At 48.4% G+C, this 242,502-nt stretch overlaps 3 protein-coding genes across 11 annotated transcripts; 2 read left to right on the plus strand and 1 right to left on the minus strand.

Moving 5' to 3' along the window:
• The first annotated feature begins 8,025 nt into the window (after nucleotides 1–8,025).
• On the plus strand, nucleotides 8,026–28,533 carry B9D1 (B9 domain containing 1). The gene is made up of 7 exons (XM_010600240.3): nucleotides 8,026–8,131; nucleotides 9,558–9,626; nucleotides 12,911–13,022; nucleotides 21,749–21,845; nucleotides 22,931–22,993; nucleotides 27,704–27,771; nucleotides 28,130–28,533. Exons 1-7 carry the CDS (start codon nucleotides 8,030–8,032, stop codon nucleotides 28,270–28,272), a joined length of 654 nt encoding a protein of 217 aa, XP_010598542.2. The 5' UTR covers nucleotides 8,026–8,029; the 3' UTR covers nucleotides 28,273–28,533.
• Nucleotides 28,534–35,854: 7,321 nt separating this feature from the next.
• On the minus strand, nucleotides 35,855–143,582 carry EPN2 (epsin 2). 7 transcript variants are annotated; one of them, XM_064279366.1, is made up of 11 exons: nucleotides 143,476–143,582; nucleotides 84,204–84,962; nucleotides 82,162–82,332; nucleotides 81,321–81,323; nucleotides 60,111–60,223; nucleotides 57,450–57,542; nucleotides 56,734–56,908; nucleotides 41,626–41,802; nucleotides 40,990–41,076; nucleotides 38,919–39,134; nucleotides 35,855–37,025 (listed from the first exon to the last, which is right to left on the minus strand). In XM_064279366.1, exons 2-11 carry the CDS (start codon nucleotides 84,796–84,798, stop codon nucleotides 36,730–36,732), a joined length of 1,926 nt encoding a protein of 641 aa, XP_064135436.1. In that variant the 5' UTR covers nucleotides 84,799–84,962; nucleotides 143,476–143,582; the 3' UTR covers nucleotides 35,855–36,729. The 7 variants fall into 7 exon arrangements, with proteins under 7 accessions (XP_064135436.1, XP_064135432.1, XP_064135431.1 ...); XM_064279362.1 differs by lacking the exons at nucleotides 81,321–81,323; nucleotides 82,162–82,332 and adding an exon at nucleotides 59,170–59,253 and having other exon boundaries at nucleotides 56,734–56,890; XM_064279361.1 differs by lacking the exons at nucleotides 81,321–81,323; nucleotides 82,162–82,332 and adding an exon at nucleotides 59,170–59,253.
• Nucleotides 143,583–196,743: 53,161 nt separating this feature from the next.
• Nucleotides 196,744–225,967, plus strand: GRAP (GRB2 related adaptor protein). 3 transcript variants are annotated; one of them, XM_023539751.2, is made up of 6 exons: nucleotides 196,744–196,813; nucleotides 199,266–200,178; nucleotides 209,854–209,951; nucleotides 214,750–214,872; nucleotides 220,322–220,399; nucleotides 220,522–223,888. In XM_023539751.2, the coding sequence occupies exons 2-6, from the start codon at nucleotides 199,912–199,914 to the stop codon at nucleotides 220,691–220,693; spliced, it is 738 nt and encodes a 245-aa protein (XP_023395519.1). In that variant the 5' UTR covers nucleotides 196,744–196,813; nucleotides 199,266–199,911; the 3' UTR covers nucleotides 220,694–223,888. The 3 variants fall into 3 exon arrangements, with proteins under 3 accessions (XP_023395519.1, XP_023395520.1, XP_064135438.1); XM_064279368.1 differs by lacking the exons at nucleotides 220,322–220,399; nucleotides 220,522–223,888 and adding exons at nucleotides 223,895–224,063; nucleotides 225,667–225,967 and having other exon boundaries at nucleotides 196,763–196,813; XM_023539752.2 differs by lacking the exons at nucleotides 214,750–214,872; nucleotides 220,322–220,399; nucleotides 220,522–223,888 and adding exons at nucleotides 223,895–224,063; nucleotides 225,667–225,967 and having other exon boundaries at nucleotides 196,752–196,813.
• The last annotated feature ends 16,535 nt before the right edge of the window (nucleotides 225,968–242,502 follow it).

Raw genomic sequence — 242,502 nt, forward strand, 5'->3', positions numbered from 1 at the left:
GCTGGTATTTGAAATACTGGTGGCATATCTTCCAATATCACAGCATCACAGACAGGTGATTGTTGCAATATCTCCAGCCTCTAAAATGCAGTACAGCAATATCATCCAGCCCACCATTTCCCAGGGGCAGGGTTGGATGATCCAATAAGCAAGGTAAGCACAGGCTTATCCGCCTCTGTCAGGGACTGTAAATTTGAAAAGAGGCTTTGATTCTGTAGGAAAGTGCTATGGGGTTGGGAGACAGATGTCAGCCAGACATAGAAGCAGAATCTTTGATGTGGTGAAAAAATGTGAAATGGTTCTCTACAAATGATCTGGTAAGCAAGGTAAGCGCCGTGTTTACCTTGCCTATTGCATAATCCGCCCCTGCCCAGAGAGGAAAAAACTTTGTAACTGTTGGAAAGAAACACCCTAGGACTTTCCAAAGTACAGATGATCAGCCACAAAACCACTGCCGTCGAGTCGATTCCAACTCATAGTGACCCGATAGGACAGAGTAGAACTGCCCCATAGGGTTTCCAAGGAGCACCTGGCGGATTCAAACTGCCGTCCTCTTGGTTAGCAGCCGTAGCACTTAACCACTACACCACCGGGGTTTCCGATCAGCCATTTACAATGCAAAAACCTGACTCATGGTTCTGTGTATTCTGCAACTCATCAAATAGAAAAGAAAACTGAACATGTCACTTTAATCATGGGATCTCCGTTTAGAATTCTCTACCACCTCTGCACAGATGTGGGAACAGCTGCATGGCAAGGTCCCATCTGGGACACTTTTTAAAAAATCATCCTCCTGATGTCCCATTTCCAGCCTTTGTAGCCGCAATTCATTTAAAAACCATGCGTTACCAGGTTCTCCTGGTTCTCAGCAGCAACTGCTCTCCACTATCGCCCTGCCCCCTCTCTCCCTCTTCTACCCTCTCTCCTTTCTGGACTGGAATTCCTGAGAGGCTGAGAAGGAGTGGCATCTCATTGCAAGGAAAACCATCTCTCCAGGACCGCAGAGGGCATTGGCATGTGCCCACCCACCCACACACACACACACTTTCAGCAGGAGATTAAAGACCAACAGCCGCTGCACACAGCTCTATTCATAGTCACCAAAAACTGGAAGCAACAAAGATGTCCCTCCACAGGTGAATGGATAAACACACCGTAGTACATCCAAAAATTCAGAGATCTAAAAAAAAAAAAAAAGAGCTATGAAGTTATGAAAAGACACAGAGGAATCTTAAACGCATACTGCTAAGTGAAAGAAGTCAGTCTGAAAAGGCTACACCCTGTATGATTCCAACTAATGACATTTTGGAAAGGGCAAAACTACACCAACATTAAAAAGATGAATCATTTCCAGGGGTCAGAGGAGGAGGAAGGGATGAGCAGGTGGAGTACAGGGCAATCATAGGGTAGTGAAGCTGCTCTGTATGATACTTTCCTGCTGGACGCGTGACATTAAGTATTTGTCAGAATGCCCAATGCCTACAACCAGGGCTGGTATTCTGCTAGTAAGTAGCAGCATGGCTCATCTGCAAATGTCCAGGCTGATTGGTTGGGTGTATGTTTTGATTGGTTCAGTATCTCATCTGATTGATTGGGCCTCTGTTCTGATTGGTTGGTATCCATGCTATAAAAAAAAAAAAAAAATACGAGCTACTAAATATTTTAAACATCACCCCAAACCTCAGCAATTGGCTGGGGCTGAACACTCCCCATTATTCCATTGATTACTTCCTGCCTGATCTATCGTGTTCTTTTAGAGAAATACTTCTGGTAGCCATATCTTTCAACAAAGGAGAGACCAACAGAAGCAAGCATGGTTCTTTATGGAAGTGAAAAGTTGAACACCAGTGCTCATCCCAACCGCCTTTTCTCTTGCCATCCTACCTGGTGGAGTTTGGAGGGAAAAATACTCAAATTCCCAGACTCTGTTGCAGCTAGGGTTGGCCACTTAACTCACTTCTGGATGATGGGTTGTGTACAGAAGTCCCTGGAGAGATGCCTCAACCTACTCAAAGTCTTGCTGGGAAACCCTGGGCTCCTTCCCCCCTCTTCTGCTAGAACATGGGGACCATAGCTGGAGCTGTATCAGCTTCTTGTGGTTATGAGGACCAAAGCCACATGTTAAGGAAGATAGAAGGAGCCTTGGTGGTGCAGTGGTTGAGCACTCAGCTGCTAACCAAAAGGTCCATGGTCCAAACTCACCAGCCACTCCTCAGGAGGAAGATGTGGCAGTCTGTTTCCATAAAGATTAGAGCTTCAGAAACCCTGTGGGGCAGGTCTACTCTGTCTATAGGGTTGCTAGGGGACATAATTGACTCAGTGGCAATGGGATTTTTTTTTTTTAAGGAAGATAGAAGAAACCTGGGTCCTTTATGGCACAGTTGAGCCAGCCCACCAGTTCTTGACTGTCTTGATGTTTGAGACAAATGACTCCTAAGCCCTAAATTTCTGTCACATGCAGTGAACACAATCCTAGTTGCCATGCCATGTGCCCAACATGTGAGCCCCTGGCATCCTCTACTCATGTTCCTGGCTTCGGAGGGCACTTGATTAAAGACTTTTTTTTAGTGTTTTTTACTCAGAATGAATAATCTATTTTGTTAACTAATTTAAATACCTTTATTATGCCTCTTAAGAAGTTCTCTGGTTTGGAAAATTGCAATTTGATAACAATTCAAATATTTAAAATGCTATGTAACATTCAATGCATATAACCTCTTATTTCAAACTTAGAGGCATATAATTTTTTTCTTCTTCTAAATTTTATTTTGTTGTTGAGAACATAAATAGCAAAACATACGCCAATTCAACAGTTCCTACATGCACATCTTAGCGACACTATTTTACACAAATAATGCACTATGCAAATAACATACAACTTTCACGCTTGTCCACCAACTGCTCCCTCCCCCTGTAAGGCAGTCTCGCAAGCATGGTATGCCAATTTTTCCCTACAGCAATATGTAAAACAAAATAGTTGGCAGCACCTACGAAAATTGGTGTGGGGAAGAAGCTATTCAGGGCCTCTTGCCATTCCATATAAAGTCGAAGATTGGTTTTTCTATTTCTGTAAAGAAGGCTGTTGGAATTTTGATTGCGATTGTGTGGAATCTATAGATCATTTTGGGTAGTTCTGACATCTTAACAATATTGTCTTCCAAACCATGAACATAGAACATCCTTCCATTAATTTAAGTCCTCTTTAATCTCTTTCAGCAGTATTTTATAGTTTTCATTGCATAAATCCTTTACATCCCTGGTTAAATTTATTCTTAAGTATTTTATTCTCTTAGATGCTATTGTAAATGGAATTGTTTCCCTAATTTCTCATTCAGATTTCTCATTGCTGGTGTATAGAAACCTAACTGATTTTTGTGTGTTGACCTTGTACCCTGCAACTTTGCTAAATATCTCTATTAGCTCTGGAAGTTTTCTTGTGGATTCTTTGGGATTTTCTATATATAGGATCATATCATTCGTGAATAGAGATAATTTTACTTCTTCTTGTCTAATTTAGATACGTTTTATTTCTTTTTCTTATTGCTCTGGCTAGGACTTCTAATACAATACTGAATAGAAGTGGTGAGAGCGGGCACCCTTGTCTCATTCCCAATTTCAAGAGGAAAGCTCTCAGTCTTTCTCCATTGAGTATAATATTGCCTCTTGGCTTTTCATATATGCCCTGAATCATATTGAGGAATTTTCTTTCTATTCCAATCTTTAGAATTGTCATGAAGAAAGGCTGTTGGATTTTATCAAATGTTTTTTTGCATCCATAGAGATGGTCATGTGGTTCTTTTCCTTTGTTCTATTGAAATGGTATACTATGTTGACTGATTCTCTAATGCTGAACCATCCCTGCATTCCTGGAATAAACCCCACTTGGTCACAGTGTATGACTCTTAATATGTTCTTGGATTCTGTTTGCTAGTATTTTGTTGAGGATTTTTGCATGTATATTCGTAAGAGATATTAGTCTGTAGTGTTCTTTTCTTGTGGTGTCTTTGGTTTGGGTATCAGGGTTATGTTTGCTTCATAGAATGAATTTGGGAGCATTCCTTCCTTTTCTATCTTTTGGAAGAGTTTAAAAAGCAGTAGTGTGAATTCTTCTCTAAATGTTTGGTAGAATTCCACAGTGAAGCCATCTGGTCTGGAACTTTTTTGGGGGGGTGGGGGGAGGTTTTTGATCACTGATTCAGTCTCTTCACTTGTATGAGTCTGTTGAGGCTTTCTATTTCCTCTTGAGTCAGTTGGGGAAGGTTGTGTGCATCTAAGAATTTGTCCATCTCATCCAGGTTATCCAGTTTGTTGCCATACAGTTGTTCATAATATTCAGTCATAATTCTCTTTATTTCTATCAGGTCGGTTGTAATGTCCTCTCTCTCATTTTTTTATTTTGGTTATTTGCATCTTTTCTTTGTCTGTCTAGCTAAAAGATTGTCAATTTTATTGATGTTTTCAAAGAAACATCTTCTGGTTTTATTGATTGTCTCTGTTGTTTTTCTGTTTTTTATTTCTGGTCTTTATCATTTCCGTTCTTCTGGTAGGTTTAGGCTTAGCGTGCTCTTCTGTTTCTAGTTCCTGAGCTTGTCTAGTTATGCTGTTAATTTGAAAACATTTTTCTTTTTTTATGTAGACATTTACTGATACAAGTTTCCCTCTGAGTACTGTCTTTGCTGCAACTCCTAAGTTTTGATATGTTGTGCTTTCATTTTCATTTGATTCTAAGAAATTTGTGACTTCTCTTTTGATTTCTTCCTTGACCCATTGGTACTTTAACAGTGTGTTGTTTAATTTCCATATGTTTGTGTTTTTTCCAGGGTTTTTCCTGTTGTTGATTTCTGGTTTCACTCTGTTATGGTCAGAGAAAATATGATTTCAGAGAAAGTATGATTTCAATTCTTTAAAATATATCCAGACTTGCTTTATAATCTAAAATGTGGTTTATCCTGGAGAATGATCCATGTGCACTGGAGTAGAGTGTATATTGTGCTGTTTTAGGGTGGAATTTTCTACATATGTTTATTAAGTCTGGTTTGTTTATAGCGTCATTCAGAAAGGACAAATGGTTTTTAAATATCTACAGTGTTTTTCAGCAGTACAAGCTGGACTCCAAACGCATTCCCATCATCTTCATGGGAGATTGTTGCTACCACTGACTAAAACCTGGTAGGCAGGGGCCTTATAATCCCCATTTCCTCAGAAGCTGAGACTTAGATAAATTAGATCCTCAGCCCAAGGTCACACAGCTTGTGAGGGGCAGTCTGGATTGGAGCCGAGGGCTGTCTGAATCACTTCTCTACAGCTCCCTTGGCCAGTTTACCCCTGGAAGAAGCCTCTGCATGCATTTCCTCCCTTGAATTTCATGGGCAAAGGGGAAAGGTACAGCCCCTGAGGCAGGATTCAGAGAGCCAGAGATTCCCCCAGCCCTTCCCAGGCCTAGGCCCAACTTAACAGGAGAATGAGGTCATCCAGGCATCGCCCTCCTCTTATTATGACTACATGGAGGCCTAGAGTAGGGCAGTGACTTAGTAAGCTGGGGACAGGCTGGGGATAGTAACCCCTGAAGCCTGCCTTGGGTTCTACCCTGGACCCCAGACCACCTACCATGGACCCCGTTATTCCGTTGTGCTGCTGGATGCTGAGGTTCCCGAGCTTTCTCTGGCTCCTGGCCTCCCTGCTGGGCCCAAGGATTTTAGTCTGATTTTGGTGAGGATGAGAGAGGAAGCATGGGATGGTTGGGGGCCAGAGGATACTGGCCTGGGGAGGTGTACAGACAGGGTGGTGCTTGGGGCTGCAGAGGAGGGTGGCACTGACCTCCTGCTCTGCTGAGTCAGCTTCCAGCCTGGATGTCTGACACCTACCAGGCAACAGCTTGTCCCCCAAACTCCCTGCCCCAGGGTGCTCAAGATCACATGAGCTTGAGGAGATTGTGAGGCAGGAGTCCAGTGGAGGGCAGGGTTGTGCTGGGTGACGTAGAAGAGGAACGTCGAGGAGTAGAAGCCAGGAGGCACATCCTGGGGCAGGGAGACCAGGGCAGGAGCTATGTGCCCACTGGTGGAGAAGCATCTCAATCCATTAACCACCAGTACAGCCATATTGGGCACATCGGCTGAGGGCCCCCATCCCCACACAGACCCGTATGCCCCACCCCTAGAGCTGCACAGTGTGCTGCTGAGGCTACTGTCCCCCAGCAACTGCAAAGACACTTTTCGCCTCCAGCCTGACTGTCCCACCCTGGATGTCAGCCTACTTGAGGGCTCTCAGTGCACCAGGCCCCAGCTGGTCCACCTGAACTTGTGGTAACGACTCCAGCTGAGCCCTGAACAAACCCCTAAGATCCCTTAACACTCCCTCCAGTTCCTCCTAAAGAGAGTAGACTCCACATTACCCTGGGGTCTCCCATTCACCAACACCCAGGGAGCTGGGCTTCTCTGCACCTCTGGTGGCCACCCCAGAGGCCCCTGTCCCTTGGGGGAAGTCCCCCTTTTGTGTCCTATTCAAATGTGAAGTAGGCTTTGGCATGGCCAGGTTTTAAAGCACGGAAGCCCCCTGGTTATTTGATCATCTCAAGCATTTAGCTGCAAACTAACTTTGGCACAGTCCTGAGTCTCAAAGGTCACAGAAGGGAAGGAGTTGGGCAAGTCTGGTAAAATTTGTCAGAGAAAGCATATTAACAAGGAAGAGACAGGGTGTGACATGGGGTGGGGTGGTGTGCGGCCAAGTGCCCAGGAACTGAACAGCTCCTACTTGTGCAGCCCCCACCTGTTGCAGCTCCCAGCCTCTATCACATGAATAAACCCTGGTTACCCACAGCCCCCTCTCCCCAATCAGGTATCTTTGTTTACCTGGGGTCAGGGCTTCAGCTGGTTGGGCTGTAACCTATCCTTCCCTCTCCTCCACCAGTGACTGACAGGAGCCCCCTTGTGTGCTCCTAAGCTGGCAGCTGGCTGTTGAGCAGGGTGGTGACCTGGCAGCCCACTCAGGGTCTGGCTTCCCAAAGTCTACACTCCTGTGCATCCTTTCATTTCCTGGATTTGGGAGGTCTCTAATGCCACTTCAGATGCTGAGCCAAGAAGTGACCCAGGACGAGGCAGAGGGGGCGGTGAGGGTCTTTAGTCTGTGGAGCTGTGAGTTTGCATCCTGGCTCAGCCACCTAAAACCAAAAAGCAAACCTGTTGCTGTCGAGTTGATTCTGACTCATGGTGACCCTAAAGGACAGAGTAGGACTGCCCCATAAAGTTTCCAAGGAATGCCTGATGAATTCGAACTGCCAACCTTATGGTTAGCTCTTAACCACTACGCCACCAGGGCCTCCACTGCTGTGATTTTGCCCAAGTCACCTTCCTTCTCTGAATCTGTTTCCTACTCTGTAAAATGGGGACATATTCAATTATTCATTCATTTAGCAAGTATTTATTGTGTGCTTGCTATGTGTCAGGCAATGGGGATACCAGACTGACAGTCTCCATATTCATGCAGCTGGCAGTCTAGAGGGGGAGATAAGCATTGGCCCAAATTATGAGTCTCAATAAACGTACAAACAGAAACCATGGTTAACGGCAAGAGGACGAGAGAGGCCTAAGAGGAACTGTCATTTGAGCAGAGCCTCACAGGTCGGAGATTCTGCTGCAGTCCCAGGCACTGCCCCTCTGTGGGCCTCAGTTTCCCTAGTTTCAGAAGTGGTGGCTTAGTTTGTTTAATAAACATTTTTGGGAGGAGAGTTTAAAAACACAACCGGGTACCACCTTAGCCCGATGTGGGGCGCTGCCTGGCCTCAGCTCGGTAACGTCCCTCCAGAGACCAGGTAGCCGACCCTGTCCTAGGCACCTGGCCCCCGCCTCGCACTGATAGGCGGCGACACCGTAGTCCCAGCACATTGAGCCCCACGGTACCCTCCTCGACTCTCCCGGCAGCGTCCGCTAACTGCGCCTGCGCAATACCACGCACGCGCACTAGTGAAGAAATATGTCCCGCGCGCCACGCCGTCTGTTTCCAAGGTAACCTCAGCGCCTCTTAGCAACCGCGCATGCAACCAGGGTCGGCTCCCGGTGCCCCCAGCGCTGCCATGGCGGCGCCGGGTCCCAGCGTCTTCCTACTCATGGTCAACGGGCAGGTGGAGAGCGCCCAGGTGAGCGACCGGGACCCTCCCCAGCCTCCCCCGGGGATACGCCCCTCGGCCCCTCCGGCTGCGTTGCGGTCCAGCGAGGCCTGTCGTTCCTCGGAGCTTCTGTCTCCCTTGGTGAGGCGGGGGAGGAAAACCGGCGTGTGAGGGGCTCGGCGCAACGATGCTAGGCGTTCCTAATGCGCAGCGTGGAAATTGAGGCTTGCAGAGGCTGAGCTCGTGCCAGGGGGACGCTTGGTCAAGCCTCTGACCCCTGGCCTTGTTGAATCACGGGCAGGAGCTTCACGGGGCGTCACTGGGGCAACTGGGCCGGCGCACAGGCCTCCTCCGCCCGTGACCGAGTCGGGGCGTCTGTGAGCCTCAGATCATGGAACTCAGACTGGAGTGGGGATGATTTGGGTAACCCTAGCCAACGGTGGTGGTGGCCAGGAATCATCCAGGGAGGTGTGTCTGTCATACCAAAGGGACGCTACTCCCCACCTCCCAACACTTTATAAAAACGTTAATAATCATAATAAAAGCCAATGTGTGTCAGGTATTCACTCTGCACCAGACGTGGCCCTTAGCCCTTCCCATTCATTCAGCACAACAACACTGTGAGATGGGTGTTATTAACATCCCTGTGTTACAAGTGACAGAGCTGGGGTTTGAATCCAGGTCTGTCTGACTTCAAAGCTTTGCTACACCTTAGCAGTGACCTTATGGGGTATTGGAAATGGTGTTTATATGTGAAGATTAAATGAGATGTTTTAGGTAAAGTTGTGCCCAGGGCCTGATACTTACTAGGTGTTTCCTACCTTCAGTTTCCTCATGGATGCTTCTGCCCCATGCACCCATCCTGCCACCTCCCCCTTGGTCTAGCACCTGATGCTGTCTTCTGCCTTTCTCCTGTTCTATCCCATCAGGGGCTCTCAGCAGGGCTGGGTCTTTCCTCATGACATGTGTCCTGATGGCTTCCTGGTTCTCAGACCTTTCACTTCGGCGTTATCCCCTTAGACCTTCTCTGTGCCCACCCTGTGCTTCCTATGCACAATCTAATGGGTTGGCAAACAGACAGGCAATCAGTGCTTTGATGGAGGAAAGCCCAGGTGCTGAAGGAACCTGGACAAGAGGGCAGGCTTTCAGGAGGGTAAGTTTTGAAGGATGAGCAGCAGTTTTCCAGATGAAGGAGTGGGAAGAGCATATCAGACAGAAAGCAGAGCCTGAGCAAAGGCCCAGGGGCTGTAGCAGCTGGGAACCCTCCTCTGGACTCCCACAGTTCAGTCCTCAGCCCTCTCTGCTGAACCCCATATCCATGTGTCCAACTGGCTCTTGGGCCCTGGCCCAGGTGCCTCATGTTCAGAAGTCCTTTTGGCTGCACCTGCCTAGCCGACATGTTGGTGGGCCTCAACATGAGTCCCGGTAAACAGAGTTCACGTGTGCTTTTTTCCAGTTTCCAGAGTATGACGACCTCTACTGCAAGTACTGTTTCGTGTACGGGCAGGACTGGGCTCCCACGGCGGTAAGCTGAACTCTTGGGCCTCCCTCGCTGACAGCATTCGTGATTATTGGGGTTTCTGAAGGTGTCCATCATACCCCTTCCCCTCCCAGCTCAGAACCAAGTTAGAGGGAGACAGAGTTTGGAAACAAACGTGAGTTTGTTTCTGATAAAGCTGGAGTTGGAGAACACAGCCACAATTGGGCTACCAAATAAACCCCCACCGCCAGACTATTCTCACTCAGATACCCTGTCCTGTGAGCTTATGTGTGGCAGCAGGTGGCAAAGAGGAACACAGGTGCAATGCAGCAGGCAGGCTCCAGAGTGCCAACTTGGAAGGGATGAGCTGTAGATACTTTGGGCCAGTCCCTCGTCATTTGGCCTCTCCTTAGACCATGGGGAGGACTTTGGAGAGTCACAAGACAGAACAGGATCTCTCACTTCCTAGGCTTCCTAGAGAACAGTCTCTCCACCAGGAGAGGGATTATAGTGATGTCTTCAGTTTGCACATACTTTACTCTTTGCACAGCACTTGTTTATACCTCACAGCAGTTAGGGAAATGGAAGCCCAGCTTAGATAACTTTTCTGAGTCTCCCATTTCCTCATCTGTACAACTAAGATGACAGTACTTTTTTTCCATTCACTTATTTATCGAATAAATATTGAGAGTCTTCTGGGAAACCCTGGTGGCATAGTGGTTAAGTGCTACAGCTGCTAACCAAAAGGTTGGCAGTTCAGATCCACCAGGCACTCCTTGGAAACTCTATGGGGCAGTTCTCTTTCATATAGAGTCACTATGAATTGAATTGACTCAACGGCAATGGGTTTGGTTTTTTTTGTTTGTTTGTTTTCTGGGTGCTAAGGATACAGAGGTGAACAAAACCAGACAAAAGTCCCTGTCTTCCTGGAGTACACATTCTTGTGTAGGTAGACAGAAAATAATAAATAGTAAATATTCTAGTTTGTTAGTAATAAGTTCTGTAGGGAAAACAAAGTCAGAAATGGGGGGAGGGTATGAAGGCAAAGAGGGAGGTTGATATCATGGAATTACCTTGAGTCGGAATTGATTTGACAGTGACTGGTTTGGGTTTAGGAATCTAGACATGGTGGTCAGGGAAGGCCTCACTGAGAAGGTAGCTTTTGAATAAACACCTGAAGGAAGTGAGGGAACAAGCCATGTGGAAATCTATGGAAAGAACCATCCAGGCAGAGGGAGCAAAAAGTGCAAAGAAAGGCTCTCTCTGTGGCAGGAGAGCCTTTTGAGGAGCAGTAAAGAGACCAGAAGGAGTCCTGGTGGCACAATGGTTAAGTGCTTGCCTGTGAACTGAAAGATTGGTGGTTTGAACCCACCCAGTGGCTCTGTGGGAGAAGAGACCTGGAGATCTGCTCCTGTAAAGACTGCAGACTAGGAAATCCTATGGGGAAGTTCTACTCTGTCATACAGGGTTGCTGTGGGTCAGAAGGAAAACCCTGGTGGCACAGTGGTTAAGAGCTATAGCTGCTAACCAAAAGTTCAGCAGTTTGAATCCACCAGGTGCTTTTTGGAAACCCTATGCGACAGTTCTGCTCAGTCCTGTAGGATCGCTATGAGTTGGAATCAACTCAACAGCAATGGGTTTTTTTGGTTTATGAGTCTAAATTGACTTGATGGCATACAATAAGAACAAAAGGGCCAATGTGGCCATGAACAGTATGAGCAAGGAGGAGTGTGGCTGGAGTTGAAACAGAGAGGACATGGAGGAACAGGGCTTGAAGGGCTGTGTAGACCAGAGGAAGGGCCTGACCTTGACCTGGGGTGTGAAGAGACCTCACCAGAGAGTTTTGAACAGAAAAAAGAGGTGATCCGACTTAATATTCTCACTTGGTCTCTCTGGTTCCATGTTAAGGATAGACTCTTATGGGAGAGCAAGGGCAGAAGTGGGAAGACCAGTTGGCTATTACAATAATGCAGGTACAAGAAGATGGTGGCCGAGACAAGGGTAGTGGCAGTACGGTCGTGAGAGGTGGTTGAATTTTGAGTATATTTTGAAGTTAGAGCCAACAAGTTTTCCTGTCAGACTAGATGTGGGGTATGAGAGAAAGATTTTTAGCCTGAGCACTTGCAGGTAGAGTTGCCATTGAGGGAGGAGACTATGGAGAGAACAGCTGTGGGGCACTGTGTGGAGTTCAGTCTGGCATACGGTAAGGTTACTAGGAGTCCAGGTGGAGGTAGGCAGCAGGAATAGGGAGATACTGATCTGGAGTTCAGAGGAGAGGACCAGGCTGAAGGCAGAAGTTGGAGGATCATCAACATACCCAAACCTAAAACCAAACCCGCTGCCGCTGAGTCGATTCTGACCCACAGCGAGTCTATTGGACAGGTTAGAACTGCCCCATAGGGTTTCCAGGGAGTGGCTAGTGGATTTGAACTGTCAACATTTTGGATAGCATCCATAGCTCTTAACCACTGTGCCACCAGGGCTCCCATCAACATACAGATCACATTTAAAGTTGTGAGCCTGGGTGAGACCATAGGCACAGTAAAAGAGCAGGCCAAAGACTGGGCCCTGGGACACTCCAGCATTAGGAAGGCACTGGCAAGAGAGACTGAGCAGAAGCTGCCCGTGAGGTAGCAAGACCCAGATGCTTGTGGTGTCCCAGAAACTGAGGGGAGGAGGTATGTCCAGAAGCAGAGTGTGCTCCACTGTGTCAAATGCTGCCAGTGGGTCAGGAGAACAAAGACAGATACGACCATTGGATCTAGCAGTGTCGAGACCACGTGTCACTTGACAAGAATGCTTTGGTAGAGTGGTCATCAGATTGGGGTCATGAGGGATGAATGAAAGAGAAATTGGAGGTGGCGAAGATCAACCACTCTTTCAAAGACTTTGGCTGTAAAGGGGAGCAAAGGATGGGTTGATAACTGGAAGAAGTAAGACAAGAATCTTGTCTTGGTGGTAGAGAAAATAACATGTGTATATATGCTGATGGAATGATCTGAGTGAAACTGATGATACGGAGAGAGAGAGAAAAATCAACAAAGCCGTTCCCTTCAAGAGGCAAGAGGGGAAGAGACCAAGCACACAGGGAGAGGGGTTGCCTTCCCAGGGTTGTCAAGCACCAAGGAGGTAATACATTGAAGTACCAGGCCTGAGAGGTGCTACATTATCTGTTAGTTCCCTTTGTTTGGAGGATAGGTTTTGACAGAAGATAGTTAAGGAAACTATCCCTTCCCAAACTGCCCTCCTAACTGCCTCTCCCAAGGTAGGTGGAGGGGGTTGTGGCAGCCTGAAGTTTGGATACTAACTCAGTGTCATTGTCCTCACAGGGTTTGGAGGAGGGGATCTCGCAGATCACATCCAAAAGCCAAGATGTGCGGCGAGCGCTGGTGTGGAACTTCCCCATCGATGTCACCTTTAAAAGCACCAACCCCTATGGCTGTGAGTCTGGGGGCCCTGGGGGCTGGCTTTCAGGCAGCACACCGAGGGCATTGTGTCTGTCTCACCCTACTCACCCTGCCTACCACCGTCCAGATTCCTGTCTTCATTGCCTGTCACCTGGCCCGTTGTACCAGCCTTGTGATGACGTACTCTCTGGCCACTTGGCCATTTACCTTCACTTCTTCCTTATCTCTGCCGTACCCCAGTTCATCTTCTAAGTGCTGTGCAATTGACCTTTTGGAAGTTCAGACTGGATCAAACCAGGCCCCACACTGAAGCCTTGGGTAGTTCCCATGCCTGTGAATGCAGGGCAGACTCCTGAGCCAAGGGTTGGCACAAGGGCTGCCTGTGGACAGGGACAAGGGTGCCAAGGGTCTGAGGCAAGGGTTCTGGTGGGCCTCCTGGGAAGGGACAGCCATGCTGTCCTCATCCACATGTAAGAAAGGTTTGATAGGCTTCCTAGGATGGTGCCCTGGGTAATGGAACAACCCCCTCCTGCTGAGGACAGCTAGAAAGGCTGAACAAAGTATTAGCGGGGGTTGGGGGGGGGAACCTAGCTAGCAAAGTAATGAGGATTTTACCAGGCCAAGATCCAGGAGAAAAGCAGAAATCCAAAGACATGGCCCCAGTCATATCTCCCTCGGGAGAGGTGATTGAGAGGCTGGTTAAGACATTTGGCAGCCTGTCTGGGCCAAGGGCCCAAGAATTGATGTGTTCAGAGCCCTCCAAAGGGCTGTGGGAGGTCATGGGGTGGAGGGGGGAGAGGGGACAGTAAATCCCCTGCAATTTGAATTGTGACCCTAAAGGGTTGTACACTGTGAGTAAGGGAGAAATGGGAGTAGACCAGCCCTCACAAGAATGCAGCCCAGCTCAGCTCCTAATCCTCTCAACCCCCTGATTTTTGGATTAACGCCTAGATTGTTAGAGCCCAAGACTCCTGGCAAAAGCAAATGAGAAACTTCTTTAGAGAAGATAACATCTCCTAGACCACAGCTTATTTCTGCTTTTTCAAATCTAATGACTGGCATATAATAAAAGGAATGAAGAGGCACGCAGGAATCAAGACAGTATGAATAAGTACCAGTAAACATTAGACAATAGAGACAAACACAGACTGTCCACATACTGAAATTATCAGATACACCCTTACCATAATCAAAAGAAATAAAGGGCAAGATTGAGAATTATGGCAGGGAACTAGAGAGTTTGACATAATTTAAAATGAATCTAATAGAAATTCTAGAATTGAAAAATATGGTAATCAAAAGTAGGAACTCAGCCAACTAAACACAAGTGAAGGGACAATATATGCCAAGAGCTAGATCAGAAGAAAGTATTTACAGGGAAACAAAAAAGAAAATCTGAAGCGTGCATAGGAGACAGTATAGAAAGGCTAACACGTGCTGGGAGTCTTAGGAGGAGAGAGAGCAAGACAGAGGAAATACTGGACGATACAAATAGCTTCAATTGTTTTCGACAATAATGAAAAAACATCAAACCGCAGACTCAAGAGGACTAACTTCAAGCAGGGTAAATGTAAAGAAAACCACTCCTAGGCACATTATAGCAAAAGTCAGAAAACCGGAGACAAAAGAAAATCTTAAAAGCAGCCAGATTTGGGATACATAGATGTGTGCATTTGTCAAAATCCATTGAATAGTGCACACTTATTGTGTACTTCATTACATGTAAATTTTATCTCAAAAGAACTGTGAACAAACACTGAATTCTAGTTAATGCTATGCATGGTGAAGTATATAAAGGGAAGTATACATATATCACAGATATCTGCAACTTACTTTGAAATATATCAAAAGTAGGATGGGATGGAGGGATGGAGTGAGATGTGATGAAGTAAGTATAGTAGAATGCTAATGGTAGACTCTAGGTGATAAACAATCAAGGCTTCTTTGTAAAATTCTTTGAACTTTTCTGGGGGTTAGGGGCAATTACAAAGGCACAGTAATTAGATTGACAACTGACCTTCTCAGTAGAAACAATGGAAGCCAGGATGATATCTTCAACGTGATGAAAGATAATAACTAGAATTCTGTATTCTGTGACAATAGTCTTCAAGTGAAGTAATGGCATTCTCGGACCAAAAGAGAATTTGTCACCTCACCTGCAGATTTGCACTAAAGGAAATAGAAGATACCTCAGGCAGAGGGAAAATGATCCTAGATGGAAGAGCGGAAATGTAGAACGGTACAAAGAATGAAAATACCAAGCCTGTAGGTAAAACTAATAGAATGTTGACTATATAATGGTTTTAAAATATAGATAAACTTAAAATATATGACATTGATAACGTATAAGTTGGGAGGTAGGTAAAGGGAATTAATGCGTTCTAAGGTTCTTGCGTTGTCTGGGAAGGAGGGTAAAGGTACCAGTTAATACTAGACTAACCAGGACGCATGTCATAATCTTCAGGGTAACTGCTAACAGTAGTGAAGGAGTATATAACGGAAAGGGAAATGGAAAAAAATTGTTTTTAATTAATCCAAAAAGAAGGAAGAAATGAGAGAAAAAGGAGCACAGAACAGACAGGAAAAATAGAAAGCAGGTAGTAAGATAATAGATTTAAACCCAAATATGTAACTAATTATATTCAGTTTAGGAACCCTGGTGGCATAATGGTTAAACACTTGGCTGTTAACCAAAAAGTTGGTGGTTCAAATCCACCAGCCAGCCTTTTGGGAAAAAGATGTGGCACTCTGCTTCTGTAAAGATTACAGCCTTGGAAACCTTATGGGGCAGTTCTGTTCTGTCTTACAGGGTTGCTTTGAGTCAGAATCTACTCCACAGCATTGGGTTGGGTTTGGTTTTTAAGTGTTCCAATTACAAAAGACAAAAGTTGTCAAAGCGGTATATGCTGTTTACAAAAGACACATTTAAGACCTAAGAAATCAGAAAGATTGAAAGGATGGGAAAAGATACCACGTACCAGCCAGGAGAAAGCTGCATTAACTACGTTAATATCAGATAAAGTAGATTTTAAGGCAAAAGCTATTTTAAAAATTAAGAGGGACACTTCATGATAAAAGGTTTAATTCACCGGGAAGTATAATACTTCTAATTCGTATGTGACTAATAACATAGTCTTGAAATTTATAAATAAATATTTCACACCTCAACGTAAAAATCCTCACAGCTGGACCAATAAGCAACATCATGATAAATAGAGAAAATATTGAAGTTGTAAAGGATTTCATTTCCTTGGATCCACAATCAATGCCCATAGAAGCAGCAGTCAAGAAATCAAACGATGCATTGCATTGGGCAAATCTGCTGCAAAAGACCTCTTTGAAGTATTAAAAAGCAAAGATGCCACTTTAAGGACTAAGGTGCACCTGACCTAAACCATGGTGTTTTCAGTTGCCTCATATGCATGTGAAAGCTGGACAATTAATAAGGAAGACCCTAGAAGAATCTATGCCTTTGAATTATGGTGGTGGGGAAGAACATTGGACTGCCAGAAGAACGTACAAATGTGTTTTTGGAAGATGTACAGCCAGAATGCTCATTAGAAGCAAAGATAATGAGAATTTGTCTCACGTACTTTGGACATAGTATCAGGAGGGACCAGTTCTTGGAGAAGGACATCATGCTTGGTGAAGTAGAGGGTCAGCAAAAAAGAGGAAAATCCTCAATGAGATGGACTGACACAGTGGCTGCAGCAGTGGGCTGAAGCATAACAAGATTGTGAGGATGACGAAGGACTGAGCAGTGGTTTCTTCTGTTCTACGTGGGGTTGCTATGAGTTGGAACTGACTCCTTGGCACCTAACGACGGCAAGAAAAATAGGCAAATTCACAACTATTGTAGAAGATTTTAATATCCCTCTTATGGCCAAGATAGCAAGCAGGAAAAAAAATGAATAAGAATGTAGGAGATTTAAGCAAGATAATTAGCAAATTCACCTAACAGACATATATAGAACATTGTAGTTAGAGCAATACCTACAGAATAAACATTTTCAAGCACACATAATCTGAGCCATATAGGAAATCTCAACAAATTTCAGATCATTAAAACCATAGAGCTTTCTCTCTGAACATAACAAGATAAATGCTAGAAAAAGATAATGAAAAAATCCCCGTGTGTTTGGAAATTAAGAAAATCACTTCTAAAATAACGTATATGTTAAAGAAGAAATAACAAAAATTAGGAAGTATTCTGAAGTGATGCTGAAAACACTTTCTGTTAAAATTTGTTGGGGGCAGTTAAAATCACAGAGGGAAATTTTGTGGGTTTAAATGCATGTGTTAGCAAATATGAAACGCTGCAAAATTAATGATCCAAGCATCCATCTTAAGAAATTAGTAAAAGAGCAGCAAATTAAACCCAAAGAAAGTAGAAGAAAAGAATAAGAAAAAACAGAAATGAATTAAGCAGAAAGCAAAGTTATAATAGAGAAAATTAAAAAGGACAAAAGTTACTTTTTAAAATTGAAAAGCCCCCATTAAGACTGAAAGGTATGTGGCAGGGTTGTATCCTTTCACTTTACTTATTCAGTCCGTATGCTGAACAAATAGTCTGAGAAGCTGGACTCCATGAAGAACTCGGCATCAGGATTGGAGGAAGACCCATTTAACAGCCTGTGATATGCAGATGCCATAACTTTGCTTGCTGAAAGTGAAGAGGACTTGAAGTGCTTACTGATGAAGATCAAAGACTATAGCCTTCAGTTTGGATTAAACCTCAACATAAAACAAATACCATTACAACTGGACCAGTAAACAACATCATGATAAATGAAGAAGAAATTGAAGTTTTCAATGACTTCGTTCTACTTGGATCAATAACCAACATCCATGGAAGCAGCAGTTAAGAAATCAAACGATGTGTTGGGCAAATCTTCTGCAAAAGACCTCTTTAAATTTTAAAAAGCAAAGATATCACTTTGATAACTAACGTGCTTCTGACCCAAGCCATGGTCTTTTCAATTGGTCATATGCATGGAAAGCTGGACAGTGAAAAAGGAAGCTAGAAGAATTGATGCATTTGAACAATGGTGTTGGCAAAAAACATTGAATATAATGTGGATTGCCAGGAAACGTACAAATCAGTCCTAGAAGAAATAAAGCTGGAAAGTTCTTTGGAAGTGAGGATGGCAAGACTTCAGCTCACTTACTTTGGACACGTCATCAAGAAAGATTGATTACTAGAAAAGAACATCATGTTTGGTAAGGGGAAATGAGGAAAACCCTAAATGAGATGAACTGACACAGTAACGGTAACAGTGGACTCAAACATACCAATGATGCCATATGAAGATGGCATAGGACTGGGAAACATTTTGTTCTGTTATACATAAGGTCACCATGAGCTGGAGCCAACTTGACAGCAACTAGTAACAACAACAACATTGAGACAGATCAAGAAAAAAAGATGTAAATAACCAATGGCAGGAATGAAAAGGGGACATCATTACAGTTCTTGCAAACATTAAAAAAATAAGATGTTACGAACAACTACTTGCCAGTACATTTAACAGGTGAGACAAAATGGTCAAATTCTTAGAAAAATACAACTAGCAAAACTGATACAAAAAGAAAGGAAATCTGAGTAGACCTGTATCTATTAAATTGAATCTGTAATTAATTTTATCAGAAAGAACATAAAAAAAAACCCAGTGCCATAAGAGTTTGTGAAAATCTGGTATTATTTCTTGCTTAATTGTTGGAATTCACTGATGAAGACATTTGGGCCCAGAAAGAACATACTAGGCCCAAATGTCTTCATCAGTGAATTCCAACAATTAAGTAAGAAATAATACCAGGTTTTCACAAACTCTTATAGAGAATAAAAAAGATAAAACGTTCCAAAGCAACTTGAGGATATTAAAAAGAGGAAACCCATTGCTTAAATGTTACTTTAAGGACTAAGGTGTGCCTGACCCAAGCCATGGTATTTTTAATTGCCTTGTATTCATGTGAAAACTGGACAGTGAATAAAGAAAATTGAAGAATTGATGCCTTTCAATTACAGTGTTGGAGAAGAATAATATACCATGGACTGCCAAAAGAACGAACAAATCTGTCGAAGTACAGCCAGAATGCTCCTTAGAAGCAAAGATGGCGAGGCTATGTCTCACGTACTTTGGACATGTTATCTGGAAGTCCCTGGAGAAGGACATCATGGCTGGTAAAGTAGAGGGTCAGCGACAGAAAGGAAGCTTCTCAACAAGATGGATTGACACAGTGGCTGCAACAATGTGCTTAAACAAAACAACGGTTGTGAGGATGGCGTGGGACCAGGCAGTGTTGTACATAGGGGTTGCTATGAGTCAAAACCAACTTGATGGCACCTAACAACAAGAAGTCATCAAAAGACATAATTAAGAGTAAAAAGACAAGCCACAGAATACATACACATATACACATCATAAATCAATAAGAAAAAGACCATCCAGTAGAAAAATAGGCAAGGGGCTTGAGCAGGCACTTCACAGAAGAGGACTTCCAGGTGACCAAGAGACAGGAAGAGGTTTCCAACTTTAGTTAAGTAAGTAGAAAAAATGCAAATTAAAACTATAACAAGCTGTCACTCACCGGAATAAAACCAAACCCATTGCTGAATTCCAACTCATAGTGGCCCTATAGCTAAAATTAAAAATACTGATAATACCAAGTGGCTTAGGCTAGGTTCTCTAGAGAAGCAAAACGAGTAAAGCGTATAAATATATAGAGAGATTTATATTAAGGCAATGGCTCACGCGGTTGTAGAGACTGGAACGTCCCAAGTCCGTGGATCAGGCTGGAGGCTTCTGATTCATGTAGCTGCAGGAGCTGGTAAACCGAAGATCAGCAAGTCAGATGACAGGGCTCTGGCTCACAGGCTGCAAAGACTGCCAAATCCCAAGATCGGCAGGCAAGATGGCGGGTAAGCTGCTAGTTCAAGTCCCAAGAACCAGAGGTTAGGCGAACTGACCAGCTGCAGAATCCAGTGTGAGCAAAAGCCCACAAGCCTTGCCAGAAAGTCCACCTATATTGGATATAGGCCACACCCCTATGGAAACTCCCTTTCAGCTGATTGGTTACTCACAGATCCCATCATGGAGGTGATCACATTATATTAAATCTCATCATGGAGGTGATTACATTGTTATACAACTGCCAGATTACATCATAACTGCCAAACCACTGAGAATCATGACCCAGCCAAGTAGACACACACCCTTAATGATCACACCAAGTCTTGGTGAAGATATAGAGTAATGGGAACTCAGATGACGCTGCTGGTAGGAGTGGAGGTTGATACAAGCTCTTCGGCAAACAGTTTGGTATTGTATTTTAAAACTGAACAAATGCATACCCTGTGCAGCTCCTTTCTTGGACATACCCAACAGAAATGTGTGCACATGTGTACCAAGAGACATGTACAAGACTACTCATAGCCATGCCATTTATAATAGCCCCCAAAGGAGAAACCACCTACTTGCCCATCAGCACTAGAATGAATAAAGTTATTGTGGTATATTCAGACAATGGAATGTTACACAGCATTGAAAATGAACAGACCACTGTACGTGAAACAACTTTGAATGAATCTCACAAACATAATGTTGAATTAAAGAAGCTGGCTGGGTACAAAATATGCATCCTATATTACACCATTTATATGAAATTCAAACAATGAGTAAAACTAAAATGCGGTGTTTGGGATGCATTCTTAAAGAAAAGTATGGAAGTGGTTTCATAAAATTCAGAATTAGTGGTTACCTTTTCACGGTAGAGAGGGGAAGGGTACAGGTCTCTCCCTAACATCTATTGAACACCTATTTTGTGTTTGAGAATATTCTAAGTGTGTTTCAGGTAGTAATTAATCATCAGAGACCCTGGTGACGTAGCGGTTAAGAGCTACAGCTGCTAACCAAAACGTTGGCAGTTCGACTCTACCAGGCACTCCTTGGAAACTCTATGGAGCTGTTCTATCCTGTCCTATAGGGTCGCTATGAATCGGAATCAACTCAATGGCAGTGGGTTTGGGGTTTTTTGGTTTAACTAATCATCATGACAACTTAGGAGATGGAGTTTATTCCCATTTTAGAGATAAGGTGCCCGGTGCTGAGAGTAGGTAGCTTGCCAGAGGTCGGCTCGCCAGTGGCGGTTTGATTGGGCCCCCTGCCGGCCCTGCTCTCCGACACACTTAGAGCCCTCTGGGCCTCGTTGTCATGGGGGTAGGAATCTGCCTAAAATCTAGAGGAGCGGATCAGCTAACGAGTGAAAGTACTTAGTCTACATGATTGTTAATATTTTAAAGGAAGATGAGAGGAAGGCCTTCACTTTCTCTCTGACTCCTCCCACAGACTTCCACCAAAATAAGCTATCTCTCTGGTTCCAGGGCCCCTGCAGTGCATACCTGAGCCCTAACCCCGGCTCCATAGCCTTCGTCAGGACAACAGCCTTCCTGGTCAGGACAGAAGCTCAGGGAGCACCCTCGTCTGCTTGTTCCTAGGGCCTGGGACAGAGCCTGGCTCTGTGGGCACTGGGGAGGCATTTACTGTGTGCCCTGGCTGTGTGCCTCTGGTGTTATGGCCAGGTGCTGAGGAACAGGAAGGAAAAGGTCAAGCAGGGCCTGGCCAGCAGGTTCTGGGTCCCCACACCTCCCTACCTGCCTTGATTGACTTGGGGTTGGCAGAGGCCCTTGGTGGGGGTTCCCATGTCTGCCCTGTGCCTCCCTAGCGCTTCCCCATGTGCCAACCCCACCTTGTCCTTCCCAAGGGCCGCAGATCGTGCTCAGCGTGTATGGACCAGACGTGTTCGGCAATGATGTGGTCCGCGGCTATGGGGTGGTGCACGTGCCCTTCTCACCCGGCCGGTAGGTCATCGTTCCAGCCTGGGCCCTGGGCCACAGCCTGCCCCACCCTTGGCCATCCTCTCTTGAGACAGGGCCCTTCAGCAGGGCTTGTCCAGGCACAGACAGGGATCTCTGGGGTCTCTGGGGGCCAGGCAGCTCAGCCTGGGAAGGTGCTGGAGGGAGGTAGTCCACACAGGGACAGAGAGCCTTGGGACTGGGGGTGAGGCTCACACTGCAGTCCAGAGACCAGGTGGGATGGGCAGGTCAGAGCACCCCACAGGGAGCAGCAGGGTCCTGACAGAAGGCTGGTCCAGATGCAGTTTCCAGGCAGTTAGGGCTTGCCTTCATTTAGTCCCTCACCTCCTGGGCTGGGAGCCCTCCCTGTGCCCCGGCTCTGCGGAGCACTAGAGCACACACAGGTACGTCAGATATGGGCCTGCCCACAGAAGTCCCCAGAGCAGTGGAGAAGATGGGGAGGTGTAGTCCTTTTTTGGCAAGTGCAGTGACAGTGTAGACGTGGGGTGTCCTGGGGCCCAAAGGAGGGGGAGGAAGAAGGGACAGCAGTGTGCTATTGCTGAAACAGGAAGTGCAGGGTGTGGAGGGGAGAGGGCTTGGTAGGTAGGTGGTGGGACCAGGGTGGGGTGAAGGCCAGAACCCTAGGTGCCAGGGGCAGAAGTGGGACAGATGACCATAGCAGGGCTAAGGTCCTGGGAATTGTTAGGGTTTTCCTGGAGGCAGGCATCCAAATTTGGCCCTGAAGGTGGCAGAGGATTTGGACATACGGAGAGGAGCCAGGGCTTGCCAAGGGGCAGTGTGAGCTGAGACCTAGGCCTCATTTGTTGCCTGCAGCATCCTTGACCCTTCAAAGAACACAGGACTGTCCCTGTGCAGTGCCCACGGCAGGTGGGGGCCGGTGCTCAGGCAGCAGGGTGGGTCCCTGGCATTGACTCTAACTCGGGCCAGCCCCAAACAGGCCTCCCGGGTCCGTGCTTCCCGGGTCCGTGCCTGTCTCTGCTGCACTTCGTTGGACTCAGAAAGTTCTGTTATGTTTCTATCACGCAGTGCATTCAGTGAATCACATTTGTTTGTGAAATCGTTTGTTTTAGGCACAAAAGGACCATCCCCATGTTTGTCCCAGAATCTACATCTAAACTGCAGAAGTTTACAAGGTGAGTTTTCTACCCTACCCCAGCCCCTCTTCTGATTTAGGTAGTTGGAGAGGGTGAACAGATGTCACTTTCCACTAATTGTGTGTCACATAGCCTCATCATGGAGACAGGTCCTCAGGATATCCAGGGGCACGGGCACCAGCCACCCCTCTAGCAGCATAAGGCCATACTTTGATCCCTGCCAAAGATCCCTGTGTCCAATTGAGCATATGGGAAACTTCTCATGACATAATGTGACATTAAAAGGGTAGGAGACGAGACAGCAGTCTGAGAAAAAAACAACATGACAGTCATCCTAATAGGTGACTCATCAGTCAGCGACTGGTGCCTTGTCCTCCTCCATGTGGTCATTTATCTGCTCCACACAGCTCAGTCAGATGGGTTCTGTTGTCCTCATTTCACAAATGGCCCACTGTACCTTTTAATAAACCCATAGAAATCCTTTTAACATTATTACCTTGATTTTATTGATTAGGAGAATGAGGCTTAGAGAAGTCAAGTACCTGGCCAAGGTCACAAACTGGGGAGGCTTCTGGGAGGAGGTGGCATTTGAGCAAAGACTAGAGTTAAGGGGCCAGCCATGGGACTATCTGGGGGAAGAACATTGCAGGCATAGAGAAGAGGGTGCACAAAGGAGACAACGTGCTTAGCATGCCAGCAACAGCAAGGAGGCCAGCGCAGCTCAGGTGTGGTAAGCCAGGGGTATGCAGTGGGGCAAGGCAGAGAGGCTGGCAGGAGCAGGCCACCAGGGCCCCCCACTCTGGGGACGGGAGTGGAGGAAGACCAAGCTGAAAGGCCTCTCACCTCTTACCACATCCAAGGAGTTGCTTAGAGGGCCACCTGGGCCCCATCCGCTCAGCTCCCCAACAGCGCAGACAGGATGGATCTTGGCTCTCCATCTACAGCCAGGTCAGGGGACAGCACTGAGGCCTGTGGAGGGAGGGATGGCAGTGTCCCCACTGGCCTCAGCTCAAGTGTCCAGGATGCCTGTGGCCATGAGGAGCTAAGTGTCCTGGCAAGATTGTCCTGCCCTGTACGCTGGAGGAGACGACGCCCACCCCTCAGGGCTGTCTGGGAGGCAGCAGGGAGACGTGCAGAGGATCGGGGTCAGGGAAGGGCCTTAAGAGGCTCTAGTCCTACCCGCCTGGCCAGAATTTCCACCTGTGCCAACATATCACAGCTCCCAGCAGAGCGGCTTGGGCTCAAGCAGAACGTCGCTAAGGAGAGGGTTTCCACTGCCAGAGAAGTGAGCCCTTCAGAAGGGGTCTCCCTGCAGGAGTGTGGGCATGGGTACCTCACTGGAGAAAGTCTGATTGAGGAGGGCAGCTTGATGGGCACCGACTGCCCAGATGTGGGAAGTCTGTCAGATTGAGCAGCGAAGTCTGCACAGCTGGCTCCGGTATTATGGGACTCAGGGTGGAACTGCATGTCCAGCCTTTGTCCCCACGCTCCACCCTCCGACAGCATGCAGTTCTTCACGCCCCTCTTCCCAGTCTGCTCTGGGCCTGACAGGCCTGCCCACATCCACACTTAGCCCCATGTGTTTCCTGTGACGGCTGTAACACACATGACGGACTCAATGTCTTAAGCACCGAAATTGATTCTCTCTCAGTTCTGGAGGTCGGAAGTCCAAAATCATTATCAGTGGGCCAAATTAGATACTGTCAGCAGGACCACTATCCTCCACAGGCTCTGTAGGAGAATCTTTCCCGTCTCCCAGCTTCTGGTGGCCCCGGGTGGTCCTTGACTTACGGCTGCATCACTCCCATCTCCACATCTGTGGTCACAGGGCCAACATCTCTCCTGTGTGTATATCAAATCTCCTTTTGCCTCCTTGTGTTAAAGACACTTGCGATTACATTTAGGGTCTAACCAGATAATCCAGGATAATCTCCCCATGTCAAGATCCTTAATCGCACCTGCAAAGACCATTTTTCCAAATAAGGTCACATTCATAAGCCACATCATGATAAACGGAGAAAAGATTGAAGCTGTCAAGGATTTCATTTTACCTGGATCCACAATCAATACCCATGAAAGCAGCAGTCAAGAAATCAAAAGATGCATCGCATTGGGCAAATCTGCTGCACAGGACCTCTTTAAAGTGTTGAAGAGCAAAGATGTCACCTTGAAGATTAAGGTGATCCTGACCCAAGCCGTGTTATTTTCAGTCACATCATGCGCATGTGAAAGCTGGACAATGGTTAAGGAAGATCAAAGAAGAATTTGCGTCTTTGAATTGTGCTGGCGAAGGATATTGAATATACTATGAACTACCAAAAGAATGAATGAACAAATCTGTCTTGGAAGAAGTACAACCAGGATGCACCTTAAAAGCAAAGATGGTCTTACATACTTACATCTTTGTCTTACATACTTTGGACATGTTATCAGGAGGGGCCAGTCCCTGGAGAATGATGTCATGCATGGTAGAGTACAGGGTCAGCGAAAAAGAGGAAAACCTTCAAACCTTCAATGAGTTGGATTGACACAGTGGCTGCAACAGTGGGCTCAAGCATAACCACAATTGTGAGCATGGTGAAGGACAGGGCAGTGTTTCGTTCTGTGGTACATGGGGTCTCTGTGAGTGAGAACTGACTGGATGGCACCTAACAACAACAGGGATTAGGACCTGAGGACCATCATTCAGCCCACTACAGCCCCTCCAAGCTAGTCTTCCCATAGCCACAAAAACAAGTTAGGCTATGCCCTTTCCCTGCTGCAACTCACCGTACACATCCCTGGGTGACAAGGCCCGTGCTGCCTCGTGGCCTCTGCCCTGCCTCCTGCCTACTGCCTACTGCCTGGAGTTCCTCTGCCCACAGGTTCCTTCCTGCCAAAGGCCTGGGCACAGATACTCTCTGCTGGAGCACTTCCCTGAAGTTGGCCTCTCCTAGCCCAGGCCTCGCAGGCAGTGCTAGTGGGTTGAGGCTTTGTGCCTGCTCCGTCAGCCTCAGCCCCCACCCTAGCCCTGGGGGTGGCTGACGGCAGTAGCCTTGCTTTGCAGAAGAATAGCCTGAGGAGCAGAGGGTATGGGCTGCCCAGGCTGCGCATAGCTAGTGGAGCCAGGATCTAGTTTCCGGAGATGCGCTGTCCCACCGTCCCTTTCCTGGGGGAAGAGGGGGGAGGGCGGCTGGAAGTTCATGGGGATGTCCCCCTCGTGGTCTCCACACCATCTCCAGCCCCTGACTTGGGGCAGGCGTGGCCTCTGGGAGCTCACCTCTCAGCTGACTTCACCCTGTCTAGGCAGTACTGCCCTGAACAAGTGAGTGGAGAGCCACCCCAGGCCGCACAGGAAGGAGCAGGGTGGTGGAGGAGTGACACCTGGGGACCGCCTCTGGGTTTTGCTGCCTCTCAGTCTCCCTGCCAGTCAGACAGGGACACTTGGGAGCAGGGTACAGCAAGGTGCACTGCCCTGGGATGCTGGCCCACTGGCCCTGCCTCGCATCCCCTGAGCCCTCTGGGCTGCCTCTTCTCCCAGGGGAGCGACTGCCCACAACAGCCTCCTGGGGCAGGGGGGCACCCTGGAGGGAGCTTGCTGCTGGGGTGCTGGGAATTGCCCCTGCAGAAGGCCAGGGCCCTGAGGGGTGCACAGAAGCACCCAAGGGCATTTCCAGCAGCCCTTGTGCCAGGTGGCACTGTTCACCTCAGAGGCCCTGGCAGCACAAGGAGACCAGCTTTGGGCAGGCGGGGTGGCCACTCCGGGACCAGGCCCACGTCTGCCTGACTCACCCGGCCGGGAATAGTGCTCCTGGTTTTTTTCCGGCTCGAGTGGGTGTGTCGGAGGTGTGGCACTGCTCTGGAAAGGGCCCTGCTGCCCGGGCCTGGGTACATCCTCCCTGCTGGGTCTGCCCTGAGCCTCTGTGACCAGGCACTGAGCGACCCAGCTCCTGGCTGGCTGGCCTTGGCCCCTGGAGTGGGAGGGTAGGAGGTGACGTGACACCATCACTTCTGTGACCACGGGCAGGGGTATCCAGGGTGAGTCTTGAGTGGTGAAGTCGGTGTTTTATGTGGCAGGTTACACAGAGTGCCCTCACTTTATAGCTTCATAGGGCAGGTGCCATCCTTCCCCCATTTCACAGTGAGAACATTGGGGTTCAGAGATGGGCTACGACTTGTCTTAGATCTCACACCATAAAAGGCAGAGGTGGGGAGCCCAGAGCTGACCCCAATCTGCCCCTGCTGGCTAGTCTCTCAGGGTGGGCCGGAGTCCAGGAAGTGGCACCCTTCCCCCAGGACCCCCTCCTTTCCTCATATGCCTCAGCTTTAGCCACCTTTCTGGGATTTCCGCCTGAGTTCAGACCGTGCCCAGCATCTCCCTCAGCACCCACAGTGAATCTACAGGACTGTAGTGGGAAAGCTGGAGGTGCTGGCTGAGTGTGGGGGGGGGGGCCTAGGAGAAGGACAGGAGGCCTGGGGGAGGGTTGGGGGTAGGGCTGTGGGAGAAAGGCGGCAGTGGGGCCTGGGGAGGGGCGGGGCCTTGGAGTACCACAGGCCTGGTAGAAGCCTGCCAGACCCCCGTTTCTGGTTGACCCAGGCAAGGGGTGCTACCTTTCTGATGCCCAGACTCACCTTTCAGATGGGCAGGGTAGGTGTGGGCAGGCTGGGGGTGGGGGTGCTGGTTTCTGAGACAGGGAGAGAGCCCATGTCCGGTGGGCCTAAGGACCGAGGCCAGGGCCCTACTCACCACATCGTGTCCTGTTTTCCCAGCTGGTTCATGGGACGGAGGCCCGAGTACACAGACCCCAAGGTGGTGGCTCAGGGTGAAGGCCGGGAAGGTAAAGCTTGACACCCCTGCCATACACACGCATGCGTGCTCACATGCACACAGGCGTGTTGAAGCCTGGGCAGGGGCTAGGTGGTCCCAGGAAACAGGCAACGGGAGGGGGGTGGGGGGTGACAGGTGGGCATTGGGGGTTGGTGCCACAGGGCAGGGACCCAGGAATTTCCCCAGAGCACCTTCCAGGTGTGGCACAGAGGGTCTGCTGTGGCCTTCCCCACCCCGCTGTGGCCCCTTCATCACCCTGAGGAACAGAAGCAAAGCACTGTCACCCCACTGTACAGAAGAGCACTGAGGCTGAGGAGTTCCTGTGGCCCCATGGCTCGGCCCTGCTGACATGTCACCTCTGTCCCCAGTGACCCGGGTCCGCTCCCAGGGCTTCGTCACCCTCCTCTTCAACGTAGTCACCAAGGACATGAGGAAGCTGGGCTATGACACAGGGCCTGTGGATTCACAGGGCATCTCGGTGCCCACCCCACCCCAGAGTGTCCTGTGGTGAGGGCCTCCACTGCTGCTCCGCCTGGCATTGCAGGCCCAGCAGCTCTCTTTGCTGTTGCCCCTTTGAAGAGTGGACCAGAGGCACAACCTTGAGGAAAACGTTTTTATATAATAAAGTGTCACACTTCCAGAGACCCAACCCTGGAGCTTCTCACCCTTTAGCACCTCCTCCGTCAGCCATGGCAGCCTTTCCTGACCGCCTGGAGACCTTCAAATGCTCACCCCTGGCGGGCCTGAGGAAGTGCCCAAAGCCCACCAGGTCAGGGTGTGCCACCCCCAGGGTAACACTGTGGGTAGCCAGGAGACGGACCCTACCTGGGGACGGCTGATGCATGGGGATGGGCGATGCCCAGGGAACCACAAACCAGGGCGGCTGCCAGGCCGAGAGCTCTGATTCATGCTTTTGTGTGTCTGCAACGTCTCTGTAGGGTGGGCACAGGGTTCACTTGGAGGCAGGGGGTATTGAACAGAGGTACTTCCCTGGGACCAGCACTGTCTGCCACAGTGCTCAGGGACTGCCAGCTTCCCTCGGCAGGATGGCGTTAGTGGAGCTAAGGCATCTGTGGATGTGGTTGCAGCCTGCCCTCTGCCCCCCATGTGCATCTGAGGAGGGGCTGATGGCCTCCCAGAGGCAAGAGGCTACTTGCTGGAGCCCCGGCTCTGCTAGCCTCGAGCTGGCGAGAGGTGAGCCCCCATAGCACTTGCCATGGCCCTAAGCCCAGGAGGCTCTGCCCACTTTGTGGAGCTGTGCATATAGCACACCAGTCCCCCTGTCACTCCTATGGGGGTCTCAGCCCCTGAGGCCGGGCTTCCTCGCACTGCACCCACACGCCAGCACCAGGCAGCCACCTCCCAGTACACAGCAGGGCTCTCGCCCTGCCACAAAGCCTTCCGCAGGCACGCTGGGCAAACAGGGCCCTGCCCAGCTGGGCTCCTCTCAGCCTGGATGCCAACCTCAGCAGGTATAAGGGGAGCCACCAAGTGCCAGGCCTGGGCTCCTGGCAGGCCTCCACCTCCACACCACCACCAGGAGACTGGGGACAACCCTGTCCTACCCTTGGTCTCAGTTTTGTCAGCACCATAGGAAGCATGCATACATGCCCAGGCCTCTGCCACACCTGCCCTAGCTGGGGCTTGTGCTTCATCCTCAGTCTCAGAGTGGAAAGTCGCCTTGACCTTCCAGCCCTCACTGAGCCCAGACTGTGCCCTATGGTCTGTTACAGGTAGTTTTTCCACCTGGACGCAGAGGTAGGCTGTGTGGCCTGGCCCCTTATTAGCGTTTTGAGAACGTTTCCAAGCCCTCCTCCATCCAACTCCCCTGAAGCCCAGGCCATCAGACCATACCACTGACTGTGGCAGTTACTGAGATTGGAATGCCTTGTGCCCCATCTTAGCCTCCAGCCATTCTTGGGGACATCACTGTCCACATGGATAACCCCAAGAACTTGGCCTCCACCCCTCAACAGCCACCCACTCCCATGGTCAGACCCATTTCCAGTTGACCATCACCTCTTAGACCATCACTTCCCCACACCAGGATTCCCAACCCAGGTCCCATCTCCAACACTGTCCTCCCGTCCCGGATGCCAAGCTACTGACAGGCTGGCCCCCCTTTTGCTGACCACCAGCCCTTCCTTTCCTCCCTACCCAGTTTGAAGTTCATGGTCATCATTTACATGCACATATTTGTAGACTCCTGTGCTTATTTCCCCCTTTATATCCACCTGGCAAACCCCAATTCACAGGAGCAGGAACCACCGGCTGCTGGGCCCATGCTCAGTCCACGGGCCAGGCTTCGGATGGCCACTCTGCTAGGCAATCCTGCCTTTCCTCATGCGCACCCCTGCCTTCTCTGAGAAAATGCTTCACATCTTTTTTCTATTCGGACTTCAGTACCTGCTCGGCCTCCTTCCCGCAGCTGAGCTTGCAAGGAAATGGGAACTATTGAGGAGCTTCCTCATGCCTGCTCCACCACACGTGACAGGACTGTCTTCTGTTTCATTCATTCCTGGCCCTGCCTGAAGTGGCCCACACCCCCTCTGGCTTCTCCAGGTTGGGGTCTGCGATTCTCCTCTCCCGCCTCCATCAGGTGTTCCCCCTCTGCAGGCTCATTCGCATCAGCCTAGGCGTGGTGGACATGCTCTGATACTGCAGACCAACCAACCCACCCTGGGCTCCTCCAGATACACTCCGTTTCTCGGCCCGCCTTTACTGCAGGACTTGAGGGTGCCGCCTGTCCTCTGTCCGCTTCCTCACCTCCACATGCCAGTGGACCTCCCCCTGCCCTGCCCTGAACCCTCATCCTGTTCCCTTCTGTGTTCACAGGTGACTTAGGTCACATCTACCACCTAGCACAGCTTTGACGTAGTAGGTGACCCTTTTTTTTATTTGTGTAATTTTCCAACATTTTATTACTTTTCAAGCCCAGAAGAGTTGAAATAATTGTACAGCGAACAGCCACATACAAACTAGATTCTGTTAACCATTTTCCTGTACTTGCTTTTCCCGTATATCCAACTATTCATCTTGCCACCAGCCCATCAATCTATCCTGTTTTTAGTGCATTTCAAAGTAAATCACAGACATCAGTACATTTCCCTCTGAATATTTCAGGTTGCTTATCATTAACTGGAAATCCTGGTGGCATAGTGGTTAAATGCTATGGCTGCTAACCCAAGGGTCGGCAGTTCAAATCCGCCAGGCACTCCTTGCAAACTGTGGGGCAGTTCTACTCTGTCCAAAGGGTCGCTATGAGTCGGAATCGCCTTAACGGCACTGGGTTTAGTTTTTGGTTTTATCATTAACTAGAGTTCAATCTTTTTTTTTTTTAAATAACGTTTACATACAAAAAATGCATCATCTCAGGTGGCCTCTGCACCAGTTTTGACAAGTGCATACCCAACCCTATCCAGGTGAGAACGATAGGATATTGGGAGGTTGAAGCCTGTGTGTGTGCAGGTATGTGGGGAGGAGGGTGGAGACCTGTGACCATCTAATGGAGAACAGGTGAGGTGTGTGGCCTAGGTCACCCCCACGTCCCATCGGTCTGTGCTCCCTCCACAGCAACACAGCTGTGTGTTCACCAAACCATTTCATTTTTCCGGACATGGAGGGAGACTGTATGTCCGGACCCCTTGTATCTAGGTGGGTGCATATGAGTAGTTCTGGCCAAAGAAACAGGTGAAAGGATGCCCACGCTCTAGTTCGGGCCCATTAAAAGTCTCCTGTGGGTGATCCTTCTCATTCCCTTTCCACGGCACCCTTGGGGCCAGGTGTTGAGGATGGAGAAATAAGGAGGAGCCTGGGTTACTGAGTCACAGCTTGGAGCGGCGCTGCCAGGAACATCCCTGTGCCTATCTGGTCAACAGCTCTAGGGGAAAAGGATGATAGGCTATTAGTGCTGTTCGACGGCTATCGGTGGCTGCATTTAGGAAGCTATTACAATAAAGAGATAAGCTCAAGAAGTGGCTAGTTTGCAAGCAGAAATGAAAAAGAAGAAACCAAAATATTTCAGCATCAAAATGTTGAAAAAGGAGACCAATTCTAGAACTCACAAAAGGAAAAACTTGAGAAATGCTTTAGCAATAAAGGCCTAGTAAAACGTTTGAACAGAGTAACCCAGCCTTAAAGAGGTGCCCTTCCCACCACTGGGTCAGATGGCCTCAGGGTAGCTAGTATTAAGTTGAAATAAGTATGGAAGTCAGGGAACAAGGAAGTGAGGCAGGTTCAGCCACTGAAAACCCCAGAAGCACCGTTCTCCTCCGACACACATGGAGTTGCTCTAGGAAAGTATTTTGTGTGTGTGCTTTTCAGTTACCTACTGCTGTGTAACAAACTACCCCAAAACTTTGTAGCTTGAAGCAGCCACTATGTCTTCTCTCTCATGATTCCAGGGCGATTGAACTCAGCTGGGCGGTTCTGAGCCACATTATGTTGGCTGGGGCTGCAGTTAGCTGAGCTGGGACATCTGAGGTGGCTCATGTCTGTGGCTGACAGTCATCCGGGAGCCCGTCTGGAACTACCGACCAGAGCACCTTGTTCTCCTCCGCATGGCCTCTCCTTGTGGCCAGGCTTCTCCTACATGATAGTTGGGTACCAAGTGGCGGCACCCCAAGAGAAGAGGCCCCAGGGTGCAAGTGTTTACCAAGCCTCTGCTTGCTAATATCCCACTAGCCCATCTAGTCCCAGAGTCAGTGTGGGAGCCGACTGCCCGGGGAGACAGCGTCAGACAAGTAACAGTCTAACCAAACAGCGGTTATTGGCACATGGAACTGACTAGAAACAGGGATCAAAAGATTACCAACTTTAGGAGGGAACTGTGTTGCCAAATGAACCATGAGCCTGGACATGAGTCTTTGACACAGGGCTTAGGCCCTGAATGTCCACACAAGCTGAGCAAGCGCTCTAACACCCACGTCCACTGTGGCCACAAAACACAGGGCATAGAAAAAGGCTGAACCGCCCCCCCACAAAGGAGAGACTGGGGCAGGGAGAACCAGCACATCATCGGGACCTTTCCCGCTTGGCAGGATGGCAGGCACCACAGTTCCCAGTTCCCAACGTTGTCTGTAGCGGCTGCTCGTCCTGCTCCATGACTTACCAGGGGTGCAGATAAGGTGACTCTGAAGTGTGTAGGCAGTGCCGGCGTGGGGCGGGGGGGCAAGCTCTGCACCCCCCAGAAATAACGGACTTAAGCTGGATGTGGAGATTGGGGAGCCCTTAGGACATCTCCCTTGGGGGAGAGAATATGCACTGCATGGGGGTGGGAGGTGTGTGGGAAAAACTATTTGGTGATGAGGACCAGCGGTGAGAGACCAGCCAGGTGCTGAACACACCCATCTCCGTACCCCCACCCCCCACCCCTACCCTTATACCCTGTCCCAGCACCAGAGTGTGGTGGAAGAGATGCATGCCTTTCCAGGCCTGACCCCTAACAGCTTCCCCAGCCCCTTCAGAGCCACGTGCTAAAGACAGCGGACTCCAGAGACAAAGGCAGTCTGGTCCCTGAGCCTCTGCTTGGAAGGCTGCCTTCGGGGCACTGGGCCTGATGAGGCCACTGAGGGGTGGAGGCTGGCCACCGCAGCAGAGCCTAGAGCATTGACTCACCTCCTCCTTCCTCTCCTATGACCTGTTCCGGAAGGGCACTCTCTGCCACCAGCCCCCGTTGCTCCAGCAAACCCGCCTCAGGCCTCCCCCAGCCCCTCCCCGGAGTCCTCCAGGCCAGCGCTTGGTCTGTGTGTTGGGTCCCTGAATGGACGCTGTGGGCCCTGTGTTGGGACTGAGGAGGTGAGTTGCAGGGCAGGCCCAGGGCTGGTACTGGCAGCCCAGCAGAGGGCCCACGCTCAGGGCTCTCCCAGCTCTTCCTCCACCGAGTACCCCTTCCAGCCCTGTCTGGACATGTTTCTGTCCCTCCTCTCATCACAGGTCCGAAAGGGGGGCAGGCCATTTGTACCACCAGAAGCCAGTGGCTCACGGCAATTACACACTCAGGGTCTGTAGGCTGCTAGGCTGTGTGGTTTCTCAGGGCAGCTCTTCCTGTGACATGGATGCCGAAGAGAAGATGAGCATGCGGGGCCGTCAACACCAGCCTGAAATCCACACTGCCACCTGTACTTCACTGTACTTCACTCTAAGCAAGACACATGGCTAGGCCCAGATCAGGGGTGGTGACATCCACTCGACCAGTGGTGGCGATGGGGTGATGCTGGAAGGAGTAAAGCATTGTGGCCAGCAATTCCATCAGTCACACCCCTGGAGACTCACTGTCCCAGAGTCTCACCAGGGCAGGAACCCCACTAGCTGCCAGCTCCTGCTCCCCACTTCCTTTCTGTCCCCATCCCCACCCGCCACTGAGGTTCAGAGGCCTCGAATCCCAGGGTCACATGGGCAGGAGGACCAGCTGGCCTCCACATGAACTGGGCTGTCTCCAGCCTGGCTTACCCACCATGCCCCTCAACTCCACTGTCTGTCATGGGATTAATGAAGGTGGATAGGGGAAGGACACAGCTAGAAACCGCATCGTGGTACAAACCACGAATTATATTTGTACAGTAAATAGGTATCAAGTCAACACAAGCTCAAAGTTAGCCACCAGCCCTGGGACTGAGGGTACCACAGGGACCCTCTGCCCATGCTCATTGGGGGTGCACGGTGGCCAGGCAGTGTTTTGATCAGTGCAGCGGGGACAGGGATAGTGCGCTCTGGGACCTGGTGCTGGGGGTAGTTGGGGGCTGTAGTGGATGAAAAGGAAGATGTTGGGCCCTCAGAGGCACCTTGGGTTCTTGTTTATTACAATGGAATTGCTGACCCCAAGTAGTCAAGTTTGGTCCAGCAGCCTGTAAGGCCGGCCCAGGCCTCTCGCCACTCTGGGGTGAAAACACCTTCCCAAGGGAATCTCCTGCCCCCACCTACCCTCGGCAGAAAGAGACCAGATGCCCGGTTCTTGAACAAAACCAGACAGGCAGAATGCTAGGAACCCCCCCCCCCCCCCCCCCCGAATCTATGCCCTGCCCCAATTCAGTCAGAGCTGGTCTGGTCAGAAACTGTGGGCACGGTGGCCCGTCAGGGCCTAGAGCAGCTCTAGTCGGCACTTGGCTCTGGGGCATAAGGGCTGCCACAGGAACTAATGGGTGCACACTTTAAGACGGGAGGGCAGCCTGAGCAAGCAGTTCCGAATCCCAGCCCAGAGACTGCTTTTGGAGTTCACCAGCTCCCTGTACTGAGGGTCAGACCTCCTCGGACCCAAGGTCGGGGAGGGGTCTACCATTCCCTCAGGGACAAGCTGGCTGCCCTTTGGGCTGAAGCCGGGCGTGCACACAGCTGGGAAATAGCCCTTCCCTGGAGAGAAACAAGCTTCCTCTGGTCTTTAATACATGATGGACTACTGTCTTTATTGAGGCTGGTGGGGCGAGGAAAGGAGGAGGCTGGGAGAGGGAGCTGGTATCGATGCATGCTTGTTAAACATCTATCTGCGTGAGAATGAATTTTTCCTCCTCTCCAGAGTAAGACGTGAATTATTTTTAAGTCGGCAACATGTCTCTGGAGTAGGCAGGGTGAAATCAGGGCTCACCTAAGTCCCTCGCCCCGTCCCAACCTGGGGGTGCCCCAGGCCCACAGAAACAGGAGCACCGCAGCCTGCCCTGAGATGCCGCATCCACGTTATGCCATCTGCCACCTGAACATGGACCAAGACAGTAGCTCACAGACACACAGGTTGAAAGTGGTTTCTTCCATTTCAGATTCCCTTGTAAACAGAAGTCCTTGTTAATCCGTGCATGCCTTTAATAAAAAAAAAGAAATTAATTGATAAAAACCGGTCAGTCATATTCCTACATTAGATTTTTTCTCTCATTTTCAGGTATTGGTATATCAGTAAGAAAAACAGCCTCTCCCTCAGGATCTAGCCAAAAAGGCTAAAAGCCCACCAGTTTGGTAATTCACCACAAAAGAAAGTTAAAGGAAGGAAAAGGCAACGGGAGGCCATCGATTTTTTTGTTGCTGTTGTAATTTTTTTTTAAATAAACATCTTTTATGTGTAATCAAATTCCCATATTTTTTCCTATAAAGTCACAAAAATTTGCTCATTTTTCCATAAGGTTTTTTTTTTTTTTTTTTTTGTCATCCAAATGTCTCCTTTTTAAATTTTCTTACAGAGTTAAAACCATAAATAAGAGGATTTAAACCACTAAAATGACATGTGCCAATATCTTAATTCAGCCAGACCTGGTAAATTCTATCAAAACTAGACAGTTAAATAAGAACCACATTATAAAAATATTAGCCAAAAAAAGACTATTAGATAATTCTGCAAACTCAAATATGAAACTGTACTAAACAAAATCTGTGCAAACGTATACCAGCATATAGCCACAGGGCAGGGTTATGCTCAGATTAGTTTAAAGCTTGCTCTAGTGGATTAATTCAAGAGTTGTCCCCCAGTGACTGTGCTTACTTTGAACTCACACGCGAGTCAAAGAAAGTAAAATATGCACGACCACTCCCAAAGAGCCCACCTCTATGGCCAGGCGCGAGATCCCTCCCACCCACACCCAGCCTGCCTGGGCAGAGACAAGGCCGCAGCCCAGTCCTGGGCCGGGCAAGGTCCAAGAGTCACTCAGCAACACTGCCAACTTCCTTCCTCCTCAAAGGGCCTCAGGGAGCCCAGTAGATCCCTCGTGGTGCCAGGGCAGGCGCTCAGGAGAAGGCAGCGAGAGCTGGGTCAGGTGGGTCCACTCCCCACCAGGCAGGCTGTGGTCTGCAGGGCCGCTGAGGCCTGGCAGGCTTTCTCCAACGATTGCAGGTCCAGGGGGACTGGGTGCAAGGACAGCTCTTCTCAAGCAACTGGAGCTGGGCTGCCCTAACCTCCCAGAGCTCTTGGACACAGTCCACACAGGTCCTGGTCCGCCCCCTTGGGCACAGACGCTCTGGGCACCACTCCAGGCAGTCCCGGGCCTGGGCACTAGAGGAGGAAAGGGTTTGTCGTGCCAGAGGTTGGAGCTGCCGATGGGGAGATGCCCACACTGCCCACCACGTTCACTGCTGCAGGGCCCAGTGGTGTCAAGGAGCTACTGCCGCCCAGAGCTGGGTGTGGAGCCGCAGGGGCCATGGAGGTCATCGCCAGGGGCTCCACAGCCGGGCTGGGCCCAAAGGATGTGCTGGCCCCTGGGACCGGGCTCCCCCGCAGCTGGTTCAGAGTCAGTGGCTGGGGCTGGTTCACTTGGAAGGGGTTAACAGGGGCCGAGGCCGCAGCTGGACCTGGGGAGAGAAGAGGACGGGCAGTAGGCAGAGCTGTTAGGACAACACGGTCCCCAAAGCTGCGGAGAAGCAGAGGGCCACCTCTGCCCCCCACCCCAACACCACTATCCTGCTGGTCTTTGCTGAACCCACGGCAGACACTGACCACCTGCATGAAGAGCAGGGCCCACTGAGGTGAGGAGACCCAGCTGTGCGTAACCACTGACGTGCTGAGGCTGTGTGCCTGAAGGGACAGTGCTGGCTGCAGGGCCTCCGTACCTCCTTCTCTAGCAACTACACAGCTGGTGACAGCCTCTGCTAGTGCGGCCGTGCCCTGTGACCCCTGGGAAATGACAGTGGAGCTACAAGAAGGCATCGTGCAGGCCCAGGGGCCCTCAGTAAAGACCCAAGCCCCTGTCTAAGCAGTGTTTTTAGGGTTTGTATCACCTCCAAAACCCTTTCCCCCTTTTAGCAAAACATCTATTAGTATGCTGCCAAACACCACAGAGCTGCCGGTACTGAGTCATCTCCAGCAGCTGCCCATCACCCACGGGTGACTGCTGTAATGACCCACACCAGGGTGGGTTCTTGCACCAACCCCTAGCCATGACTTTGCCATAACTGCCTGAAGTGAGCTGAGACCACCAGGCAGGGCAGTGACCTGCTGGAGGGCTCAGCCAGGAAGGAACGGTGCCAGGACCACAGATGTGGCTGTGTCACCCCACAGCTGACAGTGTGGCCTGGACAATTCAGTGGCCCTGGAGGTCCAACAGCGCTGCCTGGGCAGCCTCATCATGAAAAGCTGCCCCAGGGGCTGACAGTGCCCACCTGTATAGCCCAGGCAGCCTGCTGATGGACCTCCCACTGTGTTGCTGGGTAAAGGAGGCAGGAGCCACCCTGGGGCAGGGATAGGCTCAAGGCTGGTTTAGAGCACTGAGTTGTACCAGCTCCACCCCGCAAAGAGCTCCAGGGAACAAGGGACCACCACGCCCCTGCCCTGGGTGCAGCCATGCCCCACTGTGCGCCACGGCTCTGCATCCCAAATGTGCAAAACCCGGCCCTGAGGCCACCAGTCATCCTCCTCCGGCAGTCCTGCCAGGGTGCAGCCCCAGCCGCTCAGACCCTGCCTGCTCTGGGCCAGGTCTGAGGCAGGTGCACACCTTGATGTGGCTGTCCCTGCTCTGGAGCCTAGGCCCTGCTAGAGAATCTGTGGGGAAGGGTGGAGGTCTCCCAGAGCAAGGGGTCACCTGAGCTGGGGGTTGAAGGAGGAGTGAGTGTTTCTCGGGAAAAGGAGGAGGAGAAGGACCTTCCAGGCAGAAGAAACAACATGAAAATGTCTAGGGGTAAGGAGGACCCAGCAAGTCTGGGGTTCCCTGCGGCTAGTGCTTGCTGCACACGGGAGATAAGAGGGCAGGACAGGGTGGTCAGCAGGAGGGGTGGAGCAGGGCTTTAGACTGAACTGGGCAGGAGGGTGGGGTTCTAGGAGCTGAAGTGAGGGTGCTTGGTCCTTGGAAGACAGCTCACGCCATAGGGTTCAGTTATATTTTTGCCCATAAAGCAGGGATGCAGACAACAAATCTTGGCTCCTCCCTCTCCTGTACCCGACCCTGCCCAGAGCCAATGCTGGAGCCCCCCAGCCAAGCCAGGGGCACCAAGCATGAAGGACCTCTCAGCTGAGAGAAGGGCTGCCCTCTGTTCACACCTCTTCCTCAACTACAAATGGCTTCGTCCCCACCCCCACGGCCTTGGAGCAAGGAGTTCCGGGCTTGGGCCCAGCCCGGTAGCTCCACTCCTTCCCAGCCTTGAGGCTGGCCCCTCATCTGGGACCTGTGGAAGGAGGAGCCCACCAGAGAGGCAACAGAGAGGGTCTCAGGAATAAGGCAGCAGCCAGAGGACACCTTGTGGAGTATGTACCTGGTGCCAGGAAGGGGTTGAGGGATTGCGCCGGCGGGGCGGGTTTGGTCACCAGCGAGTCCAGGTTCACCAGGGCCGCGTTGGGGCCCAGGAAGGACTCAGGAGTTTTCCGGGCACCGCTGGGCTTGCTGGAAGCAACCGTTAGGGGCTGAGAGTCGAAGGGGTCAGGGCTTGTGGTTTCGTTGGTTTGGGATGGCAGAGAGGCCACAGATTCCGCTGCAAGACAAGGACACATGTGAGCGTGGAGGTGAGAGCTCATCACACTTGGACCCCACACGCATCCTGAGCCACACACAACAGTCCTCCGACCTGCAGTTCCCAGGAGCCCTGCAAGGCTGGACGGGAGATGGGGATGTTCACTGCAGGACTGACCCTACAGCCCCAAGACAGAGAGAGCCTGCAGCCAGCCCGGGGTGGTTAAATAACCAGACGCCCATAGTCAGTGAAAACGCAGCTCCCGAGGGGGCTAATGATCAGGAAAGTACGTTGCACTGAAGTAGCAAGTGAAGACAGCAGGTTTATAAAACAGCACGTTCAGCACAATCCTCCCAAAGTGTGTTGTTCTGGGTCGGTGCCCAGGCACTGGCAATTTATATTTTTTGCTTGCATTTTTGAAATTTTCTACAGTGAACGTTAATTTCTTGACAGTAAAAAGAAAGCAAATTATTTTTAAAATTCAGCCAACAGAGGGTTGCTGAGATAGACCACTGGGAATATGACTGCTTCACTGGGATGCAATGTGGTGATGGGCATAGAGGTCCTTAAAAATGGTCACGCTCACCACTCAGCGGCCCCTTTTCTAAGAATGTAGCCTAAGGAAGGAAGCAACATAAAACGGGACCAGAATGTTCACCATAGTGTTATTACATCAGCAAAACCTGCAATCAACCTAAAATACCCTCCCAAAAATCAAGGATTCAAGAAATTACTGCTAGGTCAGAAAAAGTAACATTGACAAGATACGGAGGCTGCACGCAGGTGGTAGAACTACAGAAGACTTTCATTTTCTTAAACTCAGCCGTATTTTCCACATTTCCCATAATGTGACTGCATCTGTAACTGGGGGGGACCTAGATTATGAAAGTCTATGGCAGCGTGTTCATGGAGCAATGGCCTGGCCAAGCAGCTTTCACACAGAGGTGCAAAGGGCAGGCAAGGACAGGCAGGTTGTACTCAGGCCTGTGGAGAGACACATGGACTCTTACTGCTGGGGTTTTTTCTTTTTTTTTTTAAGGCAGCAAAAGAAAGACCCCAAGAACCAGTACGTTCTCCAAGCTGTCCCTGGCCTCCTGGCTGGGACTCCTGGGCTGGCAGAGTGGCCAGCAGGGTGGTCAAGGGCCTGGCTGCTCACACGTGGGACCAGGGCTGGCCAGGCCTGTGGCTGCGGCTGAAGAGTCAAAAGAGAAGGGAGAGGAGGAAGAGGGCGGGAGGGGTGGGGGACAGGCTGAAGGGGAGAGGGGAGAGAGAGGACAGAAGTTGCTGTGTGTGGCTGTGACCACTGCTGCGAAGGACAGACACCCGACTGTGCCCAGTTCCACACAGGAGCCGGTAAAAAAGGCATCCCTGGCCCCTCCAGACCCACCTCCATCCCCAGGTCCATTCTCTCAGCACCCCCACCCCAGAGGCACCCAGGGAAGGAAGCCGGGTCTGGAGGCTTGCCTTGGGGGCGGGGGGTTCTCGGAGGTCCGGCAGGAGCCATGACCTGGGAGTGATGATGCTCATGTCCAAAGACAGGGCTGTGTGGAAGGAGGAGGGCCCTCTGGGGTACAGGAAGTTGGAAGGAGGAGGTCAGACCCTAGGAGGAGGGTGTGCATGCAGGAGGCACCTGCCCCAGGGCTTGGCTGACCTGGTGACACAGCCGGAAGGAAGCAGGCCAAGATACAGGCGGCTGGAACAGGAAGCAGGAGCCCCACAGAGGAGGAGTGAAAAGAAAACCTCCAGCGCAGACTTCTCATTGTTTATGTGCCAGTTCCTGCATCTAGAAGTTTAAGGCTCCCAAGATCCCAACAAAGGAAGTGCATGAAGCGGACATGCATAGAATGTTATGGAAATCACCGCCACATTTACATACCTGTTTTTTTTGAAGTTCGGAGGTTGTCAAATTCAGAAAAGTCATCTTTAATTGTACCATTCAGATTACTGAAGAGATCAAAAGACCCTGGGTGGACACAAAAGGCAGTGATGGGGCATGTCAGGTGGCTTCTGTGCTTAGTGCCCCAGCCCACAGCCTGGGTTGGGCCAGCAGGGGCCTTTGCCCCATTGGAGGGGTCAGGGAGGTACATCTCTACCCCCACACATGGGGAGAACTCTGGGGGCCGGAGAGGGCAGCACTAGCTCTGGGTCACCTGTAGGCTGGAAGACCATCAGGGCCGGCACAGGGACGTGGCCCCCAGTGCATCGTGTGTGGTACTCCTGCCATTGCCTGCCTCTACCACGTCCTGCAACTGAGAGGATGCCAGTGATGAAGGAGTATATCCCAGCTGGGCCCAGAAGCCTGGACAAGAGAGTGTGGGAAGTTCCCTGAGGCCAGCCTGCCCTGGGCCCTGAATACAGGGGCAGGCCTGGAGGCCGTGAGCCCGAGGCCCAGCACAGCCTGCTCTCCCACCCAGTCAGGGGCTCTCCCAGGCAGGTGCACAGGACGGCCACGAACTCTTGCCAGCCCACAAAGCTGGGCTCCTTCGCTTGAGCACTTGGGGCTGGGCCTTACCAGAAGCAGACATGGGCTTGGTGGCCGAGGCTGCACCCCAGGCATCAGAGGTTCTCACACCAGCACTCGGGGCCGCATGCTGCGGAGCAGCCCAGGGGTCTGAGCCCTTGGGGACGGGGTGCGTGCTGGTTCCGGTAGGCAATCCCCATGGATCGACAGATGCTGCTGACTTGGCACCTGTGGGAAGACCAGACCAGGGCTCAGACAGCCCTAGAATGTTCCAGGCAGCTGGGGCAAGTTAAGGGAGAGGACAATGTGGGTCCCGCACAGGTACTGGGCAGAACTAGAGCCCCAAACTGGACACTGTGTGGGCCTCCTCCCCAGGACAATGTGGGCTAGCCCCCTGGTGATGGGCCAAAGAGAACATGGCTGCAGGGAGGACCTTTCCAAACCCCATATCCCCTGAGCTAGACTCCACTCCAGTGGGGTATCTGAAGCACAGGTTCCCCACAACAGGAAGAACCAGGCCACCCATGCTACACTCTGCCCAGGCTCCCCAGGCATCCAACTGTGCTTTCTGTGAAGCTCGTCCATCACCCAGGCAGCTGCCCCCACCTGGCTGAAGTGACTTCTGACAGGTGTGTGGAGAAAAGGGGGAGTCCTGCACAATGAGAAGTAATAACAAGACAAACACCTGTGTATACTTACATCAGCTTAGGTCATAAAACATTTTCAAACTGTGAGTGACAAAATCAATTTAGTGGTCACAATCGGCTTTTTTCTTTGAAAGGGCAGAAGGGAACATCTGAGTGTATCTGCTGACACAGGGTGAACCCTGTAGTGCTTGCAACAAGAAGCACCTCCCTGCCCTTGGGAGGTCTCCCGGATGGTGCCAAATTCTGTGTTAGCCATTTCCTCGGGTTCAGAGAGTTCTCTCACACAGTATGTGGGTTACTTGGGCCTATTTTCTGAGTTTTCAGTATAAAATGGAAACATGCTGTATACATTCTCTTGTGACTGGCCCTTTACTTCACATTTTATTTTCAAGATTCATTCCTGTTGATGAGTAGCTGAAATTCACTCATTCTTACTGCTATATAGCATATTCCAGCCTGTAAAAACAATCACGATTATTCTGCTGCAGCACACTGCAACCCCCTCTCCCCCTGCCCCTGCTTGCTCTTGTTCACGCGGGTATCCACAGGAACTACTGGGTCACAGGCACCTCAGCCTTTACCAGGTACGCCACAGTGATTTCCACAGTGCTTGTGCCAACTGACACTCCCGCTGCAGCAGGGGTTCCACTTCATAACCTCGGGAAAGCTTAGTACTATCTTATTTTTTCCCTTGTGCCAATTCAGTGGGTGTGAAATGCTATTTCACTGTGGTTTTGATTTGCATTTCCTGGTTCCTTAATGAAGTTGTGCATCTTCGCAGGGTCACTCACAATTCCTCTCTGTCTTAGTCATCTAGTGCTGCTATAACAGAAATACCACAGGTGGACGGCATTAAGAAACAGAACTTTTTTCTCTCACAGTCTAGGAGGCTAGAAGTCCGAATTCAGGATGCCATCTCCAGGGGAAGGCTCTCTCTCTGTCGGCTCTGGGATAAGGTCCTTGTCATCAATCTTCCCTGGTCTAGGAGCTTCTCAGCACAGGGACCCCAGGTTCAAAGTATGCGCTCTGCTCTCAGTGCTTCTTTCTTGGCGGCATGAGGTCCCTCTCCTCTCTGCTCGCTTCTCTCTTTCATATCTCAGAAGAGATTGACTCAGGACACAACCTAATCCTGTAGATGGAGTCCTGCCTCATTAACAGAACTGCCTCTAATCCTGCCTTATTAACACCATAGAGGTTAGGACTTACAACACACAGGATAATCTCATCGCATCACAAAATGGTAGACAACCATACAATATTGGGAATCATGGCCTAGCAAAGTTGACACATTTTTACGGGGACACAATTCAATCCACAACATTCCACACTTTGGCCCCCCAAAATTCACATCCTTACCACATGTAAAACACATTCACCTCAACATATCATCCCAAAAGTCTTAAATCAGCTCCAAGTCCAAATTCCAAAAATTCCTCTTCATCTGTGAAACCTAGAACACAAGTTATCTGCTTCCGAAGTGCAATGGTGGGACAGGCACAAGGTAGACATTTCCATCACAGGTGAGAAGAATTAGAGGGAAGACAGTGATAACAGCAGCACCAAGCAAGTCAGCAGAACCCATTACATTAGCTCTCAGTGCTTGAAAATAATCCTCTGTTCTCTAAGACCATTTAGACAATGGCCCTGCCCTCCAACTCCGGGTATTGGCCACACTCTCCAGATTCCGGGTGGAGGCCCCTCAGCCCCAGGCTTCAGCTCTACCTTCCAGGCCCACTGGGATGGCAATTCTGCTCCCTTGGATCTGGGTGGCCCCATTCTCCTAGTCCATCTGAGTGATGACCCCACCCCCCTGGCCCTAGCAGGCCCTATGTTCTTCTGCCCCTTAGGCACGGCAGTCCTGCCCCCTCAACTGAGTTGCTTAAGAACTGACTCTTTGAAACCTAGGAGTTCACGGCCCCACCCTTTGAGACCCAGCAGGCTGTGGATCCGCCCTTTGAGACCCCAGAGGTCATGGCCCTACTCTTTGAGACTGAGACAGCTCGGCTACCTGTGTTCATTGTCTCTTCAGCTTCTGCTTCCTGCCTCTTGGCCCCCTGGGCCAGCCCAACATCTGCCCTGATCAGTAAGTGTTTCAAAGCTCTTTAGCTCTACCAGTAAGTGCCTGGAGGCACCCTACTCTGCCAGTAAACCTTGGCCTGAAAGCACTCAGCGCTCTCACTCTATGGGTCAGCAAGCCTAGCTCCATCAGAAAGTGCCCTGAAGCACCCCACTCCACCAGGAAGCTTCCTGCCTGAAAGTATTCAGTTCTCTTGTTCTGTGGGTTGGCTCCTGCACCATCTTGTGCCGGTCTCCTGGTTCTGCTGCTGCCATTTCTCTGCTGCTGCTTCTCACCATCTGTGCCATTTCCAGTGTTACAGCTCTTCTCACTTCTGAGTCCTCACCAGAATTATTTTTGATGCCCATAATTCCACCAACAGTCTCTTCAAGGCAACCTAGGGTTTTACTATTAGGCACTTTAAAACTCTTCCAGCCTCTATCCATTACACAGTTCCAAAACCGCTTCCACATCGTAGGTATGTTAGAGCAGCACCCTACTCCCGGTACCAAATGCCTTAGGCTGGGTTCTCTAGAGAAGCAAAACCAGTGAAGCACGTGTGTGTATATATATTTATACACATACATATCTGTATATATATAGTGAGAGAGAGAGATTTATCTCAAGGAAATGGCTCACACATTTGTAGAGGCAAGGAAGTCCCAAGTCCGTGGGTCTGGTGTCAGGCTGGCAGCTTTTCCTGACTCATGTAGCTGCAAAGGCTGAAGAACTCAAGATCCACAGGTCGGATGAGAGGCTGCTGGTTCAAGTCCCAAAAACTGGAGGTCAGATGTTGATGAGCTGAATGCAGGATCCAGAGCAGAGCAAATGCCAGTGAGCGCTGTTGGAAAGTCCACACATACTGGATGCAGGCCACACACCTCTAAGGACACTGCTTTCAAATGAATGGCCACTCATAGCAGATCTCATCATGGAGGTGATTACATTATATCAGATGTCATCAAGGATTGCATCATTACACAACTGCCAAACTAAATCAAACTGCCAAACCACTGAGAATCATGGCCCAGCCAAGTTGACACATAACCTTAACCTACAGTGTCTGTTGGAGTCTTTTATCCATTCTTCTTCAGATTTATCTTTTTTTTATTGGACTGTAGTTCTTTACATATTCTGAATACTAATCCTTTTACTATGTTACAAATTATCTCCTCCCAATTTGTACCCTGCCTTTTCACTCTCCTATGGTGTCTCTGATGCCCAGAGAATTTAACTTGAATGTAAGTAGAACTTAACAACATTTTCCTTTGTAATCTGTGTTTTTTTTTTTTTTTTCCTTCCACCAGGGCCTTGAAGCTATTTCTCTACAGTAACTTTTACAAGTTTTATAGCTTTGCCTTTAACATTTAGATATGTAATCCATTAGGAACTGATTTTTGGACATGATATAAAATAAGGATTCAATCCCAAACGAATGATGAATTATCCCAGTACTAAACAGTCCATTCTTTCCCACTGAACTGCTCTGTCTAAATCATGTCTTCAAGCATTTATTACTGGGCTCTCCTCTGTCCCACTGATACATTTATCTGTTTCTGTCTCTGCACTTTCTTATCTATGTGAACAGATATTACTATGAGAATAATTCTTGATATATAATACAGCCAATCCCAACCTTGTTCTTGTTCTTCGGAAGTGTCTGGACTATTATTGGCCCTTTGCTCTTCCATATTCATTTTTAAATCATCATCTTGTCAAGCTACATAAAACAAAAACAAACAAATGAAAAAAACCTAGTTGGGATTTTGACTAGAACTGCATTGAATATCAAATCAATTTTGAAAGAATTGTTACTGTTACAGTAGCAAGTCTTCCAAACCAAAACCATGACTACCCCTCCATTTATTCAAGTCTTCTTTAGTATCTTCCAGTGAAATTTTAGTCTTCTCCATAAGGAATTTATACAACTTTTGTAAATTTATTACTGGAAACTTGGTAATTTTTATGTTATTATAACTGGTATCTTTTTAAAATTTCATTTTCTATTTATTGTTACACAGAAAAAAGCTTATTTTTACATACTGATATTTTTATCCAGCAATCTTGTTAAAACTCTTAATTCTAATACATGGAATTAATTCTAATTCTAATAACTCTTAATTCTAACAATCTAGCTATAGAAATTTTTATTTTCTATATACCTAACCTTATCACCTGCAAATGATGACTGTTTAGTGTCCTTATACTTTTTCTTTCTCTTGTCTTACTACAGTGGCTAGGATCAACAATGGCAATGTTAAGTAGAAATGCTGATAGCAGGTACACTTGGCTTGTTCTTGATCCTAAAGGATCTATTTTCAACATTTTACCAATAAGTATAATGGTAGCTGGTGGCACAGTGGTTAAGCACTCGGCTGCTAACCAAAAGGCTGGCAGTTTGAATTCACCAGCTGTTCCTTGGGAGAAGGATATGGCAGTCTGTTCCCATAAAGATTACAGCCTTAGAACCCCTATGGGGCAGTTCTGTTCTATCCTATTGGGTTGGTGTAAGTAAGGAATCGACTCAATGACAGGCTTTGGGTTTCAGGTTTCTAGTGTTAGCTACAGATCCCCGGGTGGAACAAATGGTTTGTGCTTGAGTACTAACTAAAAGGTTGATGCTGCAAACCCACCCAGCAGTACAACAGAAGAAAGGTCTGGCAACCTGCTTCTGTACAGATTACAGCCAAGAAAGCCCTATGGAGCAGTTGTACTCTGGAATACACAGGGCTGCCATGAGTTGGAACTGACATGATGACAACATATTTAGTTTTTTCTTTTTAGAAGCCTTTTATCAGGTTATAAGGAGCCCTGATGGCACAATGATTAAGCGCTCAGCCGCTAACCAAAATGTCAGTGATTTGAACCCACCAGCCACTCCAAGGAAGAAAGATGTGGCAGTCTGTTCTCTAAAGATTTACCACCTTGGAAACCCTATAGAGCACCTCTAGTCTGTTCTTCAGGGTCACTATGAGTCAGAATCAACTCGAAGGACGGCAGTGGGTTTGGTTTTGGGGGTATCATGTTACAGAAGGTCCCTTTATTCCAAATTTGCTAAGGATTTTGCAAAAAAGGCTCATGAATTTTAGCAAACATTTTTGCCTTCGTTCAAATGATCACAGTTTTTCTATTTTTCTCTGTTAGTATGGTACATAAATATTCTAATGACTTGGTCCTTGCAAACAAACTTCTCTATAAGGTGTTACATATTTTTTATATTTTCCTATTTTCGTTTTGCAATTGCTTCTTTCCTTCAGGCTTCTGCATCTATATTCCTAAGTGAGACTTGCCTGACATTCCCATTCTCAAACTGTACTGCCCTCACCTGGTGTTGAGACCTCACAGAATGAGTAAGAATCATTCTCTATCTTCCTGGTCTCTGGAGAACTTGGTGTAAAAATGAATTATTTCTTGAATGTTATCAGAACTTGCCAGTAAAGCCCTCTGTGTGGATTTTTTGGGAAGGGGGGATTTTTAAATACTGACTCAATTTCTTTAGTGATTATAAAACTGTTTCTATCTATGGGTTTTTTTATTGTTCTCCAGTCAGTGTTGCTAAGTTTTTTTTTTTTAATATCCATTTTATCTAAGTTTTCAAATTGGTAAGCACAGACTTGATCAAATAGCCCCTCACTCCATCGTCCCAATTTTTTGAAATCTGTCATGGCTAGCTTTTTCAGTACTCTGCAGGTGCTTGAAAAGGCTGCGTGGTCTCCATTTATTGCGAACAGCAAATTCACAAGCTTGTGAACTGTGTTGCTCACATTTTCTTATATTCTCGTTACTTTTTTGTAAATAATATTTTGTTGTGTTTTCAGTGAAGATTGACACATAGCAGTTTAGTTTCCCACTCAACAATTTCTACACAAATTGTTCAGTGACACTGGTTACATTCTTCACAATGCGTGAATGTTCTCAATATTTCTATTCTGGTTGTTCTGTTTCCATTAATCTAGTTTCCCTGCCCCCCCCCCTTACAGTCTCATCTTTGTTTTAAAGTAATTGTTGACCATTTAGTCTTATCACATTTTTACTACTTCCCATTTCTGATGCTCTTCACTCCTCAACGAGCTCAGTTTCCATATAGTTTTCTATCCTATCCACCTGAAGAGCTTCTGTTAACACTTCTTGTAGTGAAGATGTGCTGGCAACAAACTCTGTTAGTTTTCTTTACCTGCAAATGTCATTTTTTCACTTTCATTCTTGAAGACTACCTTCCTTCACTGAATATAGAATTCTGGAGATTGACAGTTTTTGTCTGTTTAAAACTTAAAATATCTTTATTTCACCATCATTCTTGAAAGATGATTTTGTTAGGAATGGAATTCTAGGCTGACAGTTTTTGTTTTTTTCTTTTTTCCTTCAGCACACTGAAGGTGTTATCCTACTGTCTCCTGGTATCCATCATTGTTGTTGAGAAGTCAGCTGTAAGCCTAACTGCAGTTCCTTTGTAATGGACTGCCTTTTCTCTGTGGCTGTATTAAGATATGCTCTTTCTCTGGTATCCTGTGCTTTACTGATGAAGTGTCCAGGTGGGGGTTTCTTTTATTTACTGATTAAGATTCACTAGGCTTCCTCGATCTTTCCACAATTCTTGAAAACCCTCAGTCACTGTATTTTCAAATATTAACTCTTCTGGAACTCCAAACAGATGTGTTACATGTCCTCATTTTGCCTTCATGCTCGCCCTGGCCACATCGACCTCTCCATTGCTCCCCAAACACAATGAAGGGCACCTCCGCTGCCCACCACCTCTGTGCTTCCAAGTCCCTCCCTCTTTTCGTTTCTCTTCTTGCCTTCCCTGACTCCTCTGGACTCCTCCACACACTTTTTTTCATTTATCATATAGTACAACAATGTATTGCCTTAGAGTCTCCCCTGGACTCTGAACTCTCCTGGGAGTTCCAGAAACCAGCACCCCCAGAACTAGATGGGACATTGGCACCCAATATGCCTGTGATGATCTCACTGATTTTTTAGGCTCATAAAGGAACAGCAGGAGGTGGTAGTGGTTGGTCAGCCCGAGAGGAGACCAGGGAATGCTCCCCTGAGCCTCTGAGAGGACTCAACTCTACCCTCTGGACTCCCATTTCTACATATGCCTCTCTGAACTGCCCTAGCTGCAATGCTCAGAGTTAGACATGTGGGTAGGAGACTCCTTAGCCATAAAAATGAACCTACTGCCAGTCATTCGCCATTATGGCTTCATCCCGACTAGTCTTTGAAATGCTTAGTGGCTCTGGCATGAACCTACTAAGCCTGTATCAGCTTAACCCCTTCAGCAGGGGTCAGGCGACAGTTAGCTGGGAGCAGGACTGGGAAGGGGAAGAGGGCAGCGTTGCTTTCACTACTTTCCAGGCTTGCCACAGCAACTAAAACAATTAGCTGTGAATTAGAAATGGGCCAAGGCAGACACCAAACTGCAAGCTGAAACCCAGCAGTTTTCATTCCCAGCATCCCCGGACACGCCCACCATCCATGTATTCATGGCCTGTGACCACCTGTTTGGACTCAGTGTTCTCCTGCTGCTGCCCTGAAACCCACAATGCCCTAGAGGTCTCCAAAACCTCCTTCTGATGTTCACTCCTGTCCTTCCCAGTATCTCTCATAGAACCACTACGCCCTGTGACCAAAACTGCTCTCCCAGGTTCCCTTCTGCTGGATGTGACAAAGGCAGGATCAAGAAACTGAGCCTGGCCCTCTATGGGCCCCTCCCTGGAACCACAATGCTGGCAGGCCTTTGTTCTGCCCCCAACGTGGCATCTCACTGGGTCTCAGGTGTCCATCCTGACTGGAGAGCCATGCACAGCTCTGACTGCAAATCAGAAATGTTCCAACATGTCTCTCATGGCCTATGTTGCAATAAAAAGACCTGGGACCTGGTTCCAGGGGGAGTCTGGCTCCCCGTGGAGGCACAGCAGTTGGGACAGTGTTACCAGCTAATGCAGGGAGAGGAGTCTGCCAAGTCCGGTTGTGGGACAGGCTGCAGCCTCTGACCTCAGCTGGGCCAAGGGGCGTGGACTGGAGGCCTGCCACTGCTCCCACACCCTGACCACCTCCAGGCAGCTCCCCCACTCCTGTCACTCCCCCCTTTCCTCCGTCAGGGCACACTCAAGGGCTGCTTTCCAGCATTTACTCATTCCCATTGCGAAAATCCATCCCTCACCCCACTCATTCCAGTCTCAGTGGGACTTGATCCCAACAGGGAAGGGTTCTGATGAGTCCCCCCAACTCCCAGAAGTGGTTCAGGAGCCACAGGAAGGTCCTCTCATTCCTCTGGGCTGTGGTCTGGGGATCCAGGTCTGCAGGCAAGGCTGCCATGTGTTCTCAGGAGCACAGGATCTTGAGCTGAAGGCTGGAGGGGCATGGGAGGGCCCACTGAAGGGCGGCAGAGCAGAGAGGATCTGCATCATGGTGACCATCTCTGAGCCTCCATTTAAACCATAAACATAGCACCTGGACCAGATTACTCTCCCAACCCACTCTATTGGGAGGGGCCTGCCAGGAAGGATGGCCCCACCCCTGCAGCCTCCACCCATCTTATTAGCCACCTCTGGCACCAACCCAAGCCCAGGCTCAGAGCTCCCACGTGGCATTCCCCCACCTTTCTTGCTCATGGAGCCTGTCTTTCTCCCTGCAAGAGTGTGGGCCCTGAGGGCAGGGATCAGTCTGCCCACACCAGTCTCAGGCTCAGTGAGGAGCCTGACCCACAGAAGGTGCCAGCAACTAACTGGGGAATGGGGGGTGGGGCAAAGGATCAGGGAGGCACAGAACCTCACAGCTGAGGCATCTGAACACTGGGGCCCAGGGACTTATTCTAGAAGGTTCTGGGTGAAGATGTGGTTCAGATACAGAAACACACACACAAACGTCAGCTGCCCCTAATCCACCCTGGAAGTCCACACTGGCGCTTTTGAGTATCTAAGACCCAGTGGGACTAGAGTGCCAGGTCAGTGTGCTGATCTGTGCTGTCCCTGGGGCCTCTTGGGGAATTTAAGTAAATACTGATGATGCTGCCTCCCCACACACATACATTCTGGGGAGGACTGGGCACTGGACCATTAGAAGCTCCCAGGAGCCCTAAAAGGTGAGAAGCGCTAAGCCCTCCGTCACCAAACCTTCCACAGAGTAAAGCCACAGTCTGGGGTCTGGCTATGACCATAGGCCTGTGTGGACAGGCAGGAGGTGGGGATGACCCTGCCTTCCCACACGCTGCTCTTGCTCTGCGCCATGGTGGTCCTGGAAGTCATCTCAAGCAACACCTGGTCAGCATCACCAGGTCTGGGCCTAGGATGGTCCAGCCCCTGCCTCTGAGGAAGAGACATGGGCACAAAGAACTGCACACCACCAAGATGGTGGTGAGCGCCGGCAGCCAGGGCAGGGCATTCTGAGTGTAGGGTCATCACCGACATGGAGAGAGGCCTCCCACGGCAGGAACGGCAGCGCCAAGTTTTCAAGCAGAAACCAAGACACAAAATAAAGGCAGGCATCACCCACAAAAGGCAAGTCTTGGCTCGTACCCCAGCCCCCAGCCCCTTGGGCTTCGCCTTCCTGGCCGCGACTATGTATACACAGGTGTGTGTGCCAAACTGGGATGCTGCTGCTCTGCACACACTCTTGGGGAACAGGGGTCTGAACACACCACAGCTGACACACCTGCATCTCCAAGGGTTAAAGCAGAGCAGCGCAATGCCTCCAGAACAGCTCTTCTAACCACGAACTGTACAACTACTGGGGTAAAGCCGTGTGTGCTCCCGGCTCCACAGAGACAGACACGATCCCACAGCCTCTCTCACACACCCTGCTATTTCCCACAAGCCCTGCTTTCCCTGTCCAACGTGCTGCTGTAACAACCAAACAACGGCATGGCCGACGACTTTACAAATCAGCAGCTTACATTCTGTACAGTATTGAATGGGTAAGCCTGGCCTGGGAGAAGACCCCATCCCTGCTGCCGGTCCCATGCAGGAAGACACTCAGCTCAAGCCCAGAGAGGCTGCCTGTCCTCCTTTCAGCTCAAGCCAGGTCACAGGGGACTCAGAAGGAGAGCTCTGGGTGTAAAGATGTGTCTGGTTTTACCCTGACCACACCCAAACCAGCAGATAATCGGGGATGCCAGCGTGACCTCTGCCGTGAACTTTGTCTAGGTGTCGCTCTGCCGTGATGGGTGGGGACCCACATGCCTGCAGTGTAGCGCCAGCTGCTGGGTGGAGTGCATGCAGGCAGAGCATGCAGAAACACAAACAGCCCAGCAGCTGGTGCCAACTTCTGCTTCACAGTGGGCCAGAGATCAGCATGATGCCACAACTCTTGCATCTCACTTCCTTCAACTTGGGGACGGGTAACACCCCCTTCTTCTTCCATGGGCACTGAGAGGTCCAAACAAGCTGCCCAGGGGGAGTGGCTGGCAACATCCTCCACCCCCACTGATGGCTGTAGATTCTCTCCCAGGCTCCTCTGTGTACTTGCTTCTGCACTCTTGGCAGAGCCCGGGACATCTACACACCCAAATCAATAAGTGCTTGTTGAAAGCACAAATAAACGATAGGAAGTAGGGATGGAACCCAGGTCAGAAGCACTGGTGGGTTCCGGCCTCCAGCTCTGTGGACCCATTCACAAGGAGCAGCATCTCCCATGGCCACCACTGCCAGCCTGTTCATCCCACGCCTCACACATGAATTATTCACAGACACAGTGCAGGGGGATGGGGAGGCATAGAAGAGCCGTGCCAATGCGGGGGGTCACCCAGAAGCCAGCAGCACCACCTGCTGCTGCCAGGGCAGAAGATGGCTCTGTCCTCGCCTGGGAGGGAGGCGGGTGAGTTGGCCGAGAGGCGCCTAAGCCTTCTGAATCGCCAGGCTGTGAGCCCTGCTCCTACCAGGTGGCAGCTCTTTGTGTCTGGGAAGAAGGAAGAACTGCCCCACTGATCTGGCAGGCACCACTTCCCTCCTCTCAGCCTTGAACACGTCCTCCGGAGGCTGCCTGGCCGAGGCGCCCCCAGTGCTACTTGGGAAGAGCTGGTAATGGTGGGCTGGCTACAAACAGCAGCTTTCAAATGGCTTTTCTTTCATCCGGAGGGTGCCAGTAATGGTGCTTAGGAAACGGTTTTAATCTTTCAAATTTACGGACGCATCACAGGACAGTGGAGTGGCCCTAGAAATACACGTCAGCAGGCTCTACCAGAGAGTAAGTCAGCAACTCCGATACCAAGTGCTCGCTCTGGAGCCACACAGATGGAAGACGAGGCAGAGGTATTGTTAATATGCTTCAGTGGACTCGGGATCTGGAAGGACATTTTTCCTGCAAATGTGAGCATTCTGAAGAAACAATGGTTTTAATGCCCTTTTATGTTACAAGTTGGTTTCAAACCCGCTGCAGAGTGCCACCCCTGTGTAGAACAACAGGATGTTGACTGAGTTACAGGGGAGCTGCCTAGGGCTTCCACTGTGCCTGGGAGTGGTCGTGAAAAAACAAAAAATACACATACATGTAAAACTACATATACAGCCTGAACTTAACCACGTAAAAACATAAGTGCCCAGAAAAAACAGGAGGCAGATAAGCTAACGCTTTAACAATGGTTCTCTCAGTGCTAGAATTTGAGGTGACTTTTCCAGAAGAGGCCAGGGTCACAGATAGACTTTGACACAGTCAGGAAGGTGAAGCCAGCCAGGACAAGGTGCCATAGCTCTGAGCCTGCCCTAATGAGCTGTGCGATTCCAAGGAATCAGCAGCCTCTCTGGTGCTTTAGTGCCTCAGCTTCCTCCCCAGGACACCGGGAAAATGCCCTGGGTGGGCAAGTGCAAGCAGCTGCAAGCTGGGGGTCCATAAGCTGCATGTGGCCACATTCAGACATATTTCAATTAGTAACAGCCATGTCCTTAATTTTTTTTAATTCATTTAATTTTAAAATGAATACCAAAAACCCACTGCCACTGAGTCAATTCCAACTCACAGAGACCCGATAGGACAGAGTAGAACTGCCCCATAGAGTTTCCAAGGAGCAGCTGGTGGATTTGAACTACTAACCTCTTGATTAACAGCTGTGACACTTAACCACTATGCCACCAGGGTTTCCTTAAAATGAACAGATTTCGAAAATTCAGGTTTCAATTTTTTTCTTAAAAAATTGGATTCATAAAAGCCAAAATGCAGAAACAATCCAAATGTTCATCAACTGATGAATGGATCAACTAACCGTGGTCTATTCACACAATGGAGTATTACTCAGCCATAAAGTGGAATGAAGCCCTGATGCATGCTACCACACGGAAGAATCTTTAACCCATGATGCTAAGCGAAAGAAGCAAACACAAAAATTCACACAGTGTATGGCTCCGTTCCATGAAACATCCAGAACAGGCAAACGCATAGAGGCAGAAAGTAGGTGAGCGGCCAGGGGCTGCGGGCAGGGGAATGGAGAGTGACTGCAAATGGGCACGGGGTTTCCCTTTGTGACGATGAAAAAGTTAAGAAATGCGTCGCTACGTTCTGTGAAATAGGACACTGTGTGAAACTGTATTATTATACTTAGCAAAGCTGTATGGAATACCTTTTGTTTCACTTCCAAATCAAGACTTCTTTGCCTCTTGTTGCTGCTATCACTGGCACTGGTTTTGCTGTGTTTGAGAGCCATGATACACTTCACGGTAATATTTTCGAAAGAAAATTAAACAGAAATAAGACCTCAACACTCAAGAGACGTCTGATACACGAGATTGGATGCTGCTGCCTACGAGTCGAAGCATACACTGTTACACAGTAAACTTTCTATTTGTAAGTAGGGAAAGTTCACGTTAAAATAATGACAGAAAATACCGTACAGTACATACATACATAAGCCAGTAACGCTGGCATTTATTATAACTATCAAGACAAGTGTTATGGGTTATATATGTACTGTATCATTAGAAATCTGACAATGCAATTACTTTGTATACAAGAGACAGGAGATACACATTGCATGTGGGAAGCGTGTGCTACGTCCGGTTACATCCACTATGTCCTGTTCTCTAATAGAGATTTCTGAAGTTTGTTATAACCTTACGGAACCACGGACGTACACGTGATCAGACGTTACGCAGCGCATGACCGTATACTAAATTGTAAACTTTAAAATGGTTAAAGTGGTGACTTTTATGGTACATGAATTTTATCTCAATTAAAAAAAAATTGGCAGTGCAGACCCACCTGGGCCAGCATTCCCAGGTGATGCTCAGGTGCCCCAGGCACTGGCTGCCTTGCTCCTGGTGGACCCATCATACCCCTTCTTGCCCAGCATCCTGGGCCTGGCCGCCATCCCCCCTCCACCCACTGACTATGCCTGCAGGTGTGGGCGGTGCCTGCAGGTACGGGCGGTGCCTACAGGTATGGGCTGTGCCTGCAGGTGTGGGCTGTGCCCCCACTCCCCACCCTCCCACTGTTCAGTGCCCTGTGCCCACTACATGGCAGCTCCAATTCCTTGGAGCTGCAGTCCCTCAAAGATTCCCTCCAAGAAGCTTGCCCCATAACCCCAGGCTAAGGCTGGACCCAGCATGCGCTCAAAGAACCCTTCCGAGGTCCAGCATGCAATGCTGCAACCATGTGCAGCCAGCCTGCCTGCACCAGACCAGGATCTAGAGGGTGTGAAAATTACCCATCTGTCTTAGGGTCCTTGCATAGTAGGACAGAGCCTGGCACTTGGCATGCCTCTGCAAACATCCAGGGACCAAGTTGAATATAAAAGATGGCTCTGGTTTGGGAAACAGGGGTGCCAGGTTGCCACAAAACACACAAATCAAAACTTCCCAGGCAGAAAGCCTGCAGAGCACTGAGAGCACCTCAGGGGCAACAGGCCTGGCAGCCCAGGGTTCCATTCACCAACTAAGAAGCCCACGGGCCAAGGCTACCACCCCAGATCAGCCGGTCACATCACACTCATGTTTCCAATCTCCTACCTCAAATTCTCTTAAAATTTGGCATCAAACAGAATTTCAGAATATTCACTTGGCCTATTAAATGGCTTTACGTAACAAGTTGGAATTCCCTTCTCATCAGCGGTTTTGTTAAACACATTCTAACTTTCAGCTAATTACAGCAACTGGACTTAGATGTTTCCTGCTGTGTATTGTGGCTCCTTAGGCTGGGTGCTGGGTACACTTAGGAGGCTGAGAGAGTTGAAACATGTCCCAGGGAAGGGACAAGTCACTTCTGATGCACATGGGAAGCAGAGTCGGCCTTCTCTCGACCAAAGCAGAAACCATTCAACATGGAAAGAGGTGGTGTGCCAAGCACAACCCTCAAGAGAAGGGGGCCCAGCCTGGTGACATCACTGCAGGCCTGGAGAACAGTGAGAATTCATCACAATCAACCCAACCAGGACTCTACTACCACCATGCAATAAAGAACAAAGAGTTCCTTCTGCAGCCCCTCACCCACCCAGCAGGCAAACTCGGAGGAGGAACCAAGGGGTCTTACCAAACGATGGCCAGGGGTCCGAGGTGCTTGCTGGGGCCACTGGCCCGCCCCAGGGGTTGGTCTGGCTGGCTGTGGGTGCTGGGCCCCAGGGCTCTGCTTTCTGTGCCACAGGGCCTGAGTTGGGGAGAGCGTCCATTAAATCCAACAGAGCGGTGTGCTGTGGGTGGGAACCATGCTTCTGAGACAAAGAAAGAGATAGGTTTTATATTTCTACCAAACCCAAACCTGCTGCCATCTAGCCAATTCTGACTCACAGCAACCCTGTACAACAGAGTAGAACTGTCCCAAAGGGTTTCTAAAGCTATAATATTTATGGAAGCAGGCTGCCACATCTTTCTTCTGCAGAGAGGCCGGTGGATTCAAACCACTGACCTTTAGGTTAGCAACTGAGCACTTAACCACTGTGCCACCAGGGGTCACTTACATTGCTACAGTCACAGCAAATCTCCATTCTCCAAGCCCACCGCCCATGCCTGCCTACTCTGGGGGGCGGGGTATAGTACAGAGGAGCCAGTCATGGCGAGTCAGACACATTCTCAGCTATGTCCTCACTTTACTCTTGCTTACCACAGGCACCCGGGCCATTTGTTTAGTGAAGAGAGAAGGCAGTGTGTCCTGAGGACGCTCTGCATGTCACACGTGCTGCAGACTGGGGCAGGGCATTCCCACAGCAACCACAGGAGGCTCAAACGTTCCCTTTCCAATGAAGCTCTTACCTCTTTCTTTTTTGGAACTTTAACTGTGTCTCTTCGGCTTTCTTCAAGGGCCATCTGTAATCTGAGGTCATCCCCCCGCCTGAGGCGTTCTTCCTGCAGAGGGACAACTCGAACTTGAAGCTGATTTTTTTTTTAAGTAATTTATTTTTGTTGTGGATGGTGGTGGCATAGAGAATATGACAGCAAAACATTCAACAGTTTCTCCATGTGCAATTCAGTGACACTGATTACCTCCTGCAACCATTCTCACCCTCCTTTTCCCAATTGTTCCTCCTCCATTAACTGCCCCCTAAACTTCCTCTCTGACTTTCCAAGTTGCTGTTACCAATTTGATCCCATATAGACAGTTCTTTAAAACAGCACAGTGCTTAAGGCAAACATTCTCTACTAACTAAGTTAAATTATTATTTGGTTTAAAGACTTCAGAGGATGTTTTTGGTTTATGGTTTAGAAATTATCTCAGGGCAATAGCTTCAGGGGTTGTATCAGCCTCCATGGCTCCAGAAATTCTGTATTCCATGACAATTTGAAATTCTGTTCTGCTTTCCCCCTTGTGATCAGGATTCCTATATAGAATCTTTGATCAAAATGTACAGTAATGGCAGCCGGGCACCATCCAGTTCTTCTCATCTCATGGCAGAGGAGGCAGTTGTTCATGGAGACAATTAGCCACACATTCCATTTACCCCTCCTATTTGTGACTCTCCTCCTTCCTCTGTTGCTCCAGGCAAATAGAGACCAATTGTTGTATCTTGGATGGTCACTGGTAAGGTTTTAAGACCCCAGGCACTACGCAATGAATTAGGAGGTAGAACAGAAGAACTACACACGATATTAGGCCAATTAACTGGGAAGTCCCATGAAACCATGACCCAACCTCCAAATCCAGAAACCAAATTCCCTGAGGTGTTTGGTTGTATATTTTGTCGCTGTAAATATATCTATCACACGACATTTACCAATTCAACTTTTTAATAGGTGTACAACTTTTGACATCAATTATATTAACTTTTGACATCAATTATATTAAATGGCTGTGCAACCCTTGGCCTTAATGTGATTTTTCCATCACCGTTAACAGAAACTCAGTGCTCCATAAGCAATAACCTCCTTTTTCCCCCTCCCTCTTGTCCCTGGTAACCACTGATCTCTATACATTTGCCTGTTCTTGTTTTTTTATATAAGAGAGCTTTGAAGCTGATTCTAATGTAGTAATACCACTACATAGAGCAAAGCAACACTGGTCAGCAGCAGGAAACACAATCCTGCATTCTGCATTATCTCAAAGTAAGGTTTGAAGACAAAAACAGTATGACTTCCACTAGTGAATATCCGTGCCCCGAAAATCACCGTAGCTCAGGAGGCTCCTTCCTCCCTGAGCCCCAGGAGATTTCAACTCCCTTCGAGACAGGCACCAGGGAGACAAACAGGCACCACCAAATTGGGGAAAGAAGATGTTTAACATTTTTTTCTAAAAAAAAAAAAAAAGGCTTTATAATTCTTTCTAATGATAAAATCAATATGGCTCCTTATAAAACACAACATTAGACAACCCATAAAGAATGAGAAGGATGAGAATCATACAGCATTCCACCTCCCACTGCATATGCTTCCAGAAAGCTCTGGTTTCTAACAGAAATTATTTACACATGCTCCTATTCATAAATATGGTATTATAAATAACACACAGATATGATTGATTAACTGAAAGGGATCGAACCGTCTGTCTGGGCCCTGCATCTCCCAGCGAGCGCTGTCCTGCGCATCTGCGTGCACAGACTCGAGGACTGTGTAACTTTTCTACCTGGGTACAGAGAGGCCGTCATTGAAGCTGTCCACTGTGGCTGAGTCGTAGCATATTTCCAATCATCAATAGACAAGTAATGCTGGGAAACATCTTTGCACATATATCCCTAACACTGTTCTCTGAGCACCGGCTCCCCAGCGAGAGCAGGCCCAGTACTAACCCTGAGTCAGTCTGCCCTTTCCCCAGGGGTCTGTGGACACGGACCTGACGAATTCAGTTAGCATGGAAGACAACTTCGGAAGGGAGCTTTCATTTCTTCTTTCCCTCTGCCCCCAATTTAAAGTCATGCATGTTTATTAGAGAAGAAATGGAACAGAAACAATTAAGATTACAGGAACTTCCATCATCTGAACACAAGCAAGCTTCTTTCCAGAGCACTTTCTCATCTTTCTTTCTAGCTTTTTTTCTGGGCCTCTGAGCACTGTCGGGGCTTTTGGTGCATCTCAGCAAACTGCCCTTCTGGGGGAGCCCACCCGGCCCCACGCCTCACAGGAGGTCCACTTCCCCACACCCCTGCCAAGGCGTCTCCTGCACACCTGTCCCTCGAGGCACACTGTGCACACCCCACTCACGAAGCAGAGAGCCCCAAATGCTGGTCAAAGCCGCACGTGGGTTTCTAGGGAGCCCTTTTCACTGGTTTCTTCCCTGGGCACTGAGCTCCCCAAAAGCCTTTCTTAAATGTCTCGTGGCACAGGTTCCCTCCCTGATGGGGGGACAGTGGGTGACAGCACACGGTAGCAGGAAGTCCCGGTGTGGCCATCACAACCGAGATGTCTTGAAGACGGGCTATGCTGAGGTCCTCCCTGCAGCCCACCCCACCCCATCTCCACAGGGCTGATGGACGGGGCACTGACCTGCTCGGCCACTTCTCTGCTCATGGCCAGCGCCAGCTGCAGCTGCAGCTCCTCTTCTCCACTGGTCTGGGGCCGAGCTTGCTCCAGCTCAGAGGACACCCGTGGGGAAGTGGCTGTGGGAGCAACAATGCAAAGTCACCATGTGCAAAAGCAGGGTCGCCACAGACCTCAGCAAATAACACCCTACTCCCATCACAGACCCCCAGGGCTGTCAACAGCCCAGAAAGACAGTAAAGGGCCGATGGCGTTCTTCAGGGACAAGCACAGGTCAAATGCGGTTTCAGCTCCACAGAACCCACACAGCACCGACCCCAGAAGACGCCTTCCACCACCAGTCTTCATGGGGTTGCAACCTGCACTTTCACAGCACATTTGCACTGCTTCAAAGGTATGAACTGAATTTTAAGAAGATCGAGAATATATTTCTTGAAAAGCTGGATCAAAAAACAAGTGCAGGGCATTTGTGGGCCAAGCACACTGCCTGAGATGCTCCCAGCACTTAAGAATCCCACTTTGCATCTCATTAGGTTTAAGGGTCATAAAAAAGAAGCCTAAACGCTTCTGCAAAAACTTGTTTTTTAAGTAATACTGTACATTTACTAGAAAAGACATATAAGGCACATTTTGCTATAAATACTTATCTGGTTTAAACATTTATAAGCAGCTCCTGGAAAGACAGTTTCTACTGATGGGATGAAATGTGAATTCCTAGCTGATGTAACAAACCTCAAATGAAGGACTGCCATGAAGAAGTCTTAGAAATGCACACATACAGCAGGTTAAGCCCCCATGAGAGAATGCTAGGCTCCCATCCACAGGGATGTCATGTGGCTCAGGGAGTCTGGGTGCCTCCAGAAATTAGATGTCAAGTCTCGGAGCCTGTGCCTGAGTATGCACCCTCATTCTGCACTTCACAATTCTGAGAGAGAGGTCTGGAACCACTGCCCCAGGCGGCTCTGAGCTCTGCCCTCCCTCTGGGCCTTCATGAGCATGGTCTCCTCAGCTCACTGGCTCCTCCCCACCGAGGCTGGCCAGCTCTGTCACTCTCCCACACAGTGCTCACCACCCTGGGGCCACAGGACCTATGCATCCTCTCACCCTCCATCCATGCCCAACACTGAGCAGAGCAGCTGCCAAACATCTGCTGGATGAATGGACGCATACATGCATGGATGGACAAACAGATGGAGAATTCAATTCCCTGGCTCATGGGAAGTTGTTTTAAAATGTTCTCGTTGTGTATTACTTTATCTCCTTCTTTTATTGAGCCCATTAATTCACCTAAAAGTTGCTTCTTCCTAAATCTCTGATCTAAACCTGCTTCTTAGGGTTTGACTCTTTGGAAAGCAAAAGGCCAGGGAAGATTCTTGCCAGATGAGGCTTCTAGGTAGCTGGGCTCTGGCTCCAGTGAATGCAATAGAAAGAGGGGTAAGTACACTTAGGGCCATGAAGGTACTGCATCAGAGGGCCAGGCTGCTTCCGCGTGGGGTGGGACAGCTAACTCTTCTTCATGCTCTCTGATGCTGCCATGAAGACACATTGCTTTGTCACAAAATTAAAAAAAAATAACATGCACAAAGACACAGAGCAGTAAGGCTTAATTTGGAACCACCCTGTGGCACAAAGCACTGTGTTTGCTATGATTTATGTCAATCAGAAGAACCACCAAAAAAAAAAAAAAAAACCAGCAGCAGCTAATAGACACATGAGGAAATGCTCCCAATCACCAGCCATCAGAGAAACGCAAATTGAAAGTACAATGAGATACCATCGCCCCCCAAGGTTACTGGCACGAATCAAAAAAAACAGAAAATAACAAATGTTGGAGAGGCTATGGGAAACTTGGAATACTTATGCTCTGCTGGTGGGAATGTAAACTGGTACAACCATTTTGGAAAATGATATGGTGCTTCTTAAAAAGCTAGAAGTAGAAATACCATATGATCCAGCAATCCCACTCCTAGGAATATATCCTAAAGAAATAAGAACCATCACACAAATAGATATTTGCACACCCATGTTCACTGTAGCATTGTTCAAAACAGCAAAAAGATAGAAATAGCCTAAGTGCCCATCAATAGATGGATGGATAAACAAACTATGGTACATACACACAACGGAATACTACACAACCATAAAGAATAATGATGAATCCTTGAAACATCTCACAACATGGATGAATCTGGAGGGCATTATGCTGAGTGAAATAAGTCGATCACAAAAGAACAAATACTGTACAAGACCACTATTGTAAAAACTCATGAAAAGGTTTACACAGAAACAATCTTTGATGGTTACTAGGGAGGGGAGAAGTGGGGAAGAAAAAACCCTAAGTGGTAATTTTGGTGAAGGGTAAGACAGTACACAACACTGGGGAAGCTGGCATAATTTGACCAAGGCAAGGTCATGGAAGCTTCACAGCCACATCCAAACTCCCTGACGGGACGAATTAATGGGCTGAGGGCTGTGGGGACCATGGTCTCAAGGAACATCTAGTTCAACTGGCATAACATAGTTTATAAAGAAAATGTTCTACATTCTACTTTGGTGGGTAGTGTCTGGGGTCTTAAAAGCTTGTGAGCGGCCATCTAAGATACTCCACTGGTCTCACCAGGTCTAGAGCAAGGGAGAAAGAAGAAAACCAAAGACATAGGGCAAGATTAGTCCAAAGGACTAATGGACCACAACTATCACTGCCTCTACCAGACGAGTCTAGCAAAACTAGATGGTGCCTGGCTATCACCACCGACTACTATGACAGGGATCACAATAGAGGGTCCCAGATAGAGCTGGAGAAAAATGTAGAACAAAATTCTAACTCACAAAAAATGACCAGACTTCCTGGACTGACAGATTTGAGAGACCCCAAGAATATGGCCCCAGACACCCTTATAGCTCAGTAATGAAATTGCTCCTGAGGTTTACCCTTCAGCCAAAGATTAGACAGGCCCATAAAACAAAATGAGACTAAATGCGTACATCAGCACAGGGGCAAGGAAGAAAAGGCAGGAAGGGGACAGGAAAGATGGTAATGGGGAACCCAAGGTCGAGAAGGGAAGAGTGTTGACATGTCGTGGTATTGGCAAGCAATGTCACAAAACAATATGTGTGTTAACTGCTTAATGGGAAACTAATTTGCTCTGTAAACGTTGATCTAAAGTACAAAAAAAAAAAAGAGCCAGCAACCGACTGCCCCATGCCTGGTCTAATCTATAGGGCTGCAGTTATAAACACACAAACATATTTTTCTAAACAGAATAAAATTCCACCCTAGTGCATCACCCCAATTATATTTTCCATCTTAACGGTTTAATTTCTTAATAATACACTAAAACAAAAACACCACCTTTGTTGCTTTTGTTCCCAGGTGTCAGCTCTTTTAATCACAATACTCGGGTTTGGGTTTTCTATGCTTAAGAAGCAAAGATGTCACCATCCAGACTGGGGGAAGCAAACAGAGATGCCAGGCGGCTCTGAATGGGCTCCCCAGTCCCTGCCTAGCCACGTGGCTGCCTACTCCCCACAGCCTTCTTTCCTAATAAAAGAAGAACTTCTGGGCCTTGGTTCACAGACCCTTGGCTCACAGAAAATACAGCACACATCTGACATCCTTCATTTACTGCCAAATGGAAATCATGAGTGAACAAAGTAGAAGGCCCCGTGCTCCACTGCCCAAAAACATGCTCTGAAAGTGGGCCTGGCAGGGAGAGCTGCTCCTTGGCTGCCTTGCCACAGCACCCGATCCAGCCAGGCCAGGGTGCACAGGGTCTACTACGGGAATGAGGCCGCCCTTGTCCTCTTGGCTTTTCGGCACATCTGCAAGGCCAGACTGGCTTCGAGTGTGCGTTTACATGTCCCTGTCTACCTAGTCATGCACAGTGGCACATACAGAAACAGCTCACCACATCAATGTGGAAATCAAAGACAAAGGGTATTCCCCTAAATGCTGTGGTTTTCACACAAGCACATGTACAGCTCTCAGTTCCGCAGGTGGCAGAATTCACAGCCATCACCCCGAGTATAGGCAGACAAAGGGTTCCGGCAGAGGCGTCCAAGCCTCAGTGACAACATCTCCGCCCACAAAGGGCCTCTGTATCTTGCACATGACACTGCAAACACAGACGCCGCTGTGAGATGGGCCTGAAAGAACCCTGCTCAGAGGGCCTGATGGTGCCCAGCTCTCAGGGACCAAGATGTGCCTCTCCCAGGTCAGTGGCACCTGCTGCCCCATCCAGCACCCTTAGGGGAGGAAGAGTCATGTAGCTTAAGCTTGTCACCAACACAGGACCAAGTGCACTTCCCTCCTTTTCCCAGCTACACGTTTTACATATGGACCCCATCCGGAGGAGCTCACAGTCCTCACTAGCTGTGGCCAAGAACCGTGAACACGGTAGTCTTATTCTGTTTCCAAAATGTCACGCTGGCTAAGAGAAAGCCTGAGGGGAGATGCTGAGCAGGGATGTTACGAGAGCCCAACATTTTTCTCAAATATACTCTAAATGGAAGACCAAGCACCCCTCCTGTACCCAGGAAGTCTCCCGCACTGGTGACCCTCTTCCTGCCCAGGCCTGCTAGCTGAGCCTGGGGGCCTACACCGTGCTGTGCTGTGTGAAGGCCTCATCTCCCAAACCTGGTCCTAAAACAAAGATCAAAAGATTTCATAATAATAATGCTTCAGATGGCCAATTTCAGTTAGTTTTGAAAGAAGAAAGCTAAGCAGTCAGGTTGATAGGAACACAGGAAATGGCTTCTTCTCGTTAGCTGCATTTTGCAATTTTCCTAGAAAGTTCCTAGGCAGTGCTGTCAGTCACAGCACACTGCTAATGAACGGGACCTGACTACCTGTGTGATGGACAACTTCTGCTAACTCTCTGGTCCACAAGCCTCACACAAGACCCCCGAGGTAGTGGGGGCTTGTCCATCGGTGTGTCCCCCAGGCCCTTGTCTGCTGACTCAGCAAGAACTCATGGTCACCACAGCTCTATGCCTAAGAAGCACTCCATCTGGCTCCAAGCACAGTGGCCACTGCTCAAAGGCCTGTGGACAGCCCAGGCTATTTCAGGACAGGGAGACCAGGGGTGAATGGGACACCAAACAGACAGGCCAAGGTTCAAATCCTGTCCCTCCCATTTATGCAGGGGCCTGTATCCAAACTCCTGGCCTCTCCCAACTTCCGCTCCCCATCTGTGAGGTTTGTGGGATGAGTTAACAGCTGGCAGAAAAAAAAAAAGGGCCAGGAGTGCCCAGACACAGGGGCAATGCCCACCTGCCCAGTCTTCCCTGCTCCAGCTCATGACCCCTTATCACCCCATCCACCTTCCACAGTACGGACCAGAGACTGGCCTCCTGTCTTAGCCCTGGCCACCCCAGCCTTCTGCTTTCCCAGAGGGCAGCGGCCTCCACCCACTCTGTCTGCTGGGCTGGCCCACCTACAGCTGCTGGCCCCCCAGGGAGGGCTGGTGGGCAACACTGGGTTCTAGTGCAGCCCAGTTCTCCCCAGGCCACTAATTTCCTCCCTCATGGCTGAAGTGAGTGAACTGCTTCCTGGCCCAGATTGTCCTCGATCCAGTAGCATCTTCCTGCAGTTCCACAGCCATCTCCTGAAGGGACAATGATGCCTGAGGACACCCCCCTACCACCCCACAGCTCTGGCCTGAGCTGAGTCTCCACCCCACACCCACGGAGACCCTCCAGAACACCCTCGCTTCGCAGCCTTGCAGGGTGGTGAGGAAAGACGCTGCTAGCTGAAATGAGGCAGATTATGAAGACCAAGCATAGAGTTCCCCAGGTGACATGGAAGAAAGAACATACATGCATGTTGGAAAAGCCAAGACACATGTGGACAGGGCACCAGTGCCCCACAGCCAGGGCCTAGCCACAGGAGAGGTGATTCTACCCCAGAGGGACAAAACCACGATCATCTCTTGCCATGGTGCCCAGGTACCAACAGTGGTGGGACAGCTGCTATTATGCACCATCATCTACCACCCAGGATGTATCACAGCGAAACTGTTCACTTGAGTCCACTCCAGACTCAAGATCTGACTCCCAGTTCACAGGAAGTACGGGGGGAATGGTGGGGAGAGCAGGATGAGCTAACCTCCACCACGAGGGAGCCAGGGGGCACATCCAGACCTGGCGACACCCAAAGGAAACCAGCCCGGCCTCTTAGGGTATCAGGCCATGAGAAAAGGAACTGCTTTACAATGAGACAAAGGGCAGAACTACCAGATGTAGCACATGGCTCTAGGGTGGTCCTGGGTCAGACAGGCCAGCTTGGAGGCACTTTTGGGACAACTGGCCCCATTTGAATATGAGCTGTTATGACGTTCAGAAACTATTTGTCCTGTTAGGTGTGATCATGGTTTTGTGACTCCACAGGATGATCCTCTTCCCACAGATGCATCCTGAGGTATTTAGGGGTGGAATGTCATGATGGCCATAATTTATTTTTAAATACTTCAGCATAAAACAAAAGTGGACCCACTCCTCTCATCCTGCCCCATTTCTCTCCCCAGAGGAAACAGCTGTTAGCATTTTCCTGTGACTCCATACAGAAAAACGTTTTCACACATGCTCCAGTACGCACATGTATACATGTGCGTCTGTGTGCTGTGTACATACACGTGTGCGTGCATGTGTGCATGTGCGTGCATGTGTGTGCACGTATGTGCTTTTTCTTTTTGATGCTTACCCACAAGGACCCACATCTGCTCTGCGCTGTGATGCCGCTGCTTCCAACCTTGGTCTGAGCAAGGCTCAGGACTTTCCAGCAGAAGAGAGGAGGCACAGGACAGGATGGAGAGCGCAGCCCCCAGGTCCCAGTGCTGGGGCTCAAATCTGGGCTTAGCCACTTACTAACATGTGACCTTGGCCTAGGCCAAGAAACTCTCCATGACTCAGTTTTCTCACCTGCAAAATAGAGACAGAGTACCTACTCCTAGGTGTGCCGTGAAGATTAAATGAGCTAATGTGTCTGGCACATGACACTTACCAACACTGACTAGTATCTCAATGAATCCTCAGTCTGTGAGGATTACAGATCAGTACTGATCCTTGGAGGTAAGGTAGCTCGCCCCAGGTCATCAGCCGCTGAGAGGCAGAGTCTGGCCGTGAAGGTCTTGCTCTTGATTCTCAACCCTTTTCATAGATGAGGCAGCTAGATCCCAGAGAGGCTAGATGGCTTGCTCACCACAGCCACATCTTAGGATCCTGAGTCCACTCCTGTCCCCAGTCCCTAAAGGTCAGTTATGCCTGTGTGCACCAAAATCCTGTTCCCACAGAGCTTGTGTTCCAGGCAGGAGAGAGAGAGAGTGAACAAACAAATGCTACAGTCAGGCAGTGAGTCAGACACAGCACAGAGGATGGCGGTGTGCCAGGGCAGGGAGCTCTGACACGCTAGTCTCAAGGTCAGGGGAGGCTCCTCTGATGGAGATGAGCATGGCGCAGGCCCGCTCACTGGGCAAAGGGCACCCACTGAGGCTGAAGTAAGCAGAGGGCCACAAGAGGGGCTCAGGACCTCTGAAGGGGTGAGAAGTGGTGGGCTTTGGATATGTTCAATTGAGATGCTGTTACACCTGAAAATGGAAGCATAAATGCACCTTCTCTGTGGCCACCCTCCCTGGGAGAATATGCAGCCCCTCCCTGTGAGCAGTGCCATGTGTAAGGTGATGGTTCAAGTGTCTGGAGCTATCTTCTGACCCGGCTTACCCCACACCACCAGCATCACCAGCATCACCACCCTCGCCACGCAGGCCAAGGAACCACCCTGGAACCTTCACCTTCCGAGGTTGCTCACCTGGTCCCCTCGCCCCCCGGCCCTGCCCCAATGGCCTCCCTTTAGCTCCCTTTAGCTGTGGAGGGCAGGGCCCCAGTGCCAGCAGAGGTCCCGACATGGAGCAGGAGCTCAAACCTTTGTGGGTGGATGGAATGGCTCACTTTTCAGTGTTAGATTCCAATGAAAACCACTAACAGCTATAACCCCCAGGGGCATACGTGTGCTAAGGCCTGGGCTATGCCCGTCACATCCGTCCCATCCGTCCCCTACACAATCCTTACCGCCACCCTCCAATCCTGGTACTGCCACCTCAGTTTACAGACGAGGAAACTGAGACCCAAATTCAGTCACGTCCCAGCTCACAATGTGGCAGGGCAGCTGGCTTTGAGCCAGCTCTACTGATCAGGGGTCCACAGAGGCCCTGTCACAGCCAGCAACATGGCCCCACTCTGCAGGCAGAGGACTCAAAATTGGCCCCACCCTACCCTGGCTGCTTCAGTGTACCCAGATGGGTGTAAGAATGTGACCACAGCTGGGTCTGATGCCTGCTCCTGAGGCAGGCAGAGACAGCTTCCGTGGGGCCTGCTTAGCTTCTCAGAACAGATTGCTGGGCTAAGAGGCTCCTCCCTCCCCTGGAGCTGGGCAGCCCCTGGTGGGTGCTTCTGGGGCAGACAGGCCCCCCTCAGGCTCCTGGGGCATCCGCAGGGCACCAAGGGCATACAGGGGACTGGGGAAGGACTGAGGTGAACAGGCTTGCTAGCCTCTCTTCACCTGGCCACGCTGCTCAGACACAGGAGGCTGCCGGTGCCTGGGACAGTGAGGGAGAAAGAAGGCAGCCCTAAGAATGACCTCGTTTAGGCCGGAGCAGGGCTGGACGGGGGGAAGGGTGGGGTAAAGACAAGAGGCAGTCCTTGTGGCCATCTGGATGACTCACAGCCCATCCTCCATCAGAAATTAAAAAGTGAGTGTGTCCCGTTCTCTTCTGGCCATAGATTAAGCCCTCCCCAGGGCAAGACTCTCCGCTTGGTAGGTGGGGAAGCGAGGGCTTGAACATTAAGCAATTTCTTCTTGTCTATTGTTGGGCCAAGGGTCTACGTGGTGCCTGTCACTCTGTCCACAGAGAGCTAATGAAGCTGCCACCTGTCCTTCTCTGGGTGGGGACATGAGTAAGCGAGGCCCTGCCAGTGTGCCCCAGGAGCACCCACAGCTCTGCAGCCAAGAGCGGAGCCAAGGAGCAGATTCCAGCAGAGGTGGGCCGGCACCGAACCAAATGCAGGAGTAGGCATGGACTTTAACAAAGACAGAATTTCTCTGATTTTAATTCGATCATAAACCTGAAGAAGTTAAATGCCGACAGCAGTTTCTTAGAGTAATACTTATAAACAAGAAACTATAAAATTAGTATCTAGTAATAATTTCTACCTATTAAATTAGTAATGATCTCAAAAAAAGTGCAGTCTCCCTTCAGGCTCGGGAACTACGAGCTGAGCACTCTTGTCCATTCCTGGAAGCACGGTGAATTGGCACAACCCATTTGGAAAGCAAGTTGCAATATGTTTCAAGATGTTCATATATTTTTCCCTATTAATCTCACTTCTGGGAATTCTACATTGAAGAAATAATTCAGCAAATCCTTAAGAACAAGCTTCTTGCACAAAGAAGCTTACCACAGCATCATTTACACTGTTGGGAGCCTGAGAACAACCCTGACGGTAACAACAATGAATAGGGCATTTATGGAGCATTCCTATAGCAAGGCCGTGTGCAAGGTGCACCTGTTAGTATATCCCATTTAGACCATAGCCTGGGAGAGATTAAAAGACTTCAGTTGAGAGGAGCTGAGTAACTGACCTTCGAAACAAGTATAATTCTGTGGCAACATGGAAGTTGCATATAAAAGCTAGGTGAAAAAAGTCAAGCTACATAACCGTGTGTGGCTTGGGGGCCCCAGCTCCTCCACTTACCCACTCCCTACCTCCTCCTCCTTTACCGACAGGAGAAGAGCTGTCACGGGTTAGAGCAGCTCAAAGGTGGTCAGAAATCTGCCCCACTACCCTGCCCTCCCGGTCACTCCTCTTCACTCACTGCTGGCTTGTCGGACTCTCCTACCTAGAGCCCCTGGAGCAAGATCTCAGCTGCTGAGCTGTGCCCCAGCTTGGCACTGTCTGGCACATACATGCTCAAAAACAAGCAAATGAGCAAACGGACATTTTGAAAAATGTGTCTGAGAATGGCTGGTGGCTATGGAGGACCCGTCTACAATACTGCTGTATTACCTGTATATGGTACAACATTAGGTGTGTTTGGTTTTCACATCATGCTATTCAGACCACCTGTGGTTCAGATCCGGCACTACAGCTGTCTTTGGGGGTGTGGCTCTCAATCTGGCCTTCAACTCACCACCAGATTAAATACCTGCTTGCTCTGCACACAGACAGATGGCCATGACAAAGCTGTACAACCAGGAGGTGCCAACCTCAGGGGCCCCAGTCCAGGCAGCCAAGACACCAGCCTGGACCACTCAGGTATGAATAAGAGGAGCGACGGGCTGGCCGACAGCTCTGCCCTGGAATATTGTGTGCAGTTCCTAAAATGTTCATGAAGTCACGTAGTCACTGGAGAAAATGCTTCTGTTAAGATGTTACAAGACAAAAGCATGGAGGCAAAGTTGCATTTATAGTGCAATGGCAACCATATAAAAGAAAAATGTAGAAAAAATCCAGAAGGGAAAACGGCAGCATTTGAACAACAGCTGTCTTTGTGTAGTAACGTTATGGGACATTTGCCTTTTTGTATTTTCTAAACTATCATGAATGGACATGCATTATTTTATAATGAAAAAACTATAGTAGAGCTTCTTATTTCACGCCCACGCCACATTCACCAGTGAGGGTTTTGGAGATGGGTCACTGAGTGAGTTGACCAGGAGGCTGCTGGTTGTCTGGCTAAGAGCTAGACTAAGCTTTCCCAGTAGCAGTCAGGACCGAAGAATAATTCCATCTGCAACATCAATTTCCAGCTCCTGAAAGCTGAAGTAACACCTGCTGACTATAACTTCGGCTGAAGAGGGGGGGAAGAATCTTTCAACTGAGTAAAACCAGCTTTCCTGAGAGCTCATTTTCACGGGAAAACGGGTGCATCACCAGCCCACGTGCAACCTGCCTGGAATGGAGCTTCTCACCCTGGCTGCACGTTGTAATCACTGGGGGACCTGGACCCTTGGGCCACCCCAGAGGCCAGATTTCACAGGTCACAGCTAGAGACTCCAGTGGTTTGGGGGGAAAAAAAGGCAGTTGGCAAAATGAAGAACAGCACTTTATAACAAAAGCCGAAACAAACAACTATGAATCATGCTGGTGCTAGACTCAGCAGCAGAGCACTGAGAAACTAAACCGATGTATAAAATGTTTCTGCACTTGTAGAAGAGTCCACAAAATATATTTTCAAAAGACTAACAATCAAGCCTGGGGCAGACACCTGCAGAGATGAGCACATCAGACAAAAACATCACCACCAAAAAAAGAGTAAGGTTTATGTAGTATTCTTTCATTTCCTAAGTATTTACTGAGCACCTTGCAGGGTCAGGAATCCCTGGGTGGTTAAATAATGCAACTGGCAGCTAACTGGAAGGCTGGCAGTTCAAGTTCACTCAGAGGCACCTCGAAAGAAAGGCCTAGCTACGTACTTCTGAAAAACCAGTCACTGAAAACTCTTTGTAGCACAGCTCTACTCTGTCACGCATGGGGTCACCATGAGTCAGAGCTGACTGGATGGTAACAGGTACTGGACGCAGATGAGGCACTGTGCTAGGAGTGCTAAGAACACAGCATGAGGGACAGACAGGTTCCTGCTTTCAGTGGGGTGGGGGGCAGGGCAGAAAATAAACAAAAAGATTATTTCAGATAGTGAAAAGTGTACTGAAGACAATAAGACAGGACAACATGATATACAGAGAGATTATATTTAAGGTGCATGGCCTACTTTTCCATACAAAGAACAACCTATCTTTATACCTTCCCTCCTGTTTGTTTCTATAATTTCTAGACACCCCCTGAAGTTGATGACTGGAGCTGGCAGTCAGTGTGCTGAGCATCCGTGAACCAAAGATGCTGCCAGCAGCCATGTGACTGGGACTAAGCAGACTGAAGACAATTCCACTCCTTCTCCTGGTACCCTTACTGACAGTTCAGTATAAAGGTCTATTTACTTACTCTATAAAGAATGCTCTGAGATAGACAGACAGATGTAAGTAGTCTATGCATAATCTCACTTTTCTATGGCAGAAGTCATTTATAATGTCTATCATTTAATTGGAAACCCTGGTGGCGCAGTGATTGAGAGCTTAGCTGCTAACCAAAAGGTCAGCAGTTTGAATCCACCAGGCGCTCCTTGAAAGCTCTATGGGGCAGTTGTACTCTGCCCTATAGGGTCACTATGAGTCAGAACTAACTCGATGGCAATAGGTTTGGTTTTATTTATTTTTTAATTGTTTAATTAATATTCCCCCACCAGCAATTCTGATAGCTGTGCTTCAAATGCCAAGGACAATCGTACACTCTCTGTCAGCCAAAAGAGCTTCTTAAAATCTGGGTTCCTCAAATAGCCAAAGCCATCTTGAAAAAGAAGAACAAAGTATGAGACTCACATTTCTCAATCTCAAACACAGTCTAAAACTACAGTAATCGAAACAGTCTGGTATTGGTATAAGGACAGACATATAGACCAAAGGAACAGAATCCAGAACCCAGAAATAAATCCATTCAATGGTCAATTTTTGATGGTTGATTTTCGCTAAGTCCATTCACTGGGGAAAGAACAGTCTCTGCAATAAATGATGCTGTGACAACCAGATTTCAAAAAGCAAAAGAATGAAGCTGGACTCATACCTTATACTATATATGAAAATTAATCAAAATGGATCAAGCTGCTAAGACTGTAAAACTCTTAAAAGAAGACACAGGGATAATGCTTGGGGACCTAGTTTTTGACAATGGATTACTGGATATGTATGACACCAAAAGCACGAGCAACAAAGACAAAACAGATAAATGGCACTTCATCCAAATTAAAAACTTGGCTCGTCGAAGGACTTTACCAACAAAGTAAAGAAAAAAACTTAGAGAACAGGAAAAATTTGGGCAAACTATATATCTAATAAGGGCTAATACCCAGAACACATAAAGAACTCCTACAACTTAACAACAAAGCCAAACAATCCAGTTAAAACATGGGCAAGGGACCTGAACAGACATTTCACCAAAGAAGGAAAACAAATGGCTCACCATCACTAGTCACTGTTACTGTGGCTACCGTCAAGTCGATTCTGACTGACGGCGACCCCATGTGTGCAGAGGAGGGAGATGCAAATCTAAACCACATGAAGGTATCACTTCACCCCCACTAAGATGGCTATAACAAAAAAACGGAAAATAACAGGTGTTGTCGAGGATGTGGAGAAATGGGAGCCCACATCCATTGCTGATGGAATGTAAAATGGTATATAGCTCCTGTGGAAAGCAGTACAGCGGTTCCTCTAATATTCAAACATAGGATTACCATAAAAAAATATATATATATGACCCAACAATTCCACACCTAGGTATATACCCAAAAGAACTGAAAGCAGGAACACAAACGTATGTGTACAACAATGTTCTGCAGCACTTTTCACAACAGCCAAAAGGTGGGAGCAACCTAAACGTCCATTAACGGGTGAATGGATGAACAAAACGTGGTAAATACGTACAAAGGAATATCACTCAGCCATGAAGAGAAATGAAGTCCTCATGCATGCTACAACGTGGATGAACCTTGAAAACATTACACTGAGTGAAATAAGTCAGTCATAAAAGAATAAATATTGTATGATCCCACTTACATGAAATACCTAGAATAGGCAAGTATATAAAGACCAAAAGTTTACTTGTGGTTATCGGGGGTGAGAGGTAGGAGAAAGAAGGGCTCACTGCTTAGGGGATACTGAGTTTCTGTTCAGGGTGATGGAAAAATTTGGAAACAGATAGTGGTGATGGCTGTACAACACGCTGAACACAATGTCACTGAATGGTACATGTAAAAAAACGTTGAAATGGCAAATGTTTTGTTATATATGTACTTACCACAATAAAAAAATAAAAATCTGTGTCCCAATTATGTAACAGTTTACATAGGTGTTCTTGTTTTTAAAAACCATAAAAGTAAAAAAAAAAAAAAAAAAGCTTTACATGAGATGAATCACACAATCTTGAAATTGCAATAGGTCTACGTTATGTATTTATTTTGAAGAAGCATCTAAAAACTACTTTTTTCTACTGAAAAATTGGGGAAAGAGAACCAGAGTTCTGGAAAAAATGAGTTCAAATTCTGACTTCATCTCTTACCACTGGGTAGATCTGAGCGAGTTACTGCACCAGTAACCAGGTCCCTCATCTATTAAAAACACCTGCCCTGCCCACTGCCTCCCACAAGCGTGAGAAGCAAATGGATTAACAAGAAAAGCCCTTCACAGCACCAAGCGCAGAGCACCAGGAGGCGCTATCCTGACACTTTCTGCTTATTCAGGCAGCCGCCTCCCCAGCAGCTCAGCTACCCCATAACCCAAACAGTCCATATCGAAGCCCCACTTTAACAGGGGCTGGTGAGGAAAGGGAGAAGTGTCCAGCTTGGCATCCCTGGCTCCGTCTGCTGACCCCGAGTCACAGGCTCCAGAGATGGCCATAAGCCAGTGCTGTGTGGATGCACCATACCATGTTCTCCTGTGCTGCCTGGTGCCACCATAACACGTTGTCCTGTGCTGTCCTGTCCTGTGCAGCTGCTGGCATTCCTCTGTGGCTGTTTCCCACTGGAAAAGATGGCCTCTCTGGAGTGTAGTATGTGCTATGTGGACGCCCTGCAGTTGCCTCTCCAGCCAAAGGTGCAGGGTCCAGGGCTCACAGAACACATCTGTGCCAGCAAAACGGCATGTCAGATGGATCCCATTTCCCACATTTCCACAGGCTCTACCTGCCTTTCCTGGCACTGGGAACTGCACCCCGACACCCCTTCCTGGGCAGTCCCACTCAGCTGCACCTCTGGGGTCAGTACCCCAACGCTCTCAGGGGCGTAATGGCCAGCTCCTGCCAAGGTCCACACCTCAGGATGGCTTCTGCAGGTCATGGAAGGGATTCAATTATTTCTAAACAATGTATCTTCCCACATCCTCAAGTTTTCAAAAACAAACCATGTAGTACTCTCTTGGATGCCTAATTCTTACCAAAAAGCTCTCTCTGCCTGCGGCCCCACCCCTGGGGCTGGGCCAGCACAGCCCCAGTCTGCCCCAGCTCCTGCTGAGGGGGGGCCACCCCCTGGAGCATCCTTAGAGGGCTCAGCACCCAGGGACATCCTGATACCCCACAACCGGGTGGGCATGTGGGTGTTCAGGTTCTCCAAGGGGCTCCAACAGCTGGGAAGGAATGGCTACCCTGAAGAGCAGTGAGGTGGCCATGCCGTCCTTCCATGCCCCAAGACACCGAGTTCTCTCTTGGACTCTGCTGGGCCACCAGAGAGCTGCTGCCTAAAACACGAGCTCTGGGGCTCGGCACTGGCCTCAAGCGTGCTGGGGAGGCTAGCCAGGGGTCATCACTGCATGGGAGCACCAAGGACACACTCTCCCCAGCTCTCCTCCCTGTGGACCCCGGCCAGCTGCTCTCAGGTAATGCATACCCACTGGCCTAATGAGCAACTTGGTCTCTTCGTACCCCCACCTGGATCCTAGACTCTCGTCCAGAAACAAACCAGGCTTCCTCTCTGGCTTTAGGGGCTGAGAAGTCAGAGCCAGATTTGGATCCAACTCCAGCAATTGTATACAGCTTCCTGACCGTGGCTTGATTTTGTTTTCTTAACTCTTAATTTTCCTTTTACCCCAATTTCTTCTAGTACCTATTTAACCCTGTCGTATTACATGTGTTTTTTAAGTCAGCACAAATCCTTGCTAGAATAAGGTGGAGCAAATAAATGATATGGTCATAACCTCCCATGAGCACTTGGTAATCATTGCAGGGGTGGAATAATTTACCACAGCGAGGTCAAACCAACCAAAACCAAACCCACTGCCGTCCAGTCAATTCCAACTCATAGCAACCCTACAGGACAGAGTAGAACTGCCCCACAGAGTTTCCAAGGAGTGCCTCGCGGATCTGCACTGCCAAACTCTTGGTTAGCAGCTATAGCACTTAACCAGTACACCACCAGGATTTCCACAGCAAGGCCAGCAGTAAGGAATTTCAGAAATCCCCTCCCCCCCTGCCAGGAGCAGGCCTGATGCTGTATCACAGAGGGCTGCTCTGCCCCAGGCAGAGAACGGAGGTGCCCCTGAGACAAGGGGGCCGTCAGGAGAGAGGGCCTGGCCCCGGCAGGTACCCTGCTCTGCAGAGCCTGCCACGGCCGCCCCACTACCACTGGGCCTTCATGTTGGTTCCAATCCACCTGAGCACATGAGAGGATGAGTTTGGTGTCCTCCTTCCCTCCCTCCCTTTTTTTTTTTTTTTTTTTTAAGCACAGGAATGCAAGCAGCTGCACCCCCACCAGGAGTTCTGAGGCACCAGGCAACACAGGACAACATGTTATGGTGCATCCACACAGCACCGGCTTATGGCCACCTCTGGAGACTGTGACTCAGGGTCAGCAGATGGAGCCAGGGATGCCAAGCTGGACACTTCTCCCTTTCCTTGCTAGTCTTTATGGAGGCCAACCAGGGCTAGGACAGCAGCGATCAGCTTTCCAGTACACATGCTGTCATGAATTGAATTGTGTCCCCCAAAAATAATCTGTCAACTTGGCCAGGCCACGATTCCCAGTACTGCATGATTGTCCACCATTTTGTCATCTGATAGGAGCTTCCTAGGTGTTGTAAATCCTATCTCTACGATGTTAATGAGATGAGATTAGTGACAATTACGTTAATGACACTGGACTCAATCTATAAGATTAGACTGTCTGAAGCCAATCTCTTTTGAGATATAAAAGACAGAAGGAGCAGAGAGACAGGGGGACCTCATACCACCAAGAAAGAAGCACCAGGAGCCGAAAGCATCCTTTGTTTGGACCTAGGGATCCTGCACAGAGAAGCTCCTAGTCCAGGGGAAGATTGACAACAAGGACCTTCCTCCAGAGCCCACAGAGAGACAAAGCCTTCCCCTGGAGCTGATGACCTGAATTTGGACTTCCAGCCTCCTAGGCTGTGAGAGAATAAATCTCTTTGTTAAAGCCATTCACTTGTGGTATTTCTGTTATAGCCGCACTAGACGACTAAAACACGTGCCCACAAGCTTCTGCCCTAACTCACAGAAACAACCTTCCCAGCCCACCAGCTGCCTCCGATGTGGGTTCTGCCACCCAAGAACATCTGCAATTTCTCCACAGGCTTTGGGTGCCATGACCAGCTCTGCACACGAGAGAGCCCAGGGTAGGGGTAACAGGTGGGCTGCTCATGCTGTCTCTACGTCCAGCAGCTGCCACCACTGTGTGAACCTCGGCAAAGCCTCGAGGCCTCCTCTGGGCAGCACAGCTCCAGCCTACAAACAATTCCAAGCCTGCCTATGGGCCAGGGTCCAAAAGAGGGTACCCGGAGTGGGGGAGCCAAGGGACCACTTCACAGGGGGGCATGGCCGGTGCCCCAGGAACCACACGCAGTGGAGTCAGCATGAGAGCCCACGTGAAGACAAAGCTGGCGGCTATAAACTCCACACACACACTGTGCTTTCGGAACTGCTCTCAAACCACACGTGTGTTAAGTCAATCAAAATGTGATTTTAGAAACAAACACAGAAGTGGGTTACCTAGTAGACAATCTTTCTAAGATAGCCATATACCTGCATGCTATGATAAAGAAAATGTAACATACAGTTAAATGTCTGTAAAGGGACCTTAAGACATACGTGTAGTCATAACAACCCGCTCAATCTCTAATCTTGAAGAAAGCTGCAATAGTATACCATTTGGCTGACCCTGAAAAAAAGATGTAAGGCACTAGTCTCGATTAAGCTTGTCATCACCTGGCCCTCATCATCAGGGGCCAAGGTAAAACAATCACATATAAAACCTAGGCGTTGGCACATTCACCAAGAGATTGCAGAGGCAGAAGGTCTCTCTCTCATTCTCTCTCTCTCTCTCTCTCTGAAGACTGAGAGCCTGCTGAGATACTGCCAGCTACATCTGACGTCGAACTCTAGCTACGGAGCACCTCCTCCAAGTTGAAGCCGTGGACGAGCCTGAACCCTAGACCACTCATTAAAGGTAAATGCCTGAAGTCTAAAGATGTGGATTCTAATTACTGAACCGACATTGTGATTGTGAATTCTGATTCTCCCAATCCTAAACAGATGTCTGGAGGTCTTCCTTGTATGCCTTGCCATGACTGCCTTTCAGTAAACTAAACAAGTATATGCATGACAAACCTGAGCATTTCTCCACTTTCACCTAGGACCTTGTCCACAGCTCCACCTGGATGTCCAGTGGACACCCTGACATGCACAAAGGGCAACCCCTGGCCTCCACTCAAACATGCTCCAATCACAGCCACCATCAGGCCAGGCAACCACAGCTCCACCCTCCAACACTCGGTCCTCGGTCCTCAGAGCTCCTCTTTTTCTTCCATGTCCAGTCTGCTGGCAAGTCCTGTTGGTGCTCCTTTACACATACCCAGAGTCCACCACTTCTCAAGCCTCCACAGCCACTCTCCTGTCTGCACCACCCCCTCTCCCACCTGACTAGTGAAACACTCTCCTCACTCATCTCCCTGTTTCCGCCCCTGCCAAGCACAGCCAGAGGGTTCCTTTTAGTCCCTACAATCCCAAATCAGATCAAGTCACTCCTCAGGTCAAAGCTCACCCTGCCTCCCATCTCACGCCAAATAAAAACACAGTACTCTCAGTCTCTAGAAGGCCTACATGAACCTGCTCAGAAGGAGGGCCATGGCCCAAGACCAGTCCTGACAAGGTAAGTACAGACACTGAAGGTAGCTAGAAATTTTCACAACCCCCTGACATTGCTGCAGCATCCCAGCACTGATACATGGGTACTGGTCTGTGACCGCATTTCAGAAGTCCTGCCTACCCATCGACCAGTACCACTCTGGGTACGCTTGCCTCTCCCCATCCCCCAGCTCTAGACCACCTCAGGGTCTGTGCACTGCTGTCCCTCTGCCAGGAACACTTTTCCTAGATCTTCACACAGCTAACTCCTCCCCCTCCAATTCTTGCTCAGTGAGCCCTGTACTCACCACCCCATTTAATACTGCAAACCACTCCCCTTCTCCTTGGACTTTTTGTTTTTCTGCTCTCCAGAGCACATATCACCCACCACCACTACCACCCCTTGTCTGTCTGTCATAGTATGGAGGCCTGCATGTTGCTGTGATGCTGGAAGAAGCTATGCCACCAGTATTTCAAACACCTGCAGGGCCATCCATGGTGGACAGGTGTCAGCAGAGCTTCCAGATTAAGATAGACTAGGAAGAAAGGCCTGACAATCTACTTCTGAAAATTAGCCAATGAAAGCCCTATGGATCACTGCAGAATATTGTCTCACATAATGCTTGCTGGAAGATAAGCCTCTGAAGCTGGAAGGTACTCAAAATGTACAGTCACCACAACAATGGACTTGACCATATCAACAATTGTGAAGACGGTACAGGACCAGGCAATCTCTTCTTCTGTTGTCCATGAGTCAGAGCTGACCTGACAGCAACTAACAATAACAACATCACCTAACATGCTGTATGCTTTATGATGTTTACTGTCTCCTTGCCCATGAGCGTGTAAGCTCTACAAGGCAGGGGTCTAGGCTTGGTGCTTAGCACAGTACCTGGCACACAGGGGAACCCTATGAAGACCTACTGAAGGGGGGAGGCCCTTGGAGCTGTGCCCTGCAGGCAGACATCAGCAGACAGGGCTCTGAGAAGGTCAGGAGTGTTTTTGTAGGAATATGTGAATCAGCATGGAGTAGGTGGGGGGAGGTATCTGAAGACAGAGCTGGAGGAAGGCAACCAAGGTCCACTCAGGAAGGGCTTTCCCTGCTAGGTCAAAGGATCCGATTGGACCCTGCAGGGATCTCTGGGACTCAAAAGGGGCTTTCTGAGACCTGGGACCAGAGCATCCTTTTTAAACGCAACTATGGGGGACGAATGGAAGATGGACCAGAATGAGGAGGCTAACAGCAAAGACACCAATCAGAAGGCCAGCACTGGACTGAAGCCATGGAACCACAGATGCAGGGCAGAATGTGGGAGATTCCAAGGTTAGACCCCCAGGTGCAGCTGGGGGGTGGCACAGAGGACAAGTGTGGCACACTGCAAGAAGGGGAGCTCTCCTTGAGGCAACCACGGCCCAGTTCTAGCTGCTCTCCTGTGAGCACAGCTGCCCCAGTGGTACCCTGTGCTGGGCCCCGGCCCTGCCCAGCCCAGCCTGGGCCTGTGCCTGTGGCCTTCCCCTGTGGGGCCTGGGCTCTAGGAGTGCCCGTCACAGACATGCCTCCAAGGAGCCTCCCTTCCTCGAGACCATTTCCCAGTGGTCACTCTCATTCTTACTTTTCTGTGCTGGATTTCAAGCTAGTGGGTTCAAGACAAGTAGGCCAGTGTGCACATATTAAGCACCTACTTTATACCCAACACTGCGTAAGGAGCTAAGAACAGAAAAGGAATCTGGGCCAGTGCCCCGCCCTCAACCAGCCCGCCATGTGGGAGAGCGTGAGGTATGGAGAAGGACGCACATGCTCAACAGGCCAAGGATGAAGCCTGACACCAGGAAACACTATGTGCCCAAAACCCAGCTGCGGCATAAGAGACCATCAAAGAAAATTACTCCTAACTCATATCAAAGAGTTGAGGGAGAGGAGAAATCCTCATGGGCTTTTCCCTGAAACAATTTGGCAGATGTGTGTGCATGCGGGGCCAGGGTAAGGGGCAAGAGAGCAGGACCAAGGCCTTCTGACTCTGGGGAGTCTGCAAGAGCCACAGTGGAAGGACAGACAGGTGAGTGAGGCCTGGTAAAGGCAGCCAGCTATAGGCCTGCCAGGCCTGATCTTAATACCCAAATTTCCAACAGGATAGATGGGGGCCAGGGAACACAAAACTAGCCACTGAAGACTCAAAGAGACCCCAACCAGTCACTGAATGGGCAGAACACGGGCAAGATGAAGAACATGGAGTTCTGTGAACACTGGGAACCGGCCAGAAACATCCCTGAGTATCTGGTGGGAAGACAGGGTGAACGCAGGTGCCTCTGGGCGGGCTTTCAAACAGGCTTTGACCATTTACATTCTTCACTGTGCAAAGCTGATGCTTGTTACGTTCCCTAACGTCAACTTAGAATAAGTCAAAATTCTGTGTAAACTGTTAGGGTACACGGGAAAACATCCCAGAGCTAAATACAGTGACCACACAAACACCCACATCAAACAAGCTGTAATATTAATGAGGCATGAATGAACAGCAACTGTTTCCAGGGCTGAGAGGCAGCACCTTATCAGGGATGCACATAAAAGCACTTCATCGGAGCCCCTTCTGTAAAAGCAGAAGGGAGCTGTGCCCACTGGGAACGCAGGCAGACCATACCGAGGGCATTTTCTAGTAGACAACAGCGAATATCTGCTTCCAGTTTAACCTGCAGCAGCTGTAGACTCTGGCCAGGACACATTTGTAATTAGCCAAAAGAGAAGACCCATTTTTAGTCATCCACTGAATGAGGTATATTCGCACATCACAGCCTAGAACTGCAGTACAGCTAACTCTCTGTCAACACGGTAATGGGGATTTTAGAAAGGACAGCGGATCACTGAGAAGCAAGACCGTCTCATTTTGTTCACAGCAAGGTGTATATTTCTGCCATGGGCACGATGAGTCTCCAGTGAGGATGCACCGAGGACCCTGTGCTTGTCTGGCATGTGAAATTTAAGCCACACATTTCTGGTTCAACAAGCCATGTGGTCTGACATACCACTGCCACACTTGTCTGGTCAGACACAGAGCCCGCCTCCAATTTCTCAGGGTGTGGGGACACCGCATGCCTTACCCAAATAGCAGTTCCCCTATGCGCCTTCAGCAGAGCTTCTAGCAGGTGACGTGTGACCGTGGGAAGGGAGCAAGGTCAGGCCACAGGTCCTGGGACAGGGGAGAAGGACCCTGGGTCGGATCGGCCCAGAGTGAGGCAGGAAGAGAGCTGGCTGTACTGGCCTGGCACGCACACCCCCAGCAGGCTGCACAGCATCTCTAGGAATGAGAAGAACAAACCACCATCCCACCTCGGGCTGCTCGGTCACAAGTGAGGCAGGGCTGGGACCAGTCCCCATTTGGGTGGGCAGCCAGCCCCAGGTGCGGCAGGAAGGGATGGCGCTGGTTCAGCGGCTGCAGCTCCTCACTCTGACCCAGCGGGGCACCTGCATGGTGCTGTGGGCACAGCGAGGCCTCTGGCGCTGTGGGCAGGGACACACACACATACAGAAAGACACACCATTAGAGGAATGCAGCAGCCTCTGCGAGAGGGCGCACGCAGGGGCGGGCCGCTCCAAGGCCTGCCACTCCCTAGCTGCTGGTAACACCCCTACCTGAACACACAGTTGGAGCTTGAGGTCTGAGGAGCCAGAGTCCTCAGAGCAGGGACCAGAGGAAGCCCAGTGGGAGCTGTGGACGCCGGCCCAGGTCGGCATGAGGATGAGGGCCAGTCCAGACCCCAGGCTCCTGCACCAGGAAGGTTCCACATACTGTTTATGAAATGTGCGGCCACATCAGACCCTTCTTTGTCTCCTCTGGCTTTGCAAAAATAACAAGTAAGGGAGGCATCTGAAGAGAAGATGTGCTTCCTCACCACACTGCAGGCCCACTACCTACAGGAAACCTCTCCTGGGCAGGGGCGGGGGAGGGCCTTGAGATAAATAAGACAATTTCACTCCTTAGAGAGCAATCTTTGGTTCAACTTAATCCAGAGGAAGACTTCTGGAGATTAAGTCTAAATTTTTTTTCGAGTGGTTTCGTGAATGTCACAACCTTTGCTTAAACACAGGTGTTAAAATTGAGGGGAAAAAATAGCATTAACTAGAAATGGGACAAGAAAACACAGCCTGCTCCAAGACTGATGACAATTCAGAATTTCTAGGAAGCAGGGAGTCTGACTTTAATACGCAAATTGCCTATTTGACCCATTTCTCAAAATGCTAGTGGATCGTGGTACAACGTCAAATCAAAACCAGCCAAAGCAGGAAATGTTAGTAAGTGGTCTGGTAGCAGAACCACTGACTAAGCAAGGGTTGACAGGGGTTCATCAAACTACAAACAACTTCCTTTAAAAAAGTTTTTTTCTGTTATGTTGACATACTATCACTGACTCCGAAAAGAAAGGGTGTATGAATCTGCCCTTTCGTCCAGCCAGGTGATACAATTTCAGCAGCCTCTTTTTTTTTTTTTCCTCCCACCCCAGGGCTAGTGGTCTCATCACCAGCGCATGGGGGCTGGCTGTGTGAAGATGGAGTCCCATCCTTTCCTGGATCACGCTCAGCCAACAGCCATGATGCTCAAAGTGGCCTACAGAAACCAGCTCCATCAGCCCCTGAATTCCACTTCTGTTCCCTAAAATCTCTTCTGAATGCTGCAGACTCAGGCAAGGGCCCAAAGAAACCCAACATGCAAAAAGACGACAGCCCACCCAATGCAGGCCCAGCCATGCATCCAAATCACCAAGAGCTCGTGTGCATTTTTAAAAACGGGGCCTTGAGCACTTTAATAATCTGTAGAGGTTTTTGGCTTTTCTCCTTTTACGTTAGACAGAGATGCGCGCTTTCCACCCTCTGTGCTGCTGAAGTAGAATAATACACTGAGGGATTCAGGATACCTGCAGCTCAGTCATGAGAAACACATTTAATACAAGATTAAAGAAACAAGGTCATCAAGAAAGAGCAATCATGTTGTCCTGGCTACCAAATATAGTCAATCCCCAAATGCTTGTGCAGCAAGACAACCCCTCCATTCTAGAACCCTCCTCAGATCCCTCTAGATACCCCCCTCTTTGACCACTTTCTCCCTGAGGGTGCAAGCCCCTGCCTACATGTACAGAATCAGGTTCATCAAGAAGCCCAGGGCTGCTGGGACTACCCAGCAGGCCCAGCCAACTGACTGAAGGACGCTTTATTGCCATAATCCATCCAGACCAAGGGGTGTGTTGTCTGGGTCCTGGAAAATCTGCAATGGCTACCGCCCTCAGCCCAGAGCACCTGGCCACCTGTGGCTTGGCATGGCTGTGTTTCACAAAGGGAGAGCTTGGGTAAGGGGTGGAGGTTCCACGAGTACTCACAGCCATGGTAGGAAGCCGGCGAGCCCCCAGCCTTGCCATACTCCTGCTCCGAGTAGCTGGTGGAGAGGTTGGGTTGGCTGGAGCCACGGCCGAAGGTGATCTGGTTGCTGCCCATGCCTGTGGCAACCTGGGCCATGCGCTCTTTGGTTTTGAGAGCCTGGGCCCTCTCGGCCTTCAGGCGCTCCTCATCCTTGAGAAGGGCCACCAGCTGCTTGGACTTCTCGCGCACGTTGATGCCCTGGTCCTTGCCGTCACGGTCAATGTACTGGAAGTCCTTCAGGGTCTGGATGGCAAAGATGTTCTCACGGCACTGCTGGGCCACTCGCTCGGAGCCTGTCTTGATGAGGTAGTCCAGCAGCGTGAGCGCCTTGTACACATGCCTCCAGTTCTTGCCATGGTCATTGAGTCGCTTCCACACCATGCTCATGATCTCTGAGAAGGCCACCACATTGTAGGTCAGATCCGCGATCTCTGTCATCAGGGAGCTGGACGGGCCCCACGGGTCATTGGAGGTGGCTTCCCGGACTTTTATTTCAGCCTCTGAGTAATTGTTTACAATGTTCTTCATCTGACGTCTGATGGACGAAGTCGTCATTTTTGTTTTCTTTCTTAAGAAATTTAAGGCCCTTCGAAGTGAAAAACTTTCCTGTCCTCAGTAAGCTCACGCCCTACGAAGGGTCAGTTTCTGTAATCAACCTGGAGCTACATCCCTGAACAATCATTTCCTCCACTGGAGCCTTGGCCTCAGGAAGCCATGACCTAGAGAAAGAAAGAAAACACTCCACTGTGACTTGAGTCCTCTGTGGTGGGAAGACATAGGCTCAGACATCTTTGCAGGTTTTTGGGGTATGAAAGAGATGCCATCTTTCTTTAAAAGGTAAGATCAATATGATAAGTTAATAAGAATAAAATTTAAACTCAAGTATATTTCTTTTTAGAAGGAAAGAAGTAAACATCGTGACTACTCTTCTCTTTTCAAAACACTTCTAATAGAATGGCAGTTTTGGGTGCTATACTTTCACTGCCTGGCAAAAGGATCAGAACACCGGGGGAAGTCAATCCTCACAGATTTTAAATTACATGTAGGGGTAACAAAGCCTCTCACTTCAGGTATAAACCAAACCCGTTACCATCAGGTCGATTCTGACTCATAGCGGCCCTACGGAACAGGACAGGACTGCCCTATAAAGTTTCCAAAGAGCACCTGGTGGATTCAAACTGCTCACCTTTTGGTTAGCAGGTATAGAACTTAACCACTACACCACCAGCATTTCCACTTCAGGTATAGCTTATCCCCAAATACCGATCTACACCTTTAAGCTTGTTTAACATCTTGGCTTTGGACAACCATGCCCAAGGATTTTTCCTTGAGCATCACTTTTCTCCTCACCTTCCCTGCTTAAGGATTTATAAAGATTCCTGACTGATTTCCTAGAACAAGGCTAAAGACCTCGATTTGGCTTCCAAAAGCCTCCAACATCTGACCCAAGCTAATACAATCTTGAAAGTAATTCAGTTCTAGTTCAACTCCTGTGAGACTCAAGATTACATGGCAACTAGTCTACCCAGCCCTACACTCTAAACACATCCATTCGCTCTCTTCTTTTGATGAGAAACACTGAGCTAGAGACATGTCCATGTCCCCAGCTGCTTCACAGGTTTGGGGACCCCACCTGCCTTGTTCACTGAGCTGTACCCGCACCCAGCACTATGCCAGGCACAGGGAGATAGGCATTGTTGGACAGATGGATGAAAGAGGTAACAATGTCCCTGCTTTCAAAAAGGCTGTAGTCTAGTGAGGAACAGAGGTAAACACAGGGGGACCTGGGGGCACAAAGGCAGAACAACCAACTCAGCTGTTGGGGGATGCAAAGGGGGTATGGGAAGGGCTTTCTGCCAGAAATAACACTCAGTATGATCTTCAGAGCTGAATAGAACTGATCAGGGGAAAGGCACAGAGGGCAAGAAAGAACCGGTTATGCAGGTGATTCCTCTTTGATAAAATGAGGAAACTATTGTATCTACACACTAGAAATGAACAATCCAAAAAGGAAATTAAGAAAATAATTCCAGAGGGGGAAGAAGATGGCGGTTTAGACAGGTACACTTTAACAGCGCCCCTACAACAAAGCCTGAAAAACCAAGTGAAACAGATACAAACGATGACCCTGGATCCCTGAATATCAAAGGGAAAGTTGAAGAACTGGACTGAGCAATGACCAGTAAGAGTTAGAATGAAATGAGAAGGAATGCTGAGATTCTCAGAGAGTCCCTGCCCAACTGGCTGGTTCAGCATAGCATGGCCATTTTGAGATGGCAGCAAACAACACCCCTAGGCAAGGAGTCCAGGAATGCACCTTCACAGAAAAAACAGCTGGAAACAGAGACGCTGAGTGAACAAACCTGGAGAGAAACAAGGAAGGCAGGTTGTGTGCCAGGACCAAACTAGCTCGAAAAAGAGACACAAGAGAGACCATGACTTTGAAACTAGGGCAACACAGGGAAGTGCCACTGGAGCAAAGTGGGGTGGACTGAATCGTTGGGGCCTCAGGACAGTGGACTGTTAAGATGGGGAGTACAACTCTGTGGAGAGACAAGGGAGAGTGCAGCAAGGTGGAAGACAGCTTCAGAGTCCCTAGCAAAGGCAGAGACGGGAGGGCCCTAGAACCTGGATAATGGGACTTCCTATCAGCAGTGGTGCATGACCACTGGGGCAAGCGACATCCAGTGAATAGTGGAGTAGCAGTGTAATAATCAGAAATTTCCCCCTTGACCAGCCCCATGGTGATCCCCCTACCCCTCATGTTTGAGTAGCCCCCCCACCCCCATTGCCCACACCGCAAGGTACCCTCAGTGACTTGCCCAACACTCCATACATCCACTGCTCCCCCACCCAGCCAGCACAGAGAGGAGCCCCAGAGACATGCCCACAGCTCCTGCTGCCAAGCAGCAAAGCAAGGAGCCTGGAGACATGCTCACCACGCCCCAACCCCCACCCATACAGTCAGGAGCCTGGAGACATAGCCACCACTCCCCCCACCCAGCTGGACCCACTCAGAGAGAAGCCTAAAGACTTGCCCACCGCTCTGCCCACAAAGCCCAGCCCACCCAGCAAGGAGCCCAGAGACACACCCATCACTTCCTCCACCCCAGCCTGAAGGGTGAGGAGCCCCAGAGACCTGCCAACCACTCCTCTTGCCCAGCCCAAGCCCACCACGCACCCCTCCTGGCCTGTGCAACTAAACACCCAGCCGACTCTCCCCACTCACCACTTGTCCCACCCAGCCCAATCCCACTGTACACTCCACCCGACCTGAGAAGCAAGGTGCACCCAGTGACCTGTCCACCAAGCACCCCTGCCGTAAAACACGTCGCCATCGAGTCTATTACAACTCATATCAACCCTACAGGGCAGAGCAGAACTGCCCCACAGGGTTTCCAAGGAGCAGCTAGTGGCTTTGAACTGCTGACCTTTTGGTTAGCAGCCAAGCTCTTAATCACTGCACCACCAGGGCTCTACCACATGCCACTCCCATACTTTACCTATTTCCTCAGTCCATCTGAACATATGTGGACACCCTCGGCACCTCCCCCCACCACTAGGACACCAATCCATAACAGAGCAGAGGGCCTGCCTCACCCATTAGAGGCGTACCACATCCCTGGGCTGACACATCCTGCTCTCTAAGACTGAAGTGATAGCACATGCAAAGGTGGAAGAACCACACGGCCCCACAAGAGCTGTGGAGGGATATTCACCACAAGGCACCTGGAGACCCACAATGGGGAAGGGTCTTGTTCACACACTGTCACACAATCCTACAAGAAAAGACAAATGTACCCAATGACAGAAGACTCTCATGTGTATGTGACCTACCTAACTGGCAAGAGCATAGTCATACACAACTAACTGGCAGCATCACAGTCATACACAGAACAATACTACAAAGCAACATCAATTAAAACAATACAAAGAAAGGTAGACAATATAAACAGAAAAGGAAAAAGCGAAGCTCTAGATATATCAAAAGCAAAACAGTACAAAAAAGACAATCAATCAATAAAGAAATATATAAACAAAATAGAACCTTAATGTCTCAAAGACAGCAGTAAATAACAAATCATACGAAGAAGCAGGATAAGAAGGCTAAAGTAAACGAGCAAAATAGAAGGACAGAAAACCTTTCTGAGGAAGAACTGATAATAGAACTATCTGACAGGGAATTCAGAAGACTAAGATTTAGGCTTCTCAAAGAGATAAACACACACACACACACGCAAAAAAAAAAAAAAAGAATTCAGGAAAACGATACAAGAAGAAAATGACAAACTCATAGAAATATGGTTTGTAAAAACCATACAAAATCAACAACTAGAAATTCAGAAGCTTAGCAATAAAATATCAGAAATAAACTTAATGGAAGGCCACAGAAGTAGAACTGAATCATTGGAAGAAAGAATCAGTGAAATAAAGAACAAATCCCTTGATCCTAATTTGTTTGAGGAAAAACCAAAAAAAGACTATAGAAAAATGAAGAAAGCCTAAGGGTTATGTGTACTGTGGAAGCTTGCGTGTTGCTGTGATGCTGGAAGCTATGCCACTGGTATTCAGATACCAGCAGGGTCACCCATGGAGGAAAGGTTTCAGTGGAGCTTCCAGACTAAGACAGACTAGGAAGAAAGACCTGACAGTCTACCTCTGAAGAGAATTAGCCAGTGAAAACCTTATGAATAGGAGTGGGACACTATCTGATACAGTGCCAGAAGGAGAGCTCCCCAGGATGGAAGGCACTCAAAAGATGACTAGGGAAGAGCTGCCTCCTCAAAGTAGAGTCAACCTTAATGATGTGAATGGAGTAAAGCTTTCAGGACCTTCATTTGCTGATGTGGCATGACTCAAAATGAGAACAAACATCCACTAATAATAGCAACCTGAAACGTATGAATCTAGGAAAATTGGAAATCATCAAAAACAAAATAGAACGCATAAACATCGATATCCTAGGCATTAGTGAGCTAAAATGGACTGGTACTGGCCATTTTGAATCAGACAATCATACAGTCTACTATGCCTCTTCAAGCCAACTTGAAGAGAAATGGTGTTGCATTCATCGTCAAAGAGAACATTTCAAGATCTATCCTGAAGTACAATGCTGTCAGTGACAGGACAATATCTATACACCTACAAGGAAGACCAGTTAATAAGACTATTATTCAAATTTACTCACCAACCACTAAGGCCAAAGATGATGAAATTGAAGATTTTTATCATCTTCTGCAGTCTGAAATTGATTGAACATGCAATCGGGATGCATTGATAAATACTGGTGATTGGAATGTGAAAGTTGGAAACAAAGAAGGATTGACAGTTGGAAAATACGACCTTGGGGAGAGAAACAATGCTGCAGATCAAATGACAGAAATTTGCAAGACCAACGACTTCTTCATTGCAAATACCTTTCATCAACAACATAATTTTTTTTTTTTTTTATACACATGGACTCCCTAGATGGAATACACAGGAATCATATTGACTACATCTGTGGAAAGAGATGATGGAAAAGCTCGATATCATCACTCAGAACAAGGCCAGGGGCCGACTGTGGAACAGACCATCAATTGCTCATATGCAAGTTCAAGTTGAAACTGAAGAAAACCAGAGCAAGTCCACAAGAGCCAAAATAAGATCTTGAGTATATCCCACCTGAATTTAGAGACCATCTCAAGAACAGATCTGAGGCAGGGCTAAGATGACAGAGTAGTCAGACACTTCCAGTGATCCCTCTTACAACAAAGACCCAAAAAAACAAGTGAAATGATTATATATATATGACAAGCTAGGAACCCTGACTATCAAAGGCTAAGTCAGGAAATCGGAATGAACGGCAGGGGGAGGGAGAGACAGTTCAGAAGCAGCAAGGAGTTGCCCGATCTGACTTAGCAGGAAATGGCGCCCTCAGGCACATTCCCCTGGAGCAACTGCGGCAATGCTGGCGATAGCATTCGGGATGCAGTTTTTTCAGGGAGAGACAGGAAGCCGCACAGTCTACTCACACCTCCAGAAACAGAGAAGAACAGCACCCTCAGCAACAGCTAACTACTTGCATTTATTTTACCACACTCCCCAGCCCCCAAGCCAGATTAACTGGCTGTCTATCTCCCTGGGCCTGAGATAGATCCTGCTGCATGCCCTGAGCCATTCTCCCAGCCTTGGAGAAGGAATAAACTAACAATTGGGGGAAAAGATAATCTGCCATCTCCACAAAGCTGGGCAGCTTAGGACAGAAGTGGCTCCTGTCCAGGCACGAATGCTTGCAGACTTTCAATACCTTTCACCCCTGCATGGACCTGTGTGGGCCCATGTCAGGAGACTGGGCCCTTTTTACTGCAATGGTATGTGTCCTTGAGATCTGACTTCAACTATTTCAACTGTGCAGTAGAAGGGAGGGTTTCTGATGTTTGACACTGCTTTGCCTATTAATCAACTCACCTACCCACATCAGGGACCTGAGGACTGGTGGCTCCACCCACATCACCTAGCCACCTACCACAGGGGGCCAAGGATAAGTGGTGCCTCCCAGTCCTTAAAACCAAAAGCACTGGGTACCCATGGTCCGGCTGCAGAGCCCACCCACCTGTGCGCTCTAGGGAACGAGGGCGCGCTTTCCTCACAGACACTCAAGGGACGATTGTCAGCCTTCTGCCTTGTTCAGAGCATGGCCCCTGCTGCAGCCAGATACCTGTGCCTACACCAATCACCCCTGCCCCTCCAGGACTGTAGGACAGAGCCTGTACCACACACTTGATGACCAACTACCTGGACACCTGAGTTGAATCCGTACAAAAAAAGTGAATGGACTCCTAGGGTCATATACCTGAGAACAGCTCTAACCATCTGGTGACAGATGTTAGAGGTCCAAAGGTGCAAATAATCAGGAAAGCTCACTCAAGCAGCCTATCTAGCATATCAAAACAAAACAAAGCAAGAAGCCAGGATACAGTAAGCAAACATAAAATAAATTAATACAGTAATCTCTAGACAGTTCAGAGACAACAGTCAATATCAAATCACATAAAGAAAGCAGACCACGATTTCAAAACGAAGAATGAAGGAATCTTCTGGATGAAGATGTATTCCTGGAATTACCAGATATAGAATACAAAAAATTAACATACAGAACCCTTCAAAAGATCAGAACAAGCCAAGGAACACACAGATAAAGCAGCTGAGGAAATTAAAAAGGTTATTCAAGAACATAATGAAAACTTTAATAGGCTGCAAGAATCCACAGAGAGACTGCAATCAGAAATTCAGAAGATTAACAATAAAATTTCAGAATTAGACACCCCAACACAAAGTCAGAGGAGCAGAACTGAGGAAATGGAAGGCAGAATTAGTGAGATTGAAGATAAAACACTTGGCACCAATATATTTGAAAGTCACCAAGACATATTATAATCAAACTTGCCAAAACCAAAGATAAAGAGAGAATTTTAAGGAGGCTAGGCATAAACGAAAATTCACCTACAAAGGAGAGTCAGTAAAATAAGCTTGGACTACTCGGCAGAAGCCATGCAGGCAAGAAGGCAATGCAATGACTTATATACAGCAGTGAAGGAAAAAACTGCCAACCAAAAATCATATATCCAGCAAAACTGTCTCTCAAACATGAAGGTGAAATTAGGACACTTCCAGATAAACAGAAGTTTAGGGAATTTGTAAAAACAAAACCAAAACTAAAAGAAATACTAAAGGGAGTTCTCTGATTAGAAAATCAATAATATATCAACTGAAGACTACAACTCAGGACAGAGCAACCAGATATCAACCCAGATATGGAAATCACACAAATAAATCAAAATTTAAAAAAGCTGAAAACAGGGAAACAGCGATATCATTATGTAAAAGATGGCAACATTAAAATAATAAAGGGGGCTAAAAGACACAGTCACAGATCTTTCATAAGAGAGGAAGTCAAGGCTACATAAAGAAATAAAAGTTTGGTTTAAACATAGAAAAATAGTAGTACATATTGAGATTTTTTTATTGAGATAACCACAAAGGAGGCTAAGGATCCTACACATCAAAACAAAACACAAGAAAAACAAAGACTCAGCAAAAACAAAATTAACAACAAAGAGGAAAAGAAAATATATAAACTACTCAGCACAAAAAATTAAGTGGGAAAAATGAACTGTCAACAATGCACAAAAAAAGACATCAAATGACAGCACTAAACTCGTACCTATCCATAACTGCACTGAATGGAAATGGACTAAATACACCAATGAAGAGACAGAGATCAGCAGAATGGATTAAAAAAAAACACACAATCCATCTACATGCTGCCTACAAGAGACACACCTTAGACTTAAAGACACAAATAAACTAAAACTCAAAGTATGGGGGAAAAAATACGCCAAGCAAACAACAATCAAAAAAGAGCAGGAGTGGCAATATTAATTTTGGACAAAATAGACTTTAAAGTAAAATCCACCACAAAGGATAAGGACATTCTATAATGATTAAAGAGACAATATACCAGGAGGATATAACCATATTAAATGTTTACACACCCAATGACAGGGCTTCAAGATACATAAAACAAACTCTAACAGCATTGAAAAGTCAGATCAGACAGCTCCACAATAAGAGTAGGAGACTTCGACACACCACTTTCGGTGAAGGACAGAACACCCAGGAGGAAGCTCAATAAAGAACGGAACATCTAAATGCCACCATCAACCAACGTGGCCTCATACATATACAGAACAGTACACCCAACAATAACCAAGTATACTGTCTTTTCTAACGCACATGGAACATTCTCTAGAACACACCACATATTAAGTCATAATGCAAGCCTTAACAGAATCCAAAACATCAAAATATTACAAGGCATTTTCTATAACCATAAAGACATAAAACTAGAAATAAATAACGGGAAAAGAAATCAAACACTCGGAAACTGAACACCACTCTGCTCAAAAACGACTGGGTTATGGAAGAAATTAAGGATGGAATAAAGAAATTCATAGAATCCAATGAGAATGAAAACACTTCCTATCCGAACCTTTAGGACACTGCTAAAGCAGTGCCCAGAGGTCAATTTATAGCAATAAACGCACACATCCAAAAAGAAGGGCGAAAAATCAAAGAATTATCCCTTCAAATTGAACAAACAGAAACAGAGCAACAAAAGAAACCCTCAGGCACCAGAAGAAAGCAAATAATAAAAATTAGAGCAGAATTAAATGAAAGAAAAACAAATGGAAGAGCTAACAAGACCAAAAGCTGGTTCTTTGAAAAAATAAACAAAATTGATAAACCACTGGCTAAAATGACAAAAGAAAAATAGGACAGGAAAGTAAATAACCTGAGCAAGAAATGAGATGATCAATATCACAACAGCTCCAACAGAAACTGAAAGAATCATATCAGATTACTAAGAAAAACTGTACTCTAACGAATTTGAAAACCTAGACAAAATGAATGTATTTCTAGAAACACACTACCTACCTAAACAAACACAAACAGGTAGAAGAACTAAATAAACCTATACCTAAAGAAGAGTTTGAAAAGGAAATTAAAAAACTCCCAACAAAAAGCCCTGGCCCGGACGCTTTCACTGCAGAGTTCTACCAAACTTTCAGAGAAGAGTTAACACCACTACTACTAAAGGTATTTCAGAGTATATTAAATATATATTCTATATATATACATTCTACAAAGCCAGAATATCCCTGACACCAAAACAAGGTAAAGACACCACAAAAAAAGAAAATTACAGACCTATATCCCTCATGAACTTAGATGCAAAAATCCTCACCAAAATTCTAGCCAACAGAATTCAACAACATATCAAAAAAATAATCTACCATGACCAAGTGGAATTCATACCAGGTATGCAGAGGTTGTTCAACATTAGAAAAACAATCAATGTAATCCATCACATAAATAAAACAAAAGACAAGAACCACATGATCTTATCAATTGATGCAGAAAAGGTATCGGACAAAGTTCAACACGCATTCATGATAAAAACTCTCAGCAAAATAGGAATAGAAGGAAAATTCTTAAACATTATAAAGGGCATTTATACAAAGCCAACAGCCAACATCATCCTAAATGAAGAGAGTCTGCAAGTATTCCACTTAAAAACAAGAACCAGAAAAAAATCATCCTTTATTATCACTCTTATTCAACAGTGTGCTGAAGGGCCTAGCCAGAGCAACTAGGCTAGATAAAGAAATAAAGGGCATCCAGATTGGTAAGAAGAAGGAAAAGTATCTCTATTTGCAGATAATGTGACCTTATACACAGAAGACCCTAATGAATCCTCAAGAAAAGCTACTGAAAGTATTGGAAGAGTTCAGCAGAGTATCAGGATACAGGATAAAAATACGAATATCAGTCAGATTCCCCTACACCAACAAAGAGAATGACGAAGAGGACATCACCAAATCAATACCATTTACAATAGCCCCTAAAAAGACAAAACACTTAGGAATAAATTAACCAGAGACGTAAAAGACCTATACAAAAAAAAAACAAGACACTACTGCAAGAAACCAAAAGAAACCCACGTAAGTGGAAAAACATACCTTGCTCGTGGATAGGAAGACTCAACATTGTAAAAATGTCTATTCTATGGAAAGCTATCTATTGATATAATGTAATTCTGATCTAAATTTCAATGACATATTTTAATGAGATGGAGAAAAAAATCTCCAACTTCATACGGAGGGGAAGGAGGCCCCGTATAATTAAAGCATTACTAAAAACAGAAGAACAAAGTGGGAGGCCTCACAATACCTGATTTTAGAACCTGTTATTCCATAACAGTAGTCAAAACAGCCTGGTACTGGTGTAACAACAGATACATAGACCAAAGGAACAGACTCAAGAATCCAGGCATAAATCCATATGAGCAGCTGATATTTGACAAAAGCCCAAAGTCTGTTAAATGGGGAAAAGACAGTCTCTAACAAGTGGTGCTGCCATAACTGGATATCCAGCTGCAAAAAAATGAAACAAGACCCACACCTTACACCATGCACAAAAACTAACTCAAAATGGATCAATGACCTAAATATAAAATCTAAAATGATAAAGATCATGGAAGAAAACTTGGGATAATGTTTGGAGCCCTAATACATGGCATAAGCAGTATGCAAAACATTATTAACAATGCACAAACACCAGAAGGGAAACTAGATAACTGGGAGCTCCTAAAACTCAAACACCTATGCTCATTCAAAGGCTTTACCAAAAGAAGAAAAAGGTTACCTAAAGATTGGGAAAAAGTTTCTAGCTACACTTTCGATCAGCATCTGATCTCTAAAATTTACATGATACTGCAAAAACTCAACAACAAAAAGATAAATAACCCAATTAAAAAGTGGGCAAAGAATATGAACAGGCACTTCACCAAAGAAGACATTCAGGCATCTAACAAGATACATGTGAAAACGCTCACAACCATTAGCCATTAAAGAAATGCAAATCAAAACTGCAGTGAGATACCATCTCACTCCAACAAGGGTGGCATTAATCCAAAACACACAAAATAATAAATGTTGAAAAGGCTGTGGAGAGAATGGAACACTTATACACTGCTGGTGGGGATGTAAAATGGTACAACCACTTTGCAAACCGATTTGGCACATCCTTAAAATGCTGGAAATAGAACTACTATACAATCCTGCAAACCCACTCCTTGGAATATATCGTAGTGAAATAAGAGCCTTTACATGAACAGATATATGCACACCCATGTTCACTGCAGCACTGTTTACAATAGCAAAAAGATGGAAGCAATCAAGGTGCCCATCAATGGGTAAATGGATAAATAACGTTATATTCACACAATGGAATACTATGTACCAGTAAAGAACAATGATGAATCATGAAATATCTTGTAACATGGAGGAATCTGGAAGGCATTATGCTGAGCAAAATTAGTCAACTGCAAAAGGACAAATATTGTATGAAATCACTATTATAAGAATTCAAGAAATAGTTTAAACACAGAAGAAAATATTCTTTTATGGTTATGAGGGTGGGGAGGGAGGGAGCGATGGGGTACTCACTGATTAGATAGTAGACAAGAACTGTGTTAGGTGAAGGGAAAGACAACGCACAATACAGGCGAGGTCAGCACAACTGGACTAAGCCAAAAGCAAAGAATACAACCGAATGCTTCAAAGGCCAGAGTAGCAGGGGCGGGGGTCTGTGGACCATGGTTTCAGCGGACATCTAGGTCAACTGGCATAATAAAATCTATTGAGAAAGCATGCTGCATCCCACTGTGGTAAGTGGCATCTTAAACACTAGCAAGCGGCCATCTAAGATGTATCAACTGGTGTCGACCCACCTGGAGAAAAGGAGAACGAAGAACACCAAAGACACAAGGTAATAATGAGCCCAAGAGATACAAAGGGCCATGTAAATTAGAGACTACAGCAGCCTGAGATCAGAAGAACTAGATGATGCCCGACTACAACTGATGACTGCCCTGATAGGGAACACAACAGAGAATCCTTGATGGAGCAGGAGAGCAGGATGTAGACCTCAAATTCTCGTAAGAAGACCAGATTTAATAGCCTGACTGAGACTAAAGGATTCCAGAGGTCATGGTCCCCAGAACTTCTGTTAGCCCAACACTGGAACCATTCCCAAAGCCAACTCTTCAGACAGGGATGGGGCTGGAGTGTAAGACAGAAAATAACACTGGTGAGGAGTGTGCTTCTTGGCTCAAGTAGAAAGATGAGACTAGGTGGGCAGCTCCTGTGAGGAGGGGAGATAAGAAGGCAGAGGGGGACAGACGCTGGATAAATGGACACAGGGAATACAGGATGGAGAGAAGGAGTGTGCTGTCTCATTATGGGGACAGCAACTAGGTGTACACAGCAAGGTGTATATAAATTTTTGTATGAGAGACTGACTTGATTTGTAAACTTTCACTTAAAGCACAATCAATAAATAAAAGCGATAAAAAGGAAAGGGAAGAGAGCAGAGAGGTGGTAGACCTCATACCACCAAGAAAACAATGCTAGGAGCAAAGCACATCCTTTGGACCCAGGGTTCCTGCTCGGAGAAGCTCCTAGTCCGGGGGAAGATTGATAAGAAGGCCAACAGGTATTGGAAGCCTTCTCCTGGAACTGACACCTGAATTTGGACTTTTAGCATACTTTATTGTGAGGAAATAAACTTCTCTTTGTTAAAGCCATTAACAAAAAAAAAAGAATACATTTGACACATTAAACACTAATGACCCAAGTCCAGATGAGTTGTGGAATGACATCAAGGACATCATACATGAAGAAAGCAAGAAGTAATTGAAAAGACAGGAAAGAAAGAAAAGACCAAGATGGATGTCAGAGGAGACTCTGAAACTTGCTTTTGAACATCGAGCAGCTAAAGCAAAAGGAAGAAATGATGAAGTAAAAGAATTGAACAGAAAATTTCAAAAAGCGGCTTGAAAAGACAAAGTAAAGTATTATGATGACATGTGCGAAGAGCTGGAGATAGAAAACCAAAAGGAAAGAACACGCTCGGCGCTTCTCAAGCTGAAAGAACTGGAAAAAAAAATTCAAGCCTCGAGTTGCAATAGTGAAGGATTCTATGGCGAAAATATTAAACAATACAGGACGCATCAAAAGAAGGTGGAAAGAAAACACAGAGTCATTATACCAAAAAGAATTAGCCGACGTTCAACCATTTCAGGAGGTAGCATGTGATCAGGAACCGACGGTATTGAAGGAAGAAGTCCAAGCTGCACTGAAGGCACTGGCAAAAAACAAGGCTCCAGGAATTGACAGAGCATCAATTGAGGTGTTTCAACAAATGGATGCGGCGCTGGAAGTGGTCACTTATCTATACCAAGAAATTTGGAAGACAGCCACCTGGCCAAACAACTGGAAGAGATTCATATTTATGCCTATTCCCAAGAAAGGTGATCCAACCAAATGCAGAAATTACCAAACAATATCATTAATATCATATGCAAGCAAAATTTTGCTGAAGATGATTCAAAAGCAGCTGCAGCAGTATATTGACAGGGAACTGCCAGAAATTCAGGCCAGATTCAGAAGAGGATCTGGATCCACGGATATCATTGCCGATGTCAGATAGATTCTGGCTGAAAGCAAAGGATATCAGAAAGATGTTTACTTGTGTTGTACTGACTATGCAAAGGCATTCAAGGGTGTGGATCATAACAAAGTATGGATAACATTGCGAAGAATGGGAATTCCAGAACACTTAATTGTTCTCATGAGGAACCTGTACATAGATCAAGAGGCAGCTGTTCAGACAGAACAAGGAGATACTGCGTGATCTAAAGTAAGCAAAGGTGTGCATCAGGGTTGTATCCTTTCACCATACCTATTCAATCTGTATGCTGAACAAATAATCCAAGAAGCTGGACTATATGAAGAAGAATGGGGCATGAGGATTGGGGGAAGACTCATTAACAACCTGGGTTATGCAGATGACACAACCTTGCTTGCTAAAAGTGAAGAGGACTTGAAGCACTTACTAATGAAGATCAAAGATCACAGCCTTCAGTATGGATTATACCTCAACATAAAGAAAACAAAAATCCTCACAACTGGACCAACTAGCAACATCATGATAAATGGAGAAAAGACTGAAGTTGTCAAGGATTTCATTTTACTTGGATCCACAATCAACACCCATGGAAGCAGCAGTCAAGAAATCAAAAGACACACTGCATCGGGCAAATCTGCTGCCAAAGACCTCTTTAAAGTGTTGAGAAGCAAAAATGTCACCCTGAAGACTAAGGTGCATCTGACCCAAGCCATGGTATTTTCAATTGCATCATACACATGTGAAAGCTGGACAATGAATAAGGAAGACCAAAGAAGAATTGACGCCTTTGAATTGTGGTGTTGGTGAAGAATATTGAACATACCATGGACGGCCAAAAGAACAAACAAATCTGTCTTTGAAGAACTACAACAAGAATGCTCCTTAAAAGCAAGGATGGCGAGACCGCGTTTTACCTAACTTTGGACATGTGGTCAGGAGGAATCAGTCCCTGGAGAAGGACATCATGCTTGGTAAAGTACAGGGTCAGCAGAAAAAAGGAAGCCCCTCAACGAGATGGAATGACACAGCGGCTGCAACAACGGGCTCAAGCATAACAAGGATTCTAAGGATGGCGCAGGACCAGGCAGTGTTTCATTCTGTGGTACACAGGGTCGCTATGAGTCGGAACCGCCTCACCAGCACCTAACAACAACAAGGGTTATGTGGGACCCATCAACAGGAACAGTATACGCATATTAGGAATCCCAGAAAGGCAGGAGAGAATAAAAGAGTTCGGAGAGAATTTCTGAAAATATACCGGCAGAGAACTTCCCATGTATCATGAAAGGGAGAATAAATTGTGCAGTTATAGAACTTCTATATGGAGACTGTTTTAACCACAAAGAAAATAAATAAATCTACTCACCAAAATAAAAATAAAAACAAAAGGTCCAGTAAACACAAAAGCAATAATAATAAATGAAAGGAAAAGAAAATCTACAAAAAGAACTCAGCACAGAAAGTAAAGAACAAAGAAACCATCAGCACCACAACAACAACAAAAAAATGTACAATAAAATGGCAGCAGTAAATTTTTACCTATCGATAATCATACTGAATGTAAACAAATTAAATACACCAGTCAAGGCAGAGAGTGGCAAAATGGATTTAACAAAAAAAAAGGGCCCGTCAATATGTTATATACAAGATACACACCTTAGACACAAAGACATAAACAGGTTAAAAATCAAAGGATGGGGAAAAATATACCAAGCAAATCGTAACCAAAATAGAGCAGGAATGGCAATATTAATATCTGACAAAAAGACTTTAAGTCAAAATCCATTATAAGAGACAAAGAAGGACATAATATAATGATTAAAGGGTCAATTCAGCAAGAAGACACAAGAATTATAAATATGCATGCACCCAATGCTAAAGCTCCAAAATTTACAAACCAAACAGAATTAAAGACAGAAATAGACAGATGTACAATCATAGCAGAAGATTTTAACACAGAACCTTCGGTAACGTACAGAACAACTAAAAAGAAAACCAACCAATAAAGATACAGAAGATCTAAACAACACTATTAACCAACTGGACCTCACACACATCTATAGAACACACCACCCAACAGCAGCACAATATACATTCTTCTGCAATGCACATGAACATTCTCCAAAATAGACCATATTTTAGGCCACAAAGCAAGCCATCGATAAATTTAAAAAGACTGAAATTATATGAAGCATCTTTTCTGACCGTAACAGTATGGAACTAGAAATCAGTGACAGGAAGAACAAGGAAAATAAATACATGGAAACTAACATATTACTAAAAAAAGCCCCTGCGTCATACAAGAAATCAAAAGTGAAATTAAAAAATACTTAGACTCAAACAAGAATGATAACGCAACATACCAAAACCTTTGGGATGCAGTAAAAGCAGTGTTCAGAGGAAAATTATAGCAACGAATGGATAAATTAAAAAAGACTAAAGGTCCAAAATTAATAACTTAACCTGACAACTTAAATAAAAATGGAAGAGAAAAAGAAGACCAAAGCTACCATAACACAGGAAATAATAAAGATCAATGCAGAAAAAAACGAAATAGAAACAGTAAGACTAGAAGTTGTTTCTTTGATAGGATCAATAAAATTGACTACTGGCCAAATTGACAAAAGAAGATGAGAAGATGCAAATAGTCAAAACAAGAAAAGAAATTGGAGACTTTACAACAGACCCAACCGAGAAAAAGAAGGATCAAAATGGAATAATATGAAAAATTGAACTCCAATAAACATGAGAAACCAGAAGAAATGGACAAATTTCTAGAAATATACTACCTACCTAAACTAACACAAATAGAGGCAGAAAATCTCAACAAACCCATAATGAAAGAGATTGAAGGTGTCAAACAAACTCCCAACCAAAAAAAAAACCCCAGCCCATATGGTTTCACTGGAGAATTTCACCAAACGTTCAGAGAAGAGTTGACCTGAATTCTACTCAAACTCTTCCAAACCACAGAAGAGGAAGGAAAGCTCCCTCACTCATTCTATTGAAGCCAGAATCACCCTAATACCAAAGCCAGGTAGAAAAAAATCAAAAAAAAAAGAAAATTATAGACCAATATCCCTCATGAATATAGAAGGAAAAATTCTCAACAAAATTCTAGTGAACAAAATTCAACAACTCTTCAAGCAATTCATACAGCATATTCAGGTGCAAGTCATACCAGGAATGCAAGAGTGGTTCAACATTAGAAAATCAATAAATGTTACTCATCACAATAATTACAACAAAGGAAAAAATCACATGATCATCTCAATTGATGCAGAAACGGCATTTGATAAAATTCAACACCGTTTCCTGATAAGAACTCTCAGCAAAATAGGAATAGAAGGGAAATTCCTCGACGTAATTAAGGGCATATATGCAAAACCAATAGTCAACATTATTCTTAATGAAGAAAGACTGAGAACCTTCCCCTTGAGAACAGGAAAGAAACAAGGATGCCCCTTATCACCACTCTTACTCAATATTGTATTGGAAGTCATAGCCAAAGCAATAAGGCAAGAAAGGGAAATAAAGGATATCCAAATTGGAAGGAAGAAGTATAAAACTATCTCTATTTACAGATGACATGATCCTATACACAGAAAACCCTAAAGATTCCACAAGAAAATTGTAGGGTTCAGAAACATTGTAGGGTACAAGATCAACACACAAAAATCAGCTGAAAATGAAACCAAGGAAATAATAGCCTACAAAAGGATAAAATAACTAGGAATAAACCTAACCAGGGATATAAAAGACCTATACAGTGAAAACTAGTAAAACATTGTAAAAACGTCACTACTACCCAAAGTGATCTACAGATACAATGCAATTCCAAAAACATTCCTTACTGAAATGAAAAAATTAATCATCAACTTTATAAGGAAGGAAAGAGGCCCTGAATAGCTAGAGCAATACTGAGGAAGAAAACAAAGTAGGAGGCCTCACACTTCCAAATCTCAGAACAGCCTGGAACTGGATAGAACTGAGAACCCAGAAGTAAACCCATCCATCTATGGGCAGCTGATTTTCAACAAGCGTCAAAGTCCATTCAATGGAAAAGAAACCGTCTCTTTAACAAATGGTACTGGCAAAACTGGATATCCATGTGCAGAAAAATGAAACAGGATCCATACCTCACACCATACACAAAAACTACATCAAAATGGATCACAGACCTACATGCTAAAGCTGAAACTATAAAATTCCTAAAAAAACAGAAAAACAGTGCTATCGAAATAAAGTTCCTAGAATATAGGAAATATGGGCGAGGAGGGAAGCCAGATTAATGAAAACAGACCAACCAGAATGGAAATGAGAATGTTGACACATGTGAAAAATGTAACAAATGTCACTGAATAATATATATAGAAATTGTTAAATGGGAACCTAATTTGCTGTGTAAACTTTCACCAAAAACACAATAAAACATTGTAATAAATAAATGAGTTAGCTGGAAAAAGAAGAAAACAATTCCATTTACAATAGCATCAGAAAGAATAAAATAGTTAGGAATACACTTAACCAAAGAGGCATAAGACTTGTACACTGAAAACTACAAGATATCACAGAAAAAGATGAAAGACTACCTAAATAAATGTAAAGACATCTTGTGTTCATGAAAGACTACCTAAATAAATGTAAAGACATCTTGTGTTCATAAACTGGAAGACTTAATACTGTAAAGATGAGGGTACTACCCAAAGTGATCTAAAGATTCAATACAATTCTATGTTATGGATTGAATTATGTCCCCCCAAAATATATGTCATAAATCATAACCCCTATGCCTATGGTTATAATCCCATTTAGGAATGGGTTGTCTTTGCTATATTAACGAGGCAGCATTAGTGGAGGGTGTATTTTGAGTCAATCTCTTTTGAGATACAAAAGAGACTAAACAAGCGAGCAGAGCAGAAGTGGGATAAAGACAGATGCCAAAACACATGGAGATCTCCAAGAAACAAGGAAGCAGAAGCTGAAGAGACAAAGACTCTTCTTCAGAGCCAACAGAGAAAGCAAGCCTTCCCCTTGAGCCAGCGTCCTGGATTCGGACTTCTGCCCTCCTAAAGGAGAAAATAAATTTGTTTGTTAAAGCCATTTACTTGTGCTATTTCTGTTATAGCAGCACTAGATAACTAAGACACCCTATAAAATCCCAATGGTGCTTTTTGCAGAAATGAAAACAAAAAAAACACTTCATAAAATCTATATGATATTTCAAGGGACCCAGGATAGCCAAAACAATCTTGAAAAACAAGAACAAAGTTGGAGGACTCACACTTCCTGATTTCAAAATTTACTACAAAGCTACAGTAATCAAAACAGTGCGGTACTAACATAAGGATGGATATGTACGTTAATGGAATACAATTGAGAATTCAGAAATAAACTCTCACATACATGGCCAATTGATATTCTACAAGGGTGGCAAAACTATTCAATGGGGAAAGAATACTCTTCTCAACAAATGTTGGGACAACTGGATCTCCACATGCAAAAGAAAGAAGCTGGACCCCTACCTCACGCCATTAAAAAAAAAAAAAAAATGGATGAACAACCTAACTCTAAGAACTAAAACTATAAAACTCTTAGAAGAAAACACAGTGATAATGCTTCAGGATCTTATTTTTAACAACGGAGTCTCAACAAAAGACAAAAAAGATAAGCTGGATGCCATCAAAATTAAAAATTTTTGTGCATCAAAGGAGTCATCAAGAGAGTGAAAAGACAGCCTACAGAATGAGAGGAAATGTCTGTAAATCATATGTGATTAGGGATTAATATCCAAAATATATAAAGAACTCCTACAACTCAACAACCGAAAGACAAGCAACCCAATTAAAAATAAGTAAAGGACTTGAGTAGGCCTTTTTCCAAAGACCAATAACCACATGAAAAGATTCTCAACAATCATTGGGGAAACGCAAATCAGAACCACAAGACACCATTTCACATCCACTAGGATGGCTATGGCTATAATCAGAAAAACAGAAAAGAGGGACAACATACAATACAGGGGAAGTCGGCACAACTGGACTAAAGCAAAAGTGAATTAAGTTTCCTGAACACAACGAACACAACCAAACACTTCGAGCTGGGGCTAGGGCCTGGGGACCATGGTTTTGGGGGAGATCTAGTTCAACTGGCATAACAAAGTTTATTAAGAAAATGCTCTGCATCCCACTTTGGTGAGTGACATCTGGGGTCTTAAAAGCTTGTAAGCAGCCATCTAAGATGCATCAACTGGTCCCAACCCACTTGGAGCAAAGAGGAATGAAGAACACCAAAGCCACAAGGAAAATATTGGCCCAAGACACAGAAGGACCACATAAACCAGAGACTCCATCAGCCTGAGACCGGAAGAACTAGATAATGCCCAACTACCATCAATGACTGCCCTGACACGGAACATGACAGAGAGTCCTTGACGGAGCAGGAGAAAAGTGTGGTGCAAAACTCAAATTCATGTAAAAAGACCAGGCTTAATGGTCTGACTGACATCGGGGGAACCCCCAATGCCATGGCCCCCTGGACACTCTGTTAACTGAGAACTAAAATCATTCCCAAAGCCCACTCTTCAGACAAAGATTAGGCTGGATTATAAAACGTAAAATACTACTCATGAAGAGTGTGCTTCTCAGTTCAAGCAGATACATGAGACCAAATGGGAGGTTCCTTCCAGAGGCAGGATGAGAAAACAGGAAGGGACAGGAACTACTTGAATGGACACAAGAAACCCAGGTTGGAAAGGGGGGTGTGCTGTCACATTATAAGGAATGCAACTAACGTCACATAATGACGTGTATGAATTTCTGTATGAGAAATTAACTTGAGCTGTAAATTTTCACCTAAAGCACAATTAAAAAAAAAAAAATCGAAGGACCATAAAAAAAGAAAAATGGAAAATTAATGTTGATGAGCATGTGGAGAAACTGTATTGCTGGTAGGAATATAAAAATGGTGCAGCCACTGTTGAAAAGTTTGGCAGCTTCTCAAAAAGTTAAATATGGAATTACCATCCCAGACCCAAAAAATGAACCAACAATTTCACTCCTAGGTATATACCTAGGATATTCATGCTCACATGTTCACTGCAGCATTATTCACAATAGTCAAAAGGTGAAAACATCCCAAGTGTCCATCAACAGATGAAGGGATAAACAAAACTTACTGTGTATGTGTATGTATGTATATATATGCACACACACATATCTACACACATGTCCCAGAGCCCTGGTGGCACAGTGGTTAAGGGTTTGGCTGCTAACCAAAGGCCAGCTGTTCTAATCCACCAGCTCCTGGAAACCCTATGGGGCAGTTCTGTCCTACTGGGCCGCTACGAGTTGGAATCAACTCGACAGCAACTGGTTTTTTTGGCAATGGAGTATTACCCAACCATAAAAAGGAAATGAAACACTGATACATGCTACAACATGGAAGAACTTTAAAAACATGCTAAATGAAAGAAGCCAGGCACAAAAGGACAAATACAGGAAATGTCTAGAATAGGCCAATGCGTACAGACAAAAACTAGATTAGGACCTGGTGGGGGAGACGTTGCTTAATGGGTACAGAGGTTCTGTTTGGGGGATGAAAAAATTTTGGAAATGGATAGTGATGGATAGTACAACACTGTGAATGTAATTAACGCCACTGAATGAAACACATAAAAATAGCTAAAATGACAAATTTTATGTTATACGTATTTTACCACAATAAAACAAAAAGTTTAAAAATGAGAAAGCCAAGGCCCAGAGGGCTCCAGGAGCTGCCAAAGATAGGACAGTACAGCTGGGATCTGAACTGGAGCCCATGCCTGGGCCCTACCCTGAACTGAAAGCAAGTGACCCCACCCTCCACCCTCAACAGCCCACTCTCCAATTCTGGATCCATGAGGTGGGGCAGGCAGCCAAGCGCCAGACTCTGTCTCACTTAGTGCTTAGGAAAAGAGAGCTGCAGTCATTAAGTCAGCCTAATGTGCCTGCCCCCAGAGCCCACTTCAGCCCCAGGGCCTTGCCCTCTAGAGCTCCCTCCCCCTGAGGGGCTCCTCCAGGCTGATGGGCGATTCCAGCTGGAGGGAGAGAGGATGGATGGCCTCATAAATAAAGCCAAAGACTGGGAATAGCACATCAAATGAACAAATAAAGAGTAAAAATAAGAGGTGCCAGTGGGGGGAACCATCCCAGGCTTGTGACAGTTAAGACACTCGCTCCTGCCAATGAGGCCTTCTGTCCATCCTCACACACACCCAGAATTCGCCTCCCTGCTGGGCAGGCATAACCGCCTTCCACTCCTCTGGCCAGTTTTCAGAAATCTTTTTTCACGGTCACCTGCATTTTTTATTTCATTAGGTTCTTCATTCACAACATTTACTGCTGGCAAAGACAGGAAGGCTCTCGCAAAGGAAAAAAAATACTTTGACTTTTAACAAGCATTTCCCAGCTTAAAGTGCAAATTTTCATCAGAATCAGTACTAATATTCTAATGTATCCAATGCCCAGGGGACCTCCCCTGTGCCAGGGACCCTGAACTTCCATCTGTGATGCCTTTGCATACAGCAAGGCTGTTGTCCCTCTGGCAGAGAAGATGACAGAGCTGGGATTTGCCCCTGGAAAGGTCCTCAGGGGAAAAAAAGACTTCCTGAGGGAGAAGCAGCACCCCGGACCCTGCTGCCCTCTTCTCGTCCTCCTGCCTTCCAGAAGGCCTCCAGCTGGGCCTGTGTTCCCCAGAAAGAGGCCTGGGAGAGGCCATGAGGCCCAACCAGCCCCCGCGACCTCCTCTCTGGGCCTTCTGACTTGGCTGGAAAGGGCTGCACAATGTCCCGGAATGGGCTGCTGCTTTCTCAGGCAGGCTCCGCTTGGAGAGACCTCTGCTGAGTCTCTTCTATGACCTAAGCTCAGGAAGAAGGAAAAAGCTAGTAAAATATCTGTTATTGTCAGAAAAAAATAAAGACTCTTACATATTCTGATCCCAAAGCAACTAACAACAACAACATATAATTTAGATGGCTGCTTGCTGTTTTCTTAAAGTTACAGACAACAGGGGCTCTGGGAGGGGCTGCAGTGAGAAGCTGTGATCTAGAGATAAAGAAACCCCTGAAAGGACGCAAGACACCTCTACAAGGAAAAGTCTTCAGGCCAATGGGGTGACACACCCCACGCTCAGTCCCAGCAGTGCAGAGCTGCACAGCCACGCCCGTGCCATCTTGGGCCGAACACTTCCAGGTGCTTCAGTCACAGGCTTCAAACTTCTGGGGCTTTGTCTCATTTGTACATGTAAACCCCAGATCCCATTTTCCCAGTCTAAACTTCTCCCCTCAACCTCCGGACTGTGCCCATGTCTCCCCTCCCAGCAAACATGTGTCCGAGCTCTCCCATCCAAAAGCAAACCCCAAACACACATCCCCACCACAGACATATCCCATATTATCTCTAGAACCCGAGGTGTGCTTTGCTCTCACTCTTTCCTGAGTAGTTCACATGCCCCACCTTCCAAACTTGTCCTCTCAATTTGACAGTTTTCTTCCATTTTCGGCTTGCTGAACCTGAGCTAACGTGTGCAAAGGCCACTAAAATAGGATCATTTGTTATCTTTTGGGCTCTTCACACAAGCCTAAGGACTGGATTCAATCATTTATTAAGGACCTCCAGGCCAGCTGTGGTTAAGACAGCAGAGGAAAAATAAATCATGGAAGCAAGGTGAAAAAATAAACTTTGTTAAAAGTTTAGACCAAAAACAGCAAAACGGTGGGGGCAGGGTGGAGGAAGGGGAGGTGCTTCTTTTCATAAATTCCACAGTGACAACAGAGGGCACTACTTGCAAACACAAGCAGAACTTGAACGGCACTGGAGACCTGGGAAACTGGCTGGAAATAGAGGGGATAAAAATAGCCAACAGAGCAAAACTAAACAAAAAAAAAATTTTTTAAGGCTCGGGTGATGCCCCTGGAGGCAAGAATTCCATAAAAACGTTCTCCAAGTCCTTGTGGAGCTGGGTGGGGAAATTCCTTCAGAGTCTAAGTCCCACGCTCATGGAAGATGGCAAAGTTGTCTGTGGCCCAGCAGTACGGGGTGGTCCACATCAAAGCTCTCGTGTGATTTTGCCTCTCTGTGAGCACCAGAGGGGGCCAGCCATACACTGAGAGGACGTTAACCCTGTCAGTCAGGGTCCACCCTAATTTCTAAGGAGATTTTGGCAAATGGAAGGTTCAACCACCAAGATCAGGGATCAAGACCAGCTATTGTTGTTGTTGTTAGGAGCCGCCGAGGCGGTGCTGACTCATAGCGACCCTATGCACAACAGTGAAACACTGCCCAGTCCTGCGCCATCTTTACAATCGTTGTTATGCTTGAGTTCATTGTTGCAGCCACTGTGTCAATCCACCTCGTTGAGGGTATTCCTCTTTTCTGCTGACCCTGTACTTTGCCAAGCATGATGTCCTTCTCCAGGGACTGATCCCTCCTGATAACATGTCCAAAGTATGTAAGATGCAGTCTCGCCATCCTTGCTTCTAAGGTGCATTCTGGTTGTACTTCTTCCAAGACAGATTTGTTCGTGCAAAGACCAGCTATTAGGAAACAGCGATAATAGTTTCTCACACCCCAAACCTAATGGATCCAGTCACACAATCAATACTGACTGTGACAATCAGTTACAATCAATAAATATTACTGAATGAATCGATCTGAGAATCTTCATATTACATATCTGGCAGCCTCCTCTGATGTCATGTGTACTTAATTTTTCTAGAAGCAGATGACAGAGCTATGGAAAGAGGTACCTTGCCTTTCCTGCGAGACCACTCCAGGGGGCCCATCGCCCACACATCAGGACCTCCTGAGGAGCTGGCTCAAAACTCAGAAACAGAGAAGCAGGGGTCAAGCTCCCACAATGGTCTCAAGGCTCAATAAGGCCAGCGCCCCATGCCAACCACAGGACACACAGAGCGAACTGGTAAAATACTTGGCAATCCTTGGCCAAATGATCTTAAAATCCCTGTCTGTGCAGCCTACAGATGAGAAACACCTCCATCTTCCTACTGAGCATTACAGGCTCACATGCCCAAGCATAGCTGACTCTCCAGAAGACAACGGCCCAGTCAGGGCAAGATGTCACACAGAAGCACTGCAGTCTCAAGAGAAAAGGGCATTATGACTCTGCATCAACCAAGCTGGCAATAACTTAAAGCCTAGTAATGATGCAGGATTTGCTCATACAAAAGGGAAAAATGAAGAGGAAAAAACAGAATCCTTTTATTTTCCTCACACCAAAAAAACAGTCAGATCCAGTCAAAAGAGAAATGTCCTCTTCATTAACGGAACTTGGGCATCTATATGCCAGCGACTTCTTGTTGGTGACAGAATTAAGTTTTATATCACTATCCAAAAAGTCACCTGATAGCGACTCTACAGGACGGAGTAGAACTGCCCCACAGGGTTTCCAAGGAGCACCTGGTGAATTCGAAACTGCAGACCTCTTGGTTAGCAGCCGAAATGAGTCAGAATCAACTCGGCGGCAACAGGTTTTTTTAATCCAAAAAGGAGCCCTGGTGGTGCAGTGGTTAAAGTAACTGGCTGCTAACCACGAAAGGTCGGCAGTTCGAACCCACCAGTGGCTCTATGGGAGAAAGATGTGGCAATCTGCTTCTGTATGGATTCACAGCCTTGAAACCCTGTGGAGTCGCTATTAGTCAGAACTGATTTGAAGGCAACAGGTTTGGTTTGGTCTGGTTACCCAAAAAGTGGATTAAAAAAAAAAACTGCACTCATACATTTAAAGAATTTAGAGGGGAAAACAAGCACTTAGCCTAGACTTCTAGATGACAAAGCAGTAAAGTTAACACGGAAGAAGAGCCCTCAGGGCATGCCAGCTACCAAGCCTCTGCGTGGGGACTGGCTGAGCAGGAAGGACCCCGCACTGGTCCACTGCGCCCTTCAGGGGAACCAGGATGTCCTCCCACCAGGAGCCACCTGGTCAGCTGCTCCCAGGGACCCTGTGGTCATCTGAACTGACACAGGACAACTCGAACTGGAATTCTGACAGCCTCCTCTGACTTTAAGTGGACTGAATTTTTCTAAAAGCAGAAATCAATTTCCGAAAATACACACAAGGAATTTTATTTTTCTTTACCAACATGTCCCAAGCATTTAGTACTGGGAGGGGTAGCCTACCAGAGCAGATTACACAGATGTGGAAATGCAGCCATTTTAAAAGGTAGTGTGAAGCAAACACAACGTAAAGATGGGCTTCTCCTGTGTTGCTCTGGGGTCCAAAGCTGCATCCTAGCCATTGATGTGGGCGAACCGCCCTGCCTTCTCGAGCCTCACTCCCTGGTCTGGGAAATAGGGGTGTAGGCCAGGCCTCCCTCACAGGGATGAGGATAAAATGCTGACAGCTGGACAAAGGCAACGCAGGAAACACACTATAAAGGACAAAGAGAGTTCCTTAATGCACCCCACCTCACTTCTACCCCTCAAAGCAATTTTCAAATGACCAAATCACGGGCAGCATTTTTAACAAATCCTGTCAAAAAGCAAACACTTTGGTGTGCCACAGACAGCACAAAACTAAGAGATGGGGAACCAGGGCTGGTCCAGGTCTATGATCACCCCGTGAGACTGAGTCTGTCAGCGGCCAGGATTCTCACCTAGCCCAGGTGCTCCCCTCAAACTCTGTGATCCCAAAGTCCCCTGTCTTAGGCTAGGTTCTAAAGAAGCAAAACCAGTGAAGGGTGTAGATACATACAGAGAGAGATTTATCTCAAGGCAGTGGCTCACATAGCTGTGTTGCTGCTGGGTGCCCATCAAGCTGATTCCAACTCGTAGTGACCCTATGCGCAACAGAATGAAACACTGCCCAGTCCTGCACCATCCTCATAATCGTTGCTATGTTTGAGCCCACTGCTGCAGCCACTGTGTGAATACATCTCGTTGAGGGTCTTCCTCTTTTTCGCTGACTCTCTATTTTACCAAGCATGATGTCCTTCTCAGGGACTGATCCCTCCTGGTAACATGTTCTAAGTATGTGAGACGAAGTCCCACCATCCTTGCTTCCAAGGAGCACTCTGGCTGTAGAGGCTGGTAAGTCCCAAGTCCACGGGTCATGCATTGAGTTGGAGGCTTCTCCTAACTCAGGTAGCTAACAGGGCTGACGAACCCACAATCAGGAGGTCAGAGAGCAGGCTGCTGGCTCATGGACTGTGGAGGCCAACAAATCCCAAAATCTGCAGGCAGTATGGCAGGACACTTCCTCAAGTCTCAGGAACCAAAGGTCAGATGATGACGAGCCAGAAGCAGGATCCAGAGCGAGCAAAAGCCAACAAGCTTTGCCAGAGTGTCCACATATATTGGATGCAGGCCACACTCCCGAGGAAATTCCCCTTACATCTGATTGGGTGATCACATCAGATCACATTATGGATGTGATTACATTATATCACAAAATGGAGGACAACTACCTCATTACATAACTGCCAAACCACTAAGAATCATGGCCCTGCCGAGCTGACACACAACTTTAACTATCACAGCCCCTCTTCTGTCAAGTGGTTCACTGCCTGCAATCTCTGCCCAGTGTTTGACTAGTCCTAGTCACAGACACCAACCAGGGGCTGGAATCCCTGCCTCAGGCAAAACTGGGTGTTTCTGCACCCTGTGGAGCTTCATGGTGGGACAAACACAGGCTTCCCTGTGCCTCTGGGAGTATGAAGAGTGGCCCTCCAGACCCTCCCCTCCTCAGGGTCCAGAAACTCTCCTACCTCTCGCATGCCACAATTCTGCTGCTAGAAACGCCCCTTAATAAAGGTTATGCTGCCACACCCGCCTGGGACTGGACATCACCCATCAGGGCCTCTGAGGGGTTTCACACTCCCACACCACCCATGGGGCCAGCCACGCCACGTGATAAGTCTACACTTTGATCAGGACAGTTCTCCGGCCTGAGACGTGAACAAACACAGAGCTGCACAGGGGAACACAGAAATCCCATGACTGTGGGCTTGGCTGGGACCTGGAAGTCTGCTGGGTAGTGCTGAGCACTGAGCCACTATCACTCTAGGAGAGCCAGGGGAGTGGAAGTGAAGGGAGGGTGAGCCTGAACCCCCTCAGCCCCAGCACCGTAGACTTCTGGTCTCAGGCACAACAACTACTTAACGCTTTTCTCAAAAGATGCTCCAGGTGCTTGCCAAAAGGAACGCTGCAGCTAAGTTATTACCACCTGTATTTTTTGGGTTGGGTTATATACATTTAAGACCCAAGCCACAAAAAAGTGAGTGGTTTGCACAGCTTGGCCACTAGACTAGCATAAGCTGTGGAGGCTGAGGCAGGCTCCTGTGAGTAGCACGGGAAGTCACACCTGGGGCTCTCACATCCGTGCCTCCCCATCCCACCCCAGGCAGCCCTGAGAACCAGAGGGCAAGCTCACCTAAGCAAAGGGTCCTTCTAAGTGTAACCAACCCAGATTTGAGCCCTGGGGGCAACTTGGGGAAGGTAATCTTCATACTGGCTGCATCTCTTCTCCAGTAACTTTCCTTACTGCTGGAACGATACACTGTCATTACAGAAAAACCCCAAGCCAAGCCAATTCCTGCTGCCCCCACTGCCTGGCATCCCCTGTGACTGTCACTGAGCTGCTCCATCTTGTCACTTAGACCTCAGGCCGACACTGCCTCCTCAGAAAGGCCCCTACAACCAGTCCCTCTGTATCAAGTCACCCTGGTAGGCATCTCTCTCTACCTGGTATTTTCTTGGTGACATGTCTGTTTATTTGTCTCCTCCACCTGTGAGAATAGGGCCCTTCCTGTCCCTCTCTGCTGTCCCTGGAGGCTGAAGCAGAGCCTGACCCATCAAGTGCTAAAAGAAAGAACAGACACTGCCAGAGTTAATGCCTGGCGGGCACTCTTCCAGCCTTTTCCTTTTGTGGTCTCTATCTCTTGAGCTGAAAACTGCTGCTGTATTCTACTTACCTACATCTGCCCAAGAATGAACTGCCTGAGGGCAGAGACCATCAGACCTGGGGCTTAATGAATGCTCCATGGGAGTGAACAGATGCTGGGACTGGGTCTACAGGCCTGGCACTGGGCAGCACCACCCAAGCACCAGGCAGCTCTGCACATGGTCCAGGAGCAAGAAATACACAATGCCCTCTGCAGCCTGGACTTGGGACAAAGCTAGCCAGGACTCAGCAGCATTCGTGGGTTCAAGCGGCAGCACCTGCCTCTTCAGCTAAGTGACCTAGGACCTACCAATGAGCTTTTCTAAGCCACCATTTCTACGACTACCATCAAATTACAGTGGCTTGCTATGCCACGGGTATTGACATACAAGCAGGTTCACCCATGGTGGGAGAAATGCCTGGAGATCCACTTCTGAAAATCAGCCAATGAAAACCCCATGGATCACAGAACACTGTCCGCTACAGTGCTGGAAGATGAGCCCCCTAGGTCGGAAGGCATTATGACAACCACAACAATGAACTCACCACCAAGAAGCTGGCCCAGGATTGGGTAACATCTGGTTCTGATATACATAAACTCACTGTGGATAGGAGTCTGCTCGACTGCAGCCAACAACAACATTTCTACCCGTCAGACAGAGCTGGTGTCAGCTGCTGTTCAGAGTTACTGTGAGGAGGTACCCAGAGAGACGCTGGAAATGATAAAAACCAAAAAACCAAGCCCATTGCTGTCGAATCAATTTCAACTCATAGCAACTGTTAATGGGCTGAACTGAGTCCCCCCGAAATGTGTGTCAACTCGACTAGGCCATGATTCCCAGTATTGTGTGACTGTTCACCATTTTGTCATCTGATGTGATCTTCCCATGTGTTGTAAATCCTACATCTACAACGTTAATGAGGTTGGATTAGAGGCAGTTATGTTAACGAGGCAGGAGTCAATCTATAAGATTAGGTCATGTTTTAAGCCAATCTCTTTTGAGATATAAAAGAGAGAAGCAAGCAGAGAGACATAGGGACTTCATACCACTAAGAAAGCACCACCAGGAACAGACTGCATCCTTTGGACTGGGATTCCTATGCAGAGAAGCTCCTAGACCAAGAGAAGTACAATGACAGGGACCTTCCCCCAGAGCCGACAGAGGGAGAGGGACTTCCTCCGGAGCTGACGCCCTGAGTTCGGACTTCTAGCCTACTAGGCTGTGAGATAATAAAGTTCTGTTTGTTGAAACCATCCACGAGTGGTGATTCTGTTGTAGCAGCACTAGATGACTAAGACAGCGACCCTACAGAACAGAGTAGAACTGTCCCACAGGGTTTTCGAGAAGTGGCTGGTGGATTCAAACTGCCGGCCTTTTGGTTAACAGCTGAATGCTTAACCACTGCACCATCAGGAGTACAAAATATCTGTGTTCTTTTCCCTGCCCCACCCAGGTGCATATGATCATACGAGTTTTCCAGCACATCCCTGAGGACAACTCAAAGAGAAATTCCAAGGCAGAAGGTGAGAGCCTATAGAAGCTTCTCCGGGAAAAGCATGCTGGGTGGTCATTGTGCCAGGTTGGTCGACTGTGACACCTACAAGCATCTCCTTCCTGGCCATGCATACAACCTGTTACATGCCATCACCAGTTCCTGCCTGTTCCTCTCTTTTGAACCTGATACTTCCAAAAATAATCTCAGATGTGCTAAATCTTTGACACTAGTAATAAAACCAGAAGGGGCTCTCTCAGTGAAAGCTAGCTAATATGGACTGAGCCCTTACTATATGCCACACACTGTCTAAAAACTTCTCACATGCCTACTTATTGACTCTTCATAACAATCTTAGGGGGAAGGTGTTATTATTATCCCCAACTTACAGAGGAGGAAACTGAGGCACAGAGAGGTTAAGTAAATGGCCCAAGGCTGCACTGCCAGAAAGCAGGACCAGGAGTTGATCCCAGATGTGGCTTCTGGTCCAGTCCTCTTGACCCATCTAGACAACCCAGTGCTCAAACAACGCCATGAGAACGACCCACTTCTCCTTATGAATTTGCAGACCTGCAAAGGCTCCCTGTCATGGATTGAATTTCATCCCCCCAAAATATGTGTCAAAGGCTCAAAGTCAGTTAAATGGGGAAAAGACACTCTCTTTAACAAACGGTGCTGGCATAACTGGATATCCACCTGCAAAAAAATGAAACAAGGCCCATACCTCAAACCATGCACAAAAACAAACTCAAAATGGGTCAAGGACCTAAATATAAAATATAAATAAACATCAGGGAAGAAATAATAAGGACAACGCTAGGAGCCCTAATACATGGCATAAACAGTATATACAAAACTTTACTAACAATGCACAAACACCAGAAGAGAAGCCAGATAACTGGAAGCTCCTAAAAATCAAACACCTATGCTCATCCAAAGACTGTGCCAAAAAAGTAGCAATTACCTACAGACCGGAAAAAAGTTTTTAGCTATGACATTTCCAATCAGCATCTGATCTCTAAAATCTACATGATACTGCAAAACTCAACAGCAAAAAGACAAGTAACTGAATTAATAAATGGGCAAAGGATATGAACAGACACTTCATCAAAGAAGACATTCAGGCAGCTAACAGATTCGTGAGGAAATGCTCACAATCATTAGCCACTAGAGAAATGCAAATCAAAACTACAATGAGATTCTATCTCACTCCAACAAGGCTGGCATGAATCCAAAAAACACAAAATAATAAATGTTGGAGAGGTTGCGAAGAGACTAGAACACTTACACACTGCTGGTGGGAATGTAAAATTGTACAACCACTTGGGAAATTGATTTGGCGCTTCCTTAAAAAGCTAGAGATAGAACTACCATATGATCCAGCAATCCCACTTCTCAGAATATATCCTAGAGAAGAGCCTTTACACGAACAGATATATGCACACCCATGTTCACTGCAGCACTCTTTATAATAGCAAAAAGATGGAAGCAACCAAGGTGCCCATCAACAGATGAATGGATAAATAAATTATGATATATTCACACAATGGAATACTACACAATGATAAAAAACAGTGATGAATCCGTGAGACATCTCTTAACATGGAGGAATCTGCAAAGCATTATGCTGAAATTAGTCGGATGCAAAAGGACAAATATTGTATAAGACCACCATTATAAGAGCTCAAGAAACAGTTTAAACACAGAAGAAAATATTCTTTGATGGTTACAGAGTGGGGGGGAGGGAGGGAGAGGGCTATTCACCAATTAGACAGTAGACAAGAACTACTTTAGGTGAAGGGAAAGACAACACACAATACAGGAGAGGTCAGCACAACTGGACTAAACCAAAAGCAGTTTCCTGAATAAACCGAACGCTTCAAAGGCCCGCGTCGCATGGGAAGTGGTTTAAGGACTGTGGTTTCAGGGGACATCTAGGTCAACCGGCATAAAAAAAAAATCTATTAAGAAAACATTCTGCATCCCACTTTGGAGAGTGGGATCTAGGGTCTTAAACGCTAGCAAGTGGCCATCTAAGGTGCATCAATTGGTGTCAACCCACCTGGATGGAGCAAAGGAGAATGAAGAACACCAAAGAGAGACCAAGAGACAGAAATCAGAGGCTACATCTGCCTGAGACCAGAAGAACTAGATGGTGCCTGGCTACAACTAATGACTGCCCTGACAGGGAACACAATAGAGAAACCCTGAAGGCGCAGGAGAGCAGTGGGATGCAGACCTCAAATTCTCTTAAAAAGACCAGACTTAATGGTCTAACTGAGACTAGAAGGACCCCGGAGGTCATGGTCCCCAGACCTTCTGTTAACCCAAGACAGGAATCATTCCCAAAGCCAACTCTTCAGTCAGGGATTGGACTGGACTATATAAGGTAGAAAATGATACTGGTGAGGAGTGAGCTTCTTGAATCAAGTAGACACATGAGACTAGGGCAGCTCCTGCCTGGAGGGGAGATGCAAAGGCACAGCGGGAGAGAAGCTGGCTGAATGGGCAAGGAAATGGAGGGCGGAGAGGAGGAGTGTGCTGTCTCATTAGGGGGAGAGCAATTAGGAATATATAGCAAGATGTATATAAATTTTTTGTATGAAAGGCTGATTTGATTTGTAAACTTTCACTTAAAGCACAATAAAAGTTTAAAAAAAAATTGTCAACTTGTTTTGGCTATGATTCCCAATGTTATAGGGTTATCTTCCATTTTGTGATTGTAATTCTATGTTAAAGAGGATTAGGGTGGTTTTGTAACACCCTTACCCAGGTCAGATCCCTGATCCAATGAAAAGGAAGTTTCCCTGGAGTGTGCCCCCATACCACCTTTTATTTCTCCAGAGATAAAAGGAAAGGGAAGTGAGCAGAGAGGGGGGACCTCATACCACCAGGACAGCAGTGCCCAGAGCAGAGAACGTCCTTTGGACCAGAGTCCCTGTGCAGAGAAGCTCCTAGTCCAGGGGAAGACAGATGAGAAAGCTGACAGAAAGAGAAAGAGAAAGCCTTCCCCTGGAGCTGAGACCCTGGATTTAGACTTTTATCCTACTTAACTGTGAAGAAATAAATTTCTCTTTGTTAAAGCCCCCCACTTGTGGTATTTCTGTTATAGCAGCACTAGATGACTAAGACAATCCTCTTGTTTCAATTTTTAAAAGGTCAGGGATGGAAGGGAAGCTGTGCCTTCTACCCTACTTAGCTTAGCTGGTCAAAGGAGGCCCCATCCCCAGCCGTCTCACCAAGTCCAGGGAGTAAGAGCCAACCCACCTGATTAAAGATGCTACAGCAGGTTTGGTGCTGTACCAGGAGCAGACTGTGGTGTCCCCAATGCCACCCAGTGTGGCGCACAAAGGGAAAGAGGCTTTAATGTTCCTCAGAGAAAGCTTTGCCTCGAAACCAGGATATTCTACAGGTTGTTAATATGATGAAAGCAGTCAGGGTGAGATACTACTCCACACACTGCAAAGCTAGTGTTAAAGACATGTTCTGTAGAACGCCCAGCTTTGAGAAATGATGCCTCTGATAGTAACAGCGTCTTCTGAGTCACATCAACTTCAACAACCTAAGAAGTCTGCATCATCCCTTTGAAATAACTGCTGTCATTTGCAGGACCAGTCAGAAAAAGACCAGTCCCTTAATGTTGAAAGAAAAATGTCCTTTTTTGGTACAGAGTAAAAACATTATTTCCCTCCTTCCTCCTCTGCTGGAGACAGTCCCAGTGTTTTATTTACTCTACAACATGGGCTGGATACTCTGGGAGGGAATGTTCCTTCCTAACTCTTAAATGTCAGATTTCTCCCCAGAAAAGGCACGACCCAGCTCTAGTAGTTTTTTTGCTCCTGTTTTTAAAAATTTTATTATGTAATACTTGGCACATATAAAAGAATAAAGTAGCTCTGGTGGTACAATGGTTAAGCACTCAGCTAACCAAAAGGTTGGCAATTTGAAACCACCTAAAGGCTCCATGGGAAAAGACCTGACAATCTGCTTCCATGAAGATTACAGTCAAGAAAGCCCTACGGTGCAGTTCTACTCTTTCACGTGGGATTGCTTTGAGAAGGAATCTGCTCCATGGCACCTAACAATGACATAAGAGAAAAAGTGCAACCCCCACATGAGGCACAAAGCACCAAAATGAAGGGAGGTCCAGTGACCCACCCTCTCAGGGTGACAGCAGCTTAGCTGTCCACCGGGGTGTCTCCTCGACTTCCAGCTACCTCCCTCCCCTACATGCAGCCTGGGTTCTGTCCACTGCTTTTTTAAAAAAGAAAACAATCTTATCACGTATGTTGTAAAATATAACAGTATATGGTCTTCTGCAGCTTGGTTTTGTCACTCATTATGATGTTTCTGAGATTCACTCACCTTGCTATCACAGCAAGAATATTCATTTTCACTACCGTATAACGTCTGGTTATGTTAACATTTAATACCTTATCTGCCCACACTTGTGTCAAGGGACATCTGGATTACTTCTGAATTTGTGCCGTCATGAGCACAGGCACCTCCGGGGACACCCGTGCCAGGTTTCTCTGGAGTATGTTCCCAGGAGGACCTCTGCTCAGTCATGGGGCAGACTAATGTTCTCTGCACTATATTTTAAAAATGTATTTGCTTTCCTGTTTCATAGCGTCATGTTATCATCAGAGAACAAACACATTAATACTTTATGGTTGACAGTAGATATGACAAGTACTTTCACATACACGCTGTGTGTGTAATGAAGGCCAACGCCCAGAAGTACAGGGCTCTAAAGAAGACCACGATGAGGCATCCGGGCTGGGTGAGGGGAGTGTCAACTCCACAAGTGACAGTAAGAACAATCTCCAGATAGGGTGCTCCCGGCAGCCCTGGAGGTGGGGCCAGGCTCTGAGCTGCTGAATATACCTGAGGCAGCGCTGTGGGACTGCACATGGCTGGCAGGGTGGGCACCCTCAGGTGTGCTGGGAGTGCTGAGTCTGAGCAGGGGTAGCAGGGGCCAACGGCGGCCTGTGGACTTCACTTAGTAGGTCAAAGCTGCCCAAACATTGGGTATTTACCTCATCTTGCAAGCAATAATAATGGTTAATGAAAACGGACAGTGGTGATGGGTGTACAACATGGCGAATGTAATTAACTGAATTGTACAATTAAAAATGGTTGAAATGGCAAACATTTTGGTATAAACATTTTACCACAATAATTTTTTTTTTTTTAAAGAAAATAGTAATAATGGCTAACACAGAGCACATACTGTGTGCCAGGCACTGTCTTAAGAATTACCTCATTTTAAAAGCTGCACTACTGTTGGTTTTCAGGCCACTGGTGGTTCCGTGGTAAAATTCTTGCCTTCCACGTGGCAGACTCAGGTTTGACTCCCAGCCAATACACCTCATGCGCAGCCACCACCCCGTCTGTTGGTGGAAGCTTGCGTGTTGTTATGATGCTCAACAGGTTACGACTAAGATGGATGAGGAAGAAAGGCCTGGCAATCTTCCTCCAAAAATCAGCCAGTGGAAACACTATGGATCACAACGGTCTGATCCACAACCCATCGTGGGGATGGCGCAGGACCGGGTAGCTTTTCATCCTGTTGTGCATGAGGTCTCAATGAGTCTGAGGCCAACTTCACAGCAGCTAACAACAGCAACGTTGTTTATCATCTTTCTTTAAATCAACTTACTTTTAAGCTCAAATACCACTTTGGTTAAAGCACTCGGCTGCTAACCATAAGGTCAACGGTTCTAACCCACCAGCCGCTCCAAGGGAGAAAGCTGTGACAAACTGCTTCCACAAAGATTTACAGCCTTGGAAACCCTATGGGGCAGTTCTACTGTGTTCTGTAGGGTCTCTATGAATTGGAATTGACTCGACAGCCATGGGTTTTTTGTTTGTTTGTTTGTTTTTATATATATATGAAATCAAATACTATTACTAGGGCATTTCTTTTTTGGTCTTTTTGTTTTGTTTTTGATATGTAATTCACATACCATAAATTCACTATGTTACAGTGTACAATTTACTGGTTTTTCTTATATTTACAACACATGAACTGAAGCTGCCGCTGAGGCTTCCTCCGCTGCACTGCAGTCCTCCCCTCCCCCCACCCCTCCCTCCACCTCCTCCCCCCACCCCCCGCCATAGCCCACCAAGGTTTCTAACTTCAGCTTGGCCCGACTACTGTGGGCCCTAACCACTGTCTGAATTTGGCACCAAAATCCCACACGTGTGCAGGACATGAAGAGCCGTGGCCCCAAACTTGACCCCAGACCTGAACTTCGCAGGAGAGGAAGTTCTCTGGCACACCACTGTACCCGAGGCCATTTGCAAAGCAAAAGTTCCCTTCCTTTGCGAATGACTCAAAACCTGGCTCTCCAAATAATGGACATGGGAGGGACCAGGGTGACGGATTTTGGGTGCCAATTCCACCCCCTTGGGGATTGGAGGGCATAAAAGTTCCAAGCTCTCCTGGGACTGGAAGGTCTTTCAGCTGCTGGGCCCCAAGTTGTTCCTTGTTTGCACCAACAGTAAATTTCCACTTTGTTTCCCTTGTAACTGGTGGTGTAGCATCTGTCTGATTTCAATCAGCTAATAAGACAGAGCAAGAACCCTCGTTTAGTTACACAACCACCACCTCTATCTAGTTCATTACCACAAAAAGAGAGCCTGCACCCCTTAGCAGTCCTCCCCATTCCTCTCCCCTAGCCCCGACAACCCTAACCTGCTTTCTACCTCCATGGATATGCCTATTCTGGACATTTCATTTCAAACTGTGTGTGGCTTTTTATGTTTGGCTTCTTTCACTCCACACACAATGTTTTCAAGGCTTACCCATGTTGTGGCATATATCAGGGCCTCATTTCTCTTTGTGGCTGAATAATACTCCACAGCATGTATATACCACATTTTGTCCATCCATTCATCTGCTGACAGACACTGCGGTTGTTTCTACTTTTTGGCTATTGTGAATAATGCTGCAGTGAACGTTTGTGTACAAGTTATTGTGTAGACATGTTTTCAGTTCTACTGGGTATATACCTAGGAGTGGAACTGCTGGGTCATGGGTAACTCTTTAACTTTCTGAGGAACTACCAAAGTGCTACGGCATTTTTAAGATAAATATCTCTTAAAACTAGTAACACTCATCTGCATTCCACTTGAAATTATTTTGCGAAATGCTACTGAAGACAAAGCTACTAAAGCTGTTTTTTGTTTTGTTTGGGAACAGGGAATGACGCTACCAGGATGGTATTTCTGAAATCCCAATCGCAGCAGCTGGGAGAGGTGACAAAGTCAGGAAGACCACCGGGAAGCCTGAAGCTGATGTGATGAGAAGGGACGAGACCTGACCAGGGTTTGGCAGGGGACAGAAAGGACAGGAGTGGGTATGTGCAGAGGGACCAGTGTGGGGAGGTGGGGGGCGGGCAGGGTCAGGAGGACAGAGGGTAGGTGGGGAGGTAGGCAGGCTCCAGGGAAGGAGATGGGCAGGATGAGGAGTTTTCTTTTAGACAAAGAAGCTGGAGGGGCCTGGGTGCAAGAAGGGAGAGAGACAAGGGCCCAGGAGAGAGCACAGAGAAACCACAGCAAGTATGCAAGTCAAGAGGAGGCAGGTGGCCATCAGCGAGGGCCACAGAGGGCTGGAGTGGAGAGGTAACACATGAGAATCCTCCAGCACTGGGAAGTAGCGATGAGCGGGAGTAGAGAGTCAAGGGGACACACCTCCTCCTGCTGATGATCACCCTGTTTCCAATGCTGTGTGAGGAGGGGGGTTTAGGAAGGGGTAGGGGGGCACACAGACCCCCCGGACCTTCTCATCAGCATACCTCTGTGGCATGCCCCCTTCTCTTCCACTCCCAGGACAACAAGGGACCCACTGCAGGCCCCCTCCTCCTCGCCATTCTCTAGGCACCACCTGCTGTGAGCTCAGGGAGCCAGAGGCCTTATGGCTGGGGTTTCCGGCCCTCCTTCCCTCCCTCCCACGGCCTCTGGACTGCAGGCTCTGAGGGACAGAGGCTGACTGTCTGCTCACTGCTGCATGCTGGGCCTGGCACACATCTGCTAGAGGAATGAGTTGCTCCAGCGGGGCACAAAGTCCTGCCTCACCAGTGCTGTCACTAGGCAGTATGGGGCATGTGGGCCGCACCAGTGACACTCTCAGAGTGGGTGACACCAAAATGACTGTCTATGTAATTTTTGTGTAGCATTTCAGCAGAAATTCATTATTTTATAAAACTATCCCTGTAGTTAGTTATAACAACGAAAACATTTTTCAAAAGCCCAGGATACATGTACCAATATACTACAAGGCTAAAACTCTATGCTAATTTACTTTTTGAACCCTCTAATGCGCTCTGGTCAGAGCTGTCGTTATTACCCAACTACAAGGATGCTTTGAGTTACGTGGTTTCATCTGCATGTACTACAAGCAGGTGCTGTTGTTTTTATTGCTGCCGGTGTTTTTAGTCACTAATTTTGCCAAATTTTCTGGTGCTTTAGCCACAATATTATGGTAATTAGTATTTGTAAATGTGTACCAATAACTTTTTTGAGACTGAAGTAGTAAATGAAGGAAAATCAAAAGGCTTCTACTCAGTTACTAACAATGTTTAAACTAATAATATTGTAATTCGACGTAGAAAGACTTTACAATTTTTTTGTTAGTATTAATGTAATCTAAGAAATACTTATGTAATTTATAACTATATCACATATTATTCTATGATTAAAATTGATCGTAAACACTACTAAGGATTCTGTACATTCCGGTATGTGAGGAGGTCCATGGAGGGGGGTGACACCATGAGTTACTTCACTTGGTGACACCGACCCTAGTGACACCACTGTGCCCCCACAGCCAGTGTGCACTTGCTCACACTCTCTCTCCCTGTCTCTCCCTCTCCCTGTCTCAGGTCTCTCTCTCCACACCTTAACCAAATGTCCAAATCAAGGACCCACAGATGCTCTTACTGAACATAAAATAAAACCTATCAATATTTCTGGGTGGCACAAAGGGTTAGGCACTTGACTACTAGCCCAAAGGTTGGTGATTCAAACCCACCTAGAAGCACCTTAGAAGACAGGCCTGGCGACCTACTTCCAAAAGGTCATGGCCTTGAAAACCCTACAGAGCAAAGTTCTCTGCACACATGGCGTTGCCATGAGTCAGAACTGGCTTAACAGCAATTAACAACAACAATCAATATGCTATCATTTAAAACTCACATAGATCACTGCTCTGCCCACCACTCTTTGGTCCCCACGCTGGATCTCAGTGTCCTCGTCAGTAAAAAGGAAGAGGTGGCTTGCGAGGACAACTGGACAGTGAACGTAGACGAGCTACCTGGAGTAGGGTAAGCTTTTATTTCTATCTCAAGTTTCCATGTTGGTCCATTTGCTCTTCATAGACCCTCCCCAGGGCCACTGGCCCCTTGACCCCTCTTTTCCAAAGCAAAAACACAAGTGGCAGCAAGCTGACCTCCCAATGGGGTGGCTGGAATTTTTGAGTCTACTTCACACTAAATTTAACAAGCATAAAAAAACAGCAGTTTGTACACTACATATATATTTTTTTTAACTCTTAAAAGATTACAAATGTCCAAAAACAAAAACCAAAAGGAAATTAAGGAATTTTCCTTTGGGTTTTATCTCTGTCAGCCAAATGCTTAATGCTTTTGTTCAGAAGATGTTTACAGTGCCATTGTCCTCCTCTGTTTAAAGAAATCATAATACAGGGCACGTGTCCAGCAGGGAGACAGGCTGCAGGCTCACGTCTGCCAGCTCCTCCTGCCCCCTTCAGCAGCCTGCTGTGCCACGAGGCTGAGGAACAAGTGGTTCCTTGCCGTCGGAATGTTCAACAGCCACATCAATGCCACCAGCCTCCCCTTCAACACACCACACCCCTTCTTCAGTCATGGAATGGCTGGGCTGTGAGGACGAGCCCACATTCACTTTATGAGGAACATGACCTAAAGCCCCACGAAGGCCTGTGTCGCCCGGTCACTGCAGTTGAGGGCGACTGTGTGCCAGCCGCTGACTTCGGTAGCTCCTGCTACCGCCTTCCCACTATTCCACAAGGGGCATCTTACAGATGAGAAGAGAAGATGAACAACCCTGCCCAAGGTGAGATAAGGAACTGGCAGAGATGGGGGGAGGTGCTGTGCTCTTTCTACAGAGCCAACCTGCCTCCCGTGAAAATGCCAAAGAGCCAATCCTAAACCTCAGATCAGTGTAGTATTACTTCTTTGTGGGTACCCTTCTCGCCCATCACATATGCATCCAAGATGCTCCTTGGAAGACCTGAGGTCTTTCAACCTTTCGAGGTCACCTGTATTCCCCCTAGAGCTCCTGCCTTACCAATAAGCCTTCCAGAGTGGCCTGTCCACATGGAATCCCTCTCCCTGGTGATGCCTGTTTCTCTTCTGCTCTGCAGTCGTCAGTTCTACTCACCACGTGTTTTCGGTTCATCTCCTCAACATACAACAGAACTGCATTTCCCACTAAGATAAGAGAGAAGTAATATGTGTCACACACAATTCTCCACACTCCCTTCCCTGAGTTGGTGACGGGGAAGCTTGTGTCAACATCAGTCTCCTCATCTACTCAGAAAAATGGCCACACACAGACCTCCGTACAAATATACACAATAGCATTCCTCACAACATCCAAAAAGGTGGGAACAACGTAACTGTCCAACAATGGATAAATGGATAAACAAAATGTGGTGCATACGTGCAACAGAACATTACTTAGGCATAAAGAGAAATGAAGTCCTGATACGTGCTAGGACATGGATCAATGCTGAAAACATACTGAGTGAAATCAGTCAGTCTAAAAAAGACAAATATATGATCCCATTTATATGAAATATCTGGAATAAGCAAAATCATAGAGACAAAAAGTAGATTAGTAGCTGTGAAGGAACTGGGGGAGGGAGGAGTGGCCAATGACTGTATAATGGGCATCGGGTGAATGTGTTTTACATTTGGCAAAGACACAAATTTGGGGGGGTAAAAGGGTAGAATATTATAGATTGAATTGTGCCCCCCCAAAATGTGTGTCAACTTGGTTAGGCTATGATTCCCACTATTGTGTGGCTGTCCACCATTTTTTGATCTGATGAGATTATCCCGTGTCTTGTAAATCCTAACCTCTATCACATAAATGAGGCAGGATTTGAAGCGTTACGTTAACAGGGTGGGGCTCAATCTATAGGATTAGGTTGTATCTTGAGTCAATCTCTTTTGAGATATGAGAGAGAAAAGTGAGCAGAGAGGAGAAGGACCTCATTACCACCAAGCAAGAAGAGCCAGGAGCAGAGTGCATCCTTTGGAACTGGGGTCTCTGCACTGAGAAGCTCCTAGACCAGGGGAAGATGGATGACAAGAACCTTCCCCCAGAGCTGACAGAGAGAGAATGCGTTCCCCTGGAGCTGGCATCCTGAATTTGGACTTCTAGCCTCCTAGACTGTGAGGGAATAAATTTCTGTTTGTTAACGCCATCCACTTGTGATATTTCTTACAGCCATACTAGATAACTAAGACAGGGTATATTTTTTTTTTTGGCAGGGGGAGGGTGATGAAAATGTTCTAAAACAAAGTTATGCTGATGGCTACACAACTCTGTAAATATACTTAAAGACCACTGAATTGTATACTTTAAACAGATAAACCTTATGGTATAGTATGTTATATCTCAATAAAGTCTTTTAAAAAAAGACCATATACTGTATGATTCTATTTATATGAAATGTGCAGAATAGGCAAATCTTTACAGATAAAATGTAGATTAGTGGTTGCCTTTTTTTAGGGTGGGGCAGGAGGGGGAGTGGTGAGTGACGGCTAAAGGGTACAGGGTTCCTTTTTAGAGACATGAAAATGTTCTAAGATTAAACTATAGTGCATAGGTCTGTAAATAACTAAAAAACATAAAATTGTACACTTTAATGAACTTTACGATATGAAAAGTATATAAAAATAAAGCTGTCAACAAAAACAAAGATGGCACCTCCCTTACCCTGGGTCTATGAATGACCTCACTGAGCAAAGCCTGTGGCCTGTGCTATGTGAGACCACGGAGGCGTGAGGGGCTAGTTGCTTGCACAGCATCACACAGCCCGTCCCTAAATGGGCTCAAACATGTTTGCACTATTATACGTTTGTGTTGAAAATGTATCTAGGGCCAATTAACTAAAAATGCTGGAAGGTGGCCAAGGTATGGTTCTGTCCCAATATGGAACAGAATCTGTCCCAAGGCCACAGTCTGAATCTTTAAACTCTGGGGGTGGGAAGAGTGGGGAGGGTTGGAGTTATAAGAATCTGGCCTTATCATAGTAATTGTCAGCCTAAAAAAATATCCACAACTCATAACACATGAACTAACCTTCCAAAAACATAAAGAACTCATTGAATTGAGAAATAAAAAATAACAGAAAAATGGGAAAAGAACTGTTCACTGAGATACATAAATGGTTCCGAAACATGCAAACATGATCAGCATACTTCAAAAAATGCAATACTATACTGAGATGCTATGTACACCTGTCAGGTTGGCAACAATCCAAACGTTTGAGTCCACCCTCTGTTGGGGAGGCCATGGGGACCAGCCTCTCACACCGCTGGTGGGAGTGCAACTGGAACCACCTCGTGAAGGGCAATCTGGTAAAATCTATCAAAACTGCAAAAGCGTTTACCCTCTGGGCCAGCCATTCCCCTCCGGAACTCTATCCCACAGACCCACCTGCAAGCATGGAGACTGATGTCCAAGAAAGGTTGTTCCTCACAAGAGTGCTATGAAACAGCATGATGGAAACAACCCAAATGCCTTTCATAAGGGATGGGATTTAAAACAGACAGATATGGAAAAGCTTCACAATGGACAAAGCTGAGAGAGAGAGAGAGAAAATGATGCACTGACAGGGAAAAATTCCAAGACAGACTATGATATAAAAAAAGAAATGTGCAGGACAGTGTTATGGTATGCTGTCTTACTTAACAGGAGAAGCAAGAACACACAGTAGTCCCCCCTTATCCGTGGTTTCGCTTTCTGTGGTTTCAATTACCCACAGTCAAGGGCGGTTCAAAAATGTGAAATGAGTATGTAGCGTGATGAAATCTCGTGCCGTCCTGCTCTTTCATTCACATAACTTTATTACGGTATATTGTTGTAATTGTTCTGTTTTATTATTAGCTACTGTTGTTAATCTCTTACTCTGCCTAATTTATAAAACAAACATTATCATAGGTGTGTATGTACAGGAAAAAGCAGTATATATAGGGTTCTGTACCATCAGTGGTTTCAGGCATTCACTGGGGTCTCGAAAAGTATCCCCTGCAGATAAGGGGGGCACTACTATAAATGTGTGTCTGCTTGTATCTGCCTGCAGAAAAATGAGAAGGATATTCAAACTACTCAAGGTAGTTCTCTATTAGGGAGGGGGCAAGGCAGACAAGATCAGGGTAAGGGCAAGATTGCTCAAAGTAAGCTTTAATATTTCATTTTAGAGCTGTGTGAATGGACAGCTGTCACGGATTGAATTATGTTCCCCAAAAAATATGTTTATCAATTTTGCTGGGCCATGATTCCCAGTATTGAGTGGTTGTCCTCCATTTTGTGATTGTAACTTTATGTTAAAGAGGATTAGGGTGGGATTGCAACACCCTTACTAAGGTCCCTAAGCCAATGCAAAGGGAGTGTCCCTGGGGTGGAAAGGGAAGCAAGCAGAAGAGTGGGGGGTCTCATACGACCAAGAGAGCAGTGCTGGGAGCACAGCGCATCCCGGGGTTCCTGCACCGGGGTTCCTGCATCAAAAAGCTCCTAGGGAGAAGGTTGATAAGAAAGCCAACAGAGAGAGAAAGCCTTCCCCTGGAGCTGACACCCTGAATTTGGATTTTCAGCCTAACATACTGTGAAGAAAGAAATTTCTCTTTGTTAAAGATACCAATTGTGATATTTCTGTTACAGCAGCGCTAGATGACTAAGACAACTGCCTATTCAAAAGGCATTTAATTAAAAAAAAAAAAAAAAAGCCCTATCCTCATTCAAAAACAAAACCAAACCCCCACACACATCAAAGCCTTTGAGTCAAGTGTCAGCGCTGAGAGCAGCATACACTCAAAGATCAGGCCAGCTCTACCGGGTCCTTCTGCAGCCTGTCAACCTGTGGGAGGGCCAAGCACCACCCGCTGTAAAAGTGGGTGGGCAGGGGCCACCACACATTCCAGCATCTATCCAGCCCCTCCTGCCTCACCCTGGAGTCTGTGCACAGCCTCCACCAGCTTCCCACAGTCAGCTCCGCCCCACCTGCCACACACACTAATCTGTTTCTCCTCTCATGGCACTTTCCCCTGGGCAGCCCAGAGCCATGAACAAACCCCACCTGTGCAGCCCAACAGGTCAGTCTCTCACTGATGGAGGCGGAAGGGCCAGGGACGGAGGGTACCACCTGCACAGCAGGCCCCTCGGCACCCACGCCCTGGCAGGCACTGGGCAGGGGCTCCGTCAGACACCCCCATCCTCATGGAGCTCACTCAACACCCTGCACAGGACACAGAGAGGCATCCACAGGACACAATACGGCGCCAGCAGACTCTCCGGCTGGGACTGAAGAATGAGAGGGGACTAAGGCAGCAGACCAGACACAGGCACAGGGCATTCCTGAGAAAGAGTGAGTAGAAAGAGGAGACATAGGGGACAGGCAGGGAGAGAAGAGCAAGGCCACAAGGGGATGACCCCATTGCCAGGGACAAGGAATGTGGGTTTTCCATCAGGCAGTCTGGGGAGGGGAGTCCCAGCTCAAGCCTATCCTGAAGGTAATCTCCACCCTTCACGGAGGTCCTACTGTCCTTTGCCAGCCATCTTTCCTCACTGACTCCATTCTAGCGAGCCCAGCCTCTGCTTTCCCAGCACAGAGCACGTCAGGAGGAGAAAAGGTGGGCAAGAAGTGTAAAAGAGGAAAACCGAAAGCTGCAAGTAAAAAGGAGAGGGCTGAGATTAGGCCACCTGGAAACGACTCTCTGAAATGCCTTGATGCTCAAGAGATGCCAAATGGATGAGGTGCTGCTCTCACATTCCACAAAACTGCAGCAAAACCCCACTTCCTCATCACCTACTGACAGGAGAAAAACCTTAGGCTCACAGTTCCAAACTGCACGTCCCTGGGCCTCGAAGGGCAGCTTAAAAACAACTTCAAATTTCTGAGAGCTGATTCAGAAGCCAGTGTTCAAAAGAATGAGTTTGTTTTGTTTTTTAAGGAAGATAACACTTGTTTCCCGTTTCCAAGTTTTAAACTAATTTTCTTTTTCTTCCTAGCAAAAAAAAGGAAATTCCTTCATAGTAACCTTTAAATTTCTATCGATAGAATTTCTTACATGTCCACCAGCTGGTCACGTGGCCCAAAAATGCAAACCTCCACTTGACGAGCATATACTGAGCCACCCCACCCCATATGCAGGGCCTGTGTACCTCCCTCCCAGCACCTGCAGTCCAGTGGAGGACCGACACATTTTTACCGGGGTCGGCTCTCTGACCAGCCAGGTAGGCTTAGCCCTATACAGCAGGGAATCAGGGATCTCTCCCCAGCACGGGAGGCCTACTCGTGGGCATACGTGGCAAGCCCTTTGACAGTCCACGTGCAGAAGGAAATTTCTAGACATGGGCACACTACAGGTCACTCTGACATCGGGCTGACCTATAGCATGTACAGCTGTCTGGGTCAGATCAGAGTGAGCTGGCGAGCCTCAGGCAAACACATTTCCTGAAGAACAGCCTGTTTTCTCTCCTGGAGTCTGCTGAAAAGAGGGGTGATAAACCCCGTAGTAAATCCAAGTCAACACCCATTACCAACTTCCCATCATCAACCTGCCCACCCCACCACTCAGACACTACCCATCCACCACCACCTAAATGCTGTGCCCGCCCAGAAACTGAAGGCCTTTAAGAACAGAACTGAAGCATGGTGTATTGGGAGGGCTTTGACAGCTCTCAGTCCCACACTCTCATTTACGTAATAGATGGGGAAACTGAGGCAGAGAGAGCATTACGTGGCCTTGGTCCAATGAGCCAGTTGCCCCATCTGGAAGTCTCTGAGGTGCACACAGTGCTATAAGTCTTTGATTCCTCTGTCCAACCCTGAAGTCATCCTTTTCCCATCAGACCAGTTTCTCCTCCTGCGTGTCCCAGCTCAGCACCAGCAGCCACCCTGAGTCCGTGTTTACTCCTCCACCCTCCCCCACATCCAAATGGATAAGAAGCCCCAGAATCCAGCAGCATCTCTCCCTTACCCAGTCTATTTCAGTCCCCCAAAGACTCTGGTGGATGCAGACCTCCCCCGACCCCCAACAACATGGACTGTGGAGAAGCCTCCAACAGAAGACATATCACAGGAGGTGGCTGAGCTCTACCCAACATGGTCACTCCCGGGAAGCCTGGAGCCATGCCAGGACAGCCACACAGGCCACCAAGGCCTGTACACTTAAAAATAAGAACAATTTACAGTAAGTAACCCGTTAGAGGGAATACACCAAAACATTAACAGTTAGTGCAGGCAAAGGACTACCCTGCCTCCTCAGGGACCTTTTTCAAGCTTCCCGACGATCACACAGACCTTCTCCCCAGGACTCAGAAGTAGAGCCTGCTTGGAAACACCATTTCGCAAGTCTCTTTTCGCAAGTCTCTTTTCGTAGAGTCGACTTCAACTAGTCTTTGGAAACCACTGGTTATCAGGCAATGGAGAAGGATAAAAAGTTAGCAAGGTTTTTGTTCAAAAGCAAAAGGACTAAATGAAAACAATCCAGGTTTTTGTCTGCTTTGTTTTGGGAGGCAGTTGCTTAAGTTTTGTTTGCTTAAAGAAACATTCGTTTTTCTTTTTCAAATGTTAAAATCTACCCAACACTTTGCAGTCAGGGGGCAGTGATTTCTTGTGCTACTTTTCATTTTCTCCTACCAATATATTGTTTTAAATCAAGAAAGAATGATTTTCCTTTCATAACCTCGTTTCCTCTTTTAAAGTGCACAAGGAATCAGATCAGTCACAAAGACCACATTTTAACTTTTCTCCTTATATGCAGAGCCCCCCTGTATACAGCAAATGGTACTAAGCCTAAATTAGATGCGAAGTGTGGAACTTGGGTCCGGAATGGGCCAGAGGACCTTGTGACACAGCTGGGCCGCCACAAGGCAGGCCCAAAGCCTGAGTGCACACACTCTAGGTCCTTCTGTGGTCCAGGAGGAGGGCCCTTCAGAATTCTCCACTGGCTGCCACTGACAGGAAAACCAATGGAAGCTCCATAGTCCTCTTTACGCAGCTTATCCAACCTCAGACTAGCCTCCTTCGGCTCAGCTATCCTCCCAGGCTCCATCCTTTCATCTATTTATATTCGCCTTGTAGCTAAAAAGATGGAAAATGGCTTAAAGCAGTGGTTCTCAACCGTGGCTGCACATTTGAATCTCTGGGAGTTTTGGAAAAACACTTATGCTCAGGCCCCATCCCAGAACAATTAAAACGGAAGGGAGTGGGGCCAAGCACTGACACTTAAAAAAACTCATAAGACCCCGTAAGACAGAGGAGAACTGCCCCATAGGATTTTTAAGGCTGTAATCTTTATGGACGCAGACTCTGCAAACGGAGCGGCTGTTGTGTTTGAACTGCTGACCTTTCGGTTAGCAGCCAAGTGCTTAACCATCACACCACCAGGGCTCCTTAATGTCATCATAACGGTTGCTAAGTGGAAGAAGGGGCAGAAATAGAGTCAGGGTCAGAGTGATGAGATGTGAAAAAGAATGGACTGGCCACTGCTGGCTTTGGAAACAGAGGGGTGTCAAGAGCCAAGGAATGTGGGCAGCCACTGGACGCCGGAAAGGACAAGGACACAGATTCTCCTATGGCCCTGCCAGACACCTAGGTTTTAGGCCCACGGTGCCCGTGTGACTTCTAACTCACACAGCCTTGTTGTTTTAAGCCAGTATGTAATTTACAGCTTGCTATCTTTTTTTTTTTTTTTTGCAGCCACAGGAAACTGACATAGCAACCAACTTTAATTTCACAAAGAGGCACAAGACACATCTGTGGGCTGTATCCAGCCCATGGGGCCACTGGTTTCCAGTCCAGACTCAGGGGACTGGAGGCTGGGGCCTGCTCCTCGGGCCAGCTCAGCACCTGGCACAGTGGCCTCTTATGTGCACTTGAGTTAACCTTGAGGCCCCTCACCTTTACAGCCTGTTATGCATTGAATTGTGTCCCCCAAAAATCCGTGTTGTAAATTCTAATCCTGGTGGCACAGTGGCTAAGAGCTAGAGCTGCTAACCAAAAGGTCAGCAGTTCAAATCCACCAGCCGCTCCTTGGAAATCCTATACGGCAGTTCTACTCTGTCCTACAGGGTCACTATGAGTCAGAATCAATTCCAAGGCAATGGGTTTGGTTTTTGGTTATACCCGTGGTTGTAATCCCATTTGGGAATGGGTTTTGTTACGTTAATGTGACAGTACTAGTATACGGTGTGTTTTAAGAGCAGATAACAAAAGCAAGCAGAGATGGGGCAAGATAGTTGCCAAGCAACAGGAAGATCACCAAGGCACGGAGAAATAGAAGCTGAAAAGAAACAAGGACCTTCCCCAAGAGCTGACAAAGAGAGGAAGCCTTTCTTCCCCTAGAGCCGGCGCCCTGAATTTAGACTTGTAGGCTCCTAAACTGTGGGAGAATAACTGTCTGTTTGTTAAAGCCACCCACTTGTATTTCTGTGATAGCAGCAGTAGATGACTAAGGCACAGCCCTAAGAGGCACCAGTGTGATAGAGAAGAGGGCTGGCGGGGCCAGCAAGGAGCAAGGAATGAGGGCAGCTGCTGAAGGCTGGTAAGGCCGGAAACCAACCCACAACCAGCACAGCAGGGTGAACAGAGCTGTGCTCACACCTCCCAAGGTCAGTGGAGACCCAGCTCCCACCCACTTGTGAAATTCTCCAGGGATTTCTGGAGGACAGCCGCTCACTTGCAGAGGGGTTGTACTCCAAGGGGCCTGCTGACCAGTATCAGCATAGACACCACCTAGGACCCTGAGAGGCTGGCTTGGACTGGGGCTACAGTGGGAGTCTTCTCAAAGCCACCCTCCCACTACAAAGAGAAAAGGGCAAATGCTCTTTGGGTCCTTTGGGAGCAGCCTCCAGTCCCCCTTCAAGCCACCCACAGGGCACTCTCCTGCTCACACTCCTTCCATGGCTCCCAGCACCTCACCAGTGAGACAACTCTGGTTTTTAACAGCAGAGACACTTTTCTGATGAGATCTTAGCAGGATCAGAGGTACTCTGAGCAGAGCCACGTGGAGGACCCACAGTCCTGCCCACCCACCACCAAAATATGGTATGAAAACCACGCCCGACAAGTTGGCTCTAGAAGCTCTCGGCGTGCTTGCCCTGTGCCGCTGGGCCTCGGCCTACTTTTCCAGCCCAGCTGCTCCACGCCCCGGCTCACACCCCGTGCTCAGGCAGGTGTGCCACTTCCACCACTGGCCTTGCACAAGCCTCCTCTTTCCTGTCTGTGCCCCAGAACGCCCACTTTTCCTCCAACAGCCCACCTCAGCATCATTCCCTCTGAAGCCTTCTCTGACCCCAGTTCCATTTGCAGTGTCTGACACCACTTCCTAAGCATCTCACCAGCCCTCTCTCCAGGCTGACCGGAGTTGTCCACAGTTCAGTCGCCTCCCTCAGCAGACTGGGCCATTTGAGGGCAGGAATGTACAGATTCACAGCTAGTGGCACATCATACACAGGTCCTCAAGAGACATTCAATAAGGAATGAATGGTTTGGACTATAAACTGATTTTCTGCCACAAATAGCACATATCATTCTGATGCTGGGATGTGCACTGAATGCACCGGGTTTAGTCAAACCTTTGACTAACAGGTGAATTTATCTAAATTAGGAATTCTAAACTACAACTACCTTTAATAAAATTACTTTAAAGAAATATGTTAAATTTTACAAGTGCTGTTTACTACAGTGATTACAATTAAGGGGTCTGAGAAGGAACTTGGCCCGCAGGCTCGAAAGAACCTACGAGAAACTTCTCATGCACTCTGTCCAAACCCATTGCAGACGGGCTGATTCCAACTCATAGTGACCCTCCCTATAGGACAGAGTAGAACTGCCTTATAGGGTTTCCAAGGAGTGGCTGGTAGATTCGAACTGCTGACCTTTTGGTTAGCAGCTGTAGCTCTTAACCACGTGCCACCAGGGCTACAACTGGCTAAAATCAGGCTGCAGCAAGGAGTATGGGCGAGGAGTACCGTATCAGCTGATCACAACCTCAGCCCCTTCCCTCACATGGTTTGCACTCCTTTCTAAACCATCCCCTCTTTTCAAAGGTGCTCGAAGGTGACTTTAGCCTCTCTGCCTCTCTCTCACCCCCATTCCGCCCTACCTGCCACCCTCCTCCCTCTGCTCTCGGACCATCCAGTTCCTCTAAAAAAGCGCAGGGCCCCAGCACCCCATGCATTATGGTAAGGGCTTCCTGATCTCCTTAGCTCCAATTTCCTCCCATCTCCCAACCCCTGACACTCCCAGAAGCTACCCAGAGCACACAGTTCAGCTTCTCAACCTCACAGACCATTAGAATGGTCAGGGCCATTTCAAAAAGCCACTGGTCTGCAGTGGATCCAGGCTTTTTTAAAAGCTCTCCAGGCCGTGTGACTTGTAGGTGCAGGCAGGAGTGAAAGTTGCAGGCTTGCAGGGTTTCAAATCACAACTTTCTGGCCAGCATTCAAAGTTTTGACTCTTCGAGCTGTCCTGGCCTCCCTTCATTCTCTGGCATGGCCTCTGCGTTGTCTCCTTGCCTGGCTGCTGTCTGTCCCATCTCACAGGAACCATCCTGGGCCAGGCGCTCAGCCAAAGGAGTCACTCCACTTTGCAGGCACCACCAGAGGCCCCTCCCTAAATACAGGTTGCAGCACGCCCTCCCCAGGGACCACCTAGCTCCCCACAGCCAGCCAAACTGAACCCGGAGGCAATAAGGCTCCTGCAGCCATGGGCCATACTCTCCCACTGCCACCCACCCCCCCAGCAGCTGCACCCACATGGACATGCACAGTGCCCAAGCCTATCCAAGCTCTTGCTCCCGCCCTCTCATATCTACTGTCTACTCCTGGGTACATGTGGTCCTCTGCCCTTCAAGGGCAGCTCAAACCCCACCTTCCCCTAACACCCTACCTGGCTCTTTTCTCCATGTCCCAACCTCTTCCTATAAAGAATCACCAACCACCAGCTTTGTCTTCTGAAACTTAGACTAAGTTCTTGGCGGCAAGAAAGCTGGCATTTCATCTACACCGGTAACTGTTACTCTTATGACCACACATTGCTTGTTTTCCAAACTAGCACAAATCTCAAATATTCTGTCCTTGAAATGCCAATACTTTTACATCTCCCTGACTGCCTCTCCTAAAATGGTTTAAAAATTATTTCTCAGATCATATTTCCCCAATTTTTGAATCCAAAAGTACCGCCATTATACCCAGGACAGCTCTGGGTGTCAAAGAGGCACTCGATAAGGACATATTTCAAGAAAAAAATGTACAATTTTGATTTGAGCCTGCCAGCATTCTTATTGCAAAGAATTTTGGCCCGGGGTGGGTGGAGGGGAGGGATAAGAAGGGCTGTGTTTTAAGAGTAACTTTTAGCTCTCATCTATTTATTCACCTCAGAGTTTCAAAGAGTTTACAAAATAACAGATTCTAATTCAAAACCCCAGGATCCGACTAGCTAGCACAGGGCAGATAGTGACACAGAGCTGGTTAGAGAAGCAGTATGCCTAGGCTGAGGATCACAGAGTAAAAACAAATGGTTCCTTCCTTCAAAGGGCAATTTGGCCAACTGTTTTAACAAAGCTTTGCAAACACGAACCCCTCACCAGCCCAGACTTCCTCCTGGCCAGCCTGGTGGGGGCACCCCCATTCCTGCTGTACCCATCCAGAAGCTGAGGTCCTGAACGTACTTCTGTGGCCCTATGCAGGTTGTGATGAGGCTTTGAAATAAGACAGGCTGGGGATGAATTCAGGTCCTGTCAGCCACAGCTGGGTGAGGTAAGCAGGCTTACCTCCTCTGGGCCTCAGCTTGCTCATCTGAGAAATGCCAACTTTCAGGGTGGTTGTGAGGGAAATTGCTGAGCAATGCTGTGGAATTAACAGTGGTTTTGAGTCAGCCACAAGTGACAGCAGATAACAGCTCCAGCACTTACTGGCTGTGTGGCCTAGGGCAGGTTGCTTAACCCCTCTGAACCTTAGTTTTCTCACATGCAAAGAGAAAAAAGGTGACAGGCCTTGCAGAGTCATCATGAAAATTAAATACTGTACATAAAAGGAGTACAATAGGGCCTGGTACACAGGAGACATTCAAAAAACACCAGAGTTCACTCATCACCCCCTACTTGTTCGGTTCTGATAGACAAGTTGATAATTACTACTGGAGGGAAAAAAAAAATTTTTCAAGCTCTAAACACTGAAGAATATTTAATTAATCTGAATTGTTGGAGAGAGGAGGAAGGACTTCCAGTAACACCGATGGCCCATCCCTGAAGGCCCCATGGAACCTGCTCGGTGCCCACAGGCACCCTTCTCTGCACTGTCCAGTTGACAGTGAATGGCTTGCTGATGTGGAAATGATGAAGCTGCTTTTCAAACAGAGGCCCACACTCACTGCCACTGGAAGGGCGCTGACTTCCTACATTCCCCTCATTAAGGAAAGCATCCCCAACAACTCACAGAGCGACAATGCCTGTGACTACCTCCAGTCCAAATTATAATCACTCAGAACAAAGTGAAAGCACCTCTTTGGGAAACCAAATTTCCCTCCCAAATGTCATGCCATCATCTTCAGAGCACTATTTGGAAGCATTTAAGAGGCAGAAAGGAGTTGGTATTTTTTAGTTCCCCCTGCACAGCCAGGCCCTACGTTACCCTTTCATCCCAACAGGTCCCTAGAACAGCAGGAGCACTGCACTACAAATGCAAATCGTGGGCCCAACCCCAAAGCCAGGGACTCAGAAACCCTGGGGAGGAAGTAGCAGTGCCTTTATAAGCCCTCCAGGTGACTCTGAGGCACACTGTGGGATGGCTCTGGAGGTCTAGTCTGTGAGGTGGATACTCTCTGCCCCCCTATCGCCCCACTCTGGACATGAGGAAGCCAAAGCTCAGCACTCACAGTGCCCAAAGACAGGAGGCCAATTTGTACCCACATCTGACGCTTTCCACCATCTGGCCTTTGTAGCCAAACGGTATGTACCACTTGGTGCTCTCAGTTGAGTCTCCAGGACCTAGGGATGACATGACCTCCCGAGAGGTAGGGGTAAGAGAAAAGCCGAAGGCTGCACTCAAACGTGATTCCCCATAGATGCTTTTCCATCCCTACCCCGCATCAGCCCTGGTGATCAGCCCCCAGGACAAGCCTGCTGCTCCCTGTCCTGCTCACCCACAGGTTACCACAAGGAGAGCACAAGAGTGCCTTATGCAAAGCTCCTGTGGGCACTCAGTCCCTTGCACTCCTGTGAACAGAGAGAGCGAAGCTACCTGTTCTGTCCCTAGAAGGCTTCAAAGTACAGCACACTTCGCCTGGACCAGGACCAGCAAGAAGCAGAGCCAGGAAAAGGCTCCCACACCTGGGTTTGCAGGGATGAGTCACCAGAAAGAACCCAGTGTTTGTACAGAGAGCGCTTTAACAATGTCCAAGATCTGGTTCAAACCCAAATCTAGTGTGTGTCAGCCAAAGTGGTCCCTCAGATTCTTGACATTCAAACCACACTGCTTTCATAAAGACTACCTCCAGGAAAAAGGCAGGAATCTTCTTATGCACTATTTCCAACCTTCTGAGTAAACTTGGTGGGGACTTTCAAATCATCAGTTTATCCTGTAATTTAAATGATTACCCAATCTGCCTGGTGGCTTTCTAGAGGAGCTGATGGAGTAGAAGGGAACCAAGTTTGGGAATCACACAGATCTGCCCTGAATCCTTACTGGGCCAATGCTTTGCAGGTTGCTTAACCTCTCTAGGCCTCAGTGTTTCCACTCACAGGTGGCTGTACTCCCTACCTAACAGGGTCAACGTGAAGGTGAAATGAAATACTTTTTAATAAAAAGCTGTTAACACAGCTTTGTATTTCAAAGCAGCCCCAGCATAACAGCCTGACTGGAAGTAGGTACAGTCCAACAGGCCATAAATGGAATGATCTCATGCACACTGAACTGCCTGTGTACTTATTTCACTGTGATTGTTTTTCTAACTAAGTTTCTATTTTTAGACACCTTGAACAAGCTAATTGAGACCAAAGAAAATTCCATTGACTAACACCAGAAAACTAGTTAATTTTCAAAAATTCAACAGATGGACAGAAACAGTCATTTCACAACACGATTGACAAAAACAAAATGTACTCTTGTAGTGACTTTGTTTATGGTGATGGGAAAGGTGGCAATGAATGTGGGTGATAAGTGCACAACTTGACTAATGTAAGCGATACAACTAGTGGGGCACAGTGGCTCAGCTGCAAACAAAAAGGTCAGCAGTTCAAATCCACCAGCCGCTCCTTGGAAACCTTATGGGGCAGTTCTACCCTGTCCTTTAGGGTCGCTATGAGTCAGAATCGACTCGATGGCAACAAGCTTGGGTTTTTTTTGGTACACAAGAAAAAGGACGAACTGGCAAATGTTATGTTATATATAACTGTGGAACCACCACCAATAAAAAAAGGGGGCTACGACTGCTGATACTACTTAGGCATAAACAAACACCTCATAGTACTAGTTTTCTCGGTTTGAAGGATTAGGGTCACAGACTCATGGGACAATCCAGTCAACTGGCATCATACTGTTTTAAAAGTTCTGTTGTACCTCCCAATTCAACGAATAGCTTCTGGGGTCTTAAAAGCTTACTAGTGGCCATCCAAGATACAACAATCAGTCTCTATTCTCCTGGAGCAACAGAGGAAGAAGGAAACCCAAGAATCAGAGAAGTAACTGGACTACAGGACTAATCACCTTCATGAACCACTCCTTCCTCTAACATGAGGCCAGAAGAACTGGATTGTGCCCAGTTACCATTACCTAACATACAGATCAGGGACACAATAGGTGGGTCCTTACAGAAAGCGAAAAAATGTGGAACAGAACTTCAAATTCCCAAAGAATCCAGACTTACTGGACCCACTGAGCCTGGAGGAACCCCCGAGACTATTGCTCTGGGATACTCTTTTAAACCTTGAACCAAAACTATCCGCTGTAAGTCATCCTTAAACAAAAAAAAAATTTAGCTCAAAAAGTAAAGAATGTCGTCCTTAAAAATTGCACTCTTTTAAAAAATTATCTATACAAGACCAAAGGGACAATAACTCTAAAGCATTGACAAGGCATTGAGGCAGTGAGTCTAAATTAATGGGGGTGAAAAAACTAGAGCAGAAATAAGAATGTTGACACAATGTGAAGAATATAACCAATGTCACTGAACAACAGGTGTAGAAACTGTCAAATGGGAGCATGTTTTGATGTGTATATTTTCATCTAAAATAAAATAAAAATGTACCCTCTCTCCAGCCTCAATATTCTTGATGATATTATCCCACATCATTCAATCTACTGTTAACCTGCAGGAGGGCTTTAAGCAAGCCTTGCCACCCCTGTGAGACTTGGCTTCTCATGTGAGGTGGCAGGTATGATCAGATTCTGAAGTCCAATGCTTACTGGCTGAGATCTTTGGGATATAACCTAAGCCCCCTGGGTCTCGGGTCCTCCTCTGCAGAAGTGGTAACACCTGTGCCTGACCTGTGACTACCTGAAACTGAAGCTCAGGTAGTTTCTGCTCTGGACAGGGAAGTAAAGCCTGGAGGAGGGGATCAATATGTCTGTTCCCCTGCCCAGAACCACTTATTCACCCCACAAGCCTTGACTGAGCACCTAGCACAAGTCAGAGACTGAGCTGTGCACTAGTGAAGAAAGCCAGGGAAAGGCAGGGCAATCACTGGCCTCAAAGATGTCACAGTGTAACAAGAGCAGGCGATACACAGCCAACATGACAAGTGCTCCGGCAGATTACCAGGGGTGGTAAGTTTGGAGAGCAGGGAAGAAGGGGCCCTGACCCTGGTGGAGTCGGCTTGCAAAGGCCTGACACAAGATCTGTTTAAATGGAACACAGGAGTAGAAAGTTCGGCAGTGAAATGAGGGGGTGTCAAAAAAGAAAAACCAAACCCACTGCCATCGAGTCAACTGCAACTCATAGCAGCTTTATAGCACAGAGTAGAAATGCTCCACAGGGTTTCAAGGCTGTAAATCTTTATGGAAGCAGATTGCCACATCTTTCTTCCACAGAGCGGCTGTTGGATTCAAACAAGTGACCTTTCGGTTAGCAGCCAAACATTTTTAACCACTGTACCACTAGGGATTCCTCACATCCTGCCCAACCTCAAATTCCCCAAATCCCAGAAGCCTTCAGCTTCTCCACAGCTCAGGGTCACCAGCTACTCACACCATGAAATGGCAACAACTAGAGTCATCTATGTCCCACCAGCTTGACAGGATGGTTCTGGGAACAGTGAGAGTGTACTCACCAAAAAGCTTTAAAACTGTCATGAGCTTCCCAAAAGCATGACAATTCCATATATGAAAATCTCTTAGCACAAATAACTGAAAGTTACCACTCTTCCTAATGAAATTTCAAAAACGAAAAAAAAAAAAAAAAATTAAGTGCAGGAAAGACAAGCTATTAAAACAAATCAGGGTCCCCAAAACTTTTCAAATATTTTTGCAGGACTCTTGTCAGAATCTCAGTTCTTGAAAAATTCAGGCCTCATTACAGACAACAGTCACATTAAAAGGCAACTACTTCTACAAATGATCTCCACAAAGAATGAGTCATTTTTGAAGACTCCCTACAGAATGATAGGTGTCAACACCTGAAAGTTTTCCATCTTTTCACACCTCTCTGACAAACTCTGCTGGAGACAGCTCTCCAGAGAGCTCCCAGCCGTCAATTGAGCTCAGCGTTCAGAGAGGCAAAAAGGCTCTCTAAACATGGAGAGGTTGGTCAATCTCACAGAACAATCCAAACTTGCCTCCTGGCCAAGGTTTGAGGGATGATCTCCTGAATCATGCCTCCTTACAGTAATTTGCACTTTATTACACTCCTTAATAGCCAGCATCTCATCTGGTGCTTACAAAAGAATAGCTCAGGGAGACTGCAAAGGATGACCAGGCCAATTTTAAAACTAAGGACACAAATAAGGTTTAAAAATATGAAGTATAAAAGTACGGATAAATAAAAAATGAGAAGATCTAGGTGCACTTCCCAAACACAATCACAAGCACCTGTTCAGATGCAAACCGTAGCCCATTTGACGTTCATTTAAATACAGATGAAAACTTAATTACCAGTGCAAACTCAATCGCTGCCTGCGGGGATTCACACATGCTCTTGTCAGCACCCACCGTCAGATATCCAGAGCTACAAGATGCACACTCTTACGTAATGGGGTGAAGGGGTGGCCTATGGAAAATTAAAATTCACCTTTTCCAATCATTTTAACTCCTTGTTCCAACCCCTTCTTCCAAATGGTATTTTCTGGAAGTGGAAGGGAAAAATTTATACTTCTCATCTTTTTCTGTTCATTCTCTTGTGTGAATGCTAAAAGGTGGACGTTAGGGGTGATTCCCAAACATCTCTCTCAAAAAACAAATCTAAAATGTGCTGGGGAGAGCCCTGGAGGCCAAGCTTCTAGCTCTGGCTCTGACAGAGTATCACCACGTGACTCTCGGCAAATCACTGCATCTCTGGGTCTCAGTTTCCCCTATCTGAACACTAATGGTGGCTCTCTTAAAGCAGATTTCAGACGCGTCCCCAGGGCAGCACACCAGTTTAGGGGCCCCAGAGGAGCCCCTGGGTGGAGAAACGAGCATTTCAGGAATGAGCTGTCGGGATTTCTGGGGAGGCCAGGGTGCCCACCCCCGCCACCCACGCCTCCCCCGCCCCCCGCGAAGCCAGTGGACCAGCTTCAAGTCGCAAACAAAAACCTGTTGGCACGGTCTCCTCCAGGAAGACTGCCTATGGAGAGAGAGAGAAAAGGTCTCCTCCAAGAGGCCGGCCCCCACGCACCCTACACCCACCCCACTAGACTCGCAGGAGCTGGGCGGGGTCTGTCTAACCCACGCGGAACAAAAGGCAGATGGAGCCTGGCTCTGCCGCCCCCATCCCCGCTGTGCTGTGGGGGTGGGACGGGGAGAGGGAACCTGCTCCCCGGGGAGAGAACGGGGGCTCCGCTTCAGTCTGAAGGAGGGGGGTACAGGCCAGGATCCTGGACAGAGAAGAGGACCCCCTTCCCCAATTCCTGGAGGGAGCGGGGGCTGTGCTCTGTACGGGGGCGGAGAAGGGAGCAGGCTCGGGAGGAAAGGGAGCCCATCAGGGGAGGGGGTAGAGGGCAAGGACCAAAACGGTGCTCTGGGTCTGGGGTGGGAGTCAGGTGACCCCCACACCCTGAGGATATAAATGGAAGAGTGTCCTGATAGGGAGACCGGGTCCTTGCAGAAGAAAGAGGGATCCAGACGAAGAGGAGGCCATGCTCCAGCCTGTGAGGCGGGGCCTGGCAGGAAAGAAGGGGGTCGCTGCCTGGGGCGGCGGGGTGCATGCTCTGGGGGCCTTGCTGGGAGCCTGCGCTCGAGGGGCGTCCGCGCCCTGGGGAGGGAAGGCTCCGTGCCCGGGGCCCCGCTCCGGACCCCCCTAGCCCCGCTCACCTCCGCTTCTCCAGGCCGACCCGGTGCGCGACTGCGGCCGCCGGGAGCACTGCGAACGCAGGAGCTGCCAGAGCCTGCGGAGCCGCCGCCGCGCCTGGCTCCGTTTGACACCCACACGCCAACATGGCCGCCGGGAGGGGGCGCGCCGGCTGCGTGCGCGCGCCCACCGCCCACACCACGCGCGCGCCCGCCGCCCACACAGCCCCGCCCCCGCGCGCGCCTCTGGCCCCAGCGCGCGCCCGCCAGGCCCGCCCCCCATAATCCCCCCCCCGCCTCCCCGCCCCCAACAGCCCGTTCCCCGCGCGCGCCCGCCCGACGTTCTGCGCCCTGTCCCCCACCCCGGCTCCCCCGCGCTGTCCCAGTCACGCCCGCCGCACGGACTCCAACCGAATCCTAGCCCGGTGTATGCCCCACACGCCCCGCTTGCACGGCCCACGACCCCACACGAACCCACGCCCACAACGAAACTCAAGAACACTTAGCCTCTCACGCAACCGGGCCACCTCACTCAGAGCGGGGCAAATTCCCACGTACTTCCCACACATACCACACCGCACCCACACACGTTCCCAGAACAGTACTGGGCCCCAGGAGGCTATGCAGAGCTCAGCTCTTCACCTGGCAATGTGCATATGAAAACACTGTTCAGGTAGTGGCCTCCCTCGAAGGGGGAGACGGGGTGGGAGAGGGAGTGGGAGCGGCCTCCGAGGAGCTGGGTGCTGGGGGCACGGTATGTTCCCTTTGGGAAAGTTCTTTGATGTAGGCTTGACATTTGATCGCTTTTCTGTTTGTTTGTGTGTTATACTTAAGCAAAATATAACAGAATCATTACTCCGAGAAGGGGTCCATAGGCCTCCCCAGACTACCAAAGGGGCTTATGGCGTGAAAAGAGTGGTGACTCCTGGCTCCCCATCACCCTCAAGGTTGCAGACACCCTCATGTAAGCTCATGTCTCCTTACCGGCCTCATACACCGGCACACCCGGAGCATTGTGAACAATCTCCTCCCTTTGACTCAGTCAGCACCACAAGGCACCCTGGAGCCTCACAGCTGACAAACGTGGCCCGGTAAGGGTGGAAGTATGCAAAGACCCTCAGTGGTGAGATCCCAGGGGATGAACTGGGACTTGCTAGGTGGACAGAAAGCACCACTCCTGCAGCCTAGTTCCAGGGAGGCCTGTAGGACATCAACGCTTGGCCAAGCTCTGGTTTCAGGGAAGCTGGGTCCAGAAGTCCCACTCTTTCCTTCCTCAGTGAGGGACACTTGTCTGAGTCTCAGGTTCCTCCTCCCTATAAAGGGACCAAATGGATAAAAGTATCCCTTCTGGTTCTCACACGGTGGGATGTAGAATTCCCTTCTTCAGAAAAAAATGAGAGAGAGAGAGAACAAGAAAATACATACAAACCCTCATGACCATTTTCCTTTGAAAAATCCAACACTTGTAGTTTCTAGGTGCTAGAAATTGTCCCCAAAGTTTGCTACCCCCTCCCGCTGCTTGGTGTTCCTTCTCTACTGAGAGCATGGATTAATTAAGCCTTATGTAGCACCCTCTCTCACAGCCCCTCTCTCAATTCATCCTCATGGCCATCCCTTGAGGTCTGTCAGCAGCCCTGTTTCCATTTGACAGACGCAGCACATGGCAGTATTGGGATTCAAATCCAGGTCCTGACAAGTCTGGAGCAGGTAACTAGTCTTGCTAGGGTGCAGAATAAGCCGGATGCTCTGTCCCAAGTAGCCCAAGGGCACAGGACAGGAGAGGCGGCATTCATCTGCCCTCCGAGGACTGGAGGTTGGTTCCAGGTGCATAAGATAGAGTGGTCAGGGCAGGTCTGAATGGTGAATTTCAGAACCAGACAGAGATGGCTGTGCAGGTCAGGGATGTCTCTGGGGTCAGGGGAGGAGGGCTTCAAGGGGAAGCCCCTACAGGGAAGGATTGACAGACAGCAGGCAGGGACAGACAGCATGCTGGGTGAAAAGAGTCACCTAGATTCAAAACCATTTGCCCAGCAGAAAGAGCCTGGTGCCAGTTCAATGTTCTAGTAGTGCCTGAAGTGCTCTAACTTTAGAAGGAGGAGAGAGAATCGCCATCAGCACAAAGTTGATTTCTATGAGGTGGAGGTCAGACACACCTCCACCATCCAACCTTCTTACCAGTTCTAATACCAGCCACCCCTCCCATGCCAAACTCTACTTCTCTGCTGGGTGTGATAATTCATTGAAATGGCTATACAGCACTCACAGACCACACTTACTGTTACGTGGTTTATTAGGGAAGCAACAGTACAACTCAGGATCAGGATCAACAGGCTACAATTTGGGATGAGGATCAGGAAGCATGTAGGCAAAATCTGGAAGGCTCCCCCAAAGTGGAAAGCACATCCCTCCCTTTTTCAGTGCAGGACAGCTCTCTCAGCTCCTCCCGGCAGTGCAAGCAAGCAGGCCTTTTTCTCTACCGTGCAGTTGTCATGGATTGAATTGTGTCGCCCTAAAATGTGTGTCAGCTTGGCTAGGCCATGATTCCCAGTATTGTGTGGTTGCCTAACATTTTGTGATTTGATGAAATTGTCTTATGTGTTATAAATCCTAATCTCTGCCTCTAGTTGATGAGGCAAGATTAAGGGAGGGATGCAACACCCTACGCAAGTCACAGTTCTGACCCCATGTAAGGGGAGTTCACCTAGGGTGTGGCCTGCATCTCCTTTTATATTACAAGAGATAAAAGGAGAGAGAAGCCAGCAGAGGGATATTGTTGTTGGGTGCCATTCAGTCGATTCTGACTCATAGCAACCCTATGTACAACAGAATGAAACACTGCCCAGCCCTGCACCATCCTCACAATCATTGTTATGTTTGAGCCCATTGTTGCCACTGTGTCAATCCATCTCACTGAGGGTCTTCCTCTTTTTTACTGACCCTCTACTTTACCAATCATAATGTCTTTCTCCAGGAGAGATAGAGGCCTCGTTCCCACCAAGCAAGAAGAGCCAGGAGAGGAGTGCATCCTTTGGACCCAGGCTCCCTACACTGAGAAGCTCCTAGACCAGGGAAGATTGATGACAAGGACCTTCCACCAGAGCTAACAGAGAGAGCAAGCCTTCCCCTGGAGCTGGCACCCTGAATTTGGACTTCTAGCCTTCTAAACTGAGAGAGAATAAATTTCTGTTTGTTAAAGCCATCCACTTGAGGTAGTTCTGTTATAGCAGCTCTAGATAACTAAGATACCACTCCCTCCAGCAACCAAAGCCATTGCTATCGAGTCGATTCCAACTCATAGTGACCCTATAAGACAGGGTAGAACTGCCCCATAGTGTTTCCAAGGCTGTAAATCTTTACCGAAGCAGACTGCCACAGTGCCACATCTTTCTCCCACAGAGTGGCTAGTGGGTTTGAACTGCTGACCTTTCAGTTAGAGACTGAGCAATTAACAACTGTGCCACCAAGGCTCCTCCTCCAGCAACGGGGTGGAATTTTTAGTGTCAACTCTCAACCCAAGCTTAAAGCTTTATGAAGGTAGGAATGTGTCCCACTTGTCCTTAAGTTTTCTGAAGAAGCCAGCACGATGCTTTTCTGAGGCCCAGAGAAGTGTGATGGCCTCCTCAGACCAAGCAAGTCTCTGGCACGTAGTTGTTGTTGTTAGCTGCTGTCAGGTTGGCCTCCAGCTCACAGTGACCCCATGCACAATGGAATGAAATGCTGCCCAGTCTTGCTGCATCCCCATGATTGCTTATGGATTGGACTGTTGTGATCCATAGGGTTTTCATAGGTTTATTTTTTGGAAGTAGATTGTCAGGCCTTTCTTCCTAGCTCATCTTAGCCTGGAAGCTCTGCTGAAACCTGTTCAGCATCACAGGAACACACAAGACTCCAATGACAAACGGATGGTGGCTGCACTTGAGGTGCACTGGCTGGGAACTGAACTCAGGTCTCCTTCATGGAAGGTGAGAATTTCATCGCTGAACCACCACTGCCTCATATGGCAGAAAGATACTGTGCACATTTATAAGGGAAGGATGCCGGAAAGGAAAGGACACACCAAGGCTGAGTCAATCAGAGCATTCTCTCCCTGGTCACAGTGATTGGTTCAGGAATGGGCACATGACTCAAGGCAGACCAATGAGACTCAAGCCCAGGACTTTTGCAGAAACCACAGAAAAAGAGAAGTTTCTCTTCCCATCAGGTTCCTGATCTAGTGGGACACACACCTGGAGACTGTCCACACCAGGGGAACCAGCCTGAGAAGAAAGCCAACCCAGAGTGGGTCAGAGATAACAGAAAAGATAGATTCCTGGTCATGGTGTTTGAGCACCTTAAACAGCCACGTCTGAAGCTCTCACTTGAAATTTTTGGTACACAAGCCAATGCATCAGTTGGAACTATGTTGATAGAAAACCCAATTGAAATGGGATTAAACAATAATTGGAATCGATTGACTCGCTTAACTAAAATTCCCAGAGCTAGGGCTTCAAGTTTATTCATAAGGTTTTCACTAGCCAATTTTTTCAGAAACAGACTGCCAGGTCCTTCTTCCTAGTCTATCTTAGTCTGGAAGCTCACCTGAAACCTGTCAACCACAGGTGACCTTGCTGGTATTTGAGATACCGGTGGCAAAGCTTCCAATATCACCACAACATGCAAGCCACTACAGTACAACAAACTGACAGATACGTGGTGATACTGAAGGAAGAGGTCCAAGCTGCACTGAAGGCACTGGTGAAAAACGAGTCTCCAGGAATTGACAGAATACCCATTGAGATGTTTCAACAAACAGATGCAGCGTTGGAAGCCAAGAAATCTGAAAGACAACTACCTGGCCAACCAACCGGAAGAGATCCATATTTGTACCCATACCAAAGAAAGGAGATGCAACAGAATGCAGAAATTATCAAACAATTTCATTGATATCACAGACAAGTAAAATTTTGCTGAAGCTCATTCAAAAGTGGCTGCAGCAGTACATCAATAGGGAACTGCCAGAAATTCAAGCCGGATTCAGAAAAGGATGTGGAATGAGGGATATTATTGCTGATGTCAGATGGATCCTGGCTGAAAGCAGAGACTACCAGAAAGATGTATACCTGTATTTTATTGACTATGCAAAGGCATTTGACTATGTGGATCATAGCAAATTATGGATAACATCGCGAAGAATGGGAATACCAGGACACTTAACTGTGCTCACGAGGAACCTGTACTTAGACCAAGAGGCAGTTGTTCCAAGAGAACAAGGGGATACTGCATGGTTTAAAGTCAGGAAAGATGTGCATCAGGGTTGTATCCTTTCACCATACTTATTCAGTCTGTATGCTGAGCAAATAATCCAAGAAGATGGACTATATGAAGAACAGGGCATCAGGATTGGAGGAAGACTCATTAACAACCCGCATTATGCGGATGACACAACCTTGCTTGCTAAGAGTGAAGAGGACTTGAAGCACTTATTGATGAAGAACAAAGACCACAGCCTGCAGTATGGATTATACCTCAACATAAAGGAAACAAAAATCCTCACAACGGGGCCAATAAGCAACATCACGATAAACGGAGAAAAGATTGAAGTTGTCAAGGATTTCATTTTACTTGTATCCACAGTCAACGCCCACGGAAGCAGCAATCAAGCAATCAAACGACATATTGTTTTGGACAAATCTACTGCAAAATATCTCTATAAAGTGTTAAAAAAGCAAAGATATTTAAGGATTAAGGTGCACGTGACCCAAGCCATGGTGTTTTCAATAGCCTCATATGCACGTGAAAGCTGGACAAGGAATAAGGAAGACTGAAGAAGAATCGATGCCTTTGACTTATGGTATTGATGAAGGATCTTGAATATACCATGGACTTCCAGAAGAACGAACAAATCTGTCTTGGAAGAAGTACAGCCAGAATGCTCCTTAGAAGCAAAGGATGTTGAGACTTCATCTCACATACTTTGGACATGTTGTCAGGAGGGATTAGTCCCTGGAGAAGGACATCATGCTTGGTAAAGTAGAAGGTCAGCGAAAAAGAGGAAGACCCTCAATGAGATGGATTGACACAGTGGCTGCAACAATGGGCTGAAACATAAGAACCATCGTGATGATGGTGCAGGGCCGGGCAGTGTTTCGTTCTGTTGTATATAGGGTCGCTATGAGTCTGAATCAACTCAAAGGCACCTAACAACATAACAACAAGGGCTTCAAGTACAGTGTGGTTGGGGTTGTGGCTCCATTTCTTTGACATAATCTCAGTTTTGTCCTCATAGGTATGTCGGCATTGTCCTCAACTGGTATTTTTGCTGCCTTTACATTGGGTACGGCAGGTCCGTGCCTCACATATGTAGCCACGCCACCCAGAGGCAGACAGCATCTCTTTCTCCCAACCAAAAACAAAAAAAACCTCAAACCAAACCCACTGCCATCAAGTCAATTCTAACTCCTAGTGACCCCGGAGGGTTTACACAGCTGTAAATCTCAGCAGAAGCAGACTGCCACTGCTGGTGGTTTGCAATCAATTGTCTTAACCACTGCACCACCAGGGCTCCTTCTTATCCCAGCCAGAAAACTAAAACCCTAAACTTACTCAGATTGGAAGAATTTAGATCACTTTCCCATCCCTGAGCCAACTGTGAGAGGGTAATGGAATTATGATAATTAGCTTGGGCTAATCAGGGCTCACCCACAGAGGCAAAGCTACTGGTGGCAAACAAATGCTGGGGAGGTGCCTGTAGTGCTCCCAACAATTAACGAATCCCCTTTTGTCCTTCAGCCAATTAGTTTGGGTTTTCCTCACTTGATACCCAGATTCCTGACAATAATGACCACCAACCCCATTTCCAAACAATTTTCATTTAACTTTTTGACAGCTCCAGACTTTTATACTTGCAGTACTCGTTAACTCAGTCAGCAAACTGATAATTGTTTAATTCAGGTAACATAATGGCTTTCTTCCAAAGCTCTCTTCACAGCTCATAAACAAGTTCCATCATCAGTTTTCCTCCCTAGGGCATTATGTATAACTATACCCAGTACTGTTGTTATTGGGTGCCGTCAGAGTTGATTTCAACTCATAGCAACCCCATGCTATAAAAACACTTAATATACAGTTTCTGATCTTATGATTCACCTTTGATCCATTCCTTATTGACTATTACCTCAGGCTCTTTTCCCTGAGGGGTGAACATCCCAAACAAGACGGGTCACTTTTTAAACATTTTTTTTCAAATTTTCAAACTCTAATTTGAAACGCTTACTATACAGACTAGACATCCTACATGCTTTGTTTTGGTAAATAGTCACAACCATCCTGAGATAGGTAGGCTTGTTGCCAGCATCTTACAGAATGCAGTCCACTTGCCCCAGCTGGCCCAGCTGACAAGTGGTGGAGCCAAGGTTTTCACTCAAGTCCATCAGAATCATAGACCGACCTCTCCACACCATGCCCTGTCTGTCCTCCCTCAGAAATGCACGTGGCACCTTTCTGCAGAGACTTGCTATGTGGCTCCAAAGGCCATTGCAGCTCTCTGGGCCTCAGAAAGGCACTATGCTGGCTTCTTCAGAAAACGTAAGGATAAGGGGGGCCTCCTTTCTACCTTCATAAAGCTTTCAGCTTGGGCCGAGAGTTGAAACTCAAAACTATAACACAAAGAAAACTACTCAAAGGAGTAGCATTCAAGCTGGGCATCTAAGGATGGGTAATCATTGGCTTTGCTGAGCTGAGGGAAGAGCAAAGAAGGAAGGCAGGGGCAACAGGCTGAGCAAGGGCCAGGAGGCAAGAAAGCATGGAACAGTGGGCAGTAGAACTGGACTGCATAGAAGAGAGAAATAGGTTGCTCTAAAGCTTCGGAGAACAACCATCCTCACTATCAGTCTAAAAAAAAAAAAACCAAACCCATTGCCATCGAGTCGATTCCAATTCATAGCAACCCTATAGGACAGAGTAGAACTGCCCCATAGAGTTTCTGAGGAGCACCTGGTGGATTCGAACTACCAATCTATCAGTCTAGGGGCGGGCATATCCCCAGCTGGCCAATGAAAATGGCATGTTTTACCTAATCATAGTGTCAGCCATCTAGTGCTGCCATAACAGAAATACCACAAGCGGATGGCTTTAACAGAAATTTATTTTGTCATAGTCTAGTAGGTTAAGTCCAAATTCAGGGCATGGGCTCCAGGGGAAGGCTTTCTCCCTCTGTCAGTTCTGGAAGAAGGTCCTTGTCCTCAATCTTCCCCTGGTTGAGAAGCTTCTCAGGCTCAGTGATCCCATGTCCAGAGGACATGCTCTGCTCCTGGTGCTGCTTTCTTGATGGTATGAGGTCCCCAACTCTCTGCTTGCATCCCTTTCTCAACAGATAAAAGGTGGTACAGGCCCCACCCTAGGGAAACTCCTTTTACCTTAGATCATGGAGGTAACCTGAGTGAGGGTGGTGTTACAATCCCACCCTAATCCTCTCAACATAAAATTACAGTCACAAAATGGAGGACAACCATACATGGCCTAGCCAAGTTGATACACAGATTTTGGGGAGGCGGGGGGGTGGACAGAATTCAATCTGTGACACATAGTGTCTGTCTCAGGGATGGGTATGTGACCCAAGCCCAGCCAATAAAAGCTTTCCCCAACCTATACTGGGTTCTCAGGCCCAAAGATAGGTCGAGGTTTACCTCTGCAAAATTGTTTCTTGCTCAATTGGGTCCCACCTGCCAGCCTCAGGCGACATCTCTGGAGAATTTGGATGTGACCAGTCGCCCAGAGGGGTTTTTGTTGAATTACCTGCCTAGTATCTGCCCTCCCTTTGTGGACCACCCCACCATAGAGCAGTCACCAAAAGCTTGCCCTTTAATTTCCATTTTGAGATTCTGGAGCTTCCTTGGGTGGTGGCCTTTCTGAGCCTTGCCTTTGATTCTCTGAGCTACTCCTTTTCCTTCCACTAACACCACTCCCTTTTTCCTTAAATTAAGCAGAATCCATTTCTGTCGTTTGCCTCCAAAGAGCCCTACCTGATGCCTTTTTCCCTTGTTGTTTTAACTCATGTACAAATTCAATAAGCAGCTGTCCCCACGCTGTACCTCCATTCAAGTAATTAACAAAGGAAAGTAATAAGACACATAGCTATAGTGATACTCCCCTCATTTTGAGCATTTCTCGGTCATACCTTGATGTTGATTCAGCCCTGAATAAATATTTATTCAGGTCTGAGTAAATATTTGGTGAAGTAATGCTTGAATCTTAGTTTTATTCACCCAGTGCCTTTCCACCCACATTTTATGTAATATCAAACAACTCTTTGCTTAGATTCCAAAAGTGTGGCTGTCTTTGATACAAAAAGGAAGAAATGGAAGACTGGCCCCACCCCCAAGCACTCCTTGCCTGTGTCACACTCTTCTGTCAGCCGATAGTTTTGGGCAATAAATCCAAATCAAGGGTGAGATTACAGTCAACTCTCTGGGTGTGTGTGGTCCTCTCCAATGCAAAGGGCATGGAATTTGAAGTCAGAAGGCCAGGGTTCAAATACTAGCTCCTCCACTTACAACCTTTAGGAAGGTCATAAATCAGTTTCACCTTTTTGAGGGCCTGAGTGTCTCATCCTATAACGTGGGGCTCTTAAATCCAACACTGTACCCACCAAAAGTCTTTTGCCAGAGTCAGGGAGAACAGTGGGGAAGGGGAGTGGTCACCCTGCCACCCTCTGCTCCCCACTTGGCTGTTTCAAGAGTCTTGAAGCCCTCTGCCCTCCACCGCCAACCCCAGGAGAAAAACAGGTGGGCTGGAGAGCCAGCATCCCAGAGGAATCCAGGAGAGTCCACAGCAATCTGAGTGGGCTGAGAAGAGAGGCTATGAAGCTGACGTAACTAGTGCTGTGTTTATACTCACAAGAGATTCATAATCACTAACACCTGGGTTCACATCAGTACTGGGCAGCTGTGTGACCTCAGGCACATCACTCTGCCTTTCTCAGTCTCAGTTTTCTCAGCTATCAAATGGGTGGGCTAGTAGCCCCCGCCTTGTCTACCCCCTGCAGTTGCAGGGAGGCCCAGATTGCACAAAAGATATGAAACTGCTTGGTAAGTAAGCAGAGAAGTGTCGTGTGCATGCAGGGCTGTTTTGACTGTGCAGAGCTGCCCCTGAGGCCCGCAGACCTGGAATGTGTCCAGGGAACCAGGAGCCCCAACATCCTCATGGGGCTGGAGCCCACTTAAAGGATGTGAGGGAGGCCAGGCAGGGACTACTGGCCCATTTCACAGATGGAGAAACCAAAGCCTGAGAGAGCCAGGGACTTTTTTGAAGGGGGTGGAGGGGGGCGGAATAGGACTTTCTGATATGTAGGGGAAATTGCTTGTCTTCTTCAGCCTTCCCATTTCTGTAGATGTGGCCATAACCTGGCTCTGTGTAGAGGCCGTCAGCAGTGGTTGAAAATATAGGTCCTGGGGACAGAGAGGCCTGCATTTGAATCCAGACTCAGTCCCTTCCCAGCTTGAGGGACCTCAGACCAGTCACTGTTCCTCTCTGAGCCTGTAAAATGGGACCAACACTACCTACTTCCCAGCACTGAATCAGTGGGTGGAAAGTGCCTTGTGCAGGGCCTAGCAGAGGAGGGCCTCACGCACTAACACAGTGCCAGTGTAAGAATGCCAAGATCCTACAACACAGAGGAACCTTGGAAGCACTGTGCCGAGTGAAATAAGCCAGACGCAAAAGGACAGATACTGTCTGATCCCACTCGTATGAGCTATCCAGGCTAGGCAGGTGCGTAGAGACGGAAAGCAGAAGAGAGGTCACCAGGGGAAGGGGGTAATGTTTGGGGTGTTTAGGGTGATGAAAATTTTGGAAATAGGTAACAGTGATGGTCACACAACATGGTGAATGGAATTAATGTCAATGAATCATACACTTAAAGTGGTTACAATGGAAAAATTGGGTTTTTTTTTAGGAGTAGCAGTTTTTTATTGTTTTGGCACAACTAGATAATCACAGACGAATAACAGGGTATAGTGGGTTGAACCCTATAGGGCAGTTTTACTCTGTCCTATAGGGTCGCTATGAGTCAGAGTAGACCTGACCGCAACAGGTTTGGTTTTTTTTTTTTTTCAGTGGGTTGAACACTCGTCTTGGTGTCAGAGGAAAAATTTGTGTTTTAAATACTTTACCACAGTAAAATTTTAAAAAAGAAGAGTGTTAAGACTGGTGAGGTCTTAGCTAGAAGGCGCTCAAGGCCAAGGCTGCAAAGTGGAGCATCAGGCCCGACCAGTCGGCTGCAGCACGAGCCATCTCCAACCCAGTTCTCCCTGTTGCTCACCTCCACGCCTCCTCTCACTTGGCCACCGTCATCCTCTGAGCACCTCTGCAATGCGGGGGACCTGGAGCTGAATCAGACCATCTGGCGGCACTCAGGAAGGAAGGCAGACACTGGTAGTTAAAAAGCCAAGACAGGGGTCCCAAAAGGTGCGGCAGCGACTCCAAGGATGGAGAAAATGCAAAGGTTGGGGCCATTTTAGCCTCAAAAATAGGCAAAAATTTCCCCAAATCTTTTTCTCTTCTCTTTCTCCTTTAATTATATCCTCCCTCCTTTCTTTCATTTCTTTCTTTAATCCAAAGGAAACACAAACTGAGGAGAGACAGCGCATACTATCACTAATTTCTGTAAATGTGCTGTCTAGAGGCACTGCAGAAAGATGAGAACAAAATCGCACTTCAGTTCTCTCCCTCAGGCTGCTGTCAACCAAGCCACCCACACACTCAGGCACACAGAAGAGGGAGAGGTTTGCAAATTGGTGCCAGTGGAGGTCCTCTGAGGACCTCTTCCCAACCCTGCTCTCCTGTCTTCCTATGTGGACCCATCGAACAGATCAGGAAACTGAGATCCAGAGAGGGAAGAGCTATCCCTCTCCAGGCTCACCTGCCGTCCTGCACTGCAGCCCCCTGATTTGTCTGCACTCCCTTGGGCAGCCTTCCCTTGTGCACCTCTGAGCCTCTGTGTGTGCTGTTCCCCTCAGGCACCTAGTTCTAGCCCCTTGTTTAGCTAACTGCTAATATGCTAACTGCTAACAGGGCCTGGGGTTAGACAGTGCCCACCCATAGGACCAATGGGCCAAGGTGATATCCCTGCTGCTCAGGGTGTGCAGGGCCTGGTTTGTTGGGGTTGGGGGGTTGTGCCTTGCCTTGCCCCTGCTTATGACTAGAGGGTCCCCTGCTCATCAGACAGGAGCTCAGGCCCTCCTCGGCCTAGGCTCTGGCTTCCCCCCGGAGCCCTCCACATTCTGAGTCCGCTGACTCACAGGCTTCCAGGCAGGAAGGGTCCCAGCCATCACCTCTCTTCCAGGAGCAGAGTCCAGAGAGGTCAGTGCCTAGGCCTGAAGTCACACAGCAGGCTAGAGGCAGGGGCCAGAGGGGACCCAGGACTCCTGCCCCAGCCTGGGCACTACCCCCTCCCACAAAGCTGCCAGGGACTGGGCCCAAGTCAAAGCTGTACCCAGCTGAAGTGCCAAAGTCCCCGGCCAGGAGTTCCTATGACCTTGTCGAGTGGCTCCCAGGATCTGTCTCCAGCAGCTTCTTACCACACAGTGCGTAGACGTCACCAAGCACACTTCTATCTCAGAGAAAAAGAGGCCGTGGATTCCCCCCGGCGCCCACTTACCCCACCCTCCTCCTCCTCTTCCTGCAAACTTGAGTCACAGCTGCCCTGTCAGCCAGGGCCCCAGGGATATCTGAGTCAGCCTGGCCAGGGTTCCAGTCCTGACACCATCCTTTACCAGTGGGTAGACTCTTGGTAACCTCCAACCTCTGCTGAACCTGCTTCTGCATCTGTGAAATGGCTGAAAGTACCTACCTCATCAGGGGACTGCAAGGACCGAACAGGTCACTAGGGTCAGTGCCTTTGTACAGGTCACAGCACCTAGTAGGTAACCAACAATAAAAACCAGCACCCACTAGAGACTACTATGGGCAGCCCCTTTCCTAAGCATGTTTTTATATGATCTCATTGAATCCTCACAACGGCCCAACGAGGAAGGCACCTTCATTGTCCCATTTTATAGGTGAGGAAGTTGGGGCACAGGAAGGTGAAGTTACTTGCCTGCAGTCCACAGCTAATAGGTGGCAGATCCAGGATACGACCCAGAGTCTGTGCTCTTACCTCTTCCTCCATACCTGAAGGCTAAAAAATAACATTCTGAGAGCCCTTCCTGCGTGCCAGGCAGCATGCTGAGAACTGTGAGTCTCCAGTGTGTTAATTCTCATGGCATCCCTAGGAGGTAGGAGCCCATTTCAACGGTTAAGTTGAAACTCAGAGAGGAGATGTGTCTTGCCACAGACCACAAGGCTAGTGTGCATCAGAGCAGAATGGCCCTCCCTTCCCTTATGTCTTCAAAGGACACAGACTGGCTCAATCCTGGGCTGGGGCTTCAGCAGCTCGCCCTTCTTCTGCCCTCGCTCAAGGCCTGTGATGGAGAGAGAAGGTGGTACCTGGATCCCTCCACCCTCTGGAAAGCAGAACAGCAGGGCAATTAAGAGGACAGGCAAAGAAGGCTGGATTTTAATTCCAGTGCCATTCTAACCCTGGTACCACCACTTCCTACCTGTGGGGCCTTGATCGAGTTCCTGCACTGTGCCTCAGTTTCCTCACTTATAAAAAGAGGATACTGAAAAAGGTACCTTACTCATAGGGTGTGAAAAAAAAGAAGATCCAGCAAATTAAATGTTAATAAGAGCTCAGCATATGTGATATTGTTGTATCCACCAGTTCTGGTCTGTGTGCCCCTAACTTCCTGGGATCATGATGAGGGAGGGGTAAGGGAAGGGGAGAATGTTTAACTTGTGGGTCTTCCCAGAAAAAGCGAGTTTTCTAAAACCCAATCCTATCCTTGCTCAAAACCGTTCTAGGGTGCTCCCACGACCCACTCAACGGGCTAAGGGTCAAAGCTCGTCACGACCTAACTCCCATATACATCCTAGTGCTGTCGTCTGTCATCCTACTCCTTGCTCCTGCCACGTGGTTTCCCACCTCCAAGCTTGCACAAGCTGTTCCCTTCGCTGAGAAATCCCTTATCCTAACCCCTTCTCCTACTGGGGGATGCCTGCCCATCCTCCAAAAACAAGCTCAAGAGTAACATCTTCTGGGAAGCCCACTTGACCTCCTAGGCAGAAGTCATCAATCTCTGGGTTCCTCTGCTCCCAGATACCCTCTGGTCATGCTGGCTTAGAACTGTCTTGCTGTTTCTGCCTCCCTCTCCCAGGTGAGTGGTTCTGGAGATCAAAGAATGCCCACATTCTCAGAGCTCAGCATGGGGCCAGGCTCAGAATAGAAGCTCAATTATGTTTGAAGACTAAATGAAAGTCTTCTCAGGGTGCCCCCAGAAGGCCACCCCGGGACAAGGATTCAAGGGCAAGTTGTTTATTTTGATGTGATTTGAGGAATCACCTTTAGGAGAGTGAGGAAATGAGGCAGGGAAGGGCCAATAAAGGATGTGTTAAGAACTTGGCTATTAACCAAAAGGTTGGAGTTCGAATCCACCCGCCACTCCTTGGAAGCCCTATGGAGCAGTTCTACTCTGTCCTATAGGGTCTCTATTAGTCAGAATCAATTCAACAACAACGGGTCAGTTTTTTTTTTTTTTTTTTTTGGTTTTTAATGAGCACATTACCACAGACGGTCCACTCAATTCCACCAGGGAACTTTGGAAGATGACATGAAACATGTCAAAGTTATCCCACCCGAGGGACTAGGGAGCTGGAGTATTTGTCCACCACTGGCTCAGTCATTGCCTGAGGGCTGCTGAGGTTAGGGGTGACTCTGCAGCACTTTCAGCTTTCTGGGACAGGGCCAGGTGGGCTTCAGCAGCTAGAGAACACCCTCAGGCAGTCACTAGCGCTGGTAGCTAAAAGCCTCAGGTTAGAGTACAAGGGAACAGTGAGCACGCAGGCGATCTGGGCAGGGCATTGACAGCATTGGTCACAGTGGATGGATGGATGTGTTGCAGAAAGAGCTCTTGGCTGTGTGGCCCCAGACCAGCCATCGTCTCTGTGAACCTGGGTCTCCTCTTCCAGAAAACAGGAATTCCAGCCCCAGCCTCCCAGGAGATAAAGGGTGGGAGGTCTCCAGGGAGTGAGAAGGGTCCCACCTGGAGCCCCAGCCCAAGGTCCAGGAAGAGGACATGTCCAAGGGTGCCTACCACAGTGCCCAGACTGGAACCACAGTGGCCCTGGAGAAATCACAGCACAGCCTCCATCATCCCACGGCAGTTCCCACTGTTGCCTCCTCCCAGGGCAGGGTCTCCTACCAAAAGCTAGCTGGCCGTCCTCTCTGCCAGCACATGCCCTTGGTGTGCCCTGCAGCCTGCAGCAGCGGAGGCTGACAGCTGTCCCTAGAGTTTGGGCAGCAGGGGATCTGTCTTAAAAAGCCAGACACTCCTGTGGTTATGACCTCCTGTTCCTGTGCCTTGGGTTCAAATCCCAGCTCCACTACTTGTGACCTTGGGCAAGCCAGTTCATCTCCCTGATCCTCACTGTCCTCATCCATGATATGGAGCTAGCATTTTGTCTTTCTGGTGGTCTCAGCTCCAGCCAGCAGCAGGGGTCTTCATGCATGCTCCTAACGTCATGGCTTTGTACTTGCTGCTCCCTCCATCTGGATTTTCTTCCCACATCCGCCCTCTCTGTTTAAGTAACTCCTGCTCACCTTTCAGCAGTGCCATCTCCTCAGGGAAGGGAAGCCCTTGTTGACCACCTCCCCAGACCAGGGCAGGACCTGTTTTCACACTCCCTTATAGTACTCTTCCTCAGTAGCTCTGAGCCCGATTTGAGATTTGTATTCCTTTGCCCCTTCTGTCTCCCCAGCTGCAAAACCCCTGAGAACACTAACTTACCTTGCCTTCCCTCCAACCCCTAGGATCTAGCACAGGGCTTGGCACACACTAGATGCTCAGTAAATGCTTGCTGAATAAATGAAACACTTGTCCTTGGTTAACTCCTTGCTAAGACTTAAGTGTCATCTCCTCCAGGCAGCCGTCCTTGGTTGCTGGGCTGGGTTAGGAACCTCTTCTGGATTCCCAGGATCTCCCCAACCCCTTCGTCATCACATCTTTGCCTTCCTCCTGCCCCCGGCCCCGTGTAGCCACCAGTTACCCAGACCTCAGCCCCACCTGTGCCCGTTCATCCGCCTTCTCCCACGCGTGTCCGGGGCCTGCCAGCCCGCAGCGGGGTAATAAAGGGCTGGAAGGAAGTGGGAGGAAGAGGGGCCGAGGCCGCATCTGGAAGGCTTGGGTGGCGGCGGAGTTTTGGAGGCAGGCGGATCGGGAGAGCCGGCGTTCCTGGCGGGCGGAGCTGAGCGCAGAAGCGGGGCAGCAGGAAAGAGCGGTAGGAAGGCCCCCGGCAGCTTGTGACACAGAGCGGCGGGCGGGGCGGGGGTCTGGTATTTCCTGAGGCCGGAAACGCGGGGGATGAGGGGGTCGGGGCGGGCCGGCTTGGGAGGACCCGCGCCGCGCGTCCTTAGCCGTGGTTACTTGTGGTTCGCGGCGCGTCGGGCACCGAGCCAAGGCTTCGCCATCATCTGTTTGAATCCTCTTAACTGGCCGGAGAGGTGCTTTTCAATTTCCATTTTACAGAGGAGGAAACTAAGGCTCGCAGGGGGCCATCGCCGCGCAGGGGCGGATTAACCAGTAACCAAGGTACGCAGGTGCTTACTGTTTACTTACTAGTAAGCCCGTGCCTACCTTGCTTATTGGGTAATCCGTCTCTGGCAGGCTACTGCGGTCACACACTGCTCCTGGCACTGTCAAGCTGGGTGTCGTGCCAGGTCCCCAACCCCTCCAGGCCCTCGGCCCCCACCTGGGCTACGTCACCGCGAGCCCCTCCCGTCGCTGGCGGAGCGGAGGGAACGTGGGAAGGCTAGTTGCTGGCCTACCCCAAGCACCGAGAGCGCGCGTCCCGCCGCCCCCGCCGCCTGTGGCCTTCTGTGCGAGCAGGTGCGGTCCTGCCGTGCCAGGGTATCCCAGCCTGACCCAGTGCCAGCCCCTCCTGCTTCAGCCCCACGTGGGCCTGGCCCCCAGGAAGGCTGGCTTCCTGAGCCCCATCACAGACGGGAGACAGCCAGCCCCTTTTCACACATGGGAGACTGTGGTCCCAAGAGAAGCCTTAGAGTAAAAGAGGAAAAGACACTCACCTGCTTATGTAGGAGTCAGAGAGCATGGCGCTGGAGTCGGTCTGCCTGAGTCCAAATCCTGCCTCACCACCACTTCAGAGAAGCTGCCTTTGCTTCTCTGTGCCCTGCTTCCTTTTCCTCTGTATGATGGGGATAAAGCATGGTCTGCCTCAGAAGGTTGTGGTGAGAATTAGATGAGTTGAGCCACGTAAATCACCATGCCTGGCACATGGTATGGGCTCAATAAATGTTAGCTATTAAAAATACCGATATTGTGCTGGAAGATGAGTCCCCTATGTTGGAATGCACTCAAAGTACATAGTGGCCACAATAATGGACTTGAGCATATTGGTGACTGTGAAGACGGCGTGGGACCAGGCAACATTTCACTTTGTTGTACATGGGGCCGCCATGAGTTGGAGCTGACTTGACGTAACTAACAATAACAATTATGAAAAAAGCATGCTTAGGACTCCTCCACCTTCAAACAAAAAGTCTCCCCTTCACCCTTACCTACTCAGCCTCTCCTTTTCCCTCCTCTTCTGAAATTTATCATATATCTATCTTCTGTAAAGTTAGAAATGTGTTCAGCTACAAAACATAGAAAACAGACCACAGTGGCTTAGACAAATAGTTTTTGTCCCATCACAATAAGCCCAGAGATTAACTGACTGGAGTTGTTTCACCAGCATGGTGATGTCAGGGCTGGTGTCTCTGCAATTCTCTTAGCCTTTTCCTTTTGTTTGCAAGATGGCTGCAGCTGCTCCTGGCATTGCATCTGCGTCCACATTTATGACAGGAAGAATGAGGAATGATTAGTGTCTTAGTCACCTAGTGCTGCTGTAACAGAAATACCACAAGTGGATGGTTTTAAAAAAGAGAAGTTTATTCTCCCACAGTCCAGTAAGCTGGAAGTCTGAATTCAGGCCCTGGCTCCAGGGGAGGCTTTCTCTCTTTTGGCTCTGGAGGAGGGTCCTCGTCATCAGCGTTCCCTTGGTCTGGGAGCATCTCAGCAGGGGAACCTCAGGACCAAAGGGTGTGTTCTGCTCCAGGCACTGCCTTCTTGGTGGTATGAGGTCCCCATGTCTCTCTGCTCGCTTATCTCTTTTGTATCTCAAAAGAGATTGACTTAAGACACTACCTAATCTTGTAGACCTCATCAATATAACTGCCACTAATCCATCTTATTACATCATATTGATAGGATTTACGACGTATAGGAAAATCACGTAAAATGGTGGACAATCATATAAAATGGTGGACAATCACACAAAATGGTGGACAGTCACACAATACTGAGAATCATGGCCCGCTAAGTTGTCAGATATTTTTGGTGGACACAATTCAATCCATGATTGTTAGGTTTAGGGTTAATTGAAAGCATTTGTCCCTTTTATCATGAAGGAAAAAAAAAAAAATTTCCAGAACCTACTCCCACCCCAGTAGACTCCTTCTTAGATCTCATTGGCCAGAACTGTGTCACATGGCCCCTTCAAGCTATAAGGGAGGCTGGGAAAGTGAGTGGTTTCTCTTTTCTGTTTTCCACAGTGGAAGGTAGCAGAGGAGAGAGGAATTGGGAATGGCAGAGAGGTCAGACTGCCAATGGTGTCTGTCACACCGCCCCTCCATCTCTCTCCAGCCCCATACTCTCCCCCTACACTCCATAGTCAACATGACCTCCTCCCTCATCCAGTGCCCTCCCCCCGCAATTTCCATTTATCTTTGGAAATCAGAAGCTCTGACAATTCTGGGTCTGCACCCACATAGAGCAACAATCTGTTGATTCTGAGTAGGGCTGCCCCTTTAGATGGGACATGACTCTGTTCGCCTCAACCTCCACCACTCCGTGATGTATCCCAGTTGATAATTTCACTCATTCGCATTTCCTGCCTGGCTCTGTAGGTGTCAGTTTGGAATTTGAACTCCTGGATTAATGTATTTGTTCTCCCCTCCATGCTCTCATATCAGGAAGTTAACACACAAAAACCGTCTTTTATAGGTATTTCATAGGTATGCAGCAAGAAGTCTCCATTCAATCACGGATCCCAGGCACTCAGTTCTTCTCCCTAGGGTGAACAGTGTGTCAGTTCCTTAGTAGCCTTTCGAGTATTTTATGTACATGTAGGCAGATTTCTCTTTGTATACATTTTTTTCTATCCCCCTCCTCTTTTTTTTTAACTCAAACACACGCATATACTACACATTGTTCTGCATTTGGGTTCCCCCCCGACACTTACAATATGTAACAATATACCTTAGAGATCATTTTCTATCCATATTAGAGACCTTCTTTGTTCCTTTTCTGGCTGCAGACTACTCCACTGTGTGGAAGAACCATAATGCACTTAACCACCCCCTTTTGATGGTCATTTAGGTTGTTTCCAATCTTCTGTCATTACACAAAGGACTCTAATAAATAACCTTGCTCAAATGTAGTTTTGCACCTATACATCAAGGCTATAGGATAAATTCAGGACATCATTCTCAAGTCCTCCCTCTCCCTTACTCCTCACAGGTAATTCAACACTGGTTTCCATGGATTCTACTTCCCAAGTGTCTCTCTGATTCCTCTCCTGCTTTCAAAGTCTACCTTCCCTGCCCTGGTGCAAGTCCCCATCTTCTTTCATCTACTATCCTTCTCTCACCTAATTGCCTCCTCCAATTAAGTCTCCACACCCAGATTCTAAAACACAAATCTGATCATACCACAGCCTGGCTCACGATCATTTGATGGCTCCTCATTACACTTAATAACTAGTTCTACTCACCTCTGCAACCCCATTCCCAAGACTCTCTGCCTTAAACATTTCACACCTGCAACACTGAAACACTTTCTGGCAGCTTCCAGGATCTCCTCTTTGACTTTGGTGTTCTATAATTTTGCTATGTCATGCCTAGTATGGATTTCTTTCTTGGGATTCATTGGACCTCTAGAATCTATAGATTTGGTAGTTTTTATAAGTTCTAGAAATAATTTTAGACTTTATTTCTTCAAATATTGCCTCTGGCCCATTCTCTTTTTCTTCTCCTTCTGGAACTTGCACTTATGTTATACCTTCCTGCTCTATCCACCATGTCTCTTAACCTCTTTTTTTATATTTTCCATTTATTTGTCTTTTTCAGTTGTATTCTGTGTAATTTCTTCAGATCATCTGCCAGATCACTGATTCTCTATTTGGCTATGTCTAGTCCCTGGAGAAGGACATCATGCTTGGTAAAGTGGAGGGTCGGCGAAAAAGAGGAAGGCCCTTGATAAGATGGATTGGCACAGTGGCTGCAACAATGGGCTCAAGCATAGCAACAATTGGGAGGATGGTGCAGGACCGAGCAGTGTTTCGTTCTGTTGTGCACAAGGTTGTTATGAGTTGGAACTGATTCAACAGCACCTAACATCAACAACAGTCTGCTTTCAGAAGCCCTATCTTCCCCCACCTCTTCCCCTGGCTAATTCCTACACATGCCATTTGTCTCCTCCACCATGAACCTTTCCCTAACCCCCAGGCTGGGTTAGGTGCCTCTTTGGGCCCCCTTAATCCGCTAGGACCTCTTTGTCACAGCACTGATCATACTGGGCCATGATTGGCTGGGTCTGGATCTGTCTCCTCCATCAGATGGGTGCTCCTCATAATCAGGGGTCATGCCTAGATCTTCTGTCAGGGCCTAGCACACAGTAGGTACTCAATAAACTTTTATAAAATTAAAAAAAAATTATTTCACTCTTTCCTTGTTTTACTTATTCATTAGTCTTCTCACTTATTTACTCACTTAGCCCATGCATCAGTCCTTTGTCTCATTTGTTGATTCATCCACTTGCTTTTAAATTAATTTGCTTCCTCAGTAATTAACTCATTTCCTCGTTCATTTACTTATTCACTCAGTAAGTTTTTTCTGAACACAGTATAGGTTGATTCCAGTAGATGTGGAGTGAATTAATGAATCAACGATAATGAGTGAGTGAGACAAGATGCTGTGTGAAAGCCTAATAGCCAGGAAGGCTTTAGGTTGGAGGTGTGTAAAAATAGCATGGGGATGGTGTCTGACCTCCTCTAACTTCACAAGGGGGAAGGAGACTCAAGATAAACAGCCCAAGGCTGACTCCCATGAGGTGGAGGTCAGACATGCCTGCTCCCTCCATCATCTTTACCAATTCTGACACCAACCATCCCACCCCCAGTGCTCTCTACTTCTCTGCTGGGTTTGATAATTCACTGCTATGGCCACATGGAACTCACAGACAATATTCGAGATTATGGAGTTTATTAGCTAAGTAATAGGTTACAATTCAGGCTCAGAAACCCTCAGGATACAGTTCTTCCATCAGGATAGCCTCCTCCCAGCCACACTCACAGGAATGCCTCTCCCTGGCCTTCGGCCTCTGCCTGAAGATATTCAGCTTTCTCTTTCCATGGGCCAGGAAGCCCACCACACTGTCTCCTGATGCTGGGTCTCTGCTGCCAGGTTTCCACTGCCACTTCTCACTATCTTCAGTTTTACAGCTCTCTCTCTTTTCCTCTGGATCCAGGAGCTTCTCAGCACAGGGATCCCATGTCCAAAGGATGCACCCTCTGCTCCTGGGTGTTCTTCCTTGGTAGTGGTGGGATCCTCTCTTTCCCACCTCTGAGGTGGCTCATTTCAAGCCCAGCAGGATGGCAAAACTGACCAATCTCTTTGGTGGGCCACAACTACCCTATCACATAGTCCTGCCTAATCACTTGGGTGGGAGTTACAAGACCATGGCTAGAAAGGCCACATAAAAGTGATCCATCACACCTCAAGGTGACATTGGAACAGGGCCTAGAAGGATGAAGGATAGGGAGTGGATTGTACCCAGCGATCAGAAAAAGACCCCAGGGTAGCTACAGTCCCACGGTCAGCCCCCTTTTTGTTTTAGCTGGGTACAATCCAGTTGCTCCATGTGTCTCATTCTGGGCCAGGGGAAAGGACAGCAGCTACGCAGGGAGAGATCTTTTCATAGCAGAAGTACAAGAAGACATCCCCATTATGCATGCGCATTTCAAGTCTTTGCTCTCGCCATATCTGCTGCCATTCCATTGGCAAAGCAAGCCACGTGGCTGAATCCAAAGTGAAGAGACTGGGGTGCACCCTGCCCACTGTGGCCATGGCCAGAGTGCAGGGCCAACTTTTAACACCACTCACCCTGCAAACCACCCAGCCTGACCCCCGCCCCCTCGGCAGCCCACTTCTCAGAGCAGCATCCTGAGGCCCAAACAGAGGTGATCACAGGGGCTCTGAGCTGGGGCCTGGGCAGTGCGTCCATAAGCTGAGCACCCAGGACAAGACCAATTCTGGAACCTGGACAGGAGACTCAAGAGCTCGGGCTTTGGAACCACAGAAGTCTGGGCTCCATGCCTTTGCCTCTCCCCATGGCCAACAAAGTGTCCTCGAGCAAGTCCCTGCTCCTCTCTGAGCCTCAGCTTCCTCCCTTGTAGAGCAGGGCTAATAATACCAGCCCCAGAAGACCAGTGGGAGGAATCTCTAAGACTCAATGACTTCGAGTCTTAGAGACCAGGCTTATTGGCACATAGTAAGTGCTAGATAAAAAGTGGCTACAGATATTCTTTTCTCATTGTTGGCCTTTACTCATTCACTTGGGCCTCCCTTGGTGAAGGAAACAGGGGAGAGGTTGCTACCTGCATTTGTCTGAGGAGGAGACAGAGGTTCAAGAGGTGACACAGGTGCCTTCATGGTCTCAGGCCGTGGAACCAAATTGTGCAAAGGCAGGTGGGCTCACTAATCTCACCCCTTAGGAAGGAGGTTGATGGGTATCCAGGGCACTAAGTGCCAGGGCCTGGTGAAAGCCAGAGGTCTGGGTCTCCCCTACCTATCTGTGTAGCCTTCCGAGCCTCAGTTACCACTTCTGTGAATTGGGGTAACAGGATAGAAGCACTGGGGACAAAGTCCCCAGCCCTGGCGGCCTGCAGCAGGAATCTCCCTCTGCCCCTGCCTCTCCATCTCTCCCTCTCCTAGTTTGGCTGAAAAACAAAACAAACTTGTTGCTGTCGATCCGATTCCGACTTGTAGTGACCCTGTAAGACAAAGTAGAACTGCCCCATAGGGTTTCCAAGGAGCACCTGGTGGATTCAAACTGCCAACCTTTTGGTTAGCAACCATAGCTCTTAACCACTACGCTACCAGGGTTTCCCAGTCAGGCTGAATGGAGGCGGAATCCCTCCAGGGACTTGCAGTTTTGCAGGTGCCAAAGGAAGCCTTTGCTAATGACGGGCTTCCAGTCCCCGCTAGAGATCAAGGAGTTGTTCTGAGGCAGGGAGATGCCTCTCAAATCCCTTGGCCTCCAAAGGGGCCCCGGACTGGCCAGTGGACCCAGGTGGGCACAGGTGACCCCATCTGAGTCTGGGAGACCTGTGACTTCAGAGATAGCACTAAGAGGCCCAGTGGTTACTCCCTGACACCAGCTGTCCTGAATGGGAGGTGAGAGTTTCCAGGACTGAGAGAGACAGCAATTCCCAAGGACAGCCCAGGAAACAATCACAGCCAAGTGCTTTCCATGTGTAATTTTATCTAGTCCTCACAGCAATCTGTTGTTGTCTGTGTTCTACAGAAGGGGAAACTGAGGCCTGGAGCAGCCAGGTAACTTGTCCAGAATCACAAAGTGGAACGTGGTACAGCTGGGATTTTAATCTACAGCACTGCTCTGGTACCTGCCTCCAGCAGCTGGCACCTGTCCCCTGGCCCTGGGGTTGCCCACCCACGTCCAGGGCTTGGTACTCTCCTGCTGAAGGAAGCCCCTCTCCTGGGCCCCCCAGGGCACTCTGCTTGGGGTGACTTATCTGGAGCCACACAGATCTCTGTGCCCAGGGCAGAGTCTAGGTCTGGGGTCTCTTTATCCCTGGCATGGAGGTGGGGCATTAAGGTGACTCAGGGAACCAGAGACTATGGAGCCAGATTGCTCTTTCCCAGCTGTGTAGCCTTGGGCAAGTCACCTCCCCTCTCTGAATCTCAGTTTCTTCATCTGTAAAAAGGGACCAATAATTGCTACTTGCTCACAGGGCTGCTGGGAGATTAAATAATTTAGTAAATACGTAAATCATATAGGAAAGGGCATGGAACACAGAACACACTGTCTTAGTTATCTAGTGCTTCTATAACAGAAATACCACAAGTGGGTGGCTTTAACAAACAAATTTAGCCTCTGACAGTTTAGGAGGCTACAAGTCCAAATTCAGGAAGCTGGCTCTAGAGAAAGTCTTCTCTCTCTCTCAGCTCTGGAGGAAGGTCCTCGTCTCTTCTCAGCTTCTGCTCCTGGGCAATCTTCATGTGCTTAGCGTCTCTCTTCCCCCATCTCTCTTCTGCTTGTTTGTTTAATCTCTTTTGTATCTCATAAGAGATTGACTCAAAATACACCCTACACTAATTTTGTTTCATTAACCGAACAAAGACATCTCATTCCCAAATAAGATTATAACCACAGGCACAGGGGTTAGGAATTATAACATATTTTGGGGGACACGATTCAGTCCATAAGACACACGCACACAAAAAAGCCATTGTTATTATCGACAGCACTGTCCCTGGAAGCTCCAGCAGCAGGAAAAGGGGTGGGGGGGGGATGCGGACGGGAGGGGAATTCCCTACATTGCGCTGGAAGGGGCCTCAGACCATCCCCTGCAATCCCATTCCGCAGGTGATAAGACTGAGCTCTATGAAGGCCCAGCACCTGGGTCTGGGTCACTTAGTAAAGCAGCCCAAGGAGTCAAGCCCCTGCCCAGGCCCCAGCTCTCCAATCTCAGAATGAGGTCACTTCAGCCTCACTAGCACTTCAGTGACAGAGGGGCCCCCAGGAGTGCAGGCAATCCCCCACCAAGCTAGACCACTGACCTTCCAGGCCCAGCATTTCCCAGGGACTCCAGGTTCTGACTTGCTTGTGACAGTGCCAGTAGTTCTTCTGTGTTTGGGCCCTGGGGAAGCTAGCTGGGAGGGGAGGACCCTCATTATCCAAGAGCTCTCTGCTCAGATGGCCTTTGGGCAGGACGAAGGACTGGGATGTAGGAAGTGGCAGCATGTGGGGTGCTGACTGGGCAGCCACCTGTGGGAGGGTCCAGTTCCAAAGCTGCGAAGTGTCTCAGCCTGTCTCTCCTCCCCCAAAGAGCCTTTCCTGGCTGACCAGGTGGCAGTTCTTTGCACCGAAAGGCTAAATGCTGATGTACCCTGTAAGCACCCCACGGCGCTGGGCCAGGCAGGGCTGAGAAGCCTGGGCCCTTGACCTCCCCTACCTGCGCCTAAAGACTGGTCCACAAGACCGGCATTGCCATGGTGCCACCGCTCACACTGTCCTGGCAGAGCAATGGCCTCTAGCAGTCCCTGGACCTGCTCTGGGCCTTCGCAGGGGCTCGTGCTGCCTCCTCTCTGGGGAACACCCTTTCCTTCTCAAACCCGCCACCACCTCCCACTTACTTTTCAGGGTACTGTTAAAAAATTCAACTCCTGGGAAGCCTGCCTTCACCCGCCCCCTCCCATCCTGGTGCACCTCCTCCTGCGAACTCCTATAGCCTCCCTCTGGCCTTCAGCCTCCCCATCCTTTTTAGTTCAAAAAGGCCTGGCTCCCCAATCCCCCACCCAGTGCAGCCCACCTGGCCCTCCCTGGGGGTGGACTGCGGAGGCAGCGCCCTCTGCCTGCGACTCCGGATCATAGCGCAGCTTCTGCCCACCAAGGACCCACCACTGTGCAGGCTTGGGTGAGGGTCCCCCCGGGGGCCTGGGGTCCTGGGGTCGAAACGAGGCCGAAGTCTGGGAAGAATGTCATCCCCAGAAGAGCCTGGCCCTTGGAGCCGCAGACCCTGCTGAAATCCCGTCCTACCTGTTCAATGTGACCTGGGCCAAATCAACTTTGTCTCTGTTTCCTCTTCTACAAGATATATCCTTTTATTCTACAACTCTTTACTGAGCACCCACTGTGTGCTAGATATTTAGCTGGGCTCTGGGGGTACAGCGAGGACAAGGATGAGCAAAGTCACTGCCTCAGGGAGCAGAATGAAGTAGACAGATGGAAAACACACAGCATACTGTTAGCTGTACAGCCCGGGAAAGAGCTGTGAGGGAACCAAGCCAGGGTAAGGAAGTGATACTGCATGTGGGATGCTGGGGAAGGCTTCACCCAGTGGAATGTTGGGGGATAAAATGCGAGGATGACATGCTCTCCTGCGTCCTCCTTGCAGCATCTCTTCACTCGGCATCTGGCTCTTCCAACTCTAAGGAGCATCTGGCCTCTTGCAAGTTAAGGTGCTCCAAAGCAGTCTTGGGCTCCTTTCTGTCTACACCAACTCCCAGGTAGCCTCAGCTAATCTTTTTTTTTTTTTTTTTTAATATTTACTGTGCTTTAAGTGAAAGTTTACAAATCAAGTCAGCCTCTCACACAAAAACTTATATACACCTTGCTACATACTCCCAGTTGCTCTCCCACTAATGAGGCATCCCACTCCCTCCCTCCACTCTCTTTTTTCATGTCCATTTCGCCAGCTTCTAACCCCCTCTATCCTCTCATCTCCCCTCCAGGCAGGAGATGCCAACATAGTTTCAAGTGTCCACCTGACCCAAGAAGCTCACTCCTCATCAGCATCCCTCTCCATCCCATTATCCAGTCCAATCCATGTCTGAAGAGTTGGCTTTGGGAATCGTTCCTGTCCTGGGCCAACAGAAGGTCTGGGGGCCATGACCACCAGGGTTCTTCTAGTCTCAATCAGACCATTAAGGCTGGCCTTTTTATGGGAATTTGGGGTCTGCATCCCACTGCTCTCCTGCTCCCTCAGGGGTTCTCTGTTGTGTTCCCTGTCAGGGCAGTCATCGGTTGTAGCCAGGCACCATCTAGTTCTTCTGGTCTCAGGCTAATGTAGTCTCTGGTTTATGTGGCCCTTTCTGTCTCTTGGGCTTTTTATTACCTTATGTCCTTGGTGTTCTTCATTCTCCTTTGATCCATGTGGGTTGAGACCGATTGATGCATCTTAGATGGCCGCTTGCTAGTGTTTAAGACCCCAGACGCCACTCTTGAAAGTGGGATGCAGAATGTTTTCTTAATAGATTTTATTATGCCAGTCGACTTAGATGTCCCCTAAAACCATGGTCCCCAAACCTCTGCCCCTGCTACGCTGGCCTTCGAAGCATTCAGTTTATTCAGGAAACTTCTTTGCTTTTGGTTTAGTCCAGTTGTGCTGACCTCGCCTGTATTGTGTGTTGTCTTTCCCGTCACCTAAAGTAGTTCTTATCTACTGTCTAATTAGTGGATACCCCCTCCCACTCTCCCTCCCTCCCCCCTCTCAGAACCATCAAAGAATATTTTCTTCTCTGTTTAAACTTTTTCTCCAGTTCTTATAATAGTGGTCTTATACAATATTTGTCCTTTTGCAACTGACTAATTTCACTCAGCGTAATGCCTTCCAGATTCTTCCATGTTATGAAATGTTTCACAGATTCATCACTGTTCTTTATCAATGCAAAGTATTCCATTGTGTGAGTATACCATAATTTATTTATCTATGCATCTGTATCATGGGCACTTTGGTTGCTTCCATCTTTTTGCTATTGTAAACAGTGTTGCAATGAACATGGGTGTGCATATATTCATGTAAAGGCTCTTACTTCTCTAGGATATATTCCAAGCAGTGGGATTGCTGGACTATACGGTAGTTCTATTTCTAGCTTTTTAAGGAAGAACGAAATCAATTTCGAAAGTGGTTGTACCATTTTACATTCCCACCAGCAATGTGTAAGTGTTCCAGTCTCTCCACAGCCTCTCCAACTTTTATTGTTTTGTGTTTTTTGGATTAATGCCAGCCTTGTTGGAGTGAGATGGAATCTCATTGTAGTTTCGATCTGCATTTCTCTAGTGGTTAATGGTCATAAGCATCTCCTGATGTATCTGCTGGCTCCCTGAATATCTTCTTTAGTGAAGTGTCTTTTCATATCTTTTGCCCATTTTTTTAATTGGGTTATTTGTCTTTGTGTTGTTCAGTTTTTGAAGTATCATGTAGATTTTAGAGACCAGGTGCTGATAGGAAATGTCATACCTAAAAACTTTTTCCCAGCCTGTAGGTAATCTTTTACTCTTTTGGTGAAGTCTTTGGATGAGCATAGGTGTTTGATTTTTAGGAGCTCCCAGTTATCTAGTTTTTCTTCTGCATTCTTAGTAATGTTTTGTATACTGTTTATGTCATGTATTAGGGCTTCTGACGTTGTCCCTTTTTTTTCTTCCATGATCTTTATCGTTTTAGATTTTATATTTAGGTCTTTGATCCACTTTGACTTTTTAATTGTTTGAAATAAATCATATAGAATTTCAGAAAGGCATTTATCTTACTTTTGTGCAAATTTTACAAAATCCTGCGACTATGAGCTGTGAAATGTCTGGGCAGGTGAGGAGCCTAAGGCTTAAGCTTTATTAGCTTCTCAGGAAATACATCCCTGTCACCCCTCCCTGTGACCTCCTAACTTGATCTCTCACCTCTCTCCCTGACTCACCTCACTGGAGCCACACCGGCCTCCTCGCTGTTCCTCAAATCCCCCGGTCCACTCCTACCTCAGGACCTTTGCATCTGCTCTTTCATCTGCCCAGAATGCTCTTCCCCAGATCTTCCTGTGGCTTCCTTACCTCCTTCAGGTCTCTGCTCAAAAGTCACCTTCTCAGAGAAGCCTTCCCCAACCAAACTCTCTAAAATTATGCCCTTCCCCACTCCTGATCCCCTTTCCTGGTGCTTTTTCTCCCTGGTGCTTATCATCACCTTACAAACTACACATTTCGCTTACTGCGTTTCTCATCCTTCTGCCCCTGCATGTGCAGAGAGTTTTGTCTCTCTACTTCATTGGGTCCCTGGAGCACCTATGGGTCCCTGGAGCACCTAGAATAGTGTTGTGCGTACAGTAGATGCCCAACAAATGCTGGCTGATAGATTTTCAAGCTGACAATGGGCCAGTCCGTGACCTAAGCAAGATGGTGCACCTCACTCAGCTGTCTGTGTCTCCATCAACACCTCCAAAGCCAGTCTTGTGCAATCCTGGGTGGGCAATATGGGGACTCAGGCAGGAACTCCACTCTCAGGGAGCTGCTGTGCCTGTAGCCAGAGGAACAGAACAGTCCATGAGATCACCTGGGGGGTGCACAGAAGGCCACAGAGCCCAGAGGAGAAGCCTGGCTGAACCTGGTAAGGGGTGCCAGAAAGGCTTTTTGGAGGGGCAGTGCACACTGATCTGAGAATTAAAAAGACAATGAGAAAGAATGTGATAGGCAAAAGGAACAGCAATGAAAAGGCATGGGACATGGAGGCTCTTCAAATGGTTCAATTTGGCTGGAGGAAAGAAGTATTGCAAGTGGCAGGAATGAGGCTGGCTGCAACCAGGTCAAAAAAAGTCTTGAGGACCAGGCCACAGGGCTTGGATTTTATCCTGTAGCTTAGAGAGGCTTTGAGGTTTTGTGGTTAACACATGAGCACCAAGCCAACTTCCTGTGTGTAATCCCTGCTTCTTTTGCTTACCAGCACTGAGATGTTGAGTGAGTCTCTTAACTGTTCCATGTCTTAGTTTCTCTATCTGTAAAATGGTCTTAATGATACCTCAGAGAATTGCTGATGAGAAGTGAGTCAGTACATCTCAAGCATGTGTACAGTAACTGCTCAATAAATGTTAGCTATGGGTTGCTATGAGTTGGAATTGACTGGATGGCAATGGGTTTGGTTTTTTTGTTTTGTTTTGGTGCTTATTACATTTATGTTCAGTTTTGTCCACTATAAGAGGAAATTTGAGTAAATAATAATTATAGTTAACCTTTATTGTGAGCCCCTGGGTGGTGCAAACAGCTAAGCACTTAGCTACTAACCAAAAGGCTGGCATTTTGAACCCACCCAGAAGCACCTCCAAAAGGTCACAGCCTTGAAAACCCTATGGGGTGCAACAAATTGGAAAACCCAGAGGAAATGGACAAAATTTAGAAACACACTACCTACCTAAACTAACACAAACTGAGGTCGAAAATCTGAACAGAACCATAACAAGAGAAGAGACTGAAAAGGTAATAATAATAAAAAAAATTCCCAACAAAAAAAAGTCCTGGCCCTGATGGCTTCAGTGGAGAATTTTACCAACCATTCAGAGAAGAGATCACAACAGTACTACTCAAACTATTTCAGAAGACAGAAAAGAAAGGAATACTTCCAAATTCATTCTGTGAAGCCAGCATAATCCTGATACCAAAACCAGGCAAAGACACCACAAAAAAAGAAAATTACAGACCAATATCTCTTATGAATATAGATGCAAAAATTCTCAAAATTCTAGCCAATAGAACTCAGCATCATATCAAAAAAATAATATGCCAAGACCAAGTGGGATTCATACCAGGTATGCAAGGATGGTTCTACATTATAAAGTCAGTCAATGTAACCCACCACATAAATAAAAGAATCATATGATCACCTTGGTGGACACAGAAAAGGCATTTGATAAAGTCCAACACCCATTCCTGTTAAAAACTCTCAATAAAATAGGAATAGAAAGGAAATTCCTCAACATATCAAGGACATATATACAAAACCAACAATCAACATCATTCTCAATGGAGAGAGGCTGAAAACATTCCCCCTGATAATGGGAATGAGACAAAGATGCCCTTTATCACCGCTCCTATTTAACATTGTGCTGGAAGTCCTAGCTAGAGCAATAAGGCAAGAAAAAGAAATAAAGGGCATCCAAATTGGTAAGTAAGAAGTAAACAGTCCCTATTTGTGGATGATGTGATACTATACATAAAAAAACCAAAACCAAACCCAGTGCCGTTGAGTTGATTCCGACTCATAGCGACCCTATAGGACAGAGGAGAATTGCCCCATAGAGTTTCCAAGGAGCGCCTGGTGGATTCGAGCTGCTTGCCCTTTGGTTAGCAGCCATAGCACTTAACCACTACGCCACCAGGGTTTCCGTACTATACATAAAAATAACCCAAAAGACTCCACAACTGGAGTCTGGAACTAATAGAAAGATTCAGCAGAAGAGCAGGATACATGATAAACATACAAAACTCAGTTGGATTCCTATACATCAATAAACAGAGCTAGGAAAAGGAAATCAGGAAACCAATACCATTTAAAATAGCTCCTAAAAAAATAAAATACTTAGGAATAAATCCAACCAGGGATGAGAAAGACCTATACAAAGAAGACTACAAAACACTGCAGCAAGAAATCAAAAGAGACCTACATAAATGGAAAAACATACCATGCTCATGGATAGGTAGATTCAACATTGTGCAAATGTCAACTCTACCCGAAAAGCAATCTACAAATACAATGCCATCCTGATCCAAATACGAAAAGCATCCCTTAACAAGATCAAAAGGAAAAAGGCCCCAGATAAGTAAAGCATTATTGAAGAAGAAGAACAAAGTAGAAGGCTTCACACTATCTGACTTCAGAACCTACTTCACAGCTACAGTAGTCAAAACAGCCTAGGACTGGAACAACGACAGACACATTGACCAATGGAACAGAATCGAGAACCCAGAAGTAAATCAATCCACCTACAGTCCTCGATTTTTGACAAAGACTCAAAGTCCATTAAATGAGAAAAGACAGCTTGTTAACAAATGGTGTTGGCAAAACTAGATGTCCATTTGTTAAAAAACAAGACCCATATCTCACATCATACACAAAAACTAACTCAAAATGGATCAAAGACTGAAATATAAAACCAAAAACTATAAGATCATAGGAGAAAAAATAGGGACAATGTTAGGCCCTAATACGTGGTATAAATAGGATCCAAATCATGACTAACAATACATGAGCACCAGAAGATAAGCTAGATAACTAGGATCTTCTAAAAATTAAACACTTATGCTCATCAAAAGACATCACCAAAAGAGTAAAAAGAGAATCTACAGATTGGGAAAAAATATTTGGCTATGACATATCCCACAAAGGTCTAATCTCTAAAATCTATAGGAAAATCCAACACCTCTACAACAAAAAGACAAGTAATCCAATTAAAAATGGGCAAAGAATATGAACAGACACTTCACCAAAGAAGACGTTCAAGTGCCTGACAGACAAATGAGGAAACGCTCGAGATCACTAACCATTGACCCTGATTTGTTGCAGTTGAGTCGATTACGACTCCTAGCGACCCGGTAGGACGAGTAGGGTTTCCAAGGAGCAGCTGGTGGATTCAAACTGCCGACCTTTTGGTTAGCAACCGAGCTCTTAACCACTATCAGGGCTCCTGCACCACCAGGGCTCTAGCCACTACAGAAATGTAAATCAAAACTACAATGAGATACCATCTCACCCCGACGTTACTGGTGCTAATCAAGAAAACAGAATAACAAATGTTGGAGAGGCTGCAGGGAAACTGGAACTCATATGCAGTGCTGGTGGGAATGCAAAATGGTACAACCATTTTGGAAAATGAGGCACTTCCTTAAAAAGCTAGAAATACGAATCCCGTAAGATCCAGCAATCACATTCCTAGGAATATATCCTAGAGAAATAAGAACCATCACACAAATAGACATATCCACGCCCATGTTCATTGCAGCATTATTCACAATAGCAAAAATAAAAAGGAAACAACAGATGAATGGATAAACAAACTGTGGTATATACACGCAAAGGAACAGTACCCAATGATAAGGAACAATGGTGAGTCTGTGAAACATCTCACAACATAGATGAATCTGGAGGGCATTATGTTGAGTGAGATAAATAAATGACAAAAAGACAAATATTGTATGAGACCACTATTATTAAAACTCATGGAAAGATTTATAAGCAGGAAGAAACAATCTTTGGTGATTAAGAGGGATGGGAAAGATGAGGAGGGAATTGGGTGCTAACCAAAAGGCTAGCAGTTCGAATCCATCAGCTGCTCCTTGGAAACCCTATGGGGCAGTTCTACCTTGTCCTATGGAGTCTGTATGAGCTGGAATCGACTTGACGGCAATGGTTTTGTTTTTGTTTTAGGCAATAGATCAATTGGTAACTTCGGTGAAGGGTATGACAGTATACAATACTAGAGAAGTGAGCACAACCTGACCAAGGCAAAGTCATAGAAGCTTCATAGACACAACCAAACTCCCTGAATTACTGGGCTGAGGGCTAGGGACCATGGTCTCAGGGGGCATCTAGCTTAATTGACTAACACAGTTTATAAAGAAAATGTTTTACATCCTACTTCGATGAGTAGCCTCTGGGGTCTTAAAAGCTTGCGAGTGGCCATCTAAGATACATCTACTGGTTCCACCACCTCTGGTGCAAAGGACCATGAAGAAAACCAAGGACACAAGGGAAAGATTAGTCCAGAGGACTACTGTTGTTGCTGTTTGGGTGCCATCGAGTCAGTTCTGATTCATAGCCATCCTATGTACCACAGAACAAAACACTGCCCAGTCCTGTGCCATCCTTAGGATCGTTGTTATGTTTGGGCCCATTGTTGCAAACACTGTGTCAATCCATCTAGTTGAGAGTCTTCCTCTTTTTCACTGACCCTCTGCTCTACCAAGCATGATGTCCTTCTCCAGGGACTAATCCCTCCTGATAACATGTCCAAAGTATGTGAGACATAGTCTCTCCATCCTTGCTTCTAAGGAGCATTCTGGTTGTACCTCTTCCAAGACAGATTCGTTTTTTCTTTTGGCAGTCCATGGTATATTCAATATTCTTCGCCAACACCACAATTTAAAGACATCAATTCTTCTTCAGTCTTCCTTACTAATCGTCCAGCTTTCATATGCATATGAGGCGATCAAAAACACCACAGGGTTGGGTCACACGCACCTTAGTCATTAAAGTGACATCTTTACTTCTCAACTCTTTAAAAAGATCTTTTGCAGCAGATTTGCCCAATGCAATCATCTTTTGATTTCTTGACTGCTACTTCCATGGCTGTTGGTTGTGGATCCAAGTAAAATGAAATCCCTGACAACTTCAATCTTTTCTCTGTTTATCATGATGTTGCTTATTGGTCCAGTTGTGAGGACTTTTGTTTTATGTTGAGTTGTAATCCATACTGAAGGCTGTGGTCTTTGATCTTCATCAGTAATTTCTTCAAGTCCTCTTCACTTTCAGCAAGCGAGGTTGTGTCATCTGCATAAAGCAGGTTGTTAATGAGTCTTCCTCCAGTTTCGATGTCCTGTTTTACTTCATATAGTCCAGCTTCTCGGATTATTTGCTCAGCATACAGATTGAATAGGTATGGTAAGAGGACACAACACTGATGCACACTTTTCCTAACTTTAAACCATGTTGTATCTCCTTACTGTTTTCGAATGACTGACTCTTGGTCTATGTACAGGTTCCTCGAGAGCACGCTTAAGCATTCTGAAATTCCCATTCTTTGCAATATTATCCATAATTTGTTATGATCCACACAGTCGAATTCCTTTGCATAGTCAATAAAACACAAGTAAACATTTTTCTGGTATTCTTTGCTTTCAGCCAGGATCCATCTGACATCAGTAATGATATCCCTGGTTCCATGTCCTCTTCTGAATCCGGCTTGAATTTCTGGAAGTTCCTTGCCAATATACTGCTGCAGCTGCTTTTGAATGCTCTTCAGCAAAATTTTATTTGCATGTGATATTAATGATATTGTTCGATTATTTCTGTATTCAACTGGATCACCTTTCTTGGGAATAGGCATAAATATGGATCTCTTCCAGTCAGTTGACCAGGTAGCTGTCTTCCAAATTTCTTGGCATAGACAAGTGACCACTTACAGCATTGCATCCGTTTGTTGAAACATCTCAACTGATATTCCGTCAATTCCTGGAGCCTTGTTTTTCACCAATGCCTCTAGTGCAGCTTGGACTTCTTCCTTCAGTACCATTCATTCCTGATCATATGTTACCTCCTGCAATGGCTGAATGCCAACCAATTCTTTTTGGTATAGTGACTCTGTGCATTCCTTCCGTCTTCTTTTGATGCTTCCTGTGTCATTTAATACTTTCCCCAAAGAATCCCTCAATATTGCAAATTGAGGCTTGAATTTTTTCTTCAGTTCTTTCAGCTTGAGAAATGCTGACCGGTTTCCTCCCTTTCGGATTTCTATCTCCAGGTCTTTGCACATGTCATTGTAATACTTTACCTTGTCATAGGGACCACAACTACCACAGCCTTCAACCAGACTGAGTCCAGAGCAACTAGATGGTGCCCACCTTCCACCACTGACTGCTCTGACAAGGATCACAGTAGAGGGTCCTGGACAGAGTGGGAGAAAAATGTAGAACAAAATTCAAACTCACAAAAAAAGACCAGGCTTACTGGTCTGACAGAGACTAGAGAAACGTTGTGACTATGGTCCCTGGACACCCTTTTAACTTAGTACTGAAGTCACTCCTGAAGTTCACCCTTCAGCCAAAGATTAGACAGGCCTGTAAAACATTAAAACACGTCCTTCAACCATGTATGGGAGGCTAATTAGGCACACCAGCCCAAAAGGAAAGATGAGAAGGCAGGAACGGACAGGAAAACTGGACGAATGGAATTGGGGAACCCAAGGTATAGAAGGGGAGAGTGTTGACACATTGCAGGGTAGGCAACCAATGCTACAAAGCAATTTGTGTATTGTTTAATGAGAAACTACTGTGCTCTGTAAACATTCACCTAAAGCACACACACAAAAATTTTTAAGCCCCCTCATTTACCCACATTTAAAAAGTCATTCTTAAGAAAAGACCTATTCATAGAAAAAGCTTAAATACTATTAAGTAATAATAGTCCAAGGGCAGCCGAACCAGCTAAATAAGGATACGTTGTCCACCCTGCCTGGAAGCACCCTGGCTCCGGTGCTCAGCCCTCAGTGGGACCTGGGACGCCAAATCCCTCTGCCCAGTCGGCAGGAGTCCCTCTGTCTGCCCTACAAATCCCTTCTTATCTCTGCCTTAGTCTCTGTATCTGTGGGAATGGGCGAGTGGGGGTGGGGGATCCGGCTCTTTCTTGAGGTCTGTGTCTGTGTAGCCTGGGCACTGAGCATTTAGGGGCGACCCTGCCTGTTGAAGTGCTGCCCTGCCGCTGGACCCCGCACTTTTATGGTAATAAACCTGTAGTTCCGAGAGATGCCAGAAGAGGGCAGAGACGTCCATCGGATGAGGTGCTCTCTGTTGGGGCTGCCTTGAGGAGCAAAGAAACGCTGGAGTTGCTGGCAAGAACCATACATCCTGACACCTCAGACGCGTGGGTTCGAATGGTGTACCCCTCCCCTTATTTACTAGGACAAGTCTCTTAATCCCGTCGCCAGTAAAATGGGTTATTATTGTAATAATAATGTGATTAAATAATGTGACTATATGGTACCTAGTATACCACAGGAAACCCTGGTGGTGTAGTGGTTAGGTGCTACAGATGCTAACCAAAGAGTCAGCAGTTCGAATTCGCCAGGCGCCCCTTGGAAACTGTGGGGCAGTTCTATTCTGTCCTATAAGGTCGCTGTGAGTCAGAATCCAGTCGAGGGCACTGGTTTTGGGTTTTTTTGTTTGTTTGTTTTAAGTATACCACAGGAAACCCTGGTGGCGTAGTGGTTGAGAGCTATGGCTCCTAACCAAAAGGTCAGCTGTTTGAATCCGCCAGGCGCTCCTTGGCAAACCCTATGGGACAGTTCTCCTCTGTCCTCTAGGGTTGCTATGAGTCGGAATCAACTCCAAGGCAATAGGTTTTTGTTCAATTGTGCTTTAAGTGAAAGTTTCAATTCAAGTCAGCCTGTCATACAAAAACCTATACACCCATCGTTTTGTGATCATAGTTGCTCTCCCTACAATGTGACAGCACACTCCTCTCCACCCTGTATTTCCCGTGTCCATTCAACCAGCTCCTGTTCCCCCCTGTCTTCTCATCTCTCCTCTGGACAGGAGCTGCCCGTTTAGTCTCATGTAACTTGAGCCAAGAAGCATACGCTTCACCAGTATATTTTATGTCTTACAGTCCAATCTAATCTTTGTCTGAAGAGTTCGCTTTGGGAGGGGGTTAACAGAGAGTCCAGGAGCCGTGTCTTCTGCGTGTCTCTATGGTCTCAGTCACACCATCAAGTCTGTTCTTTTTACTAGAATTTGAGTTCTGCACCCCCACTTTTCTCCTGCGCCACCACGGGCTCTCTGTTGTGTTCCCTGTCAAGGCAGTCGTTGGCGGTAGCCGGGCACCATCTAGTTTTTCCAGTCTCAGCCTGATGAAGTCTCTGGTTTATGTGGCCCTTTCTGTCTCTTGGGCTCATATTTTCCTTGTGTCTTTGGTGTTGTTCATTCTCCTTTGCTCCAAATGGATTGGGACCAATTGATGTATCTTAGATGGCCGCTGGCTAGCTTTTAAGACCCCAGACACCACTCACCAAAGTGGGATGCAGAACATTTTCTTAATACACTTTGTTATGCCAATTGACCTAGATGTCCCCTGAAACCATTGTCCCCAGACCCCTATCCCTGCTACTCCGTCCCTCCAAGTGTTTGGTTATATTCAGGAAACTTCTTAGCTTTCGGTTTAGTCCAGTTGTGCTGACTTCCCCTGTGTTGTATGTTGTCCTTCCCTTCACCTAAAGTAATTCTTGTCTACTATCTTAGTGAATACCCCTCTCTCTCCCTCCCCACCCTTGTAACCATCAAAGGATATTTTGTTCTGTGTTTGAACCTTTTCTTGAGTTCTTATAGTGGTCTCATACAATATTTGTCCCTTTGCAACTAACTTCACTCAGTGTAATGCCTTCCACATTCCTCCATGTTATGAGATGTTTCAAGGATTCATCTTTATTCTTTATGGTTGCATAATACTCCATTGTGTGAATATACCATAATTTGTTTATCCGTTCTTCTGTTGATGGCCACCTTGGTTGTTTTCCATCTTTTTGCTGTTGTGAACACTGCTGCAATGAACATGGGTGAGTATAAATCTATTCGTATGATGGCTCTTATTTCTCTAGGGTATATTACAAGGAGTGGGATTGCTGGATCATATGGTATTTGTTTCTAGCTTTTTAAGGAAGCACCAAATCCGTTTCCAAAGTGGTTGTACCATTTTACATTCCCACCAGCAGTGTATAAGTGTTCCAGCCTCTCCACAACCTCTCCAACATTTATTATTTTGTGTTTTCTGGATTAATGCCAGCCTTGTTGAGGTGAGATGGTATCTCATTGTAGTTTTGATTTGCATTTCTGCAATGGCTAATGATCGTGAGCATTTCCTCATGTATCTGTTAGCCGCCTGCATGTCTTCTTTGGTGAAGTGCCTGTTCATAGCCTTTGCCCATTTTTTAATTGGGTTATTTGTCTTTTTGTCATTGAGGTTTTGTAGTATCTTGTAGATTTTAGAGATTAGAAGCTGATCATATTTGTCGTAGCCAAAAATTTTTTCCCAGCCTGTAGATTGTCTTTTTACTCTTTTGAAGTCTTTGAATGAGCATAAGTGTTTGATTTTTAGGAGCTCCCAGTTATCTAGTTTTTCTTCTGGTGTATGTACATTGTCAGTAATGTTTTGTATTCTGTTTATGCTCTGTATTAGGGCTCCTAGCATTGTGCCTATTTTTTCTTCCATGATCTTTATTGTTATAGATTTTATATTTAGGTCTTTGATCCATTTTGAGTTAGTTTTTGTACATGGTGTGAGGTATGGGTCTTGTTTCATTTTTTCACTGATGGATATCCAGTCATGCCAGCACCATTTGTTAAAGAGACTGTCTTTTCCCCAGTTAACGGACTTTGGGCCTTTGTCAAATACCAGCTGCTCATAGGTGAATGGTTTTAAGCCTGGGTTCTCTATTTTGTTCCATTGGTCTATGTATCTGTTGTTGCACCTGTACCAGGCTGTTTTGATTACCGTGGTAGTATCAGGTAGTGTGAGGCCTCCCACTTTGTTCTTCTTCAGTAATACTTTGCTTTTCCGGGGCCTCTTCCCTTTCCATATGAAGTTCACGTCTCCATCTCATTAAAAAATGCCTTTGGAATTTGGATCGGGACTGCCTTGTATTTATAGATCACTTTGGGTAGAATAGACATTTTCACAATGTTGAGTCTTCGTATCCATGAGCAAGGTATGTTTTTCTGCTTATGTAGGTTTCTTTTCATTTCTTGCAGTAATGTCTTGTAGTTTTCTTTGTATAGGCCTTTTAGGTCTCTAGTTAGATTTATTCCCAAGTATTTTATCTTCTTGGGGGCTATTGTAAATGGTATTGATATGGTGATTTCCTCTTCAACGTTCTCTTTGTTGGTATAGAGGAATCTAACTGATTTTTATATATTTATGTTGTATCCTGACAGTTTGCTGAACTCTTCTATTAGTTCCAGTGGTTTTCTTGTGGATTCTTTAGGGTTTTCTGTGCATAAGATCATATCATTTGCAAATACAGATACTTATACTTCTTGCTTACCGATTTGGAAGCCCTTTATTTCTTTTTCTAGCCTAATTGCTCTGGCTAGGACCTCCAGCACAATGTTGGGTAAGAGTGATGATAAAAGGCGTCCTTGTCTACTTCCCATTCTCGAGGGCATTTAGGATGTTGTTGGCTGTTGGCTTTGTATAAATGCCTTTATTATGTTGAGAAATTTCCCTTCTATTCCTGTTTTGCTGAGAGTTTTTTTTATCACGAATGGGTGTTAGACTTTGTCAAATGCCTTTTCTGCATCAATTGATAAGATCATGTGGTTCTTGTCTTTTGCTTTATTTATGTGATGGATTACATTGATTGTTTTTCTAATGTTGAACCATCCCTGCATACCTGGTACGAATCCCACTTGGTCATGGTGAATTATTTTTTTGATATGTTGTTGAATTCTATTGGCTAGAATTTTGTTGAGGATTTTTGCCTCTAAGTTCATGAGGGATGTTGTTGTTGTTGTTGTTAGGTGCCGTTGAGTCAGTTCTGACTCACAGCGACCCTATACACAACAGAGCTAAACACTGCCCGGTCCTGCACCATCCTTAAAATCGTTGTTATGCTTGAGCTCATTGCTGCTGCCACTGTGTCAATCCACCTCGTTGAGGGTCTTCCTCTTTTCCACTGACCCTGTACTCTGCCAAGCATGATGTCCTGCTCCAGGGACTGATCCCTCCTGACAGCATGTCCAAAGTATGTAAGATGCAGTCTAGCCATCCTTGCCTCCAAGGAGCACTCTAGCCACACTTCTTCCAAGACAGATTTGTTCATTCTTTTGGCAGTCCATGGTATATTCAATATTCTTCGCCAACACCACAATTCAAAGGTGTCAATTCTTCTTCGGTCTTCCTTATTCATTGTCCAGCTTTCACATGCATATGATGTGATTGAAAATACCATGGCTTGGGTCAGGCGCACCTTAGTCTTCAGGGTGACATCTTTGCTCTTCAACACTTTGAAGAGGTTCTTTGCAGCAGATTTGCCCAATGCAACGCGTCTTTTGATTTCTTGACTGCTGCTTCCATGGCTGTTGATTGTGGATCCAAGTAAAATGAAATCCTTGACAACTTCAGTCTTTTCTCCGTTTATCATGATGTTGCTCATTGGTCCAGTTGTGAGGATTTTTGTTTTCTTTATGCTGAGGTGCATCCATACTGAAGGCTGTGGTCTTTGATCTTCATTAGTAAGTGCTTCAAGTCCTCTTCACTTTCAGCAAGCAAGGTTGTGTCATCTGCATAAAGCAGGTTGTTAACGAGTCTTCCTCCAATCCTGATGCCCCATTCTTCTTCATATAGTCCAGCTTCTTGTATTATTTGTTCAACATACAGATTGAATAGGTATGGTGAAAGAATACAACCCTGACGCACACCTTTTCTGACTTTAAACCAATCAGTATCCCCTCATTCTGTCCAAACAACTGCCTCTTGATCTATGTAAAGGTTCCTCATGAGCACAATTAAGTGTTCTGGAATTCCCATTCTTCACAGTGTTATCCATAGTTTATTATGATCCACGCAGTCGAATGCTTTTGCATAGTCAATAAAACACAGGTAAACATCCTTCTGGTATCCTCTGCTTTCAGCCAGGATCCATCTGACATCAGCAGTGATATCCTTGGTTCCACGTCCTCTTCTGAAACCAGCCTGAATTTCTGGCAGTTCCCTGTCGATATACTGCTGCAGCCATTTTTGAATGATCTTCAGCAAAATTTTGCTTGCGTGTGATATTTATGATATTGTTCTATAATTTCCACATTAGATTTGATCACCTTTCTTGGGAATAGGCATAAATATTGATCTCTTCCAGTCAGTTGGCCAGGAAGCTGTCTTCCATATCTCTTGGCATAGACGAGTGAGCACCTCCAGTGCTGCATCTGTTTGTTGAAACATCTCAGTTGGTATTCCATCAATTCCTAGAGCCTTGCTTTTCGCCAATGCCTTCAGAGCAGCTTGGACTTCTATCTTCAGTACCATCGGTTCCTGATCATATGCCACCTCTTGAAATGGTTGAATATCGACTAATTCTTTTTGGTATAATGACTCTGTGTATCCCTTCCATCTTCTTTTGATGTTTCCTGCGTCGTTTAATATTTTCCCCCATGGAATCCTTCAGTATTGCAACTCGAGGCTTGAATTTTTTCTTCAGTTCTTTCAGCTTGAGAAATGCCGAGCGTGTTCTTCCCTTTTGGTTTTCCATCTCCAGCTCTTTGCACACGTCATTATAATACTTTACTTTGTCTTCTCTAGAGGCTCTTTGAAATCTTCTGTTCAGTTCTTTTACTTCATCAGTTCTTCCTTTTGCTTTAGCTGCTCGATGCTCAAGTTTCAGAGTCTCCTCTAACATCCGTCTTGGTCTTTTCTTTCTTTCCTGTCTTTTTAGTGACCTCTTGCTTTCTTCATGGATGATGTCCTTGACGTCATCCACAACTCGTCTGGTCTTCGGTCACTAGCGTTCAATACGTCAAATTGATTCTTGAGAAAAAAAAAAAAAGAGACCATCTCAAGAATCAATAAGCGTTCAATACGTCAAACTGATTCTTGAGATGGTCTCTAAATTCAGGTGGGATATACTCAAGGTCATATTTTGGCTCTTGTGGACTTGTTCTGATTTTTTTCAGTTTCAGCTTGAACTCGCCTATGAGCAATTGATGGTCTGTTCCACAGTCGGCCCCTGGCCTTGTTCTGACTGATGATATTGAAGTACAACGCTGTCAGTGATAGGATAATATCCATACGCCTACAAGGAAGACCAGTTAATACGACTCTTATTCAAATTTATGCACCAACCACTAGGGCCAAAGATGAAGAAATAGAAGATTTTTATCAGCTGCTGCAGTCTGAAATTGGTTGAACATGCAATCGAGATGCATTGATAGTTACTGGCGATTGGAATGAGAAAGTTGGATCAGTAGTTGGAAAATATGGCCTTGGTGATAGAAACAATGCCGGAGATCGAATGATAGAATTTTGCAAGACCAATGACTTCTGCAGTATCATGAGGGATATTGGTCTGTAATTTTCTTTTTTCGTGGTGTCTTTGCCTGGTTTTGCTATCAGGGTTATGCTGGCTTCATAGAATAAGTTAGGGAGTATTCCTTCCTTTTTTGTACTCTGAAATACCTTTAATACTAGTGGTGTTAACTCTCCTCTGAAAGTTTGGTAGAATTCTCCGGTGAAGCTGTCAGGACCAAAGCTTTTTTGTTGTAGGGAGTTTTTAAGTTACCATTTCAATGTCTTCTTTTGTTATGTGTTTATTTAGCTGTTCTATCTCTGTGTTAGTTTAGGTAGGTAGTGTGTTTCTAGAAATTTGTCCATTTCCTTTAGGTTTTCAAATTTGTTAGAGTACAATTTTTCATAGTATTCGATGATTCTTTTAATTTCGATTGGGTCTGTTGTGATATTGCCAGTCTCATTTCTTATTCGGGTTATTTCCTTCTTCACCTGTTTTTCTTTTGTCAGTTTGGCCAGTGGCTTATTGATTTTGTTGATCTTTTCAAAGAATCAGCTTTTGGTCTTGTTAACTCTTTGAGTTGTTTTTTGTTTAATTCTGCTCTAATTTTTATTATTTGCTTACTTCTGGTGCCTGAAGTCTTCTTTTGCTGCTCTCTTTCTATTTGTTCACGTTGTAGGGGTAATGCTTTGATTTTGACCCTTTCTTCTTTTTGGATGTATGCATTTATTGCTATAAATTGACCTCTGAGCACTGCTGTTGCTGTGTCCCAAAGGTTCTAGTAGGATGTGTTTTCATCCTCATTTGATTCTGTGAGTTTCTTTATTCTGCCCTTAATTTCTTCTATAATCCTGTAGTTTATGAGCAAGGTGTTGTTCAGTTTCTGTATGTTTGATTATTTTTCTTTGCTTTTTCTGTTATTATTTCTACTTTTATGGCTTTATGATCAGAAAAGATGCTTTGTAATATATGGTTGCTTTGGATTCTGTTAAGGCTTGCTTTATGGCCTAATATGTGATCTATTCTGGAGAATGTTCCATGTGCATTGTAAAAGAAAGTATACTTGGCTGCTGTTGGGTAGAGTGTTCTATATATGGCTATGAGGTCATGCTGGTTGATTGTGGCATTTAGATCTTCAATATCTTTTTGAACTTCTTTCTGGATTTTCTGTCTTCACCAAAACTGGTATGTTGAAGTCTCCTACTATTATTGTGGAGCTGTCTATCTCTCTTTTCAATGCTGTTGAGTTTGTTTTATGTGTTTTGGAGCCCTGTCGTTGGGTGCATAAATATTTATTATGGTTATGTCCTCCAGGGGTATTGACCCTTTAATCACTATGTAGTGTCCTTCTTTATCCTTTGTAGTGGATTTTACTTTAAAGTCTATTTTGTCAGAAATTTAATATTGCCACTCCAGCTCTTTTTTGTTGTTGTTTGCTTGATATATTTTTTCTATCCTTTGAGTTTTAGTTTGTGTCTGTAAGTCTAAGGTGTGTCTCTTATAGGCAGCATATCAACGAATTCTGGTTGTTTTTTTGTTTTTGTTTTTGTTTTTTTTGTCCATTCTGCCTCTCTCTGTCTCTTTATTGGTGCATTTAGTCCATTTCCATTAGGCATAATTATTGATAGGTATGAGTTTAGTGCTGTCATTTTGATGCTCTTTTGTGTGTGTTGTTGACAGTTTCTTTGTTCCACTTAATTTTCTGTGATGAGTCATTTTTCCTTATGTATTTTCATCGTTGTTGATTTTGTATTTGCTGAGTCTTTATGTTTTTCTTGTTTTTTATTTTGATGTGTAGGATTGTTAGTTTCCTTTGTAGTTACCTTAGCATTTACCCCTATTTTTCTAAGTTTAAACCAATATTTTATTTCTTTATATCACCTTGATTCCTCTCCATATGAAATATCTATGACTACAATTTCAGTCCCTCTTTTTTGTTTTAATGTTGTCATGTATTACATAATGACATCTCTGTTTCCTTATTTTCAGTGTTTTAGCTTTGATTTATTTTTGTAACTTCCCTATCTGGGTTAATATCTGGTTCTCTGTTCTGTTTTCTAGTCTTTGGTTGTTATCTGATGTTATTGATTTTCTAACTGGAGGTCTCCCTTTAGTATTTCTAGTAATTTTGATTTGGTTTTTGCAAATTCCCTAAACTCTGTATACATGGAAGTGTCCTAATTTTGCCATCATATTTGAAAGAGAGTTTTTGCTGGATATATAATTTTTGGTTGGCAATTTTTTTCCTCCAAGGTTTTATGTTTGTCACCCCATTGCCTTCTTGCCTGCATGGTTTCTGCTGAATAGTCCAAGCTTAGCCTTGTTGACTCTCCTTTGTAGATGACTTTTTGTTTATCCCTAGCTGCTCTTAAAATTCTCTCTTTGGCTTTGGCAAGTTTGATTATAATATGCCTTGGTGACTTTCTTTTGGGATCCACCTTGTGTGAAGTTTGATGAGCATCTTGAATAGATATCTTCTCATTTTTCATGATATCAGCAAAGTTTTCTGCCAACAAATCTTCAACAATTTTCTCTGTATTTTCTGTCTCCCCTCTCCCCGCCCCATTCTGGTGCTCCTATCACTCGTAGGTTGTTCCTCTTAATAGAGTCCCACACAATTCTTAGGGTTTCTTCATTTTTTAAAATTCTTTTATCTGACTTTTCCTCAAATATGTTGGTATCAAGTGCTTTATCTTCAATCTCACTAATTCTGACTTCCATTTCCTCAATTCTGCTCCTCTGACTTTCTATTGAGTTGTCTAATTCTGAAATTTTTTAGTTAATCTTCTGGATTTCTGTTTGCTGTCTCTCTATGGGTTCTCACAGCCTGTTAAATTTATCATTATGCTCTTCTCTGATCTTCTTAAGTTCCTCTGTTGCTTTGTCTATGTGCTGCTTGGCTTGTTCTGTGTTTTGCCTGATCTCCTTCCTGATTTCTTGAGGAGTTCTGTGTATTAATCTTCTGTATTCTACTTTCAGTAATTCCAGGAAGTTCTCTTCATCTGGAAGATTTCTTCAGTCTTTGTTTTGGGAGCTTGCTCAAGCCATCATGGTCTACATCTTTATGTGATGTGATATTGACTGTTTTTTCCAAGCCATCAATACGTTATTGTATTTATTTATTTTATGTTTGTTTACTGTGTCCTAGCTTCTTGTTTTGTTTTGATATGCCCATACAGGCTGCTCTAATTCACCGTAATTAATGAGCCTTTTCTTTACAGCAACACTGGGTATTCAAATGCCCAGCCCTAAGCTGGGTAATGTCAAGACCTGACAATGAGTTAGAGCTCAAAGACCAGCAGGGGGAACCCACAGACAGAGGCTCAGAGGTAACCAGGTCAGTGTATATAGACCCCCTCAGCTGCCCCTGCCACCTCCCTGACCTCATCTCCTCCCACTCTCCCCCTCGCTCACTCTACTCCAGCCATGCTGACGTTCCCCTGTTCCTCGCACACACTCCTGCCTCAAGACATTTGCCCTGGATGTTTCCTTTGCCTGGAGCACTTCCTTCCCAGAGGTCTGCAATCCTCACTCCCTCACCTCCACCAAACCTTTGCTCAAACATCGAGTTCTCAGAGAGCCCTCCCTGACAACCAATATTTACAGTTGTATCAGACCCCACACTCCTTGTTCCCTTTCCTGCTTTATTTTTCTCCTTAGCACTATTACCTTCTAACATACTATAGTTTTTTAATTGAGGTAAAATTCCCATAACATAAAGTTGTTGTTATTAGGTGCCATTGAGTTGGTTCTGATTCATAGCGTCCCTGTGTACAACAAAACAAAACACTGCCTGATCCTGCGTCATCCTCACAATCATTGTTATGCTTGAGTCCATTGTTGCAGCCACCGTGTCAGTCCATCTCGTTGAGGGACTTCCTCTTTTTCACTGACCCTTTACTTTATCAAGCATGATGTCCTTCTTCAGGGACTGGTCTCTCCTGAAAACATGTCCAAAGTACATGAGATGAAGTCTTGGCATTCTGCCTCCAAGGAGCATTCTCGTTGTACTTCTTCCAAGACAGATTTGATTGTTCTTCTGGCAGTCCATGGTATAGTCAATATTTTCGCCAACACCATAATTCAAATGTCCACGTAAACAGCAGTCAAGGAATCAAATGATGTATTGCATTGGGCAAGTCTGCTGCAAAGACCTCTTTAAAGTGTTAAAAAGCAGAGATGTCACTTTGAGGACTAAGGGTGCCCTGATCCAAGCCATAGTGTTTTCAATCACCTCTTATGCATGCGAAAGCTAGAACATAATGTTAACCATCTTAAAGTGTACAATTCAGTAGCATGTAGAAATTTAGTACATTTACAAAGTTGTGTAGCTAACACTTCTATTTAGTTCCAAAATATTTTCATCATCCTGCAAGGAAACTCATAGTCATTTGACAGCCACTCTCCATTGTTTCCAGTCCCTGACGATCACTGATCTGCCTTCTGTCTCTATGGGTTTACCTGCTCTGGATATTTCATAAACATTAATCATATAACTCATGACATTCTATATCTGTCTTCTTTCACTTAACATAATATCTCTGAGGCTCATCCACATTGTAGCATGTATTGGCACTTCATTCTTTTTTTTTTTTCTCTGAAAGGATTCCATTATATGGGTATAGTACATTTTGTTTACCCACTCATCAGTTGATGGACATTTGAGTTGTTTCCATTTTGGGGCTGTCATATATAGTGCTGCTATGAACATTCTTTTGCAAGTGTTTGTTTGAGTCCTTGTTTTCAATTTTGGGGGGTATATAGCAGTGGAATTGCTGGGTCCTATGGTAGTTCGCCATGTATTCCTATTCCTTCCATCTTCTTTTGATACTTCCTAAGTCTTTCAATATTTTGCCCACAGAATCCTTCAGAATTGCAACTTGAGGCTTGAATTTTTTCTTCAATTCTCTTAGCTTGGGAAATGCAAAATGTTTTCTTTCCTTTTGGTTTTCTAACTCCAAATCTCTGCACATTTTATTATAATACTTTACTTCCTCTTCTTGAGCTGTCCTTTGAAATCTTCTGTTCAGCTCTTTTGCTTCATTATTTCTTTGATTTGCCTTAGCTACTCTATGTTCAAGAGCAAGTTTCAGGTCTCTTCTGACAGCCATTTTGGTCTTTTCTTTCTTTTCTGTCTTTTTAATGACTTTTGCTTTCTTCATGTATGATGCCTCTGATGTCATCCCACAACTTGTCTGGTCTTGAGTCATAAGTGTTCAATGCATCAAATCTATTCTTGAGGTGGTCTCTAAGTTCAGGTAGGATATAGTCAAGGTTGTACTTTGGCTCTCATGGACTGTTTTAATTCTCTTCAGCTTCAACTTGAAGTTGCATATGAGCAATTGATGGCCTGTTCCGTAGTCAGCCCCTGGCCTTGTCCTGACTGATGATATTGAGCTGTTCCATCATCTCTTTCCACAGATGTAGTCGATTTGATTCTTGTGTTTTCCATTCAGTGAGGTCCATGTGTAGTGTCGCTGTTTATGTTGTTGAAAAAAGCATTTGCAATGAAGAAGTAGTTGGTCTTGCAGAACTCTATCATACAATCTCTGGCATCATTTCTATCCCCAATACCATATTTTCCAACTACTGTTCCTTCTTCTTTGTTTTTAACTTTCACATTCCAATCACCAGCAATTATAAATGCATCTTGATTGCATGTCTGATCAATTTCGGACTGCAGAAGTTGGGAAAAAATCTTCAATTTCTTCATCTTTGGCCTTAGTTGTTGGTGAGCAAGTTTGAATAATAATTGTATCCTTGTAGGTGATTGGATATTATCCTATCACCGACAGCACTGTACTGCAGGATAGATCTTGAAATGTTCTTTTTGACTGTGAATGTGATGCCATTCCTTTTCAGTTTGTCATTCCGGGCATAGTAAACCATGTGATTGTCTGATTCAAAATGGCCAATACCAGTCCATTCCAGCTCATTAATGCCTAGGATATTGGTTTTTATGTGTCCCATTTCATTTTTAAGAACTTCCAATTTTCCCAGATTCTTACTTCACGCATTTCGCCTTTCAATTATTAATGGATGTTCGACACTGTTTCTGCTCATTTTGATTAGTGCCACATCAGCAAATGAAGGTCTCGAAAGCTTGACTCCATCCATGTCATTAAGGCCGACTCTACTTGGAGGAGGCAACTTTTCCTCAGTTGTTTTTTGAGTGACTTCCAACCTGAGGGGCTCATCTTCTGGCACTATATCAGACAATGTTCTGCTGATATTCATGAGGTTTTCACTGGCCAGCATTTTCAGAAATAGACAGCCAGGTCTTTCTTCCTAGTTTGCCTTAGTCTGGAAGCTTCACTGCAACCTGTCTGCCATGGGTGACCCTGCTGGTATTTGAAATATTGGTAGCATAGCTTCCAACATCACAGCAACACACAAGCCACCACAGTATCACAAACTGACAGGTGAGTGGTGGTAAAAAAAAAAAAAAAAAAGCCAGTAATCCCCACCCAAACTAAACCCACTTCCGTCGAGTCAATTTTGACTCATAGCAACCCTAAAATACAGGGTAGAACTGACCTATAGGGTTTCCAAGGAGTGGCTGGTGGATTCAAACTTCCAACGTTTTGGTTAGCTGCCAAGCTTTTAACCACTGTGCAACCAGGGCTCCACCAAGTGACCCTATAGGATAGAGTAGAACTGCCCCATAGGGTTTCCAAGGCTGTAAATCTTTAGGGAAGCAGACTGCCACAACAGAGCGACTGGTGGGTTCCAACTGCTGACCTTTCAGTTTGCAGCGAAGTGCTTTAACCACTGTACCACCATGGCTCCTTAAGTCAATGACGGGGGGCCGGGGGGAGGGAAGGAATAGGAAAAAAATTCTATAACAGTAAAGACGCAAACTCAGACACAAATCTGGGTTTGACTCCATTGAAAAGATGGGCTGTAGGTTTTTGAAGGCAGTTAAGGAGTTTGAACCCTAGGAAGCATTCATTACTTGCTGAAGTTGCAATTGGGCCAGTTTGTTTGGAAAAGTGTTTTTTTTTTTGCTATGATAAGGCCATCTGGATCCTGGGAGATAAAGGTTATGCACTGGACGTTGTGAAACTGAAGGAGAGGAAGGTCTGGGAGATAAAGGAGAACCAATTTTAAGGGGAGAAAAGTTAATTAAAACAGACCGGATCAGTAAGTTTGTTTGGCCAGTTGTTTGCATTAAATCATTCCAGGAAAACACAAGAGTGTGTGGGGGGGGGTTCTTTTAAACAAAGGGTTCAGATAAAATTTAATTTTGACAGTCCTTTTCATCTAAGTCGTCCAGTTCGTTGGTGCAAAATTATCCATAGTAGTCTCATAACCTTTTTTGTTTCTGTAAAATTGGTAGTGACAAGTCTACTTTCGTTCTGATTTTAGTAATTTGAGTTTTCTGTCTTTATTTTTTAGTCAGTCTAGCTAGAAGTTTATCAATTTTTATCTTTTCAAAGAACCTACTTTTTGTTTCATTGATTTTCTCTGTTGTTTTTGTATTCTCTGTTTTGTTTAATCTACGCTCTGATCTTTGTTATTTCCTTCCTTCTCCTAGCTTTGCATTTATTTTTTTTTCTAGTTCCTTAAAAAAAAATTGTTTTTAAGCAGTGAAATTAGGCTATTGATTTGAAATTTCAGTTTTTAATGTAGGCATTTACAGCTATAAATTTCCCTCTTATTTCTGCTTTCACTGCATCCCATAAATTTTGGTATGTCATGTTCTTATTTTCATTCACCTCAAGATATTTTGTGATTTCCCTTTTGATATATTCTCTGACCCATTGTTGTTTGAGTATGCTGTTTAATTTCCACATATTTGTGAATCTTCCAGTTTTCTTATCCTGCACTTTGAATCTCCTCCCATTTTCCTTTCACCATAACGCCACTTTCTTGAGTGTACTTTTAGGCTTAAGTTTCTCCAAGTCTGCTGCAAATGAAGTCAGTTCCTTCGCAAAGAAATTAGGAGCTATCTGTCTTATGGCCTGTTTCTCTCCCCAGGCATAGTCTCTGAGCTGGGGGTGGGGGCAAGGCAAGCTTCTCTCTGAGTGACACCCCCACTCTAGTAGCTGAGCACTTGGTGTTGAGGGACAGAGGCCTGAGGCCCACTCAGCTTGCCTCTCCTGGTGCAGAACCACTGTCTCATGAACGGGGGTGGAGTGGTCACGGCCCAGTATTCTCAGTACCCTGCTCTCAAGGTAGCGCCTCCATTCTACAAATAGGGGCTGGGTGGCAGAAGCAAGCCCCACCCTCTCAACCTGAGACTTAGCTCAGCAACAGGCAGGTCAGGGCAGGTTGGTATTGTTGGACATCCTTGAGTTGGCAACCCCACGCACAACAGAACAAAACACTGCGTGGTCTTGTGCCATCTCCATGTTAGGACCATCATGATCCACAGGGTTTTCATTGGCTGATTTTTGGAAGTTGATCACCAGGCCTTTGTTTCTAGTCTGTCTTAGTCTGGAAGCTCCACTGAAGCCTGTTCAGCATCATAGCAACACACAGGCCTCCACTGATAGACGACTGGTGACTTCGCATGAGGTGCACTGGCCAGGAATGGAACCCGGTCTCCTATGTGATGAGGAGTGCTGAATTCCTGCTCCTCCTGGGAAGAAAGCCATAAGACGGGAGCAGAGGGGAAGAGGGAGCCTCACTTTCTGGGCTGTCTGCAGTGAAGCCCCCACCTCCCTGATCTGGGAGGAGAAAAGGGAGCTGTCTAGGTTCAAATACCGGACTCTCGCCTTTCTTACCGAATTCGTAGATATTCTTGAATAGATGTTTCTTCATTTGCTGTTTGCCCTTAGGGCCACTTCTAGAAGCTCCAATTTACAGTGCCCACAGTTTTGCTGGGAGTGTACCTGAGTTCCTCCACTGTCTGATCGGAAGTTGGTCTGAAGAAGGTTTTATCTGTTCTTTTTTTTTCTTTCACTGTTTTACACACAAAGTCTCACACAGAGCCTGGCACAGAATCAGGACTGAAGAAGTATTTTTTTTTGAAGGAATGAAGCACAGACAACAATTTATTCTTTCTCTCCACGCTGCTAAACAAATTCTTCTTTCCCCGCCCCAGATGGAAACGCAGGTAGCTCTCTCGGGCATTTTAATCTTTGATGATAAGACTCCCGCATCCTTCCAGCCACTTCAGAGTGTCCAAGAGTCCAGCCTACCCTAGTAATGGCAGAGCTCCAAACTTTGCTGAAATTCTGTTTCTCTCCTCCTCTCCACTTCCCCTGCCCCAGCCTGGGGCCTGGAATGCGAGGGTCTTGATCAGCTTCTCTCCATCCTCATTTTCCTAAACCCCCAGTCTTGAGCTGCCACTTCTGACCACTTAAGGGTCAGCCCCCAGGGAGAGGGAGTGTGTTCATTTACTGTGGCTGCTGGAACAAATCACCACAAAGTTAGTGGCTTAAAACAACATAAAATTATCTCTTACCGCTCTGGAGGCCAGAAGTCCAAAGTCAGTGTCATTGTGCTAGAGGCAAGGTGTTGGCAGGGTCTGGAGTGTCCAGGGGAGTTGATTGCTTGCCTGTTCCACCATGTAGAAATTGTGGCTCTTCCCTCCACTGTCAAAGCCAGCAGTGTAGTTTCTTGCTCCATGCTCACACCGCCTTCTCCTGTGTCACAGCTCCCTCAGCCCTTCTCTTGTGAGGACTCTGTGATTGCATTTAGGGCCCACCTGGATAATTCAGGATACTCTCTCCATCTCAAGATCTTTAACTTAATCACACCATACTTGCAAAGTCCTTTTTGTCTTATAAGGTCACATGCTCTGTTCCAGGAATTGGGACCTATGTGTCTTTGATGACCATTGTTCAGCATACTTTGAACATGTTATCAGGAGGGACCAGTCCCTGGAGAAGGACATCGTGCGTGGTAAAGTAGAAGGTCAGTGAAAAAGAGGAAGTCCTTCAAGGAGATGGATTGACACAGTGCCTGCAACAATGGGCTCAAACATAAAAACGATTGTGAGGATGACGCAGGACCAGGCTGTTTCGTTCTGCTGTACGTAGGGGTCACTATGAGTTGGAAATCACTCATCGGCACCTAACAACAACAACAACATTCAGCTGACCACATGGCTAGGGTCTAAGGGTACTTACATGGCTGTTCTGCCAGGGCTGGTGTGGCTGCTGCTTTTTCTTCCTGTGGGCAGCTCTTGAGGGGCCTCCCGTGAGGACCTGACTGCAGCCCCTCAGTGCTATTCCTGCTGCCAGCTCCTAATGCCCTCATTCTAGGCACTGGCATCCACCCTCAGTTGGAGGGCCTGCACCCCTCAAGGGTTTCTCTCAGCCAAGTCCTGTTTATGGGGACCCTTTCGTCCCGTTGGGCACACCAGGAAGATTTGTGGCTCGCTTCCCACATGGCTGTCTTGACTCAGCTGTGTTCCAGGCCCAGGCTCCCAGCCTGAGGGATCTCAAGCAGGAGCCAAACTCCAGTCTGAGGCCAGGTGGCACGGGGGCCATGGGAATGACTGTGGCTTTGAACCCCAGCCCTGCCACTCATAAGCTGTAGGCCCATGAGGAAGTTACTCAGCTCTCCTTACTCATGAAATGTGATGTTGGTTTGTTATGAGAATTAACTGAGTTAAATTTGTCTAGGACTGACACAGAATAAGTGCTTTTTAAATACATAAAATAAACCAGCCTCCTGGTCCTCAGCTCCCATGCTTCGCTCCCCAAGGGGGGCCTTCCCCAAACCTAGACTGAGGCCCCTCAGGTTTGGGACAGGGGGAATCCCAACCCCCCACTGCACTATTTTGAGGCCTTGAAACCGAGCTGAAACTGAACAGGAAAAAGGTGCTTTAGAATATCCTGTCACCCCTGCTGGGGCAGGGGGGGCAGCGGAAGACAGGGAGGGGCACCGTTCTGAGTCAAGGAGCAGAGGGCTGGGGCAAACCCACCTTGCCGGGCTGGCTTAGAGGGCCACTCTGAACAGGTGAGAGGCTTTCTTTATCTTGCCTTTCTATCCTTTCAACATTTTTTTGTTTTTTGTTTTTATTAAATTTTTATTTTGAGATTTACATACAACCTCTCAACTTTTTATATGGAAAAATTTCAAACTTACAGAAAAGTTGTAAGAATGGCACAACAACATCCATATACCCTTCACCTACCTTCAGTGATTTGTTTGACTCAGTTTATGGTTTTGAATCTATCTCTGTATCAGTGGGGGCAGCAGTGGTTCGGTGGAAGAATTCTTGCTTTCCATGTGGGAGACCTGGGTTCAATTCCTGGCCAATGCACCTGATGTCTGTCAGTGGAGATGTGTGTTGCTATGATGCTGAACAGGTTTCGGCAGAGCTTCCAGACTAAGACAGACTAAGAAGAAAGGCCTGGCGACCTACTTCTGAAAACTAGCCAGTGAAAACCCTATGGATCACAATGGTAGTATCTACAGACAATCATGGCGACGCTGCAGGACCAGGCAGTGTTTCCTTCCATTGTGCATGAAGTAGCCAACATGACAGCAGCTAGCAACAACAACGTATTTATATCTATATTGACAGATATAGAAATAAATATAGAAATATGGAGATACTCTGTTCACTAGGAAATGTATTTCTGAAAATCCATGAATTATATATATATATACACATAGTAATTATTTTCTTAGCTCTGACTGCTGAGAGGGTCTAGAAGCAATTACCCTTCAGTAGCACCAAGCACACTTGCCACCTGTGGCAATCTTGGTTTCTAAATGCTGTCCTCCACTAAAAAGAACCAGAACTCTTTGCTTGGAGAGACGGCTGACTCCAGGGCTGGGGCAAGGAAAGTTCAAGATGAGCCCAGAACACCTTTTTGTGTCAGAAAGTAAGGATGCATCCAGAGATTGATGGGGACAGGTCAGAAGGACACAGGAGCCAGGTTGAAGGGGCCCCCAGTGGCTAATTCTGGGACAATCTGAGCCTCTAAATAAATAATAATACCATTGCCGTTGAGTTGATTTTGGCTCAGAGCAACCCAATAGGACAGAGTAGAACTGCCTCATAGGATCTCCAAGGCTAAAATCTTTATGGAGGAGCCGTGGTGGCACAGCAGTTAAGAGCTCAGCAGCTAGCCAACAGATTGGCAGCTTGAATCCACCAGCTGCTGCTTGGAAACCCCATGGGGCAGTTCTACTCTGTCCTATAGGGTCGCTATGAGTCGGAATCAACTAGACAGCAACAGGTTTGGTTTTTAGTTTGGAATCTTTATGGAAGGAGCCAGGTTGTACAGTGGTTAAGCACTTGGCTGCTCTCTGAAAGGTCACCAGTTCGAACCCACCCCATTCCATGGGAGAAAGAAGTGGCAGTCTGTTTCCGCAAAGATTGTTGATGTTGTTAGGTGCCATCAAGTTGGTTCCAACTCATAGCGACCCCATGTACAACAGAACAAAACACTGCTCGGTCCTGCACCACCCTCACTATTGTTGTGCTTAAGCCTGTTGTTGGCAGCCACCGTGTCAATCTATCTCATGGTGGGTCTTCTTTTTCCCTGAGCCTCTTACTTTACCAAGTATGATGTCCTTCTCCAGGGACTGGTCCCTCTTGATAACATGTCCAGAGTCTCACCATCATTGTTTCTAAGGAGCATTCTGGTTGTTCTTCTCCCAAGACAAATTTGTTTGTTCTTCTGGCGGTCCATGGTATATTCAATATTCTTTGCCAACTCCCTAATTCAAAGATATCAATCCTTCTTTGGTCTCCTTATTCATTGTCCTGCTGTCACATGCATATGAGGTGATTGGAAATACCATGGCTTGGGTCAGGTGTACCTTAGTCCTCAAAGTTATATCTTTGCTTTTTAACACTTTAAAGAGGTCATTTGCAGCAGATTTGCCCAGTGCATTATGTTGTTTGATTTCTTGACTGCTGCTTCCGTGGGTGTTGATTGTGAACCCAAGTAAAATGAAACTTCAATATTTTCTCTGTTTATCATAATGTTACTTATTGGTGCAGCTGTGAGAATTTAAAGATTACAGCCTTGGAAACCTTATGGGATAGTTCTACTCTGTCCTATAGGGTTGCAAGGAGTTGGAATCGACTCGGTGGTAATGGATTTCGTTTTGGTTTTGGAATCTTTATGGAAGCTGACTGCCACATCTTTCTTCCAAGGAGCTGCTGGTGGGTTCAAACTGCCAGCCTTTCAGTTAGCAGCCGTGCGTTTAGCCATTGCACCACCAGGGCTCCTTCTGTAAAGATAGTAATGAATTATCACTTACTGACTAAAATATGAAACCATGAGTCCATATTGACATGCAGGAATTAATAAATCAGTGAAGAAGGGAAAACTCCTCTTTACAGAAAGAATATCTGATTTCCTATTGATCCACCCAATCCCAGTCCAACACCTCAGGGTCTCCTCACCTTCCCCATCTGTGTTTGTCTCCCTTCTTTCCTGGCGAGAAGAACCCTGGCGCCCAACAACATCACTGTGTTTATCCGTGGACGCACCATTCTGCAGTACTCGGAAAGTACTTTCAGAACGGCTACACCTACGCACTACCTAAAACAAACCTACTAAGGAAAGTTCAAGATTTATTTAGTCCTTCTTGATCTTAGAATATACGTCCCACTGTAGATGCTTGAGCTGGGCTTTGGTGGGTGAACAGGAGTCTGGTGGAAGAAGGGGACAAGAGCAGCAGACAGAGGGCCAAGCACCTGCAGAGGGCTGGGGACAAACGTGTGTGGTGTTGTCCCCAGACTCCCACTGCAGCAGGAGAGGAGGGGACGAAGATGGAGGGGAGTGTGTGGTGGTGGGTGTGAGTAGTGGCTTGGAAGGGCTTTGAATGCCAGGCAAAGAGTTTGGGATTGATGTGGCAGGCACTGGGGAAGTCCACGAGGCACTGGGGTCTAGGAAATGTGGAGGACGAATTAGCTAATTGGTGGAGGTGTCTGGGGCATCTGAGCCAGCATAGTGGCTTTGCAGCTGTTCTCCGCCCCCACCTCAGTTTTATCATCTGTAACACGGGTACAAAGTGGCCCCACTCCCAGGGCTGCAGGGAGGCTCCCCAGAGGCTGCACCTGGCTTCTGGAGCCCGCCCTGTTCTGGGACATGTCTAGGCTTCCTGTTTCTCTCCTGTCGGGGGCAGCTGCAGCCTCAGCTTCAAAAGGACAAACACGCTCTCAGAACGGAGGAAGTCAGTACTCCCCTGCACTGCGGAGGAAGCAGGAAGCCGCTGGCCTGCTCTGCAAGCCCAGAAGCCAGAGCACACGAGAGCACAGGAGGGACAGGGACAGCGGGATGGAGTCTGTGGCCCTGTACAGCTTCCAGGCCACAGAGAGCGATGAGCTGGCCTTCAACAAGGGGGACACGCTCAAGGTAGGCCGGGCAGGGATGGGGGATTTAAGAACTGGGGACTTTAGGAAGCCCCCCCAGAATCCAGTCTGTGAAGGAGAAAGGCCTAGCTTCTTCAGTTACTGGCTGTGGCTCTGGACAATCCACCTTGTCCCCCTGAGCTTCAGTTTCCCCATCCAGGAAATGAGATGATTAATGATTCCTCCTTTTATGGCTGTTTTGAGGATTCAAGGAGACGTTAGCACTGAGCCTGGAAGGTAGTTGGTTCAGCACACAGTTTTTGAGGAAAGAATTAAAAAAAAACCAAAAAACAAGTGTTGAGAGAATACGAGCAAGAGAAAGAAAGAGAGGAGATGTGAGGAAAGAAATAGGTACATATGCTAACCTAAAAAATCAACCCATCACCACCAGGTTGATTCTGACTCACAGTGACCCTATAGGACAGAGTAGAACTGTCCCATATGGTTTCCAAGGAGCGGCTGGTAGATTTAAACTGCCGACCTTTTGGTTAGCAGCCAAGCTCTTAACCACTGTACTACCAGGGCTACCATGCTAATCTAGTGGGGCTAAAATAACTGAGATATAAGCTTCAAAGATGAACTTCCCAGAAGTGTGAAGAAAAGAGAAAATAGTGCCATACCACAGCTCATCTCCCCTTGTCTGGGCCCCTTGGGTGGACATCACAGCTCTCCAGGGTGGTCCAGGCAGATGGGTCTGTAGGTTCTCTCTCAGGGGCTAGATTCAGGGAGTGGCCATGCCAAGAGGTAGGCACTGGAGCAGCCATAACCCACCCTAATGAAGCTGCTGCCTCTCCCTGGGCTTCAGTCTCCCCATGAAGCAATGGGCTCTAGGCTTGCTGTCCCTCCACTCTGAGCCCTGGGCCCAGCTCTCAGCCTGGGTTCAGGCATAAGAAGGGACAGGAATTCCCACTGGCTGACTCCTATGACAGCCAGACCCCAAGCTCAGCAGTGCACCCCAATGTCCCATTTAAGCTGCAGGAGAGTTGGTGCTACATTTCAAAAACAGCTGAGCTAAGCTACAGGCAGGTGACACGGCTGCCTTGGTATGGGGTCAGATTTGAACTTAGGACCTTGTGACTCTAAAGCCTGTACTCCATTTCCTGTGAGACTGGACAGGTTGGGCTGGGGATTGGGATCAAGAGGAGGAGCCACGTCCCCTTAAGGAATTCCCTCTTCTCTGTGCTTGGATTGGCCTCTGGTCCACCCAGCCAGAGCTCTGGCCAGAGTATGAGATTCTGGGAGGACCCAGGTTTAATTCAGAGTAGTTGGGGCTCTCTAGACTCAGTTTGGGGCTTTGGGAAGGAGTGGGCGGTTAGCTAATGGGACTGGGTGGGCAGTGGGCTCTGACCCAGGTTTGGAGGGCTTGGCTCAGTGGAGGTCCCTCAAAGCAGTTATTGAAAAGACTGTGACTTCTCCCCTTTCCTCCCTGACTCCTGTCCCCTGCCATCCCCAAACCCGAGATTAATCAAGTTCTCCTATGGTGTTAGCTGCTACCATGACAAAGTACCGTAAGCCAGGTGGCTTATGAGGACAGAAATGTATTCTCTCACAGTTCCGGAGGCTGGAAGGCAGAATGGCCGTGCTCCCTCCAAGGCTCGGGGGGAAGACCCTTCTTTGTCTCTCCCAGCATCTGGCAGCCCAGGCGTGCCTTGGCTTGCAGCATCACTCCTTCTCTGCTTCCTTCCACATGGGTGCCTTCCATCTGTCTGCCCATGTTTCTCCTCATCTTTTACAATCCACTCACACAGGCTTGCCACCCACCGAACTCCAATATGTCTTTATGTTAACTAATTACATAAGACCCTATTTCCAATCAAGTTCATGTTCACAGGCACAGGGGTTAAAAACTTTAACACATGTCTTGGGGGGACACAATTCAATCCATAACACCAACTAACCTTTGCTACAGTTGGCAGACTCCTGGTGGCGTGTTTGCATCTAACACTGTGATAGCTGCTTGGGAAGGAGTGAGCGGAGGATTTGCTGCCTCCCCCACCAGACTGTCAACGATGTGAGGGCAGGGACCACCTGCAGCACCAGGACATGAGACAGTACCTGGCGCATGGCAGGCTCTTAATAAAATATGTGGAAAGTCAAAGGAAGAAGGAAAGAATTAAAATGTTAGCTGGAACTGGGGTCTGAACCCTCTCGGTGGTGCTTTCACCTTTTATCTATGGTGACCAGGGAGAAAAACCTTTCAGTCTCGAGGAATGAGGAGCAATGGGGGAGTGACAGGCAGGGGGAGGAGCTGCCTTCTCCTTCATTCTTTCAATAAACGTTTCTTGAGCACCTACTCTGTGTTAGGCATCCTCCTAAGTGCTGATGACAAACAAAAGCAAACAAATCAAGTCCCTGCCCTAGTGAAGCTGACATTCCAAAGGGGAAGATGGGCAACCAACAAGATGAGGAAGAGTGGATTGAAGACATCAGCACAGACAGATGGAAGGCAGAATAATGCTGGGACAGAGGAGTGGGACTGCTCTAGATGGGGTGGGCAGGGCAGTCTCTCCAAAGAGGTGACATCTGAGCTGAGAACAGAAGGATGAGCAGGAGTTGGCCATGTAAAGAGCTGGAGGAAGTGCACGCCTGGCTGGGGAAACAGCTGGTGCAAAGGCCCTGTGGCAGGATTGTATTAATATGTTTGAAGAGTTGAAGGAAAATTCTCGTGACTAGAGAGCAATAAGTGAGAGAGGAAGGGAGCCAGGTGTCCGGCCCCTTCCCATCTAGGTAGAGGCTAAGCTCAGTAGCCCATCCTGTTCACGATCCCACAGAGCACTTTCTTTGGACCCACCCCTGTCACAGTACAGATGAATTTTCACCAGCTTTGTGTCCAGCCTGGTCTCATGGCCTTCAGGAGCCTGCCCTGGAACTTGTTCTTCAAAATTGAGGGTTGGTATTGGGTGAGAACTCAGTGGGACATGGACTCACTCTGGACAAATGGCCACTCCAGCTGGACTTGGCCCTATAGGTCCCTGCCCCCAAAGGTCACTTCCCTGGGGCAAAGCTACCCCCACAACAGGCCAGGAATCTGGGGTTACACAGGACCCCACTTCTCCCAGCTGGAGGAGAGGTGTGGGTGGTTGCTCCAGCACTGTCTCTCCATGGCTGGCCTAGCCCCCGAGACCAGACATGGGGAGCCTCGAGACCAGAGGTGGCCGTGCTGACATCCCCACAGAAAGGCCCACAGCATCTCAGACCCCCGCACAGCCATACCAATCCCCCTTCTCCCCGCAAAACCCTAGGAGTTGTCATCTGTTGTCCCCATCCCTCAACCTCTCCTGTCTAGCCTGTCATTGAGTCCCAGCCTGACTACTTCTGAACACATCTGCTGCCCCTGTCCAGGTCTCTACCTTCACCCTCCTGGGCCCGTGTAGTAGCCCCCACTACCTCCCACCCCCCTGCTCCCCACCTGTTTGGCAGTCAGGGCAATTTACTTAAAGCACAGCCCAGAGCTTAACACCCCCCCATGCCCCTTCAATGGCTTCCCACACCTTTTTTTTTAATGATTTTTTTGTGTGTGGTGAAAATATATGCAACAAAATATATACCAATTAAACAATTTCTACATGTATAATTCAGTCAGTGACATTGATTAAATTCTTCAAGTTATACAACCAGTCTTGCTACCCTTTTCCAAATTATTCCACCACCATTAACATAAACTCAAGGACCCCTAAGCCAAAACTTCTGCTTTCCCCCTCCTTCCCACCCTGATAACGGAACGGCTGTGATCCTTGATTTCTATATATTTGCTTATTTCGTATAAGTGAGATCATACAGTATTTGTCCTTTTGCAACTGACTTATTTCCCTCAGCATAATTTCTCAAGGTTCATCCATGTTGTGGCATGCATCCTGACTTCATTTCTTTTTATGGCTGAGTAATATTCCATTGTATGGGTCTGCTACATTTTGTTTATTCATTCTACTGTTGATGGACATTTCTGTAATTTCCACCTTTTGGCTACTGTGAAAAGTGCTGCAGTGAACATTGGTGTACAGGTTTCCGTTTGCATTCTTGCCTTCGTTTCTTCTGGGTATCATTTCTTCAGGGTATATACCTAGAAGTGGAATTGGTGGGTCATAGACACAGTGGCTGCACCAATGGGCTCAAGCATAATGAAGATTGTGAGGATGGTGCAGGACCGGGCAGTGTTTCGTTCTGTTGTGCATAGGGTCGCTATGAGTCAGAACCGATTCAACAGCACAACATGGTAGTTCTATGTTCAACTTTTTGAGGAACCACCAAACTTTTCCACAGTGACTGTACACTCCTACCAGCAATAGTTGAGGGGTCCTGTGTGATTCTGATGTGCATCTCCTTAATGGCTAATTGGAGCCCTGGTGGCACAGTGGTTAAGAGCTTGGCTGCTAACCAAAAGGTCAGCAGTTCGAATTCACCAGCCAGCTGCTCCTTGGAAACCCTACGGGCCAGTTCTGCTCTGTCCTGTAGGGTTGCTAAGAGTCAAAATAGACTCGAGGGCAATGGGTTAATGACTAATCACGTTGAACATCTTTTCATATGCTTGTTGGCCGTTTTTTAACAACCTCTTTGGTAAAAATGTCTGTTCAAGTCCTTTGCTCATTTTTTGATTAGATTGTTTGTCTTCTTGTTAAGTTATATTTTATATACTTTGGATATTAGATCCTTATCAGATATATACACCCTTTACCATCGAGTTGATTCCGACTCATGGAGACCCTATAGGACAGAGTAGAACTGCCCCGTACAGTTTCCAAGGGGCAGCTGGTGGATTCAAATTGCTGACTTTTTGGTTATCAGCCTGAGTTCTTAACCACTGCGCCACCAGGGCTCCTATCAGATACGTGGTTCTCCAAAGCCAGCTCCCAATCTGTAGGTCGTGTTTTCACTTTTTTGATAAAGTCCTTTTACGAGCAAAAGGATTTAATTTTTGTTTTGTCTTTTGCTGCTCGGACCTTTGTTACCATATCTAATAACCTATCTCTAAACACTAGGGCTCACAGCATGGACCCTACATTTTCTTCTGAGAATTTTATGATTTTAGTTTTCACATTTAGGTCCTGAATCCAGTTAGAATTGGTTTTCGTGTATGGTGTGAGGCATGAATCCTGATTCTTCTGCGTGTGGAAATCGAGTTTTCCCAGCACCATTTATTAAAGAAACTCTTCCTTTCCCATTGAATAGACTTAGCACCTGTGATAGATTGAATCGTGTCCCCCAAAAATGTGTGCCAGCTGGGCTAGGCTATGATTGCCAATATTGTGTGGTTGTCCTCTGTTTTGTGATCTGATGTATTTTTCCTGTGTGTTGTTAGTGAGGCAGGATTAGTGGCAGTTATGTTAATGAGGAAGGATACAATCTACAGGATTAAGTTGTATCTTGAGTCAATCTCTTTTCAGAAATAAAAGAGAGAAGCCAGCAGAGAGGAGATGGACCTCATTAGTGCCCAGCAGTAAGAGCCAGGAGCAGAGGGCCTCCTTTGGACCTGGGGTCCCTGTGTTGAGAAGCTCCTAGACCAGGGAAAGATGGATGACAAGGACGTTCCCCCAGAGCCAATGGAGAGAGAAAGCCTTCCCTTAGAGCTGGCACTCTGAATTCAGACTTCTAGCCTCCTAAACTCTAAGGGAATAAATTTCTGTTTGTTAAAGGCATCCACTTGTGGTATTTCTGTTACTGCAACACTAGATAACTAAGATAGCACCCTTGTCGAAAATTACGTGACCATTGATGTTTGCATTTACTTCTGGCCTCTCAATCCTATTCCATTGGTTTATATGTCTGTTATTATACCAGTACCAGGCTGTTTTGATTACTGCAGCTTTAAAGTATATTTTGAAATCAGGAAATGTGAGGTCTCCTAATTTTTTTTTCTTCAAAATTGCTTTAGCTATTCTGATCCCTTACCCTACCGTATAAATATGAGAATAGGCTTTTGCATTTCTGCAAAGAAGATTGTTGGAATTTCAGGTGGGATTTCATTGGATTTATAGACTTGTTTGAGTAGTATGCACATCTTAACTATATTAAGATGGGGTGTGCGTGGTGGCTTCAGCACCCGTGTCTCCATAGCCAGCCTCACCCTTGAGACCACGGAATGTCCTTCATCCCGATGGCTTTTAAAATAAATGCGAACTCCCTCCTTCCCATGGCCAGTAAGATCTTGCACACCCTTGCCCCTGCCCACCTCTCCCCATTTACCAAACAACCCTTGCATCTCCCTCACTCAATCCCAGACCCATTGGCCTCCTTTCTGTTCTGGAGACAGAGCTTGTTGCCACCTCAGGGACTTTAGACGAGCTGTTCCCTCTCCTTGGGCACCGTTCCCACATCTCATGACTGGTTCCTGCTTGTGGTTCGAGTCTCAGTCAGATGTCCCCTCCTCAGGGAGGTGTTTCTTGACCACAGTCTAAAGGAGCCCTACCCCACCAGACATTCTCTGTCAAGGTCATCCTGCCTTAAGTCTTCAGAATGCTCACCACTGTATCACATTATCTTGTTTATTTACTGTTTCCTTGTTTACTGTCTGTACTTGGCACGTGATAAGAGCTCAGTAAATCTTTGTTGAGTGAGCTCATTGGACCGTGTTCCTGAGGGGGATGCTGCAGGAAGGAAGGTTGCAGGCAGGCTGACGGGTGTGTTTCACCTCAGGCTGTTGAATTTCACAGACAGGAGCCAGGTCTCTCTCCCTTGTGTGGACTCCTACAGCTCAGGGGGTCTGAGGCTTGTGAACAATATTAACAGTAAGAATTTAGCTAATATAATCAATAAGCACATTTCTGGGTCCTCCAAGTAGATACAACGGGAAAATAAAACAAAGCAAAGCAGGGATTATATACAGTAAATTTACATGTGGGAGCCCTGGTGGTGCAGTATTAAAAGCTCAGCTGCTAACCAAAATGTCAACAGTTTGACTCTACCAGGTGCTCCTTGGAAACCCTATGGGGCAGTTCTACTTTGTCCTATAGGGTCACTATGAGCCAGAATTGACTCAGTTGGCAGTGGGTTTTTTTTTTTTTTTTTAATTCACATGTGCATGCAGGAGTTTGTAGTTCACAAAACACTGCCGTGTTCAGTGTAGGCCTTAAGTGTGCCCATTTAACAGATTGGGAAGCTAAGGCGACGGCCATGGAGTGAGTCGGAGGCAGACAGAGTGGACAAGGTCCCCAGGCCCAGAGCACCTTCCTTTAACCTGTGTCTATGGCTGGCATCAGGCCTCCTAAAAAGAAAAACAAACAAAAAAACATATTGCTGTTGAGTTGATTCTGACTCAAAACGACCCTATGAGATAGAACAGAACTGCTCCATAGGGTTCCCAAGGAGCAGCTGGTGGATTCAAATTGCCAACCTTTTGTTTAGCAGCCAAGCTCTTAACCACCTAGGGGCTAGGGGCCATAATTTTCTTAATAAGTTGGGGGAGTTGTTTTCTTTTGTTTGTTTACAGAGAGATTTTCCTGATTCAGCCACCTGCTTCCGCCTGTCCCTGTGGCTGCTGACCCTTCCCAGACCACAGGGGCAGGAAGGAAGAGGCTCAACGGGGCTGGTGGACAGATGGGGGGGCGGTGCTTGCCCACAAGGGTGGGGCCTCAGGCCTGGGCCTGAGGGAGATAAGTCCAGTTCCTCTTGGCAGGCTTTTGTGTGTGTGGTGAAAATATACAGAACAAAACATACACCAGTCCAACAATTTCTACATGTACAGTTCAGTGACACTGATTACATTCTTTCAGTTGTGCGACCATTCTCTCTATCCTCTCCCAAATTATTCCACCACCATTAACATAAACTCAGTGACCCCCAAACAAAAGCTTCCCCTGCCTCCCTCTCCCCTTATGCCTGGTGACCGCTAATAATCTTTGGATTCTATGTATGTGCTTATTTCATATACCCCTTGGCAAATGTTACTGTAAGTTGATGCCTGCCCTGGCCTGGCCTGGCCTGCCCTGGCCCAGACTGCAGTGCCCTCTGCTTGGGATGCTGTTTGTTTTCATTTCCTGGGGCTGCCATAGAGAGCACCACAAAGTGGGTGGCTTAAAATGACGGAAATGTATTGTCCCAGAGGTCCGGAGGCTAGTAGTCCAATTACAGGGTGTCAGCAGGGCCGTGCTCTCTCTGAAGGCTCTGGAGGGAGATGGTTCCTTGCCTCTTCCAGCTTCTGGTGGTCCTGGCAATCCTTGGTGCTCCTTGGTTTCTAGATGAATCACTCATTTCTGCCTCTGTCATCACGTGGCCATCTTCCCTCTGTGACTGTGTCTGTGTCTCTTCTCCTTTTTTATAAGGACACTGCTGAGGTTGATTAGCACCCACCTTACTCCAGTAAGGAGTCCCTGGGTGCTGCAAATGGTTAAGAGCTTGACTACTGGCCAAAAGATTGGCAGTTGAACTCACCCAGGGGCACCTTGAAAGACAGACCTGGCGATCTGCTTCCAAAAGGTCACAGCTTGAAAACTCAATGGAGCAGTTCTACTCTGCACGCATGGGGTCGCCACGAGTCTAAATCGACTCCATGGCAAGTAACAGCAACTACTGCGATATGACGTTATGTTAACTTAATCGATACCTTCAAAGAAACAGGTTCCCATACAGGGTCACGTTCACAGACACCAGGGATCAGAACCGGCGGACACAATTCAATTTATAACACTGTTCTATAACCTATAACACTGTTCTATATCTGGTTTTTCCTTTCAATGAATATCCTTGCTAGAGTTAAGCTATGTTGGGACCTTCCCTGGTATAGCTGGGAGAGATACACAGTGGGGGTCCCAGCTGGTGGGCCAGCGTCCTCCTCCAGACCAGTGGAGCTGAAGACCCCAGGCTCCAGATTCCTGGCTCTGCCTCTCCCCCGCTGTGTGACCTCAGCTGAGTCACTCCTTCTCTCTGGGCCTCAGTTTCCTCATCTGTAAAGTGGCATTTGATAATGTGGACCTCGGAGGGATACATGGGATCAGGGCAGAGGAAGCCCCCAACTTCATGTTCTAGCACTTGCTGTCTTCCCACCCACCCCCCGAGCCTGGTCCATCTCCTCCCTCAGCCCACCACAGCTACTCCCACCCCTCTCCTGCTAGCTCAGTTCCTCTTGGCACTCACAGCTATAGAAAATTAGCCATGTGACCTGACCAGGCCTTGTCCCTGCAAATAAAAAAAAAAATTAAGGCCTCCCTTATTTGTTTCTTGGTGCCAAAATCTCTCCATCAAATCATGGTCCCTTGAGTTCAAGGCTTTAAGGGCTGTTTCAGTACACATGCTTCTAAAGACGCCTCACTAGAAGCTGAGCTCAGGCTGTGTCCCGACCTTCCTAGGGATGGCAGACTCTCTCTCCCAAGGCTAAATGCTGTAGGACCCCCATGCTGGGGCATAGCTCACAGACGGAGGCGCCCAGATCTGCATCCCAAGACCCCCCAGTCTGCCAGGGATCTGGCTGGCAGGGCCCCACAGCACTAAGCAGACCTGCTCTGTGTCTCCCCACTTGCCCTTCCCCTGGAAGCTGTGGACCTCTTGAGGGTGGGGTATCCTGACCCAGGGACCAAGCAGGGTGGTAGAATCATAGGCACGTGGTGACCGTGGTGGTCCCTGCCCGAGCCTCCAGCTCTCCTCTGGATGGGGGGCTGAAGGAGTCCCTGCACAAGGCCCAAGGGCTGGGCAGGGGAGAGGACAGCTATCCCTGCTCAGTGGCTGAGCAGCCATGTCTCTCTGCCCATAGATCCTGAACATGGAGGATGACCAGAACTGGTACAAGGCCGAGCTCCGGGGAGCCGAGGGCTTCATCCCCAAGAACTACATCCGTGTCAAACCCCACCCGTGAGTGCCCCCAGCCCTGCCTCTTCAAGGCCCCGCAGCTGAAGGCTGAGCTGAGCTGCGGTGAGGCCCTGACACAGTGTGTCCTTCTGGCATGGGAATGCCCTACCCTCCCCCTACCCCCAGCCACTGTCCACACATGGGAGACGTGTCCACACAGAAGCAACCGCATACAGCAGGGACATGGGTGGGAGATGTGAGGACGCTGAGGACCCAGACCACCAGGAGCCTGTCCAGGAGTGCCCTGGGAGAAGGCAGGGCCTGGGCTCTCCACTGGCAGCTATGTGGCCTCAGGCAGGTCCCTGACTGCTCTGTTCCTCAGTTTCCCTGTCTATAATGCAAGGGCAGCTGCAGCTACAGTCTGTGCAGATGGTGGAGGATTCTAGAGCACCCCTGTGGTGAGATGGGGAGTGGGAGAGGCCGTGGGGGGTGGGCAAGATTCAGACCCTGTGGGCCCTGCCTCTGGGGTGGTGGAGTGGGGAGCTGGACATCAGCAAGAAGCATGTGGGACCGCTCTCCTGGAATGGGAGGTGAGTCTGAGACCCAGGTATCCTGGGACCTGGGACCTGTGAGTTGGGGCTGCCCGGTCAGCTCTTGGCAGTGACATCGCATGCTGTCACCCTGAGAGTGGGTGGGCAGAGCCGGTCCCAGAGCAGGCCTAAGCAAACAAAATCTGTTAGAGACAAATGAGACACATTTTAATGATGGCTCAGACAGCCCCACGACACAGCTGCCTACTTGCCTATTCACCAGACACTGCCCACAGGGGACACTGCCCACAGGAAACACTGCTCACAAGAGACGCTGCCCACAGACCCTGTGGGCCCAGTCTGGCTGAGTTGGGGTCATGGAGGGTTCAGAGCAGCCCAGTCCTGTGGGAGAGACCAGACATAGAGAGTAGGGCCTGGGGAGACCATCAGTGTTGAAGTAACTAACCAGGGAAAGCTTCTCAGGAGAGGTGGCAAGGAGTGGGGTTTGGAAGGCTACACAGGAGTTGGCTAAGTAGAAAAGGAGAAAGGCATTCCTGGGGGAGGGCCAAATAAGCAAAGGAAGAGTAATGAGGGAGAACCTGTGCCATATGGGGCTGGCAGGAGGACCTCAAATGCCAGGCCCAAGGTGGTGGGGAACCATGGGAGGTATCTGAGCAGGGGAGGGTTTCAATCCAATGTGGAGGCAGATGACAGGCTGGAGAGGGCAGACTGGGGGCTGTGATACATGTGTGGCTATGAGGTGAAAGGGGAGGGAGGTGCAGAGTAAGGGTGAGGCCTGGGGGGTATATCTCTCTTTGAGTTATTTCCAAAGCTACCACCACTTTTACCTTCCTATGGTAGTGCAAAGCGCCATCCCACCCAGGTCCTGAGCCACTCTGCCTGGGCTCCAGGCACCCCTCCCCAAGACTGTGGGGTTCAAGGCCTGTGATATCCCTCCTGGCTGTATGATACTGTGCAGTTTTCTGCCCTCTCTGGCCTTCAGTCTTTCTGTCAGTAAGGGGGAGGGGAAGGAGGTAGCCCAGCCCCGCCAGAGAAGCACTGAGCAGAGGATACTACTTGATTAGGATGGGACAGAAGGTGACAAAAGACTGGCCTGTGGTTGGAGGTGAGACTCCACCCAGGGCCGTGGGGAGCCATGGAGTGTCCCAGCCCCTAATGACCTTCAGGTCGCCTCTGGTCCCTGTGCCTGGACAGAGCAGGCTTGGGTTCTAGCTGCTGGCCAACTCATTTTAAGGCAGTGCCAGGCATGCTTTAGGCAGCCTCGGCACTGGCCCTGGCCCTGGTCCCCGGTCCCCAAAATAGCTGTGGGGAACCCCAGCTGCACACCTGACTCAGCCTGGGAAGGCGCTGGGTGTGCAGGGAGTCTGCAGCAGGTCTGCTCCTCCCCTGAGTACCCACAATCACCCTGCCCGCCCATGGGAGCCCCCAGTGGGGAGGCACAGTCCAGATCCCTTCTCCCCAGAGTGGGCCCCCTGGGGGCCACAGGGGCACCTGGCCCAGCTGTGTGGCCAGTGGGGGCCAGGGGGCTTTCCAGAGGAAGGGGAAGGTCCATGAGCCTTGAAGTCAGAGTAGAAGCTGTTGGGGGTGGGGGAGCAGAGAGCCCCAGCTGAGGGCTGTGTAGGAGGAGGGTTTGAACCACTTCCTGATTGTCACAGCAGCACACACCTTTAGGTAACAGCTCACTCAGTGCCAGCAGCTCTCTGAGGCTCTCATCATCACCATCTTACGGGTAAGGACACAGGCCCAGGGAGATGGAGTGGCTTGATCAGGTCACACGTGATGGTGTGCCCCGGTGTGGCTCAAGGCCCGGCACTGTGAGCCACCCTGCCCGGGAGGCAGCTCTGCCACTGGGGTTATGCAAGGGGGCAGCTGGGTGACCTGTGGGAGCCCATTGGTGTCCTGGTGCTGCCCAAATAAAGCTGAGGGGGCTTAAAGCAAGAGAGATGTACTGTCTCACAGTTCTGGAGGCAGGACTGAATTCAGGGTGAAAGGAGGCTCTAGAGGGGGATACTTTGTCTCTCCAAGCAACTGGTAGCTCCAGGCATTCCCTGCCTGCAGCCACAGCATCACTCTGCCTCTGCCTCCATCGTCTCATGGCCACCTTCCCTCTGTCTGTCTCTTCCCCTCATCTGCAAGACACCACTTAGGTGGGATCAGGGCCCATTCTACTCCAGCCGGACCTCATGTTAACTGATCTTAACATCCTTAAAGACCCTCTTTCCAAACAAGGTCAAGTGTACAGGTATATGACGTGCCTTTTGGGGATACAATTCACCCCACAACAGGCGCGTCCCTGCCCCTCTCGGCCCTCACCTTCCACATCAGTAAAATGAAGACTGTTGCAGGTGGTCACCAGTGACACTGGTGTGATGAGGTAGCTGGCTCTGGGTACTTTGAAGGGCTTTCTTCCTCCTGTGCCCTCGTGTTCTGGCCACCCCCGGACGTGCCCTCGCTTTCCTAGTGTGGAGGCAGGCATGTGAGAGCCTCCTTGGAAGGTGTGGTTGTGACACCCTCTGAGGGCTGGAGATGCTTACACGCTGACCCCTCCTGTGGGTTTGGTGGGTTCGTTGGAGACACCCAGCCCCTTAGGAACTCCCATTCAGAGCCCCATTAGCCCTGCCCTACTCCTGTAGCTTCCTGGGGTCTCCTTCCCAACCACCCTGGCTCTAGAGAAGCCTGCTCCTGGGTCCTGTCATGCTCCCAGCCCAGTTGTCTCCTCACTCTGCCATGAGAGAGCGCTTCCTTGACACTGGTCCAAGCAAGTTGGGCACCGGGCTCCAGGTCCCCCAAACTCTGGGAGACTTAGGCCAAGCTCTCTAGATGACTCCCTTGAGCCCACCCCCCAGCAATCGCACTCACCCCTTCCACACTGGAGACCCTTCCAGTGTTCACACAAGTTGCCAGAGCAACCCCCAACCCCCTCTCCACACTTCTCACCTCCTCTGGACCCCAGGGTAGGGAAATGGGCTGAAGGTCCCCCACCAGTTTTAGGGGTAGCGGTGGCCTAGACCCTGACTTCTGAGAATAAAAGTTCCCCCAGGAGCAGTCCCTGAGACACACATTTGAGGACAAGTAACTTTGGAGTAGGGAAGTGGGGAAAGGAAGGCACAGAGGCATAACAGGTGTGTTATCAACACAGTTACGGCTGTGGGCAACCAGAGCGCAATCTTGCTGGGAGCCCCAGGAGACAGTGTGGAATACCCCCCAGAGCTATACCCCCAGGGATGAGGGAGCTGAGGTGTTTGCCCACTACTCCTATCAGACGTTGCTTGACAGTGTTCCCAGGGCGTCAGCCCTCGGCAACATCAGCAGTGTGTACATTAAGCAGCCTTCATCATGTGTGTGAGAGTGGGGGGTATGGGCGGCGTGCCAACAGCATCTGCCACTGCATCTAATGCCATTTGATTTCAGCCGCAAGGCCTCATCAAAATCCTGAGACAACAGGAAAAGGCCCACCTCACATCTGCCACCTGTGCCAAGTTCAGTCTGACTCAGGAAGCATTTGCTGAAGGAGTGAAGGGCCCTGCCCTTGGTCTGCCATGGCCTTGCCATGAGACCTCAGCTGCTCTGGGCCTCAGTATCCCCATTTGAACAATAAAACACTGGTGCCAGGAAGCCAGTAAGAGATAATCTAGCCCCTCGGGTAGGAAGGGCCCAGCGAAGACAGGGCTGCCTGGAGCCTCACAGCAAGGTGGGCCAGATAGAAGTTGGATCCCTGTGTCTAGCCCCAGGCCCTGTTCCCTAGGCCGTGCTGCTTCCTCCAGTTGCGGGCTGGGGATTCTGTAAGACTACAAGCATTTACCAGACACCTTCTATAGACCCAGTTCTGTTTGTTCAGCAGGAAAACAGACTCGTTCCTGTGCAAAAGCCCAGGAGGCCTTAGTCTGTGAAAGGTCTGAGAGACCTTTCTCATCAGATCCAAGCTGCTATTACTTTTACTTTTGCCATCCACTTCTATATTTTTTTTACTTTTAAGCATCCACCATCTAAAACTGTAAAGCTTAGCTGAGGTTGGCTGTGTCTTGGTTCATTGCAGTGTGGTTTTCCCATTTTTATAAGGGCGTTTGCCTGATATGGTAGGAAAGGCTCAGGAACCAAATGCTGGGATTGAGTCCCAGCTCCTGCCTGCCACAGCTGTGTAACTGGGCATACTGTTTTGCCTCTCCGTGCCTCAGTTTCCCCATCTGCAAAGTGGGTGTGGTCACGCCCTCTGCATCCCAGGACTGCTGTGAGGGTCAGCATGTTGCTGGGCATGAGGGAGCTGGGGATCGACGCCTGGCCTGCTACCTTCACCTGTGCCTCCCCTGCAGGTGGTACTCGGGCAGGATTTCCCGGCAGCTGGCAGAACAAATCCTGATGAAGCGGAACCACCTGGGGGCCTTTCTGATCCGGGAGAGTGAGAGCTCCCCGGGGGAGTTCTCTATCTCCGTAAAGTGAGTGCCGACCCATGGAGGGGTGTGCAGGGGAGAGGGCGGGGGCTCGGTGAGTGAGGGGGGAGGAAACTGGTCCCTCCCTGCAGAAGGAGCAGCCTGGAAGCCAGTGACAGTCTGGGGGCCACAGGGCAGATGCCCAGCCCAGGGCATGGCCCAGAGCAGGGGGTGGGGGGGGTGGGGTTGGGGTGCAGTGCTTGGAGAGCAGGCTTGGGCCTTGAATGCTGGGCTAAGGAGTCAGACTTTACTCCAGGGGCAGTAAGGAGCCCTCAAGATTCTTTATCAGAGGAGGGATAGGGCAGGGCAGTCGTCCAGGATGTGCTCCAGCAGGTCCCACTATGTCCACAGCCACATGACCGTGTTGAGAGGATGGGCCCCTGAGCCAGGCTGCTTGGGTTGGAGTTCTGGCTCTGCCACTTCCTGGCTGTGTGACATTGGCCAGGTCACTTAACCTCTCTGTGCCTGTTTCCTCTCATGTAATGGATTACTGCAAGAAGCCAATGAGTTAATTTATTTAGGGCAATTAGAATCATGCTTGGAACTGAGGCAGGGTGGCTGTGATGGGGATGTCTAGCAGGGCATGGCGGCCTCTGGGCTGTGTAGAAACCCCTCCCCAAGGCCAAGGCCAGGGTGGTTGAGGAATCTGCAGGGTTGAAGGAACAGGGCGGGGGGTGGGGGGACAAAGGACCCTGATGGGTCTCTCTCCTTCCTAGTCCCAGTGCTCAGACCCAGTAGGGTCCAAATGCGTAAATTCAATGATGGACTATTTATTGAGCCATGTGCTGCGCACCAGGTTATTCTAGGGACTGGGGAATCAGCAGTGACAAAGACAAAGTTGCTGCTCTTGTGGGTTTTATGTCTTAGTGAGAGAGAGAGACAATAAACAAGAAACAAATACATACAAAATGTCATGAGCCAAGGTGGTCAGGGAAGCCCTCTCGGAGGAAGTGACGTTTGAGCAACAACCTGAAGGAGGAGGTAGAGGCTCCTGGGTGTCCCCAGGAGTGAGGATCTGGAGGGAGATTTCCAGGCAGAGGGAAGAGCAGGTGAAAAGGCCCGGGGATGGGGATGAACTTGGTGTGTTCAAGGAGCCAGGAGGTGTCGGGGTGGGGCAGTGGGAGTTACCATGAAGGTTTGGGGCGGCCCAATCACACAGGGCCTGACAGGTCTGGCAAGGAAATTGGTCTCGCTCTCAGAGAATAGGGAGCCATGGAGGGTTTTGAACAGAGGGACAGCATGATCAGATTAAACTGATTCCTCTGGCTGCAGTGAGGAGAAAGGGCTGTTGGGTAGGCGTGGCAGCCTGAGATAGTCGTCCAGGTGCAAGGTGGTGGCCTGCTATGGGGCGAGGGGAGACATGGCTGATCTGGGAGGCAGGTGAGTCTGTGGAAGGGGACAGCCAGCAAAATCACTCCCCAGGGTTGCTGTGAGTGACCCAGCGCCTGGCCTGTAGGGACGCTGGCTGCATCAGCTCTCACTGCTACCATCGTAGCTGTTACTGGGGCATGACGCTGCCATTTGGAAGTGGGGGACGAGCGCGAACACTGCAGGACAGCCGCACTGCCTCTGGAGTCACCGCCCGTCCAGTGTCAGGTCTGCTTTCCTGGATGTCAGGCTTGATTCACAGAAATGGCTTGACAGTTTTCTAAAGGGTAATCAAACACGGGAGCACTTCGACGGTTAGAGCTGGGCTGGACATGAAGATGCAAGTTTGACGGGACTGAAGAGGAGAGGCTCAGACAGGGACCATGTGTGCTGTTCTGGTGCAGCTCCAGTCTGCCCGTAATGGCCACGCTGGTGTTAGGTGCCATCAAGTCAGTTTTTGACTCATAGTGACCCCATGAGTGCAGGGTAGAACTGCCTCATAGGTTTTCTAGGCTGTAATCTTTATGGAAGCAGATTGCCATGTCTTTCTCCTGTGGAGCAGCCGGGCGGGTTCAAACCACCAACCTTTCAATTAGCAGCCTAGAGCTTAACTGTTGCACCACCAGGGCCCCGTCAGTAGCCGCATTAGGGCTCCCATTGGCAGAAAACATCCCTGGTTGGAGGAACGCCACCATCGAGGCTCTGTCTGCAGTCAGCCTCTCAGGGTGTGTGATTACTACATCCACTGCTAGCATTTGGTTCTTCCATTTGTAATCAACCAGTTGCCATCGAGTAGATTACTGGGCCTTATTTCCAAGGTGCCTCTGGGTGGAATTGAACCACCAGCCATTCAGGGTAGAAGCCAAGGGTGTTAACTGTTCGCACCTCCTTGGTCTTTGTAGCCGGCACGTTTCACAGCACTCAGTGAGGGCTTTCCTGGTGTGGAGGAGCACAGGTGCTTATGGTCAGCTCACTGTGGTGAGCGCAGGGTTTGTAATTAGCACATTATGTCTGTGTGCTCCTGGTGGTTATTGAAAGAGCTGAGAGCACTCCTTCCTTAAGAAAGTGAGCAAGTGTCCCCTTGAACCTGGCTGCTGCAGATTAGAGGGAGGCCCCAGACACAAATCTCAACTTGATGTTAGAAAGGTTTCTGAGTTCACCCAGCCATTCCAAAGGGGCAGCAGTGGCCGTGGGAAGTGGTGATCTCCCCATCCAGGCCTGGAGGAGCCCCGTGGGTGGACACTCTGATCAGAAAGGCTCTGGGGGCCAGGGGATGACCAACATCATGAGTGCTCCCATTCACCCTAGCACACACTCTCTACAAAGTCAGCCATTCAGCTATTATCACTTCCATTTCCCTGGGAACCACCTCATTATCCTGAGGGGCTGGGATGCCCCTTGCGTCTCTGAGACTCTGTTTTTCACCCTAAAAATGGGAGTACTATCAGTGTCCTGGTGGGGAGGGAGAAGTACTCTGAGTTTTTGGTCCTGACCCCCACACCAGGATGCTCTGGGGCCACTGCAATCTGTAGAACCTCCCCCCGCACCCGCATCCCCACTTCTCTACACCTCCCTGCCAACCGTTTCCCCCCAAGGGCCCTGGGGAGGAGCCTCTTCTGCGAAGGCTCGGAGTGGCAGTTTTCTAAATGCCAGCTGTTGGAAACAGATGGGAAGGGGCCTGGTAAGCTTCTGAGAATGGTACCCTCCAGGTGGGCTGGTCTGGCTTTCAGTAGCTCCTGGGACCAACCGCAAAGCCAAGATCACCTGGCAAAGCAGGAGGAGAAGGGGACCTGAACCACTTCTGAGTCTTGAGCTGAGCTGAGCTGATTTAAGCTAAGCTGAGTGGAGCGAAGCTGTGGCTACCTCCTCTCCTAACAAATCCCGCTGCCGGAACTTCCCCCATTAGCACCTCAGTGCACTGCCCTCTTCTAGGGCCCTCCCGGTGGGGATGCACCCCTGTGGGTCCTCCTCATCTACTCAGACCTAAACACTTCAGCTCCAGAGTTTGCCCAAGCCGATGTGACTCCCACATTTCTATTGTGCATCGATTGTAAGCTGCAGCGCTTAAGCCTGGGGACGGTGAGCACGTCAAGACCAAGGAGTGTGATGGGGAAGTAGACAGGCCTGGCCCAGAAGATCTCCGTGAAGAATGAATGAACAGGGGAATTCAGTGAAGCCATTCCACAGAGTGGAGGCCTCAGGAAGGAGGGGACACCTGAAGTGGGCTCTGAAGCATAAGTAGAAGTTCAGTGCATAAGGAGAGGAGAAGGTATGCCAGGCACAGGGAATGGCATGTGCAAAGACCCAGACGTGGAAAATGAGGGGTGCGTGTGGAGAACAAAAAGTTTTCTGGCAAGGAGAGGAGATGGGAGCCTAGGACAGTTCTTGAGCAGAGGAGGACTGGGCACCAATTTTGTTCTGGGAAGGAGTCTGAGGCTGTCTCCCAAAGAAATTCTGATACATGCCCCCCCCAACCCCTCCCCCAAGGCATACCTGCCAAGTCTTAGAATCAGCAGGAGCTTCATGGGCTCAGTGATTTGCACACACCGCCACCAGGTGGCGCACTTGACCCTCAGTTTCTCCCCAGCTGGGCCAAGGCTCCTGGGTCCCACCAGGGGTCCATCGTCGGGGTGGGGTGTGGGGGGGACATTAGCTTACAACTCTTATAACTTATTAGCTTTTAACCCTGGGCAGATTACTCTCTGAGTCTGTTCCCTCATCTGTAATGCAAAGCACCTGGAATAGTGGCTGGCACATAGTACCAAAAACCCCAGACCTCTTGCTGTCAATTCCAACTCACATCGACCCTAGAGGACATAGTAGAACTGCCCCATAGGGTTTCCAAAGAGTGGCTGGTGGATTCGAGCTGCCGACAGTTTGGTTAGTAGCTGAGCTCTTAACCTCTGTGCCACCAGGGCTCTGGAACATAGTAAGTGCTCAACAAATGCTGGTTATAGTAATTATCATTATATTACTCCCAAAGGCCACACAGTCTGCTGAGACCTTAGGGATCCTCTGCCAGGCCCCTGGAACACTACCCGCCTCTCCGCCCCCCCCCCCCCCCCCCCAAGAATCTAGGCTTTTAGAGAAGCGGCAGTGGTATGGGAAGAGTCTTGGCCCTGCACCTGTGATGTGACCTGAGGCCAGCCCTGGCCTGCTCTTGGCTGTCGTGTCCTCGCCTCTAGCATGGTGAGGGGACGGTCACCCCAGAGCTGCAGGGAAGGGATGGCTTGGCAGACATGTGTGTGTCTCTTGCTGGCCGGCTGTCAGGGACCCCTGCACAACCACCCCTGCATGTGGCAGCTCCTGCACACACATGCCAGCCCCATAAAGCTGTCAGAGGTAAGGTTTATGGGCCTTGCACAGCAACAGTGCCCTTTACAAGCTGACACAGGGCTGCCCTTCCACCTGTCAGGGAGTACGTCTGAGCTGGCAGCTGGCAGGCCAGGGCCAGGGCCAGGCCCGGGCTGCACCAGGCTTGGTAACTTTGCCCACACTCGACCCGTGCCCTTGTTCTCAAGTGAGGTGTTTGCTTCTGTCCTGCCAGAGGTGTCCATGAGTCAACGCACATATGTTTGCTCTGCGTGTGCAGTCAGCAGAGGCGCTGAGCACCAGCTGCGCCGGCCCTGCCAGCCATTCAGCCACCAACAAAATACAGCAGAGCTGCTGTCCTTGAGGCCCACATTCTACAGGGGTGACAGACAGCAAACAGTAAATATATAAAATCTTGGAAAATGATAAAGGCTTTGGAGGAAAGGAGTAGGGGAGGAGGAGGCTGATAAGGACTCACAGCAAAGGCTGGAAAGAAGGGAGGGAGACTGCATGATCACCAGGGGCCCAGTTTGCAGATAAGGAACCGAAGCCCAGACAGGTACAGCGACGTGCTCAAGTCCACACAGCCAGGAGCAGCCGAGCAGTGCCCAAGGCCCTCTGTGACCTGACAGCCCTGGTCTGCCTGTCTGTCCACCTGCCCCACGTCCCAAAGGCTCAGCAGGAGTGTCTCCCTAGGCCCCTGACCACCCTCAGGCCAGTTTACATCTATTTCCAGGCTGCTGCAGTACAGGTGACTCTGTCTCTCCCCTTTCAGAGATGGGCAAATGAGGACAGACAGGGTCTGCCCAGTGGAGATCATCCAGCAGGCATTTAGCACCTGGGTCTCTCCCAGGTGGGTCCACAGGCCCTGGCTGGGGCACTTGGGGGCCTTGGGACCCCTTCTGGCAGGCTGGGAGGGAAGCCTGGTCCTCTCTTTCTCCTCTGCTCCACCCGAGCCTTGTTTTTCCTCCCCAGGCTGCCACCATCACCTTTGCTGTCATCTGTCATCACAGCCACTGCCGCCACCAGGCCAGAAAAACCCGCTGGGCAGGACCTGATACTGCCAGTACCAGGCCTGACTGGGTCCTGGGGCTTTTCTGCCAGCCCAGCAGCCGCCCAGCCCCTCATCCCCCAAGTGTGGGGGTGAGACACAGATGAACACACGCATACTGCTCACAGAGACACATACGATCACCCCCACAGAGCGGGGAGAGATACACCCAGACACATGACCACAGCATTCTGGAACATACACCAGACACGATGGAGAAAAGACACACACAGACACACAGATACACAGATACACAGACAGACATACACACACACAGACACACAGATGTAGATATACACAGACACACACACAGATGCAAACACAGATAGACAGACACACATGGACACACACAGAGATATGCAGACACACACGCATAGACACACACAGATGCATGCATACAGACACCCCAGCTCCAGGTGTTCCCTCTGCCCTGCCCAGGCTCAGGCCCCGGCTCCTGCTCCCTGCCAGCCTCCCTTCCGTCCTCCACCTCAGGAGGCTCACCCAGCAGGCAGGGTGGTCTGCGCTGATTCCCTCCCTCCCAGAGTGGGGTCATCTGAACTTAGATTCCACTCCTGCTGCCATGCCCCGAAGCTCTCCAGGACCAGGGATGGGGGCCGAGATCTGGAGAGTACCAGAGGGTGGCCCCTGATCTGAGGGGTTCTCAGTGCTTCCCTGAGGAGCTGGGCTATACCCGGACCTCAAGGATGGCCCAGGCCAAGACCCAGCAAGGAAAGGGAAAGGCCCTCCTGGTTAGGGGCCCAGTGTGGGCCAGGGCCAGACAGACAGATGTTGAACTGTCAGTCTTCGATGGGGAGAAGCCCCGCTGGCCTCAGATGGGGCTGTCACTGGGCAGGGGGCGGGGGGTGGGGGCTGGCAAGCAGCAGCATCGTAGCACAGCTACTCGGGGCTGTGGGCCCCACTCTCCTCACCTGTAACACCAGGCATAGGGCCAGATGGGAGGGGGACAAAACCTGTCATTTTCTGAGCACTTGCTTGCGCAGGTGTAGGTGAGGGTGGTACCACAGGTTTCCCAGACTTGCACGTGCTCCTGCTCTCAGATCCCGAGCCCTGGAATGCTGGGACCCGTTGCTCTGTGTGTTCAGGCTCAGGATCCATTGCCCCCCTGCTCACAGGGCTGCAGGCTCCCTTTGGAGTGTGGAACTAGTCTGACAGGCAGCAGCGGGTGGGTGGACTCAGAGCCCTGGTGGACTCAGAGCCCAGGGTCAGGGTCCACAGGAGAGGGTTCCAAGAGCAAAGCGTCTCAGTGAGACTTGAGGCTGGGGCTCTCCCAGCTGGGCTGGGCCCAGTTGCCTGCGTACAAGCTGGGGCCAACTGCTGCCTCCCTGCCTGGTTAGTGTCTGGTATGCAAGCCAGTAAGAACAGCGGTTTACAAAGGGTTGAGGAATCATGACATTCCCAACTCTGATTTTGGGCCTCAGAGAAGGCTTTTCAGATGGGCCATTTTACCTGGGCCTTGAAGCATGAGTAGGAGTTTGACTAGAGAAGAATCTCTTCCAGGTGGAGGAAATAGTGTGGGCAAAGGCCTGGAGGTGTGTTAGGAAGTGGAGAGGGAGCTTCTGTGTGGTTTGGAGCCCTTAACTCCAGGAGACTGGGGGACCCTTCTTTGCTCCCCACACATACTCTTGAACAAATCTTTATCTTAAGTCCTTAACAAGGCAACGCACCAGCCCCAGGGCTGATGGTAGAGGAAGTGAGCCACAGACAAGGATGGGTCAAGAGGGAGCAGCAGGCCTGTACAGCTGGGACTGCAGACTCAGGCCACGGGCAAGCCCCAGCTACACACACTGTCCAGAATGGTTTGACAAAATTTTGATTTAGAGCCCAGAGGCAGCTTTTCACCATCAAGTTTTGGGATGGGGTAGGTTCTCATCGGGCCCAAATGTGAACAAAACGGCCATCTCTGCCCTGGGGGGATGCCCTCCACAACACCCAAGAAGCAGGTGTTCCTACACTGGTGCTGTCCTGGTTGGGTAGTGAGGCCGCACCATGGGCCACTGCCCCTCACAGCCCAAGCCCAGCCAGGTGCCCAGGGCAGCCCGCTGACTGGCACTGCAGCTTCCAGAGCCCCAGGCCTCCCTCACTGTGCCCCACCCCTGACACAGAGGTCACCAAGGCTGGAGAGGGTGAGCTGGGCTGTGGGTCCGGCTAGTTTGCCTATGGAGGGAGCGTGGAGAGGGAGCCAAGCCCAGGAAGCAGCCTGGCGGCGGACTGGACTTGGAGCTACATGACCTGGGCAGGACTAGCATCACAGTGCAAATGATTAGCACTGCTACTGTCGTAAATGATCACCAATACGAAGTGTCAGTGTTGCTCAGAGTCAGCCCCAGCTCCACTCTTCTTGCTGTGACTTCAAGCAGCTCACAGCTGTGCTCCGGGCCTCAGTTTCCCTACCATACAAAGGGTTCAATTGGCTCCTCCTGGGCCATGAGGCAGGCCAGCCGCCCTGCAGGAGGGAGGGGCTGTGATGGCTGTGTCCCAACCCACATGGCACCACCTCCAGTCCAGTCCTGAAGGGCTTGCCCTGGTATGGGAAGGCAGGTTCTGCCCAGCTGACCATGGTGGGAGAGGCAGGCCTAGAAGGTACAAGGAGGTTTGTTCTCAGCAGAGACCATGGTCTGGGCAAACACCAGGAGGTGGGGAGAAAGGGCCCATTGACTGAATCACAGACTAGAGGAAGGATATAAGGCTGGACACATCATTGGGGCCAAATCTTGAGCCTGAGGCCAAGATTTTATCCTGAGGGCAATGGGGCCGCACAAGGTTCTTGACATGAGGCATCCAACATGACAGAGGTCCCCTCTCAGCAGCGGGACGCTCTTAGGACTCGCTCTCCAAGAGATCTGGGGGCAGCGAGGGCGCAGGGAAAATGTCAGGGCTGAGGGGGACATTGAAGAGATGTGAGCGGAGATGCCATCCAAACCCCACTCTCTGAGTTGCCTGTTTGCTGTTGCAAATAAACCGTAGTCAGCATTTTCCAAGTTGAGATCCAGTGAGGTGAAGTTACACAGCAAAAAAGCAGCCAGGTCAGGGGCCTGGTCCACAGCCATCCTCCTCTGCCAGGCATGCGCACCAGGTCTCAGGTCAGGCCAGCCAGTGGGATCTCGGGCCCTCCCCTCCCCTCCCTTCCCCTCCCTGCCTGCACTGTAGCCAGACACCAGGCCTGAGAGAGGCTTGCTTCCAGGTGGTGGTGGGGCATATGGCCCTGGGGATCTGGGGCTCTGTGGGCACTGGGAGAGACACTGGACCCATCTGAGGCGGCCTGGTCCTTACCCCCAGCTACGGGGACCAGGTGCAGCATTTCAAGGTGCTACGGGAGGCCTCAGGGAAGTACTTCCTGTGGGAGGAGAAGTTCAACTCCCTCAACGAGCTGGTCGACTTCTACCGCACCACCACCATCGCCAAGAAGCGGCAGATCTTCCTGCGGGATGAGGAGCCCCTGCTTGAGGTAGGTGGGTAGGTGGTGGGGCAGGTGAGCCCCCGGGCTCAGGCCACCCTTTCTTCCTTGGCAGCTGGGGCTGCAGGATGAGGAGGGGTCTGGCCCAGGCTCCAGAGTTCATCGGGTGGGAAAGAAGAAGGAAAGAAACGGGTGGAACAGAATGGAAGTTCCAGGAGGCTAACTGTGTCTAGCTTGTTCTCAGCTCCCTTGATAGTGTGTGGCACACAGTAGGTCCTCAATAAGCATATGTTGCACAAAGGAACTGACACCTCTGAGCTTACCAAGACTGTGCACTGAGCTGGGCTCTGTACTCTTGGAGCCTCACTGTGCCCACTGTACAGATGAGGAAACTGAGCCTCAGATAGTGACGTGACGTGCCACTAGACTTAGTCCTGATGTCTGCCCCTGAGGAGCTGGACCTGGGTGGGGTGTGAGCGCCTGTCTGCCCCCATCCTCACAATAACAGCAATTTGCTGGCCAGCCCTGTCATTTTGGCCTGAGGACTAGTTCCCGCTCTCGTTATGGTGACGATGCCAGCCAAGGGGGTGATTAACCCCAACAGGCTGCTTGTCTTGGGGGTGTCAGCAAGGCCTGGGCCTGGAGGTCAAGACCTGGGAGGGTCTAGGGAGCATGGAATGGCCTAGGGCTTGGGAGCGGCTGACCTCCACAGAGAAGCTGCCTGTCTACCTTCCCCCACCTTGTCACCTTGCTGTGCAAACTTAGAGGCAGTCTTCCCTCACTGGACCTCAGTTTCCCCTCTGTCAGATGTGCCAGGACTGGCAAACATGGTGCCTACAGAGACCCCGTTTTAGTGCAGCCTCTGAGCCCAAGGGCCGAAGACACCATGAGCTCCCAGACATGGAGAGCCCGACACCTGGGCCCAAAATTTCTCTGAAGAGCCTGCTAGGGCCTGTCTCCCAGATCTGCACTGTCCCCCACTGCACGGATCCGCTCTGCCCCTGGGGACTGTGAAGGAGCCATGGTGAAGCTGGGGGCTGATTGAGGGTCTCCCACACCCACCGCTTCTCTCTGGCCTGGGCCCTGGGGTCACGCACCCTGTGGGCAGCTCCAGAGCTGGCTCAGCTTCCTGGCAGAGAACGGCTAATTACGGCCTCTGCTGATGTCTATCGCCCAATCTGGACCGAGCTCCTTGGGTGCACAGTGGAGATCCTGGCAGGGTGTGCCTGTGGAGAGCTCCAGTCCAGACACTAGGGCAGGTGGGGAAACTGAGTCCCACAAAGAGCAGGGACTTACCCACCATCACACTCGAGGACAGAGAGGACAGGCACCCATGACTGAGAGCCCGGAGCAGCTTGAAGTGACAGCCCTTCCCCTCAAAGCCTGGCCGGGGGGAGCAGCAGCAAACACCCTTCAGCTGCACTTCACCCAACAGTTTACAAGGCTCTTTGCTGTGGCCAGTGGCCTTGAGTCAAAAACAGCCATGGCGGCTGCACAGCCGGGACGTGAGGCCCCAGAAGGCAGGGATCTCCCTGAAGTCCCGGCCCCAAGAGACCTGACCCGCAGCCTGCGGTCCCAGTCAGGCTGTAAGGGGCTAGCAGGGGGTACCTGGGCATGGTCCCACTGACCCGCCCCACCCCTCCTCTCCTCGCAGTCCTCCCGGGCCTGCTTTGCCCAGGCCCAGTTTGACTTCTCGGCCCAGGACCCCTCGCAGATCAGCTTCCGCCGTGGCGACATCATCGAGGTCCTGGAGCGCCTGGATCCCCACTGGTGGCGGGGCCAGCTGTCTGGGCGTGTTGGCTTCTTCCCACGGAGCTACGTGCAGCCTGTACACCTGTGACAGGTGGATGCCCAGGGCAGAGCCGGGACATCCACTCAACAGGCCCATTTCACAGGAAAGACTGAGGCCCAGAGGGGCCATGAACACTGCCACCAGCCTGGGCCACACAGGGCTCAGCAGGGGGTGGGGCTGGATTGGGGCTCTTGACTCCCAGCCACTTCACCACAAGCCCTAGCCCCCCAACACTACCCACTTGAGGGATGTCCTGCCCGGCTCCCTCCCATTGGCCCCAGCTGTGTGACCTCATGGGGTGGGTAGGCAGGGGCACCCCATGTCTTGTCAATGCCTCCCTCCACAGAGACGGTTGAGGTCTCTTAGTTTGGCACTATTGTGGTCTTGACCCAAGGAACCCTAGGCTGGGCAGTGGGTTCACCATAAGTTGGCCACCCTCTAGACCTGCCTGACCCTTCCTCAAAAGGCCCCTTGATTTGTGAGGACTGAGGCCAACCAAGGGGGCTGCAGGGCTATAGACCTCGACTTCTTGGTAGCCCCTCAGCTCTGGGCTCCACCTGGGCATCCCCACCCTGCCCCCACCACAGACACCTGGGAGTAGCTGGAGGCCCTGAGAACAAGGGGGCATGCTGCCCCAGCCCACACCATTGTGGCCCCAACAGGTTAGAGGGGTTTCTGAGGGACATGCCCCCCGCCCAGCCCAACTGTGCAGGGGACCTGGGCTGCAGGGGTTCTGGTTCATTGGGGCCCAGAGGGAGCTCAAGTAGAAAATACAGCTGGATTGTGGGGGTGGGCACAGCTGGCATAAGGATGGGGTCCCAATGGTAGGTGCCACCAGTAGGGGAGAGGGAGCAGGGCCTGCCCTGAGCCTGGGCACCTCTGGGAGCAGGGAAACGAGAGGTGGGGCTTAGACACGGCTTCCAGCACCAGCCTGCTAGGGAGGAGATGAGTGGGGAGCTATGCAGGGCTCTTGAACAAGGAAGGGAGATAAGGAGAGGGAGGAGGGTCCTTTGGCAGCAGGAAGCAGGCAAGTTGGAGGGCACAGCTGCTGCAGTTGCTTGAGCGGGGCCCTGTGTTTTAGGTACGCAGTCTTTCCCTTGGTCCTGCCCCAGCTGCAGCTCCAGAGCTGACCCAAGACCCTTAGAGCCCTGAGCTCTGGAAGGTGCTGCTGCTCCTGCCCTGGGTCCACGTGTCAAAATAAAAGCAGTGGAACAAGTATCAGGATGCCTGTTAGAAACCTCATTTTCTTTCCAATCATGATTACCTTGGTGCTATTGTGAAAGACCAATTCTTTTGCTCATCTCCCCTCTCCACAACCACTCCCCCCCTCAATTTTTCAGGCTTCTGCTTGGCTGGCTTGGCCAGGCCCCAGGCACTAGCCCACTGTGTGGCCTCAAGGGGCCTCAGTCTTTCATTAGGGAAGTGGGTGGCCCTGCACACTCTGGAGCCCCTAGCCCTGGAGGCCAGGCTCCAGCCTGCCTGCCCTGGTGGTGGCGTCAGGCAAAGTAGGCATAGAAGAAGATGTTGACACACATGAGGAGTATGGCGTTGAAGCCACAGACACGGGCCCAGAAAGCTTGCTTCTGGGGCACTTGGCCGTCACCTGGAAGGGTTGGAGAGGAAGAAGGACAGATGAGGGGGACAGGTCTGCACCCAGAGCCTACAGCCCTGGGGTGAGGGAGAGGACGCACCTAGGGTCTGGCACTGACCTGATTTGACACCCAAGGGCAAGGCCTGAGACAGGGTCCACCAGGTAAGGTTCTCAATCTGCATGGGAGGGGGGCGGGGGATCCAGACAGGGTCAGGAGTCAGTGACAGAAATGGCAGCTGAGTTCAAAAAGGGACAGGGGGCAGTACCAGACAGGGTTAGGGGTCAAGGACCAGAAAAGTATTGAATAGAGAGTGTCAGGGGTCAGAATGAGACCAGAGTCAGAAATTGAGCATTAAGGGTAGGGGGTCGGAGTCAAGCACAGACATGACCCATGAGAAGCTTAAAGGGCAGGGGCCAGGGCAGGCAAGCTCACCTGAGCTCCCTGGGGGGCTGGAGTCAGCAGGCTCCCAGCCACCACCACAGCACTGCTGAGCACAAAGAGGGCGACAGCGAAGTGCAGGTAGTGGATGCTACCGAGGAGGGCCGGCTGCAGGTCCGGGGCACCGCAGGGTGGGACCGGGTGCAGGAACTCCAGGACCAGCCGCCCGGCCCCCACAGCCAGCCCCACCATCAGGCCCCAGAAGGCCCCCTGGGAGAGGGAGACCAGGCATGTGGGTCGGGTGAGGAAGACTAAGGTCCCTTTCATGTGCAGGCAGGGGGTGGGGCACGGGCATGAATAAGCGGAGCACATGGAAAGGAGAGCCTGGGAGGCCTCACCACTAACCAGGTGGGCAACCCTGCATCCCATCCCCGCCTCCTGCCCTGCGTCCCCTACCTGCTCGTTGGCACGCCGCCAGAAGATGCCCAGGGCAAAGACTGCTGTCACCGGGGGGGCCAGGGAACTGGTCACTGACTGCATGTAGATGAAGAGCTGCCCGCTGTTGGAGCCCTGCAGGATGGGGATCCAGGCCACGCTCACGCCGATAAGCACCACGATGACCAGCCTGGGACAGGGGCAGGGCTGTGGGCCGCTTGGGGCCTTCCTCCACTCCCAGCCTTCCCTGGCCACGGAGCCATGCTCTCCATCCTGTCCTGGGCCACCTGCCTCTGGCCCAACGGAGCACTTTACCCCAGCCTGGCCAGCCTGCCCAGCCTGCCCTGTCCCTGACCAGCGTGCTCCCCACTGCCTGCAGGCCAGCCCCCTGGTCTTACCTGGGGTCTTCCTTTACCTTCTTCTTCAAGGCACCCACCCCATCTCCACTGGCATATTTCCTTGTTTGGGGTCTGTCTCTCTTCTCAACAGGAAGCACCATCAAGTGCTCAGTGAGTGTTAGGCAGAGGAGTGACACCTCGCTGCCCCCAATCCAGACCAGACGGGCCTCTCATCGTTCTAACACAGCCCTCCTCAGGCTGCCAAGCCTCTGTGAGCTGGGCCTCGCCGGATCCTCCAGCCCTGCAGCCCTCTGAGGTCAGCTCAGGGCTTGATGCGGGACCTGGGCTTAGGTTGGAAATTGGGCTCCCGGCTGCACAGCGGAGCCCCCTCCCCTCTTTTCCGCTCTTGCCTGCCCCCTGCTAGGCAGAGCCCTTTACTGCCAGCTTCACACACTCATTCCTGCAACAAGCCAGGCCCCTGTGCTGGGGCCCAGATGATGATAACTGGCTTAGGCCCTGCCAGCACTCAGAGTCAAGGCAAGAAAGCAGATGAGCCTGCGCTCAAAGCTGGGCTGAGGGAACCCAGGGGAGCCCCCAACCCAGCATGGTTTCCAGGAGGAGGGGGCCCCAGAGCTTTGGAGAGGTATGGGACCAGCTAAGGGGATAGGTCCTCTGCCCCATCTGCTCCTCCCTGGCTGAGCACCCTCTCCCCGACCTCCTGGGTCAGCGGATATCCCTCATCCCTGAAGGGGGGTCGGGGTGTGAGATCCCTGGGGCTGCAGTCACAATGCTGGGAGCAGCAGAGGCTGTGAGTCCTCTGGAGAGGGTCCTCCTTTCCACCTGCCTGATATTCTTGCCTTCCAGGCCGAAGTGGGAGGGTGGAGGAAGGAGGTGTCACTTGATTAAGGCTAATTAAGCCTTCGCCTTGTGGGAGAGCAGGCAGGCAGGCGCTGCCCTCTTCAAAGGCATGGGCAGGTCTGCATTATGTCCATCGTGCCCACCCTCCACACACGCCCACTGTCCAAAGGCAGACTCAGTATCTCCCTGCCAGGGCCTGGGCACCCCCCACCCCAGCCACCTGTGGCCCGCTCTCCTTACTGCCCTCTGGGATCTCCTCTCCCAACTCAGCCCCCAATCAGGCTGCCACAGAGACCCCAGAAGCAGCCTAGCCCTGAGGCCCTGCATGGTTGGGCCGCCACCAGCTGCCCAGCCCAGCCCTGCCTCTTGTCTCCTTGCTCACATGTCACCTCCAGCCACAAGAACAACCAGACCACCTCAAGACTCATTCGCTGCACGGCTGTCCCTACTGACTGGAATGTCTCCAACTTCTCTAATGCACACCTCCCAGGTGGGGCTCACAGGCTCCCTCCTTCAGGAAGCCTTCCCTGAGCCCGCCCCCCAAACCCTACATCAAAATCAGTGACCCTTCCATTGTCCCTCTAGGCAGAGGGCTCTGACCTCTCTGGGCCCATGATTCCTGGCTCAGTGCAGGATCCTTAGGAGGCCCTGGACACTGTGTGCTGTCCAAGTAACAAGCCAGGGGGAGATGATAGGGAAGGGGCATGAAGGTGCAGAAGTGGGGGAGCGGGGCCTGGATGAACAGAGATCAGAGCCCCTGAGGCGAGGCCAGCCCTGCCCCTGGGCTTGGATGTTCCTCTGACCTCCCCCACGATGACAGACCCTCAGGGTCACCAGCATGCCCCTGCCCCTCCCTCGAACAGCCTCCTCCCAGGCTTTTGGGCTGCTCTGCTGCCCTCTCCTCTGCCCCTCTCTCAGGGGAACCCACCCGGTCATGCTATCCCACCAGAGTGCAGGCCCCACAGGTTTAGGAAGCACAGCTTGCATGGTGGTGCTTCAGGCAAGAAGAGGCTGAGCAGGCGTCTCAGTGGCTGGAGGTGCTGGGGGTTGTCCTGGTGCTTCAAGAGGGAGAGGCAGCAGGACTGAACTCCACCCGACCCAGCCCTGGGCCATTTCTCCTCCACTGGACTGGCAGATGAGAGAACTGGGGCCCAGAGAGGGAGCTCTCTTCCTCTCCCAGAACCACACAACCTGCGCTATACCTATGGGGGTTTGAGGACCAGGCTCATGGGTCCTGGGGGTCCTTGACTTAGCAGAAAAGGTGGGAAGGAGGCTCAAGGGTATGGCAGCTGGGTGGACAAGCAGCCATGGTAGGGTCCAGCTCAGGAACTTGGGCTTGGGAAGGAGCAGGGAAGAAGCCTGCTTCCGGGAGGCAGGGTAGAGGGCCATTGGGCAAGCACCACCAGGGGCCAGAGGGCCAAGGCCCACGCTGGATGGGTTGTGTCCAGAGAGCACTGCTCCTTGGAGGAAGCAGTGCCAGGCACCGGCACAGAAGAGCAGGAGCCCAGGGTCCACCTCCTGGAAAGCTGGAGCAGGGATGGGCTGACAGGGTCTATCCATGCAGGGGTGGCCATGGGTCACAGAGTGGTGGCTCCCCTGGGCCACCAGCCACTGGGAAGGGCAGGGTACTGCCTGGTGGGAGCTAGAGACATGGGACTCTTAAGTGTCCTGCATGGTAGAACAAGAAGCTCCTGGCTTCTGGAGAAGCCTGCAGATGAGCTCCAGCTGCCCGCCCACTGGTGTGTCCCAACAGGGCTCTCCCAGCACAGCCCAGCTGTTCTGCCTGCCTGGGACTGCATCTGGAGCACCCAAGGGTGGCTAACAAACACCAGGGCCAGCCCTCTATGAGCAAAGTAGGGGCCGTAGGCACAGGAGAGACAGAAGCCATTACCCAGCCCACCCAGAGAGGCTCCCAGGGGCCTAGGCCCCAGGGCCTGGGGTGGAGGGATGAGCCACCAGACAGCCCCTGCCCTCACCAAGCACCCAGTCAGACCTGAAGGGCCACATTTGCTGCAGGAAGGATCTGACATCATCCCTCGAAGGCATAGAGGGGAGAGGGGCTTTTTCCTCTTCAGGGGCTATCAGGGAGGGCTTCATGGAGGAGGAGGCCCTTGGGCAGAGTCTAGAATGAGCAGGGTGAGTCACTGAGATGGGCAGGAGCATGGAAGACCGAGAGGCAACACAGCCTGAATGCTGAGTGCTGGCTCCAGGGCCCTCTTTGGGGCAGCTGGGAACCATCAGAAGGGTAAAAGGCTCAGATTTGGGAAGACAGATCTCTGGGATGAATGAAGTGGGTGTGACTGGCCCTAGCAGAGGGAGCGTAGCCCAAGGTAAGAGATGCATCAAAGATGAGGTCCATGGCCCTTTGCAAAGGGGTGGGCAGAAAAGCAATTTGGGGTGGACAGGCCATTTTGGCTTCTTCTCTCCCCTTTCCTGACATCCTCCCTTCTCCAACTGGCAAACTCCTACTCATCCCTCAAAGCCTGCTGCTGGGAGGGCCTCACCACCCAGTGTCCTAGCACCTGCTGGCCATACCGCCCCACCAGCAACAGTTCCCGCTCGCCAGCACCGGGCCTCAGCCGCCGCCAGATGTCCATGGTGAAGAGTGTGCTGCTGCTGTTGAAGATGGAGGTCAGCGACGACATGAGTGCAGCCAACATCACTGCAATCATCAGCCCCCGCAGACCTGTGAGGGGGAGGCGCTGCTGTACCCCCGTCTGCCCCCACCCCAGACCTGTGGGGGGGAGGGGCTGCCGTACCCCTGTCTGCCCCCACCCCGGACCTGTGGGGGGGAGGCGCTGCCGTACCCCTGTCTGCCCCACCCCAGACCTGTGGGGGGGAGGGGCTGCCGTACCCCTGTCTGCCCCCACCCCAGGCCTGTGGGGGGGAGGGGCTGCCGTACCCCTGTCTGCCCCCACCCCAGGCCTGTGGGGGGGAGGGGCTGCCGTACCCCTGTCTGCCCCCACCCCAGACCTGTGGGGGGGAGGCGCTGCCGTACCCCTGTCTGCCCCCACCCCAGACCTGTGGGGGGGAGGCGCTGCCGTACCCCTGTCTGCCCCCACCCCAGACCTGTGGGGGGGAGGGGCTGCCGTACCCCTGTCTGCCCCCACCCCAGACCTGTGGGGGGGAGGGGCTGCCGTACCCCTGTCTGCCCCACCCCAGACCTGTGGGGGGGAGGGGCTGCCGTACCCCTGTCTGCCCCCACCCCGGACCTGTGGGGGGGAGGCGCTGCCGTACCCCTGTCTGCCCCACCCCAGACCTGTGGGGGGGAGGCGCTGCCGTACCCCTGTCTGCCCCCACCCCAGGCCTGTGGGGGGGAGGGGCTGCCGTACCCCTGTCTGCCCCCACCCCAGACCTGTGGGGGGGAGGGGCTGCCGTACCCCTGTCTGCCCCCACCCCAGACCTGTGGGGGGGAGGCGCTGCCGTACCCCTGTCTGCCCCCACCCCAGACCTGTGGGGGGGAGGGGCTGCCGTACCCCTGTCTGCCCCACCCCAGACCTGTGGGGGGGAGGGGCTGCCGTACCCCTGTCTGCCCCCACCCCAGACCTGTGGGGGGGAGGGGCTGCCGTACCCCTGTCTGCCCCACCCCAGACCTGTGGGGGGGAGGGGCTGCCGTACCCCTGTTTGCCCCACCCCAGACCTGTGGGGGGGAGGGGCTGCTGTACCCCTGTCTGCCCCAACCCCTGCAGGCCCTGCAAGCCCACCCAAGCCCAGGAAGACCCCACCATCATCTGCACTGTCCCTGAGGCTGAGCTGGCTAGATCCTTCTGAGCACAAGCTGGGGGGAGGCTGAAGACATCTGAGATGGGGTGGGGAAGCCCCAAAGGCAGGAGACTCGAAAGGCCAAGGACACACTACACTGCCTTCTAAATCTGCTGCTTGGGCCTGAGGCTTGCCGGCAATAATAGTAATCATCATAATTACCAGCACTTTTGTTGATGTTCACGTCAGCCCTCTCATTTCTAAAGCACCTTGCAGTTGACAAAGCACTTTCACGACCATGACCTCATTTGAGGGAAGGGCTACTAATCCTTTCACAGAAGAAGAAATAGAAGCTTAGAGAGGAAATGAGATGTGCCCAGGGACTCACGGCAGGCCTTACTGAAGAAGAAGGGAAAGGCCTGGGGCTACACCGTCTGCTCAGAGGTCAGCGCTGGGCAGGGCACACACCTCTCCCCAGTCCCCCGTGGCCCAGGCTTTCCTGGCGTGGGGGGTCCCAGCTTGCAGAGTGAATGAATGGCCTTTCTCTTTTATGCTGTTATAGAAGAGGCGATGTGGTCACCAGAGGGGAGAAACAAGTCCACCGGTGATTGGCTGAAAACAGTGAGGGTGCCCATGGAGGTGGGCGGAGAAGCCCTGCTGTGCAAAGCCTCAGGGAGTCATGGGCTAGAGGGGGGCTGAGGGTGGGGGCCAGAGGGGGTGAAGGATGCTCAACTCCCATCTCAGGGCTGGGTGGCTGGTCCTCTTCGGGCCGGTCTCAGTCTGTCTCCAGCACTTTCCCTTCAAGTGCTTCAGCCCCTCCTCTGCCCCTGCAGACTGCCTGCCTCCACCAGTGTAAGCCTGACACAGACCCCCTCCCCGTGAATTCAGCCTTGGAGATGCCTCTCCTCCTGGCCCTGCACCTGACTTGCTGTGTGATTCCAGGCATCCCACAGGCCTCTCTGTTCATATATCGGACTGACTGGGACAAGGGCCAAGGGGGAGTGAGTTACACCTCAGTTCTTCCCAAAATATTTCTCCACCTTCCATCTCTTGCTCAGGGAGGTGGACTGAATTGATGATTTCACCGATTTCTCAGATGGGGAGCTCAAGGCCTAGAGAGGGATTGGGGTTCAGGCCATTCATTCAGCAACTGCTGGGTGTCAGTGCAGGGGGCTTAGAGAGTCTCCTTAGAACGGAAGAGGAAGGCGGGGCCCAGAGGTGGGAACCCGCAGTGTTGCCAAACCTCGCACCGGGCACCTATTAAATTTAATCCCAGCAACAACACTGAGGCGTAGGTAGGCGTCATTGTCTCCAATTTACAGATGAGAACACTGAGGTCCTGAGCAGGGAAGTGATGTGCCCCAATAGCTCTGCCAGCAACCCTGGTGGCATAGTGGTTAAGCACTATGGCTGCTAACCAGGTTAGCAGTTTGTATCCACCAGGTGCTCCTTGGAAACTCTATGGGGCAGTTCGACTCTGTCCTATAGGGTCACTATGAGTCGAAATCGACTCCACGGCAACGGGTTTGGTTTGGTTTTAGCAAATGGCAGAACCAAGATCTGATTCCAGCTCCCGGCACTCACATTAGCTGGGCCTTGGCTGTGCAGGAGGATGAAGAGGAAGGAAGGGCAGGGGTGAGATGGGAGGAGCCCATCTGCCTCAGCTCCCCCAAGGGACAGGAACTTCCACAGGGGAGGCCAAAGGAGGTAGGCCAGGAAAACACAAGGGCCTGCAGACGGCCTTTGAGAGCTCCCTCCCTCTTTTTGCTTAGGGCAGGGCCACCCACATATGCTGCCACATTGCTCCTGCTTGCACACCCCCTGTGTGTAAGGCTGTTGCTACAGTGAGAAACATGGAAAATACCGAGACTGGCCCCATGGTTCTGCCCATAGACCCAGCAGTGCCTGAGATGAAGTCAGGTGCTCACGACTGATCTGATCAGGGAGACAAGGGTGGGGGCTTCAGCTCCTGATCTTCACAGAGCAAGCAGTGGGCTCTGGGGCCAGACAGGCTTGGGTTTGAGTCTCAGTCACTCTTTGTGCCTGAGTCACTTTCCCTTTCTGTGCCTCAAAGGAGACATCTGTAAAATGGAGCTAATAAGTCTACCCAATAGCATTAAATGAGAAGCAGTTTGTAAAAAGGTCCTGGCACATAGGAGGCATGTAAGAAAAGCGGTCAGCCTTTCCTGAGAGACATTGAAGCACAGAGTCTCGAGGCAGGCTCTGGGGCCCCAGATTGCCCAGGTTCAAATTTCACCTTTGCAGCTTACTTGCCACGTGACCATAGCCAAAACCAACATCTCCGGGTCTCAGCTTCCCCATCTTTAAAATGGGGATGATAATAACAGTAGATAGACTTCTTAAGAAGACTAAGTAAGGCAATTGCGTGTAAAGCCCCTGAAGTCCCCGGGTGGCATGAATGGTTAAACGCTGGACTACTAACCAAAAGGCTGGTGGTTTGAATCCACCCAGAGATGCCTTTGGAAGTGAGCCTGGCGGTCTGCTTCTAAAGGCCGCAGCCTTGAAAACCCTATGGAGTTTTCACACATGGGGTCTCCAGGAATCGAAATCACCTCGATGGCAACTAACAATGACAAAGCCCTTGGAACAGGGCCTGACATGAGGTTCTAAAACAGTGATTGCCATCCGTATTATTTTTCTTTTCCTCCCTCTGAGCAGAACATCCTACTCAAGACCAGTGTCACATCAGACCCCAAACCCAGAGTGGCCCCCACAGCCCCCAGGGGCCCTCACCCCTCATTGGGCCCAAGGTTCTGGCCCCCCGCCTCCACCCGCAGTGCTGAGCCACCCAGATAGCCTCACCTGTGGGCATCAGTTCTATGACCAGCTTCGGGTAGGCGATGTTGGAGCAGCCGATCTCAGCCCCGCAAGCCCGCAGGCACTCAGAGGGCACCACACAGCCCACATCATCTGCAAAAGACGGTGGCTCAGGGCCCACGCTGCACCACACCACTCCTCCCAGCACACATGAGTACCTGCTCTGTCACCACCCAGACAAGTGGCTGGTTGCTGGGCCTCAGTTTCCTAGTCTAAGCCATGGGGAGCTATTCTGGCTTCTCACCCCCCTGGCTCTTTTCTGCCTGCTCTCCTCCTTCACAAATCCTTTTCCCTCTTCCCATGACCCTGCCAGGTAACAAGTCCCCACTGGACTCTCCTCCTTTTCTGCCCCAGCCATCCTCCCTACCCTGAGGCCAGAGGGGGTGGAGGCCGGCACTTGGCCTCCTCCTGGTCTTTGCTTGGGGGTCACTGAGTCACTTGTCCCTCCAGCTCACCAAGCTGGACACAGCCACACAAAAGCCAGGGGGGCCATCACTGCTGTTCCTCTCCCCCCACCCCTGGGCCTGTTCTGACACCCTAGTCAGGACATGAAGGTGGCTCTAGGGTCAGAGCTTTAGGCCAGGGGTGTTTTCTGGCCTCCAGAGGACTCTCTGAGCCAGGTCACTCAATGAACTCAGAACCCTCCAGTCAGAATAAACTCCACGCTCCTCTCTGTGGTCTACAAGACCTACTGTCATCTAGCCCTCAGCAACTCCTCTGATCTCATCTCCTTCCCACCTCGTCACCATGTGTGCCAGCCTCTCCTCTCTCCTACCTCACTCCTAGGTCAGGGCCTTTGCACGTGCTGTACCCCTGCCTGGAGCATGCTTTCCCTAGATCACCTTCCACCACCCCATGCTCCCTCTGTCCCCTCACCCGACGTCACTTCTCTTCATCCTTTACCATCCCTGGAATTACGTGGGCATGTTTATTGTCAGGTCACATGCTGGTGCTGTGTTGAATGGGGAGAGATTGATGAATTTCCTGGGCCTCAGCCCACACCTAGATTGACCCTAAGCCCAGCCTTCTCAATGGGCTGCTGGAGCAGAGCCCACACCCTCTCCCTGTCTGGGGCAGGAACCCAGCCCTGCATCCGTAGGCCGTGTGCCTGCACACCCCACCATCACCGCATTCCTGGAGTGGCACTGCTCCTATAAGACCACGCCCTCGGAGCCTGACTCACTGGTCCTCTGTTGAGGCAGGTGCGGCGGATCGTGGCCCTGCCTGACCAACAAAATTTAGGAGATGGAGAGAGTCAGTCCCAGGCCCGCTTTTCCTCCCGTGAAATGTTTTCTAAAAGCTCTTGGCATCACTCTCCTGGGATGTCCAGCAGGTGCCACAGAAGGCAGCACCAATGGGACATGGTGGTGATGGGGACAACTCAGAAACAGAACCCATCCAATCCCCACTCCAGAAGTGGCAAGTGTGGGGACACTGCAGACACAAGTGGCCCATCTGGGCTGTGAGGCCACTCGTGGCGGGCACTGATGCCACAGGCCTGGGCGCTCCCTGTGCAGACCCAGCACTTCTGAGTTCAGGACCACCCCCTCCAAGCAGCCCTCTGAAAGCTCCCCCTGGGCCCCAGCCCACTGGGGGCATGGTCTCAGACCCTGTTTCCAGGCCAGCAGCACCATCCACCCCTTCCCCCCAACCCACTCCCAGTCAGGGCTGCCTAGTGGTGGTCCATACTCCCTCCTCCCTCCCACCTCCAGCCAGTCCATGAGCCCAGGGCCTCACTCCACCTTGGCCCAGGCTCCAGCTCCAGCACCTCTGGTACAAAAAAGGCTCCTCACTGGTCCCCTCCATCCTCTCCAGCCATCTTTCACGGCTGTGAGTTTTCAAAGCCACAGCTTTCATCACGCCACTGACTTCTCCTCCCCAGCTCTACCCCTGGAGCCTGGTTTCCTGTCAGAAAAGTTCTTCCCAAGGCATTCAAGGCCCTTGGCAACTGGTCCCAGCTGATCCTAGCCCGGCACCCATGCGCCAGCCGTCCTGACCTACTTCCATCTTCTCTTACACACCTCATACTCTTACACCTCCTTGCCTTTGCAGAGGCTGTCCCTTCCTCATGGTGTCCTGTCCCAGGTTAACACCCACCCCCACCCTTGTTTATCTCCTGCTTCAAGGCCCATTGCTGAGGGCTTGTCCTTTGAGGCCATCCTGACTCCTCACCCCCAGGCGGTAGCAGCTTCCTCCTTGGGCTCCCACAGCTCCCTGTGGGTGGGACTAAATCACAGCTGTTTGTTTACATATTCTACCTCCCCACCAGACCAGGAGCTCCCCAAGGACAGACACTGGGCTTGAATCATCTCAGAATCCAGTCTAGCCCAGCCCAGGGCTGGGCCCAGAGGAGACATTGTGTGGACACTTGTATGAGTGAATGAATAAGTGAGTGGTTGGTGGGGGGGAGGAAAGCACTGAAGGAGAGGAGGAAAGGGAGAAAGGATCCCAGGAAGCTCCATGAAGGAGTTCAGGCACAGTTTGATCCAGCTGCCCTACCCAATCACCTCCACCCTCACCAGTTTTGCAGATGAAGAACTTCAGGGCCAGAAAGGGCATAGCTGGGCCAGGACACAGCAAGGGGCCCTGTGGCAGGACTTGGAGGCCCCTGGGGTCCAGCAATCAGAGGGCAGGGATCGGGCTTTGGGCCTGACAGGCCGGCTCTGGCTCTTAGAGGACCCAGCCCTCCAGGGAGGGACAGACAAGGAGTCACAGCCATATAATAGCTCAGAAAGCCCGAGTCAGTAGATTCTTCCCAGTTTATCCAGGCTGCTCCAGGCTCTCGGCTCTGGGTACCACCTCCTTCGCACTGTTAGCCCGCTGGAGAGTTTGTGCTGAATGCTAAGAAAGAACCTCTCCTCCCCCTAATGCGCCAACTCAGGGGCGAGCTTCCCCAGGGCCAGGGGTGCCAGGGAACTGGGCAAGGGACTTCCCAGTTTGCCAGATTGCCAGCTTCTGCAGGCCTGACCACCCCCGTGGAATCCTTTTTGCATCGGCACCCTCACCCAGCCAGGGCCTACACCCAGACCTGGGAGCTGCCCTTCTCCTTGCCCTTAAGTCCTCCATGTCACGTGCTCACTGGGCAGCCACTATGCTTGGCTACGTGGGTGGGGCTATACCATCTCCTCACTGGTTCTGTTGCCCACGGTCTCCCTTCTAATCCACCTGCCCTCCAAGCCAGTAGCAAGAACTCTGAAATCACAGCCTGCCCACACCACCTACCCCCTGCTCCCAACCCTTCTCCAGCATTCCATCCCCAGCAGGAGGAATCACAAGGCCCTTAGTGTGCCATCCAAAGCCCTCTGCCCACTTTGCCACCACCTCACTACTTTCAGCCACGCCTCTGGTGCCCCAGGCTCTCTCTTGAACACCTCTGGGCCTCTGTGTGTGCTGTTCCCTCCCCTGGAGTACCCGTCCTTCCTTCAGAAACCTATGGAACTCATACTCACTGTGGACATCTGGGCTCCACAGGCCCTGTGTCCATCCTTCCTTCCCCATCCGACACGACTATGGAGCAGGGAAGGGCCTGGGCCCCAGGAATGCCCAGTACAAGCCAAAGCATGGCAGCCTCTGTCTGTGTTTGTTGACTGACTGAATGATCCTCTCCCAAGGAGACTACTGGACACACCCTCTCAGAGGGAGTCAGGTGCCCACCAAACCCCAACCAGGCCTGGTCCATCCCTGACGGCCAGCTCAGGCACCTATGTCACAGTGGGCAGCAGGAAAAAGGAACAGACCCAAGGTCAAGCCAGCTTTCCCAATCCCTGGCTTGTGGGCTGGGTGATTATTTAAGCTCTTTCGTAGAAACCTTCTGGGGACGTCCATAGGCAAAAAAACAAACCATGACTTAGACTTCACATCTTATACAAAAATGAACTCGAGTGACTCACAGATTTAAATATAAAAATAAAATTATCAAAGTTTTAGGGGAAAAAATAGAAGAAAGTCTTCAAGACCTAAGACTAGGCAAAGCGTTCTTAGACTTGACACCAGAACCACAGACCATTAAAAGAAAAATTGATAAACTAGGCCTCGTCAAAATTAAAAACTTTCACTCTTCATAAGACCCTGTGAAGAGGATGAAAAGACAAGCTACAGAGTGTGAGAAAATATTTGCAAAGCACATATAGGACAAAGGCCTTGTATCTAGAATATATAAGAAACTCTCAAGACTCAGCAGTAAAAAATAAACAACCCAATTAGAAAATGGGCAAAAGACATGAAGGAACATTTCACTAAAGAAGACATGCAAAACCAAACCCACTGCCATCAAGTCGATTCTGACTCATAGCGACCCCAAGTGACAGAGTAGAACTGCCCCAGAGGGTTTCTAGGCTATAATCTTAATGGAAGCAGACTGCCACATTTTCCTCCCAAGGAGCGGCTAGTGGGTTTGAACCGCCAACCTTTCAGTTAGCAGCTGAGTGCTTCAGCCACTGCACCACCAGGGCTCCTGAAGAAGACATACAGATGGCAAATAAGCACATGGAAAAGTGTTCAACGTCGTCGGCCATGAGGAAAATGCAAATACAAACCACAATGAGATATCACCACACACCTATCAGAATAGCTAAAATAAGAATTGTTGACAACAGCAAGGATTGTTGACAAGGATGCCGAGAAACTGGATTATTCGTACATTGTTGGTGGGGATGTAAAAGGGTAGACATGCTAGAAAACAGCTTGGAAGTTTCATAATAAACTAAATATGCAACTATCCTACGACCCAGCGTTGTACTCTCGTGTATTTATCCCAGAGAAATGAAGATGTATGTCTTCATTTTGCGAGACACAAAAACCTGTACGGGACTGTTCCTGTCTTTATTTGTAATAGCCCAAAGCTGAAAATAACCCAAATATCCTTCAACAGGTGAATGGGTAAACAGAATGAAATATATCCACACCATGGAATATTAAACCTGTTGCCATTAGGTTGATTCCAACCCGTGATGACCCCATGCATTACAGAGTAGAACTGCTCCATAAGGTTTTACAGAAGCAGATCACCAGGCCTTTCTTCCCCGGTGCCACTGGGCAGGTTCAAACCACCAAACTTTAGATTAGTAGTTGAGTGCAAACCGTTCGTGCCACCGAAGGACCTCCATGAAAAACAAAACGGAACAAACTACCGATACATGCAAGAACCTGGATGAATCTTCGGAGAATTGTGCTGAGTGAAAAAAGTCGGTTTCAAAAAGTTGTTTTGCTAGCTGCCATCTAGTCAGCCCAGACTCATGGCGACCCCATGCACAACAGGACTGGACTATCGTGATCCACAGGATTTTCACTGGCTGATTTTTAGATCTAGGCTGCAGGCCTTTCTTCCTAGTCCATCTTAGTCTGGAAGCTCCACTGAAACCTGCTCAGGATCATAGCAACACCAAAGCCTCCACCGACAGGTGAGTGGTGGCTGCACGTGAAGTGCACTGGCAGGGAATCAAACCTGGGTCTCCTACATGGCAGGCAAGAATTCTACCACTGAACCTCACTGCCCTCATTCCAAAAGGTTATGTGCTGTATGTTCCGTGTATAGGACTTTCTTAAAATTATTGTGATGAGAACACATTAGCCATTGCCAGGCGTTAGGAATAGTGGGGGGAGAGGAGGTATGGGTATGGGTATGGCTATAAAGAGGTTGCACAAAGGAGATCTTTGTGGTGCTGGAATAATTCTGTATCTTGATGGTGATAATGGTGACACAAATGTACACCATGTGATACAATGGCATAGAACTACACACACAAACACACCACCTGAGTGCATGTAAACAGATGCTGTGCAAGTAAGCTTTGTGGTTATACTAGTATCAGTTCCCTGGCTGTGATATTTTACTGTAGTTCTGCAAGATATTACCATCGGGGGGAGACTTGGTTAAAGGGGTACATGGGACCTCCCTTTTTTTTTTTTTTTTTAACTTCCTGTGACTCTGTAATTATTGGCAGTTAGCTGTAGTGGTGGACAGGTCCGAGCCCTTTCAGCTCTGAGAGCCTGGGCTCCCTTTATGAGCCCTGGAGCCTCTGTGCAGCGGTGGGAACAAAGTAGAAACTGAGGCTTAATGAGGGTCTTGCCCTGGGTCTGCAATGGCAGGAGGGGCCATGAATCAGGCTGCAGGACTCCAGTTCTGGTCTTGCCCTGTAATCGACTCCCTTCACTGTCTGAGGACAGGAGAGGATGCATGCATGGACCTTGGAGGGGCTAGGGCCACTCTGGGGCCAGGGTGGGGCTGTTGGCTTGAGGTTTAAAAGTTCAGTGATGGGGACTACTGGGGTGTTGGGGCAGTCAATGCTCAGGGCAGGAGAGGTCTGGGGTGGACCGGCAGCTGCTGGACAGGTGGAAGGTGAGGAAGGTCCAACTGCAGCTCAGACCTGGGGGAGGGGGTTCATGGGCACAAGGCCTAGAGATGTCCCTAGCCAGCTCTCTACAGCACAAAGCAGTGTCCTTACCCCCCTTCTTCCCCCCATTCAGGGCGATCCAGGGGAGCGGAGGGGGCCGAGAGGGCAGGGCTGGCCTGGCAGGCGCCTAGCAGACATCTGAGGCACGCAAAGGCAGGGTGGGGG

The sequence above is a fragment of the Loxodonta africana genome, chromosome 2 (genome assembly GCF_030014295.1).
Source record: "Loxodonta africana isolate mLoxAfr1 chromosome 2, mLoxAfr1.hap2, whole genome shotgun sequence".
NCBI lineage: Eukaryota > Metazoa > Chordata > Mammalia > Proboscidea > Elephantidae > Loxodonta > Loxodonta africana.

What these genes read in the sequence shown, in the direction of transcription:
- B9D1 (XM_010600240.3), top strand. Translation starts at nt 8,030, where the DNA reads ATGCAACCAGGGTCGGCTCCCGGTGCCCCCAGCGCTGCCATGGCGGCG. An exon ending in AAGCACCAACCCCTATGGCT is followed by an intron (nt 13,023 to 21,748) that starts GTGAGTCTGGGG and finishes GTCCTTCCCAAG; the next exon opens with GGCCGCAGATCGTGCTCAGC. An exon ending in TCAGGGTGAAGGCCGGGAAG is followed by an intron (nt 27,772 to 28,129) that starts GTAAAGCTTGAC and finishes CTCTGTCCCCAG; the next exon opens with TGACCCGGGTCCGCTCCCAG.
- GRAP (XM_064279368.1), top strand. Translation starts at nt 199,912, where the DNA reads ATGTCTAGGCTTCCTGTTTCTCTCCTGTCGGGGGCAGCTGCAGCCTCA. An exon ending in GAGTTCTCTATCTCCGTAAA is followed by an intron (nt 214,873 to 223,894) that starts GTGAGTGCCGAC and finishes CCTTACCCCCAG; the next exon opens with CTACGGGGACCAGGTGCAGC. An exon ending in ATGAGGAGCCCCTGCTTGAG is followed by an intron (nt 224,064 to 225,666) that starts GTAGGTGGGTAG and finishes CTCTCCTCGCAG; the next exon opens with TCCTCCCGGGCCTGCTTTGC.
- EPN2 (XM_064279366.1), bottom strand. Translation starts at nt 84,798, where the DNA reads ATGACGACTTCGTCCATCAGACGTCAGATGAAGAACATTGTAAACAAT. An exon ending in GCCGGCTTCCTACCATGGCT is followed by an intron (nt 82,333 to 84,203) that starts GTGAGTACTCGT and finishes CCCTGCCCACAG; the next exon opens with CGCCAGAGGCCTCGCTGTGC. An exon ending in CAAGCCCATGTCTGCTTCTG is followed by an intron (nt 41,077 to 41,625) that starts GTAAGGCCCAGC and finishes GTGTCCACCCAG; the next exon opens with GGTCTTTTGATCTCTTCAGT.